At 34.2% G+C, this 282,704-nt stretch overlaps 5 protein-coding genes across 7 annotated transcripts in view; 4 read left to right on the top strand and 1 right to left on the bottom strand.

Annotated features, from left to right (window-relative positions):
* LOC129225091 (kielin/chordin-like protein) overlaps positions 1-14,735 on the top strand; it is a 268,146-nt gene extending 253,411 nt beyond the window's left edge. The window contains exons 16-18 of the mRNA XM_054859646.1: positions 2,262-2,378; positions 14,047-14,145; positions 14,416-14,735. Coding sequence (XP_054715621.1) covers positions 2,262-2,378; positions 14,047-14,145; positions 14,416-14,561 — 362 coding nt within the window. The 3' untranslated portion in view covers positions 14,562-14,735. The remainder of the gene's footprint in view (positions 1-2,261; positions 2,379-14,046; positions 14,146-14,415) is intronic.
* Positions 14,736-18,430: 3,695 nt separating this feature from the next.
* LOC129224277 (late cornified envelope-like proline-rich protein 1) lies at positions 18,431-35,800 on the top strand. Its single transcript, XM_054858705.1, has 6 exons — positions 18,431-18,528; positions 18,606-18,704; positions 21,290-21,406; positions 35,317-35,415; positions 35,497-35,595; positions 35,676-35,800. The coding sequence occupies exons 2-6, from the start codon at positions 18,620-18,622 to the stop codon at positions 35,798-35,800; spliced, it is 525 nt and encodes a 174-aa protein (XP_054714680.1). The 5' UTR covers positions 18,431-18,528; positions 18,606-18,619.
* A 3,697-nt stretch (positions 35,801-39,497) lies between these two features.
* Positions 39,498-62,068, top strand: LOC129225092 (keratin-associated protein 10-1-like). 3 transcript variants are annotated; one of them, XM_054859648.1, is made up of 14 exons: positions 39,498-39,584; positions 39,735-39,833; positions 39,985-40,083; positions 41,382-41,480; positions 41,629-41,727; positions 41,817-41,921; positions 42,070-42,168; positions 44,055-44,153; positions 46,624-46,719; positions 47,805-47,903; positions 52,058-52,255; positions 55,793-55,960; positions 58,270-58,446; positions 61,857-62,068. In XM_054859648.1, the coding sequence occupies exons 2-14, from the start codon at positions 39,749-39,751 to the stop codon at positions 61,874-61,876; spliced, it is 1,443 nt and encodes a 480-aa protein (XP_054715623.1). In that variant the 5' UTR covers positions 39,498-39,584; positions 39,735-39,748; the 3' UTR covers positions 61,877-62,068. The 3 variants fall into 3 exon arrangements, with proteins under 3 accessions (XP_054715623.1, XP_054715622.1, XP_054715624.1); XM_054859647.1 differs by having other exon boundaries at positions 58,270-58,449; XM_054859649.1 differs by lacking the exons at positions 39,735-39,833; positions 39,985-40,083 and having other exon boundaries at positions 58,270-58,449.
* Positions 62,069-65,492: 3,424 nt separating this feature from the next.
* On the top strand, positions 65,493-90,149 carry LOC129224275 (uncharacterized). Its single transcript, XM_054858703.1, has 7 exons — positions 65,493-65,524; positions 67,757-67,871; positions 70,059-70,226; positions 75,326-75,620; positions 84,590-84,762; positions 87,524-87,699; positions 89,803-90,149. The coding sequence occupies exons 1-7, from the start codon at positions 65,498-65,500 to the stop codon at positions 90,070-90,072; spliced, it is 1,224 nt and encodes a 407-aa protein (XP_054714678.1). The 5' UTR covers positions 65,493-65,497; the 3' UTR covers positions 90,073-90,149.
* A 2,758-nt stretch (positions 90,150-92,907) lies between these two features.
* Positions 92,908-196,866, bottom strand: LOC129224274 (long-chain-fatty-acid--CoA ligase 1-like). The gene is made up of 21 exons (XM_054858702.1): positions 196,693-196,866; positions 164,732-164,855; positions 161,157-161,224; positions 156,888-156,989; positions 146,428-146,527; positions 140,714-140,886; positions 135,634-135,666; positions 135,474-135,525; positions 131,977-132,050; positions 131,768-131,839; positions 129,535-129,669; positions 126,403-126,485; positions 119,651-119,801; positions 116,774-116,843; positions 116,606-116,694; positions 111,715-111,831; positions 106,707-106,760; positions 104,160-104,249; positions 98,230-98,331; positions 96,218-96,289; positions 92,908-93,430 (listed from the first exon to the last, which is right to left on the bottom strand). The coding sequence occupies exons 1-21, from the start codon at positions 196,864-196,866 to the stop codon at positions 93,269-93,271; spliced, it is 2,097 nt and encodes a 698-aa protein (XP_054714677.1). The 3' UTR covers positions 92,908-93,268.
* Between the last annotated feature and the right edge of the window lie 85,838 nt (positions 196,867-282,704).

Below are 282,704 nucleotides of genomic sequence, written 5' to 3'. Positions count from 1 at the left end.
TGATCTAATAGGACCACTACCAGAATCTGAAGGAAAGAATTACTGCTTAACGGTAATTGATAGGGCAACGCGATGGCCAGAAGCATATTCTATTTGTGATATGACAGCACCAACTGTCGCTAAGACGTTGATGTCTGAATGGATTTCAAGATTTGGTTGTCCAGAAAAAATTACATCAGATCAAGGTCGTCAATTTGAGTCTGAGCTATTTCGACAATTAACTCGATTCATTGGTGCCGAAAAGATAAGAACTTCACCATACCATCCTCAATCAAATGGTCTTATTGAGAACTGGCATCGACCATTAAAATGTGCTTTAAAAGCTCGACGAAATGAAAAATGGACCGAAGTTCTTCCCACCATACTCCTAGGATTCCGTGCAGCAATTAAAACGGATCTGAATGTTTCACCAGCCGAACTTGTTTATGGAACTTCACTTCGACTTCCAGGAGATTTTTTTCGATGAACATTCGGTTATAAAAAGCCCTGAAACTGTGATACAGAAGCTAAGAGATATATTTCACGATTTTGCTCCTTCACCGACAAAATCACATTCTAATATTAAGCCTTTCGTATCACAAGACTTAAAAACTTGCACCCATGTTTTTATCAGAAATGATGGGGTGCGGAAAAGTCTTCAGCCGCCATACAATGGACCTTATGCAGTCATCAAGCGCGGCGTGAAAGTGTTCAAAGTAATGATAAAAGGCAAAAATGTCACTGTGTCTGTAGACAGGCTAAAACCAGCATTTCTGTCTGCTGACAAGGACAATGTTAACCAACCAAAAGAAGAAATGCGTAAAAAAGATGAAGAAACTTCATATAGGACAAAATATGGACGAACAGTTCACTTCCCAAAGAATTATGGACATGTCATTCGTGGTTAATGCGTGACTTTCGGCAACGCATTTATTATCATCATTACTGGGAAGGGGGTACTGAAGTGCCCTTCTCAGTCAAATTTATTACCACGTAATGATAATTCTCTAGTATTATATTTTCATCCATATTTTTAATGTCTTTTAATTCTTAAATTTAATTATTTTATTTCTATTTAACACAAACTGCCGAATGGCAACACGTAATTAAAAAAAGTGAAAAAGACGCACGAGATCGTGTTCCACGAATTTGGTCTTGAGAAAATAAAAATGACGACTTCTTGAAGTATATGTGATGTAAATAAAGTTTTGTCGATTTTTATAAAATAATGGAGTCAAATTCTTATACAAAATTAGGGTGTTGTTATAAACCTTCACAACACTCTCACGTTTTTTGAACCCAGAGGTGTAGATGACGATGTTTTGGCCAATGAACATCCCTCAAAAGATATCAATAGCGCAAGATAGAGACAATAAGACATTTCAAAGGAATTCGCCAAATTATTTCACACTATAGATAAATTGAAAACAAGCTAAAGCAAATATATGAGTCATTTAATGATTTTTTCCACGAATCCGTTTTTACGAGCACTCGTATATATAACGAGCAAATATCGTGGTCCCGTCTCTCTCGCTATAAACGAGTTCAACTGTATAACTCGAAAGTTTAAGTTGGTCTGTTGGGATTTCGAGTTATAGAGGAATGACTGCCTTATCAGGGTTGTAGAGTCAGAGTCGGAGTGATATTGGAATAAAGGAGTCGGAGTCGGGAGTCACAGGTTTAATGTTTCAAGATTTGGAGTCGAAGCTGGACTTTACCTCCGAACTCCTTAGCCCTGTGCCTTATCATTAACTTAGATATACCGGGCGATCCAAACGTCAGGAGCAACTTCGAAAATGAATAATTTGAATACGAATAAAGATGAAAAGATGCTGTTTGCACTAAACGAATGGAAAAGAAGCCAGATTTTGTCTGGCAACAAACCAAAAATAGTTCTGTTGGCGACCAACAGATGGCGCTGTTGGATTTCTGATCTAGAATCATGCGAAGCAACAAATAATATAAAAAGCAGCATGGTAGTCGAAGCTAATGTGCATCGAAATGCTGTCCATAGTTGAGAAAGCCCGTTTAGTTAAACTATATCATAAGAATTATGGAGAAATGAAAAGCTACAGCGCCATCTGATGAAAACAGAATTTTTTTTTTTTTTTTTTTTTTGCCACATAAAACCCGGCTTATTTTCAATTCGTTCAGTGCAACCCGCATCTTTTCGTCTTCATTCGTTTTCGAATTATTCATTTTTAAAGTTGGTCCCGACTTTTGGATCAGCCTGTATTTCAATCGAAGAAACTGCAACTAATAAAATATATTTTCCGTTACAGGTTTTGATCCTTTAATACACGGAGTTCAATGCACTCCACCGCAATGTGACGAACCAGAATGCAAAATTGATTATACCGGAATTCCTTGTCCAGACTGTGTATGTGACGGTAACAAAGGTAAAGTTCTACCACCGAATATCTTTGAAATTTTGAGAAAAATGAGTTAAGCATTTGGAAGAAATTGATCTTTTGACTTCCCCGAAACTTTTACTTCAAGCTTTTTAGTTTATTTTTGACGGAATGAAAGTGTTCTTTAAAGCATTTTTACGCATCATCATGTCATATGTTGACAATTCTGTACCTCAGAGCCAGACTAACATAAGTCATATAATCTTTACTTCACAGGAAAGCTGAAAAACGGTCGTTTGGTGCATACAAAGGACGGGACTCGAGCTCTTTTAACACTGGTTAAATTTTTACAAAGGATTATTATTCTTACTATTTCTTTCTTTTTTTTTTTTTTTTTTGACTTCTTTTTACAAAAAAAGGAAGTACGGTCGAGTTCTGACTTACGCGAGGGATGCGTTCCAAGACCCCTCGCGTAAGTCGAAATTTCGCGTTGTGGGAAAGGGTATGTGTAAAAACTTTTATAAACATAACCAATCATTTTAGACACTTGTAAACACCACCTTAAACAGTTAAAAACCTTTTCTTAACTATACATTACTGTTTCTTTCATAAAAAACTGAATTTTTATTTGTATTAAAAAAAAAACCACTTTTTATTCGACATAAAATACTGCTACGATGCACAAAAACAATGATCAATGGGAAAGAAAGACATAAAATAAACCAGTACCGTACGTACAACATGGAAACAAATACCCTATAGTTGTACTGTACAGTTGATTCAGTAATGATATTTCTAACTTAAAATAAAAAAAATTTGAAAAAAAAAAAAATAGAACCGACTTCAAAATTGCTCTAAAAAGTGAAAAATAATTTTATTCTTTAAACACCATCGATAATACTTTTAAACATAATTTTTGAAGTTGGCGCAAAAACGATCGATAAAATCATTCACAGCCATAACTCAACTACAAGTATAAATTTAACCACGTCCAGTTTCTTCACTACCACATGCATTACGCATTGATGACAGCATATTTGAGTAACGATATAAATGTTTCGTTCCTAAGTTTGGATGATTTTTTGATAAAAATATGAACGAAGCATGGTTACAATGGATTTTACTTTATGTTTTTGCGCCAACTTCAAAATTATGTTTAAAAGTATTATCGATGGTGTTTAAAGAATAAAATTATTTTTCACTTTTTAGAGCAATTTTGAAGTCGGTTCTATTTTTTTTTTCAAAATTTTTTTATTTCATTCTTTTTAGTGTAAATGTAGATATTTCAGTAAAAGTAAGAAGTTACCTAGTAAGAAGTGCGGCTCTATATCTCTGTATTTCTTTAGAAAAGCCTTTATTCAAAATCATCATTACAATTACTATTAATGTTACAGTTATTTGGCACCAAACTTTTATGACAATGGGTTTCATATTGTCGCGTAGAGATGAAGATAGCGAAGACAATGTGAAAGTCAAATGAAGCGAATACTCGTTAGTCTCAACTCGAGATCTTTATTCAGAACCACGAATGAACGTTACATCTCCTTATATGCAACTTGAAAAAGTACTGGAACTTTCCTGACTTGAAAAGATACAGAAATTAATAGAACATTCGAGAAAATACGGGAAACAGTAGAAACGAAATTTTAGTAAAATTCACTTTATCTTAGTCGGGATTTTAACCCCGGTCGCTCGTGTAGGAGACGAGAATTCTACCACTGAACCACCGTTATCCACGGATGCCAGGTGCGAACTTCGCTACAATATCATTTTAATCATTTAATAGGGAAATTTACTGTTTTTTGCTCATAACTTTTTTTTCTAAAAAACAAATATGGTCAAACAAAGTAATGGGACCTAAGTTGAGCGATCCTCTATCCATTAAAAAAAGAATCATCAAAATCGGTTCACTAGGTGAGACGCTATGAGTGGACAAACAAAAAAAAAAAACATACATACGGTATGAACTGATAACCGCCTCCTTTTTGAAGTCGGTTAAAAAGTGAAAATGATGATGATTTATGCTGCGTGATCAAACCGTTATTCCAATATACATTTTAAATACAGTTGCTTCATTGGTTCTTTTATAAAGTTTCCATCTATGGCATTACCCCTCTTAGTCGGGGGGCTACGGGGGAAGAAACTGCATTTTTGTGATAAAATTTTGAAACTTGGCATGTTTGTAGACATTATATATACAAATATTTTAGGAAGGGGAGGCATTCCAAAGTCCCCCCCCCAAAAACCCCCCTAGCGGCCATTTTTGGTCCAAAACCAAAAATGGCGATTTTATTTTTTTTTAAATTTATTTTAATTTTTTAAATCATTGATTGTATCACTCCATAGATGTTAATTATATTTTTTACCGTTTAAAACTCCATTAAACGTCTAATTTGAGAAATAACTTCAAAAAAGTGTTTTTTTTTTAAACTCGATATTTTTAAACTATAAATTCTCAGACGTGAATTTTCCACCCTCATAACATAATTACTGGTTTCTGAATTTAAATATACATTTAATTAGGGTTGTATCAAAGTAGGGTTCCAGTTATCCGAACTCTAATTGCCCGAATTGTCCAATTATCCGACCATGATGCACCTCGTTTTTTATGACTGAGCGCGTATAATTGAAACTATTTCGAAAGGGTATAAGAGAATAAGGACTTGAAGGAAAATGGGTGAAATTAATGTCAAGACAACACATTTCTAATAGAAGCAAATTTAAAATTTGAATTCTAAATTCCTTCTTATTACTATTATTACTGTTGTTGCTGTTGTTAATTCTCCGTTACCCGATTGATCACTAGTAAGCTTTTACTCATTTTATGAGAAAAAAACATACCTATAGTGTATATAATAAAATGTCTCTAACTACTTCTTACAAAAAGATTCACATCGGTGCAATGAAGACACTTGACAGAGAAGTTTTTATAACTTAAAAATCTGAGAAAGAAAGCACCATCTCCCAATGTTCAAATTTTGGAGCACCGTATTAAAGCTGAGGCTTTTGATGTTAATGTTGAAGAGATCACAGCTTTCAACGAACTTTAATATTTTTACTGAAATTTTGAAGGAGTTGATTCTGTGTTTTCATTTTCGCATTTTATCGCTATACTAAACGATGTACATATACTTTTTAGTAACTATGCTCGATGGTAACCAGTTTTCGTAAAAGATCTTCTTTAATCCACAAACCTTCCAGACGTACACAAAGGCATCAAAGAAGGAATGTTTGTTGTAAAAAAAAAACAATGAACGTTCTGCAATTAAATTGGACCATGCTTACAAGCAAAACAATGCGGTGGTGAAAGGAAACGGGGATGTAAATGGTCTATCACAAATCCAACTGCGTTAAGAAGATGGACGTTGGTTGGTCTTAAAGTTACCGATTAAGTTACACATTTTGAAAAGTTACACCTCGAATCGTTTAAAGAAACGCTGTATACGCGCAATGAAGAAATGTTAAGTTTCCAAAGCCTGTTGTCAAGAGAGGTTTTGATGAGTCAGGCATGGAGCCAAAATAGCTGAACATGGAAATCCATTTTTAAAAACATCGAAAGACTTGTACTCATTAGAGACGAATATAGCAGTAGAGAAAGAATACGTGGATCTACTCATGAAAATTGGTCAAGTTGGGAGAAAAACAGTTACATCAAATTCATAGAGAAAAGAATCGTGACTCAAAAGGCACTTCATATTTACGGGTAGAAAAAAAAAAATTTTTTAGTCTTTCATTTTTACAGAAAAACCAGTAAATATGTTTAAACTGTAAATACTGCAATGGAAAATGCTATGTATCTGTGTAAATTACTAGTAAATTCAAATGTTTTAAATTACCGTCTGTATAATCATTGCACGTATCACTTACTCAGATCTTTTTGTAGTTTTAATTGTAATTTTTGTAATAGTGAGTTATATTTCAATAAATAATAATTTTATTAATAATAACAATATTGTTGGCTTTATTAACATAGCACAATTTCTTATTGCAGTAATTAATGTTAGACCTCTTACATCGTTTAAGACATAGAACAAATGCTTCAAATCGTCTAATGAGAAAAGAAAAAACTTAAAATTTGTTTTAAAGCTTTTAAAAGTAAGTTTTGGAGTTCTATAAACAAAATATACGTGCCCCCCCCCTCCTCCCCTCATTTTGTTAGTGCAAATAGGAATGTGAGTGAAACTTCCAAAAAATTACGAAAAAAGTGTTTGAAGTTCTCTCTTTTTTTTTTTTGCCGATAATGAAAATTGATTTCGTTTTAACTAATCAAGATATTTTATTCATTCTTAAATAACAATTCAAATGTTTGTTTCAAGTTTTGAAAAATTACTAGCTTTGTTGATGATTCTTTATTTTTAGTTTTATTCTTAGTTTTGTAATCAGTTTTTATCAGTAAATTTTAAAACATATGTTCGGATTTTCTAATGTTTCGGATTTCGGGGGTTCGGATTACTGGGTTCTACTATGAATGAATTGATTTTTTTAAACATAGAGCTTTAAAATGCATAAAAAGAAACATTTTTCAAACAACCCCTTCAGAAATGTTAAAGGCTTTAGTTAGTTTAAGTTTCGTTTAAAAAAATCGAAGTTTTTGAAATTATTATGTAAATTAGGAGATTAAGACATATTTTGATGGCTTTTCACCCTTTAGTAAGCACAATAGAACTCACAAAAGAAGATACAGTGGGTGTTTTACTAAAAATAAAAAGTAAAAGTTGTTTTGTATTTTTGACCAAAAATGGCCGCCAGGGGGGGGGGGTTGGGGGAGATTTTAAAATGCCTCCCCTTCTGAAAATGTTTGTAAGGACATTGTCTACATGCATGCCAAGTTTCATGCTTTTATCACAAAATGCAGTTTTCGGCTATATTTTCTACCATAGCCCCTCTACTATCTTCCTGGTTTGTTTAATTTACAATAAAGAGCAGCTTCCATTTTCATAATTTTTGCATTTTACTTAGATACTATTACTCGGTGAACTTTTATGGATTTCCTTTTCTTGACTTTTATTTGTACGTATGGAAGATTCACTTATACCGTCATACCTAATTGTTGTGCTACCCTATGAAGCATTTTTTGGTTCAGCTTCAGGTTTTCGAGAAGCTTCACCTTTTCTTTAATTTCCAGAAACATTCTTTTTTTCTTTCTATCTTCACCAACTTTAGATGAAACAGCGCTCTCAGGTGTCGTTATATTTCGTTAACTTTCGCATTTAGAATGAAAAAAAATAATGGAAAATGAGAAGTTGTTATTTGTATAAGCAATAAAAGACTAGTACGGTGTGGGTACTTCTGCTCTCAGTGATGCTAAAGGGATGAAGGTCCATTCTCGAAAGAAACTTACACACCGTTGTTCCCTGCCGAAAATTTTCATGTTGTGGGTGAGGAATTCGCGCTAGCTCAAAAATACTTTCCTGTTGAAAAAACCGACTTGTAGCCATTTCGCGTAAGTCGGATCGCGTTGTAACGGAAGTCGACTGTATTGTATTCGCGAAAAAAAATTTCACTCAAAAATCGACCTTAATTTCCATTTTACTCACCCCCGAATGAATGTTGAGGTTTTTTTTTTTTTTTTTTCGACTCGACCACACGTGGATAAGGGCCTAAAAACGTATAGACACGCGAAATATCCATTTTCACGATTTCCGAGTTAATTACAACGAGTTTTCTCATGACGTCTGTATGTACGTATGTGTGTGCATATGTGTGTAAGTGTGTATGTATCTCGCCTAACTCAAGAACGGTATGTCCTAGAAAGTTGAAATTTGGTACGTAGACTCCTAGTGAGGTCTAATTGTTCACCTCCTCTTTTGGTTGCATTCGGGTGTTTCTAAATGGATCTTTTGCCCTTTTTTGGGGGGAAGTCATTGTTAATTTCGATGTAAACTCAAGTGGTGTTGTAATTTGGCGAACACTTGGCGATATATCGCCGTTTTGTCTCCAACTTGGCGATTTTTTAAAAAAATTTCTTATTTTATTTGATTTCAATTTGGCCTCTGTTGGTGATATTTAGAGAGCAAACTATTGAATCACATTAAAACTCCCAGTAATGGGGAAATGACATTAAAAGGAAGTCACACATGTGAAGCACACATCAGCTCGTTTGATTACCTTTACACAGCTCGGTACGGAATAGGATTCTACACTACATTTAATGCACTAATAAACAGAAAATCTCAATTTTTGGACTTACGCTTGTCTCGCTCTGAGGTACAGACTTTTAATTAATGTTTTTATTAAAATTAAGCAGTAGGTCAAACGAAATTTGGAAACGGAGATAAGGTAACATTTTTTTAGTCAAATGTAATTCCTAAAAACATAAATAAAGTAAAATATTAAGATATAACTAAAATTTTAAACTAAAGTTCAACTCCAGGGTTACTGTTGCACTAATCGCCCTATAATTGCTCCAAGTATGTTCTATTCTTGGTTCATTGCACGAGTTTTATGAAAAACACGGACTCTACTGTTAGGCATGCAATAAAAATTTAAAGATTTCCATAAACAATATATTGAAGCATCCAGTAGAAAGTCGCCTGTCAAGGTATGACGGATGAAAATTGCTCCTCTTCTTTGACATTTTCACGAAGCAATTGCCTGCTTGGTGATATTTTGATAGTTGAAATTTGAACCCTAACTCCAGTGGATGAACCCTAAGCTCCAGTAGATAGCGTTCATAGTTGACCGCTGTCCTCTTTTTCATTCTTCATTCGCCTAAAATGACCCAGTCTTACCAGTAAAACAGTTAAGTTACCGATCGAGTTCAGCCTTGTCCCAATAAAGCCTTTCCCTGCATTACCAAACACATTATCAAATTATCTTGCCGTGGCGCGAGTTTCATTGTTGAAACACGCGCGTTACTAGATCATTGGCTATTACTGTCTGACCACGGATTGTATGGAAACGCAAATATCTGGTTTACTCGGGGAAATGGACGCATCTATTATTTTCAAAGCTGTCAGAATCTACAGAAGTATATTAGCCTCTAAATTAAGCAGAGTCTCATTCAAGTGAGCGGAACACGAGAATCAAATTTTTATTTTTCCTCCTCATTCAGATGGACTCGTCTTGGCTGGACGTTTGCCAATTCCATACAATCCGTGGTCAAACAGTATATATATGAGGGTTTCATTTGCTCAGTAACGGACGAATATCATAAGATTCAGTCGTATTGTCATGGATGATATGGAATTGGCAAAACGTCCAGTTAAGACTAGTCTATCTGGTTGAGGGATGGGGGTAGAGAATAAAAATTTGATGCGTGTTCTTCGTCATTTTAATCTGACTTTGCTAGGATCACAGACATCTGCAAAAGCTACCCGTCCCTAAAAACCAATAGATGCGTCCATTTCCACCTGTAAGACCAGATCTTCTCCTTTATATCGTATCTGTGGTCAGACTGTATGTCCGTTACTAAGGGGCCATTCATTAATTGCATTAGGGTCCCGAGAGTGAGAGGGGGTTGGAAAAATTTCTACATACACTTACTTTGGGGGCGGGGGTCAAACCCAATTCTTACGTAATGTCTTCCAAGTCGGTATTTTACATTAGAAATTGCGCGGTCAAGGAAATTATATTCCATGATACACTACCTTTTCGTTTTCTGTACTACTAATGATTAAAAAAAGGTTGTTGTAATGAGAAATCAATAGTTTATTTTTTCTTTCAAACTTAAAATGGTTGTTTCTTACAAAGTTTGAACAATATACTGTACAACTGTATAATCTAGTTATCAATTTCTATGTCTATCCAATTAACCTTTATAAGGCTTCAAAATGCAGAATTTTATATCCATTTTGCAAAATTTCCTCCGGAGGAGAAACCCCCGGCCCCCTAAAATTGGGGATATTCTATTTCCCACTTAAAAGGGAGAAATGCGTCACTCTCTTGATAACAGCTCATGAAAACACACATTGATGAAAACGACATACAAAAAAATAAAGCATGCACTTATGCAGCACAGGAAACAGACAAAAACAAGGCAGTGGGGAGCAATAAAAATGTTGCTAAAAAAAAATCCTGCCCCCCCCCAGGAACTCAGTTCTAAATCCGCCTATGGCGCCATCTGTTGAGGAATATTGTAACTAATTTGGAAAGTTTGTCTGTCTGAAAATTTACTGTTGTCCCAAGCATAATGCAACAAACGGAAAAAATAACGCTCCTTTTTATTGATTTTTCAAATATATCAGTCATTTTTGGAACACCCCGTATATTCTGAACCTTAGTGGATTCCTTTTATATATATATATGTATAATATATATATATATATATATATATATATATATATATATAATATAGCAATATAAGGATGGAACAAGAAAGAAATTTTTTTTTTAAGAACGAAAAAGTGAAAATATCCCAAAATACCCTGGGGCCTCATCAGGGGATACTCCCCAAGGGTAAGGAAAAACCATGAGATGTTTCGTCAACTGAACCTAACCAACAGAACTAACAGAACCAACTCGCTTATTGAACTGAGTAGTGAACAAGGCCGTATCCAGAAATTTTTTTCGGGAGGGGCCCGGATTAGCACATTGCCCTAACACACACACACATATAGTATATATAGACACACCAAACGCATAAAAATGTTAACATAGAAGACTTTTTTTCTCGATTTTTAATGATTCCACTGTTTGGACTGTTGTTAATTTAATTTCTTATTATTTTTCTTATTCACCTTGTAGTAGTAAGGATAACAGGAGAGTGTCGCTTTAAGTTGGATGTAGAACATCCTTAATTTCAGGGGGTCCGGAGGTTTTTCCCCCGAGAAATTTTTGAAAAAAAAAATCTATATTTTGAGCCTTATATTAGGTAATTGAGACTACAAAAATATGAAAAAAAAAATACTGAATACTGAATTCGGCATTAAATAAATGCAAGACAAGAAACATATCAGTCACAAAAATGATCTTGAAAATTATGCTACAAAAACGCGAGAATCGTGATTTTTGCATTTTTTACTCAGGATGTATCAAGGAGCTGAATTTGGCACATCTTGGTAACAAGATACTCGCCTAATCGGAAACTAGGGTCCAAGCCTTTGGGGAGTTCCCGGCTCGAAATCAGTACAGTGTCAGTTTTATAAGAGTTTTAGGGGAAGGAGGGCAGGATCGTGCACAGAGGGGAGAAGGGACACCTGTTGGCCCGGGCCCGAGCTTAAACGGGGCCCAATATTTTTATACCTAGGGCTGAAAATATGGGTAAACAATATGGGGGGGGGGCCAAAAAAGCATTTGTGACAGCCCCAAAATTTCTGTGCACGCCTCTGGAGGAGGAAGTGCACAAAAGTCAGTTCGGTAGACTTGAAAAGTCTACCGAACTGACAAAGAGCCTGCCTTGACCCTGGACTGCCCTGAATTGAATTGGGAAAGAGAGCAGGAACTCCTAATTAAAGGTCTAAATTTCAAGTGTGCCTTGCAGCTAATGAGAACTAGAACTGTTTTTTCTGTATTTCTTCAAAATATTTTAAATTTTGAATAGAAGCAAAATTAAGAATTAAAAAAAAAAATTGTTATTTTCCTTTTCTGGCAATAGGAGTTTAAAAAAAGGAAGAAAAACCTTCTTCTGTTTTACGGTACAAAACATTTCGGGTTTCGGGGGGGGGGGGCGGGCACGTCAGCCCCCCCCCCCCTCTGGATATGGCCTTGGTAGTGAAGTTCATTTTCGTTGACTTGTCCAGATTATAAATACAGTATATGTTAGTGTTTCTCTCTCTCTCTCTCTCTCTCTCTCTCTATATATATATATATATATATATATATATATATATATTTATTTATATTTTTTTTAATTTATTTATTTTTTTTTTTAATTTATTTTTTTGTGCAACATTTCCAGAAATTTATAATATTGTTAAAAATGTAGCATTTGGTACTTGGCAGTAAAAGCTAGCTGACCCGTGCACAGCTTTCGCGCTTGACAGCGATAATTCTAAAACCCGGTCTTTTAGAATGGTAATTTTTCGAAAAGCAGCCACAGTGTGAACGGTATAATTACTTTTCGCCGATGTCAGTGAAAAAGGAAATAAAAATGCGTTATTTTTCTAGTTTTATCAAGATATTAGGGAAACGCCAAACATGGGGAGTTGGGTGGTTCAAACATACATGTAAAAAAAATGTTTCTCCTAGATTACAGGAAACTCCTCAATATTTTTAGACTTGTGGATAGCAATATACTGGAAGAATTTTAGCTTCTATTTCAACTGAAAGAGGGTGCTCAACCCCCTCCTCTAAACTTCATAAGTATGGGGAGGGAGGTTACACAAATACATTGAACTAAAAAAACAATGCTGCTGCGAAAAAATAATTATTTACAAAAAAATTGCTGGGGAAATTAATGTTTCTAAATTTGTGACATTTTCTATGCTACGGCTAATTTTAAAAAAGGGGTCATTGAGCACCCTCTTAGAATTTGAGTAAGAAGCTAAAACTTTAACAGCTAAATGCTATTAGTAAGTCTACAAAAATAGGGGGTGTCCTGGACTCTAGCTGAAAAAAGTTTTTTTGAACCACCCTAATGGGGAGACTAGTAGTTAAAGCAGCAATTAGGGACCGGATGCAAAAATGAACCGGTATTAGAAAAGTGAGGCAAAACTTAAATTTAACTGAAAAAACTGCAAAACTTCAAGGGGGTCCACAGCATGATCCGGAAAAAATGTGATCTGCAAAAAATTTGACTGCATGTGGCCCCATTTGTGTAACTCTTAAAATAAGATTTTGAGGTACAAGTTCTTTTCGTAGCCGCTGTGGTGCCTGTTCCGATTGGCTTCTGAAAATTAACATTTTTCATTCGTTCCTTAACTTTTGGGAGTGAGTGTATACGAAACTACCGAACTGCTAATTCATTGATGGGATTTGCTCATTTACTGGTCCTAAGGCCCCTAAGGGTTCTAACTGGTCCGTGGTAATAAGGGGGGGTGGTTTCCTTCAGTCAAAAGTACTACTTTTAGGCATTAAAATGGATAGAATGAGCTAAAAAAAAAAATAAAATAAAATAACATGGACGCAGAAAATACTTTCATTTTCCCAACAGTTTTTTTTAATTAATTTTTTTAACTGTTCGATTTTTCAAACAAGGCGTGGTCTTTATGACGTCACAAATGATGCACTTTGCCGCATCTTACGTTTCCACGTTATGATAATCAAGCATCGAATTAAAATTGCGCTCTACGCTTGCTATCAACCATATCGTTGCCAATACACGTGAGTAAAGGTGCGAATTAAATATTTTGCACTGTGAATGGCATTTCATCATTTGTGATGTCATCGGCAAGAAATGTAAACAATGAAAAAATCACCGATTTAAGTAATTTTTTAAAAATATTAAACTTAAACAAATTATTTAAAAAATGGTCAGATACTATGTTTTTAAGCATGCTCTTTCAGGAAGAAATACTTTTAAAATTTTGGAAACGACCCCATTCTGTACCTCGCAGAGCCAGAAAGACGTAAGTCCAAAAATTGCGATTTTCTGTTTGTTAGTGCATTGTATGTAGAAGCCTATTTCGCAACGAGTCATGTGAACGTAATTATTTTTTAAAAAATCCTTTTCAATTTTTAACAGGGTTAAAAGAGCGCGCGTCCCAACCCATGCATACGCCAGAAAAAGGTTTTCCTATCTACTGTAAAATTATCATAATGTAACTTACGTTCTGTTCCTCTAGCTCTGAGGCACAGAATTAAGTTTAACTTTATTAATTAACCCGTCTCTTCACAGCTCCCCCTACCATAGGGTGCTCCATACCGACATGTGCCCCAGGTTGCTCTCTAGATTCCTCAACTCTACCTTGTCCCAGTTGCAAGTGTGACTCTGAAGGTACTATAGTATTAAATGTTGCATGAAACCTAACGCGGGTTTTCCATGAAAGCTGAATATTGTAATCTTCACCCACGTTTCCTGTAGGTACCCCCAATTCCGTGTTCACCCCCAAGATGTGATTCGGGCTGCCACGTTGATTACTCTACACGGCCTTGTCCCAGTTGCAAGTGTGACTCTGAAGGTTACTAGTATCAAATGTTGCATGAAATCTAACGCGGCTTTTCCATGAAAGCTGAATATTTTAAACTTCACTCACATTTCCTGTAGGTACTCCGAATGTTCCGTGTTCACCCCCAAAATGTGATCCGGGCTGCCAAGTTGACTACTCTACACAGCCTTGTCCCAGTTGCAAGTGTGACTCTGAAGGTACTAGCATCAAATGTTGCGTGAAATCTAACTCGGGTTTTCCATGAAAACTGAATATTTTAAACTTCACTCACATTTCTTGTAGGTAAGGCCCCTATAGTGGAGGAGCCGACGCATCCGCCATTTTGGAGCAAACTTGATCCAGTGCTTCGTATAGCGATAGCATTGCTGCTGATGTTTACATTTCTTTAGCATGTGTTAAATTAAGTCGAATAGGTGGTTGTTCGGCTCATAATTGTTGTAGCAGCTCCAAAAAAAACAAAAACAAATTCAGCTCTTCAGATTTACAGCAGATGCAGAAAGAAAAAAGAAATGGATAAATAATAGCCCAAGTGACCTGAAAACGACACCAACAGTTTCCAAAATTTCGCCAATGTTCACCTTCGCTCTCCAACCCTCTCGTTCCCTATTTCCCCCGTTCATTGGCAATAAAGGTGGCTTTCCCTGTTGTACGCTTGGTCCAAAATGGCGGATACGTCGGCCTCTCCAGCTATAGGAGCTCTACCTGTAGGTACCCAAAATGTTACGTGTTCACCCCCAAGGTGTGATCCGGGCTGCCACGTTGATTACTCTACACAGCCTTGTCCCAGGTGTCTGGAAGGAAACAGTAGCATACATGTTTGAAAACGGAATCAAATATCCTTTTAAAAAAAACTTAACACTTTTTTGCGTAATCTTTTAGAAAGAGAATAAGGAGCTTGACGATTTGTTCACTTTCGAACTCAGGGATGACCAACCTACGGCACGCGTACCGCCTTGAGGCACAGTGGAGTATTAGGAGTCGCGCGCGAAGAGTTTTTGAAACATTTTAAAAATGGAGCAATTAGTATTGTTTTCCGAAACTTCTTCAATAGTCTCAAAAAACCAGGGGCGTACTGGCCCACCGGCTCATCGGTCCGCGAGCCGATGCGCCCTCAAGGCTGAACCAGGGCCCGATTAAGATGTCAAGGGGCCCTAGGCCAAATACTTTTTTGGGGCCCCCTGTATTCAAACTTTATAACTTTACTCATTGGCTGCAGGGTCTGATTATTGAATAGGCCAACTAGGACGTGGCCAAGAGCCCCCAAAAGGCTTGAAATTATTTTAGTCTACGGCTAAAATTGTTTCAGCCAAAGGCTAAAGTAATGAAGTTTGAATACAGGGGGCCCCAAAAAAGTATTTTGCCTAGGGCCCCTTGATATCTTAATTGGGCCCTGATTGACTGAAACAATTTTAGCCATCCAAAGTAATTTCATCAATTTCGGGGACCCTAGGCCATGGCCTAGTAGGCCTATTCAGTAATCAGGCCCTGGGCTGAACACCTTTTTTTAAATTTGTCCTCTTTTTTTTTTGGTGAACTTTCTTTTTTTTGCAATAAAAATTGTATCACCCTCGCTTTTCGGGGGGGGGGGGGGGCAGTAATAAATTGAGGAAAACAAAAATGTTTTTTAGTCATCATTCATCATAATAGCTGAGAATGAGCGATGAAGTTCTGAAATTAGTTAGAACTTACTATGTACAATCATTTTTCATACTTTTGAGAAGATATCACTCATAATCACGAAAATATAAGCATTTCTTTGAAAACTACAAATTTTGTTTGAAGCATTTTGGCTCATAACACGCAAAGTTTATCGTTAAAGCTTACGAAACTTTCAGAAAACTTGATAGCGTACAACAGAAGATATTACTACAATTTAAAATTAAAATGCTTAAAATTTGATGAAATATGAACATTTAAAGTAATTAATTTTTCACTGCGTATGCGCAGAAGATAGCAATAACTTTCATCATCTAATACCCAACTAGATAGCTCAACTCATAAAACAATTCCAGTTCAGTATCTCATAAATAGAAAGTTAAGAGCAAACTAATGAGGGGAATTTGAATAACTGTAACGAATCGCGAAGGATCAGTCGCAAAAGCTGTTTTTATCATGAATCACAATGAACGATTGCAAGCAAATGAAACTTGCGAACTACTCCCCGCTGTTCGTCGCCTACTCAAGAATTATTAAAATTCGTCTCATTAGATCGCTGATAACTTTCTGAATTTTTAAGATATTGAACTCTAATTTTTTAATAAGTTGAAGAATTTAGCTAAGTTTTAGATTATGAAAGTTATAAATTGCTATTTTTTGCGCATGCGCAGTGAAAAATTAATTGCTTTAAATGTCTATATTTGATCATTTTTTAAACATTTTCATTTCAACTTTTAGTAATATATTTCTGTTGTATGCTGTCAAATATTCTGAAAGTTCCTCAAGCTTTGATGGAAAACTTTGCCTATTATAAGTCAAAAACCTTAAAATAAAATTCGTAATTTTGAAAAAAAATGCTTAGATTTTCGTGAATATCAATAATACTTTCTCAAAAGTATGAAAAATGGTTGTATATAGTAAACTAACTAGTTTCTGAAATTTACAGCTCATTCCCAGCTGTTTACGATGAGTGATGACCAAAAAACATTTTTGTTTTCCTCAATTTGTTACTAACCCCCGAAACGCAAGAGGGATATAATTTTTATCGCAAAATAACAGCTGGTTACGTGAGAAAAGTTTCAAAGCACTTGGTCTGTTATTGCTTGAGAAATCCTTAAAAATTGGATTTTTTGAAAGTGTCCCAATACTTTTGGACATATAGTGTATGTATATTTTTCTTAACTATCATTAAATAATTAGTGTATGTATATTTTTCTTAACTATCATTAATTAATTCACTTACTGAATATACCTGCCTTGCCTTCAATATTCGAGTTGGACCGAACCATTGTTTCGGTCACTCGTCTGGTCAGTGCTAATTCTGTATTAGCTGCCAGTTTTTTTGGCCCTCTGGGCTTCCTAAGAGGTTTAAGAAGGTTAAGAGGCAAAAGAGCTCCCGCTTTCCACCGAAGTTAAGTCATGATCCGTATCCGTTCCTCAGTCACTCCTATGCCGGGCTGATGAGTGCTAATAAGCACGAAACTGCAGTCCTCGGCTGGAATTGACTGAACTGCCGGTGTATTTTATGTATCATTAAATGTTTTAAAAACTTTTTATTGTGTTATTGTTCGCTTTTACCTTTTATGTATATTTTTTCCCATTTAATGTTAGTGGAAGCAATGTATAAACGCTTTTAGCTATAATTTAAATGTACACCCAAACCTGTTTTTGTGCGGTAGAGAGGGACCACATAAAAAAGTAGCTTTAAAAAATCGCTCAAAATTACCCTATTAAGCACTCGTTTAATTAAATTGACTCCCAATTTCTTTGAAATTTTTATAGACCGCACAAAACAAATCGCAAAAAAAAAAAAAAAAGAGACCGCACAAAAAAAACATATGTGGTGTGCGTGTGTTAGTGTTATCCTTTATTTTTTTTTAGCTATTGAAAACAGTAGTATCGTTTTTATTTATTATTTAGATTATCTGCGATTTTTGCTTATCCGCGGTTCCCGTGCCACTCTATTCCACGGATAATCGAGAGTTTACTACAGCGTTTTTAAGGATTTAGTCTCAAATGTGCGCAAAACAAATTATAATGTGATGCTTAGTGACTAGTTTTTATTGGCTAAATTATTAGTGCATTCTTTAAGTTCGAAAATTTTTCCTCTAAATTAAGACAAATTATGAAATTTTAATGATGTGTCACTATTGATAATATCGTTTTTATGTCACCACGCGCCGGTTATGTAAGCTAACTTTATGCAAGTTCTGTAGCAAGAAAGAGCATTAAATTTAGATTTTAAATTAATAGCTAGTACGTTTTCTCCAAAAATTTGAATTGTGTCACTTTCTTCGTCGCGGTGCGATATGTTCCCATGTAATTATTGGTCGTCTAGATGGGTATTTTCCTCCTTCTAAGTTTGTCAGAGCACTTCAAAAACACCATGTATACTAATGTAATAATTATCAATTCAAGTTTTATTTTATTTAAGATTTTAAAAATTATTTATGTAGATGAACAAGGAATTGAGTGTTCCCCTCCAAAATGTGATGCAGGCTGCACCATCGACTCTTCAACTAAACCGTGTCCCAGTTGCTCTTGTCAGTCAGAAAGTAAAAAAAGTTCTTGAAAATTTATAAGTATTCTTAAGTAATTTTTGTTTTATTTATGAATTTATTTTGTTATTTAGCTTCATCCACGAGAATGTGTTCCCCTCCAAAGTGTGATCCAGGCTGTACCATCGACTATTCAACCAAACAATGCCCTATCTGTTCTTGCCGTTCCACAGGTACACACTATACTAGTGATGGGCATAATCGAGTTCTCATAATCGAATCACTCGATTATTCAAGATCATTCGAGAACTCGATTGTCACGAGTTCTCGATTACCATAACTCGAGTTCTCGATTATCGTATATCGAGTTCTCGATTATCGCGTCTCGAGTTTTCGATTATCACATACCAAGATCTCGATTCAAAATTATCGAGAATTCAATCGCTCGAGATATCGATTGAAATCATTGGAGTTCTCAATCATCACCTCTATAGTTCTCGATTATCACTTATCGTGTTCTCGATTGTCACATTTCGAGTTCTCGATTATCACAAACCAAGATCTCAATTCAAAATTATCGAGAAGTAAATCGCTTGAGATATCGATTGCAATCATTCGAGTTCTCGATCATCACCTCTATAGTTCTCGATTATCACTTATCGTGTTCTCGATTGTCACATTTCGAGTTCTCGATTATCACAAACCAAGACCTCGATTCAAAATTATCGAGAAGTCAATCACTCGAGATATCGATTGCAATCAATCGATCTCGATTGCAATCACTCGAGTTGTCGATTTCAAAACGTTTCGATTATCAATCGCTCGAGTACTCGGTTCCAAAAGATCTTGATTGTTAATCGCTCGACTGTGAGAAGTACTCGATTCCCGAGATCTCGATTATCAAAAGTTCTCGATTGTGCACATCACTACACCATACCTACTTACATTGCATTTAAAAGTGTTGATTCGTGTGCATGTTTGTGTTCCCTCTACGAGAACCACACCAATTGAAGGATTGGAACAAATATTGTGTCACGTTTTTAATTCTAATGCTCCGCAGTCATATTTTGGAAGAGAAAACGCGTGAGGATTGCGTCGGTGGTAAATCATGGCGGACAAAATGGCGTTGTAATACAATCGAACTCGATCATAACGAGCGCCCCCCCCCCCCTCGAAACTTCGAAGCCCCCCCTCGAAACCTGAAATGCTTTGTATCGTAAAACAAAAGGAGGTTTTTATATTTTTTTACTTACTAATGTCAGAAAAAAAAAAACACAAAGTTTTTTATTCTTAATTTTGTAGTTATTAAACAAGTAAAAATCCGAAGAAATACAGAAAAAGCAATTCTTTGTCGAACAAGCAATTTTTATTTTGATTTATCTTGACTAGCAAAAGAATGCATAACATTTAAGAGAGTTTGTATGCCTATTTTTCTTTATGCTTTCGTAGTTTTATGTGCCCCCCCCCCCATATAAGGCCTCAAAATACAGATTTTGGTAAGTATTTTTACAAAATTTTCAAGGGATATTCTGCATCCCAATTAAAGGGCCACATTCTTGTTATCCTTCCCACTACAAGGTGAATAAAAAAAATAAGAAAAGAAAATTAAAATAGAAGCAGCGGGAGCATGCAAAAACGAGACAAAAACCTGAGAGCTGTATCAGAAAAAAAGCCACATAGTGGAGAAAATGGTCTGTTTCACCTACGACAAAAATGTCCGGAACGCAAAAGGGAAAATCTACCTGCTGTACGTCAGTGCCCCGTCAAGTCTAAATCCGGCTTTGTAACTGAGTTAAGAACATTAACCTCTATGTTAAATATTTTCATGCTTATATATATATATATATATATATATACTGAAACATAATCTGCATTTTAACTGTTTGAAAGTAACAGGGGAAGAAAAGTTCGACCGGTTCGAGAATCTCCCTGGATTAGTATCTATACTGATTCATAGATTTTTTTCAATGATTTAAACTATTGTTCCTCGACAAAGGAAATATGTTTCCTTCACATTTAAACCTTTGCTCTCAGAATCTACAATTTATTTTAATAATTATGTGTTAATCGAGAAAAGATATTAACTAACTCATAAGCAAGTTACGAGAGGTCGACTTTGGATGTCCCGCACGTGACACATGCAAATGAATTAAATTTTAAAAACAATATTCTTTACTAATAATAAAGCTAAAAGTCTCTCTGTCAGGATCTCTGTGACGCGCATAGCGCCTAGACCGTTCGGCCGATTTTCATGAAATTTGCACAAAGTTAGTTTGTAGCATGGGGGTGTGCACCTCGAAGCGATTTTTCGAAAATTTGAAGTGGTTCTTTTTCTATTCCAATTTTAAGAATCAAAATATCATAAGATGGACGAGTAAATTATGAAATTATCATAACGAGGAACCGTAACATGGGCACAAGCCAATTGGCTAGATACGAAATTATCATAAAGTGGAACCGTAACGTGGGTACAAGCCCATTGGCGAGAACATTCACCATACATTATTTGTAAATATAAAGGCAAACCAAAAGACCTTTTAATTTTTCTATTACGGGCGAAGCCGTGCGAGTACCACTTGTGTTTAGTAAAAATATAACTGCCTCAGGAGTATCTTTGTATTAAATGTAACGATTTAAAAACTTGCTTACCCGTGTTTGATTGAAATATTAAGAGATATTACAAAATGTTAATAAAATGTGACGGTGGAATGGCTCACAGGTTTTAAGCTGAATAGTTCTTTCACGATTGGTAGAAAACAGGAAACTGAAATTTGTTTCAATGTTTTGAGCAATCGTGTTCTATTTATTTTTTCACCAGGTTATGAACGTTACCTAGATGGACTCCGTTGTTCCACCCAATGTGATGTACCAAGATGTCGAGTGGATTACACTGCTAGACCTTGTCCGGCTTGCGTGTGCGACGACGATGACAAAAGTAAAGTTATTTTGCTGTAGGGTCTGAATATTGTTATACGGTAAATACGCCAACCCTCGGTCACTCCCCACATGTCAAGCCGGTCCCCAGAAGCAGTGTTTCTTTCAGACTTTTTGCTCCGGGGGGCATATAAGCTATCTTTACTCCTGTTCGGTCATAGGAAAATTTCAGGCCCTCTCATTGGCTTATTCGAGTGTCAATCAAAGCTTCAAAGCTGTGACGTACTGCAATGTTGCTAGTCCTCTCTCGCAGTGTTTCATGTTTGTACTCTGCTAAATACGAATAAGCATTTGCAAATGAGATTTTTAATTGAATGTTGCTGACAAAAGCAGCATTATTATTTCCAATCAATTTAATCCTTTGCAAAACAAATGAAAGCTTTTATTGAAAAGCTATGCTTCGAAATTAAATAGGTAGCGCCATCTTTAAGCAAAAAATGTATGTTTTACGACATCGTTTTGATTTAAATCGAGGTTATTTTTAAAATAATTCTCACGATAAATTATTTTGTTGATGGAAAAGCAAATTCCGCAATTTTTCATGTTCTAAATGATATTTAATGCAATTTAAACAGCTCTTTTTAAAGAAATGATTACCATTTAAGTTAATAACAAAGACTTATTTTGAATAATTTTATACATGCTAATTTCTAATATAATTTGCTCTTGTGTCAGTAAATAAATTGTTTATCATATAACTTTTCTTTCTCATTACTATATCTATTGTTTCACATTGTATCTGGCTGATATATTATGTACATCTTTTTTACAATATTTACTTTATTTTTATGTGAGTTCAGTATGAATAAATTATGATCAGTTCCCCCTGTATGTTTTCAAGTACATGTGACTGGACTAGAAAGCCATAGTATTATTAAAGTAATAATTCTTCCACATCATATGAAGAGAAATTACATTTTCATAAAACAGTTCCAAAACGATTCGGAACCAAAGAAGTTTTGTAACACAGACACACACACACACACACTTTTATAGATAAAATATGTACATCAAGGAAAATAATACAAATTATGAGAGTGTGCTCACCCTAATTTTCAACTTCTCAAGCTCTACGAGAAACACAGAGTTGTAAAGCAGCTTGTTTCAAAGACAACTTAAATTTCGACAATTTCAAAAAAAAAAAAAAATATTTTCACAAGATATAAATTCAATTTTTTTAAATACTTTAAAAAATTTTCAATCAATGTATGATATTTAATGTATTTGAATGATTACATTCAAATGATTTCAGAACTATTCATGAAACCACGAAGGTCGCATCAGCAGTACAGCAAAAAAAAAAGGAAAACCTTTTTGCTAATTTTGCTGAAAATATTTAGCAGCTGCTGATCTCTTCATGGGCCCAGTCTAAAATACTTAGTTGTATTTATTACAATACATTAAAAGTCATATATTGTAACGGATTCGGTGCGACTTCCACTTTCTTGAAATGAAGACACAGTTCTTGATAAAAGCACAGGAAATTTATTTACACTATGTACAGGAAAGATCGTCAACAACTGCTAAATTATTCATCAGCAATTAAGCAATTATCACACAACACCGTAAACTCAACGTTTACCACACGTATTTACTTCCAAATACGAAAACAACACAGCGAAATGCCTCGCAATAAACAGAGCAAAAATGCTCTCAGTTCGAAATATCAATCGAAACTAAACTGTTTATCCATCGCTAACGGCTTATATAGACACCGAAAAGAAATTTCTCAAATATTCCACACGCTTCTGTAAAGTAGTAGACCGTTATCAAATTTTATCAATGAACAAAAAGGAAATAGGGGTCGTATACTTTAGCCATATGAAAAGGGGTTGTATATTCATTACGTGAAACTATTTACAGGTTACGTTCCTACAATAATTACTATTTACAGGATTTGTAACATTGCCCCCTTCACAAGAACTGCACGTCCCGGGCAGTACAATCCCCAGAAAGGGTGCCAAACTTCTATCACAAGTTTACAAATATACACATTAATAACTAACAGATACAGAAAACACAATAATAACAAGAAATATAACTAAACATTAAAAGCAAAAATTATCTACAACTTTTATGTCATCAACCATGGTTGTTTACGTAATACTCATGAACTATGGCCATAGTATGGGGCTAACCGATCATAATGTACAACCCTAGGTTTTGCATTAGGTGTTTTTTGGACCCTCACTACGACGTCATTCAGTCGGTTAAGGACTTTGTAGGGTCCATCCCAATGCGACTGCAATTTGGGTGAAAGACCTTTCCGTCGGATGGGATTCCATAACCAAACCTTGTCGCCTTCGTTGAATTCATGTCCAGTAGACCTTGTGTCGTATCGGGTCTTCATCTTCTCCGCCGCGATGTTGATTCGCTCTCGTGCGAAGTTATGAACGTCTTCCAACCGGGTCTGGAGATCCTGGATGTACTCCTCAGGCGATGCAGGCGCATCCGGAGGACGACCGAAGACGAGATCACAAGGTAGCCGAAGCTCTCGTCCGAAGAGCATCTGAGATGGGGCAAATCCGGTAGTCTCGTGGACAGCACTGCGGTAGGCCAGCAGGAACAAAGGTAGCTTCTTGTCCCAATCCTGTTGATTTCTGGGTACCATAAGCGAGAGATTATTCAGGATTGTGCGGTTAAATCTCTCCACCATGCCGTCCGATTGTGGGTGTAGTGGTGTTGTCCTAGTTTTCTCAATTCCGAAAATTTGACATAGGCCCTTAAACACAGCAGAGATGAAATTCCTCCCTTGATCGGAATGAATCTGCAAAGGTGTTCCATATCTCGAGATCCAATGTTGGACTAGAGTCTCTGCTACGGTGGTAGCCTCTTGATCTGGAATGGGATATGCTTCCGGCCATTTGGTGAAGTAGTCGATGGAAACAAGAATGTATTTGTTCCCATCAGCAGTTCTTGGTAGAGGACCCAGGATGTCGATCCCAATTCGTTCGAAAGGAGCTCCAACGTTGTACAGATGTAGCTTCCCTCTGCTTCTCTTCTTCGGTCCTTTACGAGCAGCACAGGCGTCACAAGAATGGCACCACTTCTCCACGTCATCCTTCGCCTTGCTCCAGAAGAAGCGCTCCCGAACTTTATTGAGGGTTTTCAAGACACCAAAATGTCCTCCAGTCGCACTACTATGTATTTCTTTCAGAACATCAGAAATCCTTGATCGGGGAAGTAGTAACTGCCACCTAGATGTTTTGCCGTCGTCAGATTCCCATTTTCGGTGTAGCACGCCGTTCCGTAAATGGAGCGAGTTCCATAAAGCCCAGTATCTTTTTGTTGCAGGACTGAAGATGGAAACGTCCTGCCAGCTAGGTCGCCGACTGTCACATTCCATGAACTCCAAAATTGGTTTTATGTCGGGGTCTTCAAGTTGATCTTTTCGAACTTGGTCGTCACTCCATGGATCAGGTTCTGATGATATTGGAGTCACTGTCACCTGATAGGCGGTAGGGCTAGTCGTTCCATACTGTTTCTCGATTCGGGAACAATAGTGGCAGTTCTCAGGACAGGGTCTCCTTGATAAAGCGTCTGCATTACCGTGAGACAACCCTTTTCGGTGCTTGATCTCCATGTCATATTCCTGGAGCCGCTGTATCCACCTGGCTATCTGGCCTTCTGGATTCTTGAAGTTCAAAAGCCAAGTTAACGATGCATGATCTGTCCGAAGCAGAAATTTTCGGCCGTAGAGGTAATGATGGAAGTGTTCTACAGCTTTCACTATGGCCAGTAACTCCTTTCTGGTGACGCAGTAATTTCGCTCCGACTTTGATAAGCATTTGCTCCAGTAAGCGATGACATGTTCATTTCCGTCGATTTCTTGGGATAAAACAGCTCCGATGCCCTCGTGGCTCGCATCAGTGTCCAGGATGAAGGATTTTTCAGGCTGAGGATAGGCGTTGATGTTAATGCCTCCTTCAGTCGCAGAAATGCATCTTTGCATTCTTTGGACCATTCAAACTTTTGCTTGCTCTCCGTCAGCTTATGCAAAGGTCGTGCAATGTTGGAAAAACCCTTCACAAACTTCCTGTAGTATGTGCAGAGCCCCAGGAAACTTCGCAGCTGATGGATGTTTTCGGGACGACTCCAACTCTTGACCGCAGATACCTTTACCGGATCGGTTTGTACACCTTCAGAAGAGATGATGTGACCAAGGTAGTTCACTTCCCGGCGGAACAAATTACATTTGAACGGGCTTAACTTCAAATTGGCTCCCTTAAGCTTTTGCAGCACCTTCCTAAGATTTGCCAGATGTTCTTCGAAACTGCGTCCCACGATGATGATATCGTCTAAGTAGACCAGACAGGATTCGTAGGAAAGTCCTCTTAACACTGTCTCCATAAGACGCTCGAACGTAGCTGGTGCATTGCAGAGGCCGAAGGGCATCACCTTAAACTGCCATAAGCCTTGTCCAGTTGTAAACGCTGTCTTCTCTCGGTCATCAGGGTGTATCTCAACCTGCCAGTAGCCGCTCTTCAAGTCCAGGGTCGAAAACCACTTGTGTCCGGAAAGAGTGTCTAAGGTGTCGTCTATCCGTGGAAGAGGGTAACTGTCTTTCTTGGTGATTTCATTCAGTCGTCGGTAATCGACACAAAATCTGGTGGAGCCATCTTTCTTTCGGACCAAGACGATGGGAGAGGCCCAAGGACTGGATGAAGGTTCGATTACATCATTCTCCTTCATCTCTTTCAGGAGAGTCTCAACCTCTTCCTTCTTGGCGAACGGTAGTCGTCTTGGATGCTGTTTAATAGGGAGGTGTTCTCCAGTGTAGATCCTATGCTGCGTTAAATTCGTCCTGCCCACATCCTCCGATGTAGATGAAAACAGATGCTTGAAGTCCTCCACCAATTGTTCCGCAGCAGTTCTTTGATCTTTTGATAATGGTGCACTCCCAATTAACTTCGATGTCAAGGACTCAGAAGACACAGTCTCGGGGGAATTGATTCTTCTAATGATGCAGTTTACTGGAGTACAAGTTGCCAACACTTCACCTTTTCGGATATTCCTTGGCCTTTCACTCACGTTGGCGACTCTCACAGGAATTACATCCTTAGAAAGGTCCACAAGCTTAGATGCTACCAGCACTCCTTTTAGACTATTGCTTAGGTTAGGGTATTCAGTGAGTCCAAATCGAAAACTATTGCTTTCTTCAAGGGAGCCAGGTATTAATGATTCTGACCTTGAGGGAATCGATAAATCTGTTTGGGCTATTATTTGATGAGCGGATTTTACATCACTTTCTGCAGGGAAAACGGCTATGTCTTCTCTCATCGAGTGCAGTTCATTAGTCTTGAAGTCGAGAGTGAAGTCATATTTCTTCAAAAAGTCCAATCCGAGAATGAAGGGGTCCGTGATATTAGCGACGAATGCCGTATGATGGTAGGTGGCATTCCCAAACACTATTTCCAGGTCCACTTTACCGTCAATCTCGATTTTGTCACCTGTCACAGTCTGGAGACTTACGCGTGGCGATGTCCACTGCAGTTTCAATCCAAATTCACGAGCCACATCTGTCCTAATGATTGTCACATTGGCTCCAGTGTCGACAATCAGTCTGCAGGGGTTCCCATTTACATGTGCGTAAATGAAAAGTCCATCACTGCCACTACTAGAAGAGGAAATCTGCAGAGCTCTGGTGGTGGTGATTTCCTTCCCTCGCGTAGCTTGGCGAGCCGGACAACTCCTTCGCAGGTGTCCTTCACTACCGCATTTCCAGCACTTCTGCTCTTGTTTCTTTTGGGCTGTTATGCTGTTCAGATGTCTTGCCAAGTCACCGAGTTGTCTCTCAAGTTCAGCGAGATTGGACGACCTGGAATCAGACTCATCAGCTTCCAGAGTTCGGATGGGATGGCGATCCACACTGGTTGCTTGCTGGGCGGCCTCCAACTTCATCGCATACACAACAGCAGAACTCAGGTCTTTGACATCCGCCATCCGTAGAGCTTTCTGGATTTCCGGATCTCGAACCCCGTCGATGTAATAGTTGAGTGCCAGGTTGTCTCGAACATCCGCAGGACAGTCGCAAAAAGCAAGATGAGACAGTCTCTCGATGTCCGCCGCAAGCTCTTGCAGGGTTTCCCCGGTTTTCTGGAAACGGGACTTCAACTGGAGGCGGCTGAAATCTTTCTGGCACTTCTCACCGAAGCGAAGCTCCAACGCAGATGTGAGGGCGGCGAAATCCAGGCGCTGGCCGTCCGGAAGGGTCTGAAGAATGTCCGCTGCGTCACCTCTCAGGGATGCTGCAAGATGGCAGGCCTTGGTAGCAGAGTCCCATCCGTTCGCTTCCGCCACTATCATGAACTGAGTTTTGTAAACCTGCCACGAAGTTTTCCCATCAAATGTGGCAAGTTTAATGGACGGTCGAGCAACCGATGTGGGAGCGCCAAACTGTACAGAGCTGCTTTCCGCGGTCGCCAATCTCCTTTCCAGGTCTTTAAAGATGTCTTCTTTAAGTTGATGAAATTTTCTATCTTCTTCTTCTAGTTTATTTTCTACAGCATTGCATCGGCCTTCAACGGAACTTAATTTTTCTTCAAATTTCTCTTCGATTTTATTTTCCACTGCGATGAATCGGCCTTCAACTGCCTCAAACTTTCCTTCAATAGCATCAACTCGATGCTCTATCTCATTAAATTTATTTTCCATCACAGTCTTTACCGAAGTAAGATCGTTTTTAATTTCCTCTTGGTTAGAAACTAGGTCATTTTTCAGCACCGTTAAATCACTTTTCAATTGGTTTTGATTAGCCGCCATATCATTTTTTTATTGTTCTTGATTAGCTGCCATATCATTTTTTAATTGTTCTTGATTAGCAGTAAAACTTGCAGTCAAGTCACTTTTTAATTGTTCTTGATTAGCTGTAAAACTTGCAGTTAAGTCACTTTTTAATTGTCCTTGATTAGTCGCCATATCACTCTTCACAGAGGTGATTGCGTCAAGAAGTTGTTTTAATTGTTCATCCATTGCGCGAGTAATCACCATAAAAATAAAGTCCTAATTCAAAAGAAGTCTTTATGAAAAAATGTTCAAAGTCACACTTACTCCAAGAAAGTCCAGAAGAAGCCCCACGTTGGGCGCCAAATTGTAACGGATTCGGTGCGACTTCCACTTTCTTGAAATGAAGACACAGTTCTTGATAAAAGCACAGGAAATTTATTTACACTATGTACAGGAAAGATCGTCAACAACTGCTAAATTATTCATCAGCAATTGAGCAATTATCACACAACACCGTAAACTCAACGTTTACACACGTATTTACTTCCAAATACGAAAACAACACAGCAAAATGCCTCGCAATAAACAGAGCAAAAATGCTCTCAGTTCGAAATATCAATCGAAACTAAACTGTTTATCCATCCCTAACGGCTTATATAGACACCGAAAAGAAATTTCTCAAATATTCCACACGCTTCTGTAAAGTAGTAGACCGTTATCAAATTTTATCAATGAACAAAAAGGAAATAGGGGTCGTATACTTTAGCCATATGAAAAGGGGTTGTATATTCATTACGGGAAACTATTTACAGGTTACGTTCCTACAATAATTACTATTTACAGGATTTGTAACAATATTAATTTCAAAACTTTCAAAATTGTCTCAAAAATGTGGTTGAGTTTTCAAGTTTTAGAATTTTGTAAACCTTTTTTTCCCCAAATGTTTTTAAGTTAAATAAAAATGAAACTGCATGAAATTCTCCTGAATTTTCCTTATCAACTGTGCGTGATATATTTTTTTAAAAAATAATAAATGAATTTAGGGTGTCAAAGGGTGCGATTTCTGAAAGTTTGACTTGAAAGTGATTTTACTTGAAATAACATATACAGTGACTCCCAAAAGTGTTCGTACACTTTGAAATTTTTTAGTAAAACCAAAATAACTCAAAACTGAATTCGAATATCAAGTCCAATATTTTTTCACATCATTCCTATGTCATTCTAAATATAACTCATAGGTTTTTACAAAATATTGACGGATCTTCTTTTTGTAATGGGTCAGAAAACGAAGAGATGGAGAAATAACACGCCACAAAAGTCATCGTACACTCAAGTATTTTCGAATAAATTCACGATTAAAATTATCATATGCCGTTTTATTAATATTTTTGCATTGTGTTGAAACTTATAAGTCATTTGACTTTAATTTTTTGTTTATTTATTCCTTAATATATTGCTTATTACTGTAAAATGGCTGGTATTCGTAAAAAACCACAAACGCCATTCAAAATTTGAATTTTTTTCCCCCACAGTAGTGGTAAATTGGTTTAAAATGTCTCTAAATTAGTTAATTTAGTTGTTTGTATAGTAAAGTGCTTGATAAAATGTTTTAAAGAAAGGAATCGGACCGAAAACAAGGTAAGAAAAGGTCAAGCGGCAAAGTTGACAAAACGTGATCGTAGATTTAAAGTTAAAAAAATTATGTAAAATACACATTTGAGTATTGTAAAAGTTTCTGCAGAGTTAAATGAAACATTTTACATTTAATTTTCATCTAAAATTGTTCGCCAAGTTCTTTGATTAGCTGGATTAAATGGGACCTCTTCCTGCAGAAGTTTTCGTGGTCGTGCGAAAAACAGAAAGCTTACGCTTTTCGTCCCAAAATCAATGATAAATAAGCTAAAAACAGTTTAGAATCATGTCTTACTTACAGATAAAAATTAATTCAACATTTTTGGTTAAATTGTTGTATAACTGTAAGTAGAAGAAAAAATTAGGAACTTAATCTTAAGAACTTAGTTGGATCAGTTAATCAGGACGGTGAAGGTGTTTTAGTGTGAGGGTGCATATCAGCATCAGGACTTGATAGTTTGTAATTTTTTGATGAAATAATGAATCATGCTGTTCCTTTAAATATTTTAAAAACCAATTTTGAACTCTTAGCCAAAAATTTGGTAATTGAAAACAACTTTTTTTTAATCAAGATAACGATAAGAAGCACACGGTTTTCAACGTTTGCGTCTAGTGCCTCGAAAATTGTCCTAACGTTTAGAAAATACCCCCTCAATCTCCAGATTGTAACTTAATGTAACGTATTTAAATATATCTGGAGGCTAGATTACGAAAATAGGGCTTTAAAACGAAAATAGAGCTAGAAATAGTAATACTCGAAGTGTGGTAGAACACTTACTCAGAAATTACGCTAAAAAAGAAAGAAAAAGAATGAAATCTATTCCCAGACGTTTAAAAGGTGTTATGAATACTGTATGATATTCTACTAATTAATAACTTAATCAAAAGTTAGATTATTCAATAATATATAGCCATTTTATAAAGTGTACGAAGACTTTTGTGAGATAAAATTTCCGGCACTTTTCGGTTTTTGATTTTTTAAAAACTAAGTTTTAATATTTTTTAAAAACTTTTCATGCAGTTTTGTTAAAAATTGATCATAGATCTTATAATTAAATACCTATTCCGAAATATTAATTCTAACCAATGATTTAGGGCCTATTTCGTTCAAAGTCGTAGGTGTACGAAGACTTTTGGGAGCCACTGTATATATAATTTTACATTAAGAAACATTGCTTTTTAATGTTATTTTGCAATTATTTCATTCAAGGGTTTAAATTACCTATTCCTTTTTACATAACTTTAAATATTACGAAGAATATTAAAAGATAAAGAATTCGCTGCTTAATTTAAAAAACTTACATTGAGAATTAGTTGACAAATGAGCTTAATTAAACTCCAGTAGTACCTTCTTCAAAAGCATCATTTTTTGCTTAAAAATGTTATTTATTCGTTTAATTATGTACTTTACATGTTTTATTTTAAAGCAGAGCATTATTTTATTTTATGAGTTATGAAATTAATAAGAAAAGAAGGATATGTTCGCCAGAATCGCTCAATATTCAATTGGAAGTCTTATTCTAGGATGATAACTCATATTCAATAGAAATTAGCTAGAAATGAACTGGCACAAGAGAAAATGATATTAGAAATTATTATGTATTCAATTATTCACTAGAAGCATTATTATTAACTTAAATGATAATCATTTCTTTAAGAAGAAGTGTTTAAATTGCATTAAATATCATTAAGAAAAAGGAAATTTTCGGAATTCGCTTTCCATCGACAAAATAATTTACCGTGAGAATTATTTTAAAAATAACCTCAATTTAAATTAAAACGATAGCGTAAAACATACATTTTTTTGCTTAAAGATGGCGCCACCTATTTTTACTTAGAAGCAAAGCTTCTCAATAAAAGCTTTCATTTGTTTTGCAAAGGATGAAATTGATTGGAAATAATAATGCTGCTTTTGTCAGCAACATTCAATTAAATATCTCATTTGCAAATGCTTATTCGTATTTCGCAGATTACAAACATGAAACACTGCGAGAGAGGACTAGCAACATTGCAGTACGTCACAGCTTCGATGCTTTGATTGACACTCCAATAAGCCAATGAGAGGGCCTGAAATTTTCCTATGACCGAACAGGAGTAAAGGTAGCTTACATGCTACCAGCATAAGACAACGGTCCAGTAACTGACAGTTGTTAGTTTGGATTTAAATAATAAGAATTTTAAGCTGGTAAAACTGATGTTGCTGCGACCCATGAATACGGAGCAACCATTTAGTGTTATCAGAGTGAATTTTATGAGCCAGTTGGTATTTACAAGGCAAGGGCGGAAAGTTATGAAGATCCACCACGAGGTCTGCCGGTGTTTCATGTTCATTTAAATTTAATAAGGCTTAAGGTCTAAAAATAAAGAACTTTAACAGATGGTAAAAACTTGTTTTGGTTTTGGTTGGGTTTTTTGGGTGGTTATTTTGTTGGGTTATTTGGTTGGAACTGATGATTTTGGTAAAACTGATGTTGCTGCGACTCATGAATACGGAGCAACCATCTAGTGTTATCAGAGTGAATTTTATGAGCCAGTTGGTATTTACAAGGCAGGGGTGGAAGGTTATGAAGAGCCATCACGAGGTCTGCCGGTGTTTCATGTTCATTTAAATTTAATAAGGCTTAAGATTTAAAAATAAAGAACTTTTGTACATTTGAAAAAAGGAAATCCTGTCCATTACTCATCCTTTCATCATTCTATCTGTTGCTGGATATCATCATAATTTTCGGTGTGGTACTAGGGGTTGGACTATTTTCAAAACTGAGCAAATAAAAATAGAAATAAACAATTCAAAGGATCCAGAATCAGCTAAACGTTAGATGCGATGTAGTTTCATGGGGGAAAAATAGTTAAAAATGTCTAAATACGTTAAAAGGCTCAAAAAAATTGAGTTAACCTGAGAGCGATTTCTCAAGCATGTTGTTATTGGTACCGTTACCCTACCTAGTCCTAGTCGTTCCATGAAATAACGGATTTCACACTTTAATGCTAATCAGGGCCGACGATAGAGGCCATGTCAGTCCAGTCTGAAACTAGGAGCCCCTCCCTTAAGGCATCCCAGCTCAGGATAGGAGACATATAAATTAGACAAGATTTATAATGGAAGGAAGAGGGACCGGTGACCAAACTGACGAGGAACCCGCCTTCGCTCTCGTTGGCCCTCACGGATACAGGGTATTCCGCTTTAACCTGTAAGACCACAATTTTTGCAACCGTTAGTCCTAGACACATACTTCCAATTGCAAAAATGTTCAAAGTCAGATGTGGAGTTGAGACATTGAAAGTTTGAAGCAAAAATAAAAATGAGTCAAAAAATGCAAAATTTAACTTTTTATACGGGCCCTAGGTCCCCTTACTTATATTAAGAGAAATAATCTCCATTGAACAATAATTCCAACACAAGAAGTTTGACACTATAACGACCAATATTCACCGAGATATGGAACGCAACGTTTTGTGACTTACACACTTTACACTCGCCATCAACAACACTATTTGCGGGAAAATATAGCAGTTAACAAGGGTTTAAAATTATATGTGTGCATAGAGTGTGTTTTTTCAAATTGATTGAGGTTTTGTAGTGTGTTTTTGAGTATCATGACATAACATTTGCGTTTGTCTCTGAATTGCAATGACAAATATATATCTTTTTTTTTTTACTTCGACAAATTGTCATTCTTCTGAAAGGGCAATGAGTTCCAATCTCATCTTCTGTACCCCCCCCCCCCTGTTATTCCCTTAAAACTTTGAACTCGAATATCTCCTTGAGTTTTTTATCGCACAAATGTCTTGCGTTAGTAATATCTTTCAATGCAGATTATTTCTCTAATTATAAGTTAAGGGGTCTAAGGCCCATATAAAAAGTTAAATTTTGTATTTTATGACCCTTTTTACTTTCTTCTATATCTAATACATAGAAGAAAGTATTGGATTCGTGCAAATTTTCGAATTTCGAATTTTGACAGATTCGAACGTTTTGAGGTGTGCTGAGTCCATTTCGACTATTTTTGGAAAATGTCTGTCTGTCTGTGTGTGTGTGTATGTATGTGTGTGTGTATGTATGTGTGTGTGTCACGTCTGTGTGTGACCAGTTTTTTGTGGCCGCTCTACAGCAAAAACTACCGCATGAAATCGAACGAAATTTGGTACACATATGTGCCCCTATGTGAACTTGTGCCCATTGGTTTTTGGCGCGAATTCCTCCAAGGGGGGTAGAGCAATGGGACGTTTTTTGAGTTACGCGTGCTTGCTATTCCTCAGGAAGTAACTGGCGGAATCAAACAAAATTTGGTCCATATGTTGCCATTAACAGGAACAGGTGCTGATTCAATTTTGGTGTCAATAACTCAAACGGGGGTTGAGCTATAGAACGTTTTTTGTCGTCAATTGTGACTGCTGTATCTCAAGAAATAATGAACAGAATGAAAGAAAAATTTATCGGCAAGTAGTCCTTAGTGGGTATAAGAACTGATTTTATTTTGGTGTCAACAGCTAAAAAGGGGGGGTAGCGCAATCGCCCGTTCTTTTTTTCCATTGTGAGTGCCCTATCTCAAGAAGTAATGCTACGTTCTGGTTGAAATTTGGAATATATGTGAATCCATATGTAAACAGGCTTTGGTTCAATTTTGACGCCAATCGCTCCAAGAGGTGTTGATTTTTTTTTTTTTTTGAATAAAAATAGCTTTATTAATGCAACAATAAGAAAGATAAATCGTAATAGATTGTCGTCTGCGTATTTCTCGTGATTTTAATTGAATGGAAATGATCGGAAATATTATCTCAATGATTTAAAATTTTTAACTGTTGCCATCTTATGTTTGTTAACAAATAAAATATTTGTAATTAATTCAAGCAAAGCTTTTAAAATAACTTTCAATTTTCGCTCTTTCCTTTGCTTTTGCAATAATTCAGACATTGGGATGGTGGTCAAGTTTTTGCATGTGTAATTTTGTTTTTGTTGGGAATATTGCTTCCTCGTCAAACATGGGGAGGGATCAGAAAAAAAAAAGAAAAATATAGAAGAAAGTTTCGTGATGGCCACAACATACTAGTTTATTTTTGCTTCAAACTTTCAATATCTTCTTTCTGCATTTGATTTTGAACATTTTTACAACTGGAAGTATGCATCTAGGACTAACGATTGCGAAAATAGAGATGTTGCAGGTTGAAACGGAATACCCCGGTATACAGTACAAGTACAAAAGAGACAACGAGCAACAGGTTCTAGGTGTAACTAGACTGGCCCTTGTCGATGTATCAACCTCGATGAAGTTCAAGAGTCTGCCAATTGAAAACCTTAAAGCAATGACTATTAGTTTCGCCATCTTTGCAGAAATGTATCCCATGAATATCCACCATTTTGATAAATTTAAATGATTAAATTATGTTCCCTCTAAATTTCTGATGAAGCCTATATCTATTAAGCTTTCTAAACCTGGAATCGAAATCTAAATTTGAAAATCGATTTATTAGCCATTTCCAATAAGTTAAAATTCTGTTAAATTCTTTAGAAACATCAACTATTTTTGCAACATTATTTTTATTTTTGTTTAGCTTTACCCACAATTATGTGTTCTCCACCCAAATGCGATCCAGGCTGCACCATCGACTACTCCACTAAACCATGTCCCAGTTGTTATTGTCAACCAGGAGGTAAAAATATTCCTGATAATTTATAAACAGCTGAAAATATTCAGTATTTTTTGTTTTATTTATGATGTTTTTCTTCTTTAGGTCCACCTAGAATAATGTGTTCCCCTCCAAAATGCGATCCAGGTTGTACCATCGACTACTCCACTAAACCATGTCCCAGTTGTAATTGTCAACTAGGAGGTAAAAAGATTCCTGAAAATTTATAAACAGCTGAAAATATTCAGTATTTTTGTTTTATTTATGATGTTTTTCTTCCTTAGGTCCACCAAGAATAATGTGTTCCCCTCCAAAATGCAATCCAGGCTGCACCATCGACTACTCCACTAAACCATGTCCCAGTTGTTATTGTCAACAAGGAGGTAAAAAGATTCCTGAAAATTTATAAACAGTTGAAAATATTCAGTTTTTCGTGTTTTATTTACGATTTTTTTTTTTAGGTCCACCGAGAATAATGTGTTCCCCTCCAAAATGCGATCCTGGCTGCACCATCGACTACTCCACTAAACCGTGTCCCAGTTGTTCTTGTCGTCCAAATGGTATGCTTTAGAAAAATCGTAAACATTTTTGAACGTAGTACTTAGTAATATGCAATGTACTGACAGACCGGTTAGGACATCTAAAGACTGCATAGTTTCTTCATTGTTATGGAATCATCATCTCTACATAGTATAAATCTCTACATAGTATAAAATGAAGTCTCCAAAAAGCGTCTGTGTGTTTGAACTCGCAAAACTCGTGAACTACCCGACCGATTTTGCTGAAATTTTCACAATTAGTTCCTATAAGTCCTGCGAAGGTTTGCTGACCAATTCGAAAACGATTCGATGAATAGTTCTTTTTTTATTCCAATTTAGGCCCAATTTTCACATAAATTCCCGAATATGGGGGTGAAAAATTATTCGCAAATAGTAATATTATATATGGTTCGAAAGGGAAGAATTTTCCGCATTCTACGCAATTTGTTCCAATGTTCTAACTTAATTGTGGCGGGAATTTTTCACGCTTTTTGCTCGAATTTTTTAAGGGTTAGCTGAAATTTAGGCACTACTTTCTTCATTAAATCAATCAGTAAAAACTGAAGGAATTGTCCCACAGTTTTGTTTTTGACGCCATTTGAAAGAGCGGCATTTTTTACTCCAGATCTAACTCGACCTAGGGTCGAAAGTTTAACCCTCTATCTCTATTAGAAAAAAAGTTACAAGCGAATTAAATGAAGTTCAAAAAATCTGTTCTCTATTCAAGTTTTTAACCATTTTATTTTGCGTTTCCATGGTAACGCTTTTTGAATCCATCGTTTATTTCTATCTTTCTCATTTTTACTTTCTTCTATATCTAATATATAGAAGAAAGTATTGGATTCGTGCAAATTTTCGAATTTCGAATTTTGACGGATTCGAACGTTTTGAGGTGTGCTGAGTCCATTTCGACTATTTTTGGAAAATGTCTGTCTGTCTGTGCGTGTGTGTGTGTATGTGTGTGTGTATGTGTGTCACGTCTGTGTGTGACCAGCTTTTTGTGGCCGCTGTACAGCAAAAACTACCGCTGAAATCGAACGAAACTTGGTACAAATATGTGCCCCTATGTGAACTTGTGCCCATTGGTTTTTGGCGCGAATTCCTCCAAGGGGGGTGGAGCAATGGGACGTTTTTTGAGTTACGCGTGATTGCTATTCCTCAGGAAGTAACTGGCGGAATCAAACAAAATTTGGTCCATATGTTGCCAGTAACAGGATCAGGTGCTGATTCAATTATGGTGTCAATAACTCAAACGGGGGTTGAGCTATAGAACGTTTTTTGTCGTCAATTGTGACTGCTGTATCTCAAGAAATAATGAACGGAATGAAAGAAAAATTTATCGGCAAGTAGCCCTTAGTGGGTATAAAAGTTGATTTTATTTTGGTGTCAACAGTTAAAAAGGGGGTAGCGCAATCGCCCGTTCTTTTTTTCCATTGTGAGTGCCCTATCTCAAAAAGTAATGCCACGTTCTGGTTGAAATTTGGAGTACATGTGAATCCATATGTAAACAGGCTTTGGTTCAATTTTGGCGCCAATCGCGCAAAGAGGTGCTGATTTATTTTTATTATCATTATTTTTTAGCGAATAAAAATAGCTTTATTAGTGCAACAATAAGAAAGATAAATCGTAATAGATTATCGTCTGCTTATTTCTCGTGATTTTAATTGTATGGAAATGATCGGAAATATTATTTCAATGATTTAAAATTTTTAACTGTTGCCATCTTATGTTTGTTAACAAATAAAATATTTGTAATTAATTCAAGCAAGGCTTTTAAAATAACTTTCAATTTTCGCTCTTTGCTTTGCTTTTGCAATAATGCAGACATTGGGATGGTCGTCAAGTTTTTTCCTGTGTAATTTTGTTTTTGTTGGGAATATTGCTTCCTCGTCAAGCATGGGGAGGGATCAGAAAAAAAAAAAAGAGAAAAATATAGAAGAAAGTTTCGTGATGGCCACAACATACTAGTTAATTCTTAAAACTTATTTTATTTTTTGTTTCCTTGGTTACGCCTTTTAAATCCATCTTTCTCATTTCATTTTAATTTCTTAAAAGTATTTTAGTTTCTGTCGTCATTGTTTGGCGAGAAAATTTTACATGGTGGTTTTTTTTCTTTCATTTAATCCTGGTTATTGAAGGTACTTCACTTGACGCAATGGTTTTTTTTTTCAAGGTAGACCGGGTAAAGCCGGGCAACGCAGCTAGTAGTCTATAAGCTCATTAAAATAAATAAATTATCTGTATAATAAATATCGTTCGTTAAGTTCTTTCTTCCGGATAAATAAAAAACGTCTCGGATTTTATTTTTCTCCATTGCAAAAAGAAGAAAAAAAAAATAATCATAATAAATAAATAAATAAATAAATAAATGTACGTACTTTAAAAAACAAATTAAAACAATGAATATCCACTTAAAAGAAATAACTTTCATCAGCATCAAAAAATAAATTAATTAATAAAATAAAAAATACATTTTGAAGAAAGTCTGCGCAGCTCTGTATGTTAAAGCATAAATGACCCCGAATTTCGCTTTATTTGCCATTGCCAAAAATAGAATACATAAATTTATTCTAACACCTTTCTTACTAAAAATTTAGAGTGAAAATAAAAACAATTCATATGAAAGTCTAGAAATATCAATAACCGAGCTGAAGCCTTTAGCAACCAGTTTTTTGGCACTCTCAGCTTTAATGAGATGACATCTACCTCCAGTTAGATTATTGACTATTCCACACTAGAGAGTCCATAACAAAGACGAAACTGCAGTCTCTGAATGTCAGAACCTTATACCATTGAGAGATCGACAAGACAGTCCATTCAGTCACTACTGTATGCGCTGAATCAGGAGTAAAGGCGACAAGTTTTATGAGAAGATCAACTAATTTCCCGCCGTGTACCACGAAGTTCGGTCCTTTGGATTTCGGCGTTTTCTTCCTACATCCTTTTTAAATCGGCATAACTCAACAACTTACTGTAGAAATTTAAAAAAAAAAGAACAATTATCTATGAATCAGTAAACTAAGCGCTTACGGGTGACAGGAAAAAAATGTGCCAAAAAATTTCTGGCAGAAGGTAAAATGTTAAAAACGAAGACTTCAAATTCCTACGATATTTCGTGCAGCTCTGCAAAACGCTCTTCCGTGAAAGAACGCGAGTTACGTGGTCTCCCCTCACTTCCCCCCGCGAAGATTCCTGCCTCAACAACCTCACCTCCTTGTCGTATCTATGTGTTAATGATATAAGTTCATAACCGGTCTATGGGTATATTGCGTGTAATTTTGCCTCAGCCCTGGCTTAATGGCGGTAACTTACTGATTAATAGTAACTTGTAGTTTGTGTTTTTTTTTAAACTATTTTTATTTAGCTCATTTCAGAGCAATGTGTTCGCCTCCCAAATGCGATCCAGGCTGCACCATCGACTACTCAACTACACCGTGTCCCAGTTGCTCTTGCCAGCCTGAAAGTAAAAAATGTTCTTAAAACTTCAAACTCATTTTCAAATATTAAGTATTTTTGCCTACTTGATTAACAATGTATTTATTCTTCATTTAGTGCCACCTATAGGTATACTATGCTCTCCTCCCAAATGTGATCCAGGCTGCACCATCGACTATTCCACTAAACCTTGTCCTAGTTGTTCTTGTGAAACAGGAGGTAAAAATGTCTCCGAAAATTCATAAGCATTTTTAAAAATACTTAGTACTTTTTCTTTTTCTAAGTAATCCTTTACAGTTTATTAGAAATCGTTCTTAAAAACAAATAAATGTTCAAGCGTTAAATATTTTTGTTTAATTTTTCATTTAGATCTTCCCAGAATAATGTGTTCTCCTCCCAAATGCGATCCAGGCTGTACCATCGACTATTCCACTAAACCTTGTCCTAGTTGTTCTTGTGAAACAGGAGGTAAAATTGTCAGAAACTTCATACGCATTTTCAGAAATATTCAGTACATTTTTTTTTTATTTTTCTATGTAACTCAATTTAGCTCAATTAGAAATAGTTCTCAAAAATAAGTTTTCAAACATTAAATATTTTTGTTTTATTTTTTATTTAGATCTTCCCAGAATAATGTGTTCTCCTCCCAAATGTGATCCAGGTTGCACCATCGATTATTCCTCTGAACCTTGTCCTGATTGTTCCTGTGAGACAGGAGGTAAAAATATCTCAGAAAATTCGTAAGGTAGAATCCATTTCAATTCATTAAGGGGCGTAACTTGATGGTCTCGAATTCTTTTAAATTTAGCATATGCTAAAATTCATAAAAAAAATTAAGAAACACGTTCCCCCCCCCCCCCCAAAAAAAAAAATTCCGGACCACGATACAGGCCGCCAAAGATGGCGGTCCTGTCATGATTTCTCACTTGGGATTTTCGTCAAAATCCTTAAAGTACATTATCTCAAGAACAGTAGAACATATTCCGTTTAAGTTTGTTCATTTAAAAGGATATCTTTTCTTGTTTAAAAAAATACGCAACATTTTGATATATATGGCTTTAGGTTTTTCCCACAGTCTTAAAAAAAAGTTTAAAATATTTTTTTTTTCTCGAAAATGACCATTCAAAAATTTTCATTTTCATACAGTTTATTAGTAGCACTGAGCACTACGTTCTCTGAAAAGGGGAACTTCCCCTTTTTCATTTAAGAGATTTTAGAGGCATTTGAAAAAATGGGGGTTTTTAAGAAATTCTTTACGCAATGACAAACCTGAAAATTTAAAAAAAAAAAAAAAATCACTATATAGCTTAATTAAAAGTGTTTTCTGGCCGCTTGTTGTGATTTTTTTTTTTTTTTTTTTGAACTTTCAGGTATACTATTACGTAGTGAGTTAATTAAAAACCCCTATTATTTCAAATGCCTCTAAAATCTCTCAAATAAAAAAGTAGAAGCTCTCCTTTTCATTGAACGTAGTGCTCAGTGCTACTAATACACTTCAAGAAAATGAAAATTTTTTATATTGGCATTTTCGAGAAAAAAAAAATTGATCTTTTCTTCAAAAGACCGTTAAAAAAAACCTAAAGCACATGTTTCAAAATGTTGCATTTTTTAACAAGAAAAAATATCCTTTTAAATAAAACAAACCGCAACAAAATATGTTCTACCGTTCTTGAGATAATGTACTTTAAAAATTTTGACGAAAATCCCTAGTGAGAAATCATGACAGGACCGCCATCTTTGGCGGCCTGTATCTCGGTCCACGAATGTTTTTGGGCAAAAAAAAAAGTATTTCTTAATTTTTTATGAATTTTAACATGTGTTAAATTCCAAAAAATCCGAGACCAACAAGTTACGCCCGTTGTTGAATTGACATGGATTCTACCATAAGCATTTTTAAAAATACTTAATACTTTTTGTTTTATTTTCTATGTAATTCCGTTTAGTTCAGTTATAAATCGTTCGTAAAAATAAATAAATGTTCAAAGATTAAATATTTTTGTTTTATTTTTCATTAAGGTCCTCCCAAAATAATGTGTTCTCCTCCCAAATGTGATCCAGGCTGTACCATCGACTATTCCACTAAACCTTGTCCTAGTTGTTCTTGTGAAACAGGAGGTAAAAATGTCAAAAAATTCATACGCATTTTTGGAAATATTCAGTACATTTAATTTTATTTTCTATGTAACTCAGTTTAGCTCAGTTAGAAATGGTTCTTAAAAATAAGTTTTCAAACATTAAATATTTTTGTTTTATTTTTATTTAGATCTTCCAAGAATAATGTGTTCTCCTCCCAAATGCGATCCAGGCTGCACCATCGACTACTCAACTACACCGTGTCCCAGTTGCTCTTGCCAGCCTGAAAGTAAAAAATGTTCTTAAAACTTCACACTCACTTTCAAATATTAAGTATTTTTGCCTACTTTATTAACAATGGATTTATTCTTCATTTAGCTCTACCTAGAGTAGATATACTATGCTCTCCTCCCAAATGTGATCCAGGGTGCACTATCGACTATTCCTCTGAACCTTGTCCTAGTTGTTCTTGTGAAACAGGAGGTAAAAATGTCAGAAAATTCATACGCATTTTTAGAAATATTCAGTACATTTTATATTATTTTCAACGATAACAGTTTAGCTCTGTTTGATTTGGTTCTTGAAAATACGTTTTGAAGCATGAAATATTTTTATTTTATTTTTTATTTAGGTCCTCCCAGAATAATGTGTTCTCCTCCAAAATGTGATCCAGGTTGCACGATCGATTATTCTACTAAACCATGCCCCAGCTGTTCCTGCCGTTCCTCAGGTAAAAAACCTGTGCATAAAATTATTTTTCCCCCTCTAAAGTTTTAAAAAGTTTCTTAATATTATTTTTTCTTTGAATTTTTAAGTACAGTCATTCAGGACAACTTTGCGCCAAAAAAAAATAATAAATAAATAAATAAATAAAATAAAAAAATTAAAAAAAACGAAAAGAAAAAAACTATTGTAGTAGCGTAACTTTAAGTCAGAAACAAATGATGCAGTAAGAAGCAAAGGGATGAAAGTGTTTTTATTTTTTTTTTATTTTGAGTAAAACGTGTTCAAAGTTTAGATTCTAGGTAAGCTTTCATTGAAACTTTTTTCTAAATCATGCATTATCGCTTGCCCCAACACAGAGGAGTGGTTCTTATACTATTTGTACTGTTTATCTCCAAATTTTTTGCTGCTGGCGCTTACATCCCTTTGCTTCTCACTGCTTCATATGACTTATAAATATTTATAAACCCCCCATTTTTGTTCTGTAGCATAACGTGCTTTATACATCCTCATATATATAATAGCCAATGATCGAGTCACGCTGATATCATTCACAATGAAACTCGCGCAACGGCATGATAATTTGATAATATTTTTTTGTGATATTTGACATGCAGGGGAAGGCTTTATTTTGACACGGCTGAACTGGATCCAACAACTTACTGGTAAGACAACTTACTGGTTTTAGGAGAATGAAGAAACATAAAAATGGTCAACAATGAACGCTATCTACTGGCGTTTAGGGTAAATCCACTGGAATAAGGGTTGAAATTTCAGCTATCAAAATATCATCAAACAGGCAGTGGCGTTGTTCAAATGTAGAAGCAATTTTCACCCGTCAAACCTTGACGAGCGATTTTCTAGTACTATTATCTTTACTAATAATAAAGCTGAAAGTCTGTCTCTCCGGATCTCTGTCTGTCAGGATCTCTCTCTGTCCGGATCTCTGCCTGTCAGGATCTCTGTGACGCACATTGCGCCTAGACCGTTAGGTCGATTTCCATGAAATTTGGCACAAAGTTAGTTTGTAGCATGGGAATGTGCGCCTCGAAGCGATGTTTCGAAAATGCGATGCGGTTCTTTTTCTGTTCCAATTTTAAGAAGAAAATTATCATAAGATGGACGAGTAAATTACGAAATTATCATAACGTGGAACCGTAACATAGGCAGCAGCCTATTGGCGAGATACGAAATTATCATATCGTGGAACCGTAACATGGGTACAAGCCAATTGGCGAGAAAATTCACGATACATTATTTGTAAATGTGCAGGCGAAACAAAAGACCTTTTAATTTTTCTGTTACGGTCAAAGCCGTGCGGGTACTACTAGTATTGCATAGAATAATTCATGTTAGAAGAGTGGAAGAAGGTAAACAGGTAAGGAAGGTGAACCACCAAGTTCCTGAAATCCCCAACAGAAAAGTTATAAGCATTTTTTGAAATTGGATACAGATCGTCTGCAGCGAGCTCAGTTTTAATTAGCGTGAATAAAATCATTGATAAAGAAAAATATGTTGCCATTTTCTTCTCGAATGTGAACAAATAAGGTTTTTGCTTTTGATGATTATTTATTTTTTTTTAAATATAATCGGGAGGCCTGCAATAAATCCCCTTTTTGTTATTTTCCCGCGATTTACTAAATTTTTCGCACTGCTAATAGAAGATAATCAAAAATTTCAGTAGTATAAATTGAGACTATTCGCTTTAATCTAATCAGGACTTATAGATCTGACGTTAAAGTTGTTTAAGAATGGTTGATGCTGAAATGGATTTTGATGACTGACGTCGTTATTCATCGAGATTTTTGAGGAATTGTTCAAAGGGAAATTTTTTGAAGTTATTGTTCCAATTCTTAAAAGAGATGTGTGTTCAATCGCTTCATTTATTTTCAGATGTGCCTCGAATAATGTGTTCGCCTCCCAAATGCGATCCTGAATGCGTGATCGACTACACCACTAAGCCATGTCCTAGTTGCTCTTGTGATTCTGGAGGTACAGCAAATTCCTAAGGGGCCTTTCCTTAATGACGTAAGGGTCTCTAGGGGGAGGGGTCTCTAGGGTGGTTCAAAAAAACTTTTTTTCAGCGAGAGTCCAGAACACACCTTACAAAAAGTACTATGCTGTAAAAGTTTTAGCTTCTTACTCAAATTTTAAGACGGTGCTCAATGACCCCTTAATTTAACATTAGCCGTAGCATAGAAAATGCCACAAATTTAGAAACATTTACCCAGCTGTTTTTTTTTTTTTTGTAAATAATTATTTTATTGCAATGTATGTGCATATTACTAGGGTATATTACAGTATGTAACATCGTTTTTTCAGTTCAGTCATTTTAACCCCCCCCCCCCTCCCCAGTGAAGCTTGGGGGAGGGAGTTAAGCACCCTCTTTTACTTGAAATAGGAAGCTAAAATGCTTCCAGTATGTTACTATCCACAAGTCTAAAAATATTGAGGGTTGTTCTGTTATCTGGGAGGAACTTTTTTTTTCACGTGTGTTTTTTGAACCACCCTAAGGAGGTGCTGTTGGAAAAATATCAACATATCGTTACTTTGGGGGGAGAGGAGCAAACCCATTCTTACGTAATATTTTCGGAGTCGATATTTTATACAAATAGCGCTATCAAGTGCTTTGTCAGTGATTATATTTCATTTGCGTCTGGATAAAAAACGTATTAGGATGAGCTGTTTTTGATTTGCTTTACTAAGCATAATTAATGTAAAATATAATAAAAGAATCGCATTCTGTATGCCATGTTTTATTTTTAAATAGTATCGTATCACATACAAAAAAAAAAAAAAAAATGTCGAAAAAACATTCAGTCTAGATTCTAACTTTTTAGTAAATATTTCTTTATCCAAAAAGGTTTAAATATACAAGGGGTGATCAAATGAAAAGGGAAGAAACGACATAAAAATGAAACAGTTAAATATTTGGCATATTCCGCCGTGGGAAAATGTAGCGAGACATCTCAGGATGCCATTGGAGGCTCTGACTGGGATCGGAGCATGCGCAGGAGAGAGCAAAATGCTCTTAAAATGCGGCGTCCAAATGATGCGGCAGTGAAATTGAGGATAGGATGGCGTTCGCGTTGCAAAATTCGACGATTGAGGAGCAGCGACGTGTTATCCAATTTCTGACAGCGGAAGGTGAGAAACCGTCAACTATTCATCGGCGTATGGTGATCGTTTACGGGGAGAAATGTGTCTTTGGCAAGTCTGTCAGAAAATGGAGTGCCCGTTTTCGTGCAGGCCGTGAGAGTGTGGGTGATGACGAGAGACTAGGCCAGGCAAACCTTGTCATCACGAGCGTTCTCATCTACAAGGTAGACGACCTAGTGAGAAGTGATCGGCGTGTCACATTGCGAATGTTGGCGCTGAAGGTGAATGTCAGCTATGGAACCGTGTGGACAATTGTTCTTAACAGGTTGCAATATCGGAAGGTGTGTGCCGCTTGGGTTCCGAAGCAGCTCACCGACCAGCAAAAGGAACTGCGTATGGGACTAGCAGTGCAACACTTGTTTCGGTATCAGGAAGTCCCCGCTTTCATGGAGCGGATCGTCACAGGTGATGAGACCTGGTGCCATCACTACGAGTCAGAGACAAAGCGGGGCAGCATGCGGTGGAAGCATGCGTCGTCACCTCCCCCTAAAAAGTTCAGAGCCGTGAAATCAGCAGGTAAGGTGTTGCTCGCTCTCTTTTTCGACGTTCAAGGTCAGATACTTGTGGAATTCCTTGAGCACAGAAAAAGCAGTAACTCCGATGTGTACTGTGAGACATTCCGACGCCTACACAGGTTCATCAAGAAAAAAACCAAGCAGCTCACGGAGGGTGTGGTTCTGCTCCATGATAACGTGCGTCCACACGTCTCCAGAGTCACACAAATGGAACTGGACAAGTGCAAATGAGAGACATTGGACCATTCGCCCTACAGTCCGGACATGTCTCCCTGAGGTTTCCATGTGTTTGGTCCACTGAAGAAACACTTGAAAGGAGAGCACTTCAACTCGGACGACGTACTCATGGACACTGTGAAGGACTAGGTCTCGTCACAGCCACAAGAATTCTGGGAACAAAGATCCTGCGGCTTGTTCATCAGTGGAATCGTTGTGCTCAGGCTTATGGTGTATATTTTGAATTAAGTCTAACATTTGTACCCACCTTGTCGTTTTGTACCTTTTCATTTGATCACCCCTTGTACTATTACGGTTAAATTTTAATAGGGAATTTAATAACGATTCCAGAGACGTAAGATTCGTCATTTCATTATTTTGAAAAACGAAAGTCAATCTTACGTAAGATACGGGAGGAGGGGTTTGAAAAATCTTACGTACTTTTTCATGGGGGGAGGCCGGGGTCAAAAATTGCCAAAATCATCCTTACGTCACTAATGAATGGCCCCCTAACGACTCATATAAGCTCGTAAGCATGTGAGCTAGCTTCTAACTCTTTCTCTTATTTTCAGATGTGCCAAAAATAATGTGTTCACCTCCCAAGTGTGATCCAGGATGTAGCATTGACTATTCTACGACGCCTTGTCCAAGCTGCAAATGCGGTGATTGTAAGTATACCATGCGAATTTGATTTTGCCTAGGTTCAAAGTTCGATAATCTGTCACGTAATATTGTCGTTTTTGCATAATTTCCTTGCAAACTCATAATTATTACTTTTTTTTTTGTTTTGTTTTGTTGTTGTTGTTGTTATCAACCTTAAATGAATCCCATACTGAAATCGTAGGGGAATGTGAGAAAAGTGAAATAGTTAAGATGTGTGATTGAGCTTTTTCAAAATTAACCAATTTTTTAATTTGTTTAGAAAATTTCAGCACGTGAGGAAAGAACATTGTACTGTGTAAGAAAATTCGCATCGAAGCAGTATTTTTAACTTTTGGCAATAAATTTGCGCCTTCAAAAAAAAAAAAAAAAAAGGATATTTTTTTCACGTTTTTTTTTCATGAGGCAAAGTAAAAATAAAATATTTGTATAATGAAATATTTTCTATTCGATTATAAAATACATTTTTGATAAACTGAATTAGTAAATTAAAGGTTGAACGAATAAATGAAAAGAAACTATAAATGAATAACTAAAAAAATAAATTATTAATGTATGAAGAAAAATAAATTATTTAATAAATAAGTGAATTAATAATAAAACAAGTGAAATACTAAATATAAAAGAACGTAAATGACTTAATTAATGAATGAATACGTAAGTGCTTTAGTAAATGACTGAGTGAGTAAACAAAATAAATTACATCACTTTGTCCCGCATGTCGTACTTAAGTGTAAAAAACATTAAAAATACAAGTATGCTTAATATTGACTAAATAACTAATGCACCGAATATTAGAAGGTCTCAATTAATATTTCAAATGTTAATAACAAAAACTCTATCATTTCATAATAGCAAAAATTATTTTTGGCTTTTAACAAAATATTACATAATGAGTATAATTTTTTGAAAATTGAATTTATTACCATATGCTTCTATCTTCGGCGGTATTTTTTTCGTGATTGGAATAGACTACATCTATGTAGTTAAAATATTACCTGATAGGTGGCCTTAGGAGCAGAGTAAATATTTTACCCTTTCACTTTGCCCCACATTCCCCTACTATATGCTTATCCACTTGCTTCGTTTATAGCCGTCCAGACATTGCAGTGTTCAACCCCAAAATGTGATCCTGGCTGCGAAATTGATTTCGAAACGAAACCTTGCCCCAGTTGCTTTTGCAAAAATGCTGGTAAGTGATTGTGATAAGCTATTAAAAAGAATTTTTTAGATCCAAATTCTTAATGCATCGTTACACATAAATCAATTCGAAGTAATGATTTTGCAAATTTGATTATATTAAGGTGAAAAGAAACATTTCAGTGGAAAAAAAATTACTTTTGTTTAAACCACGAAAGCTAACAAAAGCTCGGATAAGAGTGATAAGGGTGGTACTTTTCCGTTATAGGTGTGTCACGTTTCATTCCAAAATTTTTCGCCAAACTGGTCAAAACTAAAGCCCTTTATAACACCTAAACTACGCATATATGGCTTTAGTTAAGATCCCTACTGTCTGACCATCTCTGTCTGTCTGATTACATGAAAAGGTTAATATCCGGTTCATAGGCGGAAATGAACGTATCTTTTAGTTTATAGTGATGTTAGTTGGTTTGTTACAGATGTGCACTTTTGCCTCTATTACTTAGCTTAGTTTTGTAAGAATGAAAATTTGCTCTCTCTCAGCAACATTTTTTTAATCTTAAGTATACAGTCAAACCTCATTATCGCGACACCCGGATTTCACGACACTCCGGATGTCACGTCACTTTTTCTAAGTCCCGAACTTATGGCGTATTATTTTAATATTAAGTGGCTCCGGATTTAACGACAGTTTTTTTAGTGCAACTCCGGTTACGACGACACTTCGAGCTGCGCAGACTGGATCAAATATTTCTTTGCAACTGGAAAATTTTCAGTAAAATAATGAAAACACCTGGAAATGTTTGTTGTAGGAACTTGGGATTCTGACAAGAGATTTGACCAGGCATGACAACACCTCAAGAATGGCGGGGGTCGGGTAGATAAGTTCTGAAAGGTACAGGTTTCAGATTTTGACAAGATGAGGAATAATAGAAAGGAATTCAAAGCAGGTGGATTGTAATACTGAACTAGGGAAACAGCAGAAGAAGAGAAAGACCATAGCTACCTAAAGCTGTAGGTGGTCACTACAAGCTTCTCCCATGAGAGAAAAAGAGTTAAGAGCTCCTCATTAGATCGAAAAGGGACACACAACTCTAAAAGTGGATAAAAGAATTACAAAGGGTTTTTTCATATTCGAAAGGTGGGGCTTAGCCATCAAAATCTAATCAAATTGCAGGCAAAAGTGGAGAGTCTTGAATTGTTTTCTTTCTTGCTGGTAATTTCGTGGAAAGGAGGAGTTTTAAAAATGTTATTCAAAAGTTTAGCAAACACTTATTGGAAAGTATTTTAGAATTGGAGAAAGAAAAAAAAGAGTGAAGTTTTTTTTTTTTTTTCAAATAATTTTTGTTATATCTACCAATAATTCAAATTTGCATTAGTTTAATCTAATTAAAAACATATACATACATAAAGGTTATTAATTTCTTCATTAAATCTAATTTTGTTTGTTAACTTATGTTTAATTACGAATTTTTAAACTATTCCGGTTATATGACGTCGCTCCGGCTATGACGACACTTTTTTGACAGTCCCAAAAGAGTCGTGATAACAAGGTTCGACTGTATTCGATTTATATTCTCACGGCAAAAATTAATTGATTTATTTATTCACAACAAAGTTTTGAGCTTTGGAATAAACTAATCATTTATAGTTAATTAATTAATTTGATTATGGAAAATTAAATTATCATCGGGTCTGAGGTTGCATTTCAAATTTCAAAAGAATGTGCCCGCAGGAAGTAGGTGAAAATTGAATTGCAAGATTTGAACAAGATATGTAAATATGCGAGGATTGTGAGTTAATTGCAGGAATTGAAAAAAAAAAACATTCCACCAGACAAATGAACTAAACTAAGACATTGAATATATAAATTTTGATAGTGGCATACCTAGCATAGGTAACACCCCGGGGCGGTAATTTTGGGTGTCATCCCCCCCCCTCCTCCGAGAAAAAAAAATAATGTAACAAGAAAACATAAAATTCATGCAATTTTCAGAAACAACTACATTTGTGTTATAACGAAATTTTAAGTGTGCTAATGTAGAAAAGACAAATAAAAGTGGAAGTTCGGGGCGTTTCCCGGAAAATTTTCAAATTTGTAATCTTAAAAATGCTTTTTAGCTTCATATTTTCCAAAAACTTGAAATTCCACTTTGTTTGTCACCCCCCAGATGGTTGACACCCAGGGCGGACCGCCCCCGACTTTGTTATATATATATACTAGCCACCTTCGGCGACCAGCTGGTCCGCCTTTTTACGCAATTCGCCTTTTGCGCCAGAGTTGCCGCCTTCGGCGGCTGCTTACACAATTTAGCGACGGTATTAATCAATGTTTTTCTCTATATATCAATATTATCATTCGCCTTTTTACGCCAATGTTGACTTTTTCGGCGGTTGCTTAAAAAAAAAATTGTCGATGGTATTAATCAATCTTTTTCTCTATACATCAATATTATCATTCGCCTTCTTACGCCAAGATTGCAGCCATCGGCGGCTGCTTAAATAAATTTTGTGTTGAATAAAGTATTTTCTAGATCTACCTCCCGTTATGTCCTTTGGCATATTTTTAAGGGGGGGGAGGGGAGGCACAAAGGGCATCATACTCTTCATGTAAATTTTGTCGGAAAATAACAAAAAGCATTTCCACTTTTATGTGAAACATTGTTTTTTCAAAGTCATGGTGTGTGTTTATGTGTGGGTTGGGGGAGGTGGATGTGGGAGGGGGGGGCTATTGATCCCCCGTTGAAGTTCCTCTATTTCTTACTGTCCATCTACTGTATCCACCTCTATATTTGTCCACCTTTCGTTCTCTCTAACTATCTATCTATACGATCCATGCATATCTACCTCTGATAGTAATTAACAATCCTTTCTATGTAAAAAAAAAACATTTGTTGCCCACTTAATATCATCTCTCTATCTATCAAACATAACCACCAATCCCTACAAAAATCATGCAAAAAACCGCGGGCTTTATTTATTTACTTAAAATTACACGCAAAAAAAGGCTCTATGTTCCCTGTAGTGTGCAAAAAGCAGCGCTTGCAAAAGATAAAAAAAAAATCACCGCTTTTATTGAATTAAAATGCGCAAAAATATTTGACCAAAAATAAATATAGCAAACAGTCCAGAAAAAAAAAGTTGGAAAAATAAAGATATGAAATCTCTGAACGTTAAAAAAAAAAAAAAAAAGTGAAGAGAAATTTCAATGCAATCCCTAAATAAAACAAAAAAAAAAGGGAAAGAAAAAAAGCAAGCGCTGCCGAAAAAACACGTGGTCATCACGTCAGAAAATGTAGAAGTAAGCTATATAGTAAAAAAAAAAAAGATTAACATTGCTAGCGATTAAGATTCCATCGTAAATATCGAATCGAAACCCAAGTAGTGACGTCAGAGTCATAAAAGATTGAAGAACGCTTTTTTTGACCGATGCGTGGAAAGACATAATGTGTTCAGCATTAAAAAAATTGTAAAAAAAAAAACTATTGCGTATTTTTAAGAACTTTTTTCTTCTGAAGAGGGCGAAATGTTTTTACTATTACCAAGTTAAATTTCAGAAATGAGACTTTGATACTTCTCGCAGGATGATATTAGAAAAATATAAAACCCAGAAAAACATGCAAATTAAAGGTTTTTCAAAAATTCATAAAAAATACAAAAATTGCTCTATATTCAAAATTTTTTTGTTCATCATATTTAAAATTAAATTTCTGACACTATAGTACCAAAAATATTTGTCTGGCGCGATTGGTTCGGGGTCTGTGAGGTTAAAAGTACTAAAAAGTGCTAAAAATCACATAAAACATTAAATAACTTTTTTTCTAATTAAAATATCAAAAATCGAAGCCCGAGGTGCACAACTTCAGCAAAAACTACACCTGTATACCATATTTCATCTTTCTAGGCCTTACCGTTTTCCCGGGATGCGCGCCCCACACACACACACACAAACATCTTATTTTATTATATATATATATATATATATATATATATATATATATATATATATATATATATATATAACTTTGGTCAATGCAACTCTTGTATCCGTTCTTAGTCACATTTTTTGAGAATAATTTCGTTTATTTATTCAGAAATGTTTAAAAAAACGAACAATACAATGTCAATTGGATACACATATCAATATGTGAATATTTTTTCTTATTTATATCTGTAAGAATAACTTATTTTATTCTTCTCTGTCAGGTAAAGGTGACATCCAGTGCTCTCCAGTCAAATGTGACCCTGGCTGCGAAGAAACTATTGGCAATTCTGGTTGTCCTACTTGCGAATGTAACGGCAAGCCAGTAGCTTGCAGCACGCCCAAATGCGACAGTGGGTGCGAAATAGATTATACCACCAAGCCTTGCCCCACATGTAAATGCATGATACAACCACGAAGACGTGAGTTTCTTTTCGCCATTTTGCTTTCTGAAAAGTCAATACTGTTCGCCTTTGAGAAGTTGAGCTATGGCCTTGAGAAAGTCTATTTCTTTCAAGGGAAAGCTATCAGTACAGTGGCGGATCCAGACGATTCTGTTGGGAGGGGCGATTGAGTAATGCATTATATGGGGGGGGGGGAGGTGACTAATGAAAATAAAATTTTAAAAAGTTTAAGAACTAAAGCATGTTTTTTTTTCGAGTAATGTATATCGTTTGAAGAGTTTGAAAGAAAGTTATAAGTGTTTAGAGTACCGCATACACACACACAAGAATAAAAACATTAAAAAAAAATTTACTTTTATTCTTGATTTATTATCAAGAATATTAGTAGTCGGTACATCAAGATGGCAATTCTTTTTCCCAGTTTTCGTACTAAACATAATGAAATACTAAAACAGCATTTGTAAATAAAATTTAAAGATAGGTATGGATTTGTTTGTTATTGAGTTGTTTAATATTCGCACATAAGTAGGAGTGTTTGCACAGACTCTTCCCCGAAAATTTTTGTTCGGAACGCATTTTTAGATTATTTGGTGGTTAATAAGAGGAAGGGAGGCTTAGAGGTCACTCTCCGGAAATTTTTGGAAATTTAAGAATACATTTTCGAAAACACAGTTGTTTGCTATCTTTGTTTTCTTGAACTGAAAGGGAATAAGGTTCAGGAATTCTCCCCAGTCGTTTTTTGATATTAGAGCTTTAAAAACGCAATTTTTAGATGTCTTTAGTGATGATAAAAACCAGGGGGTTCGGGGCCTTTCCCCTTGGAAAAAACTTTTCAGAATTGAAGTCCTAAAAATGCAATTGTAGGCCATCTTTGATGACTTAGCAGAAAACATGGGGTTCAAAAATTTTTCCCTGAAACTTTTCGATGTAGGAGTTCCAAAAACGCTGTTTTAGACGATCTTTGAATGATATTGAAAGATGAAGAAAGAAGGACACTGGGGCTCCTCTCTGGAAATTTTTCGAAATTGAAGTCCTGAAAGCGCAGTTGTAAGCCATCTCTTATGACGTAGGGGGAAGGAATGGGCTTTGGACGTTTCCATCAGAAATTGTTTGAAATTGGAGCCTTGAAATGCGATGGCTGGCCTTCTTTAGTAGCGTTAAGAGAATGGATGGGTTCAGGAGCTATCCATTAAACTTTTGAATATTGAAGCTTCAAAAACGTAAAGTTCGTGGATCTTCATTAATGTTAGGGGAAGGGCTTGGAATCGTGGGTTCTACCCCGGAATTTTTTCGGATTCGGAATTGAAGTGCTAAAAACGAATTGAAAACCCTCATTAACGACATTTTCGAAAACGTTTTCGATTCCGGCGATTTTTTCGAAATTGAAGGTCCTAACATTCAAAATTTTTGATCTTCGATGACATTGGAGAAAGGGGATTGAGGGAATATTCCCTGGAAATTTTTTGGAAATAAAGTCGTAAAAATACAGTTGTAGGCGATTTTTTGTGATGTATTGAGAGGGGGGTGAGAGTTTGGGGAGCTTTTCTTGCAAATTTTTCGAATTTATAAACCTTTAAGGGGGGAGAGATCGCCCCAATCGCCTCCCCCCCCTCCCTGTGGATCCGCCACTGTATCAGTAAGAAGATGAATAGTTTGGCGCTGAGTTGGGCTACCATTGCAACCCTTTTATTGCCCTCAAGAGAAAATTCTGTACAGCTTGCTAATCCTTACCTTGATGGCCAAATAGGTAATAACACTGCAAACTAAATCCGCAAGTTCTTAAACCATTTTTCCTCACTCCTATTTCAACTAATGGAATCTTTAATCGATCGAGTAGCGAAGCTCAACTTGCCAGAGCTGAACTGAGTGAACGACATTGATGATCGCGCTATGTCCAAAAGATGGTGTAGTGTAGTTCAAAGTATTGCAAATCCTTCTTATTGTTGTTCTAGAACAGAGAGTGAGGTAGGTACGGGTATTAAGGCCTTATGGCTGATAAGGCCTAAGTAACAGAAATACAATTTAAAATGTTCGTGGCCGCGCAAGAACGCACTAATAAGTAGCTAACACTCATAGATAAGCTTGCCAGACGTCCCGGTTTTCAGACAAAATCCCGGTGTCCCAGCCGGTTTACTTCGTTTCCCGAAAAAAGATAAATTCGATTACAGTTGACCGAAAAAGTCTAAAAATAATAAACTGTGAAGGATTATTTAAAATAATAACTATCGTTTCTGTACCTCAAAGCCAGACTGTAGCAAGTCCAAAATTTGCGATTTATTACTGCATTGTATGTAGAATCCTAGTCCACATTGAGTCATGCAAACGTAATTCTAAAAAAAAAAAGAATTATTTTGAATTTTGACATTTTGAATTCAAATTATGTTTTTCGCAATCACGAGTGTGCGTATGTAGGCGTGTGTGTTTGTGTGTGGGGGTATGTGTGCTTGTATATAGGGGGTATGTGTTTGTGTCTGTGTGCTGGCATAAGTGTGTGGGTAGTTATGTATATGAATGTGTGTGTGTGGGGGGGGGGGGTATGTGTATGTAGGCATGTGTTTGTGTCTGTGTGCAGGCATGAATGTGTGGATAGTTGTGTGTATGTGTTTGTATAGGTGTATGTGTGTTTGTGTTTGTGTGTGTGTGTGTGTGTGTGTAGTTGTGTATGTATGCGCGTGTGTGTAGGACATGGATGCAACCTGGAGACGGCTTTCGCTATAGGAGCAGCATCGTGAGGACCCGGTCGACGGTGATGTTGCGGAGGGTGGCGGTGAGAAAATAAAATCAAAGGACATCAAAACAGACAAATGAGAACAATAAACAATCGTGATTGCTCAAAAAAAAAATTCCTCTGTAATTATTTACCAGTGTTAAAAGAGCTCGCGTCCTATCCTTTTGCATGCTCCAGACAAATGTTTTTCTTTTCTCCTGTAAAGTAGCGATTATGGACTTGCGTTAGTCTGGCTCTGAGGTACAATTTTGTAACATTGACCTGTAAAATCAATATCGGATTAGCTTGTGAGTATTTTTACAACAAGATTAAAAACAAATAAGACTATCTAAAAAAGTCCTGGACAATGCTAAGAACACATAAATATTGTTCAAATTTTTATTCCTCATTCAAAGTTTTTCTTCGAACTAAAGTAACTTTAATATTGATATGTAAGAAATAAATGTTTAAATGTATCTGCATGCGTCATGTATTATTTATTACCGTTGGTTTGGGTTCATAATTAGTAACTGCATTGAGAATGAACCAGAAATCTGGCATGCTTACTCATAGATGGCATTTCATACAGGTTGCGACACGTTGCTCGCTTATTTTGACCAGTGCAACGCGATTCATTTTAACGGAGCGGTTTTGCAATAAAAAGTCATCCGAATAAATCGTCAACAATTTTCGTAATCTTATACTTTTATATGCAGTTTTCTGCTCTTAATTCTTCTATCGATCTTTCATGTCTGAATAATTGATATGAATGCATTGTGCAGTCCGTGCTTTTGAACCTCAACCGTCGCTCTGTTTCTGTTTTAAAGAAATGAATCTTTCGTTCACAGCTTCCCGTGTGCTGGCCAGACAGATGCCGATGATACCCATGGGCAGCATCTACTTGGGAAACGATCCGTACTGTGCGCAGCTGAAGTGCGGCCCAGGATGTCAGATGAGTCAGGATCCTCCACCCCCGAACGAGAGATGTCCTTCCTGCATGTGCGAAGGAAGACTGGGTAAGGTGGTTTCATGCATTTTCCTTTCTTTCTTTTTCTTTTTTTTGAGCAATCACGATTGCTAATAGTTTTTTTTTTTTTTTTTTTTTTTTTTGTGATCGTGCTTGTTGAGCACTTACGAGTGATCATCAGCTTGCTGAGTAATCACCAGTTATGTGAAGTTTGTGTTAATTTAAGTTTGCACTTTTAACAGAAAGTTAGAGTATTGTGCTCGTCAAAAAGTGATAGCCAAAACCGTTTCCAGCGTCACAACCAAAAGATAACCCTTACGTTTGCCCTATTTCTATTGTTCTACTGACTTCGCACTTAAATTTCCTCAAAAGTTCCTTTTTTGCGTTGGCTGAATGTGGCTCCGGTAAACTTTCAGGTGCTGTCATCCTGTTGCATAATAACGCTAGACCACACAGAGCCAGTGCAAAAAAGGAAATTTTGCGGAACTTTAAGGGGAAGTCTTGAACCCTTATAGTCCAGATCTATCCCCACATCTTTGGGGAACTCGAAAAGGCACTTCGGAACCAACGATTTCATTCAGACAATGAAGTAAAGTACACGGAATCATGCGACTAATTTCCCAGTGGGATAAGTATTTAAACAATTTCGGTCAGTGTTTTTGAAGAATGTCGAATAAAGTCTGTTTTATAGCCTCTGTTTCGTTATTTATTGACTGACCCTCATATTTAATTCGGGACCGATCACTTTGTGATATTATGAGCACACTACGGTAACGTCACTTTGTGACGTCACAATGGACTGACATTCCTAAGTTGCTGCACCCAGCTGATGACTTTACAGTGATCATCACCAGGTGGGGATCCATACGTCACGCTAAGACATGACGGCTCAAACCATGGATAAAACCAAACGAAACAGTCAGTTACCGAATTAGACGTCCTGCACACGAGGCAACTCAGTTGAATCAACTTTCGAACAGGTAGTTGTCAGAAAGTGTAACCTGGTAGAAAAGTGATGGAATCTCCCGGCATCCTTCACATGACAGTCAACTCATCAGGCACGCCAGGCACATGTGCCACTGCCACATTTCAATTAGTTGAACCAACTTTTTAGTTGATTCAACTCATCGGGACATTGCCAAGCGTTTGCTCTACACACGATTAAACTAGTCGAAAGTCAACTCAGTTGCAGCGTTGTGGAGCATCTGCTCAAATAAATTCGACTTTTTGAAGAAAAGTTGATTCAAATTAGTTGCCTGGCATGAAGAGTACGAGAAACTTCAGTCAACTAAAGGGTGTTTTTTAGAGATATAGAACTTTAAGTTGGCAACACTGCTTGATATGTGTGCCATTTTGATAGCTGTCACTTGTTTTGTGTTCAGTTTGGTTTGCCATTTCATCATGAATAGACAACAAGGCGGTGCAACATGCCACACAGCGCGTGTCACAAATGATTTATTGAAAGAAACGATCGGTGAACGAATAATTTCGCGTAATGGACCCATGAATTGGCTTGCAAGATCATGCGATTCAACACCACTGGACTACTTTTTGTGGGGCTATGTGAAGTCTTCTGGTCTACACCGATATAATAAGCCTCAGATGATTGACACCTTGGAAGAGAACATTCGCCACCTTATCACTGACATACGGCCTGTATTGCTGCAAAAAGTGAGAAAACTGGACTTTCCGATTAGACTTTCTCCGAGCCAGCCGAGGTGACCATATGCCAGAAATCATATTAAAATAAAAATGGCAAAGAATCATCTTTCGAGTAAAGCAACATTTATGGAAATTAACAACTTTTAATTGTGTTTTATTTGAACCTTAAGTTCTCTATTTCTTAAAAAAACACCCTTTACTTAACAGGCAATTTTTTCGAAAAGTTGATTCTATCCGCCTTGTGTGCAGTGCAGGAGGTCTTAAAAGTAGTGAGGGGCATAATGGAGTAGTCATTATTGAATCACTCGATTATTCAAGATCACTAGAGAACTCGATTCTCAGATCTCGAATTCTCGTTTATCACATCTCGAATTCTTGATTATCGCATCTCGAGTTCTCGATTAATCACATCTCGAGTTCTCGAGCGATGAACTGCTCGATTCTCGATTTCAAAAGATCTCGGTTATCAATCACTCGATTATCAAAAGAACTCAATTCAATCTCGATTTTCAAAAGCTCTCGATTATGCCCATCACTACCTTAAAGCAAATCGAATAATAGCAAAAGCGTGTAAAAAGTTCCCAATTCAATCTCGATTGTCAAAAGCTCTCGATTATGCCCATCACTACCTTAAAGCAAATCGAATAATGGCAAAAAACATGTATTTGTAGTATCATATTTATTGCTCTTTCACAGGTTCGCGCGTCACTTGTGCTCCGACGCAGTGCCAGCTGCCGTGTCGCTTCGAGAGGTTCAGTCAGTACGCATGCCCGAGCTGCATTTGCTTCCCCATTCCCTGTACCCAGTTGAACTGCTCCCCTGGATACGTGGAGAAGACACTACCCGAACAGAGGTGTCCAGTCTGCGTCAAAGAAGGTGAGAATTTCATCAATAAAAACAGTTTGGGGGCCTGCGTGGTAGAAGCATCGTCTTCTAAGCCGGAGGTCGTGGGTTCGAATCTCGCCGGTGCCACTCGGGTGTTATTTCCTTCTCTTGTGTTGTAAATCTTTCCTGTGTGAGTCCGGAGGCAGGGCACTTGGCACGCAGTCCACTATGTATGTGAAGCTATTTAGCTTCTAAAATAAAAAAATAAAAACAGTTTGTTTGTCTGTTTGCGCATTCAACGAGAGTGCATTCAATGAGAAGTGATGGCGGAGGTAAACAAAGCAACGTAACACTTGGCGATAGCGTTGTGTGCTTGGCGCTGGGGTGATTGAGAACAGCGCCCATCAGATGAGCGAAATGTTCATGAACAGAACTGCCAATCCTACGTGCCATTTCGCGAAAGTGACAAATATTGAAGCCAAGCGGCAATCCTCCTTGTTTACTTCTGCTATCACTTCTCGCAGAATGCACTATAGAAATCCCACGACCAGTTTGAATTATAAGTAGTTCTGGATCCATTGGGGGCACAAATAGCCCCTGTAACCCTTTTTTTTATATCTTTCATTCTAGCGTCATCTATTGGCTGTAGATTTTTTTTTTGAACAATCACATTGCTTATTGTTCTCACTTGACTGTTTTGAATTCCTATGATTTTATTCCCCCCCCCCCGCCTCCCTCTGCAGCACCACCGTCGACCGGCCTCACGATGCTGCTCCTCTAGCGAAAACCGTCTCCAGGTTGCGCCCATATCCTACACACGCACCTACACACACATACACAAGCACACATACACACACATACACAAGCACACATACACACACATACACAAGCACACATACGCACACATACACACACACGCACACACACACATACATACACCTACACACGTACGCACACATAAACACACATACACACACACACACACTCATGCCTGCCCATAGACACAAGTACACACTCGTGATTGTGAAAAACATAATTTGAATTCAAGATGTCAAAATTCAAATTACTATTATTATTTTTTTACCTGCTCTCTGCAAGTGTCCACCGACTAGCCTTGTGAAAGAAACATTTCTGGAAGTATTTTTGTATGAAGACGAGTTGTATCAAATGCAATTGTTCAAAAGGACAATGTGTTCAAATTGTTTTTACACCTCAGCCACCAGAATTATATCATCAAAAGATGGAACCTACAAAAACACAAAGTGTTCAAACGACCTATTAAAGAGCATTGAAAGTTCCATTACAACATAAAATAATTCACCACCTGAATTTAAAAATATTAATAGCTCCATTAAAAAGGAAAATAATCCACGAAAAGAAATCAAATCAGTTTTTAAAAACTCCCAAGTTCCATTAAAACATAAAACCACAACTTGGGTATCAAACATTGTGGCGATGTTAAGCAATATTGATAGCCAAATGGGTTTGCTTAGACAGTAAAGATAATTCCACGGTAATAGCGTATCCATTGTTGCACTAAATCTGATAACTTGATGCTTGACCTAGGACGAGCTCATTTATCATCGGGTTGAAAAAGGAAAAGTTCTCAAATTGGCACAGCTGCAATAATTGTTATTGCAACGCAAACCTGATTTCCTCACCCCAATTGTAACAAACGTAATTACTTAAGTTTCAGCGGATCGGAAGTCAACTTACCAGAGTCAGATTATGCAAAGACTCCAATCTGTTACAGCCGTATTTCTTTGCATGAGCTTTATTATGAACATAGATTTTACCTTCTACCTCTGTATAACCTAGAGCAGGGATTTCCAAACTGTGGTCCGCAGCAGACTTTAGAAAAAAAAAATCAAATGGTAAATGCTTTTGCGTTTGAAAACATAAGTTATACCAACCGCTAGTTAAAAAGGCTAATCCTAGTCTACCACTTGCAACAACTTACCCTTTAAATCTGTACTTTATGTCTGTGTTGCCTACAGAATTAAATAACAAAGCGGTCTAAATGCTAAACTTGACATTCGACTCCAGATATCAAAAATTAAACCCATTAAAATTGTGCCAGCTAAAACCACATATCACTCTTCCAATTAATTCAGGCTCAATTTTAAATTTTTATGGTTACCTACACGTTTAAAACTACGTGTGCTTCTGGGAAGCATTTGACTCCCTGGGGTGAAGACATGGTGCCTCAGGGTACAATGGTGTCTAGGAAATATATAATCAAGGTTCCTTTTGGTTCCTTTATGGGTGAATGAAGCTAATAAAGGTGAAGACGGACCGTGTAAAAGCAAGGTGACACGTTGGCGCCTGCGCTCTGCGCTTTCACATTGAATGAAGTATGAAATTGGAAAATTAAAGTCATGAGCACTTCTAAACTATGTTGAAAGGTTGAAATGTGATCAAATGCCTTAAATTACAAGTTTTAATCATTTTCAGAACTAGTCAATGGAAAATGAATCAAGACTTAGTTGTTTATGACTCAAAACAATAAATAATAATGTACACAATTGTATCCAAAAATGCACACAACACGGGGGAGGATCAGCAACAGGAAATAGAAAGGGTGCCAATGTTCACAGCTGTGCATACTTGGTTAAGGGTGTCAGTTTTCCACCCTTGTTAAGGGTGCAATTTCGGCGTCGTATGAGGAGCCGCTGGTGAACAAGCTTTTCACCCTTGAAAGGTATCAAATGCAACCTGTATTTTTAACAGTGTATTGATTTCTGTCTGTTCAATTTGATTTTTATGCTTCAGAATTCTAAATAATGTTCAGCACTATAAAGTACCAACCTAGTGGTTTTCAAATAAACATGTCCCCCTCTATTTACTAGTTAATTTAATTAAGTTCAATTAACCACAAGTATGTATTCACTCTAATGACAGTTGTCCGCACTCAATATTGTCCTATGAAGGGTGTCCGTTGATTATAACACAGAGTATACTTTCTTTTTCATATACTAATGCAATCAAATTAACATTTTTTGACTCATTAACAGATTTATCTTCTACGATATGTCCGTCATTGAGCCAAAAAGTATTAAACAAATATTATTTCTAGAAATCTTCCAAATTTAACCGCATTATATATAAATAGAGTCCGTGTTTTTGTTCATGCAGTTGAAACAGGAATCTAAAATATTTGAAGACCTTGTATTTCTTTATGTATTAATTGGAATATATATTTTCACGTTTTGTGCCATCTCATTAAATCACTCATTTTTCTTTTAGTATTAAATTTCAACATTATCTGGTTCTGCGCCAACTCGTTAATTCACTCTTTTCTTTTGGTTATTAAATTCAAACATATTTTCAGGTTCTATTCCATCTCATGTATTCACTCATTTTACTTTTGGTATTAAGTTTAAAATATTATCTGGTTCTGTGCCATCTCGTTAATTCACTATTTTTTCTTTTGGTATTAAATTCAAGCATATTTTCAGGTTCTGTGCCATCTCGTTAAAACGCATCAGAAGCTGCCGAGTGATATTCAGGAACAAAACATTGAGCTTTGGTGAGAGAGACATTGACCGTTGAGACATTTTTTATGGGATTTTCATAGTCTCATATTGACTACGAATGAAATTTGGAGACAAAGAATCTCGAAATCTTTTGTGAATGTGTGGTTTTATTCAATAAAGTATTCTTACAATAACTGTTTTGTCTTTTCTTTTTTGCAGTTTGATGCTCTTATTACTGTTAATTGTTTTGACTATTTACAGGGTGTCCTGAAATGAAGAACAAACCTAGTCTACAAAACTGTTAGGCAAAAAAAAAAAAAAAAAGGCCGTATAAACCATATGGACATCAATGTCAGGTAGAAAATTAAAACGACGGTCAAACAAGAAGGTTTCTGTCCAACTTTCGTAATGACAGTCAGCTGAAAAATCCGCCAATAATGAAGCTGTTGAAAAACGAGACAAATACGCTCCGAGCTTTAGGTGATGTTGACTTTGATATTGCGAAGACGGCTGTCATCAGATGGCAAAATTCTTTGGTAGCTCTCATTTGAGAGGAAGTCCTCCTCGTTGTTCTCTTGATAGCCAAATCCGTAACTGATCACTACACTCTGCTGTCAAAATGTAGCAGAAATCTAAAATCATACAACATGTATCTAAGGTATATATCAACAGTTTTTCTTTCCCTGATACGGCTGGGGTCATATGTATCTCTCATGGTATGGTATGGTGCTCTAGCCAAAGAAAAGTCCCTCAACGAGTTCCGTTACAGATCATTTATCAAAATAGCTGTAAACATCAAGACTGATCTCTAACTCTGCCGTACCACCAGGTACACCTGTAGCTGGGAACTTAATTGTGGATTTGGGAAAGCAGGAATGACCAACTCGTGCCGAAACTGTCGGAACCGGATGTTGCTCCTGACGGAATCTTGAAAATGTTTTTGACCGATTGCTTTTTTACAAGTGATCTTCCGGTCACTTGTAGAAAATCATCGTTAAACTACTCTGTCGCAAGCTTGTACTGCAAGAGCAGTTGCAACAACGGAATCAAAATGTTTATCCAGGATGAACATGGATGGATGACGATGACATCAATACATTACCAATTTCTTAGAAGAACTTTTCCACTGATGGTGACATGACCCTTTCGCCTCAGAACAAAACCAAGATGTCACCTTGTTATGATATTTTCATTTTCTAATTACTGTTAGTCCATATTCCATAGAAACACTCTCAAAATATGATTAGTGATAATGTAATAAAAATTATAATTACAAAATGGTGCTGTCGGTCTGCTCCATTTACCTTATTTCTATTATTAAAATTTTCATTATCATGCTATAGCGTCACATATTCATTTCAATAAGAATAACGAAATTGAGTACATGCTAGAACTTCATAGTTTTTGATTGCTTGTCAGCTGGGTGTCGCGATGATTGGGCATAGGCTTCGTGTCTCTTTGGTATCAGGTTTGAATCTGCAGTTCCAGTGTTCAGCCGGTGGATTTTCAAGACAAAGAAAATCCGTCAGGGTCCTTGTCACATAATTGCTGCACAACATCCCTTGAGCACCTTCATGGCGCAGATTTTCTGAGACAAAAAGAACGAGATTTTTTTTTTTTCCCGAGAAGTATTGGTTTTTAAGAACGCATACCTAAAAATCACGGAAATGTGCCACATATGTATGAAAACAATTTCACAATAAATTTAGTTAACTTTCACTTTTATTCGGAGCACAATTTTCCTACCGTTTCCGAGATATAATCGAAAAACACAAAATTTGGCTCCCTTTCCCACCTTTAACTCCCCCCCCCCCTCCAGGGTCGGGGACTTTCAGTGTGTTTACTTATTAATTACTTCTAACAAATTTCTTACTGAGGAAGTGCTGGCTTTCTGCACTTCCTCAGTTCACTTTCGTTAAATAATGCCATGGGTATGAAGCTAATTCCTACTGCATATACATAGTTCTGCAAATCTTCGTCCGATTTCTTGGTGAGGGGCTGTTCATAAATGATGTTACACTTTTTTTCAACGTTTTTGACCCGTTCCCCATTTTTCACTAAGTACTTTTCATAAACGTAGTTTTCATAAACTTGGTTTTCATAAACTTAGTTTTCATAAACATATTCGTATTAAATAATCCTTGATGTCACACCTCTTACTCTTTCCTTCCACCTGGTCACAATTTAACGCCCCCCCCCCTTAAACATCATTTGTGCTGTAGTAGTCCAAAAATACTTCTTTATTGTCATTAGGATTGTTGATTTCATTGAGGAAAGAGGACGTGCGCGATCCTTTCGAGTCGGTTTGAAATTTGTGAATGTCAAGTGTTCCATGTTTTGCCATGAAAGTGCGTGTTTGAAATTCTGTAACTTTTAATTGGTTGAATAAAATATAACGATAAAGCAAATTGAATTGAGGGAAATTTAAAGCTCTACAACTTTGTAATTGACAATTGTCATGAATACTGATCCTGGGAGGAACTAGGAGCAACTGTTTGACAAAATGGAAGCATTTTTCCGAAACTCATCGATTTTTCCTAGCATATACCCTTAAAATTATTGGAAATTTGACAAATATGTGTAGAAACAGTTTCAAAGTAAGTTTATTCAGCTTGAATTTTTATTTCAAACGCATTTTTTTTCCACCGTTTCCGAAATTATCTCGAAAAACATGAAAAATTTCCTCCCCCCTCCCTCCCACCTTTAGCTCACCCCCTAGAGGTGGGGACTTTTAGTATGTTTACTTACTAACTACCCCTAACAATATTCTGAAGTCAAAAATTATTGCATATTCCATGCACGCTACACCCGTTTTGAGCACTCATTGACTCTACTATAGCTCTTTCTATGTCCTTGATAATGTCCCTCGTATGCAAGATTTGCTGAACAAAGACGCCGAACGAGTGTTGTTTTAATGTCTGAACAATTAAATTTGCCGAAAACCGATGTTCATCGAATTGTTACGGAAGACTTGGTCATAATGCGTTAGATTTTCGTGAAACTTTTGTCAAAAGTCTTGTCTAACCGTTCCCTGAATCGGATCGATATTTCAACGGTGCAACAGACACCCTATAGCCCCGGTAGACTTCTTATTCCCAAAGGTGAAAAGGGAGCTGAAAGGAAAGCATCTGGAGACCATGAACAACATTCAAAAGACCACGACGAGGTGCCTTAACAGAATTCCCAGATGCGAGTTCCAGAGGACCTTCAATGAATGGAAAATACATGGACAAAGGTGTATAGACGCAGGAGGAGACTATCTTGAAGAGTAATAAGTTTTATTACATGTTTGATCAATTAAACTATTTTTTTGAAAAAAGTATTATTACTTTTGGGACAAACCGTATATGCATACTCTTTGCAAAATTGCGCTTTGATTAATGGTAATTTTTATTATCACTTTACTATCATCAGACATAAGTCCTCTCACAGCGGCGGAAATAAAAATGTCAAATTAATTAGCGGAGATCAGGAAACTAATTCAAATGATAAAGAAAAATTTCCTGACACTGTTATCTCGAAATCGACAAATATCAATGCCTCGTTGAAAGACAGAGATAAGAACTAACCTCAGAACAATTTTGTGCTATCTGTCATTTCTGCTTGTGGCATGAAATAATGAGATGGATAAAAGCGATAAAAGTGGGCAGGTAAACATTTTTCTTGATTTCAATGCTCTTGAAATTATTTGAATCTATTTTTAAGACTTGCGAAGCATTTTTCGGATTTGATATTGAAAACTGATTTTTAGCATTTATTAAGGGGGTAGGCTTGATTTTAAGGAGATTTTATGGGCGTAATAGAAAAAAAAACGGTAGCTATTTTTATTATTCTTTTTCATCAGTTTTTTATTGATACTTTAAAAGTATAAATATGTATAAAAGTTGAAAAAAAATTCAAAATTGAAGTTGGTGGAGGCTGGCAAAGTGGGATTCTAAATAAGGAGGTCTTCTGGTTGATATGATTCCAATACTTCAAGTGATCTGAAACATAAAGTTAAGGTTAATTCTTATTAAACAAGGATGTAGAATTGTTTGGACGTAGCCGATTTGAAAATAAAAATTTTTTCACAAAATGGCGTCGTTTTAAAAAAAAAAGTTCATTTTTTGACTTTTTTTTGAACTTTGGTAATTTTTCAAAGGTAATAAAAATTAAAAATTACAAAAACCCCTACGTGGAGACGATTTTGATAGTACTAAGAAAGTCTACATAATTTTAGTAAATTGGTGCCTTAGAACTTGAGATATCTTGTCAACCGTATCGAAAAAACTAGTTTCGAGAAAAACGCGTTCAAAGTTTGCAGTCTCTTTTCAGCAAAAGAGTTTATTTTAACAAAATTAACTGTGACTTCAAAAATAATAATTTGAATTTCCATAAATCCTCTTAGAAACTTATTCTTAAGTGCAGGGTCTGATTACCGCACAGGCCTACTAGGCCTGGGCCTGGGGCCCTCCTCTTCCTAAGGGCCCCCAAATTACTTAAGGAATTATGCTTAGCATTACAACTATACAAAAAATACACACATTTTTTAAATAATAGCCTTTAGGGGGCCTCAAAACTATTGTGGGCCTTAGGCCTCACTTTTAGTTAGACGGGCTCTGCTCAAGGGTCTAAACTTTGAGAATATGAAGGGGGAAAAATGATTTTTTTTTTTTGAATTTCTAGACTAGAATACCCCCTTAAGTCATTTGTGTAACTTTCAATTTTTCTACCCCCTCCCCCCTGGCCCCAGAAGTTATTCTTGGTCACTGCTGTTTGCTTCTTAAAGTTCAAGTAAATTACTTTCTGTACTTGACCATGTAGGTTTGATTATGATATAACAATGTCATCACTTCATATTTTAAGCCATAATTTTCGTAATAAATAGTTATACTTATTTTCCTATTTAGTAAAATCGCTATTTCCTGAAGAATAAACTAAAAAGCCAATAAGAACTGAAAGTAACAAAAAAAAAAAAAAGAACAGAAAGAAAGAAAGAAAGATGCTGCATCAGTAACCCAAAATGAGACATAACTTGTACCATACTCATCAGGAAAAATCATCATGGCGCAGAATTCTTTGAAAAGTTCTATTTTTTGGAGGAGGTTTTAATGGTATTTAGGGGGAGCGCACCCCGAGATATAACAGAAGGCCTGGCAGGACTGAAAAAATCTTCACAAAAATGAATCGAAAAATGCAATAGATCACTGTTTAACTGCCCGTTCACATCAAAATCATCAGACTGAAATAATTCTCAATCGGCAGCTTGGTGTAGTGGTTAGTCGTTAGCCTCTTACGCCCAAGGTTGTGGGTTCGAACCCGACTCTAGTCGGTTGATTTTTAAGATTTAGCAAACCGTCAGCGTCCATTGCGTATGATTATGTAGCATGTAGAAGTCCCTTGTGTATTGTCATGAATGCTCTCAGCAAAATTTTATTCTTAGTGCAGTTTTGCAACAAGAGAGCCGAGGCGCTGCCTCCATATGAAGGGAAACTGGACGTCAAAAGTCTCAAAGAGTAATGTCTAGCCGAAGATAGTGATGCTACAAATAAAGAATGGATACCGGCTCCTGAGGAATGCAAATGGTGAGGCAGGGGAGCCCACAGGCACAGGGGGGTAGGGTGCACAGACTGCGCCATCGAAATGTTTTGGGGGCTGTTCTTATAGAATTTTTTAACCTTATTTTGTGGGTCACGTTCTTGGGAGGGGTTGCACCATTGCCCTTGTGGGTTATAAGTACTCCTGAATGAGGAACCAATACGTAGTCACATTGGAAATGGACTAAAAAAACCACATCGGAAGCGAACGAAAATTCTTTCAGACGTTACCCTCCCCTCGCTCTTAAATTAGTAGTTTTAGCAATATTCTATTAGCCTGACAGCAATTTCAAAATATTTTTTCAGTCTTCCAGATGGCTGATAACGTTTCGAAATCCGAAGGAAGTCTTTGACGACCACACTTCTTACCTTGCAGTGGAAATATTGTTTTATGTTTGCTTTCTGCTAACCCTTAAGCATGGTAAGTATAGCCTATAAATTAGGGTGTGTAAATGATTTTTCTAACTGACACACACACACACACACACACACACACACACACACACACACACATATATATATATATATATATGCAGTTGGCTTTCTATTTAACGACGCTCTATTTAATCATTTTCTCTATTTAAAGATAGCTTTTCACGATCCCGAATGCTCCACAAAAGCATTCTATTTCAGGACGCATTCTGCTTAAGGACGATTTTTTGTGGTCCCTTGAAAGCCGTTAAACAGAGAGTCAACTGTGTATATAAGAGGTATTCAAATGTAATCCAGTCACTAGTGTAAAGTAACGGAGCCAATTTTATCAACTCAAAAATAGTTGCCAAAACTGTTGGCACATTTATCTCTTTGCGCAGGCCTGGATCCAGTCACACACTTCGTCGTCCATTGTGAATCGATGTACGCGAAGAGCTTGTTTGCTAACCTATGAAAGTCACACGGTACTCGGTGTTATGAAGCACTTTTATTATACTTGTCACGGAAAAATCTGAGGCCTGCTTTTGCTTATATCTGAGAGATGCAACAAGCATTAATTTTTTAGTGTCAAATGCTTAAAGTCTTAGTTTTCTATTTCTGAATTGCATTTACACTAAAAAGAATAAAATAACAGGATTTTTAAGAAAATACTAACATTTTTCATAATGCACTCAAAAGGAAAAAATAACTTTTCTGGGTCAGAAAGGGCAGTATTTAAGTATTCGTGTAGCTTTCAATTATTCTAAGAAAATGACTCCACAAACGAGGAAAAGTGCTGCTCAATTCATTTCAAACTAAACTTTCCCAGAAAAAAAATGCATGTTTCAACACTCAAATTTATGATAGAAAGTTAGATAATGATAAAAAAAATTCTCTACCTGACTTGAGCCGCACTTTTCCCCGTTTGTGGAGTCATTTCCTTAGAATAATTGAAAACTACATGAATACTTAAATACTGCCCTTTCTGACCCAGAAAAGTTATTTTGTCCTTTTGAGTGCATTATGGAAAATGCTTAGTATTTTCCAAAAAAAAAAATCCTGTTATTTTTGGTACTGGGGCAGTCTAAGAGAGAGCAGTCTGTATTTGAGAGAATTTTTTAAATAATTCAATGCAAATGTATTTGCAAAAAAAATTTTCTTTAATAGCTATTGAAAATAGTTTTATGTTATTTTTTTTAAGTGTCATAAATGCTAACAATTTCCTGTGCATTTCTTAAGGAGGGAAACCAGTTTAGTAGACCGAAATTGTAGTGTCCCCCCCCCCTTTTTTTAACAGGAAAGAAATAATCAGAATTTCTTTAAATTTGGAGGATATTTTATTCATCTTTTGAAGTACACCTTGTAACTTTTTGAAGTCATTTCGACCAGAATTTGGGGAGTTAGAAGCTTCTGTTCATGGGCGGTTGCCATCAGAGTTTATTGCTGGTGTGCATTACGGAAGTCACAATTTTTGCCCGTTATCATTACAATTTTTCTTTCTCGTAAACAACATATTCCCCTAGAATATGAACCTAACTGTTATCAAAAAAGTTGAAAATTGCACGTTTTTTAGGTGTTTGATTACAATGGTTTATTTTTCTACCGTTTTTTTCACATTTCTTGCATTAAAAAAAATATTTTTATTAATAATATCATCAAAGAGTTAGGTATATAATTAAATTCAGAATATTCACACAAATTTTCAGAACGATTGGTCAAAAAACTCTTTCAGCTAGAATGCACACCAGTTGAAAAAAAAATAGTTGTTTCGAGAAAAACGCGTTAAAAAAAAAAGAAAAAATGGTGTGAACGTTTTTGAATCTCTAGTCATTTCCGGACTACATTCGGAAACCGGCACCGGTCGCACCGCTGTCACCGCAAGCGTTCGGAAACTATCGAGTTCTAATACGTTTTCAATTAGAGGCTCAACCGTTTCGACCGCTTGCGGTGGCACCGGTGCCAGTTTCCGAATGTAGCCTAAGTGCTTATAGCGTCGGAACTAATCGGGATATTTCAATCAAATATTGGCAACATATTCTTGAATAGTTTTACTAACATTTTATGACAATTTAAAAAAAAGTGGTTTTTTTGACAGGTCTAAACAGGTTTCCCCCTTAAGACAGTAAATTCTTCCTATTGAAAATTTAAACCTTATCTATAGTCATTCTACCTCATTTATAGAATTGTGTCATTCCAGTCCTTAGATACAGAGGAAGATATCTGTACCTGTGGATAGCTGCGTTGATTCACGGTCTTGCCATAGAATGCATGAGCTACATCATTCCAGATGTCGACAACTTTTGGCACGCACAGTCCACGATAATGCTGTTCGGACAAAGGCTGCCGTTGCATATTGTCTGTTTCTGTAAGTTTTTTTTTTTTTTTTTTTTTGAGCAATCACGATTACTTCTTGTTCTCACTTGACGGTTTTGATGTTCCTGTGATTTTATTTTCCCCCCGCCTCCCTCTGAAGCGCCACCATCGGCAGGCCACCTCACGATGCTGCTCCTCTAGCGAAAACAGTCTCCAGGTTGCGTCACTTACTTGCCTACACTTACACATACACGTACACACACATACTCCTACACACTAACACATACACACGCACACATACAGACACCTACACATACACATACCGCCCCCACATACACACAACTATCCACACACACACAAACACAAATGCCTACACACACATACACATATCCCCCCCACACAAACAAACATACCCCCACACACAAACACACACGCCTACATACACACACACACACGCACAAACTCGTGATTGCGAAAAACATAATTTGAATTCAAGACGTAAAAGTTCATATTATTATTGTTATTATTTTTTTTTTTTAATGGTCACGATCAAACAAGATTCTTGAAGTTCAAGAAGATACGGTTTGTAACGTAAGTACAGGATGTCTTTAAACCTGTACAGACAAAAGCTCTGACCTGGGGTGGCCAGTCGGTGGATTTTCGAGATGCAGATAATCATCAGCGCCCATGTCGTTTGATTATGCGGCGTGTAATCCTGCAACATGAGGTAATCGTTTAGTTTAGATTCCCTCGGCAAATTGAAAAAAAAAATCCCAGTGCAAATTTCGCATCAAAGAGAGCACAGGTGCCTCCATCTGGTGGAAACTGGGCGTCTAAATTATCCGCGCCATTAACATCCGCGCCTTAATTTTGGCACATGAAAGACTGGATGCCGTATCGGGGGATCGCACTAGGTCTGCTAAAGGCTAAATAGCCTAAAACGCAGCCCCCGTTAGACGAAAAAAAAACATCAAAAAGGGAAAAAAAATCAGCAAATTTTCCAAATGAGAACCTTTAGAGGCGATACAGTTGCACAACCTAGCCTCGAAGTCATCAATAACTCGTTCAAATGTTTCTCTCATAACACTTGCAAACGAGTCAGTTATGGACTTCTTCAGGCTATTAAGGTCAATCAGTTTCTTCTTGTACAATACATCTTTCATATGACCCCAAAGATAGAAGTAGCATGGATTCATATCCGGTGAATACGGCGTCCAATGCAATGCCCCAGGATGGTTGTTCGGGTATTGATAAGCAATAACCCTGGCAAAAAACACGATGTTAATGGTGTCAAACATTCTTCATCCCCTAACAAATTTTAACAATGAATATACGGTCTTCGGTTGCCTATCGCACTTTTGGAAACATTTTCGTAATGGCCTGAAACCAACGTGAAACCACTTCGTTTTATATCCTTCGCCACTCTATTAATCAGTAGCGTCATGTAGTAAGTCTCTGCGAAGTCATTTCATTTTCAAGTGGACAGGATAATTAAAAGACACCTTGTAATTGAAACCGGTCTTTTTTCTGAGGGGGAAAAAGGACTTAGAAACAATATTTTCGGCTTTCATGTGCAGAACTGCTGATTTGAATGGGGTTGTTTCCTTCAGTCAAAAATAGTACTTTTATTCACTGAAGTTGATAGAATTAGCAAAAAAAAAAAAAAACATGGACCCAGAAAATTCTTTCATTTTCCCAACAGTTATTTTTTAATTAATTTTTTTAAATGTCCGATTTTTCAAAGAAGGCGTGGTCTTGATGACGTCACAAATGATGCTCTTTGGCGCATATTTGTACCGCGCTTCCACGTTATGATAATCAAGAAGCGAATTAAAATTGCGCTCTACGCTTGCAATCAACCATATCGTTGCCAATACACGTGAGTAAAGATGAACACAGAATGGCATTTCATCATTTGTGATGTCATCGGCAAGAAATGTAAACAATGGAAGCGCACCGATTTAAGTATTTTTTTTTTTTTTTAATATTAAACTTAAACAAATTATTTAAAAAATGGTTAAATCCTATGTTTTTAAGCATGTTCTTTCAGAAAAAAATACTTTTAGAATTTTGGAAACGACCCCATTGCACTAATAACTAAAATACACCGCTTGCTCATTCATTCCCAGCTAAAAATAATCTTCAGAAAATCTGCAGAAAAATTTTTTTTTGAAGTATTTTTCAAGATTTTTGCAGATTTTTAGAAGACAAGCAAAATCTGCATTTTGTCTTCAAAATAATCTGCAGAAAATCCACACAAAAAAGTTTTCTTTTTAGTTTTCTCTTAATATTCTGCAGATTTTTTGAAGGTAAAAAAAATCTGCAAATTTTCTTCAATTAGATCTACAGAAAATCTACACAAAAAATTCTCTTACAGTTTTCTCTAAATAATTCGCACGTTTGTAGATATTTTATGGTCATCAAAAAGAAATCTGTATTTCAATTTAAATTATTTTTTAAAGTTTTATTACAGCATAAAAATTTTTCACACTTTAATTTTTTATATTTTTTTCAGATTTTAGAAAATTAAACACATTTTTTTGTTTTTCTAATTAAAATCAGTAATAAATAACTTAAACTTTTCCCCCAAGAACTTTGATTTATATTTTGATAACTTAAATTGAAATTTAAAAGCATTTCAACACGTTTGAAACATTTACCAAATAAAAAATGTCTGTTTATTGTATTATACAAATAATATGACATGAAAATCAATTTTAATATAAGTGCATGATTCAAATCAAATAAAAGTAAAATTACAATACATCATTTTTTTTTTGAAAACAAAACGATATTGAATAACGCAAGTTATTACATGGTTTGAAAGGGCTTTCAAAAATTTCAATTTCAAGAAGGATACGGATTGGAACAGAGTCAAATTTGACTCACTTGGAGAAAAATCAGGAAATTGAAATTGAATAAGAACAAATATGACTTGAAATAATGTTCTCGAGCGGCGCGCCGTTCGAGTACAAACGCACCGAACGCCAAGCCTCTTATCGTCCACGGAGGCCTCGGTCCGTCCCGCAATATTCGGGTGCCACAAAGCTACGAGAGTAGATGACCCCTCGACCAGGTGACGCGTATTGTTTTTTTGCTCCGCCACGGAAACAAATAATTAGGGAAATTTCAAGTTTCATCATTGGAAACCCATGAAAAAATATTGGATTCATGCCTCGGTTCACAAAAAGGTAAGACACTTTAAAATTCAACAATTATTATTTGATTAAATTAACTTTCATTTAATAAGTGTATAGTATATTAGGGTTAGTTTGAAATGTTATGCCTAATCGGAGGTTTTTAATTTTTGAAATTTTTACTTTTTCACCGATTGACTTAAAATTTTGAGCGAACATTTATGTTGTCAATATCTATTAATAAAAAAAATTGTGTTACGATGTTTCAATAATAACCAGCCTAATTAACTTAATTACTTTCCACCACGTGGTCGATTTGGAGGAATTTTTCGGAATTTTTAATTTTTGCAAATAGTTCTATTTATTATTTCGTCTTGAAACTTTATACTAATTTTACAATCATAGCGATGTATTTTTGTGACAAATTTGGTTTAATTATTTCAATGTGCATAAACTCCAATTTAATAAAATTTAAATTTTCATTTTGGAGGAGTAGTTCAAGTTTTAATTATATGTTTTATTAAACAAACATGAAACACCACTCTGCAGTGAATTTACTCATTTTTATTAAAGAAATGTCGAAACTTAAAATTAAAAATGTTTTCGGATTTTTATTGCATTAATTTCATTTGTTATTAATTGTTATCTGCTATTTTTAATTTGCTGGGTACATTTTTTGCAGTTTATCTACAGATTTTCTGCAGAATATTTAAGTATATTTGAAACATGCTTTCTTCACAAAATCTGAAGAAAAAAAATCTGCAGAAAATTTGAGCATATTTGGAACACGCTTTCTGCAAAAAATCTACAGATAAAATATGCAGATTTTCTTTAGAAACCATGTTCCAAATATGCTTAAATTTTCTGCAGATTTTTTAAAAAGATTTTCTGCAGATTTTTTTTAGCTGGGTTCTATCCACGGACTGCAGTTTCGTGCTGTTAAGCACTTAACAACCTGGAATAGAAGCTAATGTAGATGGGGGTAGTCTCCTTCAGTCAAAAGTACTACTTTTAATCACAGAAATTGATAGAATAAGCAAAAAAAAAAAAAAAAAAAAAAATAACATGGACCCAGAAAATACTTTCATTTTCCCAAGAGTTATTTTTTAATTATTTTTTCTTTAAAGTCCAATTTTTCAAACAAAGCGTGGTTTTTATGACGTCACAAATGATGTCCTTTGGCTCATTTATCACTGCGTTTCCACGTTATGATAATCAAGCAGCGAATTAAAAATTGCCTGTACGCTTGCTGTTAACCATATTGTTAAAACCTGAATTTTTTCCGCGTCTGATGAGCTTTGTTTGGAACTTCCAAGTTCGATTAAACAGGATTTACGACCTTTTTGCCGGTAAAATGTGAATACAATTCAAAGGCTTCACTAATGCCATCGGTTCGGTAATGATTTTTATCACCTAATGAAACATAATGGGGTTGTTTCCAATATTTTAAAAGTATTTTTTCTGAAAGAACATGCTTAAAAACATAGGATCTAACCATTTTTTAAATAATTTATTGAAGTTTAATATTTTTAAAAAATTACTTAAATCGATGCGCTTCCATTGTTTACATTTCTTGCCGATGACATCACAAATGATGAAATGCCATTCACTGTTGCCATTTGCAGAACGTAATATTAAATCCGCATCTTTACTCACGTGTATTGGCAACGATATGGTTGATAGCAAATTGTAATTAGCTTCTTGATTATCATAACGTGGAAACACGGTACAAAGATGCGGCAAAAAGCATCATTTGTGACGTCTTCTAGACCACTCCTTGTTTGAAAAATTGGACATTTTAAAAAATTAAAAAATAACTGTTGGGAAAATGAAAGAATTTTCTGGGTCCATGTTATTTTTTTTTTTTTTTTTTTGCTTAGTCTATCAATATCAGTGACTAAATTACTACTTTTGACTGAAGGAAACAACCCCATTGCCCCGCTAGTAAAAATTTATTTTGAATGTAATTTCATATGCTACCACTAGTTACAGTAATTACGTTTGTTGTTTCCAGATCCAGTGTTGATTTACACTGCGTCCGTGGCTGTATCGCGCCTGAAACTTCCACTATGGTCTGAAATTTTCGCAGTAGGTATAGCCACTGTGGTGCTCGACTTTCCCTGGGATGTCCTGGGGATTAAACTGCTGTGGTGGAGCTTCCACGACACAGATCCTAACATCAACGAACGATTCTACTGGGTTCCATGGACAAGTTTCTTCTTTTTCGGGGCTACCACATCCAGCCTCACGTTTTGTCTACATTTCTTCAGAAGATTAGCCACTGGGAACAAAAAGTACGAAGCCTCTGGGTAGGTGTCCAATTTACAAAGATTATTATTATTATATTTTCTCCAGAAGTTTTTGCCTTTTCGTGAGTAAAATCATTTGGTACAAGCGTACGAGTATAAAGTTCCGTCAGCCGGAAATTAAATTGAAGTTGGCAATAAATCCTGTTGACTGTTTCGTGTTATTTCCCAATTCGACGGAAATGGTCAACAGAATTGTACACTTGTGACACATACACTGGTGTGCAAAAATTAAGGACAAGACGGTTTTTTCAATATAACTTTGTACAAAAGCTTTCCAAATCAACACATTTAATACCGTAAGATCCTCAATACGCAAGGACATGTGTAATGTAAGCAACACTTACTAAAAGAGAAATCAGAGGGATAAAAAGAAGCATGGAGCGCAATGCGACTGAAGGCCGAAACATCCCTGTGATGGGTGTCCAGTAAGAAACATCCATTCTTTAGTAGGGGATATTATCTCCCCCGACTGCTAGGCAGGTTTCACAGCGTCTGCCCATGCTGAGAATGAGGATGTCAATGAGTTGTTGAGGTATTGCTGCCCATTCGTCTTGCAGCGCCAATCGAAGCTCCCGAATCGTTACTGGTGGCAAGGTACGAGCTGCCAAGCGTCTGCCTAGAAAATCCCATACATGCTCGATGGGACTGAGATCCGGAGATCGTGCCGGCCAATCCATACGTTCAATATCCTCACTCTCTAAGAGCTGTTCGGCAGCTACTATGCGATGACATGGTGCATTGTCGTCCATGAAAAGGAACTGCGGACCCATAGCGCCTCTAAAAAGACGCACATATGGAAGAAGAATCTCGTTACAATAACGGGTCCAGTTGACTGAAACTGCGTCGAAGATGTGAAGGTCTGTACGACTACCAAACATGATGCCTCCCCAAACGAGAACACCCCGACCTCCATACCTGTCCCTTTCAATGATGTTCGAGGGATGATTGCGGCTTCCCCGCTCTCTCCAGATGAGTATGCGACGAGAATCGCTACTCAGACTGAATCTGCTCTCATCTGTAAAGAGTACTCGTCCCCGTTTCATTGTCTCTCCAATTCCGGTGTTCCCGGAACCACAGAGAACGCCTTCTCCGATGGGCAGGCGTTGGAGGTACACACCGTATAGGGCGTCGTGCAAACAGACCACCACCGTGCAGTCTTCTGGCCACGGTAATACGCGATATCGGTCGTCCAGTCGCCTGTGTCGTGTGTCTAGCGATTTCTCCCGCGGCCTGCCACCTGTTTCTTCTGGCCTGTAAGTCAATATACCGGTCATCTGCGGGTGTGGTTCCTTGTGGACGACCACTACTGAGCCCCGAGATAGCTGCTCCTGTAGTTTGAAATTGTCTCCAAAGTCGTGAAACGATGCTGTGAGCAATTCCGAACTCTGCAGCCGCACTTGTCACACTGCGGCCTTCCTCCAACTTCCCAGTGATTCGACCTCGGGTAAAAGCATCCAGATGTCGTCTAACAGATTGATTATTCGCCATTTCTCGCTGAGGCAACAACTAGGTGTGATTTTAACTGCTATACGGCGTGCAATCTCTTTGCCAGAAATACTGATCTTACACCGACAACATGCTTTATACTACTCAGACACTCCTCTATTACGTCTGCCTGCATATCTGCGCATGTGCTACCGTACATCAATTTACTTAATCTCCTGATTGGTCTTTCTGTCCGCTCTGCCTCTTCGTTCAGCTGATATGCTAATTTTTCGACTTCGTCCTTAATTTTTGCACACCAGTGTAGACTCACAGCCTTGTATGTAAAAAGAAAAGAAAAGTTGAGAAGTTGAAATTATGAAAAACTGAGAAATATGCATTTTTATTTTGGCAAGATAATATTAAATGAGCTTTTTAATAAAATGTATTTACAAGTTTTAAACTGCAAAAAAGTTGAAAAAGTACATAAGTTTTTAAGAGAAAACTGAAGAAATTAGAAAGAATGCTCCTAGCTCAACTCAACTTCTGTTGCCTTTAAAAAAGAAAATGTGCAGCTATTTTCGTGTTGGGAACATTGTATTTTCTGACCTGTTGTACTAATAGGCATCAGGAAATAATTTTTTTTTTATTTTTTAGTTACTGCATTTCGAAACGAAACTCGTTTTCTAAGTATTCAGCGATCATCCTGCGGTCTACCGGTCATCAAAGATTTGGAGAAAAAAAAAAAAAAAAAAAAAAAAAAATATATATATATATATATATATATATATATATATATATATATATATACAATGGGCTTGCAAAAAAAAAGTGCTTTTCAGTATTTAAATTGACCTTGGATAAATCGCATAAGAGGAGGGGGGCGGCAGATTTCAAATCTGCCTGGGGACGGCATGAAACTAAATCCGGCCCTGGGTTGTGTAACTTTTTTTTCCGGGCTAAACAGATCAACAATATGCAGTAGAAGTAAGATGAAAGCAAGCAATAGAAAAAAATCTCCAAAATACTGCATTCGGAGGTAAATAAATAGCAAGACATGAAACATGTGAGTCACAAAAATTTATATCAATAATGTGTTACAGAAACGTGAGAACCATGATTTTTAAATTTTTGATGCAGAATGTAGCAAGGAGCTGAATTTGACATATTTTGTACTCCTTCCCCCCCCCCCCCCATTTGTTAAAAATTTTTAAACTTGAAGTTTCTAGCCACACTTTTTCAAATTTTCAAGCACTTGAAAATGAAATAAGCTTTTTCAATTTTTTAGGAACAAGTAGTGCCATTTTTCGGGAGTTGGGGGCCCACCTCAAAGCAGGGGCCCTAAGCTATAGCTTGTTTAACTTATAGGCAAGTCCAGTCCTGTTTGTAATTCACTCTAACATGCAGATTTTTGCTTGACTTTTTGTTACTTTGCAAAAATTCAAATATAAATACAAAAGTGACGACCAGCAACAGGCTCTGGGCCCAGCTAGGCTGGTCCTAGTTAATTTACAATCCCCAGTGAAGATCAATGGCCCTCTTAAAAATATCTACTCCCTTGCTCATTACCATCTCTTCCGGCAAGCTGTTCCAAGGTTCCACTACCCTGCTAAAATAATAATTTTTCCTAATATCCATCTTAGCCTGTGATTTAAATAGCTTAAAGCAATGACCCCTTGTCCTGTTTTCAGTGCTAAACTTTAGCCCCGTAACATCTTTCATTTTAATAAATTTAAACAACTGAATCACGTCCTCTCGGTCCCTTCTTTGCTTAAGACTGTACATTTTTAGCATTCTAAGCCTGAAATCGTAGTCTAAGTGAGAAAGTCCATTTATTAGCCTTGTAGCCCGCCTTTGAACCCTTTCCAATACGTTAATGTCTTTCTTAAGATAAGGAGACCAAAACTGAACAGCATACTCCAAATGAGGTCTTACCAAACTTCTATGTAAGGGCAGAAGAACTTCTTTATATTTGTTTGAAATAGATCTATTGATAAATCCAAGCATCTTATTGGCTTTGTTACTAGCTATGCTGCACTGTGTTGACTAACTCCTTCTGCATGAATTCGTCAGCGTTTGCGGCTTTATAAAGGATTTTTACGATTCTACCAATCTGCATTAGGTTTTTATCGTTTTTTTTTCATTAAATTTCAGTAAATTTTTCCAAAACTTTTGATGGCTAAATTATTTAGGTTTCAATAATGACAATGACTGGCTAGACATTATGGCTTCGTTACTTTTTAAATAGTATTTAGAAAGTAAGTAAATTGTTACTTTCACTAAATGTAAAAAAAAAAAAAAATCTATTACTCAGAAACGCTCAGGTAGCTGAAATTTATTCAGTTTGCGATATAGCACTTATTTTCTCTCTCACACACACAAGTAAATAAATAAATAACTAAATAAAATAAAAAATAAATAAATTTAAAAAAATAAATAAAAGCTTCCAGCAGAAAATTTTCTGAGCGCATTATGTACAGTTCTAACTATTAGTTTCATTGACATACTTTTCTCCTTTAAAAAATAAAGAAAACACAGTTAAAAAAAAACATTTCATCGGGTAATAAAGCTATCTTACAAGAAAAGTACAAAACTTTCGTGTCGGAAATACATCTCCCTCACCGTTTCTTTTATTCAGACTTTTTCTCCACAATTTATAATTTTGGAAAATCTGAAATTTAATTTTGAACTGCTCGGGAGTGAGATTTCTATTTTTTTCTTTGAAAAAATCTACAAATTGCTTTTACTTTCTGTTTGTGCAATGGTTGGACAATTTTTCCAGATTTTTGATTCATTGCTACATAAATTCGTTGAGTATGGTGTTAACTGTTACATTTAAAAGTATTTTGCTGCACAAAAACCTTTTAGCTCTGTACTTCTTTTGCAATAGCATTCACTTTAAATCAGGCCAGTTTTATTTGAACACATAAAACCAGAAGGTTCTTCAAAATCTTTCGTCTATATTATAGATGAAAGATTTTGAAGAAAACAACAACTCAACCCAAAATATCTTACTTCTTAAATCCCGCAAATTGAAAATAAACATTCTGAAAAGAAATAAAACAAATCCTAACGAGTAGATCATTCTGTTAGCGACAAGGGGAAGGCGGGGAGATTTTTTTCCTTTGTTTTAGGTTCTAATTAGGTAAAATAATCGTCGATTATTTGCAGCTGAATGCATTGCTCGTTTAGCCTATATTTTCATTTGTATACTTGCCCAAATTGTTTTCATTCCTAAATAGTAAATTCAGGCACATTTTCAGCACGCCAGTGACAACTTTACTATTTGTATTTGATGTTCGATGTTTTTTTCTCTTTTCTCCCATCAGTAAAGGACATTCGCATTTCTCTTCATTTTCCCTTATAAACTATTCAAAGAAATAAAATCATGATTTTTTGTTTTAAGATTTTGAAAGATGCGTTCTTATTACTACATAAAGTCCTCCCAAAACTTGGGAGGGGGGCATTGTCCCCTCTGCCCCCACCCCCCCATAAATCTGCCCATGGTCCCCCAACAATTTTGGAACCAAAATGCCGGATAATCAGCTCCCCTTAGTGGCCTTAACCACGACGAGATCTATCCGTAGCGTAGACATGAGAATGAACCCAAGGCCTGACTATCGCATGGGCCCACGGGACCTAAGCATTGATCACAAAACCTGAATCAGGGCCATAGGCGGATTTACGGGGGTGCCAGGGGGTGCGCCGCACCCCCAAAATTTTTGGTTGGGTTTTGAAAAAAAAAAGTTTAGTATATTTCACTCAGAAACGCAGTTGGAGGGGGGGGGGGGGGGAGGGATGCATAGTTGCTATACTAGTAAATTTACTTGAATCCAGTGTATCACCACACGTTGCTAGTGCAAGAAAAACGTAACTGTGCTGATATTAAGAATGTAAGTAATTTTATTCATTTGGAAAAAAAACCTAATAAATAATTTCATGCAAATAAAAAAACTTCTCCAACAATATATTGTTCAGTGCTATGTTATTGTATAGAATAATAGCATGTTCTGTAATTGGGTATTTATTCGTATATCAATACCAATTCTTCTATTTTGAAACAACAATGGCTAATAAAGTCCAAAAAAAAAAAAAAAAAAAAACATGGCTATTGCAAGAAACTTTATCAATAAAATCTACCCCGAAAACAACAGAAAACTAACATTTTTAAGGTAAATTTTCAAAAATTTTTGAAGGAGGACTCCCGGACATTTTGCTGCAGTGGTGCATCCAGGGGGGAGGGGACACAAGACTGGTGACTCTCCCCACACATGCTGAGTAGATGTTTTAAAAAAATATTCTTATTATTGAAGAGAAGAAAAGATCTCATTTTGGGAAAACAGTTATTTTACGAAAAAAAAAAAGAATATTGGGAAAAAATTTTAATTTCTTTCAAAAAGAAATACTGACATTTAAATTTTTCAACAGCTTCAGATTATTGGCGGTGAATTTTGTGCCTCCTCCCTCCTCCTCGCAAAATCCTTTTTCTTTCATATCTCCCTCCTCCCTTTTTTTCATTTTTTTTCTATTTCGTTTTCATTTTCCCTATTAGTTCTCAAAATTTTTCTTCTCCAAAGCCCTTTCTCCAGCCAAAGTTATTACAGAGTAACTCAAATTTCGTTTCTTGGGCTTCACTTTCGCAAAATTTCCAAGGAAGATCTTCTAATCACCTAAATACATCAAAAATCGTTTAAAATTGCGTTTTTGGAGCTTCAGTTTTGAAAAACTGCAGTGTCCCTAATGTTACCAAATATGGTCATACACTCATGTGTTTAAGACTTTAATTTTGGAAAATATTCGAACTAGTCCCTCCGACCCCCCTTTCTCTTATATCATCAAAAGTGTTAACATTTTGGTATTGAAAACTACTATATTTCGAAATATTTAAGTGTTAGAATCCTTTTTTTTTAATACCATGGAGGTATTACAGAAAAACTTCATTTTTAGGATTTCAATTTCGAAAATTTTCTAGGGGAGAGCTCCAGAACACCCTGTCCGGTAACAGTATCAAAAATTGTCCTCCGTAGTATTTTTGGAACTTTTATTATGAAAAGTTAAAGAGGTAGCATGGGGGAGGGGAGAGGGGTACGTATTTCTATTTGCTTTTCAAAAAATCGATTGGAGACAATCTATGAGTGTTATTCCTAACCCAAACTATAAATATGGACTATAATTACATTTATATGACTAAAATTTCTAAAAATGACCTTGGAGCCATGCGTACCTTTCTTGCTCCCAAAATATCACCAAGAACTGTAAAACTGCGTTTTCAAAACTACTATTTCAAATTTTTTCTGAGGCGTGAATCCCATTCCAAACCAGTAGCTGGATTCACCCATTGCTTCTAATATCGACTTTCGTTTAAGACTTTTTCTGCAGTTAGAAATGTTAAGAATTGCCCAACCCCTAATCTTCCTAAATATGGTTTACATCGCGTTTTTCAAACTTAAAAGTGTGTCCTGCCCTAAAATTATTTTCTGATTTCGCCACTGCCTTGTTATTCCGGGAATACCCCCCTCCCCAGATCCCTGTTATTGTTGCACCCCCAAATATTTCGGCTTAAATCCGCCTATGATCAGGGCCCAAAAATTACAATTCGTATTTAAAAAAAAAAAAAAAAAAGCATTGTTTTAATCCAAATACTAAGTACCTCGTTCATCTGGGCTAACTGGGACCAAAGGCAATCCGTATAATCGAAAATCCGGATAAACAGGGGAAAAAACAAAAATTACAAGCAGACATAGCTCAGGGATGAATACAAGGGAGGGGCGATCGCCCCTCCCTTGAGGGACTCTCCACCGGTAATTTTTTGAAAATGAAGTTCAAAAAACGCAAATTTAGACGAGTTTAATTGATGTTGGGGGAAGGGAGGTTAGGGTTTATAACCCTATTCGGAATGAAAATCTATAACCCTTGTTGTCAATATTTTAAAAAATCAGTATGCATAGTAAAAAGTAAGTAATAAAAATCAATCGCCCCTCCTTTGAAAAATTTCTGGATCCGTCCTTGACATACCTTTTATTGCAAGAAAAAACAATGCGTTGTAACAAACTACATAGAACTGTTTCGCGTAGAAACTTCATTATTAATAGTTCAGTTACAGTGATGTTGGACTGATGCTTCTGAAGTACACACTGTGATATTTGTTAGAAGGTAACAAACATAATTTTAGTTTAACTTTTCGCACGAGCTATGCATTTGTACATTTATGACTAAGCGTTGTACATGTAATCAAAACAAAAAGCGACTATTTGGCATACTTACAATTCTGTTCTCGCTAAAAAAAAAAAAAAAAGAATAAAAAAATCTCGTAATCTTCTCACGGCTGCTTTTTGTAATTCAGTCAACTTTACAGACTATATAACCTGTATCGTTGACCATCCTTACAAGTTGACCGCTATTGTCAAGTACAGAATTTGTCCTGGATCATTTACAGGGTGTCCTGAGATACACTGACTGTTTTCAAATTTGCTTAGCAGGAAAACGGTCAATGATAAAAATTAAATTCTTGCAGAAAAATCATGTGATGTGCCATAATTTTTCTCTCTATGAGATCTAAATTTTAGTTTTTTTTTCAATAGATGGCACTGCAGATAGTAAAGCCTGTAAGTCAAAAATGAAGAATGAAGAATTAAAATTCACCGATTTTTCTTCCTCCGCTTGCGACATATGATTGCACCCGACGGTAGAGATTTTGAAAATATTGCTGTGCAATTTTGTTCATAAAAAAAATATTTTTCAAAAAATTATGATGTAATTTTCTATTTTTCGATGATTTACGTGCTTGCTATTTGCAGCGCCACCCACTGGAAAATTTTTGAACTAAAATTTGCAACTTCGGGGGGGGGGGGGGCATTTTTCGGCCCGCCACATGAATTTTCTGCAGGAATTATTTTTTGTTTACCATTAACCGTTTTCCTGCTGTAAATTTTTGAAAACAGGCAGTCTATTTCAGGACACCTTGTATATCAACCTCCATGAGTTGACACTAAAGGTTAACTTACACAGGTTTTACTAAATGTAAATAGTAAATATATATAAAATATCACTGTACTAAATATAAATTATTTTCAACAACGAAGTATCTTCAATCTTTACTAATAATAAAGTTGCAAGTCTCTCTGTCTCGATCTCTCTGTATCTGGATGTCCGGATCTCTGTGACGAGCATAGCGCCTAGACCGTTCAGGCGATTTTCATAAAATTTGGCACAAAATTAGTTTGTAGCATGAGGATGTGCACCTCGAAGCGATTTTTCAAAATTTCGATTTTGTTCTTTTTTATTTCAATTTTAAGGACATTTTACCGAGCAAATTATCATAACTTGGACGATTAAATTACCAAATTATCACAACGTGGAACCGTAATATGGGTGAGCAAATTGGCGAGAAATTCACCATCCATTATTTGAAAATATACAGGCGAACCAAATGACCTTTTAATTTTCTACTACGGGCAAAGCCGTGCGGGTACCACTAGTTAACAAATAGATGCCCGATATGCAACAAATCGAATGTTGGTAATTTCTTGATCTTATTTTTATTTCAGATGTTTCACAGAATTTGGATGCTCATTGGCATCTGGTCTCTTGGCCATTCCTCTAGCCATCTTGCAGTTCGTTCTGTTCTATCACATCCCACACGATATTTATAGAGTGCCCACCAACGTATGCGTCGTCATCTTACTTGACTCTATTCTGTCTTCTTGGCTGGACTGGGGATAGAAGCATCGGGATTGGAACAACGACAAAACTCCGCAAAAGTATGTACTGAGACATTCTCTCCTCTCTTTTCAATTTCAATATAAAATGGTTAACAAAGTTTTCTACTTATGTTCTAACATACAGTGAAACCTGTGTATAACAATACTATCTATAACAATAAACCAGTCTATAACGATATTTTCCGTGGTCCCCAAGCAAAACGTCAGCATTAACAATCAAACTGTCTATAACGATAACCTGTCTATAACAATACTTTTTTTTAGATCCCAACAATATCGTTGTCGACAAGCTTTACTGTATTATCCCGTAAACCATTTTTGCGAAACAAAATTATCAATGCGAAGCATATAAGACCGCATTTCCTCTTACTCAATAGCCGCGCGTTCACAACTTACTTTTCGACCCGGTAAATCCCCGCTCTGGCTCCGGGAAAGAAAAAAAAAAAAAAAAAAAACACAATTGAAAAATTCCACGTTTTTGTGTAAAAAAGAGGTTCTCCCCATTATACCAGAGAAAGCGGTTTTTCCCCCAGCATCCTTAGGGGCTAGTAGACGAACTTGTTTCGCGTGATGCATTCCGGGTGGAAACACCGCTTTCACTCCAGAAGGAAGCAGGAGGAGAAAAATTCCACATATACCCTGGAAAAAACCTGCTTTTCATGGCATTCCGGTTATTTGCGGGGTATATGTGGAAATTTTCTCCTCCTGCTTACTTTTGGAGTAAAAGCGGAGTTTTTACCTAGAATGCATTACGTGAAACAAGTTCGTCTAATTGCTGGGTATAAGCCGCTTAGGATGCTGGGTAAAACCCGCTTTCTCCGGTACAATGAAAACCTCTTTTTGCATGTAAACGGGGAATTTTTCAACCCGGTTTTTTTTTTTTTCGGAGCCGGAGCGGTTATTTACAAGGTAGAAAAGCGTGTGTGCCCCATCAACTGGTATGGTGTTCTGCAAAGACGCCTGCCAATACGAAGGTCCCGAGTTCAAAGCTGCTGGTCGCTTTTGCCTTTTTTCACTCTCGTTTATTCTACCATAAAATTTTACAGTATAATAGGAATTTACGGTTAAAGTTACTGGCAACATCGATACCAGTAACTTTTACCGTAAAATCTCAGGATTTTTTTTAAGTGTATTTTTTCCGTGAAAAAACATGATTCGATACCAGAAAAATCTGTTTTCAATGTAAAATATGCTTTGGGTCTCTCAAACAACGAATTAGGCTTATTCTCGTCGTCAAAGTAATCTGAAAAATCAAAGGAACATCAACCAAGATCAACTGAAGATAATAAGCAATTCGAGATTGCTCAAAAATGAAAGAAAAAGCAACCAGAACACAAAATCCAGCACACAACATTCAGCATCCAGCCCGAGCGTTAGTTTGAATTTTGAACATCTTGAATTTGAATTTTGTTTTCACAACTACAACAAAGGAATAAAATCCCTAAAGGAAAATAAAATGAGCAAAAGCAAACGCTGCAGTTAGATCAGGTGGCCAGGACGTCATCGTAAATTGATGGTAATCTTCGGCTATGCTAGGAAGTCGTGCCGTGCTATGCATTTAAAAATTTGTTAGAAAAATAAAACTTGCGTATTTTTGAAAACTTTTTTTTTTCCGAAGAGGGAGAAATGTTTTTATTACATAGTTAAGGTTTAGAAAAGAGGTCTTATACTTTTGGTGGGATGAGTTAAGCAAAAAATAAAAATCATGAAAAAATACAAGATAAAGGTTTTTTTCCGATAATTCATAAAAAATACAAAAATCGCTCTCTCTCTGGGGGGACAAAAACATCACTCTTAAAAATTAAATTTCCTACATTTTAGTACAAAAAACGTTTTTCGGCCCAATTGGTTCGGAGTCTGTGTGGGGGGGGGGAGTACTAAAAATTACTAAAAATCACATAAAACATTAAATTCGGATCAAGTTTTCGGATCAAGTTTTTTTAAATTATAGGGCCTATGTTACTTCTTGGTAGTGTAGCTTTCTATAGGGAAAAATGGTTTGGAATTGGTCCAGTAGTTTAGGAGCCTATTCAATAATAATAAAAAAAGCAACAAACATTTCCCCTCCCCCCCCTCCTTATATACAATCCCCTAGTACAGATTATTTTTGTTTTAAATATTTTGTGCAAACAGTCAAGTGAAAGCAGGGCAAATTGAAACACATCATTTTGTTTACTTATTCATTTATATATTTAATCAATTTCGCATTCATTTATTGATTTATTTTTTACATTACTACACTTTATAATGCGTTTATTTATTCCCTTATTAATTCAATATTTTATGTACTCATTAATTTTTCTCATAATTTGATTAATTATTCTATTCATTTATTGCATAATTACCGATTTGTTGCTTCATTATTTTTTTTATTTACTCATCCATTTGATCAAAAATATTTTTCGTAATCGACTAGAAACTATTTATTTGAAAAATATTTTATTTTTCACTTTCCCCCCGTAGAAAAATAAATGCATTTTTTTTTTAAGGCACAAATTTTCTGCCAAAAATTTAAAAATTATGTTTCAATGAAATTTTTATTATAATATACATCGATCTTTCTTTATGTACCGTAATTTTTCAAAACAAATTTCCAATTTGTTCATTTTGAAAAAAGAAAGTTATCTTAACTGTTTCACTTCGCCCCACATTCCCCAATCTTTTAGTTTTTGGTAATTCATGCATATTTTAGTGAATTTTTTAAAATCACGTTTTCATGAAACCTATGAATTTTATATGCGCAATAATTTTTTTTTTCAGTAGTGGGAAACCTTGGAAAGAAATCCGATGAGCTTTTGCTATTAGTCCTGCTGTATTTCACATTTTTCATCGTTACAGTTTTTCTCGCAAAACCAGAGGAGATATTTTCCGTGGGGTTACATCAACCGATTGGAAATTGTGACGAGAAAGTTGCAGTTCACACACCTATTGGAAAAGTAAGAAATTTTTCTATTTAAACAACAAAAGAAAAAAAACTTGAATATGTTTCCAAATAATTCAAGTAACATTTTTCGCAATCAACATTTGACACAGAAAATTTTTAAAGTAAAGAAAAAAAAAACAGAGGAATCACAAAAAATAGGTACAAAAAATAACAGCTCTACTCGAATTGTAGAAATGTGAACATAACTGACAAGAAACTCAGCTGTCTGCATTTTTTGAAAGTTTCTCCCCCCCCCCCCCCCCCGCGCCTTTTTCTTTTTAGAGAATAAATGAATAAAAAGGAAAGGAAATTTTAGAAAAAAACAGGGCAAAAATTACAGAATTTTACAAAATTTTCAAAAAAAAAAAACTTAACCCTGGCTAAAACCTGAATGTAAACAGATTTCATTTTAAACGTTATTATTTTTTCTTCCCCGAATACAAGTTTAAAAACTCTAGTTTTCCCTTGGATAAAAGTGTAAAAGTGCTGGCTTTGGATAACGTTTGTTTTAATTCTTAATAATTTAAATTATTGAACAAAAGAGTTTCAATTAAAATGATTTAATTTACAGCATAAAAATCATCGATTATTATGTTTAAGTTATTGCTCTGTTCAAAGATCTTCAGCAATTATGATTTAAATTATTATATAAAGATATTCATTTACAATAACTTTAACTATTACTTACATATACGTATACACATACGAGTAAAAAGGCTGAACTGTACATAAGATATTTTTGGTTATTTTACAACAAGAATGTGCATAAAAATGCAACAGCAATTTTGTAACGCTCTTTCGAAGCCAAACTATCAATAGGCCCGGCTCCTGGGGTAGGCAACCGCCAGATTTTAGGGGCGGCAAATTTCAAAATTGAAACATTTTTCTTTGAAATATGAATATCTGTTTCAGCGCCATAAGATTCATTGTTTCAATGCAGAAAAAAAAATTAATAATAATAATTTAGAGCATGTACCAGTGCTTGGATATGCAAAACATAATTTGGAATTTAACAATCAACTCAATTTAATTTTAGTGGTGGCAAATTGCGTGATTTAAAAGTTCTTTGCAAATATTAAATCTGTTTCAGTTCCATAAGATGCACAGCTTTAATGTTTAAAAAAAGTTAATTTTAATTGTGCAAGAGTGCTTGCATATGCAAAAGCCAGTTTGGAATTTAACTAGAAATGCAGTCTAATTTTAAGCACTTTAATGTTATTTTTATTTTATTAATATATTATTTTTATGTATTATTATTATTATTCAATGTGTGTGGGGGGGGGAGCGGCAATTGTCAAAATTGCCTATGGCGGCAGAAATACTAGAGCCGGCGCTGACGACCAATGTATGTACATTGAGAAGGCCTCCAAAAGACATAATCCTGAATGGGATTCAGAAAGGCCCATGAGAAATATTTTACGCAGTCATGTGCATCTCTAAAGGGGCTTTTTGCGATGGGCCCCCAAATCTATAGATTTGAAATCCGCCACTGTATTTGCAAGGACCCGCTATTAATTTCTAGGACTGACGTAACTGTAGGAGAACGAAAAGCCGGAAGATGGCGTTAATGATTGCATATTGAATAGCGTTTTCCTGCGCATATGCAGAGCGATCGGCATCATTCTAAAGTAAGTGGTTCACATGGAAAAGCGCCTTAAAAAGTAGCTCTCAAATTAATGTCATCAAAGTGAAAATGGAGAAAAGAATTAACATTAAATTTTGCTTCAAATTGGACAAGACAGCTGCAGAAACATACGAAATGGTGAAACAAGTTCATTAGAACTTTCGAATGGTTTAAACACTATTAGGACGGGTGCAAAAGCGTCGATGATGATCCACACATAGGTCGGCCGCAGTCCGTACTCACACTGGAAGCAATTGAAAAAATTCGCATTATGGTGACAACAGGAATTGAAGAGGTATGTTTAATACGCCTTTCCACGAGAACCACTTACTTCAGAATGGCGCCAATTACACTGTGAATGCGCAAGAAAACGCTCTTCAATTTGCAATCATTAGTGCCATCTTCCAACTATTCATTCTCTTACAGTTAGTTCAGTTCTAGAAATTAATAGCCGGACCTTGTATATTAAAACATAAAACAATATTGTTCCAGGTTTTGAGCAAAAACAAATACTTGTGCCCTTCAAGATATGATGGAGGATACTTTGACTTCCACTGTGCTATGCAACCAACAGAAAATTGGAAACACAAGGAATGGTACATAATTTGTGGAACTGCATTTGAGAACCGGAATGAATACATCGCTATTATCACAAGTTCTTCCATATTTGGGATTTTCTTTTTCTATCAACTGCTTATTAACAGTGGCAGGGATGCCTTAGCAGGAGTTTCAAATCTGGTAGAAAAATTTAAACTGAGATGAGAATGTGATGTATCAGAAGCTAAATAAAATGTTCATTTTGTTTAAAATAGTGTTGTGAATATTTTATTGCATTGCACAAAAAAAAAAAAAAAAAAAAAGTATGCCAAAAATCACATAAAAATAAATCTTTTATTGCTTGGATAAAGAGTACTGAATACAACATGTACAACTAGAAAATGATTCTTCTCCATGTCCACTAATATTTCTCAATATTTTACTCATAAACCCTCAGTATAAAAAATACGTCCAATGTAGATTAAATGTAACAATTAAAAGTATTTACAGTAATGGAATAATACAAAAAATAAATTTATACATTGTATTACTTATTAAATTTGTTCAACCATTGATTTATTGCGATGCACTATATACATTTTGTTTAGAGAAATAACTTGGTAATAAAATACATTACCCTTTAATTGCAAAGTAACAGGAAGTACAATAGTTTTGAGTGAAAAAAGTCTTTGAAATCATACGCAAGCATCATTACATTACAAAGACATTTTACACTACCAATGGTAAACATTTCTCTAATTTAAAATTTAGCAAATCCACCTCAAACCACCCACTCTTTTTTGTAGTATCAACTCTTGTTGAACATGACAAACATTTTAAAGTTTAATAACGAAAATTTCCATACAAAACTTCAGTAGCAATACTCACAGTTCAAAGCTGAAATAACAATTGATTATTTAGTTAACTATTCATATGTTGCCAAGTAATAAAATCATACTCAAATATCATTCTATTACTAAGACATGTTATACTACCAATAGTAAACATTTCAACTAAGATAAACATTTCTCTTATTTTAAATTTAACAAATCCACCTCAAACCACAGACTCTTTTTTGTAGTATCAACCCTTGTTTAACTTGTCAAATATTTTACAGCTTTAATAATGAAAATTTTCATACGAAACTTCAGTAGCAATACTCAGTTCAATGTTGAAATAACAATTGATTATTTAGGTTAAAATTATTAAAAATTATTTTAAAATTGCTATTAAAAATTGTTGACAGGTTTAAAAAAATATATTTTTGATGAAATTAAAAGACATTGTGAAATTAATTGTTACTCAAAAGTTCTACTGGAAAAGGCGTGTGACAGAAAAGTTACACTTTTTGAAGAATGACCCATAAGTTGATTTAAAGTACAGCCATATTTCTAAACAGAGAAAATAGACAGCTGCATAGGATGACTAATTTTTATTTTTCCATAATAAAGACAGATTTTCCCTTTTATTAATAATCTTTTCCTACTCATTTAATGCAAATAACACACTTTTCAGGCACAATAATAAATTAGTTTAAGTTCAGAGGGAAAGGTTGCCAACTTTCAGGTCTGCTTAAAGGGGTGTCACAGAGCTTATTTCAGCCCCCCCCCCCCCTGTAGGGCATTCACTAACAACTTCAAGTTTAGGACTGGGGTGAATTCGTAAATTTTCCAAAATTGAAACAGCACTGAAATACTGAACTGGGATAAACTTAATGGGAAACGGAAATAATTTTTCACAAAAATCTAGTATCAGAATGCCGTTATGGTGTTTTCTGGCACCAAATCACTTTGGCGTAAGAATTATAAAAGACATGTCTACAGCTTTTCAAATCTGCTGACATTCATTCTAGTTAATAAATTTATTTTGAAATTAGCTGTGTTGATCTCTTTTACTCTTTCTTATGCTGTTTTTGTTTACTCAGGGGCAGATACAAGGGGGGGGGGGTCATGGTGGTAATAACCCCCTTAAACCGTTGACAATAGTATCCATTTACATCTTTTCAAATACTTTATGAATAAAATTTAAACAACATCAGTTGTATTTTCAAAGCATTAATTATTTTTGAAAGTAAATATTTGAAATACAGTTGGGTCTCTGTTTAACGACGGCTTTTCCCGGTCCCTGATTGTCCACTATGGTGTTAAAAACATTCTATTTAAGGACGCTTTCTACTTAAGGACAATTTTTTGTGCTCCCTTGAAAGTCGTTAAACAGAGAGCCAACTGTACTACTTTTTTTTGTTGCTTATGAAATTAATTGTAACCTTTTATGTCCAACTAAGTAATTTATTCCTGGCTGATTTGGTGGTTTTTTTTTTTTTTTTTTGACATTCAAGCAGTTTTAGAAATTTTTCGTACACAAAACCATAAGTTCATTCATGGGGAAGGGTGGTAGATAGCATAATTATATGTCGATTTTACATTTTGGGACAACAAAAAGTTGATTTTTTTTTTTGTACTTTATAATGTAGTTTCTTTATCACTTGTTATAATGAGGAGATTAGGGAGCGGTGGTGGGGAATCCAGGTTATAAATAACAATAATATAACCTGGGTATACTGAAAAAAGTTTTTCAACCAATGAAATGTTAATTCTATGACAATATTGCAATATAGTACTACTGCAAATTAAATTCAGTGCCTTAGAAGATTAATCAAAATTATGTCACATGTAACAAAACATAGAATATTTTATTAACTGCATTAAAGTAAAGTTGTATGCAAAATAAATTTTTATAGCCCAGTATTACAACAAAAAGACTGGACGACAGATATTTTGTGGAAGAAAAAATGGATAAGCAAGAATATACAGCATTTAAAAAAATTCTTACAGGGGATATGATGGCATCCAGCTGAGCGAGACAAATTTAATGTGCTTTTATTCAATTTACTTTCAGAAAATATTAGCTGAAGGGGCTAAAGAGGGAATTAAAAAAAAAAAAGGTAAACTAACATTGCTTTTTGAGGACTTAAATTACAAGAAATTACTGAAGAAAGCTGTAAATCACCTACCCTTAGTTGTGCCCAAGAATTACATTTTAGACCCTTCCAATTCCAGTGATCACATTTTAATGATCCCCTTCCAAACCGAAAGCTGTATCCTACCTTTAAGGATTCAGCTTCTGACTTTGGTAACAGTAAGGAAACTGTCTGAGCAAAGTAACAGCCTAGTAGAGGCAAAGATACTTCCAAATATTTTAATTAGTTTAGTTAATTGCTATCAACTATGTTATTAACAATTCAAGGAGCTGCAGTTTATAAATTGAGCAATTTCTTTAACTTGCTTACAAAACAAAAGTTTTTTTGAAAATTCAAATAAAACTACTACAAAAGAATGTGTAATATTGCTCATACCATAAAACACTCTTATAAAAGTTTTTGAGGCAGAAAATGAAAATGATACGGGGGGGGAAAAATCCATCAACTAGACTCTATTTTTTCCACAAGGGGTCCTTCCTCGTAAAGTTGTTGAAAAAGTGGCTCAAAATACTTCCTGGCGTTATTCCTCTTTAACTTGAAAGTTGGAGTTAAAAGTTCATTTTCAATAGAAAATGGTTCAGATATGAAAGCCAAATTCCTGGCCTAAAAAAACAAAATAGAATTAGTACAAAATTCAAAAATGGGGAGGGGGGGAACTAAAACAAAGTGAGATGAATAAATACCTTTGTGCTAAAAAGAAAAACCAGAAGAAATAACGTCAAAAAGCAAATTTCAAATTACTGCAAACATGTGTTTTGGAGCAATTTTCAAAGCAAAAACAAAAAACCTAATGGATGAAAAGATATGCAACCCTTTTGTCAGATGTCTTTTCACCTACAGGCTCACCTCAAAAACAGTTCGGGATACGGGAAAAAACTGATTGACAAAGTACTAGAGCATTATTGATTTTGTACGAAAAGGTCTCGTTCACATTAGTGTAAAGAATAGGACGGTTAAAAATAGGCTTTCGATTTTTCTTAATTCCTCGAAAACATCCCGGGTTCTTGTTCCTGTGGTATCACAAAACTTTATTGGAAGAGGTCAAAACATGACACGGCAATGTCAAATAAAGGTAAATTGTTATAGACTATCGTTTTTTCTTTCACAGATCATTTTCTCATATCACATGCATGTTTCAACTGTTTTATTTATAGCATTGATGTCTACAAAGCATCTTTATGTACCAAATGGATAATGCTCTACAACTTTGTATGCAACTTCTTTAGACTATCTTGCTCTGCTTTCAAGATGGGAATGCTAAAGCTCTGAAAATCTTTACTAATAATAAAGCTGAAAGTCTCTCTGTCTAGATATCTGGATCTCTCTCTGTCTGGATGTCCAGATCTCTGTCTGTCTGAATCTGTGAAGCGCATAGCGTCTACACCATTTGGCCGATTTTCATGAAATTTGGCACAAAATTAGTTTGTAGCATAAGGGTGTGCACCTCGAAGCGATTTTTCGAAAATTCGATTTTGTTTCTTTTCTACTCCAATTTTAAAAACATTTTACCCAGCAGATTATCAAAACATCTACGAGTAAATTTTCAAATTATCATAACGTGGAAACGTAACATGGGTGAGCAAATTGGCAAGAATTTCAATATCCATTTTTTGTAATTATACAGGCGAACCAAATGACCTTTTAATTTTTTACTTCGGGCAAAGCCGTGCGGGTACCATTAGTAGTATACAAGTGTTCCGTTTTAACCTGCAAGATCTTTATTTTCGCAACCATTAGTCCTAGATGTATACTTCCAATTGCAAAAATGTTCAAAATCAGATGCAGAGTCAGGATATTGAAAGTTCGAAGTAAAAATAAAAATGTCAAAAAATACAATATTTAATTTTTTATAAGAGCCCCGGGTCCCCTAACTTATATTTAGGGAAATAATTTCCATTAAAAAAGAGTTCCAGCACAAAAAGTTTGAAATTAATACAACCAATATTCACCGAGGTATGAAACGCAGCGTTTTGTGACTTACACCACTTTTCACTAGCCGTCAATAACACCTTTTGGGGGAAATATAGTGGTTAACAAGTGTTTAAAATCACATTTGAGGCAGTGAGAAGCAAAGGGATGTAAGGGGTAGAATTAAAATTTTGGAGATAACCAGTACACATAGTAGGTGAACCTCTCCTATGTCTTGGGGTAAGAGATGGTAATTAGTAGCCCCGGTAGTTACTACTATACAGCATGATTTAGAAAAAAAATGCAATGAAAGCCTACCTAGGATGTTATCTTTAAACGCATTTTACTCAAAACTTGAAAATGTCCATTTGCATCCCTTTGCTTCTCACCGCCTCATTTGTGCATAGAGTGTGTTTTTTCAAATTGTTCTAGGTTTTGTAGTGTGTTTTTACATATCACCGCATAAAATGTGCATTTATTTTTGAAGAGCAATGAAAAAATATAAGTACTTTGATTTTCTACTTTGACAACCTACTATTCTTATGAAAGGGCAATAAGTTCCAACCTCATCTTCTGTATGGTCCCTTAAAACTTTGAAATGGAATATCTCCTTGAGTTTTGGTTCCACAAATGTCAAGTTTTTTGGGTCAGTAATGGTTTTCACTGGAGATTATTTCTCTATAGATTGAAGTGAAATGTTTATTTACTTTAAACTTTTAAGATACAGTCGAGTCCCGACTTATGGGAGGAATGCGTTTCAAGACTCCTCGCGTAAGTAGAAATTTCGCGTTGTGGAAAAATTTATGCATACAAATTTTTTACGTACCACAAATTCTTTTAGACACTTATAAACACCCCTCCAACTGCTCTAAAACATTCCTCAACTATACACTATATTTTTTCCACATAGAACTGAACATTTACTGTATTTAAAATATAAAAGTTGTTTTATTCAACACGAATTACTATAAAATGCACAAAATGAATGATCAATGGGAGGTGAAACATGGTACGCGTAGCACGTAGTAATACTAAAATGATGCACTATAACAGTACTGTACAGTAGATATAGTAACACTATTTAAGAGTTAAAAAATGTAGATAGTGATTATTTATGCTCCATGATCAGATCATTCTTCTTATCTAATACATTTTTAAATACGGTTGCTTCGCCTTTTCTTTTATAACGTTTCAATTTGTGGCAATATCTCCTCTTCCTGATCTCTTTATTAATACAAATTGTGATGACATTCATGAAACCAATATTTAGTAGCCAATAACGAAGCTGATACTTCCTTCCGAAAAAATTCGTGTTGCAGGCGAAAAATTCGCGTTTGCTCTAAAATTCGTTACTCGTGAAAAATTTGCGTTGTAGCCATTTCGTGTAAGTCAAATCGCATTGTAGCGGGAGTCGACTATAAATACATTATCAAACAGTTTTCTTTTTAAATAAAACTGATGTTAAAAAAGTAAAATAAATACCTGCTCTAATGGATTAAGATCTTCCTTTTTGCCATATCTATGCAACTCTTTAAGGAAATGTTTTCTTACAGACTAGAAAATTAGGATATAACTTTAATTCATGAAATATTAAAATATAATATCATTAATTATATTTGTCATAAGAATGTTTAAGAATCAAATCAAAACATTTTTCAGTAGAAAGAAATGTTCTGTAAATAGCATTTTAACATCCATACATATTTTCAAGCCTGTTGTTACATTGATAACTTGCTTTAGGTAAAACGCAGCACAAGAAAAATTTACAGGTTTAACTTTTTGTTTTCTTCATTAAGATTTTTGCCCTTCTGTACTAATGTCATACCAGAGAAAAATGCTTTTTAATAAATGTGCTAATTACAAAAATGTATTACATCAAGAAAGTAATTGTTTTTCAGTATGAACATAGCAGAAAAAAAAAACACGATAGAAAAACAAAACATTGCAAAATCTAAAATAACTGAGCCTTTACTGCAGCATTTCTTAAATTGTGTTCCGTGGAACCTAGGGCTCTATAGAGATCAACCAGATGTTCTGTGAATCCTGCATTTTTTTTCACATTCTAATTAGTCACAAAAAAAAAATCGATAAAAATAAGGTTTGAGAGCAGCTTTTAATCAGCATTTTCTGAACGAACAGCAGAGAAAATGTCAAAATTAATTGCAGAATTAAAACAGATTTATTCACTGTCAAAATATGACTTTCCACTATGTCAGCTCAAGAATATGAAACTTTTATTGAAATGACATTTTGATTCAACCTTGTAAGACAAATTTAAATTAATGCTGCTATTGGGATTCTCCTGCAATTTAAAAGATGAATAAACTTCAATTGCTACAAAGCCAATGTGGGAGCTTTTACCATTTGTAACTACAGATATTATTAAACGATGTTCTCTACTTATGTGTCAACAAAATAAATAAATGAATTAATAAATAAATATAGCAACCTTAAATGAAAATTCAGCTTTCATTCATAAAGCCAAATATTGAATTTACCTTTGGCCATCCATACAGTCTTAAAATAAATATCACTCTCATCTCATTAAAAATTTTGTTTGAAACAAGTTCCTTAAAATTATGTACAGAAATATTGCGGTAATTTTCTGAAGTTGATTCTTGAAGACATTATTTGAAATAATTTTCGTTTTTATTGCAAAAGAACCAATTTCAGATTGTTGCATTCTGACTACACTTAATGGAGAAAAAACAGGAGTTCCATGAAAAAAGTGGACATTGCAGAAAGTGCTACACTAATTCAAGAAATTAAGAAACACTGCTTTATTGTATAAACTCTTGTACTTACAGAGATAAAACCATTAACTTTTCTGACATTATAGGCTTGCTACTTTTTTTTTGTTTGTTTGTCATTGAACTTCACTAAGTTGCAAACAGATGCAGGATAATAAAATCCGAATTTTTTTATTTGGATAAATCCACCTTTTTACAACTTGAGGCAAATTCTGAACTAGAACAACACACAAACAAAAAAAGATTGCATGACTTCCAGTTAGTATCTTATGACATTAATTCCTATTTAAAATTTTCTACTACTTTTAAGTTTAAACAGGGCTTAAGTTTATACAAGGGGAGGGAGGTTCAACCCCCCCCCCCCCCCGAAAAGCTTGGTTTGACATTTAAATGTTCGTTTATATTAAAAAATTTCCAAAAATATTTTTCAAAAACTCAAACGTCGTTCATATGTATATTAATTGCATAAAACACTTTCATAATAGATAACCCGAAGACTTGAACATTAGCACAATTAGTGCAAAGCTCCGCATGAAAAGTTTTTAAATCCTCCCAGAAATTATTTTCTGGTTACGGCCCTGAGTTTAAATATATTTTGTTTGCAACTGTGCATCTTAAACGGCTTTTACTGTTGTTAATTTTAGTCTCACTTGATTTAAAAGAAAAAAACAATAAATTGGCTTATTTATGAAATTGCTATTTAATACTTGCAGAAATGAAAAAACATAAATATTAGAAACTAACTTTGTCCTTGATTGCACTTGATATATCTTCAGTATACCCTTTGGACTTCAACCATTTCTTGAAATTAACAGGCTCTGGATAAACTATGGTGATGACATAGTTCTGATAAGAAGAAAAAAAAATCAGTTTTGGGAGGAAAAAGGCATAGCTGCTGATAGAGTAAAGAAATTTTTATTGCATTTTATTCCTTGAAAACCCAGTGGTTGAATGCAATGAAAAATATATTTCTAACTCATTGTTAAAATTTTGCTTTTAGTTCAGCAGCACAATTGGGAAAAGGGGAGGGGACTTTGTCTGTGTTCATCCCAGAATGTTAAGTGTTGAATGTTCTTTCCTAAATGAAGAGAAGAATAGAATATGTCTCTTGAAAATGAAGTTTTTTTATAAGAAAAAATTAAAAGCTGTTGAAAGAAAATATGGTCTTTTGAAAAGAGAAAGTAGTTGCTGATTATTGGTCAGCTAATAACAATTCCCCTACCTCTGCTTTCTTTTATTCCCTCTTTTTTCTCAGTTTCTATTTGGTCTGGAAATAAAGTCTTCAAAATACTATGCTACTAAAAATTCAAAAAAATTACCGAGTGTCTCAAATTTTGTTTTCAGGGCTCAATATTGTAAAAATTTTGAAATGAGAACCTCTGAATACTTTTCTCTCTAACAACATCAAAGATCGTATAATATTACATTTTTAGAGCTTCAAATTTGAAAAAATCTGTGCCCCTGACGTTAACAAAAATACGAAGAAATGACGAAACTTCCGTTTTTAAACTAAAATTTCAAAACATTGGGATGGAGAGCCTCAGAACCTCTTTTGATAACATCATTGAAAAACATCTTTTCGGTCTGCAATTTCGAAAAATTTCTAGAGAATAACCCCAGACCCCTCCCCCCCCCCCCTTCTTTTTCCACAATTGCATTTTTGGAATATTGGGAGGAAGAAGTAAATCGATTTGAAGCATCGACCAGGGAGTCTCTGTACCCCATCACTTCCTCTCCCACCTTACCTGAACAAATACGATCTTTAATCTCATATTTAAAACATCAACTCCAAACAATTTCCAGTAAAGCACCTGGGGGCTTATTACCAGCTCTTCGGAAGGGAGTGAGATCGGGAAAAACAGGCGATTTCCCGACACCTGCACTGTTGGCTTATTACGAGCTGTACGGAATCAAGAAAAAAGAACCCGTTTTCGGGTTTTTTACTCATTCGCTTCAGAGGTGGTGAGATCGTGGTGAGATACAATGAGATGGAACTTTTTCAATATGGCGGACATGTTAGTGTTAGCACGATTTTTGTATTTTGCCATTGCAATCAATTAAAACGTTTTGCATCTAACTGGAGAGTCTTACGTGTTGAACCCTTTAAAAAAGCAACTTTTTTTATACACATAAAATGAAACACAGCGTCCTGAAAATAGTTTATAGAACTAACATTATTAACGTAACTAAACCAATGGATTCCCCAGGTCGAACTACATACAATTTTGCTTTTTATGTTACCCTACTTTTCCGTAAAAGTAACTTAAAGATAAAAAAAGAAAGAAAGAAAAAGATTTAAAACATTTAGAACCCTTGAACTAAAACAACTGATTCCTGCAGCCAAAAATCATCAACGTTATTCGAATATATATGCTCTCAGTTTTAAGCTTCAAGAATTCACAAAAACATAACAATAAAAATGGAAATAACTTTCTACATTTACTTAATATCAACTGACGTGCAAACTGAATGATTTAGTAAACTTAAACAGCTCATTTAATGCATACACAACTTGGATAGCTGGAGTAGCGTATGATTCAAAGGGTTTAACCTGTATTTGGGCACTAAGCTTGTGTTCCTGCGTGGCGCGGTTGTATAAGCACGCTCGTTGTACCAACGCGATCGACGGTTCAAATCCCACCGTTGGCATGTTTTTCAAAAACTCGAATAAGTTTTTTAAAAAAATTTTTATTATTAATGTTGATAGTTTTCTTTTTCTTTTTATCAACAATCAGATCATAAAATATTTTCTTCCGAATTGAGAATTTGTTTTTTAATGCGATTTGTTCACAAATGGATAACCTTTGAAAATAATTATAAACTTTGCACTAAATTTCTTTTTTAACCTAATGATTTTTAACTGTATGAGGAAAGACTGTTGGTGCAATTCGGTTCTGTGATTTTCTTCCTCATACGATATTAAAAAGAAATGTGCTTGAATTACATAATGCCTAACAGAGAGCACAAACATGATATCGACCAAAACATGTTTTTCCTTCTTCTTTTCGTTTCTTTTCTTTTTTCCTTTCTTTTTTTTTTCTTTTTTGTTTTTGAAAAATAGATTTTGTTTTAAGAAAACTACTTCAACTCTAGAAGGATGCTTCTCTCCTTACCGAATGGAAAACAAAGGAATAAATAAATAACTTGAATTAGTCTTGATTTAAAGGCAGTCAAATAGTATTTTTCGTAATCAAATTTGAAATAGGGTATAGGAATACAAAAAAAAAAAATTAAAAAAAACCTTTCGAGGCATAATAAAAATATGCACAAATGTTTTTGTCTATAAAATAAAAGTAATTAAAAACGCATAACATTTCTAAAGTAAATAAAATAACTTTTATTAGAATAAGGACAACAACCATCGAAAAACAAATTAGAAAATGACGTTTGCAAAAGACAAAAATAATAGAAGTCTATTTACAGGAGAAATGCTCACAAATGATAGATTTATCGTGTCAAAAAATTAAATAAATAAAACGAAGAAAAGAATTTATAAGCTACGAAAAGATTTATCGCCTGCAAAAAAAAAGTTAAATTAATGAATGGGGTCCCGAATTTCGCTATTTACGTTCAGTAACACGACGAACTGATGGTTGATTTTCGCAATGTTATTAAATCACCGTGACTAGCTATCTGCCAGTCACAAGGACAATAAATTGAAAACATTAAGCCCTAGCAAAGGGAAATCCGCAAGCAATCTTGATTTTTTTTAAAAAAATCAAACAGTGTATGCAATAGGGGAGGGAAAATTCATCAAAATTACTGGCTATTCCATCGAGCAGAAACAGAATACGGAAACATACTGCAAAATATATTACATTTTAGTGTAGATATCAATGTGGTTTCGACATTTTTTAAAACTATTGTACGCTAAATTTAAAATGAAATGAATTTAAAGTCTTGTTCATTGAATTTCAAAACAAAGCCGTAACTTTTACATGAAGTAAATTAAATCATGAGAGATATTTTACTAAATAAATCCCTATACATTAATGCAACTTTATAAGCATATCCTAAGTTCATTTTTAATCATACTTATATCTGGGAATGCAAGTTGAATAATACAGGAAGGATTTACTGAAGATCTTCGATGCGAGTCTGAAAAAAATGCGATGCTTCCTCTTTTTTTTTTCTTTTTGTTTAATTTTTGGACTTCATAAAAAAATTTTCGGACATGGAGCTTACAGGAGTAAGCTCTACACTCTAGTTTTAGGTCGCAAAATAAGTGAAAAAATTGTAAAACAAACCGCCTATACAAAAAATATGGGTTCTGATGATTTTTAAAATATTTTAGGGGGAGTACCACTGTGAGTCTCTTCACTTAGTCTAAATGTTCATACTTTGGAACCTTGCACCTCTCTAGACCTTCAGAATAGTATCAATGGCTATTTTTATACTTCCTTTCCCTCCAAATATAAATAATGGCTATTAAACTGTCGAAAACGGGAAAAAAATGGGAGAGGGGGGGGGGGCACAATTTCTTAAAAAAATGGGACATGAAGGGAGAAAACGGTGGTCATATTTGAATTCCGGGGCTCATTTTACATAAGAAGAGCAAGAAATATGGCAGAAGCATTTTGATTTTTTTTTTCTTTTTTTTTTTGTTGCTACACTGTAATTTGGAAAATCTATGATACTTAGAACAAAGAAAGCTAGTGGCGAATTTAGTTTAATAGCAAAAGTTTTATGTATATATCTGTTTGAAAGAAAAAAATACCATGGATTGCATACACCTTCAAATATTGAAAATTTTAAACGCTTTCTGATAAAATATATCAATTAATACATTTTAAATTTAAAAAAATCAATTTTTCCATTTTAATTCAAAAGTTTTTTCCCACCGCCGCAAAATTTCCGGAAATTTTGTATCTCCAATTATTTTTGAAATTTCATTAGTTATAAAAAAAATGTTTAACATGTGGTGAAAAAAAAAAACAAATCCACTAGTAAAATTCACAAAATCCATATGAAATGAGAACGCATAGAAACAACACCATTTCAAATTTTCACGCTGCAATCTCTCATTGGTTCATCTTACACCACGCCTACAAAACAACGTCATATTTTTTTCCCGAACGGCAAGTCTTTCCCAGTGAGTATGCTTCTGACTTGCAGTTCGTAATACGCCTAACGACTTCGTTCGGAATGAGAAAGGCGAGATATCTAGCTTCCCGAAGTCGAAGCCGAAGAGCTCGTAATAAGCCCCCTGGACCTTTCTTTCCTCTCATTACCACAGATGGTCTAAAACTGCGTTTCTAGAACTTGAATATTGAAAATTTTTTGGTGGTGAACACCTTGGGCCCTCCGATTTCTACGAGTCATCTTAGAGTACTCATCAACCAATTCCGAAAGAGCAATGGCAGTGTTGTCGCTAATTTCATAAGAGGAAAGTAAGTAAAACCCCTAAAACTATTTTCTGGTTGTGCCACTGTTTTAGTTTGTTATGATGAATTGTAACTCTTAAACAAAATCAAAGGAGGTGGGGAGAAGGAAAAATAACCTTTTTATTAATTTAAGATTTACAAATCTATTATTAAACTCAAATATTAATAGTAATAAAACAGGGACAATAGTTCCTATGTGTGCTGATTTTTTCATTGTTGAAATTAGTTTAAAAATAAATAAATAAATAAATATAGTAAAAATTTAATAACTGACAAAGATACCAATGGACTGTTCCCACTTTACTCTACAAAGTAAAAAGTATGCATCTTAATTTCTTTTTCAAACATTTTACTTTTAAATGAATAAATTACCAAAGATTTAATGCACAAAAATTGCAAATTACTGCATTAAAACGCTGGTAATTCTTTCATTTAATTTTCAAGCACCAAGGTATTTGTTATTTTACTTTTACTTAAAGATCATTTAGATGATGATGAGATGTTGCTGTAAGCCTATCAGATGCATCAAAAATAAGAAAAAATAATGGATAGATCAAATGTTATGATTAATAATTCTTAATTATTTGAATTACCTTTGTATAGTGCATATTTTTGCCAGACTAAAAAGAGGATGGTCTCAAAAACTCTGAGCTGGCCAAACATATCAATATTTATATAAAATTAGTAATTGCAGGGGTGTAAGTGGAATAAAATAAAATTTTCTGAAGCCAGTGTGAAATTTTCAGAAACTGTAAGAAAGAAAGATACTGTGAAAATTTCAGCGAAATCGGACGGGTAGTTTTTGAGTTTTGTACGTTGAAACAAATAGACACTTTTTGGAGACTTTATTTTATACTATATAGAGATATAGAATCGCTCTGAGGTCTGAAAATGCGAAACAAGGAGGAAAAATTTAAAAACAAACATAAAAAGCTAAACTTTCAGTAAAAGCCGGAAAACTCTAATTCTGTATGGCGATTAAGGGCATAAAGCAGGTGCAGGTTGTGAAAGATGTAAAGCAAAATAAAATTAATAAGAGAAAGAAATAAACTGAAATAATTAACTTAAATGATTAACTTAAATGTAACTAAAAATATCCAGTTTTCAAATTGAGAAACATTGTACAGTACAATAAACATAAATGCAGCTTTTCAATGAAGTGGCATAAAAGATATATCACAAAAATTAAACATAAATGAATGTAAATGGATTTATGTACTTCCATTCTGTTTATAAAAAGTAAACAACATTAATGAAGAATTATAAAACTTGAAAGACCTCTAAAATTACCTGATTTGACAGACCATCTACATAAATTTGGGCAACCAGTTTACTATGGCTGTACACATTTTCTACTTTTTCAGGAGCAATGTACTCTCCCTATAATACACGTAATGTGTTAGGTATCAAAATGTACAAAGTATGTTACATCTATATACAGTCGACGCTCATTATAACGACCACACATTATAAAGACCGTCCCATTATAACGACCAGTGGTAAAAGTCCCAACTTTGTTCCTATGAACTCTATGTTAATTTGCTTTCATTATAACGACCTTTTTGTATCGTCTAATCCAGTACAGCGACCGAATTAAGCGGACGCTATTTCTGGTGTTCTTTCCAATAAACAAATTTGTAGCTTGAAATGACTTTGATTATTGTTTACGGACATCTGCCTGAAGTTTTCAATGTCAAATCGAACTTTGAGAGGGGTGGAGAGATTACCATTCACCACTGCTAGCACAGAAAAAATAATGGGAGGAAAAATCGAGAAATTTCCAGATTCCTAAGAAAAGAGAGTTGACAGATATGTTGGTAGTTTGGTGTTTGAATCTAGTGGTTTTTAAAATTTGGGGTTCTGGAGGGACTTTTAAATGCTTCTTTGAAAAGCAAGAAAAACACAATTTATCACCTATATCTGAAACAGAAAACAATGTTTCGCAAAAATCACTTCTGTCAAAAAGGCAAGCATCTGTCTGGTTTTATCTTCAGAAAATGTTGTGGTAGTAGTAGTAGTAGTAGATTTGCATTTGTGTAACATTTTCCTCCCTATATTTTCTACTTTAAAATTTGTTTAATATTCTGTCATAATATTTTGCGCACAATTTTTTTTAAAAATTCCTATGATAAAAATAATTTGGGCATTTAACTGGAAAGTTTGAAAAAGTACCATTTTTTTCGGAACAGCGGGGCATGCATGATGACCGTGTATATATTTTTAATTATACCTCTTATAACGACCACTCGTTATAAAGACCTTTTTCTCTGGGACGGAGATGGTTGTTATATCGAGCGTCGACTGTATATAAAAATCGATGTCCTGAGATAACATATATATATATATACATTTCAATGCACGGCCAATACCGCTGAAGCCTCAGACTTGAAATTTGGCAGGCATGTCTACATGATTATAAAAGTATCCACTAAGAAAGGTTTTTTAGAAATATTGATTAGTTCGGGAGAAATTAATTAACGCCCCGTAATTTCGGTAAAATTAAAACCTATGATTTTTCGAAATATCAATTAATTCAGGTGAAATTAATTAACGCCCCTTAATTTCGGTGAAATTAAAACCTGTAATTGAAATTTAAATCCCTTATTTTCAAAGGCTTTCTTCCATTCAAATCATTATTCAGTACTTCAGCTCAACTTTTGGTCGATAGCGAATTTTCAACTTGATATTGTTTTTATTTCTCACGTGATTCTTTGAGGCTTTTCTCAAGTCAAATAATAATGTTTCTGTTTTTTGCTTTCACTTTTTCAAAAAACTGGACACGAAGTTTCTAAGAAAATCATCACAGATAAAATACATAAAGCATTTAAGTTTTATATTTCACATCGTAAAAGTAAATGATAATAATCAATGTCCTGAGATAACATAAGTATTCCCATAACCGGCATTGCTTGGGTAAAGAAAATAAATACTATAAAAGGATCGTTAACGACAGTTATGGAGCAGTTAAGAACAAGGGCATATATATAAGGAGTCCAGGGGCCCGGGATCCTCCCAAAATTAGAAAAAATTATAGGTAATAAGTAATTATTTTTAGGGGATTTTTGTAACTAGGTGCACCAAACACTGTTAATCCCCTACTAATTCCATTACCCGAGCAATGACAAGTACGAGAATGTTAGCAAAATATAAATGTACAGTAGGTTGAGGAATTAACTTTTCCTTCGAAATTTAAATGGGCAAAAGATTAGAAAGGTTTTGAATGGTCCCAAACTAACAAATGCAAAATTTTAGTATTCTCAAAAGTCTTCTTTTGCCTCTAGATGGATTTTAAAGTTTTGATTCCTTTAACCTGATAGGATATGCTGCATATAGAAAAAGAATCCTGCCTATGCATGCTCATGCAAAGAAAAAAAAAAAGAAAGTTTTCTGTGCGCTATTTTTAGTTAGTCAAAAAAAAAAAAAAGTATAAATGGATGATTTTTTTAGAAACAGATAGCAACATTAGATTAGCAAATGGTTCAGAAAATCGTAAATGTTCATTAAATCAAGCATTAACTGCATCAATAATTTTTGTACTAAACATAATATTTTATTACTCATTTGATAGATTAAAATAATTCAAAATAGTTTAAAGTAAGAAATCCCAAATCAAAACAAACCCTAGCAGTTATAGATTATTTGTTATACATGGTTGAAGTTTAACTTTGTGCCTCATATGATGCACTTGGGTCACTTAACTTGAAATAAAGTATGATCATAACAAAAGGTCAGTATAAATGAGATAAACTTATCCATAAGTATGACAATGACCACAGTTCAATTTTTAGTTGAATTTGAAATTAAAGATCAATTTATAATTTAAAATTAATAACTTACTTGAGATAACTTAAAAAGATGCTTTTTTCTGTCAATGATTTGAAGGGTACCATTCTAAGTTAAAGAAAATATAATTATACATAAGTTTAAATGTAGTCTTTTTCAAATATTATTATTTACTATGCATACAGTAAGATATTCACAAACATTCCTATTTACTCAAAAATGCATAAATAAAGAATTGCAGTTAAACCATAAAGTTGAAACCTCTGCTTGGCAAAGTGCCAACAAGAATTCATTCATGTCCAAGGGAAATAAATAGTGTATGAAATGAGTCTTATTATATTATGGTTTTGTTTTATTAAGCTTAGGGCAATTTTTTTTCTTTCAGTGTTGCACAGGTCTATTCTACGTGCAAAAAAAAAAAAAAAAAAAAAAAAAAAAAGACTTAATCAGTGTTAGATATTAATTATATTACATTTGTAAACACGCATGATATTTTAAAAATGTATTCAAAATATTTTAAGCTATTTTCAAGGCCTAAACTATTATTTAAGGTATACAAACATAAACCAATTTGTACATGTAACGACGCAAATTACATTTATTGCTTAAGACGACAGGAATACTGCAGTAATACTAGTGAGTGCAGAAAAAAATGCACAAAGTTGATTAAAATCTTCCTTAACTTTTGAAAGCTGAAATAAGACAAGCAAAACTGTGTTATGCTTTACATAACTACCCATTTAGTGTTCCGTATAAAATCATATATTCAGGTTCACTTCATTACTAAAAGCTATTAAAAGCAATTTGAATTAGTATATCTATGCAGTTTACTAATAAAATTAGGATAATTTTTCTAAATATTTCAGAAATGCTAAAGTTCAGAAATGTGTTATAATCTGTGAAGTGTGAAAAGAAGTAGCTTTGTTTTGAGTAAAATCATCAGTTCATAGTTTTTTCATAATTATGTATGCTTTTAGCAGAGGGCTGTTATATTGAACAATTACAATTTTTATAGCCATATTGGTGCATAAAAAACTGCAACTTTACTCTGTTCTTGACTTCATCTCTGAAAAAAAGCAATATTGCTCGGTTCTGAAAACATAATTTAGTTCTAACATATTGAAATCATGCACAGAACGTAAACTCATTCTTAGACAGGAAGAGAGGGGTCTAAGCATGGGTGCCCATATGCAAAATTGTAGGGGGGAGGGGGGGGCTCAGAAATTTTAACCATAGTTTAGTAGGATATTTTCCCCATGGAGGCAGATTTTAGGACAGATTAGAGTCATTAAAATTTGGCATTTTTAATTATTTATTCAGGAATGGCTGAAGAAATATTTTTATATTTTTGCAAAGAAAAAAGTACTAAAAGCAAGGAAGTTCTAATTTCCAAGGGAAGGGGGGGCTCAAGCCCCCTTGCCCCCTATATGGGGGCCCTTGGGTCTAGGTACCTTGGTAAGTTGAAGCTAAGCTTGTAAATGAAATATATTTCATACTTAGAACAACACATTCTATAACTGAAAAATCAGTTTCAAAAAAAAAAAAAAAAAAAAAGACTTCAATGATATTTTTTTTAAATACTTGATTTAAATCCTGACATAAATCAAGTCAACTTGAATCAATCAAAACTGTTACGTATCATTATCAAAGTTTTATCAACTTTAGTAAGTTGGATCCTACACAAAAGAAATACTTAGAGTAATTATTAAGGGTTAAACTCCTAATTCCATCACTGTTATAGAAAGCTAGCGGTACCCTCACAGCTTTGCCCGTAGTAGAAAATTAAGAGGTCATTTGGTTAGCTTGTGTATTTACAAATAATGGATGATGAGTTTCTCGCCATTTTGCTATGTTCATTTGCTCGCCCATGTTCCAAGTTATGATAATTTGCTTGTCTGCGTTATGGTAATTTACGTTCGTCTATGTTATGATAATTTGCAAGGTAAAATTTTCTTAAAATTAAAATAAAAAAAGAACAAAATCTAATTTTCGAAAAATCGCTTCGAGGTGATCATCCCCATGCTATAATCTAATTCTGTGCCAAATTTCATGAAAATTGGCCGAACCTTCTAGGCACTATGCGTGTCACAGACATCCTGACAGAGATTAGGACTATCAGCTTTATTATTAGTACAGAAGAATCTATACAGTTAACAATCTAAGATGCTTGTTTCTCTTTTTATTTTGGATTTTGGGATTGTAAAACAAAATCATACTAATTTCAATTCTGATTCTAAGCCTAACCTGTTTAAAATTTTGTTACGTATTTCCAAAAAAAAAAAAAAAATGAAAAATAACCTTTAAGGATGCAGATGATGCATGGCAAACTTGAAGAGTATTTTATTAATAATTAGTTTCAGAGTATTCACCTCCAATGACACCTTTTCCGCCTACAGTAAAGAAAAGCACAATGCTGTTTATAAAATCAAAAGAAAAGGTAATTGTGAAGGGCTGATATTTAGACTGAAGTTGAAACGTATATTTGAGATATTCAGATTTATAGTTTGCAAATATTTCAACCTACATTTTACTTCTTTTATGCTATATCCTTCACAGTTTTGCTTATTTTATGAAACAGATATGGAACATGGAACTTCAAAGTAATTCCCTCTGTTTATGAATTTTTCTCAGTTTTCCCTTCATTTGATATTTTGATATTTTAGTTTTCATGCAGTTTATTGTTAAAAGAAAAATGTCCCACTTGGAGATAAAGCTAAGAATTTGCCAGATAAGGAATTTCTTTGTTCCAAATTATAGACAGCAACCAATAATTCTAGAATTTAGCTTCCGTCTCCCTAAGGTAGGTGTTGTGATGCCAAAAACTGGTTTTTGACTTCGTGTGCTTCAAAAAAAATTTTAAACTTTCTTAATGCTGAGGAAAATGCAAAACAATTTTTCAGAACATTTTATATTCACATTAAATTTACTTCTCATTTAATTAAAAAATGTTGCAACAGGTATTTTTGTTTTATCAGTCTTAACTAATACTAATTAGTTTAACCCGAGAAAGATTGGTCACCTAACTGTGCAAGAACTGTAGAGATCGTGCGAGGTGACTGAGTTACCCAATCAGTCTTAACTAAAATTCGCTATACATTGTCATTTTCTATCTTTTTATAATCAGTAAGTTTATGTTTGCACGCCATTATTCAGAGCACAAAGCAATATAAATGCAAAGGGAGAGCTAGAGAACGCAAAACTACACTGCTTGGAATGCAATTCCAAAGCAGTAGCAGTCGGGTGGGGAGAGTGAGTCACCCTATTCCCGCTTGAATTCCAAGAAATGATTGCTTCACATGCAGAAAGAAAAGAAAAGTAAAAATAACACTTCACTTACCAAAGGGGCTGTCAGATAGGAGGATACTGCAAGGGTGTTTGATTACAGATAAATATTTACCCTGTGACAAGTGTTTGGATATGAATGGGGTGAATGTGTGCCCCATGCGATCTCTCTCGGGTTAAGGTCATATAAGTTGCAATGATACAGATTTAATAAGACAAGCTGAAGCAATCAAAAACATCTAAATTCTTCATAACTTAAATTGAAAATACATGAAAAATTATAATAAGAAAAAAGACTTATAAGGGCATTTTATATCAAATCAACCTAGAAACAGGTCCCGATCAAGACAAACTGGTGCCCAGGTCCTGCGTAAAAATTGGTGCCCCCCCCCCCCTGCGAAAATCAGAACAATTTCAAAGTCAATGTTTTATACTAGAAACCTAATACACTAGAAACCTACACATTACTGCAGAAACCTGGGATTTGAATACCAAACACTTGATAGTCACCATACTAATCATAGTTAAACTGCCGTACCTTAAGGTAACAATGAATTAAAAAACAATTTAAAACTGCAAAAATAGCAACAAAAAAAAAAAGAAAGAAAAAAAACTAACTAATTCTGACATTAAGTTTTAAAAAGGCTTCTTTCTGGCTTTAACAGATGCAAATGTGTCTATCACATCATCGAAATCTAATTTTGATGTCACGGAATTTTCAATGGTCAATAAGAAAAACGCCTGTAAATTATCCTGAGAAGCGCATCTTCTCAAACGATTTTTGATTATTTTCAAAGCTGAGAAGGAACTTTCCCTTTAACAGAGAAAAAAGGAAGTAATTTAATTTAGTCTATTTTAGTGCCCCTAAATTTGTGGTGCCCAGGTCCACGGACCCGCCGGACCGTGCGTTAATCAGGCCCTGCCTAGAAAAGTGCAATTCTCTCTTCACCATCTCAGAATTTTAATAAAATCGTTAAATACTTTTCAAACTGAAGTTCCATTTAGAGAAAAGAACTTTTGTGCATGGTAAATTAAAAAGAGCTACTGAAGCAATTGTAATAATGTATTACAGTCGAACCTGTCTATCTCGAATTTTACGGGAGAGAAGAAAAATTCGAGATATGGGGGTTTTGAGATACAGAGGTTTGAAAAAAGTTCTAAAAATGAGTAATTGGAGCAATGACTCGAAAGTAAAACTTTGGAAGCAATTTTATTAATCAACAATGTCCCCTTCTTCTCAGTTTCTGAATGGATATAATTGCTGGAAAACTTGCTTCTTGTGCATAAAATTTTAATTCTGGAGGATTATGTGACTGCTAATATTAAGAAAAATGCTTTTTGTCTCCAAACTCCAGTTAATATAGATCGTTGGGGAGAGAATTTAAGAAAGACACTTTAGTCGAAATTCGAGATATACAGGTTTTCAGAAAATTTCATTCGAGACAAACATGGGGGAAAGCATTGAATCAATACTTTATGTGCAGGGAAAATAAAAAATTTCGACATGGAGAGGTCTTCGAGATAGGCAGGTTCGAGATAAACAGGTTTGACTGTATTATTATTATTATTATTTCTCTTTTTTAAAGAAATTACAGAACCTGTTCCCCTATTCTAATTTGATGCAATTTTTTATTGTCCCTACACTATGCATCAAATAAAGCAAATAGTCAAATTTAGGAAATAATACTTGGAAAAAATTATAAAAAAAAATTTATTTAAGTAAATATTTACATCTTGGAATAATAAAATAATAAGCAAGCTTAAAAAGGTCAAGACTTACAGGAAGCCATCGTCCAATATCTCCTGAATGATGCCATCCGCTCTCTTCAAGGCACTCTTTAGTTGCCTCTGGATTTTTAAAGTATCCTTTAAAAACATTTGGACCTCTAAAGCAAACCTAGAGAAATATATTTAGTTAATACGTAACTTAGTCAATTCAATGTAGTCAGGGGTGCCCAACTGGGGGGGGGGGGGGTCATGGCACAGACTGTGCCTTTGAAATTTTTAGGGAGGGGGTGCTTTGAGAGGTATTTTGTTCATTTTTAGGGCCGCTATTGCTTTTAGGGGGAGTCATCTTAATATTTAGGGGGGTGCACCCTTGATCTTAGGGGAGGTAGGCACCCTTGATGTAGTAATGGATGCTTTTCTTCATAAGGGAAAACAATTTTGAAAATCTGTACAAATTATAACTATCAGAATAATAATCATTTACTACAAAAAAAAAAAAAAAAAAAGAAAAGTTGAATCAATAATAAGAACTAAATATTTATCTCTGAGCAGAGACATTAAATAAAATATCAATGCAATCAAAAGAGAAACTGAAAAACATTTCAGACACATGCTTTGGGGTTAAAACCTGAGAGATCTCTAATGCTCAAAATTTTATGCATTGTATATTGATATGAAAATAATTTTATATAGGCTATGCTAAAATTGTTTAAACAAATTTTGTTGGTTTTGAAGCTCACTTCATGTACTGACAAAGGGGTTCTTTTTAAGACCCGAAATACACGTTCCCAATATTTTTTCAATTTGTGCATTGGTTATATTGATTTCTTCATGAAGAATAATTTTGTAAATAAGTAAAAGAAAATTTAAAGCATATTTTTCCAGAAGAATTAACTTTTCTTCTGGGGAAGGAAAAAAACCAGAGTTTAAGTTTAACTTGATATCAAGTTAAAAAAACTTTGAAAACAGTAATTCAATAAAATTTAAAACTATTTAAAGAAATATTAATTTCTTGCATAAAGCATGTTTTAAAGCAGAAATTCTGCTAATCTGCATAAGTATAGGGATATCATGCATATTTACAGATAAATAAAATTTAAATGGTACAATGGTACATTAAAATTATAGGGGGAGGGGCATTATATCATCACTGATACAATCATGAAACCAAAACAAAGCAGACTACGTTATTCTGAGGAAATCATTATTTCAACATAAACATATCAGGCGTTATTTTTCTCAAAACTACAAGATCAGAGAAATTTTAGCTAAAGAAAAGTGATATATTGAGGAAGTTGAGAAACAAAAATTATTTTTTTTTAAAGCACACTACTTTTCTGTTAATTCAGGATAGCAAATGTTTCTTAAAAGAATTTTGTAAAAATAACAAAACGTATTTCATTTTATTTAAAATTAGCTGCGTTGCCTGGCTTTGCACAGTCTACATCGAAAATAAAAGTTATGTCAAGTGACACATGTTCAACAATCAGGTTTGAACTATAAAAAAATCTGTAAAATTTCTTAACAAATTGCAGAAAAATAACCAAAACGGAAAAAATTTAAATCCCCTAATTATAGGAAAAGTTTCAAAACAAAAGCCGGAATTTTATTTGCTCATATTCGAGAAAAAAATGGCACCAGATCTTTCTTCTCAATGATTTTCTTCCCCACAACAAATTTTAATAAAAGCATCGTTCAACAATGAGTGTGATCAACAAGGAATTTCTAATTCAAGGCTTACCTATAATTTTAGCATGAAATTAGTTAAAAACAGTTATAATTTGTAACTGTGAACATTGGAATAAATTTTATCTGATGCAGAAAAATCAGGGGTTTTTATGGATATTTTATTCTAATTTTTGCAAGCATTTTTTTTTTTTTTTGTCCTCATATTATTTAAAAACGCTATTTTTGGGTCCTAAAATTAAAATTTGATTAGTTCGTTTTTTTTTGAGTTTGATAAAATCCCTACATTTGTTCTCGAGTGCCCAAGTACGTCGCTGCAAAATTTGGTCTAGATCGGACATAAACTGTGGATTTGGCAAACATACACACACATTTTTATTTTATTTATATAGATATGAAATAATAATGAACTTATATGATTTTTTAATATTGCTAAGACAAACATTAAAGGGAATCAAAATAATCATAATAATATTTAAAAATTGAAGATTTTTCACACACATTCTATCTATTTGACCATGAATTTTACTTTACAGAGTCAAATATTTCTGAAAAGATTTTAATATACTTTTTCAACTCATTAAAACTAAACAAAATAATTTGATCAAATCAAAAAATGATCAAAAAGTTAAATTTCTTGAAATGACTTTTCAAAAATCTGCTTTGCATCAATTATATAACAACACTTCAAAAAATATTTGAGGGCACGAGAAGGAAAAACAACTTACAGAGCACATTTCCCGACTTTAAAAGTCTACGTTCTATGTCTTAACAGTTTTGATTTAATAAAATTTTTCATGTTTAACTTCTTTTAAATGATATTTTTGTATGGGGAAAAGTGAAATTCTCAGAAAATAAATTAAAATCTTACTTATATGGATTTTTGAAACTTCTCTTTGTCACTTTTACTTGCATCATTCAAAAGAAAAGAAGGAAGGAGCAGGGGGGGGGGGGGGGGTATTGAAGTAAAACGAAAATGGAATGATAAAGGGTCATTCCATAGTGACTAACGTAACATTCGCAGCTGATTTTCTTACTCTTTTTACTTACACCGGGAGTAAAAATAAATGTTTTTTTGATTTAATATGCAGATTTAAAATGTACAAAGTGACTATTTTTCATTTCTACCAAGAATTTGAAGCAAAATAAGCGCTGATAGGTATTGTTTTGCCAAAAAAGGCATCGTGACTAACGTAACATTTTTGCAACCCTGAGAAACAATGCTTATGTTACGAAGCAAATTTTTCTGAAAGTTACGCAGGCATTTAACATTGGCCGATATATTTGTAAGAGGTAAACAGTCTATTTTTAAAAATATACTACAGATTTATTACACATAAATCTTTTTTGGCCCTTAATGGTGCGTTTACGAAAAACTGTGTGTGACTAACGTAACGTGACTAACGTAACCATCGGATAACAAGCAATGAATGCATATAAAAAACTTTTTGTAATTAATCTTTTGCTCTTATATTACTTTTACATGTTTTAGGAACCTCCTTTGCGTTGCATTTGGTTCTTTCTTTATTTTTTTTCTATATTAGTGTAAAAAATTGAATGGAAGGATTCAGTTCAATTAACTCAGTTTGAATGTGCGAAAAATAAATAAATAAATAAATAAAAACTGCTTTTACAAACTGAATAACATTATTTTGGGCTAATTAAATTTTATATATATATCTCTTTTAAAAAAATAACTTTATTCAAGTTGATAGTTTCGCCGAATTCTAGTATTCTGCAGATATACTAGTTATCGTCATAAGAAACTCCTAGTACTTTTCAATGGCATATTATTTTTTAAGGTTTACTGATTTATCGAACGAATAGTATTGTGCATCCTGAATCAAAGTGTAACAATGAAAAAAAAATATTCAAACATTTTTGCAGAATGAATTTTAATTCCGGACATCACCGCAAATGTTTGAATTTCTAAATGATCATTCTTGCATTTTCTGAAATATATGGCAGCAGTGCTTATTCTCACTGTATCATGTAACATCTTCAAATGTTTTCCAATGAGCTGCCATTACTTCATTTTAATAATAGGTGGAGATGTATTTTCTAAAAAATAGACGTTCTTCTTTGTTAAAACTGTCTTTCTATTTTCTTAATTATTTAGCTTGGATTCTTGTGTTGAATGCAAGCACATTCAGCAGAGTACTCATTTTGCTTTACTCACCCTTTTTTTTTTAATAATAATTCTTTAAATTGAAAGTATATTTTTAAAGACCTTTAAAAAAGTATTTTTCTAAATAGACAGAAGGTCTACAATGTAATATTACTTGTATTTTTCACCCTTTATATTTTTTATCAATGCAGAATGCCTACTTATTCAAAATTGTTCATGAAAATGTACATTAAATTAAATAAGTTTTAAATATTAGCAGTCATTTTTAAAATGTTACGTTAGTCACATGCAAACTGTTACGTTAGTCACATTTCAAATGTTACGTTAGTCACACTAATTATTTTATATCTACTGATACAAAAAAAAAAATATTTTGCACTTTTTAAGTAGATATGACATAGATGTAAGAAAATAAAAAGTGATGTTTGGTTCAATCATCTGGTTTAGTTTTTATGCAGAAAATAGTTCATTTAAGTGACTAACGTAACGCAAATATTTTCAGTGAAATAACCAAACTAATTAAAATACTTATCTTATAATGCATGCAAAAAGAACAGTCAATTTTATTGGGCTAACATCTAATCTTTTAGAATAAAAATAGTTCTTTTAAAAATTTGCAAAAACTTTTACGTTACATAAGAAAACTTAGACGCACGTTTTCAGCATATTTTAAGCCTTTTCTACAACCTCGCACGTTTAGAGCCAGAAGAAAAATACCGAATGAAATTTTTGCAAACTGTTACTGGGTTAATGTGCTAGAAAGTATGCTGAATGAAATGATAAGTCACAAATAGGGCTTTGTTGAAAAAAAAATTCTGAGGTTGAGGTTGACATTTCTATGGAATGACCCTAAAACTCAATAAAAGAATGAAAACAAGATCAGTTCAGTTATTATTGTAATCAATATTGCAGTAATTTATTTTATCCATTTCTTATACTTCTGTTCAGCATTATTGTCTTTTTTTAAAATAATATAATGAGCTAAATATGGTTCAACACAGTACATAAAATTCAGTTTAAAAAACTAAATATTTCTAAAAATTTATTTAAAAAAAAAAAGTCCCTATCAGTTCAAAAGTTTGCTTACAAACCATAAAATCAATGAATTTCAAACTAATGATGTAATTACTTCACCAGTATCATCCTTTGCGAAATAGTTCATTTCAGGAACATCAGCTAGTTTAACATGATTGCATGTAAGTGGTGGCCCAACAAAACCTAAAACGAAAATGATACTTTACTTTCTCGCCATGTATCTCGTTAAATATAAGGAAGTGCCAGAAAAACTAATGTATACCTCCACCAAACTCTTCAGGAAGTGTCATGTTTGAGGCAAGTACTTCAGTTTGTCCGTAAGCTTCAAAAATCTAAAATGACATGAATACCTTTTAAAAACATTGTTGCTTAGATCAGAGGAGGAAACAACTTTTTTGGGAATGCATAATTTTTCAACAAGGTGAAATAGCTTGAAACTTTTGTAGAATCATAGCTACTTAGATTTGTCGCTTGCAGGGTATTTCAAATTAACACATTATGGCTATTTCTAAACAAACAGGCAAAATGGGAACAGAGAAAATCAAAATTATTTACCCTTTTTTGGTCATGTAAAATGAAAAACGGCAGTCAACCAATGTGAAGAATTGGAATTTGTGCCATCAACATGACCTTGGAACTTATGCAAAAAAAGTTATAAAAAAGTGTTTTTTTTTTTTTTTTTTGACTTAAAAGTGTCATGTGCTTTGTAGGGCCATGGTGGCCTGATCCATAAGGCATCAGACTTGTGACCCGAGGGTCCCGGGTTCGACCCTAGCCGGTCAAAGATCCACCATCTTCATCGATGGTGACTGGGGGATGTTAAATATGCTCGTTGTCACTAAGTCCTCCAATTGAAACGATACCTTTGGAAGTGCTGGACCAGGGATTGCTTGGTTTCTGGTCTGGTTCAAAAAATCAGAGCTGTCTTCTGGGTCCCATCCAAATGGTTAAGCCACAAATAGTGGCAGGTATGAGGGACTCTGGAGTGAAAAGTGTTGATGCTTTGTTGGAGTATTAACGGTGTGGCGTTGGTCATTTGTGGCTAAGATTTTCACTTGATATTCAGTCGATATACAGGGCGTTCGGTTTTAACCTACAAGACCACTAATTTTGCAACCATTAGTCTTAGACGCATACTTTCAATTGCAGAAATGTTCCAAATCAGATGTAGAGTTAAGATGTTAAAAATTTGAAGTAAAAATAAAAATGAGTAAAAAAATACAAAATTTAACTTTTTATACGGGCTGCAGGTCCCCTAACTTATATTTAGGGAAATAATTTCCATTGAAAAAGAATTCCAGCACAAAAAGTTTGAAATTAGTACGATCAATATTCACCGAGATATGAAACAAAGCATTTTGTGACTTACAACACTTTTCACTAGCCTTTAATAACACCTTCTGGAGGAAAATATAGCAGTTAACAAGTGTTAATATTATATGTGCAGTATTATAATGTTAAGTTATATGAGCAGACAAGGGCGCCTATATACAAAATTTTAAGAGGGGGCTCAGATATTTTCTACATGGTTTAGCAAGATATTTTTCCCATAGAAACCGATTTCAGTACAGATTACAGTTATTAAAGTTTGACATTTTTAATAAATTATTCATTAATTGCTGGAGAAGAAATGTTTTTACATTTTTGCAAAGAAAAAAGTACTAAAAGCAAAGAAGTTCTAATTTATAAGGGGGGCTTGAGCTCCCTCTTGCCCCCTTATATAGGCGCCCTTGTGTGCAGAGTATGGTTTTTTTCAAACTGTTCAAGGTTTTGTAGTGTATTTTTATGTATCACAGCTTAATATTTGCATGAATTTTTCAATAGCAATGAAAAATATAAACACCTTGGGTTCTTTTACGTTGACAACATGTCATTCTTCTGAAAGAGCGATAAGTTCCAATCTCATCTTCTGTATGGTCCCTTAAAATTTTGATTTGAAATATCTCCTTGAGTTCTGGTCGCACAAAAGTCAAGTTTTTTATGTGAGTAATAGTTTTCAATGCAGATTTTTCTCTAAATATAAGTTAGGGGACCTAGGGCCCATATAAAAAGTTAAACTTTGTATTGTTTGACTCATTTTTTATTTTTGCTTCAAACTTTCGATATCTTAATTCCGCATCGGATTTTGAACATTTTTGCAATTGAAAGTATGCATCTAGGACTAACGGCTGTAAAAATAGAAGTCTTGCAGGTTAAAATGAAACACCTTGTACGTCATTGAAAATTCACATAGCCCATTATGTATCTAATTAAGCTTTTCATGCCATAAGTGCCATCTCAACACTTTTTATGATTTTCAAATGTATATATATATAACAATATGGCGAAAATTAAACATTACCATAAAAAACGAAGAATGTTTAACTGTGCTAGTTCAATCCTTAGTATCCATTACCCTGCAATGTCAATAAACCACAAATAGTTGAGGAATATTGGAAATTGGTTGAGGTTATAGGAAATTCACATGTAGTTCTTTTAACAATACAGTGAAGCACTGTTTATACGTTTCCCTTTTATACATTTTTATCAATTATAAGTTTTTTAAATTGGTTCCTGCAAATTCTAATACACACTAATCTATACGTATTATACATTATTTTCATTTCTATGCTTTTTTCATACAGTCCCTTTAAAATGTATAAACGGTGCTTCACTGCATTTCTGTTCCAGATATCTTAAAATAAATATTTTTGGATTATTCAATTTTTCTTTTTATTTTTTGCAGTAATTTAAGTGCATATTCAAGTAAGTATTTCTCACATTTGATTTAGATTATTTAAAAGAAGTGTCATAGATCATTGTGACTTTCACTGTGAGTGTGCAAATGACATATATTTTCAATCAAAACCGAAAGCATTAATGCAATCAATTGCAAATTTTTAACTCACAGAAACTTCAGTAACTGAATTTTTTAGCTGTAAGCAATAAGTCGAGCTAAAAATCGTTTTACATAAGAATCTAAAACAATGGTTGCCTTAAATAAACTACATGGAAAAACACACTTTACAAATTTGGCCTTTTAGGAAGGTATAGAAAGATGAGCCGATTTCTTAATTAGTATGCTGCCTTCTACCACTTTTAACAACTGATGTACATTGTAAAGAGAAATCAAACTTGCATACAAAAAAACTAAACTTACATAACAGCCTGACGCACAGCGAAAGAAACACATAATATCAGCTGCTATGGGAGCAGATGTTGTGATGATCATGTGTACATCTCCACCAAGAGCCTGTTGGAGTTTCTTAAAAACCAATTTGTCCCACAGCGAGTTCTTCGTTATGATGCCCCTAGAATTTTAATACATTGAACTATTAGGAGCGGAAGCTGTAAATAAATAATAAAAAGAGGAACTAAAATACAGATACAGTACGGGGGGAGGAGACTTATTTTTACACATTAAGACTGAATTCACATCATTTGCACATGAAAATAATTTCTGAACACCGGTGGGTTCTCGTACTTTGTTTGCTAAAAATATGATTTAGCACTAAGAAGCAGTACATTTTTAAAAGACTAATAGAAAAGAAAACCTTTGTACAAAAATGATTTTAAACAATATTGGGGCAGATATTGAGTGAGTTTTATTTCCTTGTATTTCACTCAGTAACATTTATACATGGTTTTACATCGCAATCCTCATACATTTAACACTGGTTGAGTAACGCTCTTGAAATCACCAACAATGAAACTCGTGCCATAGCATGATAATTAGATAATATTTTTTGTTAATGTTAGACCATGGAGGGAAATGCTTTATTTTTACAGGGTAGAACTGTATACGGTAACTCAACTGTTTTACTGCTAAGACTCAGTTTAGGAGAAGGAAGAAACGAAAAATTGGTCAACAATCAACGCTATCTACTGGAGTTTAGGGTTAATCCACTGGAGTTAGGGTTTAAATTTCAACTATCAAAATATCACCAAAATGGCAATCGCTTAGTTCAAATGTAGATACAATTGTCAAATGTCATACATTGATGGGAGATTTTCTAATTAGTATATAATTGTTACAACAATGAGTTTAACATTACAGCTTTAAGTTTTGAAATGTTTCAAAACTTAACTTCTTAAACAAAAGTCATAAGTCTTTTACAAGTAGATTAATATTGGTTGGAAGATTAGATTTATAGTTATTACGATGTAAATGACTGAATGAAGTGCATCAATGGGAGCTCAAATTATGTGTAACAATTAAGCAGGGTTCATACTAATTTTCAGAAGTGAAAATTAAGGACTTTTTAAGGACTCTCAAAAATGTTTAAGGGCTCATCGGAAATGATTAGATACCTTTAGGTACACCATTTGAAAATTTTCCAGGGGGGGGGGAGGAGGGGCATAGTATTTGATACATATACACATAGACAAATGCATAACATTGTTCCCCCCCCCCCCCCAAAAAAAAGGGAGAGGCGCAATTCACTAGGATTATAATTCTTAAAATACAAATACAAATACAAAAGTGACGACCAGCAACAGGCTCTGGGCCCAGCTAGACTGGTCCTAGTCGATTTACAATCCCCAGTGAAGATCAATGGCCCTCTTAACCCATTCTTTGCCCCGGCCGATACAGGATCGGCTGCGCAGTTTGTGTTAATACTGCCCCGGCCGATTCAGGCTCGTCGCAAGAAAATGGTTCCTAACTGCCTTCGACGAACCTGTGTCGTCACGGCGTTTCTTGCAGTTTTTGCCTCGGCCGAATATGTGTCGGCGATCCTTCCAGGGGCAGAACCCTGTTATTGCGCTTCTCTGTTGGGTTCTGGTGCTTTTAGGGGAGCGGTAATCAAGCTCTTTTCCTTAGACAAAAGGGATGTAACTTACAGTATTTCACGAAACTTGTTGTAATTTATTTTATTTTACTAAGATATTAACCTTTCAAGTACTCCTAAATGGGACACGTATAATGCTTTGAATAATCAGGCATTATATTTTTTATCTTTTCGTGGAAGCTTTGTTTCTTAGCATTCTGGCATTTGAACTCCTGCTGAACAAGTGTGAAAATATTTCCTTACACATTTAACAATATTTCTATGCCTGAATAAAGCAAATAAACAGAATTTTTTATTCTTGTTATCAAAAATCCACCTTCTTACACAAGCAACCTTCACTAAATTGTTCAAAATCCTCAAATTTTATAATTTGTTTTACACAACATTTTTTAAAAATTATCTTACACATCTTAATTTTGTACGAGTATGTTTTTTTTTTATTATAATGTGTTTACTACGCTTTTTATTTATTTGTATACTATTATTATTTTTTATTATTTATTTCTTTTTAAAATCGTGATATTTTCAAACTTAAATTTTAACTTTTTATATTCGCGGCATCCTTTGATGGCTTTTTAGTGATACAGTTTTGAATATTTTTAATTTCACAAACAAAAATTATGAAGACCGCATTGATTATACGTAATAGTTGACCATGCAAAACATAAAATATATACTACAGTACAAATGAAATTATAATATCTTCAGTTATTTTCACTTTACTCATACGAAACGAAACATTCCTTTTCTCCCTTTCTTTTTCAGATTTTTATTTATTGTTTTAAAATAGCTCCAATGTTTTAATTGCGCCTTTATTTATGAGATTTTAAAAATAGAAATAAATATTTGGTTTCCTTTCAATAATCAAGTTGCCTTAATTAGTAAATAATCCTATGAAACTAACTAAAATTTATCCAAATATGTTTTAAAATAAGAAAAACAATTCGACTCGATTTCAAGCAAGATTTTCTTTTTTTTTTTCTTCTGAAGACATGTTCCCAAATACAAGCAGTAAAGCTTGCTTTGAAATTCCTTTCTGATTCAAACTGTTTTGTTTGTAAGAAAATAATGTGGAAGGGTTGACCGCAAGACACCAAGGGGGACATCTCCTTAGGGAATCCGCCCAGGCAGTCTCTGTTATTCCTCTTTCAGCTGGGGGCTTTTAGTTGCATGCACAAAAGTATCCTTTAGGGAAATAGGGGATTAGCCGCAAGTTTTGATCTTTTGTAATCATTTATCTTTAAAATACTTCTTACGCTTGAGCAACTGATATCTGGACACTCAGAAGGGATTTAAAAGTCATCGCAATTACGATAAAAGAACCGGAAAGCAAAGAGATGTCTCTGTGTTTATTGGTCGTTTTGAAGGGTCACAATGTATCAAAAGGCACCGAAGAATACTTTTTATCCGCTAAGAAAATCATTCCCACAGTTAAAGCGCTTTTGTCAATTCAAACCCCTTGCTCACAGGTGGGATCGATCAGTCAATTGTTTGAAGAATGTTTTGTTGAGCCCTTTTGAAAGGTAGATCATCTTACATTTAACAGTTTTGATTTCTTAAGGGTATAAAAAAAAAGAATGATATACTGAGATAAAAGCAAAAAGAAAAATAAATCAATAAAATAATTAGTGTTATAAAAATAATTGCTTTTCGTTCTATCCTCTATTGTTTATTATTTTTCCGTTATGTACTGTGTAAATTTAATGAATATTTCAGCACATATTAGCAACCTTGTATTTTATTGCACTATTTAATTCAGTGCCAAAAAAAACTAATAAAGCGAAGCGATTTTCGAATGCAAGCTGAACAGCAAAAACAACATTAAAATCCTGAGAGCAAAATGGGGAGAAAAGCGCTATTGCAACGTAGCAAAAAGCAACTCCGTTCGTTATCTGCGGCATGCGCGTTAAGGGGTTTCGGGTTGATTATCGAATGGGTTAAAACTGTCTACTCCTTTGCTCATTACCACCTCTTCGGGTAAGCTGTTCCAAGGTTCCACTACCCTGCTAAAATAATAATTTTTCCCAGTATCCATGTTAGCCTGAGATTTAAATAGCTTAAAACAATGACCCCTTGTCCTGTTTTCAGTGCTAAACTTTAGCCCCGTAACATCTTTCGTTTTAATAAATTTAAACAGCTGAATCATGTCTCCTCGGTCTCTTCTTTGCTCAAGACTGTACATTTTTAGCCTTCTAAGCCTGGAATCATAATCTAAGTGGGAAAGTCCACTTATTAGCCTTGTAGCCCGCCTTTGAACCCTTTCCAATACATTAATGTCTTTCTTAAGATAAGGAGACCAAAACTGAACAGCATACTCCAAATGGGGTCTTACCAAACTTCTATATAAGGGCAAGCAGAAAAGGGAAGAGATCAAAATAGATCCTCAAGTTCATGACATTCCACAATTCAACAAAAAATGGCTAATTAAACAGTTTCAAAGATAATACGATTTTTTTTCCTTATTAATTATGCTTGAAATGATTGGGTAGTAATTAATACAATACATGGCAGATATTGTTCTTAAAGAATTGTATTTATTTTTCAAAATTTCAGTTATAAAAAAGATCAGAAAAATCGGGATAGCTGTAGAAAATTAGTTGTATAGTGAAGCATTATTTTTTAGCATACATTATGGGAGTGAGAGGCAAATTGAAGAAAAAGAACCGAAATCTCTTTTCTTCAAGATATTTATATAATGGTTTTGTTATTATTGCTTTTCATTTGTTATTGTTACTAAAATCCCATTTTGTACAAATTTGCTATATTACACCATTTCTCTCAATTTTGTTACTTCTACATAAATTTAAATTTTGAAAGAGAGGCAGCAACTCCAGAGTCCTCGAATAAAGGGGTTGATGGAGCCAGAGTTCAATCTTGGCTGCATCACTCAATAATATCAATTTTTTATACTTTTTAGAGAAATTTTTTTTTTTTTTTTAACTAAAAACATTTGAATTTAAGGTATTGAAAATGAGAAATGTAAATTTAAAAGTAGGTTTGTTTGTAAAGTAAAAATTCACAACAGAGCAAAAAATCTAAGTTTTCCTTATATGGTCGAACATACTGTCAGCCACGCTTAATCGGGTAACGGATAAACGAATACCCCGCCTATACAAATAAAATCTCCCGGAACCAAATATTTCTCCATAGGTGTAATATTAGAGATCCCCGCTTAATCGAATAATTTCCCTGGTTAATCGAATAATAGTGATTAGCTTTCGCATATATTTTTGCTGAGAAAAATTTTGAATATGTTAAAAATAAATTAAATAAGAGCAATTATTGCAGTAAAAATTTAAAATAATATTTTTCGGCAAACAACGGGCTGGAAAAACAACATTCATATTCCATCAAAGCATTTCCACTATTCTATTTAGTTCCTTTTATTGTTGCCATTACCAACAGACAGTCGATAATTAAATTAAAAAACAAAGAAATATAAACATTGTAAACGATAAGAAATTAATAAATATTAATTACATAAAACACTGTAACTAAGTTAGAAAATTTTTCTCAAAATACCTTGAGCAAGTAATCCATTATTTTGGACTTTTTCCAAAAAATATGAACTGAAAAAAGGTGTCGAAACAAAGATTTAATACCTCAAGTTGTAAGTTGCATATTTATAATTTTCATACATACTTGTATTATATATACCTAATTATTATACTATTTTGTTGATTACTTAGTTTATTTAAAACGCTTTTTTAATCAAAAACATTTTTTCCTCTATTACTTAGATATTGATTTATTATTATGTTTTAAGACAAAAGTTATCAACCCGGAAAGGTAAATAAAATTTCCCTACTTAATCAAATACCCTGCTTAATCGAATAATATTTCTTGGAACCGACAGTATTCATTTAAAGTGGGGCCGACTGTACTTTCACAGCGAGAATTGAAAATAAATAAATATATAAATGGTTATCCTTCTTCCTTGTATTGGTACTCATAATTTGGTTTAAAAAACTTCATAATACTATTTCAGAATACGAAATAAATAAATAAATAAATAAATAAAAAACACACACACACACACAACTTGAAGTTGCTTCATTTAATCATGAAAGTCCAAAACATTTTACAGGCTGTAAAGCTTAACCATTAGAGATTCAACATAAAAATTCTGAACGCTTTCTTACATACCGGGGATGAGAGTAGTCAGAGAGCAAAAAGGAGGAAATCCAAAAAAATTCTGCAAAATCATGCGGAAAAGGGATGATATCCAAAACTGCTTCAAAATAGACACTAGAAGTCATGATATTCAAAAAATGGCTAATTTACCAGTTTTAAAGGTAATATGAATTTTTTTTTAAACAGTAATTATGTTTGAAATAACTGAGTAATAATACATGGCAACTCTGGTATTCATTTCTCAAATTTCAGATAAAAAAAAAGATAAGGAAAATGGGGATAGCTGTAGTTTGAAAATTAGTTGTATATTAAAGCATTCTGTAACAAATTTTAAGCACACGTTACTGGAGTGGGAGGCAAATTGAAGAAAAAGAACTTAAATCTCTTACGACAAGATATTTAACTATGGTTCTGTTATTATTACTCTTCATTAGTTTCTAACATCCATTTTGTACAAATTTGCTGCATTGCACCATTTATTACAAGAGTTTACTCTTAATAAATTTTGAAAAAGCGGCAGCGATTTCTAACCCCCCCCGAGTCCTTGAAAAAAGAGTTGAGGGAGCCACAGTTCAATCTTGGCTGCATCTCTCAATTATGTTAATTTTTCATATTTTTAACATCCACACATGGTTAATGAAAATATATTAAAATTTTAACAGAACCTTTTCTACTAAATGACATTATTGATATAATTCTGTCCTGTGTATACATTTAATTTTAGGAGTGAAAAGTGAGTGAAATAAACAGCAAATAATACTTTGCTGTGCAGGGAAATTAAAGTACTGAGTATTTTTCTCAGTGGAAATTAATCCAACCCTGTTTTTTCCGCCCATTCCCATCTCTACTCAAAACATATTCGACAACGATCATAAAGACGATTCAAATCATTTTATAACCAATCTTTTTGTAAACTGCACAAAATCCAATGAAATATTAATAATAAAAAAAAATAGAATGAAACAAATCACCTAGAAACTTTGCATACTTTTTGAGAAGTTTTTCCTTCCTTGACAGTGCAACTTTTAAGAGGATAGCTTTAGCTTTACTGCCTTTGATGCTTTCCATTATCTGCAACACATAAATTTCCATTATATATTTATTATGATTATAACTATGGTAGAAAATCAATTAGCTGGAAAGTTCGGGACAATCCCTATCCCGGATATATTCTGGATCGCTAAAAAGCCCTATTGCATACCTGCCAACATCTACTGAAAAAAAAATCCGGAAGATGATTGAGACACACTGCAATATCACATTTTTCAGTGTTATTTTGGGGAAAATAGAACTTTTTTACTGTCCATCAAAGTACAATTAAATGTAACTTCCTTTCATGACATACACAATCAAGAGAAATTCTCAAAACGAAGGAACCTCCCAGAAAAACCAGTAGAGTTGGCAGTTGTTGTTTGTTAATAAAACTGAAATTATTACAATAGCTAGTAATACATATTAAAATAAGAAGAAAACAATTCAGAAATGCTTATAAATATCAAAATATTAAAAATACTAGTGAGGGGATAATTTAAACACCAAAAAATTTAAGTTATTCATAATAAGACTTGAGACCCTCACATTCAGTTTAAAAAAAAAAAAACCACACCACTTTTTTGACCTTTTAAAACGAAAGAAAATGAAGGGAATAGCAAGAAACAAGTTTTTGAATGTAAATGTGCTATTTTTCTACCATAGTGCATAAAATAAATTTGTTTCCGTGAATGCGTTTTTTTTTCTTCAAATTTTTGTAAATGTTTCGTGTTTAAGATTACGGTGGTTATTTATAGCTATTGCTTTTGTATAAAGACAGAAATTTGATTCATGAGTTTGTTGTTGTGTCTAATAAAGTGCAGAGTGCAAAAGGCCTTTCAATAAAATATTGCATTAGAATGCTACAATATTCATTTCTTTAGTTTTCAGTTGGAATAAAGTACAAAAATTTCAGACTTACGAGTGAACTTTTTAATTCAAGAAAATATTTCGGAAATTTTGCATTGCCTAAAGGATAGCCCTGTAGCTATGAAGTTCGCTTTTGTAAACATTTTTCACAGTTACACGTGAGTAATATGGTATTTATAAAGAAACTATTCATACTCTTTTAGGTATTTCAAAAAAATGCTTACTTTTTCAAAAATTGCCAAAAAGGAGTTTTTTTTTTAAATGGCGGGAAAATCGGCAACAAGTTGCCTGTTTTCTGGTTTCCCCGTTTTTTTGGTTCCCAGATAAAAGGTTCTGCACTGTATACAGTGTCTAATGTTCAGTAGAAAGAAAAATGCTAGTAAGAAATTGAGCAACAATTAAAGACCCTTCCTAACAGTTTTCAATGAGAGTATTTTTTAGCATACTCAAAGCTAATTTTAAACATTGGAAATTTTAAGCCATAAACTGTCAAAGATTCTTAAGTCAGAATTGAATCAATATTGCAGAACAAATAAATAAATGAACTGATGTTTGCAAGAAACGACAAATAAAATTTATTCTGCGGTGTAGTTGGATTAAAACATTTGGGAATACCCACCTTTTTGTAGGGCCGATAGTTTTTGTTAGACCAAAACAGGTCAGTTTAGAAAACTTAGATAGTTTTAATTTTACAATGAACATTTAAAAAAAAAACAGTATGAAATTAATTTATAAGAAAATTGCTTTTTTTTAAAAAACAAATGGAACAAAAAAATCATGCGGTCGAATGGATCGGGAGAGCTGACAGCAATGCAAATGCACAAAATTTTTTATATTAGCACTCAAAAGTGTCCAAAAATCCATATTTATTACAATATTTCCGAATAAATTGCAAAAAAATCACTAAATTTATTACTACAAGAAACATTCAGAAAAATTATCGCCATAACAGAATCTAACATGTTAGAAACCGAAAATGAAAAGCACTATTTGTGGTAGTTGATACTTAATAATTTCTTAATCCTATGCTCATTTATTTTTTTTATTTTCCATTTTCATTTGTCATGTCTCATTTATTTGTCAGCTTTTGCAGCCACAAATCAGCTTTTGCTGCATTCCAACTATTGAAGAACCGGGTAGAATTTCCTTCAAATCAGCACTAAATTTTAACAGCATTTAAAAAAAATGGCAGTAAGTCTAGAAAAAAATAAAGGGTTAGTTTTAGAAAACAAGTTCTAATGAGAATGTTCTTTATATTTCACTGTTATGCATCACAAAAAGTTAATAACTGAAAGCGATATTTCTTCCATTCCATTTCTTTGGAGTTTTAAAATAAATGAATTTCTGCTCCGTTAGTACATAAAATCATTCTGCAATTTTTCACAAAAAAGATTTAATTACATATTTACATAAAATATAGAACATTCTTCTCTGCTCACAACAGGGGAAAAGAACAACATTCTCATTTTATCAAAACATTTCAACTATTCAATCTAATTTCTTTTATTGTTGCCATTACAAAGAAATAAATAAATTAAATTGCTCAGAAGATAATTAAATTAATTAATGCAAAGAAATATAAAACATCGTAAATGATTATAAACAGATAAAAATAAAAAGTAAAGCATGACAGAAATTAAATTTAAATACAGTGGAACTTCAGATATCCAAACCCGAAGATTCAAAATTCTGGATAATCCAAACAGCTTGTGAAGAGAAGAAAGGAAAAATCAAGAACCATGATCCAAAAACCAAGTTTGTTTTTTATTTAATAAGAGGTACTTTTAGCAAAGGTTTGACTAAATATATATATATATATATATAATAGAGTTCTGTATCTTACTAGGTAGCACTGACTTTGATAATATCTCATTGACGAAATAAACTGCATTGAGCTTGATGACACAATGTTGCACCAGCGATGCATGAACATTACATCCTGCAGTTAGAACATCTTAAGCACTCATGCTTTATCAGGGGTAAAATTGTATTATTATAAAGTTAAAGACATTCAGATCACTATTGAGCTAATAGCAAGAGCGTTAATAGACCACTCAGTATATTTGAACTTTCTGGAATACTAACAGGGCTCAGCCCCTTCCAGTTTGGATTTCCAAAGCTCCACTGCAGCAGTAACAGGAGAGGAAAATATTATTTGTTCGAAAATGGAAAGGCAAGTGTTTTTTAGAAATAAATATATGAAAAGGTAAATTTTACTCACATTTGAGTAGATTGCATTCAAAAGTCTAGGTACTAAAGGTAAAATTGTTGGCTTCAAGACTCGAACTTCATCCATTAATTTCTTAATATCTCCACTGTAAAAAGCAATTCGACGAGCAAAGTACAAACTCGCAACCTAAAATACAACATATAAAACAAAGTTATAAAAAATATTTTTGAGTATGTAGTGACAAAACTAAAAGGCATTTTTTAAAGACAATTTGGATTAAATTAAATCTCCTGTGACACCATATAGCAATAAAATAAAAAGTACAATCCAACCTTGATATCCTGAACCTCTTAATTTCGAAATCCTTGATGTCTCTAAAAAGAATTCCCAGCATTTTACATAAAACCTCCCATGTATTTTCTATAGTTCTTTTGAAGTTCATTTTTTCAAAATCCTTGATATGTCAAAAGCTTAGCACAGAAGCAAGTTTTAACAGCTGTTTTTCCTTGGTAATTTTTGTAATAGAACCAGTTCTGGAGATCTGCTTGAAGTTTTACACTGCTTTATATTGGAAAGCATAAGAATAAGGGATTGGGGCAACATAATAGGAGAATGTGGGTATTAAAAGGATGCTGCAGTACACCCAAACCTGTTTTTATGTGGTGGATAGGAATCGCATAAAAATGGCATAATTTTTTTTTTTTTTTTTGAAACTTTACAAGTAGTTTTAAAAAGTTGTTTTCGCAACACAGTTAAAATATATATATATATTTTATGTGGTGAATTGGGACCGCATAAAAATGTCTCATATAGAAAATAACCCAAAAAACTCACAAAATTATAATATTTAAAGGAAATCAAAATGACCCAAGTGATATTTTTTGCCAAGTACTCGGACAACATTTATTGAATAAGGAAATTTTTGGGAGGTCACAGTGACTTCCCATCATAGTGCCTAATCCCTTTTGCTTTGCTAATTTTGGACAAATCACTTTTCTCAATGGCTGATTTCAATCATTGGTTTGCTAATTTTAATATAAAATATGGAGACTCCTGATTGGGATTCTTTTCAGTGCATTCAGCTCTGTCTTGCCTTTTCGTTTGTTCAGTTGATTTTGTTTCAGGTTTGATTTATTCCTCTTTCTGCTGTATTTCCCTTCAAGGTGTGCTATCAACTTTCTTAGTTCCTCCAAATAATTTTTATATAACTTGTGTAACCCATATGCCATTTTTTATAGTTCTTTCATTATTAAAATTAGTCGCAAGATCTTTCGTTCAAAAATAAGCAAACTATTTTCTTTTGTTTTAATTGTCTATGTCTCACTACCATACCAAATAATTGGTCTAATAAGGGTTTTGTGTAGATTAATTTTTGTATTAATAGTCAGGAGTTCAGATTTTAACAGACTCTTTAAACCGAAGTAGCATTTATTCGTCATCAAAATTCTATAAAATTTGTTAATTGTTGAAATAAAATCCAAAATAAGTTAATCTAAGGTAGCATACAATAAATCTAACGTCTGATTGTTAAAAATACAAAAATATTTACTAGATGCAAAAGGATTGAAATCTCAAACACGGGAAAAAAAATCCGCAATGTACGTGTTAAATGTTGGCATGCTTCCAAAAATTTTATGTAATTATTATTTACGAAAAATAAAACATAAAATAAGTTAATCAAAGATAGCATATGTCAAAATCATTTCCGAATGCCAAAAACATCAAAATGCTTACAAGATGCAAAAGAATTGAAATCTAAAACAAAGGAAGAATTTTTCTTAATACGTTTTGAGCACATGGTACCCGTCGTTCTTTCTTCTTTTTTTTTCAATGAATAACACAAAATATGAAAAAAGTCCCCCCCCCCCCCACCTAAAACTGTAAAACCCGCCAATTTTTAAAAAATAGTCACTTTTAGGCCGGTTTTTATCAAAAAGTCACCATAGTCGTCTTCAGTCAGAAATAGTCGCCTTTTTAGTCGCCAGTGGCAACCGTATATAAAAATATATTCTGAATATTAGTTTCAAAATTTGTGAAATGATCTTTATGTAACTCAAAAACCTGTATAACGTAAAACCTCTGGTCCCAAGCTTTGCGTTATAACGGTCTTCTACTGCACTTATACAAACTCCTTCCATTCTTTTCAGCTAGAATTATTTACCATTAAACTTCAATTAAAATACTTTCATTATTTTGAGGACATTCATTTATGGCAACTTCAAAAAAAAAAAAAAAAATGCAAATGATATCAAACACAATAATTAATGCTCATAATTTTTCTTACCTCATTGGCGATTTCATATATGTGAGCAGGAGGAAGATAAGATATAATTGTCCCACCATATAAACCTGCTTTCTGCAAAGAATAAAAACAGGACAACTATTAAATAACTTTGTCTTCTATTTTACACCTGAAATCCAAAGACAGTTCTTTGTTCTTTAAAATCCAATTTAAAAAGAACATTGTAAAAATGAAGGAAAAGGTCTACTCACACCATATCCCAAAACTAATGATGATACACATGTAATCATATTCCTATGGGTTAACATAACTCCTTTTGGAATTCCTGGAAGGTAATTTTCAATAACATTATTGATATCGGCCATACAGTTCCCATAACTGATTAACAAGCATAGTAATATCTTAAATAAAACATTTATAATGCTTTAAACTTTGAGGTGTGAATTTTAAGGCAGCTGTAACTGTGACCACATGTTGTCATTCTTGAAATTTATTGATGTACCTTGATCAAGGATGGGTACTTTTTTGTCTTTGTTAAAATAAATTTCTCAGTTAAAATGGCTTCAGAATATTGGAGGCTACTACAAACACATTGATGTGAGTTTCGCACCAATGTATTATCTAAATTGTCAATTCCAACGCATTTACGCACATTGAATGAAATAAAATGCAACATTTTTATGTTTACTAGTACTGGCTTACCAGTACTATACCAGTGCCATAAATTATGAAAGCTTTGAATCAATGCCGTGAATGCATAAGATTTTTACTACGCAAATTATAAATGGCAGATTAGGCCATTGAAAAAACTTAGAAAGTTTCAGGTTTCATATTACTGACTTAAACCATTGTTTTTCAAACCGAGGGCTATTAAAGTTGGAGCAAACTTAACCTAGCAGCATATGTATTGGTGTGATTAGGATCTGTGTAGCCTTCACAATGCTGCCAACTTAGTTTTGCCCACCTATAGTAAATCTTTGATGGGTTGAGACGGTGATGAGCAGTTTTGTTTTACTGGAAGGAATTTATTTTGAAACACATTTTAACTTGAAATACAGCTAAAGTTTCAAATAATAATTTTGGTTTGTGTATAAAATGATAATCAAACAGAAAAAACAATCTTTTTTAAATTCATTTTCTTCTATTTAAATTTCAAAATGTAGATAGCTGTCAAATCCTGCACATGGCAACTACTACAATGAAATCTTACTTAAATATAACAAAACTTTGCTATAAATACAGCAAAATTTCATTTTAACAACTATTGATTGATATAGGACAATTTTTTATAGATGTACCGAGTAGCACTTTGGCCGAATAGCCGAGTACTCAGCTTTTCACTACTCGGCCGAGTACCAAGTTACAGAGTACGGAGTACCAATTATGCTTTAAGAAGAACCACCGACACACACGTGATGAATTTTGAACTCATTTGGAATAGTAGTATAGACCTCCATGTCCATATTTAATAATTTTTAAAACAAAATTCCAGCTGAAATTTAATTATGCATAATTTAAAAGATTTTGTTTGTGTCAAAAATTAAAAAAAAAGTTACTTTTTACGTTAAAAATAAAAAAGTAAATAAATATGATAAAATTAAAACAAATTATACATCAATCTATTATAGTTCTAGTTCACCAAACATAAATAATCTTAAAAAGCTAATAAAACAACATTAAAAGCACAAATATGCAGGAACACTACAGACATTACAAGGAAAGTCTTTTTCAGTGCATAAAATATGAGCTAATGAGCCCGACAAAAAAATCCGACTTGTGTTGAATGTCTTTAAATCCATAAGCTCACATTTTGAGCATTGAAAAAGGCATTCCTTGTAACGCCAAAACAAGTGTCTGCAGCAAGGGCGTTCATATAGGGGGCAAGAGGGGGCTCCAGCCCCCCCCCCCTTTTGAAATTAGAACTTCTTTTCTTTCAGTACTTTTTTCTTTGCAAAAATGTAAAAACATTTCTTCTCCAGCAATTAATGAATAAGTTATTAAAAATGCCAAATTTTAATAACTCTAATCTGTACTGAAATCGGTTTCTATGGGGAAAACATCCTGTTAAACCATGGGGAAAATACCGGGTGGCCCAGCGGGTAATGTTTGAAACAAATGAAAATATATAAACAAACAAGAGACATGAGAAGAATTTAATGACGTATATTGAAAGGACATATTGGGCTATTAATGATATAGAGGTTTGAAGTGACCTCCATCTTTAACAAGGACAGCAGTTAGGCGGTTATGGAATCCAACCATTACTCGTTAGTAGGCCTCACTGTCAATCGTCTCGATAGCAGTTGAAATGGCGGTTTTCAGTTCTGGAAGGTTCGTAGGACATGTCTGCCACACTTCGCTCTTCAAATAACCCCCATAGGTAGTAGTCGCAGGGGTTCAGATCTGGTGAATATGGGGGCTATTCGATACAATTTTTGGAAGTGCAATGGGTAATCCAACCCAATGATTCAATTGCTAAAATGCTCATTGAGCATCTCGAAAACATCCGCGGTACGATGTGGTCTTGCTTCATCCTGCGTAAACAAAGACCTTGGACCAAGTCATTACCATGAAGAAAAGCGACACATTTTCATCACATCTGCCCATTGGTAGCACAATAAATATGTGAACTTCTGTCGAATATTTGTTCATTTTTACTAACGAGAATCACACGCTAAAGCGCACCGCACACTGAAGGAACATCACATTTACAATTGCCCACTCAACAGAGCATGCGCACCAAGTCTGGCTTCACTCACGTGCACCTAGCGCCATCTATTGGACTTTATTTCAAACATTACCCGCTGGGCCACCCGATATCTGAGTCCCCCCTTAAAATTTTGCGTATGGGTGCCCTTGGTCTGCAGTGTTCCTGCACATTTGTGCTTTTCACGTTATTTTATTTGCTTTTATTTTTTACGCAAAGGTATTTTTATATTTTTTATAAATAATTTTTGTTTGTAGCGAAAATCCATTTAATAATATAAAAATTTCATATTTTCTATACTTACTTTTTTTGCCCCATTTTCAATAAATAAGGTTTATTAACTTTGGATACAATAAAATAATTTCTCTATTGACTCTAATGAAGCATAACAAACTTCATTAATTCTCAAAATTTAAATTTGAATTGTAAATGATTGCAGTATATTATATGCTTGCACTATTTTATTGATTGTAAAATCTGTCTTGAACAATATTCAATTTTTTACAACTACTCGGTATTGGCCAAGTATCTGATCAAAATTTGGCCGAGTACCGAGTAGTTACCGAGTACTCGGTACGTCTCTACAATTTTTTAAAAATAAGTTTTTAAGTAACTATAAAAAAAATAACTCATTTAAATTGTGCTCATTTTTAAGTGCACTTTAACATTTTTTTTTTTTTGAAACAACAAGAGACAACAACTTCAACCGAGAGGAAATTTAAAAATAATGGTTATTTTGTCCTGATTTTGTAATTATAAAAAAGAAAAAATTAGTATTTGTATAAAAATTCAGCACACCAGGAATGGTGTACCTTGCTACATACCGAGTTTGAACAGTAAGTGGCAGTGTTTAAAAAATTTCAGCAAATCCTATACAAACACAAAACATAACCAAGAAATGCATTAATGGCGTTTCTAGCACAGGCCTCACCTTGGGCAGCAATCGGCCTGTTGTGATGCTACTGGGATACATCCAATAAGTTTTTAATTACTAGAGCTTTACTTTCAACAGATCAATAAGGTTTACAAAATAATTTGTACCTGTAGTTCCACTTGTGTAAGGAATGCAGAACAAATCATCTGGTCCAGGTAGCTTTAAAAATAAGTTCTAGTTTTAATGACAATAAAGATAAGTACTAATTAAGATAAATTTAACAAAATAATAAAATAAATATGAAATTTCAAAAAAAAAAGACATTACCACCAAATCATGTCTGTTATTTTTGCCCAATGCCTGAAAAACAAAAGCATTTATGCAAAGTTTTAAAATTGACTGCAACAATAGTTTTTTTTTTTTAACTCTTGTTTTAACTACATTATGTTACACTGTTAATACATTAAAACCTCAATAAGTAGTCAACCAGTTAAGTAGTGATTCCGTTTAAGTCGTTGTTTTCCTTTGGTCCTGACAAGGCCTCATTCACAATGGAAATTGGTACTCCTTAACTGGTCACCAAATTTAATTTTACCCGGTTAAGTAGTCACTCAAAAATTGTTTTCTAAAATTTTCGTTTCTTATTGGATCTTAGAAAATAGTGTCAGGCTTAGTTGAAATGCCGGGTGATTTTTCCTTCAAATCTCGCTCCTTGCTTCTGGTCAGTCAAAGCATGCTTCTTGCTGTGACTCTAGTAGTGCTGAGAATATGAATCTAACTCAATTCAGCAAGACAGACAAAATCTAATGCCTGGAGAAAGTTTGTCAATACTTAACATCTGTTCAATGTACAACAGAAGCGGAATTTAAAGCTTGAAGCATGTCAGAAGAGAGAGTTATTGTTTTCCTCACTGAATTCTACAGCTATTCATGAAAATATTTATAAGGTGTTTTTTTTTCTTCTTTAATTTCCCACTCCACATAAGTAGTCACTCCCCACATATGGTCAAAAATTTTTGGGCCCGTAAGTGACGACTTAATGAGGTTTTACTGTAATAATAAGACACAAACATTTTTAAGAATTCATGCAGACTGAAATTATTGAGTTCAAGAATTAAGGGTTGTTTATATAAAAATAAATCAGATGAAACTAGCAAGAAGTATAGGGGAGTCGTGGGGGGGGGGGGCAGATCGGCAACTGCTCCTCACTTTCAAAAGTAAAGATGCCTTGCCTTATTTTTCTAAGTTCAATATTAACTATCGATCGAAAAGTGATAAAATTGATCAATTTGTACTTTAAAAAAAGAAAAAATGACTAAACAGGTGTGTGTTTAACATTTTTCTGATGTTATTTATTTTATAAAAACGAAAATGAAGCTTTGAATTGGAAGGAGGAAGTCTACTGTGGCCGATTTTTGAGAGTATCATTTAATTGTTAACAGCATTAAAACTCAATGTCCCCGGTCCCATTTTAAAAAGAGGTCAGATTTAGGTGCACCACTTACCAGAGACGTACCAACTACTCGGTAACTTCTCGGTACTCGGCCTACTCTGCCAATTTGTTGAGTACTCGGTACTTGGCCAATACCGAGTAGTTGCAAAAAAATTAATATTGCTCAAGACAGATTTTACAATCAATAAAAAAGTGCAAGCATATAATATACTGCAATCATTTACAATTCAAATTTAAATTTTGAGAATTAATGAAGTTTGTTATGCTTCAATAGAGTCAATAGAGAAATAATTTTATTGTATCCAAAGTTAATAAAATTTATTTATTATAAATGAGGCAAAAAAAGTAGAAAATATGAAATTTTTATATTATTAAATGGATTTTCGCTACAAACAAAAATTATTTATTAGAAATATAAAAGTACTTTTGCTTAAAAAATAAAAGCAAATAAAACATTAAAAGCACAAATGTGCAGGAACACTGAAGACACTTGTTTTGGCATTACAAGGAATGCCTTTTTCAATGCACAAAATGTGAGCTTGTGGATTTAAAGACATCCAACAAAAGTCGGATTATTTTTTGTTGTGTGTTACATTCAGTAGTTCACATTTTATGCACTGAAAAAGACATTACCTTGTAATGCAGAAACACGTGTCTGTAGCTTTCCTGTGCATTTGTGCTTTTAATGTTGTTTTATTAGCTTTTAAAAATTATTTATATTTGGTGGACTAGAAAAAACTATAATAGATTTATATACTTTGTTTTAATTCTATCATACCTTTTATTTACTTGTTTATTTTTAATTTTAAAAATAACTTTTTTGTAAAATTTTTGACACAAAATTTTTTTTTTAATAATGCATAGTTAAATTTCTGCTGGAATTTTATTTTAAAAACTATTACATGGACATGGAGGTCTATAGTACTATTCCAATGTGTTCAAAATTCATCCTGTGTGTGTTAGTGGTTTTTCTTAAAACATAATTAGTACTTGGTAACTCGGTACTCGGCCAAGTAGTGAAATTCCGAGTACTCGGCTACTCGGTACGTCTCTACCACTTACCTAACCTGCAACCCCACCACCACTTTTTTGGTGCACCAGCCACCTATAACAAAACGTAAATCACATATTTGCATGAAACATGACATTACCCCCCTATTAAAGTGTTTAAGAGGGAGGGGTCCCACTTACCCCGTAAATTTCCGCTATAAGGGTAAGTGGGTCCCCTCACCACGAGGTAAGTGGCTCCCCCGATAATAATGAGGATTTCAAAACCAAAAGAAACTCTGATTAAATATTTGTATTAGTGAAATACAAGACAATTATGATGACCAAGTAGGAATTGATAGTTCAGCTACAAGAACTGCGAAAGCTGGTGATTATGTATGTTAAAATTATATCAAAATAAAACATAAAATATTATGTAGTTCTAATGTTGGAAGTTGATGATACAAATTAAAAAAAAAAAAATGCTGTTGCAAGAACAAATAGAAATGGTGAGTTTTTATTGGCCTGGTGCAGAGGATGTTTGAATTATTATTGAGGATGAAGTCTAGTACGATGATAGTTTTTCCTTAGCACACTTTAAACAGATGCAGCCATTTAGTGTTTACAATTTCTTTTTCAGCTTATAGTTTAGGTTAATTTACCAAAATTGACCTTAATTAACTGTGCTGCCTTTATTGAACACACCTTTATATACACCGCCAGCTCAGTCATTTTCAGCCGAGGACTGCAGTTTCGAGCTTATTAGCACCCATCAGCCCGGCATAGGAAAGTGACTGAGCTGGAGAAACGAAGCTGCAGTCCTTGGCTGGAAATGACTGAGCTGGCGGTGTATTTCATGTATTTCTGCTTTAGCCCTGGCTATTGGGCGGTAATTTACTGAATATACCATGCCTTGCCTTCAATATTCGAGTTGAACCGAAACATTGTTTGGGTCACTCGGCTGGTCTGCGCTAATTCTATATTAGCTACCAGTTTGTTTGGCACTCTTGGCTTCCTTAAGATGTTTTCCACCTCCAGCTCAGTCACTTTCCTATGCCGGGCTGATGAGTGCTAATAAGCACGAAACTGCAGTCCTCGGCTGTAAATGACTGAGCTGGCGGTGCATTTCTGCTTTAGCCCTGCCTATTGGGCGATAATTTACTGAATACACCTTTATATGTTAAAAGTAAAATGTGTACCTATAGGCTTTCAATAAATTTCACTGATGCAATTGTTTTGTTTTCTGTTTAAAAATTTTCTGTCATACAGATTTAAAAGATAGTAAATATCTCGTAAATAGATGTGTTTACAAAAAAATAATTCATACTAAAGATTCACATATCTTATCAAGTAAAAACTTCTAACCCCCCTTTTTTAGATATGCTTGATTTAAATTTAAATAAAAGGGCAGTTACCCACTTAACCCTTATTATGGGGTAAGTGAGACATCCATCTGATTTTTTTTAATACAGCCGTTGAGAATATTTAAAGCTTTATTCTAGACAATAATAATGAACTTTTGTTTATTATTAATGTCCAAGATAAAATAAGACATTAAGTTTAAATTATTTTGTTTCAAAACTTTTGTATTAAGTTTCAAAAACAAACTCAAAACTTCTCAAAAGGAGTACCACTCACCCCAACCAACTCCTTCCACCTAATTGTATACTGTAGGCCCCACTTAATCGAATATCGTTGGTTCCAAGAAATATTATTCGATAAAGGGGGGTATCTGATTAAGCGAGGAAATGTTTTTTACCTTTGTAAATTGAAAACATTTGTCTTAAAACGTAATACTATTAATAAATCAATAGCTATATAAAGGAAATACTTAATGTTATTGCTAAAAAGTTTTTGAAATAAGCTAAATAAACAACAAAATAATTCAATAGTTTGTACAAAACATTGCAAGTACGTATGGAAATTGTAAAAAATAACTTACAACTTGAGTTATGATATCTTTGTTTTGGCACCTTTCTCCAGAACGTTTTCTTTTTTTTTTTGAAAAATTCCAAAGGTCTTTTGGGAACACTTTTATGACTCCCCCCCCCCCCCCTTTCGCAACTTTTGTATAAGGTTTCAAAAATGAACTAATTGTTTTTGGTTAATTTAAACAATAATATCTTATGAGTAAATACGTAAAATTTTGAAGTGATTACAAAAGAAATATCTCTTTTAAATCTGTATTAAAATCCTATCTTTTTTCTTTCTATTAAAATCCTTAAAATTCATGTACTTAAATGGATTTTTAATTTTTTAAGTAAAATTTATTTAAAAATGAGCTGTTTATTCTGAAAGAGTTACGATTCCACTTTTAAAAGAAATGCAGATAATTGTAGACAAAATTTAGAATGATCTTTATATCTGAAAATTTTTTGACGATCCTTATATTTGGGAGATGGCAGTTTTAGCTCCTCTTTAATAAAACTGATTATTAAAATGCCTCACCTTTAACAACTTGCAATAACAAAAAATGAAATTGTCCCACATTCTAAATAAACAGCTCAAATGTTTCGCTTCAGACGGTTTTATCTTTAAAAAACATATAGCAGTTTTAAGTCATTAGATTTTAAAACTCACTGACTTTTTGCTTGTCTTATAGTAATTTATTTTTATGACGATGCTATACATTAAATGTCTAAAACTCGTGTTCTGCTTTTAATTTTTTCAAACTTGAAAATTTAACACTTAAAAATTTCTCTTTTGGAAAGTCTATTTTTTTGTTAAAATAAATAAACAAAATAATATTAAATAATAATATTTATTATACTGTAATAATAAATTATAGTTAACAAATGGAGAAATAATGGTGCTGTAAAATATATTTTTATGACAAAGAGAACAATTTTATAGATTAAACTATGAAAATGGTGAATAAATAATAATAGGAAAACAAAAAAGAGAAACATAATATAATTCGCTATGAAAAAATATCAATTGAATAATATTAGCAAAAAAAAATATGTACTTCAAGTTCATCGAAAGTCATCAAGGTTATTTTCGCATGTTCAGCAGTTTGGATAACTTCTTGGGAGGGCTTTTCCATCATTATAATTGTATGCAAAGATGGAACTTCAGATATCTTCCTTAAGATATTCAAAGCATTATTACAATTGTTGACAATAACTATAGGTAAGTTACCTGGAAAAGAACTAAGATTATAAATTATAAATGCCAACATTTTCAACAGTTATGTTTCACAAAGTATTTATAAAACAATCCTTCACTAATACATAATTTCAGCTGTAAATGTCTCACTCAATCATAGACAAAATCCATTCTGCAAGTTACAAAGAAATGGACACTTTATTGACACTTTTTTATATGGATATTTGAAAAGATAGTGTGAATAATGAATAAGTAATTTCATTTCAGATATAAAATGCCAATTCTAAATGATAAACAGTGTATGAATGAATACTTAGAAGAAGACTGAGAAGCTGTTTCATATGAAGTAGTAACTACAGATATCGTTTTAGCATTTCTAAATAATGGTGACATAAAAAAGCATCTTAGAAACAAAGCGAACATTTTTTTGGATGGCAATGGAAACTATGGAAATTGTATTGAAAATAAATAAACAAACAAATAAGTTGCCTGATAACAAATTTTGTCAAGTCTACTTATTGACAAAAAGAGCAACCACATCTAATGAGCAAAAGTTTTAATAAAATGTAGCTCATTTACAGAAATAAAATCAACTGGTACGCAATGCAGGTCCTTTTTTTTTTCAAAACATTTAATTTGCTAATACACAATGTGATGCAACATCAAACTAATAAATGTGCCGTTCATTGGAAAAGTGGTGTATCTTCATATTTTAAAAATACATTTTTGTTTGCTAAATGATATCTCATTTAGTAACCCTCTTTTAGTATAAAAGTGAAACAGCTCACTTTCCAAAGATAAATGCCTAATGACAAATAGTACAGTAAAACCTGTAAAGTTGACCACCTTTGTAAGTTGACCACCTGTCTATGCTGACCGCTTTTGTCAGGAACGGAATTAGTCATATCTTGTAAAATGAAGGAAAACCTCTGTAACTTGACCACCTTTCTATCTTGACCACCTGTCTATCTTGACCACTAATGTACCCCAAATTTGGTTTGGAGTATTGTAAAAAACCCTTTGTAAGTTGACCACCTTTCTATCTTGACCACCTGTCTATCTTGACCACTAATGTACCCCAAATTTGGTTTGGAGTATTGTAAAAAACCCTTTGTAAGTTGACCACTTAATTTATTTTTTAAAACTTAATTTAGCAAATTATTTTATTTTATTATTATTTTTCTTATATCTTTCCAAGAATATTTTTGATGCCAGACCAGCATTTACCAACTAAATAAAACAGCAGCATAACTAAACCTCCTTGTAAGTTTAACCCCCACATTGAAAAACTACTAAAAACCCTTTTATTCTAAAAAATTGCTTTTCTTTTGTTGTTCTATTTGAGATTACCTTTTGTACTCTCTGGTCAATGAAAACATGTGTCAGTAGAAAAGTTCAAAGTATTTTTTCCCAGATTAAAATTAATTGAAAGGGAGAAATCCAGAGAAAATTAGCTGACACATATGGAATTTCCAAAACTAGTGTCTAATAAGTGCACCAAATTTCAATAAGGAGTTATTTTGTTGAAAAGTAGATCATCATGGTTATAAATGTATTAAATGTATATGAGAAAAAAGGGAAAAATTTGTTATTTTTGATTAGCTATGAATTTTTAAGAACTATTAATATCAAACAACTTTTTATAAACAATGATTTTTTTTATCAATTTACTGAAATTTTAAATTTACATGACACATTCATTCTGAGAAAATAACGTACTAAAATATTTGAATAACATTTTAAATTATTGTTTCAAAGTAGTGTTAAGCAATGAAAGTGAGTTGAACGGAAAGAGTAAGTGTCAATTAGTCAAAAAATGAATACATGGTGCAAGAAATGACAAAAAAAAATCATTACCCCCTTTATAAGTTGACCACCAAAGTACTGCACCGCAAGTGGTCAACTTACACAGGTTTCACTGTAGTTTAAAACTTGTACTTTTTTTCCCTAAGGAAAAATTCACAGAGGGCTTATATAATAAGGCATGGTAAAATCATTCACAAGGAAATAAACCACTTTAACAATGAACAACACAAACTCAACTTGGATAGGAAAACTTGCAATCAAAAATGCATACATACGTTCTAGAGTCTGAAGGAAATAATAAAAATGTAGAACAAATATAAAGAAAGAAAACTTTTCTGTTATTTGTCTCAAACATCACACAACACTATTGAGTTTTAATATGTGGTATATGAAGTGAATGTGTTAATCTAGAGGTACAGGTTTGGTGGAAAACAGCACTTAACAAAAGGGTTATTACAACATGAATTTTTAATATTACGATTGTTTTTATTAAAATCATAATAATCACAGCAAAATGTTATTATCCCAGAGAACTAGCTGGAAAAGGGCTCAAAATGGTCGAACGTGATAGCCTGTACCGTAAATGCTGAAGTTAATAGTGTGAAACGGAATAAATATTGTAAGTAATTTATTGAAACACTTAACACACATCTTAGTAATCGTCCAAACATGATTAGTCCAAAACATGTGCCTACTATATTCATTGCTAATTTCTGTACCTCAGAGCCAGAGAAAAGTGATAATTTTAGAGTAGAGAGGAAAAACTTTTTTCTGGCCCATGCAAACAATGGGACATGCGCTTTTTTAACCTTGGTAAAAAATTGAAAAGGATTTTTTTAAAAAGAAATACGTTCCCATGGTTCGATACTGAATAGGCTTCTACATACAATGCATTAATAAAGAGAAAATCGAAATTTTTGGACTTACGTCTTCCTGGCTCTGAGGAACAGATTTGTTTCCCTGGTTGAACATGCTCAATTGACTTTCATTGAGATTTTTTTTTTTTTTTGAACATCACGATTGCTAATTGTTTTCATTTGACTGTCCTTGATGTTTGGTTCCTTTTTCAACCCCACCGCCCTCTGCAGGCACGACTCCTCTCGGTAGCCGCTGTTCCTGGTCGGTGGCGTCCATGTCCTACACACTTGCACGCTCATACACACTAACACACATCCGCACACACGCCTTTACACACATACACATACGTCAACGTGCATACACACAGGTCTATGCACACACACAAGCCTACACATACACAACTATGCACACCTAACCGCCTAAGAGGTGGGACAGGAACCGTTTCTAGAAACGAGTTGGGTAGTAACCAAAATGAGTAGGGTCCTGTCGCAACTCGTGATTGCAAAAAACATAATTTGAATTCAAAATTTCAGAATTCAAATTAATTTTTAAAATATGAAATTTTTTTCTAAACACTGTTTTTCAGCCCCTACCAGAGGAACTAGTACTATCTATTGCTCCAAAACAGAAGGGAGGTTCCCCTATTACTTGACTGGTTATTGCTAAATTTTTACTTGTGGCATTTATATCCTTTTGCTTCACTGTCTCATTTGTACAATTCATATAATTATAATCTTTATAATTTGCATCAAATGCATTATATTTTTTTCATAAAGCACTGCATTAGCAAAAAAATCATAAAAAACACAAACAAAACTTGTGGTACTCTCCTCAATTTCAATGGATGAAGAGAAACTTAATCTATTTGTTGGAAGAGTTATCATACTCCTCATTTATATTATTTACAGTCAATCATAACAATAATAGTCGATTAATATTCAAAGATTTAACTCTTGAAATTTGAATACTTTAAATACCACTTTAGCATGTAAATAAGAAACAGTTAATACAATAAAATAATTACAGTGTCAATGTAGAAAGAGCACTAACAGAGAATTTGAACATATGCCAGGAACATCATAAAAAATATAATTGCATAAATGTACTTCCTCTGTCGGTGACTAAAGCAAGGAAGCATTCAATCAGATTAGCTTGCGAAACAGTTATTTTAATTGGTATTAAGCTACCGAAGATCAAACAGCATTTCTATAAAAGTTTTCATATAATTGAAGCTAATAATATAGCTGCTAAGTAATATGGACAGTGTTATGTTTCACACATAACTAGTTTAACCTATAAAATTCTACATTTTATGTCAAAAAACTACAATGCCATATTCTGCCTTCTTGTTCGGGGGAGAAAAAAAACTAAAAAAGTTCTTCAAAGTAAAAAAGCACAAAATTTTGTATTTGAAAATGAACTATACATTTCAACCATTTTTAAAACAATAAAGCTGCAAATCAAAAAACAAAAGTAGTTTTATTAGTACATGAAATTATAGATAAATATGTTCTAATGTATCTCTTGAAATGTAACACAATAATGTGCCATAAAAAAGAATGTATTTTAAATTAACTAATATCTTAAATATTACATTACTATATCTAACAAGAAATATTATTTCATTTTGTTACAACTTTAGCCTCTAATTACTTTTCCTTTCTTATACTTCTGAATTCAACGTCATTCTGAAGCAGTCCAACTTTAAAAATTAGGATTTGATTCTCCTTTGTCAGATAATAATTATATTTTCCCACAACCTGTGTTTAAGCAGTAGTGTCGAGGATGACAAGCTTTAGCAATAATTTTTTCGCCTCTTGGTGTTTCTGAGCTGCAGTAGTGAATTAAAAGTCTTCAAAAGTTGTGCTTATATATTTCCCTCCCTAAACATAATTAGTATTGTCGAGATAGTTTTGTTTCCTAAATCTATAGAAAGCAAAAAACATGACATTCAAATCTGAAGAGTGGTTCTACAATTTAATTCCTTCTTATCAAAGGAATGTTTGAAAAAAATCAATACAGTTGACGCTCGTTATATCGACAACTGCTGTCCAAACCGGAATCAGGAATCAGTCGCTATATAACAGGAGGTCATTACAATGAATTGCATGTTATTTACTGTTTGTTTTCTTTAGCCGAGAGCTAGCACCGCGATTTGCGCATGCTTCAGGTCCGCTCTGATTTTATCAAAATAGGGAGGGAAACCCGGAAGTAAAAGGTGTAAAAAAAGGTGTTCAGCAGTTCTTTCAATGTAGCGTCGAAAAAGACAGAGATAGCAAGGGCGAGCGGAAAGTGCCCATTCTCAACCTATCGCTCTTTTTTGAAAATCTGTCTTTTATCTGTCCTGAGTGGTAGTCTTTGCTTTCGAGAACGGACAGTAGTCATTTTTTTAAAAAAATGCACGAATAATTTTTCATAGTTATACTTTGTTTTGAAAGATAATCAAGAAACAAACAAAATTATTATAAAAAATTTCGTTAGTTTCTTTCTCTTTTTAAAAATTTATGCGGCAATCATAGAAGCTTTCCGCTTTTCAGACTTTTTCAATTTGTAATGTCTATCATTTGTGACCGGTTTTCATCACTTCTTTGACTCTGTACTAAAAAATAATTTACCTTTAGAATTAAAATTAGTGTTAAAATATTAGTTTTCGAATAGTTAGTCCTGGGGACAATACAAAATTTGAAACTTAGTTTTGTATTTTATCTTGGAATGAACGATTCAGTTCGGCGCTCTAATGGACAGTACAATAACATTGCATCTATGAAATTGGAAACGGGTCATCGGTCACTATAACAGAAGGGACGAAGTAATAGGAGGTCATTCTATTGAGCTTTGACAATATGCTGTTACTTATCATAAAAAAATTCAGATTTCCCAATCAATAGAAATGCAAAACATAAGCATTACCTTGTTGAATGATGAAAATAACAGCTTGCTGTCCAAGAGTTTCATAAAGTGGAACTAATATAATGGAGTAACCAGCACATGCATAAAGTGTTAAAATGAACTGCAATTTTGAATATATATAAATTAATTTCTCACTTGACAAAAAATTAACACACATTATTTACCAATATTATACTATTAGGATATCATTATTTTTTTTATATAGAATTGAGATCTAAAAGTTGTTTTCCTTTTTTAAATGTTATTCTAACATTAAAACTTAATATAATATGTAAGTCATTCATATGTTAATACAAACATTAAGTTAAAAAAAATAATAAGAAGAAAATGTACAATGATATGCTTCTTTCTATACATTAAATCTTAGCTTTGTATAAATTTAAAATACGCAAAACTTAAATATGATAGGATGAGAATGGAATTTGGCTCCCCTAAATTTTTCCAGCTGCATCCGGGAAGTTTACCGCATAAACCGGGAAATTTACCGCATAGACGTAAGAAACAGTCATAGTCCTTTGTCCCTCCTTCATTACATCTATCCGACACAAATGTTTCTTTATTCAAAAATCTATAATAGCAAAGTACTAATTCTTCTAATCACTCATAATTATTGCTTTAAATATATCATACAGAAGAATACAATAAACACTATTAAAAGTGAAATGTTGATATGAGGAAAATTGAAGAAAAGAAACAAAAGATAAGATATGCAGATATTGGATCAAAAACTTTTTGGTCATCCAATAACATGAATGAAAGTGTATGATTTGATCATTGATTCAACTTGACATCTATCAATTTTGAAAATGGATTTGAAAGCATAAACGCAAGTCATTGGTGACAAACATTTACCTTTTAGCAAACAAATATCGAAATACTTTAAATGAATACAACAAGCTAGAATAAACTAAATATGATGTAACGTTCAATTTTTGAACAACCATTTTTTGGTTTAAATAACTACATTATTTAGAAATGATTACTTTATCTTTGAAGTCTTTCATATGCAAAGGTGGATCCAGTTTCAAGTTTTGGAGGATTGATTATCAAAACATGATGGCAGAAATTGGAAAGTAGAGGAGGTGTGATAAATGTAATATTCAGGCATAAGCGAAGGCTTTACTATCTTCGGTCACTTCAAAGAGGAGAAGGGGGCAACCCCGCATAATGCCTCTCCTTTCTTTCATGTATTAGCAGCAAACATTGAAATAAAATTCATACTACTAAATAAAAACAAACCTCAAGCACTAGAGTCAACTCCATGAGGTTTGAGGGAACTCAGGCCCTCCCCAATAATTTGTGTGTTGGTATGTCTTTTTCGTGAGGAAGTGGCCAGTGCTTTACTTTAAGAGTTTTTTTTTTTTTTTGCTTGAGTGTCAATGAGAATTGTTAAGTTTTTAGGAATTTGTAGGCATTTGTAAAATTCTATATATCAATGCAAAGACCCTAGTTAATTTACTAAAAGATGCTCTTGTACACCTAGAATTGTCTTTTCTGGATCTAAGAGGACTGCTTAGAGTATGTTGCGTGAAATATATGAGGGAAAGTTCGTTGGACTTCAAAAGTTGGTTTTGAACTAAGAGCCACAAGCAATATTATCCACTGCACAGCTCTCCACAAAATAGTACAGTAAAAAAAAATCCCTTAAGACAAGGGACATGGTCTAATTCACGGTTTCTTAATTTCTTTGATCAGTGGAACCCTTTAGATGCTCACTTTTTCATGGAACCCATAGTTTTTTGTCAATAGTTTGCAGTGTCATAGTAAAGGTTCTGTTTGAAAGGTAGCCCATGGTAATTATTGTTAACTGCTAAATATTATTTATTTTTATAAAACACCAAAACATTCCCAGGGTTGCCAACTTTCAGACAGGCTCAAGAGGAGCACTTTTCCGCAGATCCAAGATTCCAGTATTGCGAGCGAGAAAATTGCATATCAGCGACTTTGTGATAAACTAATAATTTGTAATGGCAACACTAAGTGTTATTATGGATTTTAAATGAAACATATTATTAAAAAATTATTTCCATCTATTTTTTATTACCAGCACTTCTGTTACATTTAGCAAATACAATATACAAACAATAAATGACTATTGAAATTAGTTATTACTCAAATACAGTCAACTTCAAATAAAAATTAATTTAAAATGTCATGGGAAAAGAACATCAAATGAGTAACAGAAGTTAAAATGACAGTACCTAGATTAGGCTTTTTGCAGCAACATTACAGTTGCTTTCTTTGCTTTAACGAGTTCCTCTTTAGTAAATTCTTTTTGATAACAAAGTGTTCTTTTAGACATTAATTTTGACTTTTCGATAACTATCGATTCAAAGGTTGACACACTTAAATTAGCCCGAAATTCATTTTGATTCTTCCTAACTAAGCTGAACACACGCTCACAAGCTGCATTGCTATGAGGAATTAACAAAATTCTTCGCATCAAAGTGGGTAACACTTCATATTTGACACAGCCTCGATGATCTTTGAGCTGGCTAATTAGAAACCAAGCCTGATCCGTCCTGTCACAATTGAGAATATCATTTGAAAATTCATCAATTTGATAGAGCGAAAATTCACTTTCAATTTCACCCTTTTGAGCATCGGTAAAATCCTCACAAAACAGTTGAATAAAATAGTCCACTGAACAGAAAGACTTTTCTAATCTCATGTTGACATCAGCAACTTCAGCATGCAGTAATGTATTGTCCTCTAAAGGAAATTTATCAACTATGTACTGACAGGCTACGGCGTAAAAGTCTCTAACATTTTGGTAGAACTCTGATTTATCATTTAGAGATACAAGTCTGATCAGTTAGATGTTGTCTAGTTTTACTGCCAATTACTAGATCTTCATCACACTTCTGTCGTTTTTTGCTCGAGAACTTCAATTTAAGGATTGAGTCGGCCTCCTTAACAGCAACTGGGGAAATAAAATTTGCTATAAGCTTTGTCAAGAAAGCAAGTAACTCCCGACGTAATCGGTGGATGAGTGGTGCCTCGGTCTGCAGCAGAACATTTGGACCTGTAAACACAGGTAAAGTATTCTGCAGAAATAGCAAATACAACTTTGTTGCAGAATTTCTGAACATTTTTCTTATTTTTTTACACTTTTCAGATGGATTTTCACCTTCACTCTCAAAAAAAAGAGTAAGCGATTCCCATTGCTCCAAAAATCTTGTGATCACATCCAACATGGACAACCATCTTGTCGAAACATACTTTAAAATTTTATGTTCTTCAAGCTCACATAATTGTTGGCACAATTTGAAGAATTCGACCCGCTTTGCACTTTTTTTGAAGTAGTAAAATGTATCAACTAAAAAGTCTTCAACATTCATGCTCAATGCTTTGGCACTTGTTTTAGCAGCTAAATGTAGGAGGTGGCAAGAGCACCTACTGACAAATATTTTAGGATTTTTCTCCAACAAAAATTTTGTAAAGCCTTTATTTTTACCAATCATTGCATTAGCATTATCACATGAAAATGCAACACAATTCGACCACGGTATTGATCGCTTTGAGAGTTCTTCGTCCAGTAAATTGAACATATTTTTACCTGTTGAATCCCCCTCTAACTTTGGAAGGCTTAACAAACGTGTAGAGATAGTTCCATTATCGTTGAAAATCACCACAACTGGAAATATTTTCTCTAAAGATGCAGAATTGCTTGCATCAGTTCCTAATGCAAATTTGCAATGTTTTAGAGATTCTGATAGTTCCTGAGAAGTGTTGCTTGCTAAGCACTTGATGATAGCAGTTGTTTTAGTTCTGGCACATCCGTATTTTTTTGCCACTTCCGAATCTGGGAACATTTTTCTAAATAAAGGTTTTGCATGATCGGATGCGGCTATAGGCAAGTTGTGCTCCAAAAGGAAATTAGTAAATAAAAGTTCTGCCCTAATTGTATTATCATCATTTGATGACACAGCAAACGAAGAACTCAAAGTTTTATTAGTTTTTAATAACTGCACTTTTTCTTTATGGCGTTGACTATCAACATGGCGCTTGCAGTCCGATTGTCCACCATGTGCAATACTGAAATCAAAATCGCACGTCATACAATAAGCATGTTTTTCTGACTTTCGCGATTTTTTTAAAATTGGAAACAGTTTTGTGTAATCTTCTTTGAAAACTTGGCTATGCGGCCTCTTTGGGGGCAGGATTATTAATCACAATCAAAAAATCGGTAAGAAAAATTCAGCAAGCACAAGTTCACTATCAACACCAAACCACAACATTCAAAGTTGAGAACACCAATAATTGCACCCGTTGCCAAACACGAAAGTCTGTAGCACAGAAAATTAATCTGCAAGCGCGAGGAGACTCAAACGGTACTTGTGTTAGAAATAGAATTTCTACAAATATCTCTACACTTACTTTTGCCCAGGTAACTGAACTTCACGATAATCAACCGACGCCTGTTCGGACCAACGATCCGAGTGAATCGGAAGTGAGTGATCGGATCGGAAGGGTGACGTAACAGACTCCCGCCATTGGCTTAGCAGGGAGGCGTCTCTGCCACTTGGTGCATTCTCATTGGTTGCGTGGACGTAAGGGCATTGATGTGAATAATGATGAGGACAGACTATTTAATAGCGAACGGAGTTGAGATTCGCTCTCTCTTTTTTAAGACTCGTTCGGTGATGTCTGTCCTGTAAAAGGTAGCTAGGGTAGAGCTCGTATTGTTCGGCGGATTGCCGACTGTGCTTGGCTGATCGTAGTAATAGATTAGCGAGCCGTATTAGGATGAGCTTAACTAACTTGCTGGTCATATTTAATTAATCTTTTTTTACCTTTGGCTTCAGTTATGTTTATACAATTATATTTACCTTTTTCCACGTGTTAATAAATTTTAGTTATTTTTAAAGAAGTCTCTTCATCAGTTATTCACAGAAAGTAGATGAAATGTTAGTTCTTTCACTAACTCTGCAAGAAGTATTACAGTTAACAGGTGGTATCATTCATCAATGGTATCAAGATGGTTATGGGCTATTCCTGCCATAACTGACATTTCACGCGCAAAATTTTTTTTGAAAACCTTGCTTTCTGTGAGAAATTGAGACTGTTGGTGAAGGAGGGGCCGAAGATTTTTGGAATTATATTTTTAGAGAATGGCGTGCTCTAGCATAATGATAGAGAAATTGAAGGATGACAACTACTCTTCTTGGTGCAGTGATATGAAGTTTGTTCTCATCGACCGGAATCTATGGAATATCGTCACTGGAAAAGAGACCAAGCCCGAAATTAGCACGGATAGAGGGGTTACCGCGAAAGACGTCGCAAATTTCGAAGCTAGGAGACAATCTGCTGTTGCCGTGATATATCTACACGTCGGAGATGAATTCAGGAAAATTATTGAGAATACCGAAGATCCCCACGAAGCGTGGAACCAATTGAGGGAAAACTACTTTCCAGACAATAGAAGTATCAAGATGAAGCTCTTTTCGGAGTTAACCTCATCTAGAATGGAAGAAAACGAGAAAATCAACGTATTCGCAGCCAGATTGAGGAGAATTTACGATCGTATGAAGGAGTTCAAGACCCCATTTTCAGAGGAATTTCTGTCATTCCAACTGCTCCGGTACCTCCCATCCTGTTTCGACGGAATTGTCCAGAGTATACTGCGGAGAAGTGATGAAGATTTCATTTTTTCAAAGATTGTGTCCGACCTGGTAGCTGAGGAAAATCGTCTATCTTTGAGGAATGATGATTTTGACATTCAAGCCAAGACAACTTTCGCAGTAAACAAGGACTACAACAAAAGCGTAACGTGTTTCCGTTGTCGAAAGACTGGTCATATCAAGAGGTATTGTCCTGAAGCAAAGAGTCGTCCCTTAAGTCCAAGGAGAGGTCGTTCGAGATGGAAAAGGCGCGGTTCTCAACGGCGAAGTGATGACCACCACCGTTCTCCATCGGCTGATTTTTGTGAGTATGAAGATTTCTTTTTAAGTGAGGCAAACTGTCTAATGGATAGATCCAGTTCATATATCTTTGATTGTGCCGCCACCCACCACTTCTCAAAGGACAGAGACATTTTTCAGAACTTTGTAGAATTAAGTAACAAAGAAATGGCTGTAGCCATTGAAGGTAAAACATTCCCGATTGAGGGAAAGGGGGATATTTATTTAAGATTTGGTAAAAGAAAAATTGTTTTAAAAGATGTACTTTACTCCTCCAAATTGAGACGAAATTTAATTTCGGGATCTAAATTTGATAAAGGTGGGGCAAAATTTGAAGCTAAAAATGGTATTTTGACGGTATCAGACCAGAAAGGTGTTATTTTTAAAGCATTTTTAAATAATGGTATATATTATGTAAAACCCCAAAATGTTGATAAATGTTTTCAACATTCAAAGTCTAGTCATGATAACGTAAATTTGAAGGATAAACAAAACTCTAGTCATTTTTCTCGTAATATCGTTAATGTTGAATCTTCAAATGTTGAATCCTTAGAAATTTGGCATAAAAGATTAGCCCACGTAAATGCTGATTGTATAAAGAAAACCAGCAACTTAGAAAGTGTACGGGGTTTGCCGAAATTCAAAGGGGGGAAATTTAATTGTGAAGATTGTAAATTGGGAAAATTTAAGAGGGTATCCTTCAAACCCATTAATAAAGTTAAATCTGAAAAACCTCTTGATTTAATTTATTCTGATGTTTGGGGACCATATCCCGTAAAAGGAAGAAATGGGGAGAGATACTACGTGTCAGTCATTGATGACTATTCGAAACGAGTTTCGCTGTATCCGATCAGAGAAAAGAGGCAAGTAACTGGTATCCTTATTCAGCATATCAGGAGGGCTGAAAGATTTTTAGGAAGTAAAGTGAAAGCTATAAGAACTGATAACGGAGGGGAATATGTCAATAATGAATTTCAACAGTTTTGTAAGAATTCTGGTATTTCTCACGAATTAACAAACTCTTTTTGTCCAGAACAGAACGGTGTCAGTGAAGTATTTAACAGGGTAGTTGCTAATGGGGCCACTGTATTGCTTGAGGAAAGCGGTCTAGATAAAAAGTTTTGGCCAGATGCAATGTTGCACTTCGTTTACACCTGGAACAGAGTTTGCCATTCGGGTCAAAGAAAAACCCCATTTGAGCTTTATGGGGGAAATATTCCTTCAGTAAAACACCTTAAACCATTCGGAATCGTGTCTTACGTCGGAATTCCGAAGCAGAAACGTAATAAACTAGACTTAAAAGCTAGAAAAGGTGTTCTCATCGGATATGCCTTTAAGACGAAGGGTTATCGTGTTTATTTCCCAGAAACTGATAAGGTTGTAGAAAGCATTAATATTTCCTTTAATGAGAATTTATTCTATAAAAATGAATTTAAAAGTAATCGCAGTGGAGCGGTGATGGGCCATTGTCATTTTGACGACAAATCTAATTTTTCTTCAGACGATGAAAGTTCCGTGTACGAAGATGCGAGCCAATCCCAGAACGTAGAAAATTCTACGGGTTCAGATCGCGAAATTTTATTATACAATCGAATTTAAATGAGAAATTTTAGGGTGTTGAATTTTCATGTTAGAATTTTTTTTGCAAATTACAGCTCTAATATACACTGTAGTAATTAGCTAAAAATTTAATATGTACATTTTTTTTGCATACTTTATTACGAATGTGTTTATACTTGTGTCTTTGCAAATGTTTTTTTTTCTTCTCGAGTTTTAGATTAAAGTCTGGATTGTAATTTGCGATTGGATGCATGTATTTTCGTCCTGATGGAATGTGTTATATCGCCGAACGATGTTTTGTATTATGCTTAATTATTGTTATATTTTCACTTTTCTATAAAGTTATAGAATGGATTTGTGAAACTAGAAGCCAAAGATGTTTTTTTTTTTTTTGAAAAAAATTTTTATTAGCTGTTTCTTGTAAGATGTAGAGAGGAGGGGCATTGTTAGAAATAGAATTTCTACAAATATCTCTACACTTACTTTTGCCCAGGTAACTGAACTTCACGATAATCAACCGACGCCTGTTCGGACCAACGATCCGAGTGAATCGGAAGTGAGTGATCGGATCGGAAGGGTGACGTAACAGACTCCCGCCATTGGCTTAGCAGGGAGGCGTCTCTGCCACTTGGTGCATTCTCATTGGTTGCGTGGACGTAAGGGCATTGATGTGAATAATGATGAGGACAGACTATTTAATAGCGAACGGAGTTGAGATTCGCTCTCTCTTTTTTAAGACTCGTTCGGTGATGTCTGTCCTGTAAAAGGTAGCTAGGGTAGAGCTCGTATTGTTCGGCGGATTGCCGACTGTGCTTGGCTGATCGTAGTAATAGATTAGCGAGCCGTATTAGGATGAGCTTAACTAACTTGCTAGTCATATTTAATTAATCTTTTTTTACCTTTGGCTTCAGTTATGTTTATACAATTATATTTACCTTTTTCCACGTGTTAATAAATTTTAGTTATTTTTAAAGAAGTCTCTTCATCAGTTATTCACAGAAAGTAGATGAAATGTTAGTTCTTTCACTAACTCTGCAAGAAGTATTACAGTTAACAGGTGGTATCATTCATCAATGGTATCAACTTGACCGGCAAACCCTTCGTTTCATGACGCCATCAAAACCTATCGAGGACACGCGCGCGCATCAAGATAGCGAAAGTTCAGTAACACTGCGCTTCCCCCCCCCCTGCCGCGGGCCCCGGCGTCGGATGATTGGCATATTCCGTGACAGCGGGAGCGCGCGCAGCTCCGTAGCCTACGGTAATCGTCTCTCGCTTCTCCCCTTGCAGGTCTTACCGATTGTTGACAATTGAGTTTCGAAAACGGAGTTTTTGTGAACTTGCGCGGATCAGCGGAGTTTGAACTGTAAAGCGGAGAAACTCCGCTCAAAGCAGAGCAATTGGCATGTCTGCATTCCTATTTGCACAAACGGTTGGAGCTCCAAAAAAGTGGGGGGTCAAAGGAGGTGCGGGGGGGGGGGCAGGTTTGATGGGCGACAGACTCTTAAAAATTGCCTCCCCCCCCTTCAAAAATTGGGCAATTGAATTTTTGCATCATTATTAATGAATTGACCTTCTTCCAAAAATTCAAGAAACTGACTCAAAAAGCAAACCAGATGGCCGCAGAAGATTCCCTCCTACCCCCCCCCCCAAATCAAAGTTCCATTTTGATTTTTACGAAATAACATTAAAAAAAGCATAAAACAAGCACTTATTAAGTCAGTTATTTCATTAAACACGTGAATAGATCATCACTATCATTTTTCATTCGACCCTTAGTTTTTAACTTAGAAAATTAGAGGGCAAAGTCCCCTACTGTTGAAAGTGAGAGGGGCTATTGCACCCCTTGCCCCCTCGTAAGAGCCGTCTATGCCTATTTGTGATTCTGAGTATTTTTAAAAGGGATAAATAACCTCAGAATTTCTGCATGATTAAAATACTCTTAGTTAGGAAAAGAAATGTTGATGTATCTTACCTAAAAGGTTGTTGATAATTCACTAAAATTTACAAAGAAAAAGTTTTTAAAACTTAAAAACTAAAACGCATCTTTTTTTCTAACTATTTTTAAAGTTATTTATAAATCAGAGACTTTGATGTCACTGTACGTTATTTTGATTTAAATTGGTCCTCATCATTACATGTTAAAATTGTGCTTTGAACTGCTGCCATACATACTGGGAGAGTGGCTAGTATAAATAGTAGAATATTTGAAATTTACGTCAAAAATCGTCAATTTAGGTAATATTTGGTAATGATGCAGGAAAAGGAATTTAGGGTGTCCTTCTATAAGTTTTTCAACTTAGTCACTTTTAAACTATCTTTGGTGATATTAGGGAGTCAGTAGCTTCCTCTGAAATTTTTTCGAAATTGTAGTGTTTAAAAGTGAGAAAGAGGTGCTTTTATGACTGATCTTGGAAATTTTTTGAAGTTGAATCTTAAAGGAACAATTTCAGACAACAAATAAAACCATTCCTATAGTGGCTAACCCTGATGGGTAATAAAGCTCAGATAAAAAAACAATAAAAGTAAAGGTAAGTTTATTTTTAATTTTGGGACAGCTTTTTTTATTGATTTTTTTAAGTGACAAATTTGAATGATGTAGAATGAAAACATGCAAGTCTCATGGAACCCCTGAGAGAGCTTCGTGGAACCCTGGGGTTCCACGAAACACAATTTAAGAAACCCTGGTCTAATTAAACGAGAAAAATTTGCATACCAATTTTTGGATTCCTTTATCTTGAAAACCCGGTGTCCCATGTTGCTGGTTCATGCAAATTACACACATCAGAAAATATTTAAAATGGCATTTTCAAGGTGCAGAAATAAGAACATTTTCTAGGGCCTCCTAGACCCCCCCCCCCCTTCTCGGGTGAAGTCCAGTCCCCTCAATAATTTTTACAAGTCGGCTCCTCTGACCTTAAGTACAGTTTTCAGCTATACTTTTTTTCTCATATATAGCTTTTATATATATATATATATATATATCAAGGAAAATACCTCTTCCTTATTAGAAGCAAATATTCCAACAAAAGATTCTTTCCTAGGCTGCAAGCCTAAATGTATTAATGCAGACCCAACAAACTGAGACTTGTTTATGACCTGAAAACAATAGCATTATCAGTAACAGTTTTATCAATCATTAGATATATAACTTTTACAAACATAAAATTTCAACATGTTAAAAAGGGCCAAAAAACATGCCAATCCAAAGTCTTGAAAACAGTTTAAACATTTTTTTCATCACAATGAAACAACTGGAGAAATATAACCTTGAATAAAATATTAACAATCACTTACTGTAAGGGTGTCAATGATTTAAGTTGAATGATTAAAGGAAGTGATTTTGCTCATGATTTAAATCAAACAAACTTTTTACAATCATGGATTCAAACCTTTTTTTTCCCACTTTAGCCCTAGAAACTTTTTTAAAAATTCTTAATTTCATTAGTTCTGCCTTTTCTTATGAAACAGGGCTTGAAATTAACAGTGATCTGCTGGTCCTGGACCATAAAACATTCATCAGACCAGTAGAATAAATGCTTTATAGGTCTATGGAACTAGAAAAGTTTTGTTCCTGCTATCCTTTCAAAAATTTTAATCCTCAATTTTTTTTTTTTTTTTTTTTTTTCAAACTGTCAAGAGAGTGTTTTCACTTTTCATTTAAAATTTCTGCAGCATTATATGATATTGTCTCTTTCCCATAGCAACAAAGAGATAAAATTTAGTTGGATATGTTTTCTGACCAATGTTGATGAACAAAAAGATGCTCTTGCTGCTTCTTGATTTTGCCCAGTCAATTAGACATGTTCCTTAAGAGCGAGTTTACAATCATGATGTTTTATTCAATAAAGTTTGGGAGATTTTTTTTAGTTTGAAGCTGCTCCATAGTTTATGACAAGGATGAAAAAACAATTGGATCATTCTCCAGAAAACATAACTTTTGAACGCAAATATTTTTCAATTTCAAAACCTTTTTTTTTTCCATTCTTACATGAAAGTATTACTTACTAGATGTAACCATAAACAATGGTCCAGCTAAGTTCCAATCATTTTACTCATAATTAAAAGAAATTTTTAAAAATGTCCTGTTCACAGAAATAAAAAAAAGAAAAAAACTTTTAATATTTAAAAATTGAGGCCAATTTAATATCAAAGTAGTAATTTTGTTAAATGTGCGAACAATCAGCTATTTTAATGATTAGTGGGAATATAATATTAAACTCTCTTAATTAAAGTACGGATTAATTAGTAGCTTTAAATGTATGCTAAAAATGGTATTTTGTAAATTTGAGGATATACTGGCAATTTATAATTTTGGCTGAGTGCCTATTATTGATGTATTTTCCCTCCATCATTTATTTTCACCTCAGAAATAATAACATTGATAAGGTCTGTCACAGAGGTGAGGAATTTTCCATTAATATAGGCCTAATAGATACATTTTTCAGGGAATTTTTTTCCCGTTGCTACAATTTGCACATGTCAAGCATATGAAAACATGTTCACTTCTTTTTTTTTACATTAATTTACATCCCGAAAATTCAAGTTCACAGAGGTGAGAAGTCAGTATGGGGGGGGGGGGGGTATTCTAAGTTTAAAAAAAAAATCTATCTCCTTGTTTTTCAACAAAAATTGATATTTGCTGAAAACCCTTGTTTAACCCTTGTATCATGGAAAATAAAATTTGATGTCAATTACTGCCCTGTGTTAATGAGGAATGGCATTTTGTATTTAGGTAACGGAGGTGAGAATTTCTTGTGTGACATGACTTCCTGTCCTACTAAAACAAACTAAAACACAAGATTAAAAAATTAAATATACTTAAACAATTGTAGTATTTGAGATACTTGTGAAAAGAAATAATAAATAAGTATATACTTTTAATTAAACAAGTTATTAAGCAACATAAACAGTCATACAAGGTGTGTGACATGCACAGAGGTGAGAATTCACATGTTGTGAACCAAAAATATACTAAAATAAAAATTATTATTGAAAATTTGTTTGCAGGTTTAAATAGATATATTTTTGATGAAATTAAAAATCATTGTTAAATGAATTGTTCCTTAACGTTTTTACTGTGAAAGGCGTGTGACAGAAAAGTTACATTTTTTGAAGAATGACCTAATTGCAATATTTATAGTGTAGTTATTCAATTTATATTTATTTATTGCATATGTATTTGCATTAAAATTTGTGTTTTATATCACATTATAAAAGTATTTCGGTAAAATACTTAAAAATATGTTTTTGTAATTAATGAAAATATCAGTTTCACTAGGGGGCTATCGCCCCCTGCTCGCTATCGCTCGCCAACCCCCGGAACTGCTTACGCAGTTCCCTGTGGATCGCTTCGCGATCCATGCTCGCTTCGCTCGCTCGCTGTATGCCAATACATTAGCCTAGCTAAAATTTTCCGTAAAAATTAAAGTTGGTAATTGCATTTAGGTCACCATCCATTTAACCAATATGAAAATTACGTTCATAATGTTAATTTGTCTGCTTTAGCCAGATTTTCGACAGTTTAACTTTGCTGTATGTAAGATGACTGCCTTGGCAATGTGCACAACTTTACCATTATAGATACAAAAGCGTCTGTCATTGCTTTGGAGAGATTGCACTTCTACCTGTTGGTCCGCGGAAGGTATTTTATTTCCCTTCTACCACCCATTGGAAAACCAATGAAGGCATTCCCCTATCCGCCACCTGGGGACGCGCCCTCTAGGGGTTACAGGCTCCCCCGAGGGATGTATTTACATTATTTACACTCTTATATATTTACATATTTACACTCTTATATATTCTAATCTGAGAAAACTTCACCAGCTCAATGCCACATAGAGCTGGCCATGACTAAAAACAGGCTCAGAGAGCACCAAACATATTTTCTCAAATGTTTGTCCTTCTTGTTGTTATTCTGAATCCTTGCCACGTCACGAACAAAAAATGGTTTAACTAAAAACGCGAAAACTCGCCAAGGCTACTTTGCTTGCACAATACTAAAACTACTATAACCCTAAACAAATTTGGCGAAACCTTTCAGCTGAGAATAAAAGGAATAAAGTAAATTCTTTCTCGGTTATTCATTTTGAACTGAACTGTCGTACTGAAGCAGAGAATAGACGACGCTCAAAGCGCCTACGCGTTCAAAACAACATTGCCGATGAACATGATTGTGGAGCAATGTGTGAAGAATGCGAATTTTGTGGTGCTCTTTATTGGCAGAAAGAGCGTAATACTGCAAATAAATATACTAAATGTTGCCATGACGGAAAGGTGCGGTTACCGGCATTGTGTGACGCACCTGATCTGTTGAAGGAACTGCTGACTGAAAATTCCCCAGCCGCTAAAAATTATCGGCAGCGAATCAGAGAATACAACTCTGGAAATGGCTCGTCTTAAATTGGATTCAAGAACGGTTTCCTGCCTTCTTTGAGCTTTTCTTTGCTGATTAAGGTTGAAATGGGCCACAGCCCGACTCAAACTCATCTCAAAAAAAAAAAAAAAGTTCGTTGAGTATTCTGTGATTCAAGATTTCAAAACAACGTAGAAGTTTGTTTACATGATTTATCGGCGAAGTGTTGCCAACAGAGGTTTAGAAATTCACCCCTTCATTTGCCGGCACGTAAGAGAATTATATATATAGATGTTTATAAATTTAAATCAATTGATGACAGAAGTTTCAACAGTTTCTTTAAATAAAAATTAAAAAATCCTATTTAAATTTTTAAAAAAATTATTTTTTTGGAGAAAATGAAAAATCATGATCCTTTTGTACAGCTAGCTTACTGCAACAACAAATGTGTTATTAAAATTTTGATGTTTAGCATTTTAGTTTTAACATTTTAGTTTCAAAATCAAAATTTTCAACTTGATTATTATTTTATCAGTACCTACTATTTTGTGAATTTAAGTAATAAGTTATGACTACCACTAATATGAAAACTATTAAGGTGATACAATAACAATTCTCAGACAAGTAGTTGCATTATACAGTTATGAAGTTCAACATGAACTAATACACAAACAAAACTTTAAAAGAAAAACTATGTTTCCTGCGAGCATTGCAAGAGGTCTGATGATTTTGTTTCAAAAAAGGTGCACATGAAAACATAAATATATATCACAACCCTGCAAATAAAAAAAAAGCAATATTGGAAGCTACAAAGAATGCAAACTATATATTTCGTATTCAACAAAATATGGCTTTCAGTGCATTCTTCACTTCAATATATAATGAAAGTAATTAAAGTCAAGTAACGTTACCTCACTATAAGATTTCCATTCATATTCTCCAGTTGTAGGAGACCGTGTTCCAATACAGTCACCATCATCTGGGAAAAAAAAATTTTAATGTTAAAAAGATTAAAATATAAATATAATACAAAAGACATGCAATTTTGATTAAATAAAATAAAGCAATTAGATGCTTATAAGAGAATAGAGGACCAAGAAGAGGATCCATAATGTTGATAAAAAAATTGATGTAGTAAAATTTTATTACTTTAATGAGGATCATTCTTTTTGTGATTATTACTCAAACTGATTGCCAGTTTTAACACTGAGTTTCAACACAAAAATAGGGTTAATGTGTCGGCAACCAGAAGTTGCCACCTGGAGCAAGGACCCACCCTGCTCTCCCTAGATCCGGCACTGATTGGAAAGGGTAACTTATTGTATGACAACAACAAAAGCATTGTCTTTTTCTTTTTTTTTTTGCAGTGTTCATGATTGAAAGCAAGAATTATAAGTAGAGATGGAACGAAGCTTCAGCCATTCCACCGAAGCTTCGGTCTGGCCAAATCATGAGCTGTGATACGACCTAAAACAATATACACTATAAACCCTGATTTAACAATTGTCAAGGGACTGGGAAAAGTAATCATTAAATCAAGATTATCGTTAAATCGAGGAACATATACATTTAATGCAGTTAAATCCAGACCCGAGAAATATATCATTAAATTGAGGGAATTGCTAAATCGAAGTTATACTGAATGTTAAAAATTTTCTTGAATAATTATAGATATTTTCTTTTACATTCAAAATTGTACCTTATGATAAATCATAACAGAAATGTATATTTAATTTTAAAATTTGTGTAATGAACCCTTGGAGAAAGAATTTATTCAACAATAAAATGTTTATTAGCAAGTTATTTTAATTTGCAACTTATTAATGAAGAGAGAAAAACCAGCGTCTACTCATTTTTCAAATAGTGGAACATCAAACCGAAAATCGGTAAAGTTGCAGTTAAAAAAAATTTTAAGTAATTTCAGCAAAAAGAATATTTAAGATTGAAATTATTGCTCATTATCAAAAGAAAAGCACTAGAAAAAATGCTTTTGTGTTGTGTAAATTTTATGAAAATTAAAAAAACAAAAACATTACTCAATAAATTAGGTTTTCAAAACTTTTAATGGCATTGAGCTGTCATTTAATACTCTTAATACTCTAATACAGTAAACTCTCAATCATCCGCGGAATAGGGTGGCACGGTAACTATGGATAAGCAAAACCGTGGATAATCCAAACAATGAGCAAAAAACGATTCCTAAAAAATATGAACAAAACTCAAACATACATTTAAGTTGTAGCTAAAAACATTGCTACATTGTATCTACTAACACTGAATGTAAAAAATATACACATGTAAAAACTAAAAACAAACAGTAACACAATCGTAAGTTTAAAATACATTGAATGACCGTTGAAAAAATTAATAAAATTAATTGTAAAAGACCTGCAGATAATCCGAACCCGTATGGTTCCGACCGCGGATAATCGGGAGTTTACTGTACTCTAATAATTTTGCAAGACAGTTATTTACATCAAATGTCACAATAATACATGGTATGCGAGTTGAAATTCCAAACATTTTTTTCCCATACAATTTTGGGACAGTCTACTGTCTACATATTTTACTTGTGACATTGCTGAAATCCTTCTCTAAAAATAAATACTAAATGACAGACTTGTAAGAAACAATCATGATATTACTTTTACAAACAAATCATCAGAAATTTGAACAGTTTGCATAAAAAATGTTCAGATATTTACATTAATATTAACACATCCTAATTATTCTCTACAATTAAGTTACTATCCCAAATAATGCTTTATTCTACTTATTCTAATGAAAAAATAGAAATATGTGCTTTTCTGGTACTACCAGTGCAAAGCAGTAAAATCTTAATTGGTGATATGTATTAATTTAAAAAACACATCAGTAACCTGAAAATGTTCAAAAAACTAAGAGAAGTAAGTATGAAGAATTACATGATGTCATATGCATTTAATGCTAAAACTCAACACAAAGAGCAGCCGAAGCTTCAGTACTCAGCGCTTTGTGCCATCTCTAGTTATAAGTAGGCTTGGCAGACGTCCCAGTTTGACCGGGAGAGCTCTGGTTTTCAGACAAAATCTCGGTGTCCTGGCCGGATTACTTCACGTTTAGGAAAATGATAAATTTGATTATAGATGATAAAAAACATTTTTAAGTGATTTTCAGTGAAGAATATTTAAGTTAATTGTTTTGTCATTTGTAACATTAAGGTATAAAATGAATAGTTTAGTTTGTGAATTAGTTTGTGAAGATTTTTACAACAAAAAAATATATCAAAAACCTTCTAGCCAATGAAAAGTGCATGTAAGTATTGGTCAATTATTGTGTTTCTCATTCAGTGTTTCTACTTACTTAAGTAACATATAAATATTAACATGTCAGATACAAAATGTTTAAGTTTCTTTGCTTGTGTCATTTATTATCGCCACTGGGTTTACTTCATAATTAGTAACCATTAACCATTTATACATAGCATGGAGAATAAGCTACTCTCTAAAACCAGTCAAAATTTTTTGAATACCCACAAACCGGGTGGGGAGGGGGGGTTCCAGAATGAGGTTCCCCTTCTGGTGTCACAGGTGAACATTTCAGAAATTCGGCAAACGTAGTTATAAGTGTAATATGAAGCACAAATAGTAGGTTTGAGCTTAATTTTTTGAAATAAAAGTCCCCAAAACACAACTTTAGCTTATCTTTCTCCTCTAAAAGGTTGGGGGTCCTCCCCTGTTCTCTTGATCTGTGCTTGAACACAGCAAACAATAAACAAAGACTGGAATAGTGCTCTAAAAGCAAAGAGGGGGGAATATTACTCTGTTCCTCCTAGAACAAAAAAGGGGTAGCTTTCGGGGGGGGGGGGGCACACTTTCAGATAAAAGGGCAATTTTTAATAAACATTTTGTAAGAAATGGAGTTTGTGTTATTTTTTTTTACGTGATATGCATACAAAAATACTCTTTTTCAAAAAACTATTTTTTAAGTATTAAAAAAAGTTTTTTAAAGTTTTGTTTTAAAAATTAAACTAAAAACTGAGAAAATTCAGATTTACATTTAAATCAAATTCTAGTGGACATTGGAAATGAGGGAGTTACGTTTCAAGGTCAGGCTTGCTACAGTTTTATTTCTCTCTTTTCTTCAGTTTGCTTTTGGATCAAGTTTGAATAAAACTTCAAAGCCTTTTAAGTTTCATTCCCCTACCCCCCGCCTTAAGAGACAACATTGGGAAATGCAAAAAAGGATGCAGAGCACACCAAAGATTAAGTAAAAAGGCTCAAGGTCAAAAGCCCACTAGAAATGACAGAGAGAAACACTATATAACAAATTCATAATGTTCAAAAAAAAAAAAAAAACATAGCAGTCAGCCATTTTATGAGCAAAAATTTTGCATTTTGTTTAAACTAATGTTTTACTTCACTTATCAACTAAAATTAATTCATTTTGAAAGAATATGTGGCTTACTGCTACTGAAAGAGAATAAATAAGAATGCAAATAACACACTTGAAACTTTGAGGCCATGATCCAGCACCTCATAAACAGTTTGGATTTCAGGAGAACGAGGAATTTTTTCAACAAGATTATAAGGATCATCTATTAGTTTAGATGCTCTAACTCTTTCTTCGCCCTACAAAGAGAAAAGAGAGAGATTAAAATAGCATTTTCTCAGTTTTGTGTAACAAATCTTTGAAATAACTGGTCAGTAAGTTCACATATTAAGCAAGTTATAAATATAGCAGCAACAAAAAATAAATAGGTGTGGCCTTACCTGTAGCCAAGATTCCCCTCAGGGAGGGGCAAACATACACACAACAAGATAGTGGTATTTAGCAGCCCCCCCCCCCCCCAGTACAGACCTTTGAAATTGCTTGAAATTTTATATATATACAATCCTCCTCTCTCCCTAAAAATACATTTTATGCTATTTTTGTCAAATGAGGGCTGATAAAGCGGTTATAAGGCTTTCTCCCAGAAATTGTTTGAAATTGAAGTCCTTAAATTGCAATTTTTAATTATCTTTGGAGACATTTGGAATGAGCGAGGGAGGCAGAGGTTCTCTACTGCGGAGAGGCAACCCCCCCCCCCTCTGGCTACACCCATGGACTTGCAATTTTTTTGTGTGGAAATTTTTTTGTTATTGTTACTCATAACTGTTCCCAGTGGCATAGTACGAAAAAAAAATTGCAAATGTTTTAATTTCAGTAGGGGATATATAATTATAATCTTTTCCTATTGGCAAAAAAGGAAAATTTACGAGTTCAGAGAGGGATACATTCCCAAATTCCACCCCCTCGTAATTAATTTAAAAAAAAAAAAAACAAATCACACATTTTTAGAGAAGTGGCAATTTTTAAGGTATTTCAAATTTAAGGATCCCAAATTTGGGGTTCGGTACTGTATTTTAGTAAAATTTTTAATCTTTTAGTAGCAGGTTCCAATTTTTTAAGCATTTGCAATGGTATTGCATCCACTTAACTGTAAAACTTACTCGTTTCTGTTTACTCTGGGATTCCAATGTTTGGAAATTAATCAGGGATTTCTAGCGCTTCATTAGGTTATGTGCAAAACATAACCTAATAAACCTATGTGTATGCATTTAAGCTTTTCTTAAAATTTTAGCAATCATATCGGGTATCTTTATTTTTAAATATATTGTAATTTTTAATAAATAAAAAACTTCTGAAAATATTTTTGTTGTATTCAATTTCTTATTTATACTTTCAATTTTTATGTTTTTTTCACATAATTCTTCAAATGGGCTATCTTAATACAATTTTTAGAATTCTGGTTATTCTTTCATTTTAACTACTTGAACTGTTATAAACTAACTACAGTTGAACTTGTCTATCTGGAATGTTGAGGGCTTAGAAAAAAAATTCGAGAAACACAGATTTCCAGACATGGAGGTTTTGATTTTTGCATCTAAATCTAGCTATAATGCGTACATTGTCAGTGGACTGAATAAAAATATAAAATGCAAAAAATAAAATAAATACATAAATAAACAATTCATAATGATTTAATGCAATACCAAAATATGTACCTCAATGAAAAAAAAAATCTGTTAACAAAGTTTGATGATTGAGTTTTTGTCCCCCCCCCCCCCCCACCCTCGTAGTATTGTGGGCCAGTCAGTGTTTGCACCTTGCATTCTCTTGGTCCCTCCCATCTCCTCGACTGGAGCTGGGTATTGTTCTCCTTTATTTCTCATTGAAAGGCTAATATCCTGCCTACTTTTAATTTGAAAAGAAAACTTAAGGTTCAAACTTCCATAGCAGGGCATTTTGAACTCCGAGAAATAAAAATATGAAGTATTCGAGAAAAGCTGGGGGAAAAAAGCATGAGAAATTAATTTTGACTGCTGGGAAATTTAAAAAATGCAAGTTATGCAGTTTTTCGAGATACACAGGTTGGACTGTACCTAACATTTCTTTTTACTTGAAAAAAGAATTGATTTTTCTTTGCTTTTTCAATGGTCAAAATGTTGTGGAAAAAATAAGTAAAATAAAATAACTTTGCTAATAGAGCTTCTTCGTGATCTGAAAATTTAAATAATCAAGTACAGTATGACCACCAATGAGATGTACATGCAAACATCCAGTTTACAGGCAGAAATAGATGCATCTATTAGCTTTCAGGAATATCAGCTTTTGAAGATATATGTTAGCCTCTAAATTAAACAGAGTCACATTGAAATTAACATAGAATTCTCGTCAAATTTTTACTTTACTCCCTGATTCAAAAGATTCATCTTAACTGAACATTTGCCAATTCCACATCATCCATGGGCAAATTGTAAATCAATACAATATGCATGAATAGGTTATAAATGTCAAGTTAATTAATTGTATTTATGTATTATAAATGATTTTGCTCTCCTCGTGATTATTTCATTTATTCATTTCTTATCAAGCTTATCATCCACTTTAATTTGCATCATTCATAATCTTGTATGCTCTTCATATACTGTATTATGCACTTAATAAATAACCCCTTGCTAGATTTAGCACATCTAATTTCAAAAATAATATTATACATTATTACTTTTAAAAATTGACAGATATCAAATAGTTATACTGTATATGCTCGCGTATATGTCGAAAATTTTAGTATTACACAAAAAATGATGTTAAAAGTTAGGGGACAATTTACACATAGGGCAGAGTTTCCGAAAACTTTCCTTGAAGAATTTGGGGATAAAACTGAAAAAAGTTCTGATTTTAGTAAAACCTGTTAAACAGATGCTAAAGAAGAAAATTACACATTAAAACTTAAACATTCTACTATAACTTTACATGGTCTGGTCATAGAATAAAGAATTAAATTATAGTAAACAGCCCACTAAAAAAAAGTGCAGGAATTGCCTTATTCGCAAATTTTTCCAATAGTGGTGAATAATCTTTTTTTTTTTTTTTTAACACAGTGACTTCTTGTTACAACGAACTAACTTCAAGGGACTTATCACTCCAAAGTTCCCCGTACCTGCCAATGTTTGTGGCTTAACCAGCTGGATGGTACCCTGAAAACTGATTTTTTAAACCAGACCAGAAACCAAGCAATTCCTGCTCCAGCACCCCCAGAGGTATTGTTTCACTTGGAGGGCTTTGTGACCACAAGCATATTTAACCTCCCCCAGTCACCATTAATGAAGGCAGTGGATCTTCGATCAGCGAAGATCGAACCCGGGACCCTCCGGTCACAAGTCTGATATCTAGTCTTGCATAGACGAACGCGCAAACGGCCTTTGCAGAAAATTTTTGGCTCCGCAGAAATTTTTTTTTAACTGCTAACGTTAATTCAAAAAAGAAAAAATATTTTTTTTTTGTTAAGGGAAATTTTTAAAAATCCCAGTTTATTTCTGTTGAAGCCTTAGCAGAGAGTTTCTGAATCCCCAGACCCTGGAGAGAGAAGTATAATGTATTTCACTCCTCGTTAGCAGACACTCCCATTAGCGGACAGTAAATCAGCCGAGCTTTGTTTTATTTTTCTGTCTGGTAAAATTTTGCTTAGCACTGCTTTCGTAGCAAGCATTTTTTTTCTACTCCTTGAGGATGTTCTGGAGCTAACCAGTACCAATAAGAGGAATAACACCCCTTTTGCCTAAAAACAAGAGCCATTCAAGTCGAACGAACTTTTAAGTCAAAGCTAATAAAAGTTTTGTTTTCATTTCATGCACGAAATTCCAGCAACAAACAGAAGAAAAAAAACCTTTCTCATTTTGGAACTGATGTGATATACCCCACCCTTGGCGACTTTTTCCTGTTGGCGCCAAGAAAGCGTCGCCAAGAAAACGATGTATGGCGACATATGTCATACATCGTTCTTAGCGATGCTTTTTTATCGCCAACAGGAAAAAATCAGATAAAAAAACATGCTAAAAGCACTTCAGAACACAATATATATAAAAACAACATAAAAGCACAACAAAAAACATCACGAATATATGCTTCAAAAATGTACAGGGCCGGGGTTTTTTGTAAACATATTAAAATACAATGAAATAAATTATTGTATTAATTACAAGTCGAAATTAATGCATTAATTTTTTTTTCATCATTTCTCCGGGATACGAGCCCTCAGTCTCATAGTACTTTCGTAATGAGACCTCGGCTATCCCTCCGACTGTTAATATACATTACAGTCGGAGTATGGTCACAGTTATGTATATTTTCATGGAGACACCCAAGGGTGGCTCCTTCCGTTCAGTGTACAATAATGACACAGTTTTAAGTGTGAAATATGCACCATTATTGTGCAGATTTATTAATAAAATTCAGAATTTTTAAGAGTACAACCGAAAGAACTTTCAATTGTTAACATAAAGTTCAGTACCTACAGGAGGCACGTTAATAGAATGTCTAAATAATTCGTGGCATCGATAAGAATTAACTTTTAGAACAAAATAACTGTACTATTTCTGTAATATTAATTTACATACAGTAAAAATAAAGTTAAAAACTACAAGAACCCCTCAAGGATTTGTAAAAACAAAGAATTTTGAAAGTTTTTTTTTTTTTTTTGAATTCTAAAATAAAGAACTTACCTTTTTATATGGTATAAATATTCACACTCAGTCTAAAACAATACATCATATGACAATGGCACGTTACAGATACACACCACGTTGGAGTTAACTTTTAATTAACCTTCAAGTTTGAAGAAACTGGTATTTTCTAATGTTTTTACTTCAAAACACAACTACTGAATTTAAACTAACACAAAATAAGCATTCCTGTAATGTATATTGCACGAAACAACGAAACAACACCACGTATCTCTCCTGCGTGAAACCCAAACAACCCAAGTAAACAAGTTTGAACAGATCTGTAAGATTGCCTTCGAGTTGCTAAACACAGGTTAGTTTGGCCAGGGATGCCATGCATAAAAAATTATCGCCTCATTGGCGAGAAAAATATTTTAATTTTGTGCAAAAAAATCGAATGTCGCCAAATGGGGGGGTATATCACATCTGTACCCTCATTTTACACAGTACTTTGCTTTATCAGTTTGCATGGGAGAGGAATTCAAAAAAAGAAAAAACTCTCGTGCCACTTAAGGGTATCCCCCCTCCCCCACTAGATTTTGTGAAACGAGCGTCGGCACCGTGCCCCCCTCATAAAAATTACAAACTTCGCGGACCCCCACCCCCTTCACCCCGCAAAAAGTTTATTTGACACAGTTAAATCTATTTCATAGAATATATTTTTATGCTTTTTTTCCTTCAAATTTATTTATTCACTGTTCTGTATGTTTTTCAGAGCTTTTTTCTGGTTTTTCATTCAATTAGGAATAAAAATGTTATCGCCAAATTTTTACAATAAGTTTACTAATAAAAATGAGCTTTTGAATTTAGTGAACAAAACACTGTTAGCCTAGTTTAAGCGTGTTAATTTTTTATATGAGCTATATTTTCATGTCTTATTAAGATCTTAATTAATTAACTATGGTTTGGGCAAACCTACCCTGGCAGTGTCGTAATGCTGTGATTAGGATCTGCATACAATTAACAATGCTGATGAACTTTGTCATGTGCACAAAATTAATTAATGTGTAGAGTGTTTACTTACGAGAGTTTCAGGTGGGGGGGGGGGGGCTGCTGAGTCCTGCAAGTACTTAAGCCAGAAACTTTTTTATTCCTCATAAATGTGCTTTCATTTTGAATTTAGATATCGTTGCTTTTCCTTCAATATCAATTATATTCAACATTTTAGTTGAATAGCACCGCAGACCCCATGGCAAGGACTCACGGACCCCCAGGGGCCCGTGGACCACAGTTTAGGAAACTCTGATCTAAAACTTTATTGAGCAGAATTTCCGAAATTATCCAATCGCATTTGGGATAAATGATATAGCACATAAAAAATGCCTTCCTATTTTATTCCCGAAAAATTCAGCGGATTATTTACTTATTGGGTAAGTACACTTATATAAGGGCCACTTATTAATTTAATTTAGAATTATACACTGTATGTGTAGGCTTAGAATACAAAATTAAAATTTCATTGTAAATTCTTAACTAGTTTTCTAGCCTTTTTTACTCCAAGGCCATTTTTGCGCTTAGTCCATATATTTACGCTACAAGAACCCCACATTTTCATTCAAAAAAGGCAAAAAAAAAAAAACCCACATTTCTTTTAAAAAACCCAGCTTTAGTTGGGGGGGGGGATGCATTTTATTAAAAAAAAACTAAAAAAAACATGGGTCCATGGGTTTTGTTTGAAAAACAAAGGTTTTTATCAACCCTGCATTAACGGACATAAACTTTGGTCCAGACGGTGTGCACTATTGGGAGGTTTGACTGTATATGTTATTGTAAAATGATTTAAAGTACTTTTTTTGTCTCTTTCATATTTGAATATAAATTTAATTCTTCATTCAAGGGTGAATTAGGCAAAATAATTATTTGCAGAAAATTTTCCAGTTAGGATTTGTGTTCGCAGAAAGCTATTCATTTTATCTAAGTCTGCTGATGCCTTACCAATCAGGCCCAACTTCAAGGACTGAAAATGTATTTCATTGAAACGGAAGTTTCATTGCATTGGAATTTGTTATAATGGGCTTTCACTGTACAGCTAGTACAATGAGTTTGATTTCAAGGGATCTGTTTCAAAAAAAAAAGGTCTTAGATAATTAAACACATTCAGAGGTTTATATTGATTTCCTGATTCATTTAAAAAATGAATAAAACTTCAACAACAAAAAAGGCCAATTGGTGGCAATGCTAAAACGAAAAATAAATAAATACAACATAAATTCAAGTCAAGTAGCAATTAGAACAAATTATACATTTCAAAATAATATATATGAAAGTTTAAAATCAATAAAAGATGTGACAAAATGTCCAAGTCTGGCTATGAAATAAAACAACAAAAAAATTTACAAAAATTCTCAAAATGAAACTTCAGCCCGAATTTCTAACAGAAAAACTTTGGAAATAAATTAACAGTACATTAAGTTCACATAGGAAGAAGTAAACATTTGAGTTTTAGTTAAATATTTACTTGAATTTACTTAATTTGCAGATTATTACTCAAGACCAACATCGCGTGCGAGCAAAGCAGTCAGTCGGTCAGAACAATAATGAAAAGAAGTTTCCTTCTTTTCTCTTTAAGTTTCATAGTAATTTTGACTACGAGATTTCTTTTGTGGAAACATGAAAAGAAGATAATAAGCTCATTTTCCATAATGAGATACATTTCAAAAACAAATTATACTGACGATTATTCTACGAGCGTGTTTAGAATCAAATGTAAACAAAACAAATATGCCGCTGAATTCTGATTGGTTAAAGAATTTCAGTTACGATTACAGCAACTGTTTTGGATGTGAGTAAGCGTGAAAAGACTGACACATGGGTTGCGTTCGACGAACCTCACCGGTCGACCGGTAAGTAACCAGTTACTAACCGCGTCGTTCTATGATCAACCGGTTACCGCAGTGGTTACCATTCTAAGCAGTTGATTGGTTGACTGGAGCACGTGATCATTAGCTGTCACGTGATTAACTAACCGGTCGCTCTCGGTCGTGCTCGTCGAACGCACTCATAGAGTAAGGCAAAGATGACCTTGGGGGGACGAGTATATTTGGCGCACAGGTATTGGGCTCTTTCAAAATCATTTTCGGTCCCCAAAAACTGCGTCTAATCGACGGCGCCCAATTTTCCCAGCGCATAATGTTATCGGCTCCCAATGTTCCCGGCGCACAATGTTTCGGCGCCAGATATGCTTGGCCAGGCCCGGACTGGCCATAGACTTGACCGGGACTTTTCCCGGTGCGCCCTCTCGAAAGGCGCCCTTCTGTCGTTTTCTTATTTTCCAAAACAATGTTTTAGCTATATGGAATAAATTATGTGGAACCAAGAAGTGATTTTGCATTTGAATATTTTTACATGCAATAGCAATGTTCTTTTTATTTATATAAACGTTCCCTTTTATTACCCCCATAAAGCAATTAGTCCCCTCTCGTTTCGTAAATGGTCTACTCCCAGGGCATCGTTTGTGGCTTATCTATTGCTTCAAGGTTCAGTTCTGAGGACAAAAACGGACCCATGGTGTTACCCCAATAAAAAAGGGATGTGAGGGTGAAAGTGACAGCACATATCTATGGTCAAGAATACGAGAATGGTTTTATTTATTGACAGTACACTTTAATTGCTGAAAGAGCGGATACCGTGATTCCCTGTTCTGCTAACGATCATGAGTGCAATAGAAGCAAGGAAGAAGACAAATAATGGTAATATTTGAAATCTGCGCATTAAAAATAGTATAATGTCGAAATAAGCCTCATAAAATCAGTATTTTAGTGGATGGATGAATATGAAGACAGATTTCACATTTTTTGTAGCTCCGCAAAAAAAAAAAAAAAAAAAAAAAAAAAAAAAAAAAACGAGGACAGGACTGTATGGTGATTTCTTGACTTTTTGAGTCAAGACCCTCTTTTTTGGAACTAAGATTTTCACATGGCGCCCTTCCCAAAATAAAAGTATGACTTGTAACTGACAGTCAAAAATAAATACGAGTCGTGTATCTGCATGGAATAGCCCTTATTTATCCTGCAGTTCTGAAAAAAATGGAAAAAGGTGTCATAAATAAATCTAAACTAGTTGAGCAAAAATAGCAAATTTTCGAAGTGGTCCTAGGAGGACTGCAGGGCTCCCCGGTGCACAGTTGGGGAATTACTGGACTAAACAATAAAGATGCCGAACAGTTTTAAAGATAAAACATTTTTCGATTTTAAACTCAAATTTTGTCAATTAAAATCATAACAAAAGTTCAAGATCTTTGCCGTTGGCAAGCTTTGTGTTCAAAACATATTCCAGTTTTTGTAAAAGATATAATTCCTTCACTGTCTTATTAGCCAGAGGTGTGCACAAAGGAAGGGGATCATGGCATAACCTTTGGCATTGAAATTTTTGGGGGGGTAACTTAAGAGATTTTTTAAATTTCATTTTGGGGGTCACGTTCTCGGGGGGGGGGGCGTAGCATTTGGGACGAGGGAGTTCGTCATTGCCCTGGCTGTGGGGAGTTGTCGCCCTTGTCTAAGCTACAGTACTACCTTAAACATATTTTTATTGAATTTCTGCATAAAATCATTACATTATTACATTTTATGCTTTTTTTTATATCATTTTGGGAAGTTTTTTAATCTGTGCTTTCCCTCAGATGAAGCTCTATACCCCCCCCCCCTTGCTATCCTGTTAACTTATGAAGGTTATTATTGATAAATTTTGCATTAATGAAACAATACAATTCATTAAGAGCGAAACTAAGTCTGAAGAAGGAATGTTTAACGATGTCGCTAATAAGTGAAATGCAAAGGTATTACTACTAGTGACGTCGTTAAGGTGGCCGAAAGGGGGGGGGGGGCTTTCCGCCCCGGGTTTGACCTGTCTGGGGGAGGCGGTGACACCAAAAGTAGAACTGCAAGTTTTTGAAAAATATGAAGCTGAAATGCATTTTTAAGACTTCTAATTTGAAAATTTTCCAGGGGGTGGGACCGCCCGGACCCCAATATTTCCCACTCCACATCATGAAATTACTACATACTTCTATACTTAGAATTAGGTTCAAATTGTCAATACTTAGACCTAGTAGTGACCTCTTATACCAAAAAAACTGAAAACCGATTATCTTTCCCTGTATGTGAGATACGTTTAGAGTAATTACGCGGGGCCAACAATTTCACAGAATTCCTTCCTTTTTTTATCTTTCGACGCTCACATTCGTCTAGGGCAAATTACATAAAAAACATTCATAGTTTTTATTTGTCTTTTGTATATTATCCCACTTAAAATTTTGTTTTTCACAAATACAGTTGTTTCTAAAAATTGTAAAATTTTTATGTTTACATAAAATCTAAAAAATTTTTTTTGCGTTTCGAGGAAGCGGGGGGGGGGGGGGGGGAGCGGTGACATCACAAATTACCGCTCCGAATGTTTCCCATGCTAGGTACGCCACTGGTATTACGAATATTAATAGGCGTCAAGAAAGACTGTATTAGAAATGTAATGTGAGAAATATCGAAATAACCTTATTCGTTTTCTATCTGCAGTTATAGTTATACACATTTCAGGATAGTATAAAGCCTAAATAATAAAGAGAACTCTTTCTTTCACAGAATAAAAGTTAAAGATTCTAATCAGAAAAGCATTTTATGATCGTCTTTCGAAGCATTCTTGTACTGTACAAGAGCTTTTGAGTAACTATCTTTTGGTAAGCAGAAAAAAGGAAGCATACATATAGGGGACACACTTGTTTTATGGCTTTAAATGACGCCTTTTAAGATGCTTTTTATGGATAAGGATATGCGATGCTTGGGGATTCGGAGCAGTGGATTTCTGTTGGACAAGGGATGACAACTATCATAAATTCTATGCAGTTAGACTACAGAGGTCCAATTTGCCGTTACTTACATGAATCGAAGAGTCATTTGGATCAGATTTTTGCATTAGTGAACAAGTAATTTTGAAGCGGCAGCAAAATTGAATATATTAAGTCAAGGATCTTTTCAACAGTAGGTTACTCGTTTCAGTTTTTATTTTTTTTTTAATTGCGAAAATATTTTTCTTTATGTATAATCTTAACTTATAGAATTACGATCTATGATTCATAATTAACTGCATTATGATCTAGCTGCGAAATGACAAATGATATAGCAAAATTTTCGGTAGTACATATGGTTAAAAAAACAACGTACTTAGATAAATTGAAAAGTCTTGTGTTATCAATTGAAAACTATTATTTTAAAAAGTAAAAAAGATTAAAATCAAACCTGTCCTTGAACTATTTTTTTTTCCATTCTCCCTCTCTTTTTAATATGATTGGTTCATTTTATGACGGCTCTTTCTAGGTTGCGTCAGTTTTCAAAAACAAAATTTCACACTCAAAAAGTTTTCTAAACTTTTAAGACAACAGAACCATAAAAATGAATGGAAACGTAAAAAAATAACACTTTAGACAGCGAGAATTTCTGAAACGAATTTTCAAAAATTAGATCCTAATCTAAAAATGTTTAGGAAAAAATATCATCACGAGAAAAACCCTCCTGTTTTCTTACCCTGCGGAACAAAAAACTTGTAATTTTAATTTTACTTCGAAAAAATTAAGGAATTCTTAAATGAAAAAATTAGGCAAGAAGGGGAAAATGGGACATGGGGGGTCAAGAAATTTATTTGTTCTTCTTTTAAACTGAAATCTTTGATTTTTTTTGCAAAAGTTTTATCAATTAACTAACTCTTTCATTTATTCCTTATAATGGTCACAAACAATAATAGTAATTATAAATGTATATCTCTACATAAAAAATGATTTCTTAAATAATTTAATTTTCGAACTTTTCCCAACAGTTCCAGTGTTATCAAAATAAGCAAAGAGGCAATAAGGTTTACTGGATGAGTTAGTTCGATTGGTTGTATTTTCTTGTAACTTTCACCCAAGATATTTGCTATGACATGATCATGTTGTTAATCATACTAATAATAAATAAATAAATAAATATCGGATTTGAAAAAAAAAAATCAGACTTTAAAAATATACTTTAAAGACTCTAGATATTACTTATGTTTTATTTATAAAAAATATGTATTCCAAACATTAAGCAAAAAACGTTACATTTTAACTCATTTTCATGGTTTCATGGGAGCAGTTACTTTATAGCATACATAAGCTGTTTTCATTACATTCGTGTCAAATTCGACGATGCAATGATTGAGATGCAAAAAAATAATAGTATACTATAAGTACAGAACAAATGAGTAAACATAATTCGAATAATCTTTTGATTTTGAGGACTGAAATTAATTAATCATCAGTGTCGTGTCTCATGTTATATACACATCCACACTAAATTCTTCATCTTAATTCTTTTAGCACAATAAATAAAGTGAAAAAAAATTTTTTTTTCACAGTCTTTGAAAACGGACAACAGTTTCAAACCTGATATACATCTGCTTTTAATTTTGAATTGCAGAAGCATTTTGTATGACTAACTATCATAAGCAGGAAAAAAAACTAAAAAAAAAACCTGGGCATGAGTATCGATCGCACAGAGAAAACCTCGTCAGCTTAAGGAATCGACAAATTCATGTAACAAAATGACAGCATCATGTTTTAAAACAACTGCAGATACCAGTCAAATTCAATCGACAACACACACACAAAAGTATCACGGCAAGAGGTGTTTCCTAATGCTGTTAACTAGCGAACGATGCATTTCTGAAAAAGGACGAACAAGAAATGAATTTTCGGAAGTAGTGTTTGTTGAGAAACATTTAGCAAAACTTCTCATTCTTCGAAACTAGAAATTCCCCCCCCTCCAACCGCCCCCCCCCCCCCGGCGTTACTCAAATTTTCAGGGAGTATTTTGGTGGTCTTTCTTCTCTCTTTTTTTAGGGACTCTTTCTAGGGATAATCAGTAATATTTAAGGGGATGTGCCAACACTCTTGTGGGGGGAGGTCTCTCCTACTATTTTTTAACTTGCAAAAAATATGACTTCTCGTTTGGACATTTTCTGTAACAAAAAAAAATGGCTTTATTTACTTCTCAACGATTTTTTATCCCCTTAAAAAGTCCACACCAAATCTTAATTTCTTTGATGTTATGGAGGCTAAATCGGCGCCCTTCAACTCAACCTTCCCGCGCCCTGTTGACCACCCAGTCCGGCCCTGTGCTTGGCACCCAGTGTTTGCGGCACCCAATGTTCCCAGCGCCCAATATGCTCGGTGCCCAATGCTCCCAACACCCAATATACTCGGCGCCCAATATTCCTAGATCGAGAGATATTGGCAGTAGCTCGCATTCGGAAGGGCCCAGGGGTCCGTGTCCCTCCCAGAAGAATTAAGAAATAATAATAACAACTCTACCATCAACAACTTTTTAATTTATTTCTTTATAACAACAGTAAATCATAGGTGGCTCGTACGGAGGGGCAACTGCCCCTTACTTTCAAAAGTGAATGGGCCTTGCGCCCCCTCAGTTTTCAGAGTTAAAAATTAAATAGTTGATAGAAAAAGATTTTTATTGATAAGGTGTATTGATTTATTTCACGAACATAAAAACTAAAATTACCAAATAAATGAAATTTTTCTCATATTTTATACTAGCGGCTTTGCCTGTAGAAAAAAATTCAAAAGTCAGTTGGTTCGCTCGTATATTTACAAATAACTGATGAAGAGTTTCTTGCCAATATGCCATGCTAGTTTGTTCGTTCATGTTATGATAATTTACTCGTCTATGTTGTGATAAAATGGGCTTAAAATTGGAAAAGAAAAAGAACAAAATCGAATTTTCGAAAAATCGCTTCGAGTCGTGCTCACCCCTATGATAATGAACGACGTATTTCTAAATCAAATTTCATGAAAATCGGCCGAACGGTCTAAGCGCTATGCGCGTAACAGAGATCCAGATTTTCAGCTTTTGTTATTAGTAAAGATAAAGAAGAATGGGACTTTTTAAACTAGACTGTCACTTTTTTTTGACGCCATACTCCACGTTTTTAGAAGTTAAACAGTAATATTAAAAGCCAGTAATGCAGCCAAATTTTACAAAAAAAAAAACTGCTTCAAGGGCCAAGCCCCCTCGACCCCCATACTTTTTTTGACAACCCATTTTTTTTGTGCACCAGCCGCCTATGCAGTAAATTATATCATTTTAAACCTATTTTACCGTTTACCTATTTTAACCCATTTTACCCTAATTTTACCTACATAATAACGTTTTTAAACTATGCTTAAAAACCAATAAACAAACAAACAAAAACGCACACTATATTTGAATAAAATCACTTTGGTTTGCTACAGGAGCAATACTGCAGTCGGCTGTCAGTGTGAAAGAATACATATAAAACTCCCGGGTTTCGAATTCACGGGTACCTAGAAGGCACTATTATGCTATGAACATATTATACTATAAAGACTATTATAGTGCCTAGAATGCACTATGCATAATATAACATATTATACTATAAAGACTATTATAGTGCCTTCTAGGCACTATAATAGCATCATGATTCGTTTAAATTCTTCTTTGGTACAAAAAAAGTTTACTCTATTTAAAGAACTTCTTGTTTTAATCATTATGACAGTGATTCTAAGTGATACCGTGTAATATTAAACCATTTAGGTGAAATTGTGAGAGGTTTAGTAGTTTATTGGTTTAAAATGTTACAAAAGATATTTTACCACCAGCTATTCGTACAAATCTGTATACTCGTATACCGCTCATATCTTCTCTCTAAGTTTTAATTTGAATTGCATTGACTGCTTTGGAATTTACCTAAATATAAAGATACCAGCAAAAATACCCGGCGTTGCCTGGGGTCTGTAATAATTATGAGAAACAATCGCTACTTTTATTCGTTTTTTGCTTTAACTGAGAGGACTCAAAACACACCGTCAGAACAGCGGAGAGGGGGGGGGGGTTCTCATTCTAGAAAAATATTATCCAAGAGAATTTAGTGTACACAAAGGTGACATATATTATTTGTGTTCAACTAATAAAATTTATAAATGTAAAATATAGCTTTTCTATTCCTATTCCTATTCAGAGTCACAACTGACTACAACTGTATTTATGTCGAGGACTGCATACTAAGTGCCTTGCCTCCATTATTTTATATACCGATAGATGGCAGCACCATCACCGGATCGAACAGTTAATGAGAATTTAGAACTAGTCCAGGAGCTAATAGCTGCCTGGTGCTAGTACCCCCAGAGGTATCGTTTCACTTGGAGGACATTGAGACCACGAGCATATTTAACGTCGCCCAGTCCCCTTTAATGACGACGGTGAGTCTTCGACCATCGAGGTTCGAACTCAGGACCCTCCGGTCCCGAATCCGACACTACCGATCGGGCTACCACGGCCCTAATATAGCTTTTATAAACTAAATTTTAATGGAATTTTGCAATAGAATCGACCTGCATGTAAAAACTAGGATTCTGCACTACAACTATAGTGCCTTCTAGGCACTGTAATACAACTGTCCAACAATGTGACGTAAATTTTAAAATCTATATATGTGTCAAATAAATTAATTAAAAAAATATTGAGTTTAATGACTGTTTAGTATTAAAACTGTAAACGATTTCTGCAGATGCTTTTCAAGATTTCCTCTTATTGAAAAGAAATGAGAACATAACTTCTGTTCAAGCTCGAGTTATGTAAGACTTTTTCCTGATGACGTTTGTGCTTACATTTCCGCAGACATTTCAAACCGAAATTCACTTTTTTTCGTATTTTGAAAAGCCTTGAAACAATGAACCCTCCACACTAGGGGTGGGCAATGGCGTTCTTTTTAATTACCCGTTCATCAGAGGGCCGTTCATTCTTTTGATCCGTTCATTTAATTCGTTCATTTGAACAACTTCGTTCATTTAAAAAGTTACAGTATCTCTCTGTACAGTTAAAAAGTTACAGTATCTCTCTGTACAGTTAAAAAGTTACAGTACCTCTCTGCACGACATACTCACGTAAATTCGAAATGTTTCCATAGATCAGCAATATTCTTTGAAGGCGAAATATGGCTATGAAAAATGAGTTTAAAAAAACTTTATTCTGGTTTAGATGTATAAAGCAATTAAAGTTCATTTTATGAGATATTTCTCAGTTGCCGAATGGTAAGATACCTAATAAGATGCCTAATCCTTGAAGAAGAAGATGATGAATATACATATATATCTTAATATATAAAAATCTTTTGTGCGGATGTTTGTCACCATAAAGCTTTTAAACGGCTGGATCGATTTTGATCAAATTTTTTGTGTGTAATTAAGTTGTGGCAAGCATGGTTTCGAAGCGCGATGGATCGAATCGAAAACGTTTTTGTTAGTTAATTAATTAATTGAAACATTGAATGGTTCTATCTCCCAAATGATTAATATTTATTTTAACCTATTGTTAAGCGAGAACTGAAATAAATATTTAACCCATTGCCAAATGACAATAAGAAAGCTAGCTCTGCTTTTTATAACGAAATTTCCTACTGTGATATGTCAATTGAGAATAGATAAAAAGTAGAGAGAGAGAGAGAGAGAGAAACTTTCATTTCTTGAAAACAACGATTTTAGGTCCTGTGATATATTTTAAACTAAAGTACTGGAAGAAATTGGCTAAACGTGTCTTCTTTCGCCGTAGTTGAATCATGTGGCCGGGGGGATCGGTGCTTTATGTTTTACTAACCAAATCATCGTACTGTACCTAGCAATATTTGTTTCTCAGCTCAAATCCATCTGAGTTTCGGCACCAATGGTAAGAACACTTTAAAGATTATCAAAATAATCAGTATGTAATTAACGGAAAGATAGTGGAATTTAAAGATGAAACAAATTTTATTTTAGTCCAACAGGGTAGCTCTGTACACAAAAGATCAGTGCAGTGGAAGATTTTTATCTAGTGGAAAGAACAAATTAAGCAATATATGAAAATCATCCAAGTATGCAAGGAAAGATAGCAAGTGAGACAAATGCTCAGCGAGAGAGCGGATTTAAAAGTTTTCGCTCAAAAGATCGGACCGCTAATCGGTCGGAGTTTGCTTCGCTTTATGATCGGCTGGATTACAGCAACGTGGTGGCTTGGCAACTTTGGCCATAAACAATAGAGTTACGTGATTATTTTTTCACATTTTAAAGCTACTGTTAATGTAATTTATAGAATTTTTTTGTATATTTGGCGAAATATTTTAAATTGCAAAGAATTGTTTTTGGTTTTTTAGAATGTTTAGTCTTTTAGTTGAAGAATGTGTTTATTTTACATCGGAAGGGGGGGGGGATTTTCGCTAATGCAGGGAACTGTTTTTACTTTTATCGTTTCTTTAAGCGACATCCTTTCGATTGTTTTATTCTTTTTCATATGGGGGACGTTGCAGTGGGATTTCCCGTTTGTTCTAGATGGGTAGTTAGTTTTTTACACTTAATATATGAGGACGATTTTTATCCTTTGCGTATGACTGAAGGAACAAACCATACAATCTATGAAGATCTTTCAAGTACGCGAGAAAAAATAGTTAATAAAACAACTGCTCAGTGACCATTTGTTAAATCAAGTTGCAACAAATACACGCATTCTGACACCAAGCATGTTAAAAACATTTTCTTTTTACATATTTTTTCGACAAAACGGTTCAAACACTTGATATTTTATTGAAATATTTTAACTTTTCTAACTACAAAGTTTTAACAGAACAACGTCTGTCGGGTCCTCTAGTATATATATATATATATATATATATATATATATATATATATATATATATATATATATATATATATATATATATATATATATATATATATATATATAATGTACATTAGGGCTGGACGATATACCGATATATCGATATATAACTATTACCTCGGTAACGATATTTAGATTTCTATCCGTTCGATAAATCGGTTGAAACGGAAATCTTACTACTATAATATATGCGAAAGTTTGTCTGTATGGATGTTTGTTACTCTTTCACGCAAAAACTACTCAATGGATTTTGATGAAACTTTACAATAATATAGCTTATGCATCAGAATAACACATAGGGTAGTTTTCGTCCCGTTATGGGGGGCGAACCCCCCTAAAAACACAATTTTCGTATAAATTCTCTAACATGGGGATGAAAAAATACTTGCACATATTAACATTATATACCCATCGAAAGCTCCGATTTTTCTGCTGAAGATGGCACCTGTTCGAAATTTCTAAGTAGAATAAAAAACGAATTATGAGCTTTTTAGTTCCATGTTCGAAGGCTTTCCTCAACCCAATACAGTATTTAGTGTATCATCTCAACTCCCTGTCGATAGCTGCAATTGTTGTATTGTTGACTATCTTTGCTTTTCGTTACTGTTCAAGGCTTTTCTCAAGTCTAATGCCAAAGTAACATTTTTGCACAAGATTGGCGAAAAATAAAATGATTTGGATGATTATTTTCCATTTTAATGCCACTTTGATGCAATAAATGCTTTTTTTTTTTTTTTAATTTATTTGTGTTAACTGGACATTTACTCATTATCCAATTGACCAGCAGGAATCTCGCCAAATGTTTTTTGGGGAAAAATTCAATAGCTGAGGCATTTGGCAATTTTTTCAACTGTCGCTGTTTTTGAAGTTAAAACAACGCAATACTGTTTCTCGGTTTTCACCATGTAACCAAAATATCGCCATTAAAAGAATCTTTATCTTTTATTAACATGTAAAATAATTCGCCAACTAAATTAAGCAAATCCATAAATAGCACAAAAACTGCCGTTAATTTGTCCTTTTGCGCTATTTCAAACAAGTGCTAAATTTAACTACTTATTTTGGAAACATTTCGGCTGAAAATGTGTAGCACTGTTTTACAGTCACTAGAAGTATCTCAATATTCGGCAATTATATTTCTTCAACGAAAATTAGTAACACACAGTTTTAAAAGTAGGGAGGGGGAGCCTTATCCAAGGTATCCAAAACTATTTTTGGGTTAATTTGGTGAAATTTAGTAACATTTTAAATCGCAGAAAGAATCCACAATAATTGAAATTACCCCAAATAACTAAAACAATCCCAAAATAACTATAGCATAGGAAAATTACCTGCAGCTACATTTTTTAAACAGTTTGTACTTCAATAGCCATATAGAGAAGGTTTTAGACAATGTTCAAAGAAAAAAAAAGATCCTTACTTATATTACAAATGCGAAAGAATTACCCGTACAAACTTCCTTGTTTTCCTGATTTACATACTTTTTTAGGTGTCTCCCCAGTTTCGCTGACATTTCATTTGCGCCCCCCTCCCCTTTTTTCAGATTTAATCATCCTTTTTGATATATTAAAGGGGAGAGGGAATTTCAAATGTCGGTGCACCTGGAGAAACTGGGGACAACCTTTTTTTTTTATAACGATTTGACATCTGCCTGTGTTGATTATTAATCTGATTTGATTAAAATAATATATATTAACGTGAGCGAAGCCGCGGGTTAAAAGTTAGTACGGGACATAATTACGGAGAAATTGAAATACTGACTCAAAAATACATAACTTTTTATAGTTCTGTATGATGGATGAGTGCTTGAAATTTCAAGAAATTAACTGCATTCTTCAATCAGTTATTTTATTTTTAATTATAGTACAAGGGAAAATTAATAGGGCCGCCGAAGGTCAAGGTGGACCCATTGTCAGATTGGTCTCCAGATCCCATCCCCCTAAAAAGTTTTCAAGAGCGAAGCCCTTCTAAGGACCGCGCCTCTAGTTTCTGACAAGGCTGATATGGCCTCTCGTGCTCCCTGAAAAGTGAATGCGTGTTGGTTAAAAAAGCATCTTAATGCAACAATTAAAAATTAACCAATGGTGGTATCAACCCGGTACATAATTCTAATTAAACGTAAACCATTGATATTATGCTGAACAAAAGGTTTGCGAAATATACTGAAAAAAAAGTTTGTATTAATAAAATAATAGTTTAAAAAACTAAAAAAACACGCTTTCGTAGCAAAATGAACTAAAAAGTGAAAAATAATCTTCGGATGATAGTAGTTGGCCAATCACTTAATTTTAATGTAATACAAAAAAGCGTGGGGGGCTTCTTATCAGTTGTCTTGAATTTCTTCCATTTGTTGTCTAAGCAAAAATGTAAATAGACAGCACACCACGCTTTTTTGTATTACATTAAAATTAAATGATTGGTCAACTACTATCATCCAAAGATTATTTTTCACTTTTTAGTTCATTTTGCTACGAAAGCGTGTTTTTTTAGTTTTTTAAACTATTATTTTATTTTTCTGTTTTTTAGTCTTATGTTGGAGATAAGACTAAAAAGATTTCGTCGTTATCAGGCGACGAAATCTTACTACTATTATTATATGCGAAAGTTTGTCTGGATGTATGGATGTATGGTTGTTTGTTACTCTTTCCCGCAAAAACTACTGAACGGATTTTGATGAAACTTGACAATAATATAGCTTATGCATCAGAATAACACATAGGGTAGTTTTCGTCCCATTATGGGGGGCAAACCCCCTTAGGGGGGCAATAAAATACAATTTTCGGGTAAATTCTCTAATATAGGGATGAAAAAATACTTGCACATATTTACATTATATGTCCATCGAAAACTCTGATTTTTCTGCTGAAGATGGCACCTGTTCGAAATTTCTAAGTAGAATAAAAAACGAGTTATGAGCTTTTTAGTTCCATGTTCGAAGGCTTTCCTCAACTCAATACAGTATTTAGTGTATCATCTCAACTCCCTGTCAATAGCGACAATTGTTGTATTGTTGACTTCTTTGCTTTTCGTGATTGTTCAAGGCTTTTCTCAAGTCAAATCTTGAAGATTTTTGCACAAGATTGGCAAATAATACATGATTTGGCTGATGATTTTCCCTTTAAAGGGAACTTTAATGTAATTAATGGTTTTTATTATTATTTATGCTGATTGAACACTTACTCATTACCCAATCATCCAGCAGATTGCCAAAATTTTTGCTGTTTTTGAAGCCGAAGACTACGTTATAATGTTTCTCAGCTTTCACCATGTAAACAAAATATCGCCAATCAAAGAATCTTTAAAAAACTTTTTTTACTGTGTTAAATAATCCAGCAACTAAATTAGGCAAATCCATAAACAGCACAAAAACTTCCATTAATTTTCCTTTTTGCACAATTTCAAACAATCGCCAAATTTTACTACATATTTTGGAAACATTTCGGATGAAACTCTTTAGCGCCATTTTATGGTGACCAAAAGTATCTCAGCATCTGGCAATAATATCTCTGTAACGAAAATTAATATCATATCGTTTTACAAAGTAAGGAAAGAAGGGGGGAGCATCATCGAAGGTATCCCAAAACGATTCCCGCAAATTCGGTAAAATCACGCCAAGAGCCCACAATGATTGAAATTTCCCAAAATAACTAAAGCAAGTATAAGGGGAGCGCGGCTACATTTTTTTAAAAACTTCGTACTTCAATAGCCATACAGAGAAGGTTTTAGACTCCATGTTAAAAAAAAAGTATCAACAGATTAATCTTTTTAAACATGAGAAGATTAATTTCATGTTTTGGAAATTTATTTATGCTTAAATATAGTGCTTTCGTTTCTAAATCAATACTATTTTTTTCTTTATACTTATTGCTATTTTAGTTTTATGGGAAAGGAAGAAACTCGATTTTTAATCACGTCAAAAAGATGTGTTCTAAATTCTTTCACTTAAAACAGAAAACAAAAGCAAGTAACGATTTTTTCTCATAATTATTACTGACCCAGGCAACGGCGGGTATTTTTGCTAGTTATTTATAAAACGAGTGCGAGGTAATATCTTAAAGTTAAGACAAGGGCACTCCGATGGGAAGCTACTGTGAGTCATCGATGTATGTTTGCGGAAATCATATTTATATTACTTTGAAAATTTGAGATGCATTTGAATAAATGTTTTGTTCAACAATGGTCTGATCAGCAATGAATTTCCAATTGAAGGCTCACTTAAATATTGGCATGAAATTAGTTAAGAACAATTATATTTCATGTTCTAATTACCTTGGAACATTTCAACAAATTTTGTCTGATGCAGAAAAATTAAAGGTTTTCGTAGATATTTTCAAATAATTTTTGCGAGCATTTTTTTAATGTATTTTTTTAAAATTTTTCCTATTTCACATTGTTGGATTTATGCCAAAATATTGGTTAAAATTGGAGGAAACTAACAATTAAAAGAGTTAATTAATTAATTTGATTATAGAATATTGCATCGGGTCTGAGGTCGCGTGCCAAATTTCAAAAGAATCCGATCGGAGGAAGAGGGCGAAATTTGAGCTGCAAGATTCCGTTACAAGATACATACATACATACATACATACAGGTGAAGCTAATAAAAGCGTGTTAAAAAAGAAATGAAAAACGAAAAAAACCTAATGAGATTAAATAAAATACACCGCCAGCTCAATCATTTTCATCCGAGCTGTTGTATCTCACTAAACGGAGCGCAACTCATAGTTGAATGAAAATAGCTTTTTATATCCGATAGTAAGAGGGAAAATTTTCATTCCGTTCATAACACGAGGCACACTTGAAACGGTAATCCAATTTTAAAGCGTTATCGCCGGCAACCCTGAAACTTAAACTTTTGAACTTCTTCTCGCAGACATTACCGTTAATGCGATGACATAGTGTTGTTTGTGAAAGTTGTACGGCATTAACGAAGATGGAATTGAGTTCTACCATGCACGGGCATGGGTTCTTTGTGAAAGTTCTACGCATTTTCGGAAAAGTAACAAGTACCATGATTGAAAAAGCTGAGCTTGTCGATTGATGACATTTATTGGATGGTTTACCAAGATTCTCCGAGACCGTCGAATGAAGATAAAAAGTAAGTACAATTTTTAAGCATTTTTTTTTATTTAGTACTGTAACATAAATGAATAATATACATAATTCGTGGATTTTAAAAATTATGAAAAATTTCATTGAAATAAAAAAAATGTCTTATAAATTATTTAAAAACGCCAAAAAAAAAAAGAAGTTTACTGCATTAATTTAATTGCGCTGCAGTATTTTTGCAACGGGGCCCAAAATTTACAGATCCGGGCCTGACCCCAACTATAGTATGTTAACCGCTCTTGGAACAAGCAAATCTCAGACACGGAACGAATGTGCGGTGTTAAAACACACACAACACAAAACATTTTCTAGAATCCCCCCCTCCCCCTCGCTTCACGTTATCATATTACCGAAGAAATGAATGAATAAGAACAGATTATATATTCCACCGATAAAATCTGATGCAGATAAAAGAGATATCTCGCATTTTGCACTAAAATTGATGTTTACTTCTCCGATTAGGATTTAAATTTATGATTAAACAAACAAGCAACATAACGGAGAAAGAATTAAAAGTCAGTTGCTGGTTCAAATTTTTTGACACCGATGTTATATTATTTTATTTAATCTTAACTAATAATAATTAAGTTGAAAACCTGTGTCTCTGGATGTTTGAATGTTTGCTACTCGCATAGCGGAACTTTTTCAACCTCGATTTGACAACGAAAAATTTCTAATTAGACCGTTTTCGCCATTTCGTGCCTAAAAAAGTCGATGATGGACTTACTGTAGGAAACTATTTTTTTTCCTGTTGCAGTTGATTGTGCATATTAGAAGTACAGAAAAAAAAGGCCGATACTGGCAGCCCTTCATTATGAAAAAATTGCTTAAACTTAAGAAAAATTGAAAAAATGGGTTTTCTCACTCCCCAAACGCGACTTGTGGGATATAAAAAATTGAAAATGCTAGGGTAAGAAGCTGTTAAATTGCCCTTTAAAACAAAACAAGACTCTTATTTTTCTAGGACGTAAAAGAAATATAAACTTTTAAAGTAATACCATAATAACTTTTGCACATTACTTAAAAGAGACCAAGCAGACAGGATACTTTTGTACCTTTAAAATACCATATAACCATGTTTCATTGAAATATATTTGCAAAATCTAGTTTTAAACAAGAAATAGCTTTCAATTTTTATTAACTATATTTACAAAACATATTTATTTTACGAAAAACAAATGCTTTATTTAAAGGCTTATATCTCTTCTACATCTAAAAAACAAGACAGTTTTGTTTCGCTTTAAAGGGCAATTTAACAGCTTCTTACCCTAGCATTTTCAATTTTTTATACCCCACAAGTCGCTTTTGGGGAGTGAAAAAAACCTTTTTTTTTTCATTTTTTCTTAAGTTTAAGCAATTGTTTCGTCATGAAGCACTACTAGTATCAACCTATTCTTCTCTGTGCTTCTAGTATGCATAACTAACTTCCATAGGAAAAAAAAGAGCTTCTACTGAAAGTCCCTCATCGACTTTTTTAAGCTCAAAATGACGAAAACGGCATTTTATTTTAAAATCATGATTAGACAACCGAAAATATTTAATTAGGCTTAATCTAAATCTTTTCTCTTTACGCACAAATTAAAGTTCGTTTTTTCATCTTTAAAATAAGGCGTGTTTGATCTTCTTACTAATATAAATAAAAATACTAGAGGATTTTGTAAATAAAAAAAACCGCCTTCAAAAAATACCCATTAACTAAAAAGCAAAAAATAACTGATTACACTTACATTCTATTTCCTACCCGAACATAAAAATGCAATTTATTTTACAATTCCAATACAAAAATCAACTAAACTAAACACCGAATTATAAAATAAACACTGATTTAAATTACTATACGATGAATTATTTTAAATACCAAACTAATTATATACGATCTCTTAATTTTTAATAATCTTTTGAAGTCGGGGCCTCCTATAAACTACTACCTAACGTAACTGAGTAGGTTTGGTTTTAAAGACTAAATTCGCGTATAGTTAAATTAGTGTTTAATGCAGGATTCGGTGGGTTGTCAGTTACGTTATATAGTTGTTTATAGGAGGCCCCGACTTCAAAAGGTCATTAAAAATTAAGAGATCGTATATAATTAGTTAGGTATTTAAATAATTCATCGTATAGTAGTTTAAATCAATGTTTATTTTATAATTCGGTGTTTGGTTTAGTTGATTTTTGTACTGGAATTGTAAAATAAATTGCATTTCTATGTTTGGGTTGGAAATAGAATGTAAGTGTAATCAGTTATTTTTTGCTTTTTAGTTATTAATGGGTATTTTTTGAAGGCGGTGTTTTTTTTATTTAAAAGTAATTTTTTTTTTTTTTTTTTGCTTTTTAGTGGTGTAAATAATACGGCGAGCGTCTCGGAGACTTCCGACGACTGTGAAGAAAGGCTTTTTCAAATGCGTAACAACAAAAAAAATTGTCTTCATCATTAGTTCAACTGCATCAAAGTTTGCTTTCCGAAAGCAAATGCACGAGTCACCAAAAAAAAAAAAAAAAACTGAAATCGCTTTAAGTTCAAATTTGTAAAATTGTAAATTTTAGAATTGTAATATTGTAAATTGTAATTTATGTTTTGCAATACGCGTCATGTAACTCGTGATAAAAGTCGCATGTTTCTTCACATAGCCTTACTATAGACGAAGATTAAAAATTCCACTAGAATGAATTTTATGTTTGCTTCAGAGAAACCTTAATTCAAAATTTTCATAATCATTACTCTTAATAATATATTTTTTTAATGTTTTCTTTAACTATAGGTAAAGAAAATATATACCTTTGTTTTATGGCCTTTGTTCATCAATGGGTTTTATATTTAATCGTTTGTGAGGGAAATTGCAAAAAATTTATTGTTTTACCCTTAACTTTTCCCTAAAGAACAAATAGGGTAAATCAAGGATTTGGAACCTAAGTTATACCATCCCTAAACAAAACCACCACTAAACAAAAAAAAAGCATAAAAACCGGTTCACTAAGTGAGACGATATACGAAGTTAATAAAGTACAAATCGATTTAAATGTGAGTATGATATTTGAAGAGTTCCCTCAATTTCATCAAACCTGAATTTGATTACCATTAGACCGCCGAGGAAGTATACCGTTTCAAAGAAAAAAAGAATTTTCCTTATCGGTACAGGCAGGGGCGTGCACAGAAATTTTGGAGTCCATCACAAATGACTTTTTCGGGCCCCTCTCCATATTGATTACTCCTATATTTCACCGTTAGTTACAAAAATATCGGACCCCTCCAGGCTCGGGCTCGGGCCAACAGGTGTCCCCCCCCTCCCTGTGCACGCCCCTGGGTACAGGTGTCTTCGAGTATTTATGGATCATTGTACAAAGGAAAAACAAAGCCGAGTTCAGAACCTCGTCCTTTTTTTGAAGCCTGCTAATTAATATAACTCTAATTTCAAATTGAACTGGCGTCATCGTGAAATAGTAAATCTAGAATATTGGTCAAACTTCAGAAATCATACGCAGTTATCATGTATATTATTAAAGAATATAAATTAAATCGTGGGGAAAGGGTGTTCTGTATTCAATTCCCCCCCAATTGAACACTAAATATATTTTAAAACTGGAATATTAAATAAAGAATTTTATATTTTAGTGCCTAAATAAAGTTATTTATTAGTAAATAAAATATTAAGGTAATTGATTCAACTATTAAAATAGCAAAATATATTTAATTTACTGCTTTGCTACGCAGTAATAAATACATTAGTATCACCGAAAATAAAAAATTAACAGGCGGCGCAGAGCTGCGAAAATCAATCATCCATGTGCCGCGAGAAGTAAAGATCGTTCAAGAGAAAGCCAAAATCTTAGGTGTGAAAATACACCGATCACAGCAAAACCACGTGACGGTGACGTATGAAAATTAAAGTTTCTTGGATTTCTCCGAAACCCCTTTATCAGATCCAGACCAAATTACAATGGGACCATGTGGGAAGTATACCCTTCCAAACAAAATTTTTTTTTTTTTTTCAAATCGGTCCAGTAATGTTGGAATAATTCGAAAACACACATAAAAAGCCGCAATACGAAATCATAACCTCCTTTTTTTGAAGTCGGTTAAAAAGGATCAAAGATGTCAAATTTTACTCCTCCGCGGAGAAAACAATAGCTATATCTCAGGAATAAAAAATTTTCATGAAAAAAATATAACAGTTTAGGGGAACAGAATATTGGTACATATTACCTACCAAATTCCATCAAAATCCAAAATGGTGCGGTACGAAAATTTCTGAAAATTTGTTGATTTTATATGGAATGACCCATGAATCATTTGTTACAGAAACATCATTGTCTACTTTTTTCTAGTGTATCAGAAGTTTAGATTATAGCCTAATATTAAGCTCTTATTATTAGTCAATGGTTTAAACTTATATTTTAAAACTATAAGAGAAAACGAAAAGTTTGCCTCAAAAACTAAATTTAGTATCATTGTGAGGTAAGAGCGTATGTAAAATATTATTGATAATTCCCACTCATAAAGAAAAAATTTTACAGTTCGTCCATTTTGTAATAAAAATATTTGTCAGTTTCACGGTTAAGCTTGTCTTTTTATTCTTGGAAATGAATAGTGCTCGCAATACCGGTATACCAAATACCAGTATTAAAAAAAAAAAAAAAAAAAAAAAAAAAAAACGTATTTCGAGCTATTTTGCAATATTGTAACAATGGACTGTTATTAGCTGAGGTAAAAACGGCTGAGGTAAATTCCGGTATTTTTTCAATTTAACTCATTGGATATCTACTATTATTTAAAAAAATGCATTTCTTTACTGATGAGAAAGTACCAAATCCATCTATTGATGTAAAAACTAGTGGTTTCACACAGAAACACACATTAATAGAATATCAATAAATAAAAGTGGCGGGAAAATACAAAATGGTATTTTCATCTATGTTGCAGTAATGAATCAAATTAGCTTGTGTTTATGTTCAATCCCTAAAATTCTTTAGACCAGCGGTTCCCGACCGGTGGTTCGCGAAAAAAAAATATTGTAATGGAGGAGTTTTAACAGGCCTGTTTTAATGATGAGGTATAGGGCTGGGCAGTATACCGATATATCGTCATATATCGATATATAACTACTACCACGGTAACGATGTTTTGATTTCTATCCGTCCGATATATCGGTTAAAACAGAAATACGGGACATAATTACGGAGAAATTGAAATACTGACTCAAAAATACATAACTTTTTATAGTTCTGTATGATGGATGAGGGCTTGAAATTTCAAGAAATGAACTGCATTCTTCAATCAGTTATTTTATTTTTAATTATAATACAAGGGAAAATTAACTACAGGGTCGCCGAAGGTCAAGGTGGATCCATTGTCAGATTGGTCTCCGGATCCTATCCCCCTAAAAAGTTATCAAGAGCGGGGCCCTTCTAAGGACCGCGCCCCAAGTTTCTGACAAGGCTGATATGGCCTCTCGTGGGGCCTGAAAAGTGAATGCGTGTTGGTTAAAAAAGCATCTTAATGCAACAATTAAAAATTAACCAATGGAGGTATCAACACGGTTCATAATTCTAATTAAACGTAAACCATTGATGTTATGCTGACTAAAAGGTTTGCAAAATATGCTGAACAGAAATGTTTGTATTAAAAAAGAAATGAAAAACGAAAATATAACCTAATGACATTAAATAAAATACGCCGCCAGCTCAATCATTTCCATCCGAGCTGTTGTATCAAAAAGAGCGCAACGCATTACTGAATGAAAATAGTAGCTTTATCTTTGATATTATCATAATAATAAGAGGGAAAATTTTTTATTCCGATCATAACACGGTAAACCAATTTTAAAGCGTTATCGCCTGCAACCCTGATTTGAACTTCTCGCCAGACATTACTGTTAATGCGCGGACATAGTGTTTTTTGTGAAAGTTGTACGCATTAACATTAATGCGCGGACATACTGTTTTTTGTGAAAGTTGTACGCATTAACGTTAATGCGATGACATAGTGTTGTTTTTGAAAGTTGTACGAATTTACGAAGATGGAATTGAGTTTTACCATTCACGGGCATAAGTTCTTTGTGAAAGTTCTACGCAATTTCGGAAGAGTAACAAGTACCATGATTGAAAAAGCTGAGCTTGTCGATTGATGACATGTATTGGATGGTTTACCAAGATTCTCTAAGACCGTCAGATAAAGATAAAAGGTAAGTACAATTTTTAAGCATTTTTTTATTTACTAATGTAACATAAATGAATAATATACATAATTCGTGGATTTTAAAAATTATGAAAATTTCATTAAAATAAAAAATGTTTTAAAATTTATTTAAAAACGCCAAAAAAAAAAAGAAGTTTACTGCACTAATTTTGATAATGTTCAGATTTTTCAATAAATAAATAAATAAATAAATAAATAAATTAAATAAATAAATTTTTAAATTTTAATCCCCCCACCCCCCGAAAATATTTAAGTTACATATCAAATTGCAGTGCATTTATAGCTGCATTCTTTAAAGATTTATTATTAGCATTTTACTTAATCTTACTCAACTAAAAAGTAAAAAGTCTTAAAGCAAAACCTATTAAGTGACTAAAAACAAAATATTTAAGACATCAATACGAAATATAGTTCAAGGTACATTCAAATTATTGAGACTGCTGAAATTGAAAGATTTAAACAAAATATTGAATTGAATATTTAAAACTTTTTCGTTGCGAAGCATTTTTGCCATGCATTGAGCTATACCATTCAGCCCGCCATCCTCCCCCCTCCCTCCAGGAAAGGTTTGAATTAGAGAAATACTATTATATTTGGATTTTTTTTTTTGTTGTTTTTCGATCCTTTGCACCCCTTCCCCCCAAGAATATATCGAAAATATCGATATCTGGAGAGCGATATATCGCGGTATTAAAATTCTGATATCGCCCAGTCCTAAACATCATCAAAGTTAGTCTACAACTGCGTTTTAAGAGCTACAGTTTTGGAAAATTTTCGGGGTACTTTCCACGAACCTCCCTCTCTAACCTACTCGGAGATAATATTAAATTTGCGTTTATAACGTTTCAATTTCGAAAAATGAGCGTGGGGGATCTCCCGAACCTAACATCGTCAAAGCTCATCTAAAACTGCATTTTTAAGACTATAACTTTAAAAATGTTCCGGGGGGAGAAATCCCCGAACTTCCCTTCCTTCTACTATCATGAAGTGAATGTTATACTCAGGATTAGGTCCATATTGAGAATACTTTGATCTAGTCGAAACTCCCCCTAAACCTCCCCCCCCCCAAAAAAAAAATATTTTCTGTGTTTGAAATAATTAAGGGCCCATCTATTTCATACACCCCCTTACTTTTTTGACCTCGCGACGTCACTGCACAAATGCGTCTAGGGCAAGTTTCTTGTGCATTAGCTAACTTAAAATTTCGTTTCAAAACAAATGTGGGTAGTGCTGTTTCGGAAAATTGTATGAATTTCATGTTTTATACGGACATTTTTTTTTTATTCTTCTTTTTTTTTTTTGCATTTGTCGGGGAGGGGTGACGCAACAAATTAGTGCACCGGATGTCCTCCATGCTAGATACGCCACTGGTTAAGTTCATCGTAAATTTCAAATAAAAGGATTAGCAAGAAGCTAACACAAACAACTTCCTGATCAAAAAGAAAATTGTTGAATTGACGTTAAAATAGGAAAAAGAATCGTCACTCGAAGGGAAGTTTCAACTTATATAGCTATTTAAAAAAAAGGAATAATAAATACTGCACGCAAGCACAGTACAAAAGAAACACGCACAAAAAAAGATGATGTGTCCAAAACCAGCACGAAAGAGACCGAATTATTTGGAGATGAAGGACGTTGATGCAATTAGAGGAGTAGATGATATTTGCATTTCTAAAAGTTATGTTTTTCAGTAAAACTTATTTATCAGAAAGATTATTTTCAACTGCAGGAAATTTATACACTAAAATGAAATCCAGGCTTAGTGACAAGATGTGTTATGTTTCTTACTGTTGTGATTTTTTAATAATTTATTTTTTTTACTATTGTTGATTTTATTCTAAATTCTATTGTTTCAATAAATTTTCATTTCATTCATTTCACTTTCTGCACAAAAGTATGAACTATGGAAAGGAAACAAGTATACAGTCGACTCCCGCTACAACGCGATTCAACCTACGCGAAATGGCTATAACGCGAATTTTTCTCGAGTAACGAATTTTAGAGCTGACGCGAATTTCTCGTCCACAACAGGAATTTTTTTGGAAGGAAGTATTGGCTTCGTAATTGACAACTAAATATTGATTTCGTGAATCTTATTACATCCCTTTAGCCTCACTGATAGCGAAAGTTCCCACATCAAACTAATTTACGCATCGCGTTGTTAGTGCATCAAATAACCGCTCAGCATCTTTCATTTATTGATTTTTTTTTCTTGAATTCTAAACATGAAAGTTGATGAAATATAATGGCACTTTAATGCGCTGTTTCATTTAACGTTAATGAAGATGAAGGGGGGGGGGGGGGAAAGTTTCTGACAAAAAAAAGAAAGTTTAAAGAATCTGGATGTGCTTGAACAACTACAAAACGTCGACAGTAGCAACGCAATAAGTATAAGTGAATCTTCTATATCCGTAAAAATTCAGAAAATAGTTTCAATATTGAAGCTTGCAGAATCTAAGCAAATTATAGACCATCAAAATGAAAGCAGCTCTTGTATTAATGGATTAAAGAGATCAGGAAGAGGGACTGTTGCCGTAAATGGAAACATTATAAAAGAAATGCCGAAGCAACGGTATTTTAAAATGTATTAGACATGAGTAACAATCCAATCATGCAATATAAATAATCATCATCTTCATTTTTTTACTGCTAAATATTATAACTGTATCTACTGTACAGTACTATTATAGTGCAGTATTTCATTATTACTACATACTATGCGTACCGTGTTGTTTTACTTTATGTCTTTCCCTCCAATCCATCGATCATTCATTTTGTGCATCTTAAAGTATTTTATGTTGAATAAAACAGCTTTTTTATTTTTAAATACTATAAAAGTTCAAATTTTTATATAAGAAACTGTAATGTATAGTTGAGGAATGATTTAAAGCAGTTTGAGAGCGGTGTTTACAAATGTCTAAAAGAATTTGGTATGTTTCTAAAAAAATTGTGTACATACATTTCTTCCACAAAGCGAAATTTCGACTTACGCGAGGAGTCTTGGAACGCATCCCTCGCGTAAGTCGGGACTCGACTGTATTTTAAATCCATTTTTGAGAAATTTCTAGCACCCTTATCCCAATATCACGTGTTACAAAATACCTGACAACGGAATTGCAATTTTTGTCCGGTATTGCAGTCACTAGTCCTGAGTGGTAAAGGTTGCATACTCAATGCAAATTTTATAGGAAAACAACGAAAACCACGCTTACTTTTTGTAAAACATTAATTTTTCAACGTCGGAGGGGAGAGGGTCAACCACCCCTTCCCCCTAAGAAGTTAAACACCTATGGGATATCTCCAAATTTCCATCCTAGCAATGCCTCCGGTGCATTGAAAACCCATTTTGAATTCATTCGATCCTGAGCTCCTGATCTGATCTCATATTATTTCATGAAAAATAATGAAAATTAATTTTAACGAAAGCTTCACTTACCGGTAACAAAACTGATTGGTTATTCAAGTCAACCCTTTTAGCATGATATGGTTCTATCGGGTAATGTATTAATCTTTGAATCACGGGCGTGATGGGGCGAATAGAACACAAACTTGCCACTTTTTGCCGCAGCAAGATGCTACGGAAGATATAGGATCCACGGTAAAAAGCCATATTTCCACAACACCAGCTCTGAGTCCTGACAAGCGCAAATACCGAGTTCCTGTAAACGCTCACTTTGCCTTGCAGATAATAACTGTACAAAGTCCAGGTCTTTCCTTCCCGTTTCTCCCTCCCAACGTGCAATGAACTTGACCCTTCACTCCTACAGTCAATCGTTTCCTTTTATTCGTTGGCCGATGTATAATCCAAGTCACAAGGAGTTGAAACGTCAAAAGGAAACGAGAGCTCTTTTTCTTTTACGCGCACGCGTATATCCGCTGGCTGGAACTAACTAAAAGTTTCGATATCCTGGTTGTTGTCGTAATAAGAAAACCAGTTTCGGACATTCAAACCGGTTCATATTCTCTTCATCCCCTAATGACTGACTTTTTGTTTTCATGACAGTTCAAAATCAGCGTTTCAGTTGGATAACAATGATTGATGAAATTGGCATCTCTAAAGTAATAACGCAGCTCTGGAGGATTACTTGTTTGTTAACAATTCTTACAGGGGTGCCCGCGGGGGAGAATTATAGCGCAAGTTGCGACATCAATTTTTTTTTTTTTTTTTTTGGGGGGGGGGATACTTTTTAAACATTTAAATTTGTTTATTTAAATTTATTTATTGATTTATTTTGAATTTAAATTATTTATTTTATTCATTTTATTTTATTCTGTTTATATTTTATTTCATTTGGTTTTTTGGTTTTTTAGTTTGTGTGTGTGTGTATGTCATTGGCGTAACACAGAACTTTAATAATTATAAATAAATAAATAAATAAATAGCTTCTCTGTCGTTGGATAGTGGGTAATGCTTTTAATCCTTGCCAAAAACAAGGAAAAGTAATGAGATGCTCAGCACCCCAACAACAAATATTTTGAGACAGTGGTTGAGCACGCAGCTCCTCGGAAAACGACACTCTTGGGTTCCTCATGAATGACTGGGTTAATAAGGTTTCACAAGGGATGATCCCGAAAAAAAAAAAGAAAATTACAATCATGCGTATCAGGAAGTGTCCCTATTTTTATTTATTTTGAAAGTAAAAAAACTGCCAGACATGCTGTTGAATTCCGGCGGCTCATATAGGGGTCAAGTACCCACTTGCTTTCAAAAGTAAAGGGGCCTCTCCCCTCTCGTTTTCTAAATTCAAAATTAAAGATTAAGCGAAAAATAATAAAATTCACCTGTTTAAGGAAAGAAGAATTGATTATGTTTTATGTTTCATGTTTTTATTTTATGAAAATTAAAATATAGCTTTGAATTGGAAGGAGGGAGTCTACTGTGGTCCTTTACCTCTGTCCCAATCTTTCAAGAACACTCAAGTGCCCAATACTTTGGTGCCCCCCCCCCCCGCAAAAAAAAACAATGAAAGTAGATTTTACAAGTCGCACACCCTCTTATTGTTTTCCTTTTAGGTCAAAATAACTGTAAAAAAAAGTTTCATATAATTTGAACATTGACAATCCGTGCCGACTTGCCCCTGGAAGTGTAAACTAGCCTTGTGTACTAGGCCGAATTAAAAACAACTTTTTTTTCGGAAGTTCAAAATTTTATGTTGATAAAACGTTGCCCCTATAGCTCAACATGTACCACAAAAATATTTATATAAATTAAAAAATATTTAGGTGCCTAGCAGGAGGCTTAAAACTCATAATTTTCTTCAAAAAATTGATATTTTTGATTCATCTTTTAAAAAATTACATATATATTTTAACAAATATCAAGTTCAAAAATTATTAGCGAGCACATTTTCAAATTAATATTTACAAATGAATAATAAGAAAATAATATATTTAAAATAAAAAAATTACCTTTAACTTGAAGAAATCCATATTTTGAGTAGTGTGTGGAAGACGTAAATTCTGTAAGAGAGCAAAAATTACTATGAAACGCTAATTACTGACTTTACTCTTAGTATTTTCAGCTTGATAACTTCTTAAAATTTACCTTACAGTTTTTAAAAATTATATTAAAAAAAAACTCAATTTTTTCAAGAAAATTAAATTTTAGGCCTCCTGCTAAACACATAATTTTTTTTTAAATTTGGATAATTATTTTTGTGGTACATGTAAAGCTATAGGGGCAATGTTTTATACGCATGAAATTTCGAACTTCCGAAAAAAAAAATCGATTCGTCCTAGTGCACAGTGCTTTTTCACACTGAGTCATAAGTTTGGCACGGGTTGCCGTTGTTCAAATTATATGAAACTTTTTTGAGCAATAACGATTGCTTACTGTTCTCACTTGACAGTTTTGAATTCCTTTGATTTTATTTTCCCCCGCCTCCCTCTGCATCACCGCCGTTGACCGATCCCTCCCGATGCCGCTCTGCAGGAGAAAACAGTCTCCAGGTTGCGTCACTTACTTGCCTACCTTTACACATACACCTACACTTAAACACACACACACATACACCTACACGCATACACATACACACACGCATACATACAGACACCTACACATACACACACAAACACATACACACACATACACATGTACATACCCCCCCCCCAGATAAGCACTTATACACGCAACTACCCACACACACACACACAAACATACATGCCTACACACATACGCATACCCCCCACACACAAACATACCTCACACACACACAAACACACACGCCTACATACACACACTCGTGATTGCGAAAAGCATAATTTGAATTCAAGATGTCAAAGTTCATTTTTTTTAAACACTTGTTTTGACCCAAAAGGAAAAATATAAGAAGGTGCGCAACTTGAAAAAACTTTCGCTTTTTTTGAGGACACCCTACCCTACACGTTTCCTGAAGCCTGTACATATGTTTTCGTTACAAAATCTCATTGCATGTAAAAAAAACCACCACTGCTGTCGATAAGTTGTTATTTTGGCCAAGCTATCTGAAGCCTGTACATGCGTTTTTATTACAATATTCTTTGCATATTACAATATTCTTTGCATGTAAAGTTTAAAAAAATATTAGCTTTTCGTGACTTAAATTCATTTTAGTTTTAACAAAATATGATGGATGCTTGGGACAGCTTTGAACTTTTACCTTTTGTCGCATATTAATTAGGAAATCGCCGATTAATCGGCAGTACCGATTATTTGTAATCAGCGAGATTTTGCTGATTAATCGGCGGGAAAATATTTTCGGAAGTGATTTTTTTAATCGTACATTCGACAAGAAACTATGATGAATGCATTTGTTAACAATAAGGAAATGCGACTTTCTGCAAACATTATTGTGAAATGTAGTATGAAAGTATAGTTAACTCCCGATTGTCGGCGGTCGGATTATCCACGGCCTGGATTATTGGCGGGTCTTTTCACAATTTTTTAACGGTTATTAATTTTTTTAAACTTATGATTGTGTTATTGTTTATTTTCAGCCTTTACATATGTACTTATGTATTTTATACTTATTGATAGTAGATGCAAGGTAACTATGTTTTAGCTATAATTTAAATGTATTTATGAATGTTATTCATATTTTTTAGCAATTGCATGCAACAGTATCGTTTTTACTTCCTTTTACAAAAAAGGAAGTATTGTATTCGCGAAAAAAATTTCACTCAAAAATCGACCTTAATTTCAATTTTGCTCACCCTCAAATTGAATGTTGAGTTTTTTTTCGACTCGACCACACGTGGAAAAGTGCCTACGAACGTATAAACACGCGAAATATCCATTTTGATGATTCCGAGTTAGTTACAACGAGTTTTCTCGTGATGTCTGTATGCACGTGCGTATGTGCAGATGTGCGTATGTATGTCTCATAACTCAAGAACGATATGTCCTAGAAAGTTGAAATTTAGTACGTAGACTCCTAGTGGGGTCTAGTTGTGTACCTCTCCTTTTGGTTGCATTCGGGTGTTTCTAAGGGGGTCCTTTGTCCCTTTTTTGGGGGAAATCATTGTTAATTTCGATGTAAACTCAAGTGGTGTTACAATTTGGCGGACACTTGGCGATACATCGCCAATCTTTTGGTCGCCAAGTTTTGTCACCAACTTGGTGACAAATTTTTTTAAAAAATCTGGTTTCAATTCGGCCACGGTTGGTGATATTTAGAGAGTAAACTATTGAATCACATTAAAATTACCAATAATGGGAAAATGAAATTAAAATTGGAGTAAAAGGAAGTCATCTGATGTGAGGCACACATGAGCTCGTTTAAATTTATGATTGTGTTATTGTTTATTTTCAGCTTTTACATATGTACTTATGTATTTTATATTTATCGTTAGTAGATGTAAGGTAACAATGTTTTTAGCTATAATTTAAATGTATTTATGAGTGTTATTTATATTTTTAAGCAATTGCATGTAACAGTATATCGTTTTTTAACTATTATTTAAATGTATGAATGAGTGTTATTCATATTTTTTAACAATTGTATACAGCAGTATCGATTTTTACCTATTCGGATTATCCGCGGTTTTCGTTTAACCGCGGTTACCGTACCACGCAATTCTGTGAATAATCGGGAGTTAACTGTATGTATAGATATAGTATGACAAAACAAACAGCATAAAAAAGGCGTAAAACTGAATCAAATATTAAAGGATCATTTGCTAAGTTTAGGTTTTGATTCAGCAAACAATTAATTATTATTAAATATCACGTGTTTGAAAGAATGTACGCATACCTTGTTATCATCATCATCATCATTTTTATTATTACTATTATGTTGTTGGTGTTATTTATTATTATTATTATTATTATTATTATTATTATTATTATTATTATTATTATTACAAACTATTCTTTCTATTTCGAAGAAATATACGCATACAACGTTGCAACATTTCTCATGTGCAGATACTTTTCTCCGTTTGCATAGAGTGCTTCTAGCTCACGCTATAACCTTTACCTTTACTAATAATAAAGCTCAAAGTCTCTCTGTCTGGAGGATGTCTGTAGGATGTCTTTATGTCTGGATCTCTATGACGCGTATGGCGCACAGTGGAGTTTTTGACTGAAAATCCTGGCCAAAAGTCCAAAATTAAAAATTTACCCGATTTTTATGAAAATTTATTCTATGATAGTTGACTAACTGGTGCATCGATCGGCACCTGTTTTGGAAACTTGAGTCACGTACAATGCTCATAGCCTCGGTAAAAGATGAGATTTCTATAAGAATTTTCGCTTTTTTGTTACGTTTCAGCTTAATTATAACGTTTCAATGTAGATTTTTTTGTGTCTTTATAAAATTGAACCAAACCAATTTTACGGGATAAAGAAATGTCAGGGCTTTGTGCTAATTATAAATCAAAGTAATTATTTTTATTTTCTTTTGTGAAAAAAAAATAAAGAAAACTTGGTACGGGAGATTTTTAAAGGCTTTTCGCCTTAATTTATAACTAGAGAAAGCTTTTTGAATGGGTGTCGGGCTCGGTCGGGCAGTTTTGAAAGTTGCATCGTATTTGGCAAAGTCTCTAGAGCTAATTTCTGCAAAAAAAAATCTTCCGCCTACAACTGTCCCTTTTTAAATGATTTTTTTTTTTTTTTTAAGTGCATAATCCGATCGTTTTGTGACAAGTCATGATTTTAAACTGTATTTACCTACAAAGATTTAATACATTTGTAAAAAAATATCATAAGTGCTTCTGAATGAAAAAATCAACATATTTAAGCGCACAAACATCAATAAAATTTCAGACACGAGTTTCAGGGTTATGAGAAACCGCTTCATGAATGTATAAAAGTGTAAGTTATGGAATGAGAATCATCGAATTAATTTCGAAAATGCTTACCTTTATGCTTCGCTAAAGGACTTCATTGCACCCCTAAAACATGTGTTTACGTTCAATTATGTTAATTTTCTCATGTACGTTAATGAGGTAATTAATTAAATTATTTTGTGATCTCGCTAAGAAAATTTTCTCTTCCTTAAAATTTAGATAGATTTTAAATAAAATAAATAAGAATTTATATTTTTTCAGATAATTGTTGCAAATAATGTGCCGGGGGAGGGGGTCTTTTCCCCCTTATACGTAGTATATTTGTAATTTTCTCCTGACGCTAGCAAGCTATCCACATTTAAGACATTTTACCCACTCATTGTGAAATTGAAGTTGTATTAAGTTTTAGTTCCAAGTTTTTGTTCACACAATTTTTAGTGGGACACATCACGCTATGTAAAACTAAGTATCGATGCAAGGTACGGGTATATGTCCAATATATAAAATTCAAAAACAAAGAGCTTTTGAATATCTATTTTCGAGTGTTTTTACAGTTATAACTTCCTAGTTCCTTTCTCATTTTTCTTTTTTTCTTTTTTTTGCAATAGAAAAAAGGTTCTTTGTAAACCCGAAACCCTTGTCTTCAATTCCTTTTATGCATGATTAACTCAGGGTTTTAATGATTGAAACCGAACGAAAAGAATAAAATTATTTTTTTTTTGGTTTCAAATTATTGTTTCATACAGAACACTAGGATTTTTTAACCGTTTTTTATTTTTATTTATTTTTTTCCCCTTTTTTTTTCATATCTTCGAGGAAAATGATAGGGAGCAGCCAACTGCTGCATCCATTTTGGATCGAGTGAAAATTATTGAAAATTTTTATTTCAACTCATTGAAAAAAAATACATTATAAATCAGTGAAACAACATAACTTCACCGTTTTTGCTTTAAATAAAGTTAAGGTGTTTATATTATTTCCTTAAAAAGTTTCAGAGCCATAACATTATTAGAATACCGGATGCAGGAATTTTAGTTCACACTGATTGAATAATTGAAAAAAGTCGAAAAAGTGACCTCCCTTTGTAAATTCCTAGAAATTCGGTTAATTACGTTAAACCTTCAAACAAATCATATTTTCGAAGAAAATTATTTTTCCTTTCTTTTGATGCATTGGTTTTTTTTCTACGATCACTGGGATCGTTTTTACGGTCGTAAACATGCAAAAGTCTAGACCGTGGATAAAACATTAAATATTTCATTTTCTAATCCAAATTTAAAAAATCGAGCTTCAAATTGTAACATCAGGCTTTCAGACAACTTGTATACAAAGTTTCGTGTCTTTAATTGGAATAGCTTCGCCGTACAGCGCACAAACACACAGAAGGGAGTTGCTTCAGAAGAGTGAAAATTTCCAACTACAGTCGTACCTCTATATATCGAAGTAGCAAATTGTCGGAAAAAAATTCGATATATAGAAATTTCGATATATGGAAATTATTTTATTTTATCATAAAAATCTCCTAAAACATTAAAATTAAAGCAAATTTTTGTGTATGAAACCCTATTTCTAATTTATACGAGCATTGGATTAAATGAAAATTAATAATAGAAAAATTAACAGAAATTACATTTTTGCGCTTTCATACATCTTCATTCTTTGGCAATTCAACTTGATCCGCAACAAAAGGGGGGATTTTCGTTTTGACAATGTAATCGAGAGAAAATTAAAAAATCATTCTACCTAACTTGAATGATATTTACTGCAGCTAAAAAGACTAGGAATGATAATCAACAGAGAAAAGGGCTAACTTGAAACTGATTTGACAGTGCTACTGGTTAAAACTAAGATTTGAAATAAACTTGGGGGAATTTAAGAACTCCAGAACGGAACAACGACCTATCTACACCCCCCTCAACCCCAGATTCCATATGAATTTCGTAGCAACCTTTAGTGAACACAATTTTCTCCGTAACCTTCAGTTTTCATGAGACAAACAGTTAAAAGTGGAAAAAAAAAATCTACGAATGTCCCGAATTTTTTTTCGATATATAGAGATTTTTTCGATATATAGAAACAATTTTTCTATGTAATGAACATAGAAATTTGCTGGGATTTCGATCTACAGAAAATTTCAATATGTGGAAGTTCGATATATGCAGGTTCGACTGTAGTTTTGGCCAGGATTTTCAGTCAAATACTCCACTGTGTGGTGCCTAGACCGTTCGGCCGATTTTCATGAAATTTGGCACCAAGTTAGTTTGTAGCATGGGGTGTGCACCTCGAAGCGATTTTTCGAAGATTCGATTTTGTTCTTTTTCAATTTCAATTTTAAGAACATTTTCCGGAGCAAAATTATCATAAGATGGACGAGTAAATTACGAAATTATCATGACATGGAATGGGAGAGCGAATGAATATAACCAATTGGCGAGAAATTCGTCATCCATTATTTGTAAATACAGTGAAACCTGTGTAAGTTGACCACTTGCGGTGCAGTACTTTGGTGGTCAACTTAGACAGGTGGTCAACTTATAGAGGGTAGTAATGAAAACTTTTTTTTTTTTTGTCATTTCTTGTCCCATGCATTCATTTTTTAAAGAGTTGGAATACTTTAAACTCACTTTCATTGTTAAACATTACTTTAAAACAAGAGAACATGTTGAAATATTTTTAGAGACTATTTACCAGAATGACGTGTAAAGTATCATACAAATTTAAAATTGTTCAAAATATGATTTTAAAAAATGTATCATTGCTTATGAAAAACTGCTTAATTGAAATTAACAATTCCCAAAAAATTCATAACAAGTTAAAAGTGACTCTAATTCTTCATTTGATTTTTTCTTGTACATTTGTGTTCATGGTAATCTACTTATCAACATAATAACTCCTTATTAAAGTTATGCACATTTTCTAGGACTTAATATTAGCCCAATGTTTTTCGATGGAAACATAAATATTCATAGATTTTTTCTTAAATGTCTAGTTGCTTATTTGAGGCATAACTGATTCAACTTTTAGTACAATCTAATTCTTTTGCCAAGTGGTCAACTTACAAAGGGTTTTATACAATACTCCAAACCAAAGCGGGTGTATATTAGTGGTCAAGATAGACAGGTGGTCAAGATAGAGAGGTGGTCAAGTTACAGAGGTTTTCGCTCATTATGTAAGATAGGACTAATTCCGTTCCTGACAAAAGCGGTCAACTTAGACAGGTGGTCAACTTACAAAGGTGGTCAACTTTACAGGTTTTACTGTATACAGGCGAACCGAACGACCTTTTAATTTTCAACTACGGGCAAAGTCGTGCGGGTACCACTAATGAAGAATAAAATTCTTGGATTAAGTGTCAACTAGTAATTAAGAATTAAATTTTAATCAAAAGTGTTCTTAAATTAGCCTCAGGCTACTCTCTAATATTTTTAAATGTTCACACTGCAAATAACCCTGCACAATTTGGAACACTTTGTTTCAGAAAAGGTGATTCTAATACGTGAATGTGCGCTATGACGTGTTCTGAATATGCTCCGTCAGAAGGAAACTGTTTCAAGTGTTCCGAATGTGTTCTCTGGATACTGAACCTCGTGTGTCAACCCACGAGTCCAGACAACAGATGTTTTGTCAAGCATTTGAAAACATATTTGGTCACATTTGGGTTGGGCACACTTGTGAAATCTTTGCTTTCTTTGCTGCAACGAGAATGGTTAGATACAGATTGATTGGTTGTAGGTACTATATACTGTATGCATACATTATTTTAAAAAATGTTGTTATTTTTACTGCAAATTTTGTTACATTTTTTCAATCCCCTCACTCATAAACTTATCTGAAAGAACTTTGTGCTATGAAATTGTAACGTATTTCATCACGTGTGCCAAATTCTGCGAAGCTACGCAGAAAGTATTAGTAAACACTTTTATTCATGATACAGTTTAAGTTGTAGAAGAATCTAAATAACTAAATTTAAAAATTATACAATTGAAATCCTGATGTTTGACCATCGATTATGCTTCGAACAAGGATCCCTAACCTTAATTATTATTTTATACACTTTATAAATTTATGAAATTTGAGTCTCACAATTTACATTTAACACAAATGCATTGTAAATAAAAAAAAAATGATGTTTGAATTTCTAATCTGAGTTCGAAATGTATGCAAAAAGTTATATCAGGTCTGATTTCTTAAACTACAATAGCTTATATAGGCTTGTAAAAATGTATGTGTGTGTCTCAGTATATATATTGGGAATGGAATTGTTCAAAAATAGAAGTGGAAAACAAAAGGTTTAAAACCACTGGTTTAGAAGATAATTCTAAGAAACTTACTTTTTTTTTGTCTTATTTAAATCAATTTTTCAATTTGCTATTCGATATGTTAATAAAAAAATTTATGTTTTGAAAAATGACCATGTCCGATTTATAATAAAATGTACAACTAAATTAAAAATGAATTAAAATTTGAAAAAACATATAATGGAAATTTTGACGAAAAACGTGTAATTATTGGATAAGTAAAAAGTGCATTCTGTTGCAGTTATTAAAGAAATATTTCAATAATATACATATATTTCATGCAATCCACTTAACATTATAAAAGAGAGGCTGAGGGGGCCACAGACTGGGATACTCGGAATTTTCAGGGCTTTTAATTTAAAAAAACTCCAATTGTAGCTTTGATAACGCAATTTTAGGTTAATTTTTTTATGTTTGGGCAAAGGTGTAGGTATATTCTTCCCGAGATATTTGTTGAAGCTGATGTTTTGAAAATAACGTTTAAGCTGTCTTTGGGTGGTTTAAAGGTGAAAAAACGGGAAAGGGGGGGGGGTCTTTCTAGAAAATTGAATTAAACTGGAGTTTTAAAATTGCAATTTTGACCTTCTTTAGTAAAGTATAAGGGTAAAAGGTTCCATGAATGATCCCCTCCGAAAACGACTCTAAGGTGAAGAATTAAAAGAACATCTTTAGGGGACTTAAGGGTATATCCAACCTCAATGTTTTAAGATTTACTTTTAAAAGTACAGTTTTAAGCTGTATTTGAAGACGTTAGAGGAAGGAGACTCGAAGAATCTCGTGGTATATTAAAAAAAAAAAAATGATATCTTAACAACATTTTAGCTGTATTTGATAATAAAAGAGAAGGGAGGAGCGGTCGGGGGGAGGGTCTCATCCTAGAAAAATATTATCCAAGAGAAATTAGTGTACATAAAGGTGACAAATATTATTTGTGTTCAACTAATAAAGTTTATAAATCTAAAGAAATAACTTTAAAAAATTAAATTTTTTATGGAATTTTGCAATAAAATCGACCTGCATGTAAAAACGAGGATTCTGCAATGCAACTGTCCAGCAATGTGATGTAAATTTTAAAATCTATATAAGTGTCAAAAAAATTAATTTAAACAACATTGATTTTTAATGACTGTTTAGTAGTAGAACTGTGAACGATTTCTGCAGATGCGTTTCAAGATTTCCTTTATTTGAAAAGAAATGAACATACTTCTGTTCAAGCTCGAGTTATGTAAGACTTTTTCCTGATGACGTTTGTATTTAAATTTCCATACATTTGAAACCGAAATTCATTGTTTTCGTATTTTGAAAAGCCTTGAAATAATGAACCCTCTACTATAAATTAAATTAGACGTTCGACCGGAACAAAATAATTCTAAGGTGACCAACACTCAATTAATTAAATTTTTGCCCAAAGACGATAAGGATTCCGCAATACTACTTCCAGCAATGGGATGTGAATTTTAAAATGTGTATTTATGTGAAATAGGTTAATTAAAAAAATATTTTGTTTTACGACAAGATGTGTTTAATAAACTGCAAAGTAGGAGTTCAGAGGTTCTAAGTGCGGCAATTTAAAATGTAAATTAAATAAGGTAACTGCTCCAGTAGCCGGCTAGGCTCCGGTAGTCGGCCACAATATCATAAAACTGCTTATAAACATACTCTATAAACTAAAAGTTCAGCTAGAAATTTCCTTTACTCCACCCAGAAGAAAACTTCTCGCTACGTAACTGGTAGATAGAATTCGATCGAATCGAACATAATCGAGAAAAATATACTTATTAGTCGTTATTGAAAATTATACCGATTTAGTTCAAAAAAAAAAAAGAAAAGTTGTTTAAACGTTTCTTTTGGAACCTCTGCGTACAACCAAAATGGGAGGTGCACTGTTAGGCTTCACTCAGTCTACATACAAAATGTTAACTTATTACGGCGTACAGATTTTCAGTTATGCGAGATACATTATAACCAAGGGTGAATTGGTGCTTGAACTTACCGGAACGCCCTTACTTTTCAAGAAAATTAAATTCCGCTTTCACACAAAACTGGCCAGGAATCATTAATAAATTATTTCTTACTAGAGGTACCCGCACGGCTTTGCCCGTAATAGAAAATTAAAAAGTCTGTTGGTTAGCCTGTAAATTTACAAATAATGTATAGTGAATTTTTTCGCCAATTGGCTTGTGCCAATGTAACGATTCCACGTTATGATAATATCGTAATTTACTCGTCCATCTTATGATAATTTTGTTCTTAAAATTGGAATAGAAAAAGAACCACAGCGAATTTTCGAAAAATCGCTTTGAGCTGCACACCCCCATGCTACAAACTAATTTTATGCCAAATTTCATGAAAATCGGATGAACGGTCTAGGTGCTATGCGCGTCACAGAGATCCTGACAGACAGACAGAGATCCGGACAGAGAGAGATCCTGACAGACAGAGATCCGGACGGAGAGACTTTCAGCCTTATTATTAGTAAAGATGAAGATTGGCGTTTCTCTGGTACTGGAACATTTACAAATTCACCTTTGATACATACGTACATACTGACGTCACGATAAAACTAGTGATAATAAATTCGCTAATTATCAGAGATGGGCATTTTGATTGCCCGTACGTTCATATGCACTTCCATACGTCATCTTATAATTCATGAAAATTTACTATTGTTTTCCTCTCTGAATATAATTTTTTATTTTGTTCAGTGCATAAACATATTTGCTACTTTCCTGCGCATTTCTTTTCAATCAAAGCAGTACTTATCTATTTTTACCTCTCCGTGCTTAACTTTTGGCAGTGAGTGTATGAATGATGCGGAAAAGGGGAAAAATGCTCATAAAGAAAGAAAGAAAAAAAAATGAAAACATAAATTAGTGAAATACGCTCGCCGCTATTAATATGATCATTAGGAACAGGAATGTGCTTTAGTTTCCGGAGCTTTAGATAGCAAATAACATATATCTGATATCTATACTGCGGTGGAGAATATCATTTTAAAACGTTCTGTGGGAGGACAGTGAGGAGTGGCTTTTGGACGGGCAGGAGACGTCCGCAAGACACTTTGTGGTAATCCTGGTTTATCCTCAGGATATCCGATTCTCTTCTGAATGAAATCTTATGCACGTCCTTTGGATATCTTTGTGTTGGATGGAAATTGCTAACTATGGCCTTGAAAGTGTGCTGAATTTAAATTAAAACCGAAATAATAATAATAAAAAAACTAGAATACTGTGTAATTATATGAATTTGACATAAACTGTTTTGCTTCTAAAAATGGAAGAAAAAAAAAGTTCACCGGTTTGCAAATAGTTTCAATCTAATCCATAGAGTAAGATGAGAGGACACGCTATACTAAGAAACTGAAGCCATAAGTTAGTATCCCAAGATCCTCAGCTTCTCGCTAAAGATCTTGGAGTACATTTAGATTCGAAACACTGAACTGCTGAATTTCAATTGGTAGTTAATTTCAACTTTGACCTTGTTGCAAGTTTATGAAGTTCTTTAATGAAATTGCATTAAAATGTAAATCAATTCGTCAGCTTTTCTATTCATTCGCTTTGCGAAATCGGTGAGAACCAATCTCGCGAATCGACAAAATTATCATAACCTCGCCCATATTCGCACCGATGTATCCCATAATTCCGGCTTCAATGCCATCTCCTTTTTACCAGAGACATGTCTTCCCTTTTAAATTTCTTACGCTATCATCTACTCACTGTTTATGGTCCTGCTTCCCGAATTATCTCATTGAAGTTTTGTTACATAATTTTACTCTAAAACTGATACATTTTTTTCTTCAAATTCTAGAGAATTAAACAACCAATTTTTAGTATTTTTGATTCAAAAGGAAAGCAATGACATTTATCAGTGTTTTCTTTACGAAAGGCATCTCCCGATAAAGTTCTGTCACCCAACATAATGCCAGATGTGAGATAAAAGAATGATAAAGCAACATTTTCTTTTTCTCTCCACAGTCGTTGAATTTGTTTAAAAAAGAGCAATGATTTTGCCCTTCGTACAAAGGTTTCAGTTGCATTTTTCATTCCTAGTCGGGAGGTTTATCTTGCTACAAGTGACAAGGAACTTTTTTTTTCTTTTGAAAAACGCATTGGAATGCTACCCGGAACAGCGAGCATTATTAGCAGCAGGATTTCCTCCATGGATATTCACGGGGAAGTCACTGTGACCTCCCGAAAATGTCCTTATTCGACAGATTTTGCCTGACCATTCGGCAAAATTTGAAGCTCCATTCTGTATACTGAGAACTTCCGCCCTCCCAAAAATTCAATTTTGGGACGCCCGTGACCCATAGGGTCACTGTGACGTCCCAAAAATTTCCAAAGTCGGAAAATTAGGAGGGAGATAAAAATATTGCAACATTGGTTATTCTTTTTCCTTTTTCTAATTTTTTAAATTATTTTTTTACTGACGCCTAACGTTAATTCACTTTAGATGTTTGTATATATGACACGCCTGCATGTGTGTATTTTATCATTCGGTAAAGTTAGAATTTCAAGCGGCAAATTGAGAATTTTTCTTATCCCAAAATATTTAATTCGGAGCGCCTTTTCTTAATAGGGCTGTCTTTGGAATTTTACCACAAAATCCAAAGTTAAACTCATAAAACTATCAAGGTCTAGGAGATCCCCCCCCCCCCCGAGATCATGTAACTGACATTTCTTAAAACAGATAAACTATTATTGTTGTTATTATTATTATTATTATTATCATCATTATTATTATTATCATCATTATTATTATTATCATTATTATTATTATCATTTTTATTATTATTATTATTATCATTTTGCAATTGCTACTTCTGTAGATTCTCGAACATTAATCTTAAAAATGATTAAGCAAGATAATATGATAATAATACTAAAATTCATCTCTGAATAGCCATTTCTTTGGATTCATTTGTTTAGAAAATAGCGTAAAAATTGCCTACAGAATAAAAACTGCTTTTATTATTGTTTTGATACAATTGTACAGATAATATACAAGAAAAAGATATCCAGAGCTAGAACGGCTTAGATTTTACTCGTTCCAACACAATCTTTTTATGAGAAGTCACAGCTTGTTCATGACAGCAACCTATTCAAGGTTGTTTACCCCAAAAAATTATGTTTTAGTGAAAATATTTGTTTCATCATTAAAATATTTTATTGTGCATCATTTTCATCACTAAAGCCCATCACCGAAGAATTTCAAAACCAAAAATCTCGAGAACAAAAGATCTGAATTAAAAATAACTCCAAGATCTTCAGGGAAAATACAAGTTGCTTTTTTGGTGGCCCTGATTCTTCGTGGAGAAAGTTGAAGTAATTCCATGTTTCGTTCTTCACCAGCCAATTCGGTCCTCGGTCAAACAGTTAATCTGCTGGTGGAAGCCTTTGCAACTGCAAAAGCTCCCGATTATCCGCAGTCAGATTATTCGCTTCGCAGTTTATCTGTGGTTTACCTTGGGTCCCTAATCTGGGCAAGTCACTACTGTGATAGGAACAGGGGACCCTCGGGTGTGATGTGATGTGGTTTACCCACAGACTTTCTCTGGTTTACCTTCAAAAATTTTTCCGTGGCTTACTGAATGCGGAAAAATGAGACCATTTTACTGAACAAGTGCAAAATCTGTGAAATACACAGCCAGCTCAGTCATTTCACCCGAGGACTGCAGTTTCGTGCTTATTAGCACTCATCAGCCCGGCATAGAAAAGTGACTGAGCTGGAGATTGAAAACCTCTTAAGGAAGCCAAGAGTGCCAAACAAACTGGTAGCTAATATAGAATTAGCGCAGACCAGACGAGTGACCGAAACAATGGTTCGGTTCAACTCGAATATTGAAGGCAAGGCATGGTATATTCAGTAAATTATTGAATGACTGAGCTGGCGGTGTATTTCACGTATTTCTGCTTTAGCCCTGGCTATTGGCGGTAATTTACTGAATATAAGTGCAAAATCTATTTGTAGACATTCCAATTTCTTTCTTCCCTCTTACTTCCAAGGTCTTCGATACCTGACTAGACTCAACTGCCCCCCCCCCCCTCCCCCGACCACTGTTGGAAGTTAATGCTTAATATATAAGTGGACGTGGTTTTTTCGGTATAATAGTGTGTACATACCCTTGCCCCCCCCCCCTCCTCTGGAAAAAATTCGAAATGAGGGGCCGGTACCACCGTTTCTTCAATAAGAGTTTTAGTATTTTTGTTATGATTTCGATATCCTTTCTGAACTTCGCTCAAAGCATCTTCTGGAAAACGTGTTGTCACATGAAGAATAAAAAATAAAAACATCCCTTTTTTGAAAATGTGCAAAATTTTCTAGAAATCGACTGCGAAAAATATATTAAATATTTACTTCCAGGAACCACAAAGATTTTTTTTGTTAAATAGTTTTGTTCAAAATGTATCTAATTTCAAACATCAAAATCTGCCACTAAAACAAAATCTGACTTCTGCAGAACCTGTCTGAAAATGCCAGGTTCGAACAAAAAATAAAAAATTCATATTTATGATCGTTACAATTGACAGCTTTTGTTAGCGTGCGGATGAAGCTGTTATCTACCACCGTCGAAATAAAGCATTGCTTCTACCAAATACTAGGTTAAAAGTTTGATTTTCATGGAAAAGTTGCGAAGTATAAAGTCAAACTTTAATTTTTAGCTCGTAGGATTTATGACAAAAGATAAACTTTTAGTTTTCTTTTTTTCGAATTGTAATGAAGAGAACTGAAGAATAATACTCATTTTCAAGTTCATAATTTAGTGGTCTGAGCTTTTTTATTGACATCAAATGAGCTTTTGAATTTGAAACGCTTCTGTTGGAAAAGTTCTCAATAATAATAATAATAATAATAATAATAACAATAATAAATAAATAAATAAATAAATAAAATCCTTCAAATTAAGTATTTATTTTATCTCATGTATTTAAATATTTCACACATGAAATTACATTTCTGTATTATCTTTTTTGCTTACTGCAATGGCTTTTAAATTCATTTTTATGGTTTTCATTTTTTCTTCTGCTTGTTTCTATACGTTTCTCCAAACCCTATTCAAAATTATAGCTTTGAGATTCGAGTAATTTTGAGCTTTAGTTGTGAAGGCAAACGAAACCAATAAATTACAAAACCTGCTGCGTGCTTACTTCTGCTTTTTTTTTCTTTCCGAAATTGGATTCGAGATTCATTTTGAGATGAAAATTTAGGATAAAATTTATTCTGTGACTAATTTTCATCTCCTGTAGGTACTACTCAGCAGATTGTTATTTACGGAAACGGTGCATTGAAATGACTACCTCTTAACGTATAAATATGCTGTGTGTTCGTTAAGATCAAGCAATTTCTAATTCTATTTACAGAAACGATGCATAGAAATGGCTACCTTTTAACGTATAAATATGCTGTGTGTTCGTTAAGATCAAGCAATATCTAATTCTATTTACAGAAACGGTGCATATAAATGGCTACCCTTTAACGTATAAATATGCTGTGTGTTCGTTAAGATCAAGCAATATCTAATTCTATTTACAGAAACGGTGCATAGAAATGGCTACCTTTTAACGTATAAATATGCTGTGTGTTCGTTAAGATCAAACAATATCTAATTCTATTTACAGAAACGGTGCATAGAAATGGCTACCTTTTAACGTAAAAATATACTGTGTGTTCGTCAAGATCAAGCAATATCTAATTCTAATCTCTCAAATTGCAAAATGCTCTCAAGCTAAATACTGACTGTAAATACGGACTTGAAAACTCAAGCAGTTCATGCAAGCTATAAATGAACAATAGTTCAATAATGCATGATGAATAAAAATGATAATGATGAATAAAATGAAGGATTTAATTTTGATAAAAGCATGATTGCCTTTTTTTTTTTTTTTTTTTTTTTGTGGCCATGCATCAAGTTGTTACGTTATGGAACTGCACCATTGTTGTTAACACGTCATAGACATCTCTAGAAGAACTAATTAGTCTATTTCTTTCTTTTCAACTTCTTACAAATACGTTCTCTTGTTAAACTTCTTTAAGTAGATGCTAGGTTCAGTGTTACAGGCAATGACGAAATTGGTAAACTTTCTTTGATCGAAGTACTTTAAACTTTAAACAAAGTTTATTCATTTAAAACACTTCAGTCGTAATTTTTTAAAACTTGATTTGTTCTTCAAGATAAATGTCTATTGCTTACTTGTAGGTAACAGCAAATGCATTAGAAGTTGCTATTAGGGCTTTTAAAATGACAACAGAACCAAAAATGATGTTGTGTAAAAAATATCTGTATTAGTTGGACGGTAAAGGAGAACAAAGTTTCAATTCTTATTGCAGAAAAGATTGCATTTTGCGTGTAATCGAAGCTGAAAAATTCTTTTAGGTAGTGAAATTTATTGTAGCAGATTTTAAAGAAATAAGTTTGTGAAGCGACAGTAACAAGAAGCATAAGGAAATCGAAGGAATACAATTTTAAGAATATTAATTTATCAATACGGATCCTTAGTAAATTTCTGAAAGTAGAGGTTGCGAAGTGAAAATAAAAATCTGTTCTGGCATTCTAATAAAAACAGAAAAAGTAGTCAAGATGTCTTCCATGAATTCTGCAATGGATTTCAAACTGCTGAATTTTCTTTTCAAATTCCATGGTATTTATTTGCCACTTTCTGTGAGGAATCAACGACCAAAGAAAAATTACTTAAAAAGTCTGCACAAAATAGTAGTCATCCTGATTATAATCTATGAAATAAGTTGCAGTGTCTTTGAACTGACAGAGAAGGGAAGGAAGAGCCAAAAAGTCGATATGCTTTTCACATCACAACGAATTGGCAGTTGTTTTCTGATGCTCATGCTTTTGGCAAAAACAAACGAACTTGCTTCCCTCTGGCACAAAGTGATTCGTTTGAATAAACGCATGAAAAAATATGTTAAAATTCCCGAAAAAGTCTCATTCAGCACTTCAAATACCGTGATATATCTCTCTCATTTAACGTTTTTCGCTTTTTCATTTACCACGTTCACGTATCCAACTGCACAGCAAGTTAAAATGGTTCAACCACTTATCTTCAACTTGGTACCACCAGAAATCTTGGAAGAACACATCTATAAGCTTCTTTCTCTTCACATAATTTTTATTTTTTCGACCTATAATGTAAGTCCAGTGCTTTTCGTGTTCCTGTACCGTTCCACTTGTTCTCTGATGATTTCGTCATTCAAAATGTTCTCTAAGAAAGTCGCTTCTTCAAACGCAGCTGATTTTCGCACTTTGCATTCCATGGCTAACCATCTTGATGAAGTAGTTGAGTCCATCGATGAAACTTTCTCGCTTCTGTTGATCATCTTCATCGTAAATGTGTTCAGCATCAGCATCATCCCTGCTGTCAAATTAGCAGAACTGTCCAACCTGCCTCTCAAATACACCCTCATTCTTTTGGTGTACTTTCTGCATTATCTGGGCATTCTCTTGTCCTTGATTATAGCTGCTGCTCAAGTGAACGATGCAGGAAAATCAGTTCAAATAGCTAGTCATAATTTGCCTTTGGATGCTCATCATGAAAGGGAAAGATTCTTACTAGTCATGAGGCTGAGTGTTCTTGAAAATGCATTGTCGATTTGGAAAACGGTTAAACTGAAAAAATCTTTTGTTTTATCTATATGCGGCACTATGTTGTCTTATTTTATTCTTTTGATAAGTAAATGAGAGGTATGTCCAGCATTAGCTTCACCCCTGCAGTCAAGTTAGCGGAAATACCCATTACGCCATTCTGTTAAGCCATTATTCTTTTGGTGAACTTTTTGCATTTTCTGGGCAGTCTCTTGTCCTTGGTTATAGCTGCTGCTCAAGTGAACGATGCAGGAAAATCAGTTCAAATATCAAGTCATAATTTGCCTTCGGATGCTCATCATGAAAGGGAAAGATTCTTACTAGTAATAAGGCTGAGTGTTCTTGAAAATGCATTGTCGATTTGGAAAACAGTTAAACTGGAAAAAAATTTTGTTTTATCTATATGCGGCACTATGTTGTCTTACTTCAGTCTTTTGATAAGTAAATGAGAGGTGCGTTCTGCATTAGCTTCACCCCTGTAGTCAAGCTAGAGGAGCTGTCCAACCTGCTACGTAAATATATCATCATTCTTTTAGTGTACTTTCTGCATTTTCTGGGCATTCTCTTCTCCTTGGTTACAGCAGCTGCTCAAGTGAACGATGGAGGCAAATCAGTTCAAACAACCAGTCATAATTTGCCTTTTGATGACCAGGGAACCATACGACTTCAGTAATCATGAAAAAAGTTCAAAATGGGCGCATTCAAAAGAGCATAGCTATATATATATATATATATATATATATATATATATATATATATATATATATATATATATATATATATATATATATATTTTTTTTTGACCCATGAACTGTGTGCCCTCGTCCCCTCGTTTTTGAGATATGAGGTCTTAAAGTCTGCCGAAATCATAAGAAAAGTAGCCACGTTTAAAGACTTTTTGGCAAGAAATTTAAAATACCGCGCTATTTCATCGTTTGCACCTTGCAAGGCATCTTATTTCCATTTTGGGTCATCTGCAATGAGTGTGAAAGGTGTTTTGCATTAATCCCTTACTTGTGCGTATTAATTTAAAGAATCGCCATCAAGCTTATGAAGTGGAAAGTAGAAAGCTTTATCCAGAGGAACGACAACTTTACAACGAAATTAAACCTAAATTTTAAAATTCCATTCGTGATAATAATGCATTTCAGAATATTACTGTATTTTAAGTTTAAGTGTTCACTCTTATTGATGAAATTTGTTGTATTTCTTAATAATCTAGGTGAATTATTGTGAATAAGTACAAAAAACAGGACAATTTGAGCTCATCTATACTAATATTATAAAGAAGGCGAGTGAATTTTTGTGTGTTTATCTGTTCGAGGTAATCTCCGGAACCACTGCACCTATTTGAAAAATTCCTTCACTAGTGAAAGGTGCATTCTTACTGAGTGACATAGGCTATAAATTATGCATATATGTCTGTATATTCTTTTTAAAAATTAATAAGTTCTCTTCACTACCAGTTTATGCTTCGTACTGTTTTGTTCTAATATGCGTAAAAACAAACCCTGATTGCTCTGCGCATCCGCAATGACAAAATGGTTTAAGGTTCTGCTCTAAACTGAAGGCTGAGGGATGGGCACATGAGCTGAAATTATCACGATGCTACCAAGAGAACCACCAAAACTTTTTCCTGTATATGAGGCTGCAGAAGATCAGGTTTGACGCATTCTCTTAGCCTAGGACATTGAAACCGCTTAGAATACGCTTCAAAATTTAATTAAATGAAATATACCTGCGATTCGCATCAGGAAAATTAGTTTTTGAATTTAAGTAGTGTACATAGATGATAATAATCCGTAATTCTGAAAGTTGTAATTTTGTATGCAATAATTAAGTGCATTTAGTTTAGAAAATTAACTAAAAGTTATATATAAAATAAACTTTTAATTATTAACTAAAAGAGTAATTGCACTCAATTACCGTACTTTCAAAGTTGAGAATTAAAACATCAAAGAACAAAAAAGAGTGGATAGGAAATAATTTGACAAAGAAGAGGAAAAAATAAATAAAAATTATTTGCGGAACCGTATTTAAGATATTAAAAAAACGATACAATAAACCAGCGTTTCTTAATTAATTTCATTTGTGGAACCCTTTTTAATGCTCACATTTTTCGTGGAACCCCTGGTCTTTTGTAACCAGTTTGCAGTTGCGTAGCCAGGATTCTGTTTTATAGGGGTCCCAGGTTCTTACCTGAAACAGACTATCACATCAGCTATTTATCATTAAATCGCTAGTTAAATTGATTTCATTAATTATTGATAACTTCCAACGACCAAGGAGCCGGAACAGGCCACATGTCTAATCCTTGACGACGACGACGATGATGATGATGATGATGATTTTGAAAATAAGCATTTATTGGGATTTCCCGGAAAGTTTCCTAAAATTCATGTTTTAGCCAAACCGTCATTGCGTTACTTTTAAATTTTGTGCACAGGAAATTCTCCGGTTTGCCTTTTTTACAATGTATTTTTTAAACTCACTTTATTTTTCTTTCACAGTAAATGTAAAATTTCAAAATATACGAAGAATGATTCAAAGCTTTCAGAATAGAATTTTCGTCATCCTACCGCGCTTGACTGAACTTGCCGTCTTTAGTGTTTTTTTTTTTTTTTTTGGAACTCCAAAGATAAGGCTAATGGATTCGCAAATATTCAATTTGTTAACGGATCAACACTCCGACCGGTCATATGGTCAGGTGCTTTCAATGAACTGCATTTGTTATCAGCATAAAAATCGATTTTTGTTGCAGGGGTGTGGGGGGGTACCTGTGGGCTGGTTATGCAAGCTCAAGTTCGATCAAGAGTTACACCAAACTGATTCACTTCTTATTACTCTTTTGAATCGCAGCTCTTTGCACAATCTTTATGAATGGTACGTATCTCTTAAAGTATAACTTTTTAAAATAATTATTACGCTATGATACTGCATGTAATAAAATCATGAATACAAATAATGCATTTTATTAGATTGTTTCATTTACCTCTCATTTCGAAAAATTGTTATTTGTCTCATTACATATGTTTTTAACCGATGGATTAGGTTAGGAAAACGCAGTCGTACCTAGAAGCATATTCTTATCTCGTAATATTTTTCTCAATAATTTTCAAAAGACGTTAATTTTAAACTTCATTCTGTACATTTGACGTTCTTCTTGAACTTCACTTCCAACTGAACGCATATATGCATAGATAAAAAAAATTCTCGAGATTAGTGTAGCATGCAATCTACCGCTCTAGATACCTAGCTACTCAGTAGATGGTACCAATTAAACAATAATATAAGAACATAACACTAAAGTGTCCCCATCTATTGGGTAACTAGATAACACGAGCCTAAGTGAAACCAATTTCTCTATTATAAAGAATATTTAAGGTAAAAACACCAGTAGTGACCACTTCAAGGTGAAACGAGCTGATGTGTGCATCACATGACTTCCTTTTGCTCCAATTTAATGTCATTTCCACATTATTGGCAATTTTAATGTGATTCAATTGTTTACTCTCTAAATATCACCAACAATGGACAAATTAAAACTAAATTTTTTTTTAAAAAAAGAAAAAAAATCGCCAAATTTGTCGCCAAGTTGGCGACAAAGCTTGGCGACCAAAAGACTAGCGATATATCGCCAATTGTCCGACAAATTATAACACAACTTGAGTTTACATCGAAATTAACAATGATTTCCCCCCAAAAAGGGGCAAAAGATCCCCTTTGGAACATCCGAATGCAACCAAAAAAGAAGGTGCACAACCAGACCCCATTAAGAGTCTATGTACCAAATTTCAACTTTCTAAGACATACCGTTTTTGAGTTATGCGAGATACATACACACATACGCACATATATACGTACATACGGACGTCACGAGAAAATTTTTGTAATTAATTCGAGGGTCGTCAAAATGGATATTTCGGGTGTCTGTACGTTCCTGGGCATATATCCACGTGTGATCAGGTTGTAAAAAATCTCAACATTCATTCGGGGGTCTGAAAAATGAAAATTAAGACCGATTTTGGAGTGAAAATTTTTTTGCGAATACAATACTTCCTTTTTTGTAAAAGGAAGTAAAAATAGGATTCCAGGTTTCCCAATGGATTCAAACGTGCAGAAGGTAATACCTTCTGCACGTTTGATGCACTTTTGAATCCATTGGTATTAGGATCGGAATCCTATTTTTTTTCAAATAGAAACATTGAAGTGACCACTACTGAAGCACCGGCCACTACTGGTGCGTTTACCTCAAAAATTTCTTTTCTTAATTTCCAAAAATAAAAAAAATATGTATATATTTTTCTAATAAAATATTTTTTATGTGCTTAACTAAAGAATTTTTCTTTGGAAAAAAAGCGTGAATACTCCACTAAATTCATAAATAAATGAAAGAATGAATAAATTTAAAAAAATGGATTAATGAGTGGTTAAATAAAAATTTGAATAAACTAGATAAGACTAATCACTAGATCACTAATAAATGAGTTAATGAAAAAATAAATGAATGTTTGAGAATTTGTTACTAATTGAAGAAATAAATGACTAAATAAATGAATTTATAAATGAATGAAAAAATAAATGACAAAAACTACTCCACTTTGCCCTCATACACTTTGACATTTTTGCACTTGGCCAATTTCATTACTCAATTAAAATCAAAACATCCTAATCAATAAATACGTACTGCACTGAAAGTCAGTAGGTCTTAATTAGTGTTTGAAATGGTAATAACAAGAATTTTCTCATTGTTTAAAAACCAAAAATATATTTTTTATGTGCCACGGAGTGTTATAATATCAGCATTAAATTCTGAACACGGTTTGCATTATCATGTGTCTCGATCATCAGAGGTAACTGTTTTTTGACCGGAATCAAAATCATATTTCATAAAATCCTCATATATAATAGCCAATGATCGAGTAACGCTCCTGACGTCATCAAAAATGAAACTCGCGCCACGGCATGATAATTTGATAATATGTTTTGGTAATGTTGAAAATGCAGGGAAAGGCTTTGTGACAAGGCTGAACTGAATCCGGTCACTTAACTCTTTCACTGGTAAGACTGTCATTTCAGGGGAATGAAGAAACGAAAAAGTGGTCAACAATGAACGCTATCTACTGAAGTTTAGGGGGTGATTCACGGGAGTTATGGTTAAAATTTCAACTATCAAAATATGACCAAATAGACAATTGCTTCGTTCAAATGTAGAAGCAATTTTCACCCGTCATATATTGACGTTCGATTTTCTAGTAGTTAAAATATTGTCATACAGGTGACGCGCAAGGCGCAGCCAGAGTAAAATATTTTGCCATTTTACTTAGCTCCGCTTTTTTACTTCAATTAACACCTTCCTATATTGAGTTGAAAGCGGGGAGGAATTTAACTTACAGTGGTTTCACATGGTATCTTTTTAATTAGTTTATTTAGTGTACTTATGCTACAAATATTTGCCAACTTTTTTCCCAAAAGAAGTTAAATTAGACAAATCTTAACTAATAATAAAGCTGAAAGTCTCTCTGTCCGGAGGATGTCTGGATCTCCGTGACGCGCATAGCGCCTAGACCGTTCGGCCGATTTTCGTGAAATTTGGCACAAAGTTAGTTTGTAGCATGGGGTGTGCACCACGAAGCGAGTTTTCGAAAATTCGATGTGGTTCCTTTTCTATTATAATTTTCAGAACAAAAATATCATAAAATGGACGAGTAAATTACAAAATTATCATAACGTGGAACCGTTACATGAGCACAAGTCAATTGGCGAGATACGAAATTATCATAACGTGGAACCGTAACATAGATACAAGATAATTGGCGAGAAAATTCACCATACATTATTTGTAAATATACAGGCGAACCAAAAGACCTTTTAATTTTTCCATTACGGGCAAAGCCGTGCGGGTACCACTAGTGCACAATAAATGAGCACATTGTGGAAAATGTTCCTTTGCAAATTCTCATAGTTGGAGTTTTTTGAAGCACGACAACATCTAATCTGTAATCCAGTTCGTTCCACACATTTTACGAGCATCACAGTGTCAACAGTTAGTAATGCTGCATAAATGAGTTCTTGAATTTTGTGTAACGTTTTTGTCATCTGAGGTTGATAAAAAGTGCCAGGCCCGAATCTATAAATCCCCCCCCCCCCCGTAAAAAATCTATGAGGTCCATCCACAGAGGACAGCAGTGTATATCTGCAACGTTAATTAGTCTTAATGCTAGTTTTATTTTTTTCTCAATTTCTTGACCCGTGGGGCCCCTTAAGGACGTACCCTCCCCCCACTAAGGGGTCTGCAGGCACGCAAATCCGGACCTGCTTTGAGGTAAACATATATAAAGAGATCACATGCCATGAGGAACGAAGTGAATCACAGACTAGACGGTTGTCGTGTGACAAAAGGCTCACACATAAACCCTTTGCAGATGTAAACAAGAAGTTCCGTCGAAAACGAAACGAGCCTACTTTCCAGTATAGCAATATCTACTTTCTAGTATCTGATCAATATTTTCAAAAATAGCTAAAATCGCAATTTTTTTAACTTTAATTTTTTAAGCTGATTTTTTAGTAGTAAAATATGCCTTAGTCATATAATGAATTGGATGGGTAAAAAAATGAACAAATAAAACAGCAGCACCTTAAAAGGTGCTGCTTAACGTAAGGGTCTAAAACTAAACGAGCTTACTTTCCCGTATACCCATATCTACTTTCTACTATCTGTTCAATATTCTCAAAAATAGTTAAAATCGCAAATTGTTTCAAACATACTTTTTTTTTTTTAATTTTAAGCCGATTTCTAGGAATAATATATGCCTCACTCATCTAAAGAATTAGATGCGTAAAAAATAAATAAACGAACAAATAAAATAGCAGCACCTTTTAAACAAAGCAGCTAATGCACTTTTTTCCATTAAAAAAAAAAAAAAAAAAAACGCTTTCAAAAAGAAAAAAAAAATTAAAATTAATAATCTCTTTTAACTAAAAAGATCAGACTTGTTCAAATCAAAAAGTGAAACGCAGGAATGAGGTGTCCTTGCCAAGATCTTTCGAACCAAAAAAAAAAAAGTATTCAAGTCAGACTATTTACTCAAAAGTTATTAGGGGGGAGGGGGGAACAGACAAACATTTTTCTCCATATCAATACCCTACTTTCCAATTTTTTATTTTTCGATATTAATACAATTATTTTATTTATTTTTGACTTTTTTTTTCGCGATATTCTTAAGATACATTAAGCCTTCTTTTATGGTTAAAAACTTGGTATATTTCTTGGTTTTGAATTGTCGAGCGAAACGAGGAGGGGGAGGAGCCCATATTTTATACCATAAAAACCTATACGCGTCTGCTTGTGTATCTGCAACTCGAATCCTTCCGGACTGTAAATGTGTACCAGTTCAATACTGGTACCATTAGATGGAGGACTACAGGAAAAGAGCCATTCCGCCGAGTCTCACCCCTCTAAACTTCAAGGATCCGAATCAGTTTCTGATTACCGCACAGGCCGACTAGGCCTTAGCCTGGATCCTGATCTCCCCAAGGGGCCCTTAATTACTTAGAGAATTACTAATGTACGAAAAATACATGTATTTTCAAAATAATGATAAAGAAATAATGACTTGTTAATTGGAAGAAAAAAAATTCCCTAAAGGCCAGCAACGAATTTAACACGTTACAATTAGGACCAGCTGCAAAGAAGAGTCATAAATTCACATGATAAATGATTTGCATAGTTCTGTGAGAGACAAGGAAGCCTCCAAAAAATATTTCAACGAGCCCCAAACCTGCAAATCAACCACTGCATTCTACTATAGTCTTCAGGGGGCCTCCAAGTTATTGTAGGCCTAGGACCTCACTTTAAGTTAGTAGGCTCCAGAGCCTAACATGAAGTATGTCCTGGGGATATCTCGGGGTAACAGCATCAAAATCATCAATTGTCATCGTAGACGGCATTGATCCATCGCAGGTGCCGAACCAATGTTGGCAAGCGAAGCAAGTAGAGGGAGGAACCCCTATTTATCTGACAAATCCGGTCATGCAGTTCATGACAAGATTTATGAGACAGGTTATAACAGCCTCTTTCCTCAGATTTACTTTAAATGCGTTTGATTTTCTTGGTGCTCTTAAGTCTACGTTGACCACAAAGTATTACTGTCGAAATAATATAGTAGAATTTGTATGCTCGCTGACACAGATGCAATGAGAGAAAGTACCTCTAAAAAAGTGCTTAGTTTTAACTCATATTTCCAATCCTCAGGGATGTCCAATCAAACTCTACCAAAAGGGCGCACCCTCCCCAAATACCATGAAGAAGCGAGCCAAGAGTGGAAGCCCCCCTCCTCTCAAAAAAAAAAAAAAAAAGATAAAAATACCCCTCAACCAACACCCCTAAAAATTTCGATGGCGTGGTCTGCGCCATGACTGTGTCTCTGGATCTCTGAATGTATGTTACGCGCATAGCGCCTAGACCGTTCCGCCGATTTTTTATGAAATTGTGTACGAAATTAGTTCGTAGCGTAGGGATGAGCACCTCGAAGAGATTTTTCGGAAATTCCATTTTTTTTCCTATTCCAATTTTAAGAACATTTTACCGAGCAAATTATCATAACATGGACGAGCAAATTAGCATAACGTCGACGAGCAGATTACCATAACATGGACGAGCAGATTATCATAATGTGGACGAGCAAATTACCATAACGTGGACGTGCAGATTACCATAATGTGGACTAGTAAGTGAACATAGCAAATTGCCAAGAAATTCATCATCCATTATTTTTAAATATACAGGCGAATCAAATGACCTTTTAATTTTCTACTACGGGCAAAGCAGTGCGGGTACCACTAGTATTTAATGTACCTACAGCCCGGATATCCCATCCAGAGACTGCAGTTTCGTCCTTGTTATGTACTCATCAGTCTGAAATAGTCAATAACCGAGCTGGAGGCTGATGTTCTCTTAGACAGTCATTTTTCAGTCTCCGGATGTCATAACCGGCTGTCTGTATATTGAGTGTAGAGTTTTAGCATAAATTATACCACAAACATTTTACATTATTATTGTAATGAAATGCCTTCGTATTAAAAGAAAAATCAGTTTTTTGGTAGATTAAATTTCTCATCTTTTTAAAATTAATTAATTAAAAATCCTCTCTCTTTTCTTACCGCAGGTAACTAGACTTCACGATGCCGAACTTCAGCTTTGACAATATCACCGATGACGAATCACTGACTAACGCAGATGACAAGATACCATACAGTCCGGGAATAGGAGCCGGACTCCTCTTGATTTTCTGCATTGCCACAGCGGGGAATGGACTAGCTTTACTTTCTTTCTTCATCTGTAAGCAACTGCGCAAGCAGAAGGGGAACTACTTGGTAGCTTGTCTAGCACTCGCGGACTTCATGACAGCTGTCTACACAGTGCTACCGTTCGCCATTTTTCTTCTAAATCCCAGTCCAGGATCGAGAAATACCATCGTCTGCAAAATACATTCTGTTGTTGGATGGATGCTTGTGACAATTTCCAACATGAGTCTGGCGGCGATCAGCGTCGACAGAGCCCTGGCTGTCAGCAAACCTTTCAGGTATCCCGTCATTGTCACCACTTTCAGAATAAAACTTGTCATCCTGTTTATTTGGACACATGGAGTTTTATTAGGATTTCTGCCTGCCATATCAAATTGGCTGTCATACCAGTACTGGGAAATGATTTGCAAATCACACTGGCCAAATAGCAACATAACGATTGTGGTACTAGTAGCCGTTTTCAGTTTCGTGCTACCATCTGCCATATTGTTGATCAGTAACATCATCATCGTATACACCGTTAAGCGTTCAAGAGCTACAGTTTTCCAAAGCTGCTCCATAACTCTCGGAGAGGGTAAAGAAAAGTTTCAGGTTTGTGTGAAAAACTACACGAGAACATTAAAAAGTTTATATATTATTGTGATTGTATACTTTTGCTCGACTCCACCGTATTACTTGGTGAAGCTGAGTGCTATTTTGTTTGCGAAACAAATTGAGTCACCTGTTACATTTACGTACTGTGTTCTAGCAATGTTCACTGCTTCAGCTTTGAATCCCTTCATTTACGGAATTCTGCGCAAGGATCACAGAGAAGCTTTCACAATAACTTTGCAAATGATTTCTAAAAAGTTTAAGAGTGTTTGTTCTTTTCCTGCAAAATAAAGGTATCTGGAGAATTTCGAAGGCAACTGTTTGCTTTTTTGTTCCTTTTCCTTCATTTCCAGACAGGGGAACCCCGCTGGGAGATTGTTGTGACCTCCCAAAAATTTTCTTATTTGGCAAATTTTTTCTTCCGATTCGGCAAAATTATCATTTGGCAAATTTTACCTGACGATTTGGCAAAATGGGGTCGTTTCCAAAATTTTGAAAGTATTTTTTTCTGAAAGAGCATGCTTAAAAATATAGGATCCGACCATTTTTAAATGATTTATTTAAGTTTAATATTTTAAAAAAAATAATTAAATCTCTGCGCTGTCATTGCTTACACTTCTATCGTGTGACATCACAAATGATGAAATGCCATTCAATGTTGCCATTCACAGAACAAAATATTTAATTCGCATCTTTACTCACGTGTACTGGCAACGATATGGTTGATAGCAAGCGTAAAGCGCAATTTTAATTCGCTGCTTGATTATTATAACGTGGAACCGTGGCAGAAAGATGCGCCAAAAATGCATCATTTGTGACGTCATAAAGACCATGTCTTGTTTAAAAAATCTGACATTTTAAAAAATTAATTTAAAAAAAAAACTGTTGGGAAAATGAAAGTATTTTCTGGGTCCATGTTTTTTTTTTTTTTTTTGCTCATTCTATCCATTTCAAGGACTAAAAGTTGTAGTACTTTTGACTGAAGGAAACCACCCCATTATCATCATTCGGCAAATTGTGTCTCACGATTCGGTAAACTTTGGAGTTTCCATTCGGAAAATTGAGGATTCCCATCCTCCTCAAAAATTCAAGTTTTCAAGTCCCCTCAAAAATTCAAGGAAACAGCGGCGTCCCTGTTTCCAGAACGTAATTTTGTGCCTCATGCAGAGTACTGTGAAATTGGGGGGGGGGGGGATGTCAGACACCTAAATTTCAAATCCCTGCGACTCTTGAAGTAAAAGGCAAGACTGGGGACATACTAGTCGCCAGAGGCCAGTAATAACAATTTTATTTGTAATAAGCCCGGTAGCATAAACAGCGAGGCGTTGTGACGTACGTCGCAGATTTTTGAAAAGGTCTGCATACCATTTCTTAGTTTAGGGTAACAAAAAAATCTAAATGTTTTTAAAAAGGAATCTCAAATTTCAGCTAATGAAAATTTGTTTTGCAATTTCTGACATAACCCACTGTGGTAGCGTGTACTTGTATTAGCGCTTTAAGCCCTTGAATTTAGCGTTTTCGTTTTTTTTTTTTAATTTGCGCCCTCAAACTTGAGCTTCCTCTGGCTTTTATTTTGTGCCGTAAAGCCTGTACGCTTCGGTACTCCCCCCCCCCACTCGCGAATCTTTTTTTTTTTTTAATCCTATTTTATTTACTTTGTTTGTATCCTCGAAGGTGTGCGCCTCCGTTTTTTTATTTCGCAATCGAACCTGTGCACTTTTGGCTTTTTTTTAAATTAATGAATTAATTAATTTACTTTATTTTATTTTATTTATTTATTTATTTATATATTTGCGCTCTTAAACCTGTGTGCCTTCGCGTTTCCCCCCCCCCCCTTTTTTTCTTCCTCTCTCTCTCTCTTTAATTTTTTTATTTTGCATTCTCAAACCCTGTTATTTTCCCTCGAAAACGAGGGACAGGGGCAGTGAATTTTGTTACTAGATGGCGCTTATAGCGTTGCCAACAAAGTTCTCTGACAAGTAAACACAATGTGTTTTGGAGTGTCAAACAAATTAGATCTCTCGCTATAATATGCATACTTTTTAAAAATTTTCAGCTCACCGGCATCTAAGGCAACTCAGGTAAATCTCCCTTAACACCTGAAAAGGAAAAATATTATCCTTTGAGTTACATTAGTGCGAGGAGAACAAATCACCTTCAACAAGAAGTTCCGTCTAGAACTAGACGAGCCTACTTTCCCGTATACCCATATTACTTTCTAGTACCTGATCAATATTCTCAAAAATAGCTAAAATCGCAAATTTTTTCAAACATATTTTTTTTCATATTTTAAGCTGATTTCTAGGAATAAAATATTCCTTACTTTTCTTCAAAGAAACGAACAAATAAAATAGCAGCACCTTTTAAACAAAGCAGCTAATACACTTCTTTCCATTAAAAAAATTTTTTTTAACAGCTTTCAAAACGAAAAAATAATAATAAGTTCATTAAAATAAATACATCATATAAAAAAAAATCGTTTCTTTTTCCCCTGTTACCGAAAATAATTTTTTAAACGAATTAATGCACTTACCAAAATAAAAAAAAACAATAAAATGTCAACTTAAAGAAATAATTTTCATTGTCAAAAAAAAAAAAAAAAAAAAATCGTCTGCGCATATTTTTCGAGTTTATTCACCGAAAACTAAATACCTAAATTAAAACTTTAGCGTGAAAATAAAAACAAATCATATCAACAGTAATCATTTTACAGTTAAAACCACAGCAGCGGAGTCGGAGTCGGAGTCAATCTCATTTTGGGATAAAAGAGTCGGAGTCGAATATCCAAGAATCGGAGTCAGTCATTTGTCCTCCGTGTATAAATGTTTGCCAAAGCTACGAAGTCAGAGTCGAAGTCGGGGAGTCGGAGTCCGATTAATTGTCGGGAACAGGAGTCAGAGTCGGTGTCAGGTCCCCCTAAATTCTCGGAGTCGGAGTCGGGAGTAGGTCGTCAAGAGCTATTTCCAACAAAGTTTGTTTGAAGTAAATCCGCCTTCAAGTACGGAATCTACATTGACTTTCAGTTTCCCCGTAGGCGCTAATGTTAAGGGATTTGAACTGTTCAAAATTGAACGGAAAATTGTTCAAATCAAAAAGATATCTTATATACAAGTTTTTTATCAAAAGCTTTTTCCTACAAAGTTTGTTTGAAGCAAATTCGCCTCACAGTTCGGAATTGCTTTGAATTTCCCCGTAGGCGCTAACGTTAAGTTTTTTTGAACTGTTCAAAATTGAACAAAAAATAGTTCAAATCAAAAAGTGAAATATGGGAATGAGGTGTCCTCGCCGATATCTTTCGAACAAAAAAAAGTTTGTTCGAATCGGACTATTCATTCAAAAGTTATTAGGGGGGGACAGACAGACAGACCGACATACAGACAGACCGACAGACAGACCGACAGACATTTTTCCCCATCTCAATACCCTACTTTCCAATTTTTAATTTTTCAATATTTATTTAATTATTTTATTTATTTTTGACTTTTTTTTGTTTTTTACGATATTTTTAAGATGCATTAAGCCTTCTTTCATGCTTTTTTCTTCTTTTTCTGACTTTTACTGGGAAAGTAGGCTAAAAATGAGATAAGATCGGATCAGAGAACCAAAGTACTAATTTAAACAAAGAATGTCCTTGTTTTTCGTAAATTATATATTTAAAACTTCTTTTACTCTTCTCGGTGCAGTTACCAGATGACATTTTATTTTTGCTAAATATATTTTTCAACTTTTAGTACGATTTTTTTTTCTTTTGTTTCATTGGATGCTAAAAAACTCAACTTTCTGAAACTTTCATTTGTGTTATATTTTGTTTTGGTATAAACTTCATAAAACACTTCAACATTTCAGTTTTGTTTAAACGTAAGAAATACAGAGGTGCCGACCCCTCCTCCCAGGTACAGTGGCGCAATTCCCCCCCCCCCCCCCCCATTTTTCTCAACCCTCTTTTCCTTTTTTATTTATTTATTTTTTTTTTTTTTTTTTTTTGCTCTCTTTTTTTCAATTAATTTATTCTTTAAAAATACTGTATATTTATTTCTTTATTTATTTTTAATTATTATTATTATTATTTTATTAGAAAAGTTCTGTGATACGCCAATGACATACAGACACACAAACTAAATAAAGAAATAAAATATTAATAGAATAAAATAAATAAATTATTGAAATTTATAATAAATAAATTTTTAAAAATTTAACCCCCCCCCCATTTAGATCGTATTTTTTTTTACAATTATGAGATTTAGAAAAATGAGGTCAAAAACCTTTTTTGCTCCCCCCCCCCCCTTTTAGAACCCTAGACATTGTTGATGGTACAGGCTATGCTATGCCCCCCCTCCCCCTTGTGGACACTGACATAATTACAAACTGAAGAAGCAAAAGTGCCTTTATTGCAAGACTCTGATAAATATATGATGGCCTTGAGAAAATTCATTTAGATGTGAAAAGAAACAGACGCGCCGGGGGGAGGGGGGATGTCCTGGTGCAGACAACACTGAAATTCTTAGGATGTAGTTTAATAATTTTATTTGATCTCACGCACATGATTTTTAATTTCATTGACTGTCTTCACCAGGATTTCCCCGCTCCGCTTTGCGTTTCCCTGTCTGCTTTGTTTCAGACTGAGATGAATTCTCTCAAGGTCATATATCTTTTTATCAGAGCCATAAAATACAAGCACTTGGTTATGCTTTTTCAAATAGTTATTTCTGTCAATGAGGATATGGGGGAAGTGTAGCACAGAGATTAACATTGAAAATTTCAGGGAGGGGGGATGGAAAACTCACTATATTAACAAAATATTTACAACTTAGAATAACAAATTTACAAATCGGACTCCATAAAATCACATTCTTCCGTGTTCCATCAATTCTATTTATTTTATTTCGCGTTAGCGTTGATCGTCTGCTACGATTAACGCCCGCTGTTGCTAGGGGCTCACCTGAAGTGCGCACCAGAGGGGGAGGAAGCTGTTCCCCTGACCAACACCAGCGAAGTAGAAAATTCGCTTCCCCCCCGTCGGAGCTTATCTCTGCAAGGATTATCTTGTAACCTCTTCCTTGTTTGGCGAGAATTTCTTGACCCAATGGCTTTGACAGAGGCAGAGTCGCCAATGCAATTGCAGAATCGTCGCTCTTTGTCGTCAATCTTTGACACTCATTTAATTTTGCTACTTTAAAATATAAATGAACGTGTATAGGGTAAATGACTAGTCATGGGCATACTTATTATTATTTCTTTAAAATTTGGATTCAAATGTTGCAGTTTTAGTTCAGTTATAAAACTAAGTCTTAACACTTTTGTAGCTGTGATATTTTCACTAACTATCAATTATGATATATATCAATAGAATATTTGAAAAAAAAAAATTGATTACCCAGTTATGGTTTAACTCGCTAAATTACGATCATACTGAAACCTAAAACTGGTCATGCTTGCTGAATTCAATTGTTTTCAGGGAATACACAAAAAGAATATTCAACCAGGTCCGGATCTATAAATTTTGGGCCCCACCCCCCCTGCAAAAACTCTGTAGGGACCCTCTACAGAGGCCAGCAGTGTATATTTGTAACGTTAATAAGTCTGAGTGCTAGTGTTTTTCAATTTTTTTTCCAATTTCCTGGGCTATTGAGTCCCTCCGCACTGCAGGTACGCAGGTCCGAGCCTGTATTCAACAATAGAAAATTACGATGCTATAAAATTTAAAGTACCTGGACTTAACAGTTCGAGCAATATCAAAACACAAAGATTGGAAAACTGACAATTTATGAATATTGAAAGGTTCGTTTGAATAAAAAACAAAGTAAAGAAATTCTACCGCTTGATTTTTTATTTATCGTTTGCCAAATTTAGCTTATGTTTTTCATATGAATACTAAATAATAATTTTGAGTTGGAATGGCCAAAAAAATTAATTATGGCCATAAATGTACCTATAACTAAAATACTTACTTTTAATTGTCTAGTTATAACCTAGATAACTTACTAATGTATATTTTTGCTCTTTTTAATGTAAATGCATATAAATACATAAAAACGGTACATTAAACAATTAATTGCATATTACTGCGTTTATCATTTGCTTTTAGATTTTTTTTTCAACGTTAAGAGAAATAAAAATAGACATTCAAACATTTTGTTTTACACAAAGGAAAAATCAGGTGACCAACGAAAAAATGATTAGCAGAGCGCATTTAATTCGCTTCTTCATTATCATAACGCGGAAACACTGTAAACAGGTGCGCCAAAGTACATCATTTGTGACGTCATAAAGACCACGACCTTACTTTCTAAATCGGACATTTTAAAAAATTAATTAAAAATTTAGCCTTGAGAAAATGAAAGTTTTTTTCTCGCTCCATGTTATTATTTTTTTTGCTTATTCTATCAACTTCAGTGACTAAAACTAATACTTTTGACTGAAGGAAACAGCCTCAATGTATTTCCATCTTGTCGTTTATTCATTTATTTACTTATTATTTTCGTTGCTTCATGACTTTATTGTTGTTTACCAATTTAAATTCAATCACATCAAAAGAATTTTATAAAAATAAAAGGAAAAGAACGTTAACTTTTTAAAGCCGTTTAGTCGAAGTTATGGAAATATTTCGTGCCAACACTTCGATACCTTCAACGTTATAAAAGAATAAGAGTATGTATACTTCGAAAGTTATTATAAGTCTATGTTAGTTAATTATTAAATCTCTCCTATTGTAAGTATTTACGAAAATTCATTTTTAAATAGCTGAAAACTTCGTATTACGTATAAGTATTAATTATAGAAAATACAAAGAACTACTGAGAGCTTAAAACATTTGTTACATGAAAAATTATTTTTTGGCTATACTATAAGAAACGCTTTTCAAAAATGTTAAAATATCCAACTTATTGTTTTCAAGTTCTGAAATTTGTTTTTTAACAAAATCTTGCCCTTGTTTAGTATTGCTGTGTGGATTTTCTTTCAAACCGCTGCGAATGCTGTTTAGTTTTAGGTACGTGTCTATTTGAGCAAGTTTCAAGTTTTTTATAAACTCAAATATGTTGGGGTGAGGTACATTGAAGGAAGCATTGAATCTTGAATGAAAACTTTCACAGCAAGCAGTAGCGGAGCCATTCTGAACCTTTCTCTTTGTAATAGTTGCTGAGCTTTAACTTTTGAATTTTTCTCCACCTGAAAAGGAATACTTTACACATAGCAGATATGTTCTACTTTTACAAAGGGTCACTCTTTCCAAAACTGAAAAAAAAAAAATATCGCGCTAAAAACGCATTTATGTGCGTTTTCCCCAGGTAGATGAGGGTGGTTCAAAAATACATGTAAAAAAAAGTTTCTGCTAAATAACAGGACAACTCACAATATTTTTAGATTTGTGGATAGAAAAAGGTTAGGGTAGTTTTTCAATCTGGCGTACGTAATGTTGTTGCGAATCAGCTTAGCATCTTTTTTGTTCAGTGTCTCCAAAACGTGTGGCTGTTTTCGAACCTCATTTTGAATTAACTTTGATGATCTTTCAATCAGTTCATCGATGGATTTTAATTTTATGCTATTACTAAGTGATTGTCTGTTTATCATATTTTCTGATAAAGGCTCATGATTATGATTTCCCACTATAGTCTTGAAAAAACACCATCTTCTCTTTTACTGTATAGTCTTACCTTACAAAACTTATTTATACACCTCCAGTACAACTTTCCTGTTGACTGTACTTGATTAACAGAGCGAAATTTGTACTTCTCATGCAAAAATAACGTTTTGCCTCGAATACTGAACACATGAGGGTTATTCATCATTCGATGAAAAAAAAAAATCTTTAAAGAGCAATTAAGATAAAAGGCACAGAGTACTACGATAAAATCTAAGTACGAAGAAAATCTGGCCGTGATTTGCTATTTATATTCTAGTGATTGACCTTCAAATGTTCTAAACGTCAGAAAAGTTACCTATAACTTCCCATTTTCAGTTGTTACAGGTTGATCTTATCTCCTAAAATGTCATTCAAAAATCTGCTTAAGACTCCTGAAAGAGTTTCTTTTTAAATGGGGAGCCTTAACAATACCACCTTGGGGGAGGTATTATAGCTTTATACAATAGTACTATTTAGGGATTAAGCTGGAGTGCTTTTAGAACTGTTAAAGACAGGTGAAAATTCCTGAAGCTATTTCGAAAAACATTTCTAGAAAGCAACTTTAGAGCACAATGCATTCCCCTACTGTTATGATCTTTGAAAGAATGTATGTACAACTATTGGGAGAATTAGGTGTATCAACTGGTCCATACACAATTGTTTCTAGTACTAAGGTTTAAAATTTAGGTTACTCTATTTTTTTTAGTGTGTAGTAATTTAGTTTACTCTACACAGCATAGTAGAAAACCAAGGTTTTACGTAATGCTACTTATAACTGATTTGTTCTCAAACACTGCAATACGCGCAAAACATTTAATTTCATGTTATATTTCCTGGTTGGCTAAATTAATAGTGTATATTTAAAGTATGAACAGTCGTTTTCTAAACTAAGAAATTTTAATACGGTGTCACTGATGATTATACTGTTCATACGTCACTACACATTTACCGAATTTTGTGGAAAGAAAGAGCACTAAATTTAGATTTTAAACCAATAATTAGTGCATTTCTTCAAATTTTTTAGATGTGTCCCTTCTGTTCCCAGGTCGCATATCCTTATCCTTATATATTATTTCTGTAGCCTGTTTTTGGTTTCTACGCCAAATTTCCCTCAATTCTTGATCGATTTCTTTGATTTACGGCTAATTTTATAGCTTATGGTGCTGGCTACTGACGAAAAATAGACCCAAGGTCTAAAAATTGTTTCTTTTAGCTGAAAAACCTGTTTTAAAGAACCAGAATAAGGTTTTCGGTCAAACTTATAACTTTAATTTGCGCTATGACCGACAGAGCTGAGTAGCTTGATTGGCAGAGCGTTTTCTTCGTAACCAGGAGATTACGTGTTCGGGCCCACGTCCGGACAATCTGCAACAAAAAAATTAGAGAAATGTCGCGCATTACATAAACACTGAATTAATTGAATAACAACTATGAGGGAATAGAATAAATGCTCCGTGCTGATATGAAAACATTCAGTGATTTTGTGCTAAATTACTTCGAAATTGCACGTGTTTTTTTTTGAAGCTTTGGCTCTGGAAAGAAAATTAAAGCATAATGTAAGCGAAAATATAAGTAACAGGTTTAAGATTTCAGACTACAATAGAATTGTTTTTTGTTCAGAAAAAAAAATAATAAATCGTATATTGAAATATATATTCTTCTAATGAGTTTTTGACTCTTTGTACAAATAAATAAAATACTACCTCAATTTGAAGGGTAAAATATATATTTTTTCTTCTTTTTGCTAAAAAACAAATAGCTTATCACATTTTTACTACATTCGAAAGCATAGTTAAATTTATTTTGTATTTTAACCGTGCTGTTAAATGATGAACACGTGCTGCCATCTAAGTTATAACGGTTTAAGCAGCCTGCGATAACAAATTGTAAAAATTTTCAAAAATAAAAACATTTTTCTTCAATATCTTATCTTATATATTAATCCCCTCTCATTTTAAAACTTATCAGGCTGGCCAATGACGAAAAAAAGACTTACGGTCGAAAATTCAAGTTTTCGAAATCGCCTCTTGCTGTTTCAAAACCTTGATGCTGCCTGTAGTTCTTATGCATTTTTTAAAGCAAAGTTCTAATGCAGTTTTCCATTTTTTACGTCGCTTTCGGCAAAAAAAAATAGCCTGTGTGTGTGTTTATATTTTAATAAAGCTTAACAGCACTGGACTTAGTTGTTCGGTTTAATTGATAAGTTTTTTTCGGTAGAGCGTTCGGCTATAAACTATCTGAACTTCGGGCAAGCTTGGGCTGTCCGACATAATATCAAATTTATATTAGTATTACGCATTACATGTGCTCATAACATACACACCTAATAAAATAAATGCAGTGGGAATGCTACTTGGTGTTTCGACTCCTTTATGCAGGCTACAGTTATCATTCGGATAAGTTGATTGTTAATCGAACTGTGTTCTTTGACTACATCCAGACCACTCAACATAATGTAAGCATAAAAAAGTATTAGATTTACCTAAAGAAATCCTTTTTGTGCAGAAAAACATTTTTATTGTATGCTAAAATGTAGATGTTTCTAATAGCAGTGTTCGACCTTTTGTACAAATGAAAAAATACTACGCCCGATTAAAACTACGAGTTTCACTCAGTAAACCTTTAATTTTTTATTCGCGCGAATACGATATAAAGCATTAAAAGTATTATCAACTTCATTAGCAAGAAATTATTTTCTACTCCTCTGCTTTCTGCTGAAAAAAAAAAAAAACATTTTGTCTACGTTCGAAAAATTACACTTAAGAACGGACTCAGTTCAACTGGTTTTGGTTTTGAATTTTAAGTGTTCGATTAAAAGAGAAACATATGAGGGCATTTAAGCCGTAACGGTTAAAGCAACCTTCTATGTGAAATGGTTCAATATTCAAAGATAAAAACACTTATTTTCAATCAAATTTATTACTTCTCTAGAATGTTTGTTTCAATCGCTACGTGAGATCTTCGTCATTCTTTAATCAAATTCCATGCTTTGCGAATAATTTTAAATCGTATCACGCTGGTTAATGACAAAACACCGATGCGTGATCTTATTATTATTATTTTTTTTTGGCAAAAAGCTTTTTTGCTGTTTTTTACTACGCATTCCTTCAATGAATAGCTTTCGAAAAGGAAGGCGCAATTGCTAGGTTTGTTGGGGTGTCGTTCTGTTAGTCAGAATGGCGCCAATTCGAATACGTGCCAATAAATATCTCTTTAATGTTTCTTTTTTCCCCCTCAGATGCTGACATGTGCAGGACTGTATTTGCCACAACCTGTTTTTTCACATGCACAATTATTGCTTTTTCACGAGTCACCACTCAGCCACACTTTTAATGACATTTATGTTTGCATTGAAAATATGTACGATTAAAAGGGGAGCAATGATCAAATTATCACAACGTTGTATTTAACGAGGTTTTGTTACTGATGTCTTTAAATTACATGCCTTCTCTTCTGCGCTTACTTTTTTTTCGGTTCTTCGTCATAATGTTCTTTCTTTGAAATTCTTAAAGAGCGAAATGCCTTATGAAACGATTTGAAGCACAGTGCGGAGTTCCGCACGGGTCGACTAGTTATATATTATTTCTGTAGCCTGTTTTTGGTTTCTACGCCAAATTTCCCTCAATTCTTGGTCAATTTCTTTGATTTACGGCTTATTTTATAGCTTATGGTTCTGGCTACTGACGAAAAATAGACCCAAGGTCTAAAAATTGTCTCTTTTAGCCGAAAAACCTGTTTTAAAAGAACCAGAATAAGGTTTTCGGTCAAACTTATAACTTTAATTTGCGCTATGACCGACAGAGCTGAGTAGCTTGATCGGCAGAGCGTTGTCTTCGTAACCAGGAGATTACGTGTTCGGGCCCACGTCCGAACAATCTGCAACAAAAAAATTAGAGAAATATCGCGTATTACATGAACACCGAATTAAATGATAAACAACTATGTGGGAATGGATTAAATGAGAAGGAAATGCTCCTTGCTGATATGAAAACATGCAGTGACTTTGTGCTAAATGACTTCGAAATTGCACGTGTTTTTTTTTTTTTTTTTTTTTTTGAAGCTTTGGCTCTGGAAAGAAAATTAAAGCATAATGTAAGTGAAAATATAAGTAACAGGTTTAAGATTTAGGACTAAAATAGAATTGTTTTTTGTTCAGAAAAAAAATAATAAATCGTATATTGAAATATATATTCTTCTAATGAGTTTTTGACTCTTTGTACAAATAAATAAAATACTACCTCAATTTGAAGAGTAAAATATATATTTTTTCTTCTTTTTGCTAAAAAACAAATAGCTTATAACATTTTTACTACATTCGAATGCATAGTTCAATTTATTTTGTATTTTAACCGTGCTGTTAAATGATGAACACGTGCTGCCATCTAAGTTATAACGGTTTAAGCAGCCTGCGATAACAAATTGTAAAAATTTTCAAAAATAAAAACATTTTTCTTCAATATCTTATCCTTATATATTATTTCTGTAGCCTGTTTTTGGTTTCTATGCCAAATTTCCCTCAATTCTAGGTCGATTTCTTTGATTTACGGCTTATTTTATAGCTTATGGTGCTGGCTACTGACGAAAAATAGACCCAAGGCCAGAAAATTGTTTCTTTTAGCCGAAAAAACCTGTTTTAAAGAACCAGAATAAGGTTTTCGGTCAAACTTATAACTTTAATTTGCGCTATGACCGACAGAGCTGAGTAGCTTGATCGGCAGATCGTTGTCTTCGTAACCAGGAGATTACGTGTTCGGGCCCACGTCCGAACAATCTGCAACAAAAAAATTAGAGAAATATCGCGTATTACATGAACACTGAATTAAAAGATAAACAACTATGTGGGAATGGATTAAATGAGAAGGAAATGCTCCTTGCTGATATGAAAACATTCAGTGATTTTGTGCTAAATTACTTCGAAATTGCACGTGTTTTTTTTTTTTTTTTGAAGCTTTGGCTCTGGAAAGAAAATTAAAGCATAATGTAAGCGAAAATATAAGTAACAGGTTTAAGATTTAGGACTAAAATAGAATTGTTTTTTGTTCAGAAAAAAAATAATAAATCGTATATTGAAATATATATTCTTCTAATGAGTTTTTGACTCTTTGTACAAATAAATAAAATACTACCTCAATTTGAAGGGTAAAATATATAATTTTTCTTCTTTTTGCTAAAAACCAAATAGCTTATCACATTTTTACTACATTCGAATGCATAGTTCAATTTATTTTGTATTTTAACCGTGCTGTTAAATGATGAACACGTGCTGCCATCTAAGTTATAACGGTTTAAGCAGCCTGCGATAACAAATTGTTAAAATTTTCAAAAATAAAAACATTTTTCTTCAATATCTTATCTTATATATTAATCCCCTCTCATTTTAAAACTTATCAGGCTGGCCAATGACGAAAAAAAGACTTACGGTCGAAAATTCAAGTTTTCGAAATCGCCTCTTGCTGTTTCAAAACCTTGATGCTGCCTGTAGTTCTTATGCATTTTTTAAAGCAAAGTTCTAATGCAGTTTTCCATTTTTTACGTCGCTTTCGGCAAAAAAAAAAAAAAAAAAAAAAAAAAAAAAAAAAGCCTGTGTGTGTGTTCATATTTTAATAAAGCTTAACAGCACTGGACTTAGTTGTTCGGTTTAATTGATAAGTTTTTTTCGGTAGAGCGTTCGGCTATAAACTATCTGAACTTCGGGCAAGCTTGGGCTGTCTGACATAATATCAAATTTATATTAGTATTACGCATTACATGTGCTCATAACATACACACCTAATAAAATAAATGCAGTGGGAATGCTACTTGGTGTTTCGACTCCTTTATGCAGGCTACAGTTATCATTCGGATAAGTTGATTGTTAATCGAACTGTGTTCTTTGACTACATCCAGACCACTCAACATAATAATGTAAGCATAAAAAAGTATTAGATTTACCTAAAGAAATCCTTTTTGTGCAGAAAAACATTTTTATTGTATGCTAAAATGTAGATGTTTCTAATAGCAGTGTTCGACCTTTTGTACAAATGAAAAAATACTACGCCCGATTAAAACTACGAGTTTCACTCAGTAAACCTTTAATTTTTTATTCGCGCGAATACGATATAAAGCATTAAGAGTATTATCAACTTCATTAGCAAGAAATTATTTTCTTCTCCTCTGCTTTCTGCTGAAAAAAAAAATGCATTTTGTCTACGTTCGAAAAATTACACTTAAGAACGGACTCAGTTCAACTGGTTTTGGATTTGAATTTTAAGTGTTCGATTAAAAGAGAAACATGTGAGGGCATTTAAGCCGTAACGGTTAAAGCGACCTTCTATGTGAAATAGTTCAATATTCAAAGATAAAAACACTTATTTTCAATCAAATTCATTACATCTCTAGAATGTTTGTTTCAATCGCTACGTGAGATCTTCGTCATTCTTTAATCAAATTCCATGCTTTGCGAATAATTTTAAATCGTATCATTCTGGTTAATGACAAAACACAGATGCATGATCTTATTATTATTATTATTATTATTATTATTATTTTGGCAAAAAGCTTTTTTGCTGATTTTTACTACGCATTCCTTCAATGAATAGCTTTCGAAAAGGAAGGCGCAATTGCTAGGTTTGTTGGGGTGTCGGGCTGTTAGTCAGAATGGCGCCAATTCGAATACGTGCCAATAAATATCTCTTTAATGTTTCTTTTTTTCCCGTCAGATGCTGACATGTGCAGGACTGTATTTGCCCCACCCTGTTTTTTCACATGCACAATTATTGCTTTTTCACGAGTCACCACTCATCCACACTTTTAATGACATTTATGTTTGCATTGAAAATATGTACGATTAAAAGGGGAGCTATGATCAAATTATCACAACGTTGTATTTAACGAGGTTTTGTTACTGATGTCTTTAAATTACATGCCTTCTCTTCTGCGCTTACTTTTTTTTCGGTTCTTCGTCATAATGTTCTTCCTTTGAAATTCTTAAAGAGCGAAATGCCTTATGAAACGATTTGAAGCACAGTGCGGAGTTCCGCACGGGTCGACTAGTATAATATGATCTTGAGATACAATTTGTTATTAGTTACAGAAAATACGTCAGGGGGAAATTGTTAAGTTTTATACTGTACATCATATTAATAGCAGTGAAATTTATAGTTACAGTTAAACTAATGAAAGTTGCTTTTCCTGCATGAAAAATAAAGAATAAGTTAAGTATACAAGCAAATCGGTTTATTAAATTTTAATCAAAACTAATAGGCTAGCCTGTAAAAATAACTATAGTGCGTTAAGAACACCAAATGTTGAAAATATCTTAAGATTGAAAAGTAGTTAATTGTCCTGTCACTTGATATCGATCTATTAACAGGTCCATAAATCGTGACTAGCTCAGTCAAAAGTTGACCGTTTAGCGCTTCTCCGTTCAACTTTGCGACGGTTTTATCAACAATGATTTTGGAGCTACAAGCAATTTCTTAGAAAAAATCAGACTGCCGTGTTTTTTTTAAACTATCGGAACTGTGACAAAGCTTCGATTCTGTAATATTTTCAAGTTCCTAAATTTTTCCAAAAATGTGAAGTTATATAAACAAAATCAATAGCAGGAAGAAACTGAAAAAAATAAATAAATAAATAAAATAATAATAATAACGATAAAAATTAATTAGCTTTTGCAGAAGCGATAATTATTTTTATTTTTTCTTTTTTTTTCAAAAATAAGACGACATCCCATGTGCATGTATTGCACCGTAAAATCGCACCATATTGCAACGGTCAAAATAAAATCCACTTATGTTTCATTTATGTTCGCCAGCAAAACTTTTACTGATAAAGCTGCAGGAATGTCAACCCCGGCGAAATTGAGATCGTTCTACATTCGGGGGGAGGAAAGAGCGCAGTTCATGCTTGGCGATAACTTTTCTGTTTTGCCAACCCTGTTTTAGGGTTGCTTGGTGCGCACTTCGAGTTTGCCCGTTGCTAGGATATCCACCAGTCACATGGTTTGGTTTATGAGCAGCAAAAGGGTTGCCATAGCTCGGTCTACTCTTGTTTGCTCCACTATCTCTTCATTTACTCATATATTCAAAAAAAAAAAATAACTCTAATTTGAATTCCGAAACTTTGAATTCAAATTATGTTTTTCGCAATCACGAGTTGCGACAAGACTCTACTGGTTAGAGATATTGTTTCTAGAAATGGCTCCCCCGCCCACGCATGTCCCTCCTCCTGGGTGCTTACGTGTATATAGTTGTGTGCGTGTGTGTGTAGGCTTACGTGTGTGCACGTAGGGGTGTGCATATGTGTAAAGGCGTGCGCGCGTAGACGCGCATGCGCATGCGTGTGTAGGACATGGACGCCACCGCCCAGCAAAAGTGGATTCCGGGAGACAGTGGGTCCGGGACTCAGGTCCAGCCGCGCCGCCGCCGGTGGACGGTGGTGCTGCAGGCCTGGTCCAAGCTGAAAAAGGAACCGGAACATCAAGGACTGTCAAGTGAGAACAATAAGCAATCGTGATTGCTCAAGGGGGAGGGGGGATGTCCTGGTGCAGACAACACTGAAATTCTTAGGATGTAGTTTAATAATTTTATTTGATCTCACGCACATGATTTTTAATTTCATTGACTGTCTTCACCAGGACTTCCCCGCTCCGCTTTGCGTTTCCCTGTCTGCTTTGTTTCAGACTGAGATGAATTCTCTCAAGGTCATATATCTTTTTATCAGAGCCATAAAATACAAGCACTTGGTTATGCTTTTTCAAATAGTTATTTCTGTCAATGAGGATATGGGGGAAGTGTAGCACAGAGATTAACATTGAAAATTTCAGGGAGGGGGGATGGAGGGGCTCCGTGCAATGGAAGGGGTGCGTCAACTTTCTTGGGTAAATGGACAGCATATAGCCCCTTCGAATGCTGTGGAGCGCCCCCTCCCTCCCAAATGACAAGACTCTTCAAAATGAGATCTAAAAAACCTCCAAAATTACCCCCTATCAATTTCAGTAAAAAGACTCCCCTTGTACCCCCCTTGCGCACCCAAATTAGAAATATCCCCCCCCCCCACTCAGGATGAAGGCACACACCCTCAAATGCTATAGAGCACGCTCCGTTAACGAGAATCCCCCCCCCCCCCCCCCAAATGAGATTATAAAAACTCCTAAATTCCAACCCCCCCCCCATATTATCAATGGCGCAGTCTCTACCAGAAGACCCCATCATGGCACTCCTATTTTCTTTCCACACCGAAGTGAACTCTCTCAAGGTCATGCATCTTTTTATCAGAGCCATAAAATAAATACAAGCACTTGCTTATGCCTTTTCAGATAGTCGTTTCTGCCAGGGGTGCCAATGAGGGTGAGGAGAAGTATAGCATAGATCTACCGTTTGAAATTTCAGGGGGGAGAGCAATTTAAGGTTTTTGATTTCATTTCGCGTAGTCTCATTTGGGGGGTGCGTCACCGTTCTTGGGTGCATGGGCAACGTATCGCCCCTTCGAATGCCAAGTTCGCTAGCGCCCCCCCCCCCAAATGACAAGTCTCCCCAAAATGAGATAACGCCCTCTCTAAATTGATCCCCTATCAATTTCAGTGGTAAAAACTGCTCCTGCACTCCCGTGCGCACCCAAATCAAAAGTATCCCCTCCCCCAGGATGAAGGCCCTCAAATACTATGGAACACACGCCGCTAACTCCCCCTCCTTCATTTTAAAAAGTTTTAAAATCCCCCTCCGCAACTTTCCCCATAATATCAATGGCACAGTCTCTGCCAGATGAGTCCCTATCGTGGCAATCCTATCTTCTTTCCACACAGATATGAACCCTCTCAAGGTCATACGTCTTTTTATCGGAACCTACTCTTCAATTTCTCGGTTATACTTTTTAGCCTATTTTCCCAGTAAAAGTCAGAGAAAGAAGAAAAAAACATGAAATAAATGCATCTTAAAAATATCGGGAAAAAAAGTGAAATATAAATAAATAAATAAATAAATAAATAAATAAAATAATCAAATAAATATCGAAAACGTATTGTATTGAGATGGGATAAAATGTCTGCCCCCCCCCCCCCACTAGCTTTCGAATCTTTGAATGAATAGTCCGAAGGACACCTCATTCTCATTTTTCTTTTTTTCTTTTTTTTCGTTTTATATGGCACAAGGACTCGCGCGTAATCTTCGATCTCAGCAAAAACAACCCTGTTGGTGCCAATTTCGCCATTGTAATTTTGAATGAGGATAATTTTAGAGGGGAGGTAATTTCATCGTTCCTGACGGGGGGGGGGAATCCTTGTGGCCCACTATATCACTGTATAAAATTTCTAAATAACCTCACACTTAATGCTTTGGTTATGCATTTAAAATAAAAAATATTTGCAGCACTTTAAAAACATTCCTTTAAATCGGTTCCTAAATTGTAACTTCATTTTATCAACACCTTCATATTTAATTAAACAATGCGATTATCAGCCTATTACTAAGGGGAGCAGGAGGGGACGATAATACTCCCTGGATTTATGAAAAGAATTTATTAAAGAGATTTTATAGTTGCTTTTCGATTTCCCCAACCCCCTAAAATAACGGACCTGGCCAGATAATCAAAATTTTCATTTTTTGTGCGAGAATCCATGCTAATCAGGGGTGCCCCCCCCCCCAAGTTCAATAGCGCTAATACCCCCCCCCCCCCTTCAAAAAAAATCTCGACTCTCTTTCTCTCATTTATTTTTTAACTCTCGTTTTTTATTCTATTTATTTATTTTTTTTTAAAATTTTTAGTTATTTATTTATTTATAATTATTTTTCTTATTACACTATTAGAAAAGTTCTGTGCTACTCCAATGACATACCACATACACACACATAAATAAATGAAATAAATATAAGCAGAGTAAAATAAAAGGAATAAAAACAAAACAATAAATAAATTTAAATAAATAAAAAATATTTTACAAAAATCCCCCCCCCCCCAAATAATAATAATAATAATGGCACAACTTGCGCCATAATCCCCTCCTGTGGGTACCCCTGATGCCAATCTCAATTAATATGACTAAAATACACAACTATGAAATTATCTATAAGCGCTTTATTAGCTCTCAAAGAAAAAATTTACCCTTTAAAAAATCTCAGACAGGGTTAGGTCCGACAAAGCCACTATTTAAAACTTATTTTAAACTTTATTTTGTTTTCATTGAAGTGCTTTCAAAGTTAAACTTTCAAGTATCCAACAGTATTTCCTTTCAGCTTCAATTTTTCAATTATTTGCTGTTCAAAACGAAAGCAAAACCGCATTTTAACACGCAAATCATAGACTAATAATAAGAGTAGACCGAGCTTTCTCATTCTTGCTGATGAAGAAAATTGGTTCATAGATGTATCATGGTGAATAGTGGAAGGGCTTGGCGATGACTTTGGCAGCATGGTTGCTAGATGGCAGCATTATCTATAGTTTGGCACTCGACATGTATTTTATGACAATGTGTTTTCATTAAAAAAAACTTCCAGGTGCAGAGATTGAACTGTTTTTCTTTTAGTTATGCATTATTTTGACATTTGTAATAGCTTTTGATCAGTTTTCGGTAACTTTTATTTCATTTGGAGCTGTCAGCGTTGGCGTGAACGAAATGGCGTAAACGTTTTGCGTTAACGCAAAAATGTACTAATCGGTATCTTAAATTAAAACTGTAGGTAAAAATCTTACCGTTTGCTGATTCTTCTTGGTCGCTTGCATCTTTTATTGCTTAGAGAGTTATTGAAATTGACTAAAGAAAATGCACAATACTATCTAAACGAAAAACTCACTATATTAACAAAATATTTACAACTTAGAATAACAAATTTACAAATCGGACTCCATAAAATCACATTCTTCCGTGTTCCATCAATTCTATTTATTTTATTTCGCGTTAGCGTTGATCGTCTGCTACGATTAACGCCCGCTGTTGCTAGGATATCCACCAGTCACATGGTTTGGTTTATGAGCAGCAAAAGGGTTGCCATAGCTCGGTCTACTCTTGTTTGCTCCACTATCTCTTCATTTACTCATATATTCAAAAAAAAAAAAAATTAACTCTAATTTGAATTCCGAAACTTTGAATTCAAATTATGTTTTTCGCAATCACGAGTTGCGACAAGACTCTACTGGTTAGAGATATTGTTTCTAGAAATGGCTCCCCCGCCCACGCATGTCCCTCCTCCTGGGTGCTTAGGTGTATATAGTTGTGTGCGTGTGTGTGTAGGCTTACGTGTGTGCACGTAGGGGTGTGTATATGTGTAAAGGCGTGCGCGCGTAGACGCGCATGCGCATGCGTGTGTAGGACATGGACGCCACCGCCCAGCAAAAGTGGATTCCGGGAGACAGTGGGTCCGGGACTCAGGTCCAGCCGCGCCGCCGCCGGTGGACGGTGGTGCTGCAGGCCTGGTCCAAGCTGAAAAAGGAACCGGAACATCAAGGACTGTCAAGTGAGAACAATAAGCAATCGTGATTGCTCAAAAAAAAAAAAAAAAAAATCATAAAAATCAAAAATACAAAAAAAAAAAAAAAATTCATAAAAACCAAAAAGACAAAAAATATAGTTCACACTCTTGTACTTTCTATTCGGAACTCCAGCGCTCGAATGCGCTACCTTGCGGTGATTTATAAAACTGCGAATGCAACTAAAACTTTGCCACGTTGCGTTCCATGTGTGTCTGTTGACGTAAACACAGGCAGTTTGTTCTGAGTATTTATTAACGCAATCGATGTGTCTTAGTTTGCTTTCAGCTACAGAAATTAATTCGTCCCTTAGTAGTATTCTCGAGCTCCTCAAAATAATGTTAGTTTTCATTATTTCCTTAATAATAGGTGAAAGCGAAAATTCTGGATTAACAAACTTGGATAACGTTCTACAAGGTAAAAAATTTTATTGTTTTGTATGAATTTGTAAGAATATGGGAGTTTTTTTAATCTTAAATTAATTAAACTTACCATATTTTACAGCAGCATTTAGTTGGAATGGACAGTATGCAAAATATTTTCTTGAATATATTATCGTAGAACAAAATGAATAACCGAGAAAGAATTTACTTTATTCCTTTTAAAGGTATCGCCAAATTTGTTTAGGGTTATAATTTTGGCATTGTGCGAGCAAAGTAGCCTTGGCGAGATTTCGCGTTTTTAGTTAAACCATTTTCAATTTTTATCATGAGTGGAATAAAATGGTAGTAAGATTACAGAATTCGATAAGTAAAAAGAAATAATTGTCAATCAACTGAAAAGAAAACTACCACCATATATCCGTGAGAATTTTGTTGATGATTTGCATAACATGACACAATTAAATCATAACTCAGAAATTAGAAAAATCGAAACAGAAAATTTTTAAATTAACCGATTCGGGAATTCAAGAGAAATAACTCAGCTACAAATGGAAAACAAGCGCTAGCCAAAGCAAAGCAAAGAAGTATCATCTTCTTTTGGTAATAATTTGTAATGTCATATTAAATTTTCTAGCATTAATTGTTATTCTTGTCAGGCCACAATTATTATTTAGTTTTATCAAGAATTGATAAATATCGAATTCAACATCGTGAAAATGGCTGCTTAGAACTACGAACTACGTACTTTGCATTAATGTTTGACGTTTAGTAATGCTTCTTGAATTCTCATTTCTTTCTACGTGGGTCAGAATATCAACAAGACTTTGAAAATTAATTTAAAAAGAATAAAGCGAAACAATCATACGTACGAACAAAAATCACAACACTTTTAGCATTTTCTTCGTTACCATGTGCGTTTGTTTTAGTTTTCAATTCCGCCATTAGACAGTGACTTCAGTGCCCCCTATAGTTCGTTGGAGTTGCGAATACGCAAGCTCGTTCACACCGCTTGCTCCATACCTGTATATATGTAAATAAATGTGTGGCCCTGAAAAATCTCCTTTTTTTTTTTTTTTTTTTAAATATTTTTTTCCTGTCCGCCTCACACCGCCCCTTCACGCCAGCTCGACTACTGTTATTTCTCTCATTCAAACCGCGTAAAAGAACCTTGGTTCTGGCGCAGTGAACTCTCCCGATCTGTATCTATCTGTATCTGGTCTACTCTTATTATTAGTCTATGACGCAAATGCAATCGTGCGGTTTGTTGCCAACGCTAAAAGCTCCATCTATCGGCTCAAACTGAACTATATTTCTGGGCCCGTTTCAGCTTCGGAAATCGGTGGAAAATTACAGGCTCCTGAAAATATAATGATAGAAAATGGGGAGATAAACAGTAACTGAGATTAGTCTCGAATTATAAGCCGGTTTTTGTATGTTTCACATAAGATAGCATGATTATTTTCAGAAAAAAATAACAAATTTCTTTGTTGTTTCATTATTTGTTATCGTTTACTCAAAAAGACATTTTGATTTAAAAAATTAAAAAAAAAAAACATTACATTCCGAATTAATTCAGTTTTTTTTTTTTTTTAAGTTGCGTTTTAGTGCTCTTTTGATCAAAACCGCCGTGTTTAGAAATCGAAACTCTGACTTAGTTATTTAATATCTAGAAAGCTGAATCTTTGATGAGCACTGAACTTTAATGTCTTGTGCATAAACAGTTTTATCAGTTGTCGTTATTTAAAGCAGCATCTTAATCCCGTTCTTTATTTTTTTTCCATCAACAAATCAACGATTTGAATAATTTCCTCTGTTATTACGCTCACTCTCACTTGTGGTTTTACCACTCCTCACTCTTCGATGGTAGTTAATTAGTAAACTGTAACTGGATTACATTGCAGAGAATCCAAAATTTCTGCTTTTGAAAACTGCCCGTTCGAAAAAAAAAATATTACGTCTAAAAATTTTTGAAGACTCTTTTTCGTTCTTTGGTTTTTAATTCAGCATGTTTCCTTTATTTAAAATAATTCAGCCTTTTTCGCTCGTCACTTATTTTCATTTGCCTCCGAGACTTAATGTTAACCGACAACAAATATTAATATTAATAATGTAAAAAGAAAATGAACGACAATCATTCGAGAAAACAGTACAGAATAAACTTTAGTATAACACTAATAAAAAGCTTAGTCAAACTACAATCTTGTTGCGATTTTTTGTCAAACACAACGACACTTTCTGAAATCGACACCCGCTTTTCGTCTTCACTTACTGTTTTTCGCTGATCTATTACCATGATTGAAAAACATTTGATTTTCATCGGAGGTGTGAAAGTAATCATTATTAAATTACAAGAAAACATTGTTTCTGCGGAAAATGAAAAAAATGCTAATATTTTTTACTTTCAAGAATAAAAAATTAATTTAAAAAATATGTGGTGAAAGCAAAATTTGCCGCCTCTAAAAATTTTGCCACCCTAGTCAGCCTACTCTGCCTATTGGGAAATTGGGCTCTGATTATGAGTAAAAAAGCATTTTTTAAAGCGTATGAGGTAAGAAATGAATGAACCTTAAAAAAATGCAAAATTTTAGTGACTTTGCTCTTAACTTCCATTTCTATGAGCTAATGGGGGTACCACGGAACCCCTGGTGACCCCCGTGCGCATGCCTAATGGGCCCGGGAAACATAGCCATTTGCAACCGTGGCTTTGAAAATAGTTTGAAGTTTTTCGGCGCATCTTCAAACATAAACTATACGCGGGTAGTAATTACGTAAAAATTTGATCTTTTTAAAATTACTTAATGTTCCCTTTTGTTGTCCCCTTGTCAACCACTGCAATGAAAATGGTTTTCAAGACACAGTTTCACAGTTTTGGTTTTGGACAAGAAATTTTCAAATTTTTATTGTTCTTTGATCAAAAAAGCTTCGCAGCTTCTGAGCTACGTTAAAGAATTATCTGACATTACGTAATTCGATAACAGATGGCAGCACTAAGAAGAGAATTACATTTGGATACATGGATGTATGAATACCAGGATAGAGGAAATTTCTTGATGCGATAACTGGCCGCCATCTTAGGTGTATCGAAAAATTATGTATGCAATGTTGCGGGATACGTAAATTGTTAAATTTTTTGACCAATTTAAAACAGATTACGATTCAATGGCGTCTTGTGTTGCCTTCAACTGCACTAATGCACGTAGAAAGAAGATTCCTGGCCTAACATTCCATAGGTAAGTCTACTGTAATATTATACCAATATTAATAAAAGTCGTATTAGTACCAACTTTTTGTTTGTTGTTATTGTGAATTAAACGCATAATGAATATGTATGTAATTAATGATTTATTTGAGTTACAGCTTAAGTTCAACACTGACTGTTGTAAATTGATATTCATTGTAAATATGACTCAACTGATGACTTGAGCATTGTTATTTAATTTATTTCAGGGTTGTTTGGTTTAAACCACGTTGGTTTAAACCATCGTTCAAAGCGTGGTTTAAATCAAGTGGTTAAAAAAAAACATGTGGTTGCGTTGTAGTTATCCACAAATACTTCTTTATTGTCCATCAGTATTGTCGAATTCATTGTAGAAAGAGGAAGTGCGCGATCCTTTCGAGTCAGTTTGAAATTTGTGAATAGTAAGAGTTCCATTTTTTTTTTTTGGCATGAAAGTGTGTGTTTGAATGATTGGTTAAATAAAATATAACAAAATAACATATCGAATTGAAGGAAATTTAAAGCTCTACAACTTTGTCATTGACAATTTCCATGAACACTGGCACTAGGAGCAAATGTTTGACAAAAAGACAACATTTTCTAGGTAACATATACCCGGAAAATTGCTGGAAATTTGACAATTATGTGTAGAAAGTTTCATAGGAAGTTTATTTAGCTTGAATTTTTATTTTAAGTGCATTTTTTTTCACCGTTTCCGGTTTGTCAGTGATCAACCACTGTGTTTTATGTCATTTTATCCACTTTTTTTCTCAAAATCAAAAACTGTTAAGTATACCTACGCTTGTCAGACGTCCCGGTTTTCAGAATAAATTCTGTGTGATCCACGCCCGGGCCCGATGAAACATAACTTTTATAATAAATGACCATAAGAGTAAAAATAAAAATTGTGAAGGATTAATTAGGGTAATTACTTCGCCTTTTGTAACATTGACATATAAAATTAATATCCGAAAAGCTTGTAAAATATTTTTTTTTATCAAGATTAAAGCCAAAGGATACTTTCTGAAAAAAATCTAGCCAATAAAAAGTACATATAAACATTGTTCAAATTTTTATTTCTCAAGTATATATCGAACCTAAGTTAGACTTACCATGTAGATTAAAAATAATCGTCAAAATTGTTTCATCTTGCAAGAAGATATGGAAATAGAGGTTATAGGTACTGATGTTTTGATGAAGTCAAGTACCTGCTTAAAGCGTAAGTTATGACAAAAATATAAATGGTTCTTTTTGCCATTTTATTACGAAAATTGAGATATAGGGGAGAGGGGGGCACATGTGAACAAAAATGACATTTTTCTATATTTTTCATTATTGATTTGAGATAAAAAAGAAAAAGGTGCTAAATATGATAAATCAAACATTTGCTAATATTTTTATGCAATTATCCCCCTTCTAGAAGAGTAAATTCCAACCTAAAAATTAATTCTAAAATATGTTACATTTTGTTCACATCTGCCCCGGTGAGGGGGCAGTTGTAAACACACCTGGGGCACAAGTGAACAGATACATAAATGGTATAAAATGCACCTAAGCATATCTTTAAGTACTCTTTATTACACATTAATAAACACAATGAAAATATAAATATTGAGTACATAATAAATTAACATGATTCAACAAACATTATAGCCTTCAAGTTTTACAGAAAAAGAAACTAAAGAAGCAGCTTGATATGTGCTACCTAAGATTGTAGGTGGGGGTAATTTTAGCAGAATATCATCAGTGTTTACCATCGATGTATCATCTGTTTCTGGAAATACAAAGGTTTCTTTCTTCTGCTTCCTCATGAATTTAACATTTGCTTCATCACTCTCCATTTTCTCGATAGTGCACACATAATGAATTTTTGTCTTTTTTGTAGTGAATTCTACGAGGACAAAGTCATTCACAGCTAAATTTTCTGGTGCAAGGTTGACTTCAGCGCAAATTTCTTGATGGCTACTCTCTTCAAAGTAAATGTCGGACTCGGAGTCACTGACTACAACCTTTGACTGCTCCTTTTTCACCAGTTCAGCAAGTTCTAACTTTCTTTTCTTTGCAACTCTTTCACATTTTATCTTCATTTTCTCTGCCTTTTCTTCCATAGCTTTGACAACAATGTCTTTTTCGGGGGTGTCTGTTAAAATTCTTGATTTTCTTTTTTGACGCTGCTTACTTTTCCCTAGAGTGGAATTTCTATTCTAGGCAATGGTCTCACACATTCTGGGGTAGGACTTGAATGTGCATTGCAGCTGGTGGAGGCATCCTCAGGATTAACTGGCATTAAGCTTGTTATTTGAATTGGGATGAAATCAGCGTCAGTAAGAGCAAGCCGAGATAACGGCCAAACTCCTGTATTAGAAAAACCCGATTTAATATTTTTGGATGTAAAGGCTGCTGTGAAAGCTGGTGAAGAACACTGACCAATTTCATATATAGTTATTCTTTTTCCTGGGTGTAATGTCAACCAGTCATTGAAAGAAGTTTCCAGTGCAGATTTAAAGGGGCCATAAACACCTACATCCAAAGGCTGTAAGCGATGTGAACAATGAAGGGGGAATGTAAGGAGTACTATTCCATTCTCACGACAAAATAATATTACATCCAAACTGATATGACTTTCATGATTATCAAGTAGAAGCAAAACAGGATTCGCTGCGGTACAGCGGGAGTACTTTTGGAAGTGTTTTACAACTTCTAGGAAGATATCTGCTGTCATCCATCCAGTTTTGGATACTAACCCTAAGCTTTCTGATGGTGCTCCATTTAAGAAAATATCTTTGTATCTTTTTCTTGGGAATACAAAAACAGGAGGTACAGTGTTTCCCATTGCATTAACTATACCACAAAATGATACAAGTTCACCTCTCTCGCCTGAAACATTTTGTCCAACTTGTTTCTCTCCACAAACCGCGATCACTTTTGGAGCCTCCAACACAATCGCGATACAGCCGATACTAACTTCAATTATTAAAATTTTTAATTATTCAATGTTTCTTTTGAAATTGAAATAACTAAAAAAAAAACAGTATGGGGCACATGTAAACAGTTCACACCTGCCCCTACATAGTGTGCTGTTCACATGTGCCCCATATAACAACTTAAGCCTAATCTGATAAAAAGCAATATTTCTTTCAAATTTTTTTTAAAAAATAGAGTACAAAAACTTACTTTATAAATCCCACTTCAAATGAATAAAGTTCAAATCACAATAAAGATAGTGTTGAATGTGTTTTTACTCTGAGAACTGGAACATGAAAGTTTATTGGCACCTTCCAAAACAGAAGTTATGATAACTAAAAAACAAAATGGTTGAGATCTTTGAAATTTCAGGCAGCATACAGTACTACTGCTGTCATCTACATGAATTTTTTTCAGATTTTTTCCCTCATGTTATCTGGGTAAAATATGGTTTGTTCACATGTGCCCCATGTTTACATGTGCCCCCCTCTCCCCTACACTTTACTTATACATTTTAAGGAACGACTGTAAGAGTCGAAATCTCTCCGTGAGCAGTGGGAGAACAGAGAACGCGAAAGCAAACAAATGCATGCGGGTACAGTTGTAGTTAAAAGTTCGAGTTCAGTTCAGTTCAGTTCAGTTCTTTTTATTGGAAAAGCTGACACCGCAAGGTTATGGACAAAAAAGAAAAAAAAAGTAATCGTCTTATTATTATTATTATTATTTTTTTTTTTTTTTTTTTTTTGAAGACAATTTCAAAGCCCCTAAATTTACAAAAAAATCATATCCGAAGCGCTTTACAATATTGCAGGGTTTCTAAAACGTTTAGACATTGCGACCCCTTTTTTTAGACTAAGTATTTTGGCGACCTCCCAATGTTTAACTGTCTAAACCCTAAAGCAAGAACTAAAAACTACACAAATGATTAAGTTTTATCCTTAGAAACACAAGTAACTAGTAAAATAATCATGATTTTTGGTATCTGGAATTATTTTTTTGTAAGAGACAGTAGCAGACCTTACTTATTCTTATAATCTTGCAGAAGTTTTATGACAGTTATTGACCTTGCTCTCCTTCAAGTTCAATCATTGCACGCAGAAAAAAAACACAGCAATAAATTAATTTTCTTTAAACCTTTCTTCCATATCTTGCGACCCCCCCTGTACACATTCTGCGCCCCCCCCCCCTGGGGATCGCGACCTACCGTTTGAGAACCCCTGCAATAGTGTATACAGTAAAATTATCAAAGCGACTATCAATAACAATATAACGAAAGATCCGTTTCAGCAAAATAACTGTTCAGTTCCGTTTTCATTGCCATTTCACTGTTTGATCTCCGTTATAACAAACATTTGCGGCCCCTTGAAGTTCATTATAACCAGATTTAGCTGTATGTATTTTTTGAATAAATAGAAAACTTTTTGTCTTAAATATTCTTAATGTTGTTATGTTTTCTATAGCTTCCCGAAGGATAAATTCCGCAGAAAGTTATGGGTGCAAGCAGTTTGTCGTAAAAACTGGGAGCCTTCGAAATTTAGTAAACTTTGCTCAAAACATTTTTCCGAAGACATGATGGATCGAACTTCTGTTTCGTGTGTGAGACTACGAGAAAATGCTGTGCCTTCGATCTTTGATTTCCCACCTCATCTTCAAAAGGTATAAAAATATCATTATGTGCATTGTATTTTTATAAGCTATTTGAGATGTTTATTTATTGGTAGATCACAGAGCAAGCATTACGGGTGTCGATTGTAATACCGTAAAATTTTATAAGGTGGTTGAAATTTCAAGATGTTTCAGTATATATTCAGTAAATTACCGCCCAATAGCCAGGGCTAAAGCGGAAATACATGAAATACACCGCCAGCTCAGTCATTTACAGCCGAGGACTGCAGTTTCGTGCTTATTAGCACTCATCAGCCCGACATAGGAAAGTGCTCAGTCAAACGCCAAAAAAGTACCGAATCTTTCAAGTTTTAATTTTAGGACCCGAAAATGGCCTTTTTTTTTCAATTTGAGGGCGAAAAATGCTCGCAAAAATTAGAACAAAATATCTGTGGAAACCTCTGATTTTTCTGCATTAGATAAAGTGTGTTCAATGTTCCAAGGTAATTACAACATGAGTTATAGCTATTTTTAACTTATCTCGCGATAAATGTAGGTAAGCTTTCAATTAGAAATCCATTCTTGATCACAGTCATTGTTGAACAATGCTTTTATTAAAATTTGTATTAAAGCTTTCAGACGAAAGATCTGTCGCCATTTTTTTCTCGAATATGATCGAATAAAATTCTATCTTTTGTTTTGAGGCTTTTCCTGTAATCGAGGTATTCAAAGTTTTTCCTTTTTGGTTATTTTTCCGCAATCTGTCGCGAAATTTTTACCGATTTTTTTTTTTTTTTTTTTTTTTGCTCAAGCTTGATTGTTGAACAGGAGTCACTTGACATAACTTTTATTTACAAGGTAGACCGTGCAAAGCCGGGCGATGCAGCTAGTAAATAAATGAATTAGTAGCACTTGAAAGAGCATTGTAAAATATGTTTCTGGATGCATTAATTATTTGCGCTCGTGTCCCCGTTCTTGAAATATAAGGTCTTAAAGACGACCGAAATTTTTTTAGAAAAGTTGCCGAATTCAGCGAGTTTTGGTGAGTAATGGGAAACATCTTTTACACGCTTTGCAGCTGGAGATCCTACCACATACAGATGGTGAAATCGTCTGTGAGAAATTAGTATCTTCAAATTCCTGCCGAGTTTTTTAATTTGGCCATTTTCTTAAAATTTAGCAGACTTCAAGACCTTATATCTCGATAATGGGGGCACGAGGGCAAATATATATATATATTTTTTAAGTCTCAGTTGGCTCCTTCGATTGCTACCCACTACAACTTTTTTCATAGTTACACTATTTGTGTGGTTCCCTGATTCATATACCGTCGAGCCTGCTTAATGGAATAGCTAAGTTATTGCCATGAAAGATTACTCTAATAAGCGAAATACTTCATTATCTGGGATCAAAATAAAACATTACGACGGTTTGGTTCATTAAAAATTTATTACGTTAAGCGGGATATTCTTCTAACCAACATTTCAATAAACGGGCTCGACTGTAAAAAAGGTACTACAAATATCTTAAAATTTCAAGGTTTGAATTTAGCTTGGCGAAAATTTAATGTTCTTTTTTCCCCCTCAAAATGTTATTATTCTTTACATATTTTTAGGTGATAAAAACTAGGAAGCTGCCAACGCAAACAACCTTTGTTCCAACCCATTCCAAGGTAGAAGTACAGCCATCAACAACCATGGTAAAACCAGTTACCAGTAAATTAGAAGAAGTCCGTAGTTCATCCGAGTTCCTAGCCAAAGCAGCAACCTTTGTTCCAACCCATTCCAAGGTAGAAGTACAGCCAGCAACAACTATGGTAAAACCATCTACCGGTAAATTAGAAGAAGTCCGTAGTTCATCAGAGTTCCTAGCCAAAGCAGCAACCTTTGTTCCAACCCATTCCAAGGTAGAAGTACAGCCATCAACAACCATGGTAAAACCAGCTACCAGTAAATTAGAAGCAGCCCGTAGTTCATCAAAGTTCCTAGCCAAAGCAGCAACATTTGTTCCAACTTATTACAAAATAATAAAACTAGAGCCAGAATTAACTGTGGTAGAACCAGCTACCACTGAATTAGAAAAAGCATGTAGTTCATCAGAGATCCCAACCGAACCAATATACGAACGTACAGTGACTGAACTTGGTAACATTATTGAGGAGAAGGATAAAAAGATAAAACTTTTGCAGCAAAAAGTCCGTCGCTATGAGAAAAAAATTAAAAAAATGTCAGAATTACTTGCTAGTCTGAAAAAGAAAAAGGTTTAATAAGCTTACGATTTGATGAAAATGTTTATGGGAGTCTGTCATTGGATAAGGAAGCATTTTTTTGCTTTTGGTATGCATCAGCAGTCATTTTAAATTGCCAATATCCTATTTTTGTCGAACGGGTTGAGTTCCACTCAAAAGCAGATATTCATTAAACCAGGGTCGAAGGAAAATAGCCGACTCTGACTCCGACTCCTGGATTTTGAAGCTTCCGACTCTAACACCGATTCCGGCTTTATTTATTTATTTTCAATTTTGTCCCTCATACGAAAGGGGAGGGGGAACTCCGAACAGAGATTGAAATTTTTATTCCTATTTATGAAATTTTCGCTTTGTATTTTATTGTAAACGTAAGATGCATACAATGTTAGAAATTAAATTTGAAAATCAAATTTTCCAATAGTAGCGATTTTAAAAGTGAGATTACTTAAAAACCCTATTTTTAAAGAAATAAGAAGGATTAATTTGCTCCCTTTTAATGTTTAACAAATTGATGTTGATCAAATCGTGCGCTGTCAATTTTTGAAAGCTGTAACTTGAGAATTGAAGCTTTTTTTTCTAATTCAAAAAACCTTCCTTGAGAGGGGGCGGTTTTCCCCGGGGGACATCCATCTGGTGGGTGGCATCTCAAGTTAATTTCAGAGGACATTAAAAAATGTAAGTGTCGACTCTCGCTACAACGTGATTCGAATCTTTCTTCACCTTTAGTAAATAAACAATACATATTAAAAATTAAAAAAATATTTTAATTCGTTTTTCAAATAAGTGGTCTCTATAAATAAATGGACAAAGCAGTATTTAAACTTTTCCGAAAGGAGTAGGTTAACCTACTAAGCCAAAGTAATAATTCTAAATTACTTTCCAATTCTTTAAACATTAAAGTAATGTTTCGTGATAAACACTCCTAAGGGTATAAAGGAATAAAATGCTCTTTTTAACGCATGGTCACACTCGGCCCTTCTAGTGCTGCCCGTAGTCTTTTTAAGAGAAACCAGATGTTATGTCTGTTTTACCTGAAGCTGTCTTCTTGATGCGCTCCGTAAGGACCTTCTTTGAGCTAGGGAAAGAAATTCTTGGAAGGTATAGAGCAAAGTGCACGTTTTCCGTAGAAAATGTTCACCGTCCCTGCCGCGAGCTAAAACTGAAACTGATTACCTATTACCGGAAGTCTGTCACACCGCAATTTCTGTGGTCTTGACAATTATTACGGTCAAGTCCGCTGACAAGTTAGGATCAGTTATGTCGTTGTTTTGGGGAAAATTGAAAAAGAACTGATGTTTTATTTTCAAGAATAATAATTTAAACTAGTATGTTGTGGCCATCACGAAACTTTCTTCTATATTTTTCCTTTTTCTGATCCCTCCCCATGCTTGACGAGGAAGCAATATTCCTAACAAAAACAAAATTACACATGCAAAAACTTGACGACCATCCCAATGTCTGAATTATTGCAAAAGCAAAGCAAAGAGCGAAAATTGAAAGTTATTTTAAAAGCCTTGCTTGAATGAATTACAAATATTTTATTTGTTAACAAACATAAGATGGCAACAGTTAAAAATTTTAAATCATTGAGATAATATTTCCTATCATTTCCATACAATTAAAATCACGAGAAATACGCAGACGACAATCTATTACGATTTATCTTTCTTATTGTTGCATTAATAAAAATATTTTTATTCGCAAAAAAAAAAAAAAAAAAAATCAACACCTCTTGGAGCGATCGGCGTCAAAATAGAACCAAAGCCTGTTTACATATGGATTCACATATATTCCAAATTTCAACCAGAACGTAGCATTACTTCTTGAGATAGGGCACTCAAAATGGAAAAAAAGAACGGGTGATTGCGCTGCCCCCTTTTTAGCTGTTGACACAAAAATAAAATCAGTTCTTATACCCACTAAGGGCTACTTGCCGATAAATTTTTCTTTCATTCCGTTCATTATTTCTTGAGATACAGCAGTCACAATTGACGACAAAAAACGTTCTATAGCTCAACCCCCGTTTGAGTTACTGACACCAAAATTGAATCAGCACCTGTTCCTGTTAATACCAACATATGGACCAAATTTTGTTTGATTCCGCCAGTAACTTCCTGAGGAATAGCAAGCACGCGTAACTCGAAAAACGTCCCATTGCTCCACCCCCCTTGGAGGAATTCGCGCCAAAAACTAATGGGCACAAGTTCACATAGGAGCACATATGTGTACTAAATTTCGTTCGATTTCATGCGGTAGTTTTTGTTGTAGAGCGGCCACAAAAAACTGGTCACACACAGACGTGACACACATACATACACACACACATACATACATACACACACACATACACACAGACAGACAGACATTTTCCAAAAATGGTCGAAATGGACTCAGCACACCTCAAAACGTTCGAATCCGTCAAAATTCGAAATTCGAAAATTTGCACGAATCCAATACTTTCTTCTATATATTAGATATAGAAGAAAGTAAAAAGGAGATTGAAGCAAAATTTGTCGCCCCTAAAATATTTGCCGCTCTAGGCAGCTACCTACCCTGCCTATTGGGAAATTGGGCTCTGAGAAATAAGTGGTGTTGTTTCAACCTTTTAATAAAATTTTATTGATATGGTTAACTGATGAGTGGCACAGGGTGAATTGATGCCGTAACGCCGTACCAATTCTGCTTTTCAGGGGAAAATCAATTCCCTTTTCAGGAAAAGCTGGTCTCACCTCAGGATTCAATTATTTCTCATTGGTGTTCGCTACTTGCAAAATGTACGAATTCATCTCTGAAGCACATTATATCTTCTTTACTCTTTATTATTATTTATTACTAATAATAAAGCTGAAAGTCTCTCTGTCCAGATGTCCGGAGGATGTCTGAATCTTTGTGACGCGCATAGCGCCTAAACCGTTCGGCCGATTTTCATGAAATTTGGTACAAAGTTAGTTTGTAGCATGGGGTGTGCACCTCGAAGCGATTTTTCGAAAATTCGATGTAGTTCTTTTTCTATTCCAATTTTAAGAACAAAATTTTCATAAGATGGACGAGTAAATTACGAAATTATCATAACGTGGAACCGTAACATGGGCACAAGCCAATTAGCAAGAAAATTCACCATACATTATTTGCAAATATGTAGGCTAGCCAAAAGGCCTTTTAATTTTTCCTATTATGAGCAAAGCCGTGCGGGTACCACTAGTATTGAATACAAGTGAACAAATACTATTTACATTTTTCGGTATTACGACTAAAATTTTTGAGACCTTTCCTATGAGTACATTTTGTAAAGGGTTTAAACATTACTCTTCCTCTGAATTTAAAAAAAAAATGTCTAGAAAGGAGCCCTTGTTGTTTATAAATTGTATTATTGCATACCTAAAGGAGATATTTAATTGCGCAATCGTTAAGATTTCGACAACAATTGTTTTATTCTGACAACATCGGTAAGAATGCAATACATTTTCTCTTACGATATTTTTCCGTTCGAAGTACGTCACTTCGATGGTGAGTTGTTTTCCCTCTACCTTGGCGAAAACTGAAGAATTGTACTTACATTATCGTCGGCGAAATTTGAAAAAAATGAGGATTACATCACCGTTATCTGTGCTTCTCTTTTCTTATTTTACAAAAAAAAAAAAAAAAAAATTGATTTGGCGCAATATTTTAACGAGATTCTTCATATTATTTAAATGCTCGTTTTAATGTGGTGAATAATTTTACTTTGTTTTGATTAAAAGTCCACAAAAAAGACAAAATAACGTACGGTTTCACCAAATAAATCAATTAGGTTATCAAAAGCAGTCAAAGTTTTATTTCATACATATTAATTGAATGTTTAAGTAATCCTCCCAATAAATGAAACAAGCCACGAAACGACATTAGTTTCAATAAAATTAATTTGAATTTTGACATTTTGAATTCAAATTATGTTTTTCGCAATCACGAGTGTGTGTATGTAGGCATGTGTGTTTGTGTGTGTGTGGGGAGGTGTTTGTGTCTGTGTGTGTGGGGGGGTATGTGTATGTGTGTGTAGGCATATGTGTTTGTGTCTGTGTGCAGGCAGGAATGTGTGGGTAGTTGTGTGTATGTGTGTGTATGTATGCGTATGTGTTTGTGTGTGTTTGTGTGTGTAGGCGTATGTGTGTGTAGGTGTATGTGTGTATAGGTGTATGTGTGTATGTGTTTGTGTGTGTGTGTATGTGCGCGTGTGTGTGTAGTTGTGTATGTATGTGCGTGTGTGTAGGACATGGATGCAACCTGGAGACGGCTTTCGCTATAGGTGCAGCATCGTGAGGAGCCCGCCTGTCCACGGTGATGGTGCAGAGGGTGGCGGTGGGAAAAATCAAAGGAACGTCAAAAACAGTCAAATAGCAATCAAATAGCAATCAAATAGCAGTCAAATAGCAAAATTTAAAGCAATAAGCAATCGTGATTGCTCAAAAAGGTGAATTAATCCGCTAAAAAACTGTACTAGACAACAATAAAAGCTTCATTTCATTGAAACCAAAAGACCAAACACGGCGACAACAAATAAAATGAAAAATAATCGCCAAGATAAAAAATTAAACGTAATCTTTTGGCGTCACAAAATTTTCCAACATTACATTTCCTACATAAAATACCTCGATAAATCACATAAAAATACATGCATTTCTGCCTTAGCCCCGGCTTCGGGCGGTAACTAACTGCAAAATTACATTTCTTGACTTTTAATATTTACATTAAAATTTGGGGGGAATTATCACGACGTGGAACATGCCATATTGGCGAAAACTTTTTCTATTGCTTAAATTGCTACCGCCATTGTTTGCTCTACAACCATTTTGATAAAACTTTTATTGTTTTTTAACAAATTAATGTATTTACTTGGCAGATTATTTTTCAATTTAACGAGTCTCGTCGAATAACTTGTCTTGCTTAAAAGGTAAGCACTAAATTTTAAACTCCAGCAGCATTGTTTTCGGCAACGTTTGACTAGTTTGGCGAAAATTTTTAAAACGCGTCAAATGTTTTCGAGTATGTTAATTCTTCCGCTAATTTTTACAACAATGATGCTTTTTTTTCCTCCTTAAATTTTCTCATGATGCTTAAGCATTTGAAAACCATTTACATTTTTAATAGGTATTTATTTATTTATTATCGTTATTATTATAATATTTTATTTCATTTATTTTTCAAGCAAGCAAAAGTTTAATTGAAACAAAATTTGGAGGAATTTTTTTTTTAATTGTTTTTCTAAATACTGAAAAATAGGTTTATAAAAATCTTTTGCAAAAAGTTGCCATCTTTTGATTTTTTGAAATTTCTATTGGTATGTTTTCCCTGGTGAATTCATTATTCGGAACTCCAGCGCTCGAATACGCTACCTTGCGGTGATTTACAAAACTGCAAATGAAACTAAAATATTGCCACGTTGCGTTCCACGTGTGTCTGTTGACGTAAACACAGGCAGTTTGTTCTGAGTATTTATTAACGCAATCGATGTGTCTTAGTTTGCTTTCAGCTACAGAAATTAATTCGTCCCTTAGTAGTATTCTCGAGCTTCTCAAAATAATGTTAGTTTTCATCATTTCCTTAATGATTGGTGAAAGCGAAAATTCTGGATTAACAAACTTGGATAACGTTGTACAAGGTAAAAAAATGTATTGTTTTGTATGAATTTGTAAGAATATGGGTTTTTTTTTAATCTTAAATTAATTAAACTTACCATATTTTACAGCAGCATTTAGTTGGAATGGACAGTATGCAAAATATTTTCTTGAATATATTATCGTAGAACAAAATAAATAACCGAGAAAGAATTTACTTTATTCCTTTTATTCTCAGCTGAAAGGTTTCGCCAAATTTGTTTAGGGTTATAGTTTTAGTATAGTGCGAGCAAAGTAGCCTTGGCGAGATTTCGCGTTTTTAGTTAAACCATTTTTAATTTTTATCATGAGTGGAATAAAATGGTAGTAAGATTACAGAATTCGATAAGTGAAAGGAAATAATGGTCAATCAACTGAAAAGAAAACTACCACCATATATCCGTGAGAATTTTGTTGATGATTTGCATAACATGACACAATTAAATCGTAACTCAGAAATTAGAAAAATCGAAACAGAAAATTTTTAAATGAACCGATTCGGGAATTCGAGAGAAATAACTCAGCTACAAATGGAAAACAATAAGCGCTAGCCAAGCAAGGCAAAAAAGTATCATCTTCTTTCGATAACAATTTGTAATGTCATATTGAATTTTCTAGCATTAATTGTTATTCTTGTCAGGCCAGGGGCGGCAATTCAGCATTTCATTTGGGGGGGGTCGAGTTTCTTAAATATGAATTACCACAGTATGGAACCAAAACACATATTGGCTAACAGCAAGTATCATGATATGGGTTTAGAATTAATAAAGATAAGCGTTCAAAAAAATTTAAACTTTTATGACAAAATTCGTAGTTTGATTTAGAATATGTTATCATACCAAGTGTTTTGGTGCTACAGTTTTCACCTTATAATAAAGTTTTGATGCTTGATTTTTAAAATACGGAAGAACAGGAAATCTTGTTACTAATCCAGCAATGCCCTTACCCAGTGTCATGCCCTTTTTTCAGCTAAGTTTTTTTCCCCCATTGTGCTTTGAAAATAATTCTCTAAACTCCTGAAACACGAAAATTATTATTTCTCTACAAGCTGAACTGATTGGAATATTTGAAAAATAATTATAGTAACAAAGTTACGTATATGAAAACACACCTTTCACATCTTGCTCTTCAAAATCACTCAGGTAACTTTAAAAATTTTGATGATCTTCATTTTTCATCATTGAATAGTCTATTCTAAGCTAGTCTCTAAACAATTCTTCTCGCCTCATGCTCTAAATTTTACTCATAATTGAAACTATTTTTTGTTTTCAATCCAGCTAATATAGAGGAAAATATTTATCATCAAATCTTGTGTTAATTTCATTAGAAACTGAATCTATTATTTTATACAATATGTTAAATCAAGGTTTGATTTTACATCATCATGTGCATTTTAATCACTTCTAAATTCATTTGAATCTTCTTTGCACCTTTTTTAAATTTTCTGGAGTAAGATTTTTTTTTTTTTTTGAAAAGGTCCACGCTTTGTTGAAACATACATCCACCTGAAATTTATTAATAGCCTCAATCGTAGCTTAAACTGAAACTTAAACAGTCCAAAAATTAAGGTTATGATCGGAAATGTTCGATAGAGTAAAGCATTGTTCCAAAACTCTCCGCAATACAAACAACACTTATAAAAATTCATATGAAGACATGTTAAAGGACATTATCTTCTTCATTATTGAAAGAATTTTTTTTCCAAAATCACTGCTTTGAAATTATCGAGAACGGTTTTTATGGTTTAAAAGACCATCTCGTGTTGCCTCTTGAAGGCCCTATTGTGTTACCCTGAGATTGCATTGTTAAAGAACCCACAGAAAAGATATTTGTTGATGGTGAGATATTTTTTTCAAAAATAGTATGTATTTTTTAAGGTGTATCTATGGAAGTATACTATGCATTGAGCAGTTGAAATGTGTTTCTAGAAGAAGAAAGTGATGAACACTCATTTAATAGACACACTTAAAATGTGAGCGTAACAATGAATGTAAAATACCAAGGCATTTAGTGAAAATCATGCGGCCACACCACTCCACAGACCTCTCATCCGTCGCTACACAGAGCACACAAGAGTGAAAAATTTAGCCGATATGAGGTTTACGTCTTTAGTTAAAATTAACCATGATTCTTTATCAGTTTTTTCTGTTCTGAAAAGGCCGGTAAAAAATTGATGAATTTCTAATTATTTAAAAAAATGGAAAACACTTGCTCATGTCTGAAAATATGTCGAGTTTCTTCAACCATTACGGAGAAACAGCAAGATTCTTTTTTCCTGAATATTGGTTTGCGATTTATGTAATTTGAATTTGCTCGTTTTTTATCATTCCTATCAAAAAATTTGGGGGTGCGACCGCCCCCTCTCGACCCCCCTATTTGCCGCCCCTGTGTCACGCCACAATTGTTATATAGTTTTATCAAGAATTGATAAATATCGAATGCAACATCGTGGAAATAGCTGCTTAGAACTACGAACTACGTAGTTTGCATTAATCTTTGACGTTTAGTAATGCTTTTTGAACTCTCATTTCTTTCTACGTGGGCCAGAATATCCACAAGACTTTGAAAATTAATTTAAAAAGAATAAAGCGAAAAAATCATACGTACGAACAAAAATCACAACACTTTTAGCATTTTCTTCGTTACCATGTGCGTTTGTTTTAGTTTTCAAGTCCACCATTAGACAGTGACTTCAGTGCCCCCTATAGTTCGTTGGAGTTGCGAATTGTTCCAATGTAATTTTTTTTTTTTACTTTTAAGTGATTTAAATTTCTTCTTCTTTAACATACAACGTATTCCTTTATGATATGAATTGTAATGCATTCTGATCATTAAGACATACTAACTATCAGTTTTATGTCTAAAATTTTATTTGATATGTTTTCCTCTTTTTTTTTCTTTTGAAGTCATTGTATCTCTATGCATTTTCTGTGCATTTTATTATTTCGTATTGTGTAAAAAATGAAGACATAGGATTGATTGACTGTGTTTTGTTCATCATTTTCAGAATTAATAAAGAACTTTTAAAAATAACTAATTTTGAGTTCAACTTCAAAGTTAGGAAAAAAGAAAAAAACTACAAGGTTTTTGAATGTTTCAATATATATATTTGCATTGGTTGTGTTTGAAGAGAAGCATTATCTAATTCTTGCATAATAAAACTAAAAAAATACTTCTCTTTGATACAATTTATTGAGTATAATTCATTGCGGCTTGCGGCGTACGTCAAAGTTAGGTTATATGCTCTCTGACGTCCACCGCACGTCTAATAGACCTTATGGATTCGTACATGAGATGTGATGTTTGATTTTATAATTATGCATAATTTCATTCAGAACACATTTTCCCAATGTGTTCTTTTATTAATTAAAAGCAGAAATAAATCAAATATAAAGAAATAAACCAAATCCGAGGGAAAAAAAAAACCGAAAGAAAATTAAAAAAAAAAAAAAAATGAAAAACATCATGACCAACACATTTCATTAACATGCATTTCCAAACAGCAAACTTTTTTTTGAGCTTGTTCGAAATAGTTATTTAATGCATTAATAATAAGCAATAAATAAGAAAGGATCAATATTCAATATTGCTTACTACCAGGGGCGGACTGGCCAAGTCGGCTAGTCGGGGATCCCCGAGTGGGCCACTTTAAGCAATTTTTTACTGAACTTAATACATTTAATTCACATCTAACATTTTTTAAAGCGTAATAATAGAAGAAAAAATGAAATTTGTTCACTTTATGGGAAAAAAGGGTTTGGAAGCAGGTTAATTTTTCTCCCATCCTTAGCCCAGGGGCCAAAGTAAATAGCCGAAGTCCGCAGGTGCGAATGTTTTCCTCTCTTTGTCAACTTTCTCTCTAGTTTTTAGAGCTCTGGGGTCCATGGCTCCCACCATTGAGGAAACGGGAGAGGGCCAGAGAAATTAGAGTCCGACGTGACCTGAAAAAGGGCCCGGAACGAAAAAAAGAGCTTTCGAAAATCTTATATTAGTACGTCTATTAACAACAATTGACCTGCACCACTAGACAAAGCGGCCCCGGCCATGCTATAAATGTGTGGGCCACGCTTTGGGGTGTTGATACATGAGCAGCGGTATGCACAAGGTTGGGGGGGGGGGGAGAAGGAACATCTGTTGGCCCGGTTCCGGGCCTAAAGGGCCCGAGATTTTTTAAATGATATTTTTTAAATGAGGAGTGAAATATACAATAGGGACGTAGTAGTAAACAAAATGGGGGGGGGGGGGCAAAGTCATTTGTGACGGATCTCAAAAATTTCTGTACACGCCCCCGGCCTGATATTCACTGGTTGCGGCAGATTCAACTAAATGCTGTCAGTTGGCAATCGATTTCATTAGTCTAACGTAATTTATCGCTGTACGAGTATTTTCATCTCAGAATCGCATCGGGAAACCAAGTCTGAACTACGATAAACTGAATCTGAAATGGGACAAAATTTCAACTTAGAAGGGCGAGTTCCTGAACATAGGCGGATTTAGGCCTGAGTTCCAAAGAAGGCAAGAGGGGGGGGGGGGGAGATTTTTTTTTTTTTTTTGAGCAACGTTGGTTGTAATCAGGGCCAGACTTAGACTTAACGGGGTCCCAGGGTAGCTAACCATGGAGAAACAATTTGAGGAGCATCTGTGCTGATTTTGAGGAGTAATTTAAAATTTTGCGGAGCAGTTCGGAATTTTGTATAAAAATCAATAAAATTAACTGAAACAACTTATCTGATTTTTTTTAGAGTTTTAATAATTATTTTAAGCACTAGTATGAAAATAATTATTTCTAAATTAATAAAACTGCTTTATGCACAATTTCAATCTTTGAGTATAAGCATCTTTAATTTCCCATATTTACATGTTTGTTATGATGAAATAGCAAAATTTAAGCTGGAAAACTTCGGCAGGGAAATGTGGAGCAAAAGAACTTCTTTGCGGAGCCACGGAGTTTCGCCATTTTTGCGCAGCAACTCCGCAAAATGCGGAGCAGTTGGTAACCCTGGGTCCCTATGGTATTTCAGGTTATGAGGTCCCTTTGTAGTCCTAAGTCACGATAGTATTAAGTCTACAATTGAGTACTTTGATGCCCAAACTTTTCCTTTTTTAAAAATTTATTTTTGCATGCGGAGAATTGGTTGTTCCGATAGGTGCAACAACTGGTCACAAATGTAAGATTAGACCTCTGCTTTATAGTAAATAATGTGGGAAAGATATTAGCCTTTCGATCGGACACTAATGTTATTTATTGGTCTTACCAAAAATGAGTGAGTCTGGACTTACCTGGTTCTTGGTTTTTGCATCAAGACTCAAGAAGGAAACTGTGTATTACAGATTTAAAATGGTCCGGGACACATTTTGAAAAAAAAAAAATGGGGTTAAACAATTTAGAGTTTTGAATTTTTTTGCAGTGATTCACCATCAGTTTAATTCGCAAAATCATAACATAAATATTTAAAAAAAATTTAAATTTAAATTTAGTTATTGTTTTCTAAAAAAATGGGGTTGCTTTAAATTGCTAGAACTCAAAATATTCTTGGTCAATTTTCAAATTGTTTTCAAAAAACTATGCACAAATATCTAAGTTTTAATTTTTATTCGACGACTTAAAAAATATTAGTTCAATAAAAATAGAAAATATTTGAAGAAAAATTTCGAAAAATTCAAAGATACTTTTAAAAAAAATCATATATTTTGAAGTAATGGTTTTTTTTTTCAAATTCACCGTATAAAAATCAAAGTAAACTGTTTGAAAAAGATATGCTCCAAATTTCATTATTTTATCTTTATCAGCTCTTGACTTATAAGAGTTTGAATGCGAAAAATCGGGAAAAACTGCATCATGGAGAGAAATGCGTTTGAAGTTTGAAAGTTAAATATAATATTAGTTAAAAAAATGCAACAAAAATAATTATATCTTTCGTTCTGGTTAAGATAGAAACAAGATTCAAACGCCCTTTTAAGCAGAAAAAGACCGAGAAGTTTTTTAAATTATAGAAAAAAAAATGTAAAATTTGACACATTTTGTTTCTTGGACCTCTTTAAATATCGAGAAATTGCTAGACAAAGTCTTCGAACTTTAGGCATTCCTTTAAAGTCACTAAAAATAGCTTAGAATTTCACTTATAGAAATTTTCATGGGAGAGCTTCGTAACCCTTTTATTTGCACTATAGCCAAAAATGGATTTCAATTTCAGAAAAAAATGCACTGAGAGAACTAGTGTTTCCTCCAGACCAAAAAAGGGGCAGAGCGCTTTCAGATAAAAGGATAGAGAAGTTTTGTTGAATAAAAAAGGTGCTTCTTTTACCTTTAGGTATACTAGGTACATACAAAGTTCAAGTGTTTTTGATTGTAATTATTTTTAAAATATTAAAAAGCTTTTTGATGTTTAGTCTTGAAGGTGATGCAAAAAACATTCAGATATATTCTAATCAGATTCTTATGGATAAATGATTGAAACGAAAGAATGACGTTTCAAGGACAGGGGTCGAAGGTTAGCTTAAAAGCGGAAGGGCACATTGTGCTTCTAAAAAATCTTGGGGGAAATCTTTCTCTTTTCCTTTCAATGTTTCCAAACATATTACAGTATAAGATTATATTTTTTAAATTTCAATGTCGGAAAATTTCGAAGGAGAGTCGCCAGATTCCCTATAGTAACAAATGTAATTTAAAATTGGATCAAGTATACTTCAGTTTTTAAATACTTCCAAATGAGATCACTGACCCTCCTATTCTCTCAAACGTGACCAAAGTTAGTTTTGCGTTTTTTAGTTAATAGTTCAAACTCTAAACGTTTTTGTAGAGAGCTCCCCATAGAGAGCTGTTTCATTAACTTTACTAAGGGTAGCCTAAAATTGCATTTCTAAAACTTCCCATTTCGGAGAATTTCTGGGAATAGCCCCCAACATTCTATTGTAAATAAAGATAGACTAAAATGGATTTCAATTTTGAAAAAAAAAAAAAAGTTAAGAAAACAAAAATTGTTGGGGAACCCCTTGTTTTCTTTCTCCTTTAACGCTACCGAAAATTGTAAAATTGCCTTTTTTGACATCAACTTTGAGAATATCGCCTGGAAAAGAACTAGAACCCCGTGTCCTGATTCTTCTCTTAGGCCTATATAGATCAACCAATTTCAAAAAATTTCCGGGGGGATTTACCTGGTTCCTCATCTCTCTCCTCGTGTCCTTCCTATGCTGTCAGTATAGAAGATTAAAGATGTACCTTTTCAGGCTTATAACCATAAGTCCATAAGTAATAACCATTTCAAGGCACATAAAAAATGTATCAGTATTAGCTATGTTTTACGTTTCGCAATTTTCTACTTTAGAACTTTAAATCTTGATTTAGGAACTTAAAGAAAAATAGGAACAAGTAGTAGTTAATGTCTTTGCTCGACTAATTTACAGAAGTGGGCCAAAATATTCTTTTGCCGACTGGACCAAAGTCAGCCAGTCCGCCCCTGCTTACTACTATTTATATTTATTAGGGTCTGGTGGGGGAAAGTGGTCAATGGGGTAAAGTGGTCATTCGTCAAATGAATGGCTATAGCTTGGAAATAAATGTTCGAATGAATGTGAAAATTTTATTATAGAGTAGGGCAGTTAGAAACTACATTTTGAATACAAAATTTGACAACTGGCAAAATTTTATTTGGTAAAAAAAAATATTTTGTGTGAATATGAAAAGTTTTTAAATCTAAACACCTCTTTTAACTTCCTTGGGAAGTTTTGTTTGTTAGAATTATGAACAGATTGACTGCAAAGGAAGCTTGTCCTACATGTCTCAAGAACTCGTTCTGATTAGCAGTTAGCTGAATCTCTTTTAGATAATATTTTAGAACAATTTAAGTAAGATGGGGTAAAGTGGTCATAATATTAGGCTTAACGAATATTGTTCTTCTAATGTCACTTAATCGTTAAGTATAAGGCAGCTGTAAATTAAATATTAATTTCACTTAATATGTACTGTTTATACAGTAAACGGGGTTGAATATACGAGTATATGCATATGCATACGCATATACTCGTGTAGGTCCGTATATAGACGTATAAATGCACCAATAAATACGTGTATGGGTATCTGCAAGTATTTTTAATCTATACAGATATACATTCGACTATACACGTATATACTCACTTGTACTCGTATATATATAAACACTTATATACTCGGTGGTAGAGACGAATATACGCGTACGTACTCGAGTAGACACTTACATACAAGCATATGATATATAAGTAAACAGGGTGAGTTTAAACTTTTGGGCAAATTATTAAAATGTGTTAGAGGAGAGGATAAGAAACAAGAATCATGAGGAACATATGGTCACAAACACAATGCTGACGCACTACCTGCACGCAAAGCCAGAAACTGATGGATGCAAAACAGGTCGCAAATTTATATTACACACAGAAAATTTTACACAACATTTTAGGTCTCAAGAAAGTTTTAATGCGATTGATGAAATTTGTGGCCTGCAGCTATAATACATCTGGTCGCAATCACAAAGCACTCTCTGTTGTAATAACGAGACTTTTGAAAAAGTTCCATTTGTCGCTGCGCCTTTGTTGCAACTACAGGCCGTAACTTTTAACAACTGCTCTAAATATTTCTTAAAAACTAAAATGTTGGGTAAAATCATCTTTATGTAACAAAATTGCGATTTGTTTGCATTCATTAGTTTCTGGCTTTGTGTGCATGTAGCGCGTCAGCTAACGTAAGCTCCTTATAATTCTTTGCTTCTTATTCTCCCTTCTCATACTCCTTAGATTTTTACCCAAGAGCTTGGATTCATTCTGTAGGCATACATGTATATAAGCTTAAAAACTCGTGTATACATACATGTACTGATGTATGCACGTAAATGTACGTATATACGTCTATACAGGTATATAATCGTGTTTGCACAAATACATACGTATATATACTCGTGCTTCCCAATATATATATATATATATATATATATATATATATATGTGAGTAGACACGTACAAACATGCACTGGATGTATCCACGAATTAACTCGTGTATACTCGTATATGTGTGTATGTACACTTATATATGCGTGTATGCGTCTACTGTACACGTATATACTCAGGTATGTACGTATGTACTCGAGATACAAGTGCATACACGCATATGATGTTCGTTTACACGCGTATATACCCGTACGTACACGTGACACGTATATACTTGAGTAGGCACGTGCACGCATGTATCTGATGCATACATGTATCTACTCATATATGAACGTGTTTACTAATGTTTACACGACACGTATATACTCGTGTATACACACGTATGCTTGTGCATATACTTGTAATTATAAAAATAACAGAAATATACAAATATTAGGGTTGTTTATAATGGTTTTGCATCTATTTTTAACTATGACCACTTTACCCCATGCTATGACCACTTTCCCCCACCCCATGGGGTAAAGTGGTCATAAATACAAAGAGAAAAGAAAGTGTTATAAAACTACTTAAATCAATATTTATTTTCCTAAAACTCAGTGTACTGTGTTCTTTAATAATGCAATGTAAAATAAAAACAAAAAAGTTTAAAAGTTAAAAGAATTTATTGTATCTATTATCCACATAAGTTGAAAACCTACGATTTTATGACCACTTTACCCCACCAGACCCTAAAATTTTAAAATTAAATTACTCAAATAATTTTGAAAATGTTTCATTGCAAAAATTGGAATAAATTATCAAACTTTTGTTATTAAAATAATTTTACATTGATTTAACTTAGCAGCGATACCCAGGATACAAATATCCTGCGGGTTCCTTTTCGCAGTACCATTTTCAACTGGCGGAATATTTTGCCAATGGGAAAACGCTCATTGCTTTAAGGAAGCTACTCTTTAGCAATTCAATTTCGAATTGAACGAGCAATTTGTACCCCTGTTCCTGGTTTTTTATTGCAATCAACAGGGGTTGAAAAGTAAACGTCACGTTTCTAAGCGAGAAACAATAACTCTTTTACGACTGGTTTCCGAAGAGGATTAAGCTTTATTACTGGTCAAAAACATTAACGGGTTTATTTTCTTCATTTCCTTTGTCTTTTCCAGTTGCTCTCCAGAGAAAAAGAAAATGATCGATGCTGCAGATTGGAAAGCAATTCTCTTTGCTCTGCAACTTTTACTGTATGGAAAATGAGACAAATTCCGAACAAGTTAGTTAGAATTAGGGATGCACCGATAAGCAAACTGGTTAATCCGGCAGAGCCGTGTACTGATCATGATGATGATTATTGATACTAAAATTTCTCCATTAGGATTTTTCTTACAGTTTTTGATATTAGTAGTAATTAATAGTTTAAGAGTGATGATTTATTTTTCTTAATTTTTTTTCCAAAGAAATCTTTTAAAATTTCATTCAGTTTCGGATGTTACAGCAGCTAGGTTTTGCTACACAATATATTTTTGAATATTGTATGGAATGCTGTAAAGATGTTAAATAATACCCGACGTATTTTTCTTTCTTGTTTAAGCATAGCAGATCATAAGTAGCAAAACATAACAAGCAATGAAAACTGTTTCATACACGTGCTTTAGAACTGCAAGTAACTCTTTTATCAATGGGGTCGTTTCCAAAATTTTAAAAGTACTTTTTTTCTGAAAGAGCATGCATAAAAACATAGGATCTGACCCTTTTTTAAATAATTTGTTTTAGTTTAATATTTTTAAAAAAATACTTAAATCGGAGCTCTTTTATTGTTTACGGCTTCTGCCGATGACATCACAAATGATGAAATGCCATTCAATGTTGCCATTCACAGTGAAAAATATTTAATTCGCATCTTTACTCACGTGTATTGGCAACGATATGGTTGATAGCAAGCGAAGAGCGCAATATTTAATCCGCTTCTTGATTATCATAATGTGGAAACGTGGTAGAAAGATGCTGCAAAGTGCATCATTTGTGACGTCATCAAGACCACGCATTGTTTGAAAAATCGGACATTTAAAAAAAAATAAATTAAAAAAAAAAAAAACTGTTGGGGAAAATAAAAGTATTTTCTAGGTCTATGTTTTTTTTTTGCTCATTCTATCCATTTCAATGAATAAAAGTAGTACTTTTAACTGAAGGAAACCATCCCATTCCAGAAGTACAGTGAATTTCGGGTTGTAAGTTAGTCAAGTCTTAGTAATATCTGACCACGGATTGTATGGAAAGGCAAATATCCGGATTACAGGCAATGGACGCATCTATTAGAATCCAGGGATGTCAGATTTTGAAAATGTATGCTAGCCTCTAAATTAAACAAGAGTCTCATTCAAATGAGCGGAACACGCGCATCAAATTTTTACTTTTCCCCCTTATTCAGATAGACTAGTCTGAACTAGACGTTTGCCAGTTCCATACAATCCCTAGTTAAACAGTAAGTACAACTCGTACTAATTATTTCTTGAAGCTCACGACTTTATTCATTGATAAAAGGCAAAACAGCGTTTTAAAGGGCATTTCTTATGTTTTCATAAATAATTGATGCGCACACGACTAACTTACTTTTTAGTAAGTTAGTCAAAAATTAGTCTGGAATCTTTGCATGACACTCTCCGAACTTGAAAAAGACTGCTTTCTTAACGTAAATGTTTGTAAGACACTTTTCTCAAACTTCGAGCTTGGACAGTCACTATTATGATTAAAAAGCCCTAGACAATAAATGGAAATTCGTTCAGCAATTTCGATACATAATTGCAAAGAGAATGTATTCGTTTTATTTTGTTTTTATTATTATTATTATTTATTTTTTTTTACAGCTTTCCCGGTATAAGGCCCTACCTTATCACACGTGGAATCTGCGACAGTCTTCTTAGTAAATTACTAGCTGTACCCGTATGGCGATGCCCGTGCTAAGAATTTAAAGGAAGTCCGTTGAATAACAAAATCCATTCCCCTCCCCCCTGTTTTTACGCCAAGTTTGACGCCTATGTCGGCTGTTTAAATAAATTTGGCAGCGGTATTAATTAATCAATATCTATCTTTTTCATATTTTCTAAACCTATTTCCAGTTGCGTTTGGTGTCATTCACCTTTTTACGCAAGTTAAATTAAGTACGCAAATATGTAACATAAAATAGATACAACGAAATGTCCGTAGGGAAGTGATCGCACTGCTGAAACCCACCCAATTAGCGAGTGAAACGAACTCTGGCCGATAAGCAATTGCGATTAAAAATCACTGTACATCTAGGACAAAAAGGAAATCCCGTATCCCGTACGAAAAAGTATTCAACTCCTCAGCAGAAAAACAACACAATTAAAAAACTCGGTACATCTAGGACAAAAAGGAAATCCCGCACCCCATATGAAAAATTAAACTATATAAAAAAGCTATCGTCTGAGAAAAGAAAAAAAAAACTCTAGAATTAAAAAAAAAAAACTTATCTCCTCCCCCCTCGTCTGATGTCAACTAATCAGTAATCATATTTTTTAACTAAATGCTTTGAAAACCTAAATGCAATCCTTTGAAATCTAAAATATTTTGCGAAATAAACAAATAATCCGCAACTACAATGTTTATTGCCAAATTCACCAAGCGACTTTCAAATTAAAAAAAATCAATTAACAGTCGCACAATGAATTTAACAAAAGTGATAACAGCGCAATTCGCAACTCCAACAAACTATAGGGGGCACTGCAGCCACTGTCTAATGGCGGATGAAAAAGGTAAACACAAACGCATGCTGTGCGTAGAAAACGCTGAATAAGCCTCGTAATTTTTGTTTGTATGCATGATTTTTTTGCTTTATTCTTTTAAAATTAATTTTAAAGTCTTGTGGATATACAATATATAAACAGGAAAATAAACTAAACAATTTTAATTCAAAATAAATCAAACAAATAAATTAAAAAAAATAAATAAGTAAAAATTAAAAAATCCCCTCCAAAAATTTAGATGGTGCAACTTGCGCCATAACCCCCATCCCCCATGGGCACCCCTGCATACATGCATATTGAGAGGGAACAGTAGGCATCTTTGAAAAGCAGTTTTAAAAGTTTTAAAAAAGAAAAAAAAATCATTTTGAATCATTGTCTCGAATTTTGCTAAATCGTCAACAAAATTTGTCGAATTAGGATTTTTATTTTTTGGAAGGTCATAGTGACTTCTCGTTGGCGCGTCCCTATGCACTGTCCCCGAGCATATTGCAACTGAAATTCAAGCTAAGGCAGTTAATTAAACAATGAAAAGAGAGACAGTTCATATTAAGAAAATACTTTGGGCTTGTTCAGAAATAAATAAAGCAACACTGAATATGTTAGAAATCTTCTAATATTTCTGCTAACCCGTTTATTACGAGCACTCGGTTATAACGAGCAACCATCATGGTCCCTTCACGATTCTTATAAACGAGTTGATTTTATAACATAAAAACAGAACAAAGTTCAGATTTTGAAGTTAAATGTTCGTTTCTGTGCCAACAAGGGGTATTTGGTTGAAAGTAATTTCTAAAAGTTTTGCAATGGACTCTTGTATTGTTACATCTATTCCATATTTAATTCACGCTAGACCTAAAAAAATGAATTTAAATTTTACTTTTTCTTTTTAACGAAATCTCTTGCTTATATTTAAAAAATGACTGTCGAAACCAAGTCATTCTTTTTTTTTTGTTTCTTGAACTGACAATGACATTTTTGTCTTCAACGACTCCAGAGTGTTGTTCCGACACCTACTACACAAGCTTTTTATTCAAACCCTAACGGAACTAAGAACACGATAATTACGTTCCAGGCGAAAACAAAGGCTCAGATGTCAAGAATACCTACCCTTTTTTGCAAAACCATCATTCCTTTTCAAAACATCCGACCGCACTTATCGCACGTGCGCATTTTTGCAGAAGAAGAACTGTTACCAGAAAAGAAACAGAATCTTGTGAATCGAGACGAAGACAATGACTCCTGTAACACAAAGGCCAATGCACTGAAGGCTAACTTCAAATGCATTTGATTGTTTCTGCTCATTGAAAGGGCGACTTGCCTCGTCTTCGAAAAGCATGATAACAACAATAGATAGTGGCTCTTTCTGTGTCCGTTGGTTGTATGTTTGTAAATCAATTTTTTGGTGAGGTTTGAATGTCATTATCTGGAGCTTCATTAAAACGTTTCGCAGAAGCAGAACGTTAGTTTTCGATTGATTGTTTACTCAATTCATTTTCACAAATCAGACATTTTTGCACATTTATTTGGCCTTTATTCTCGGAATTTTAAACTTTACAGCTCATCATGTGACTTAGGATGCGGGCTTAAGGTTCGAAACTGAACGATCTACGAACAACAGATTCATGACCTAACATAAGATCCGACACTAGAATATCCAGCGGACTTCATTAGAGCGGAAGACCTTTCAGCGAACCCTTAGAGAGAGAGAAACTTTTTTTCTAAGCAAAGCGCGGGAATTAACTTTTCATTGGCAGATCCAAGAAAATGCTTTACAACAGTAGTGACAACCCGAGGGCCGCACTTCGTATTAAAATGATTCTCGCGGGCAAGAACACATGTGAAAATATTTGAAAAATTTCCGAAAAACAAGAAAATTTAAATGCACCTGTTGCAAAAAAACAAAACAAAAAAATAATATTTCGCAATCACGAGTTACGACAGGACCCTACTTATTGGTTACTACCCTACTCACTTGTTTCTAGAAACGGCTCCTGTCCCTCCTCCTGGGCGGTTACGTGTGTACAGTTGTGGATGAGTAGGCGCGTGTGTGCGCGTAGACCTGTGTGTATGCAGGTTGGCGTGTGTGTATGTGTGTAAAGGTGCATGTGTGTATGTGTGTGACTATGTATGAGCGTGCGTGTGTGTACAGGACATGGACGTCTCCGACCAGGAAAAACGGATTCCAACGCGCCTGCAGAGGCTGGTGGACGGTGGTGCTGCCCCTGGTCCTAGCTGAAAAAGGAACCACAACGTCAAGGACGGTCAAGTGGGAAGAATAAACAATCGTAATTGCTCAAAAAGAAAAAAAAATTTAATTTGAATTCTGAAATTTTGAATTCAAATTATGTTTTTCACAATCACAAGTTGCGACAAGACCCTACCCATTGGTTACTACTCTACTCACTTGTTTCTAGTCACGGCTCCTGTCCCTCCAAGTCTACCTCTCCTCTTGAGCGGAGACGTGTGTATTAGTTGTGTATGTGTAGATTTTTGTGTGTGCGTAGACCTATGTGTATGCACGTTGGCGTGTGTGTATGTGTGTAAAGGCACTGTGTGTATGTGTGTGAGGGCGTAGTGTATGAGCGTGCATGTGTGTAGGACGCCACCGACTAGGAGCGGCTACCGGGGGACGGAGTCGCACCTGCAGGTGACGGTGGGAGCTGAAAAAGGCACGGACACCAAAGACGGTCAAATGAGAACAATAAGCAATCGTGATTGCTCAATTAATTTGAATTTTGACATTTTGAATTCAAATTATGTTTTTCGCAATCACGAGTGTGTGTATGTAGGCGTGTGTGTTTCTTTGTGTGTGGGGGGTATGTGTATGTGCGTGTGGGCATGTGTGTTTGTGCTGGCATGAATGTGTGGGTAGTTGTGTGTGTATGTGTGTGTATGTATGTATATGTGTATGTAGGTGTATGTATGTGTTTGTGTGTGTGTATATGTGTGCGTGTGTATTTGTATGTATGCGCGTGTGTGTAGGACATGGATGCAATCTGGAGACGGCTTTCGCTATAGGAGCAGCATCGTGAGGAGCCGGCCGACGGTGATGGTGCGGAGGGTGACGGTGGGAAAATAAAATGATAGGAAGCCAAAAACAGTCAAATAAAAGCAATAAGCAATCGTGATTGCTCAAAAAAAAAAAAAAAGAAAAAAAAACCTGTGACCCACTTTTCCCAATTAACTCTAATTTGAATTCCGAAACTTTGAATTCAAATTATGTTTTTCGCAATCACAAGTTGCGACAAGACCCTACTGATTAGAGTTAGTTTCTAGAAATGGCTCTCCCCCCGAGCATGTCCCTCCTCCTGGGTGGTTACGTGTGTATAGTTGTGTGTGTAGGCTTACGTGTGTGCACGTAGGCGTGTGTATGTGTGTAAAGGCGTGCTCGCGTAGGGGAGTGTGTATGCGCATGCGTGTGTAGGACATGGACACCACCGCCCAGCAAAAGTGGATTCCGGTGGACAGTGCTCAGGACCAGCCGCGTCACCGCCGGTGGATGGTGGTGCTGCAGCCCTGGTCCAAGCTGAAAAAGGAACCACAACGTCAAGGACTGTCAAGTGAGAACAATAAGCAATCGTGATTGCTCAAAGAAAAAAAAAATGAGTATTTAGTTCCAAATTTGTAGCATTACCATTAATCACTCTTTTTGTAACATTTAATAAAACAACGACGAAGTTGATTCAACAAATTTCTTTAGCTGTGCTAGTGAAATAGTCGATTGGACTGGACACCGTAACTTATGTTTCTACTGTTGGTACCTGCACGGCTTTGTCCGTAATAGAAAAATTAAAAGGTCTTTTGGCTCACCTGTATATTTACAAATAATGTATGGTGAATTTTTTCGCCAATTGGCTAGTACCCATGTTACGGTTCCACGTTATGATAATTTCGTATCTCGCCAATTTCGTAATTTACTCGTCCATCTTATGATAATTTTGTTCTTAAAATTAGAATAGAAAAGAACCACATCGAATTTTCGAAAAATCGTTTCGAGGTGCACACCCCCATGCTACATACTAACTTTGTGCAAAATTTCATGAAAATCGGCCGGATGGTCTAGGCGCTAGTCACAGAGATCCTGACAGACAGAGAGATATCCGGACAGAGAGACTTTCAGCTTTAATACTAGTAAAGATTATAACTACATGAAGTAAAAACTAAAAAAAAAAAAAAAAACTTTGTAAATCATTTTCTTAGCTACTTTGGTGGTACACGTGACATTTAAATGTTTCATAAACGTTTCAAAATGGTTGTCACAATTTTAACAACCCTTTAAAAACATTTATGAAGTGAAGTATACTATCTGGGTGTTCCAACAAATAGTTTTGATATATCGTCGCCTCTGAGCAACAGCAGGATATCTTAGTGTTATTCCTGGGATTAGATGTCTTACTGTTGTTCTGAACCGACGATATATGTTAAAAGGCAAAATGTAAAAAAAAAAAAAAAAACATTTTTCTCTTGTTACAAATCGATAACATATTCTGTTGCGCGACCCATTATCGGATAAATGATCGTACATTTGAAGAGTTTCCTGAAAAATTTCCTTAGTCAGTAAATAGTGACCATTTGCGACTTCATGAAACATGTAAGTAATGTTTCTTAACAATCAGTGATGATCGGCAGTTTGACACGCAAATGCCTTCGCATTCGCGAATTGAGTCAAGGTGAAACTTCGAATTCGGAAGCTCTAAAAATATTTCCTACTTTGAAGACAATTCAAAAGAAAATTGTGGTCGAGGGTATTAAAAGTAAGTTAAATGTTTCCTTTCCTCTTGTCTTTTTTCTTATGTAGCATTTAAGTTCAGAAGGAAATCTTTTACAGACTAAGTTGTTGATATTTTAAGAGATTTCGAAATTGCTTCAGACTCTCACAACGTCCTCATGAATCGACCTCGATTTCCGGATTAGTTGAGTTGAGATGTTCCACTAGACATGTAGCTTGACAGTTAATGAATATTTTTTGCAGTGCAATAAAACGTGTGCACATTGTTACTTCTATCGTTTCTTCGTTGAATTTCGCCTGCTGTATGGGAAGCCGGAGCAAAAGTCATAAAATTGTACAATTTTCTGCGAATGGAGTCGTTTCCAAAATTTTAGAAGTATTTTTTTCGGAAAGAGCATGCTTAAAAACATAGAATGTGACCATTTTTTAAATAATTTCCAATATTTAAAAAAAAATTACTTAAATCGGTGCTTTTTCCTCGTTTAACGCTTCTGCCGATGACATCACAAATGATGAAATGCCATTCAGTGTTGCCATTCACGGTCCAAAATATTTAATTCGCCTCTTTACTCACGTGTATTGGCAACGATATGGTGGGTAGCAAGCGTAGAGCGCAATTTTAATTCGCTGCTTGATTACCATAACGTGGAAACTTAGTAGAAAGATGCGGCAAAGTGCATAATTTGTGACGTCATAAAGACCACGCCTTGTTTGAAAAATCGGACATTTAAAAAAATTAATAAAAAAAAAACTGTTGTGAAAATGAAAGTATTTTCTGGGTCTATGTTTTTTTTTTCTCATTCTATCCATTTTAATGACTAAAAGTAGTACTTTTGACTGAAGGAAACCACCCCATTACTGCCAGTATTTTTATGAAGCATACTTTTAAGTTTATAATGAATATTGTTGATATGTAATACAGCGTTTCCGAAAAAGAACTTTCCCATTTCATTTGATAACAAAAATACTAACAAGTGAAATGAAATGTAATTTGCTGCAAATGATTGAAGAAATCTACGAGTTGTTTTTGCATTTACTTCAATGTATAGCTGCACGTAAACTCCCCTTCAGTAGTAGGATTGTTCTCACAGAATAGTAATGTTCATGTCCTCATTATAATCTTTTTCGGTGTTAAGAATGTGAAGCATATTTTTTTAAACCTTGTTGTAAGACTTAACATTCTAAGCGTAATTACTAACGTAGTTTGTGTAAATTTAGCACAGATATTTTATATTGGTTTTCATATGTAAAAAATCCGCATATTTCTGAAAATTGAGCTGTCAGAGGGTTAATGGCGAGCAACTTGTTGCCGGGCATAGTATGACTTAATCAAACACACTTTGATTGCATAGAAAGATCTGTGAAACCAATAGAAAAGATACGTGTATTAATAGTTTTTGCAATCGGTGCCGAAGTGCCGGAAAAATGCAGTAAAGTAGTAAGTAAATAAGTAGCAATTTTTTTGTAAATTGTTGCTTTTAATGACCGACATTAAAAAAATGTTCATCTTGCAGATCATATGTTGCGCTACGAACTTGATTACCCAAAATATAATCAAATGTTAGCATTTTGTGGTAAAGTAAAACATTGTGGCAATGCTAAAATTACGAGCTGCAAAGAGAGTTGCAGACAAGTTTTAAGATTACAATAAAGCCATTTTTAAATGATGGCGGAAATGGCATTTACCAGAAAAACATCTACATTTTTATTCTTCATGTATTTTCATCCTTTAGCTATTTTTTACTTTGAAAAAGGGGTTAATTGTTTTTCCCGAAACAAGCGTTCGCAATTCCTATTGATATTTGCAATTTTAATGGTGTTATAGAAGTTTAAGTAAACTACAGTGAAACCTCTCTGAGCGGCCACCCCTCCATTCCGTAAAATTTCGGCCGTTCAGAGGGGGTGGCCGCTTAAAAGGGCTTTCGTTACAATTGCAATATAATTTCTATAATACATCATAGCAAGTCTAACACATAAAATGAAGTTTGAGACCTTTCTAAAGGGGAAATAGTATAATTTTTAATTATTGCGAACAATTGTCGGAGACAGGATACATTTTGTGACTTAAACTTTTACTTTGCTCCAACAGTTGTTTTCACAATTTGTTTTTCAATTCAAGTGTGTATCTCTAGCCAATTTATTTTCCATTGCATCTGAATTTTCGATGACTTTGTCTATTATCCCAAAAATCACTTCAGTTTGAAAGTTGAGTTTGTTGATGAATACAAAACATATTAGTAAATTGATCGTCAAAGACCGAATTACTGCCTGAAAGGTATAAAAATGTTTTTAACCGACTTCAAAAAGGAGGCGGTTATCAGTTCATACCGTATGTATGTTTTTTTTTTTTGTTTGTCCACTCATAGCGTCTCACCTAGTAAACCGATTTTGATAATTCTTTTTTTAATGGATAGAGGATGGCTCAACTTAGGTCCCATTACTTTGTTTGACCATATTTGTTCTTTAGATAAAAAGTTATGGGCAAAAAACAGTAAACTTCCCTATTAAATGATTAAAATCATATTGTAACGAAGTTCGCTCTTTTCATCCGTGGATAACGGCGGCTCAGTGGTAGAATTCTCGTCTCCCACACGAGCAACCCGGGTTCAAATCCCGACTAGGACAAAGTGAATTTTACTAAAAGTTCGTTTCTACTGTTTCCCGTATTTTCTCGAATGTTCTATTTAATTTCTGTATCTTTTCAAGTCTGGAAAGTTCCAGCACTTTTTCAAGTTGTATATAAGGAGATGTAACGTTCATTCGTGGTTCTGAATAGAGATCTCGAGTTGAGACTAACGAGTATTCGCTTCATTTGGCTTTCACATTTTCTTCGCTATCTTCATCTACGCGACAATATGAAACTCATTGTTATAAAAGTTTGG

The sequence above is a fragment of the Uloborus diversus genome, chromosome 6 (genome assembly GCF_026930045.1).
Source record: "Uloborus diversus isolate 005 chromosome 6, Udiv.v.3.1, whole genome shotgun sequence".
NCBI classification, from domain to species: domain Eukaryota; kingdom Metazoa; phylum Arthropoda; class Arachnida; order Araneae; family Uloboridae; genus Uloborus; species Uloborus diversus.
Note: the sequence above shows the minus strand (reverse complement) of the source record. Positions and strands in the feature narration are given on the sequence as shown.

Bases quoted from the DNA above. Each gene is read 5' to 3' on its own strand.
- LOC129225092 (XM_054859647.1), top strand. From the start codon at position 39,749: ATGTGTTCTCCTCCCAAATGCGATCCAGGCTGTACCATCGACTATTCC. The intron at 39,834-39,984 runs GTAAAATTGTCA...TTTTTTATTTAG, and splicing joins TTGTTCTTGTGAAACAGGAG to ATCTTCCCAGAATAATGTGT. The intron at 41,481-41,628 runs GTAAAAATGTCA...ATTTTTATTTAG, and splicing joins TTGTTCTTGTGAAACAGGAG to ATCTTCCAAGAATAATGTGT.
- LOC129224275 (XM_054858703.1), top strand. From the start codon at position 65,498: ATGGATAAAAGCGATAAAAGTGGGCAG. The intron at 65,525-67,756 runs GTAAACATTTTT...ATATTTTTTCAG, and splicing joins AAAGCGATAAAAGTGGGCAG to TCTTCCAGATGGCTGATAAC. The intron at 67,872-70,058 runs GTAAGTATAGCC...GTGTCATTCCAG, and splicing joins TCTGCTAACCCTTAAGCATG to TCCTTAGATACAGAGGAAGA.
- LOC129224274 (XM_054858702.1), bottom strand. From the start codon at position 196,866: ATGGCTTTTTACCGTGGATCCTATATCTTCCGTAGCATCTTGCTGCGG. The intron at 135,526-135,633 runs GTAATGTCTTTT...TTATTTTTAAAG, and splicing joins ATAACAGACATGATTTGGTG to CTACCTGGACCAGATGATTT. The intron at 119,802-126,402 runs GTATGCAAAGTT...TTAAAATTCTAG, and splicing joins AAGGAAAAACTTCTCAAAAA to GGGCATCATAACGAAGAACT.
- LOC129224277 (XM_054858705.1), top strand. From the start codon at position 18,620: ATGTGTTCCCCTCCAAAGTGTGATCCAGGCTGTACCATCGACTATTCA. The intron at 21,407-35,316 runs GTAAAGTTATTT...ATTTTTGTTTAG, and splicing joins GTGCGACGACGATGACAAAA to CTTTACCCACAATTATGTGT. The intron at 35,596-35,675 runs GTAAAAAGATTC...TTTCTTCCTTAG, and splicing joins TTGTAATTGTCAACTAGGAG to GTCCACCAAGAATAATGTGT.